At 40.3% G+C, this 258669-nt stretch overlaps 1 protein-coding gene across 3 annotated transcripts; it reads right to left on the reverse strand.

Moving 5' to 3' along the window:
• Nucleotides 1–3531: 3531 nt before the first annotated feature.
• TMEM108 (transmembrane protein 108) lies at nucleotides 3532–173080 on the reverse strand. Of its 3 annotated transcripts, XM_064444120.1 has the most exons (6): nucleotides 172886–173080; nucleotides 164194–164323; nucleotides 91686–91767; nucleotides 14384–15496; nucleotides 5327–5481; nucleotides 3532–3863 (listed from the first exon to the last, which is right to left on the reverse strand). In XM_064444120.1, the coding sequence occupies exons 3-6, from the start codon at nucleotides 91723–91725 to the stop codon at nucleotides 3741–3743; spliced, it is 1431 nt and encodes a 476-aa protein (XP_064300190.1). In that variant the 5' UTR covers nucleotides 91726–91767; nucleotides 164194–164323; nucleotides 172886–173080; the 3' UTR covers nucleotides 3532–3740. The 3 variants fall into 3 exon arrangements, with proteins under 3 accessions (XP_064300190.1, XP_064300191.1, XP_009504885.1); XM_064444121.1 differs by lacking the exons at nucleotides 164194–164323; nucleotides 172886–173080 and adding an exon at nucleotides 149034–149085; XM_009506590.2 differs by lacking the exons at nucleotides 91686–91767; nucleotides 164194–164323; nucleotides 172886–173080 and adding an exon at nucleotides 21551–22002.
• Between the last annotated feature and the right edge of the window lie 85589 nt (nucleotides 173081–258669).

Genomic DNA, 258669 nt, shown 5'->3' on the forward strand with positions numbered 1-258669 from the left:
TGGTCAGCAAGGGCCCGTTTTGCTTTGACTACATAACGTGGCAACCAAATGAGGCAAATGTGACCCAAAAGAAAAGGGCAAAACAATCCCTGAGACTTATTGCAGGGAATGGGGAAGTTTTTCCTTACTCTTCCTTTTATGTCACTGCTCTTTAGCAACTAATGACCAGGTGGGTTGTTTATATGTACATAGGCAGGATGTGTGCATGGTACAGTGGGGTCCTTCACTATACAATGTTAGGTATAGCTTTTTCTACCTACACACAGGGATGCTTCACATCCAGGACACCAGACTTGTTCCAGCATAGGATTACCGTGTGCGCATCTTAGTAGGCATGCCTGTAATGTGCTGATGTTGGGCATTGCCCTCATGCCATGTAAGTTTGTACAGGGGTGGTGGGGAGTCTTTGGTGCGATGAAATACATTCAGAAATCCCTGTCTTCTGAGGGTGCCTAATCCTGGCTTGCAGGTGCCTAATCCTGGCTTGCAGGTGCCTAACCTGGCTTCCGGCTGGAGTTTGTTTCGCTTGTTTTTTAAGTCTGAGAACTGTGAGACAGTCAGGTCACCATCTCCCGGCTGTGTGAAGCCTGGGAATAGCACAGCATCTCACAGCTTTGCAAATATTTCTGACTAGTTTCTAGGCATTCTGCATTTAGATTACCAAGCAAACTGTGCTGGCTAAATGAGAGGAATCCTCCAGTATTTCTCACACAACATTTTTGGTGTATTTTCTCTGTGCCAAAAAAAAAATAAATATCTGCCTTGCAAAAGCAATATCGTGTACAGAAAACAACTGTAAAAATATGGACTTTTTTGCAAAGAACTGAATTTAGTTCTATGTGACCTCATTCTCTCTTTCCACCTCCCTGTTGAAATAGAAGGTAAAGATCCTAATGGGATTGCTTTTGCTCCTGGCAAAACCCTCAGGAAGTTTTTAGTCTCTAATCAACCAGTGAATTCCAGGAGGCCATTTAGTATTTGATCATGAGGATTGCAGATATCATATTGCATAGCATTTATTCCACAGTGAAAAGATATATTCCCAAAGTGCCCATTCGTGTCCTCCATACACAGCTATGTCTTCCTGCCTGCCCCAGTCACCTTGTAGGGAAGCAGTGTATTACTCTTTGATTCTGAGCAGAAAATCAAATCTCTAGGACAGCTCCTATAACATTACAATTTTCTAAGTTTAGGAAGCCTGTGGCCCACATTCAGACTTGTGCCTCAGCACAGTAGACGTGCACATGTGGGACAGGGAAAAGGATGGATGACAACTGCCTCTGTGGCCCCCTGGTACAAGGAGGAACCACGTCTTTGTCTGATTCCAGCCATCATTTAGTGAAGTTGTCAGGTTGCTCTGACTAACCACAGCCACTGGGACACTGCTGACAGGTGGGAACAGCTGGACCAGATGTGCTGCTGCTATAATTCCTTTTTCTGGTACCAGCTGTGGCTCACCTTGAACAAGGCATGTGGTTACTGATGCTACGCTAACCCTGTTCTGCCCGAGCTTCCCTTTCACACAATGAAATGATAAACCTGAGCAGCCAGCGGCACTGAGCAGCCAGCTGGAGCAGAGGGCCAAACTCCCCACTGCCTCACAGCCTGCTCCTGATGAAGGGAAGGGTGAAGGTAGAAAATAATCTACAAGGAATGATGGCCAGAGGTGGGGAGAGGACGGCCAAGACCTGAAAGGAGGGAGGGTATTTCACTTGCTGAACAATACAAAAAAGGCAATTTGAGAAGCAAAACTTATAATTGGTCCAACAATAACAGTTCTGGGTTACTCAGAGAGAATAGATTTACGCAAAGTCATGACATATTCCATGTTACTCTCCCCTCATAACAATCTATTTTTAATCCATCATTTAAGCTTTGTTGACCCCTACAATTCCCCTAACACTCACAGCCTGCAATCTAGCGCTTAACTGGGTAGGACTGAAACACCATTTTGCTCTGAAACACTGTGTTTTCATTCCTAAGGGGTGGAAGGAAGGTCTCAGAGAATCACAGAATCACAGGTTGGAAGGGACCTCAGGGATCATCTAGTCCAACCTGAAGTGAGGGGGAGTTTGAGGAAACTTGATTCAATGGCACTAGCACTCTAAGCACACAGAAAAAGAAAACGGGGAGTGGAAATGTAGTCAAAGCCACAACACTCAGTTGGTGGGAATCCCTCTGTCCTGGTTTTGGCTGGGATAGAGTTAATTTTCTTCCTAGTAGCTGGTGTGGTGCTGTGTTTTGGCTTTAGTATGAGAATAATGTTGATACATTGACTTTTTTAGTTGTTGCTAAGTAGTGCTTATATTAAATCAAGGACTTTTCAGCTCCTCATGCTCTGCCAGGTACCCAAGAAGCTGGGAGGGGGCTCAGCCAGGACAGCTGACCCCAACTGGCCAAGGGGATATTCCACACTGTATGTTGTCATGCTCAGTGTATAAACCAGGACGAGTTGGCCGGGGGGTGGCAACTGCTGCTCTAGGATGGGTTGGGTGTTGGTCAGCAGATGGTGACTAGTTGCATCACTTGTTTTTCCTGGGTTTTGTTCCTCTCGCTCTTTGATGTTGTTGTTATTATTATTTTATTTTATTTCAATTATTAAACTGTTCTTATCTCAACCCATGGGTTTTCTTACTTTTGCCTTTCTGATTCTCTCCCCCACCCCACTGAGGGGAGGGTGAGTGAGTGGCTATGTGGGGCTTGGTTCCCAGCTAGGGTTAAACCACAACACCCTGGTCACTGGATTTCAAGATTTCTGATAAGTTCAAGGGAGGTTTCTGTTCCTTTGAAGACAATACATGTCTTCTTTTGAGGCTGTTTGCTCTTCAGGAAATCATTCGGGACTCATTGGGCTGGAGTGGAGCAGCTGAGTCCAACATGTAGTGCTGTTAGGACATATAGCAGAAAAAATGGTCGTTCTGGTCCTTGCTCCTGTAAAACAGTTTTGGAGCTCAAACTGGAACTTGGCTTGGTTCTCCTAAGTCTGAAGAAGGTAACATAATAAAATAATGGGGCAACATTACTGTCCCAACGGGTTTGCCCATGTCTTGTGTGGCCCTGGATCCCATGGGTTCATCAGGTTTGTTTATCATCCCACCATAGCCCAGCTCCCCCACGCTCCCCCTGCTGAGCTGGCAGACCCCCGCTGGTTTTAACTGGAAGGGTGACTCTCAAGGGCTCACCCCAGTTGGTGCTTAGGCAGTGCTAGAGTCATGCAAAGGATACAAGACTGGCACACAAGCCATACAGATGGCCTTTGGCAACCGAGCTGGTCCTGTCTGGTTTGTATTCTAGCTTGGCAGTCTAAAGGAAAGGAGTAATCAAAGCCATTTTACAGTAAGAGAAGGAACGGTCACCGAGCAGCAATGCTCACGGCCGGGCTGAGCGATGTCACGTAGGATGCAGGATGCTGTACCCAACACATGCTGCCTGCACCAAACCCAGCCAATATTCTTCCAGTCCAAGTATATTTAGCAGCAGATTGTAAACGACAGTGAATAAAACAGTCCATCTGACAGGTGTTTTGCTTAGAAATACCTTTATTTTATAAAGCCACAGTTTGTTCTGTAAAGTTTTACCACACTTATAAAAAAGGGGTCGACAATTCTGAGGGAGAAAAGAAAAGCTGAAAACATTTCTTGTAATTCAGGGTTACACAAAGGTTATATTTATAATATATATATTTATTTATAATTTGGAGACAGTAGAGATGAAACTGCAATATGCGGGCAGCGTTGGGGTCATATTTCAGATACTTGCTCATGTCCTACAAAAAGCGTTTCTTGACAGAAGGGGTTCACGAGGACCATCCCGCTGTCGCGGTAGTCGCCGTTGGCGGGGGAGCGCGGCTCGGAGAGGTGGTCCTAGGAGAAAGACAGAGAAGCAGGGTGAGCACTTCACGCCCCTCACTCTCCATGAGCACGCAGGGCGCTTCGCTGCCCTGTGCGAATGCAGGTGAGAAATGGACTGTTATTTTTAATGCTTCTCCCTAACCTCCAAAAATGCCTGAATCTGGGAGCCCTGGCTCTCTGAGAGTTGAGTTTGGTGAGCCAGTTGTGCCTTTCTTCAGGCAGTAGGAGCTGTGAGTAGGAGCTCCTCTGATACTCAAGCTGATTCTTTCTCAGTCTGGAGACCCAGAAGTCAGATGCACCAAACTTCAAGTCCCATAGCAGAGTATGACTTTTCACATTCTTTTATTTTTTCACTTTCATGACACATTGCAACACTTTCCTGTCTATCAGCTGGGCCTCAGAGGTGAATTTTCAGCTCTTTTTTTAAGGTCAGAAAACTACATATTCCAAGCTTGGGTTCCAAGCTACCCGAGCACACCCCAGTTCAGTCATGATCTGATCAGGTTTAAATGAGACAGATGACAGCTTTTGGAGATCATCCTATATGTGAAAAGGCCTATCATTCAATTCTTGGTAAGTCTAGATCAGGTCCTGCCTTAGCTTAAGCAACATGATTGCCAGCAAAGTGAGCTTAATGAAGCAACTGTGAGTGCTTGTCTAGTCACATCTCAGAGGTTAATTTCTAAACACACACTTATTTATTTATTTATTTATTTAATGAGATGAGTTAGTCAGCTAGTGGATCTGAAAATCGCTTTAGCATAAACCCAAACTCTCCACTGTTTCTAGGTTTTAAATACCTCTGAACTAAGCTAAATTATTCTCCTCTGAAGTCAGAGAATACATTTCTATCAGTAGTATCACCTGCCCATATATGAATAATCCCACTGAACCAGTCAGATCCCTTAAGGCTGATGAGTATACACCACCACTACCCACTGTCATATATTGATGTTTTGATTGCTGATATACTGGGAACACTCACCCCCTGAACTGGTATTTGAGAAGCTATAGGCAGCTCCTGAGACTTAAATGCACAAAATTTCTTTGCATTATTAACTCCCACTACCCCCCTTATCTGGTGCTGTGTGGGACATGCTCAACAGCCAGATTAGAAGGACTGTCAGTAAGAAGCCAGCCCAAAGAGCTCTCCTAAGCAGTCATGGTATGACTAGACACTGCCCGTAGGCTCAAAAGGAAGAGAAACCCGAGAACAAAATCACCTAGAGGTGGTTAACTCCCATGACCACGCAGCAATATGGAAAATATCTGCAATGGCTGGGAATAGGATGGCAATCTGGTTTTGGTGATGTACTTATCCCATCTTATACAAGTGTAGGGTGAGTCCTTCTCAAGAAGCTGTTTCCCTGAATATCCACAGGGATTTCAAAGCTTTATTAGTATGACTGCTTCTCCCCTTCTCCCAGAATGGCTTCAGTTACAGTTTTCAGACACTAGTTCTGCAAGTGAGGTACCTCTGAAGTCTCCAGGGACTGGATCTCTCTCGGTAATTCTACAGCATGCCTGTTGAAGTAGTCCATGGTGATAGCATTATTCCAATAGCTCAGATTGTTTTCTGGGTTAGATGTCTTTTTCTTCCTCCTCATGCAGCACACTGTCAGCAGAACTGCTGTCAATAGAAACATGTCAAAAAAATTGGTTATTTCCTTTTAATAGGACTCATCAGTACCATGGATTTACTTTTTACATTACTTAAGGAGAGGCCTGGCAGCCTTCATTCATATCATTCACTTGCAGTCAGATCTTGAGCTCTCCTAACAAACCCCAAACAATTAGGTCAGAATCTGGCCCAAGCAGATAAGGCTTTGGGCTTGGCAGGATATGCAGTTTTTACTTTCTTTTTGATGTGAGTTTATAATCTTCAAGATGTGGCTGCCTGGCTAATGAAAAGCTTTGGTGTTGTAACTGATGGTATTTTAATACCTAAGCAGGGATTTATAGACCATCTAGGACAGAGGGCACTCCCCAGGGACTGAGAAGTGCGCCTCTGCGCAGATCTTTTCTGCTTCTAGCATGGTCAGTCGCTGCAGCAATAAGCACATTAGCAAATGGGCAGTAAGAGACACCTGTCCTAGACCCAAATATCAAATCCACAAGCTTCTAGTTGCATGTTCTTCAATAACAAGAGCTTCTGCGCTGAACTGCCACAATTCCTGCCTCTGTCACCTGCCATTCATAACTTGGGTGTTGGGTGCTTTGTGACCGTGCTCCAAAACATCAGCAACCGGACAGGGGAACAGATGGGCTCCTGAGCGGGACAAGAGAGTGATGAGTTGGCATGGAGATCTGCTCCAGCACCTGTCTCGCATGTCTTATGCTTCCAGGGTAGCATTAATCCCAGAGCTGGGGATTTCCTGCCTGTCTCCATGAGCTGTATCAGGATGTGGGATCTACTGATAAGTGTAATCTGTTCCCCATGCTTGCCTGGGCATCGGTGGTGCCTGAGCCTGGCTTTTCTTCTTATCTGTGGAGCACACTTAAGCTTCTGCAATCTGAAATATTTGAACTTAAAGTAGAGCAGTTATGCAAGACAAAATGACCAGCAAGTGAAACTTGTTGATACAAACGTCTGGTCTCAAGGCCACAGGCACCAGCTGACTGCAGAGATGCCAGGGTAACGCTCCCCAGTGGGCGGGCTGAAGACAAAGCTGGTTGAGTGTTATTTTCTAGAATTGCCTTTGGTTTAGTTATCTCTGTTGCAATTCAGATGGGTAATCTCGGCAATTTTACGAAAGCCAGGCAAACCCACCATAACGAACTTACTGCTCCCACTGGTCCTTGCTCAGGCAGCAGCTGAGGCATGTACGAGGGTTTATTCTGAGGAATAATGCAAAAGCTCTGTGCACTTATCTTATACCTGTGGAATTAATTGACTAGTGCTTGTAATCAGCCTGATTTATACAGACAGGTAGCTGGACATGTAGTTACTTTGATTTGTACTTGTGAAATAGGCAATGCCCTGCCGTAAATTCACTGCATTATTTCTAAACCCCTCATGGTAGGAAAGAAGAGAGAAAATACTCATGAAGCAGAAAAATATATTATTTTCGCAGCTACAACCAAAATGATTTATTAGAATTACAGCCCAGAGGAAAGAAAAGACTGCAGAGAGGTCAAAGCTGCTTTGTATGTTTTGACAAACGTTGCAGCTACCCATATGCTGTGGGTCTAATTTCTTATCCCATCTACTCATGTAAAATGGCAATACAGAAGTGCAAGGCTAGGGCTCTATTTAAAACAAAAGAATAAACTACTAAGGAAAAAAAATTAATGGTTTTGAGTTCAGGCAGTTTGTGTCTTGTTCAAAGGGAAAGGTGAGCTTATGCTATAAATCTTCTCCTGAAACTAATGAAAAGATCTCCCGCGCTGGTCCTGCATGTTTCAGAAAAGCAGGTCATCATCAAACTTATTATTATCTTTGACTCATATTGTTTCAGTCTCTCTATCACCAATAACTTCATTTGCTGACAGCCCGACAGCACGGCTCCTGCTGCTGCACCCGTAGGCAGGCACCCGACGGGGGCCACCAGCACTCCTCTCCCTGCCCAGGGAAATGCCCATCCTCCTGAAGGGCTGCATCTTTGCTCCCTACTTTGCTAATGGGCCCAGCCTGCAGGCTCATTAGGGTTAGAAAGTGAAGCAGGACCTACATTTAGTCCTCCCCACTGCTGGCAAGAGCCAACAGACCTTGAAGCTTTCTGGTCCTTCAGCAACAATTGCTCCCTAAGGCACGGAGCATTTTTGAAGGTGCCTGAGGATATGAGCGCCCCAGTAAAGCCAACTCCATTGCTGTGCACATATTTTGAGAGCCTGAGGTTTTACAGCTTATAAACTGTTGTGGCTGCTGACAGAGAAGTATCGGATTTGGGTTTTAGGGACTTGAAAGCTGGTAACACTGAGTTGAGGGAGATCTCTGCTTCTTCCAGCAGGAAATGGCCTTGCCATGTGCAGATATGGTTGCTATATAGCCATATATAGCTATATAGCAATAATGCACTTGATTAGACTTGTGGCCCCCACCCTTAGTGCACACACAAGCAAATGGATTGAAGACCATGGGTAATGGGTTCCTGAGCTTCCCCGAGTAGAACACGTTTTAGCAGAAGGCTGTCTACCAAAGCTGCCCCAGTTCAAAGCACAGGAGACCCAATTTAAGAGGGAGAGAGAGAACAGCAGAGCTGGAATGGGGCTATTCCTTCTTCATCTCATATTAACTACCCTTTTGGGGCAATTTTATTAAAATTAATATAGCTAACATAGGACTGCTCACTTCCAGAACAACAGTAGGAACAGGGTACAGCTTTACCAATATTCTTAGCTATTTGCTCCCATGATTAGAATTATGTGTATTACAGAAAAAGCTCTTTTCAGACAGAGAGTTGCGATGGCCAGTGAGGACATACTAAGTGGATGAAGTACAGAGAGGGCAGAGATGGCTTGGAAGGGAGAAGTGGCAATAGTAATAACAACAGCAGAAACAGAGAAACAGTAACTGCAATGCTCTGCTTATCTTCCCTGGTATATTATGTGATGTCCTCGTAAGGATGAGAAAGTGCTGTTGTTCAGCACTGCCACGTATCACCACTGTTTCTACCTGTTGGGGAGAAAAAAGGCTAACTTTTCTCTGGTTTTCAAGCACTCACCTGGATGCTTTCTGTGAGTCAGAAAAGCTAAACCAACTTTTCCCTTTGCCTGCTCCATGTTAAAGTCAACAGTGAGTGCCACAAGAAGGACACTTCAGCATCGTACCTGTGTCGGGCTGAAGCTCCCCATACAGGGATTACGATACATGTTAGGAAATATCGGGGGCCTCTGCAATTTTTTGGACACTGGAGGTTCAGAGAGTTCAGAAGCATTTCTAATCTGTTTGCTTTGACCTGCTGCTAGTCTGGAGGGAGAAAAGTCAGCCCACACGTTCAGGAGATTCTGGCTCTGACGCTGGCCTCTTTCTGGCCCTAAGGCAAATTACATCTGCATTATCTGTCCCCCCACCCATGAAACAGGACGTAGCACATCCCGTGAACAGAAGAAATGAGATTCACACAGATTTACAGGTTTCTAGTCTAGTGGGAACATGTCCATCATCTACTGTCACCTGCACAACACCAGCACACCAGGAGACTTTTGCCTGTTAACCATAAGCTGTACTTAAGGTACAGCACACCTCATAGGAAAATACTCAGCTTCATTTAAGGATATGGGGTGACCGGATATCCACCCCATTCCCACAAAGTTTTTTTCAGTACTTAATTTCCATTGTGGGGATATGGTTACATTCCCCTAGTTTCTAAATACCTCCAGCTTTAGCTGCCACTTCTGCAGCCTCCTTTTGTCTTTTTTATTAAAAGCTTCTACTGTGCTATCAGAAGTGTCCCCCATGTAGGCTTCAGCCTCTTCTTGGACTACATAATGACACAAGAGGAGTTATGCTGCATTTCTCAGCTCTTAAGTCATTCTCATGGCTCTTTTCTAACCTTCTAATCTTTTTTTTAAAACCATAAACCACCAGGATTTTACACCGTATTCAATACTGGCCTCATAAATGCAGTGTAATGAGATCATACAAACTCCCTACAGTTTCCTGGTAGTCTTCTGTCTTTTCTTTCAACTCACTTAAATATTTTACCAGCCTTGTATAGCTGCATACCTCCTTCCCCCACTCTCCAGCTCCCACATAAAACATGGTGTTAACAGACCTGAACGTTGCAAGCACATATAAGTCAGGAGATAAGATATTAATTTACTTCTCCCTGTGCCTGCAGATCACAATATAAATGACATTTCTACAGCACCCTTGCTTCAATGACTAAAATATTGGGTTTTTTCCACATTTCTTTCAATTATTTCCCTTATTTACTGTGGCCATCTATAATAGTACAGCCTTAGCTGTAATACAGGTATCACGATGGGTTTGGTTACTGACCACAGCTGCTTACATCTGGAGGCAGGAGGCTCTTCTTCAGCTCAGTTTGAGCTTACACCTGGGGATTCGACTCAGGGCATGGAATCTCTCTCACTTGAGACTGGGAAGCAAAAGTTCATAGGTTTTGCGATGGAGAAAGCAAGTGAGGTAATTTTGAAATGCATCCCAGTGCATGAAATGTGAGCTAAGTGGGGTTAGGTCCAAGGCAATTCTTCATATATTCTTTCAGTTCTGCTGATGCCTGTGTTCAGAGGCTCAGCCTTACTCTCTTGTTTTCCTGTGTCAGCAGAACTGACTGAATGAATTGACTTCTGTGCATCTGATTTGCAAGTTTCTGTTCTTCCATGTTTTATCGTGTCATTCTGTAATTACAGAGACATAAGTACTGGGACCCAAGGACCGGGATGGTGGGTTTTAAAATGAGTTCATATTGTGTCTTGTTCTGCATTGCAGAGACAGGCACCCACACACGTGCAAATGCACGTGCACAAAAATGTTCAAGGCTGCCTGAAGGACACTGCAAAAACAACTCAAACTGTGACATGCAGAAAATATTGATATCAGTGTTATATACGACTTTGCTTTTCTGGGAATGCAATGATACAGAAGCCTTCATTTCTGCAGCCCTCAAATGGCATTAGCAACATTACCCCCGTTATTTATACCATGAAACTGAAGTACCAAAAGGTGAAATGATTTCCCCAGGTTCACACAGCAGATGTGGCTTGCACATTGCTATTCAGAGCAATACTTCTCTGGCTAACATTTTAAGGGATTTCGGTGGGACTCAGAAGCCTACGCAGCCTTAAAGAAATTATGTACTGTAAAGGCAGGGAGGCTAAATCCCATCTCTTATTTCAGCAGGCGAGCTCCTGAGACCCAGGCTAGTGCTATAGTCCCTGAGCCACGCCACGAGCATGGCTGGTGGTCCCTGCCAGTCCTCAGTGGGGTTCAGATGCCAGGGAACAGTGATGCTGAACAAACCCTCTGCTGCTTCCTGCACTTAGGTGCAAGTCCTCACAGCAGGGATGGGCCAGCAAGGAGCCTTGGCAAGGTCTTTCCTCCATGAGGAGAAATGCAGCACCCCAGGTGCTTCTTCCCGTGGGGGCAAGGAGCCAAGGGCTCCTGTGATCACTATCTAGCAGGTCACTATGGAAGTTAAAATGCCCACAGGTTTTCATTTAACAGGTGCCTGTCAATAAAAGGTGTGACAGTGAGCAGCACGTGGGGCCTTACTGTGCCACATGTCAGAGAGGGACAGACGTGTCTCTGCAGCATCATGGCACATTCCCCCTTCTGGGCATTTCAGAGCTATGCCCAGAAGCCCCCTGAGGAGGAAGGCTTTTCCATTCTCCTCGCCACCCCTCGTGCAGGGGAGGGATTAAAGGAAAAAGGCACAAGGGCTCCAGGCAGAGGAGAGATGCTCTGGCCACTGTGCAGCTCTGCAAGGGCTCTGGAAACAGCCCGGAGATCAGCGAGCTGGCTCAGGGGCGCTCCTCATTAGTAGGAGGAGGGAGCCAAGTTAATTAGATTCCTGCAGCTCTGCAGCCATGCACAGGCTCCGGTTGCCTCTCCTCACCTCCTTCCACTTCTTTCCAGGGTGCATTGCTAACTTCCCTGCCTCAGGGCTGCCTCTCCCCCTGGTGCATGGCCTTAGCCTTTCTCACAGGTGTCTCAGCAGCAGCTCAGGGCTTGCTGTCCCCCTTGGCTGGTCTGGCCATCAACCTTGAAGGTGCCAGCCTGAGCACAGAGCTGCCAGCTCACAGCTTTGGGGCAGCAATAACCTCCCATTATAGGAGTCCTCAGTGGCTTTCTCTGTGGCTTGTTCCCTCCTAAGGCTGCTCAGATATTTAAGAGCATGCGGCTGAGTCTTGGTATCCGAGATACCTCCACCTTTCAGCATCCCAAGGCAGGAGCAGGACAGTGTTTTCTCCGTCCCTGCCCACAACATCTGAAAGAGCCTCTCACTGAAAACCTTTTCACCCCTTGAAGATGAAATGAAACCCAAATAGCTGTATTCTTCGTCCGCCTCTTAGCATCAGCCCCCTCTAGACCAGAACGGACGAGCTAATGCCAGCGTGGGGCCTTCTGTCCTCAGCTGCAGGCGGCTGTGCCCGGGAGGTGGCGACAGTCCCCTTCGCACACCGCGCACCCCATCACCCCGCACGCCCCATACCGCACACCTGCGCCTGAGGACACACGGATGCCTGAGGGTCAGGAAATAAAGTGCCCCCCCGGTGTGCGGCCCAGAGGGGAGCCACGACCGATACATGTGCATCTGGGTTGAAGTGCTTTAGGCTGTTACAACTTCTTCTTCTTCTCATGTAGGAATAACCTATGCCTGTAAAACAGCACTTATGCCATAGTTTAAACAGCATAACTTTTGGAAGAAAGCAATTCCTTACACACTTCAGCCAGATCCAAAGAAATCCCATTTAAGTGCCTGCCTACCATTCATTTCACCTCTGAAATATGTCTCAGGATCCCTGGATTTTAAAAGGAGGGTCCCACTGAAGACCATCCTCGGAAAACTGGTCCTGAAAGCAGCACTTAAATATCTAAATCATTTGTTGTATTAGAGATGGTACAGGTAATTTTCAAAATAGTATTTGCCTTTTTAAAAAACAAGAAGAATACAAGAAACAGAAGCGGCACAGTCGTATGACTATATGCTGTTATGGCATATATGATAAGAAAAGTTTAAACACCACTATTTAATGAATAGTGGGTTAGAAGTCCTGCCAACAGACTCTTCATAACATTAATAATAATAATAATAATAATCATCATCATCATTAATTATTAGCTCATATATGGCATACTGCAGGGAGAGTCATACACCAGTTTACACACTGGTAATGCTTCTTATGCTTGTGTTTTATGGTATTGTATTTTGTGTTTTGTATTTGGACTCTTTCTATCTCAATCAGCTTGCTTTCTGAATATTGGCCCAAAACATAATACTTGGAAGAATTTATTTGATACTCTGTTTCTACTGATTGATAGACAAGGCACTGTTTATCAAATCATCAAATATCGCTGCTTCTCATCATGTGCTTGCTATATCCCACTTTCTCCTCTCTGTCTTTCGCAGAAGTACGTATGCATGCTTCTGCTTTGGTTTTTTCTTTATTTTGATTGTCCATCTTTTAGGTTTAAGCTTTGTTCTCACTTGTGGTTTTAGCCACGTTGGCAATAGCAGAACCGATGGTCCCAAAGATACAAGTCTAATAGATACGCTGTGCCAATCCAATGATTTGCAGCTGCTGAAAGGATTAGTGCAGCTCCCTCTCCAGGTGTTTGTTCCTGCAGCCTCACAAGCTCCAGGTCATCTGAACCTGAGGGGAGCTGATTCAGCTCACTGGGTAGACTGAAAGTGACAAAGAGCAACGTGAATATTTTTTGACCACTTTAGCAATCTGAAAGTGTCTCAGGGAGGTGTCAGGTCAGGCCTAGGCAGAAGGAGAGGGCAGGATCAGGTGGCTGTGCCTCAGAGAGGGCAGGAGAGAGCAGCACTGTCCTTTTTGGCAGGAGTAAGCTGTGTGCAAGGCTGGCTTGGTCAGCTCATCTGGCCTTGCCCTCAGTACAGCTCGTAGCTGTAAATAACAGAATTAACACTCCGTGTTGTTGGCTGCTACCCTTTTGTGTTTTCTCAGGCAGCAAAGGCTGGGAAATTTTTGTTTTTATTTCACTCCAGACAGATCACAGAATCACAGAATGGCAGGGGTTGGAAGGGACCTCTGGAGATCATCTTGTCCAACCCCCCCCTGCTTGAACAGGTGCACCTAGAGCAGGGGGCACAGGACCGCATAAACACACTCAGTAAGAGTGAAACCCCAGAGAATATGTTGTCCCACTTTGCTGATATAACCCAGCTAAGCAGGCGACGCCTCGGCATCCACTCACAAGCTTTCTCATAATTTCTCATGTGTTTTTTGTAACTGAATCAAATGCAAGACCCTAAGCCAGCTCTGGGAACCCAAACTGCCCTGGTGGCTGACTCCTGGTGGCTGAAGGCCAGGATTTAAAATTCGGCAGCTGCAAAGTTGGAATTAAAATGGAGGAAACCCACACTTTGATTATCAGATTTTAAAATCTGAGAGTTCGTGAACTGCCTGCAATGAAACATTTTATTGCACTGGAAAAATGGTGTTTCCTAAGGTATTAGTCATTACAACTGTCGTTAATCCTTTGGGTTAGCAGTGGGCCTTTTAAATCCAATTCCAGGAAAGCATATAGCGGTTTCTAGATTAAACACTTGTACAATTTTTGGTCACCAGCTTAAAGGCCTTGAAGTAAAGCTGCTTCGCCTTCTAGAGCTGTTCAGCCTTGTGTTACACCCTTGAATGAAGGGCCCAAAATGACTAAGTGATTTCTAATAGCAACAGAGCAACTATGCTTTGACATTTTAGCTGTGTATTTTGAAGCTAAGTGCTTTGGTTAGTGAACGTGATCTCTGTGTAGTGATTGCTTCTCATCCATCTCAAGCTGCTCTGCCTCTGTTAGCTCTCTACCTGGTCCTTGAATCATGGGCCAAAACCTGAATTTTAAGGAAGGAGAAATTAAAATGAAGTGGCAATTAACTTACAACATGAGGATATAGGTACGCTGATAGCCAGAATGATCCAGGCAATGTCCATCTTGCTGAGACAGATGGTTGCTCTGTGCTGGGGTTTGTCCCCCTCGGTGACATGGGAGATGTTTCCTTGCACCCCGGGTTTCCAGGTCCCGGCGGGAACCAGTCTGTTTAGGAAGTTCCCGGTGGCGGTGGAGCCAGATGTGGAAATGGAGCTGGACAACCTCGTGGCAGGCACTGCGGAGAGAGCACTGCCCAGCAAGGTCGCGTTAGTCACTGCACCGTGCTGTGTTGGAGCGGGTCCCTTGGGGTCTCCCGCTGCCGGGGAGGAGACGCTGATGTCAAAACTGGTCTGAACCGAGTGACCCGCTGCTGCTGTTGCAGATCCAGGGCCAGCAAACAGGGGGACATTTGTACTGAGATTCAAGGTTACCCAAGAGTTGTTTTTGCTCAGCATATCCCATACACCATAGCGGGTGGGTTTAAAAGGCACCGACACTGCTTCAGGATCAGATGATGGTCCAGCAGTTGTGGTGGCAAAATCTGCTTCCTGCACCACTAGCTCGGTCCCGTCCCCTCGCTCTGCTTCCCTAAGGCTTCCCGAGGTGCTGTGGTGGGGAGCAGGGTCTGAGTGTGTAGTTCTTGCCAGCCCCACACCATTCGGATCACTGGATGCTGTGGTCTGGGACTGAAACGGGTGGTCTGTGAAAGGGCTTCTCAGGGTAGGGAAGGGAGAGTGCAGGGTTGTCTTTAGGTAAGGCTCTGAGGACTCTGTGAAGTTGCCTTTGAAGACCTGGAATATTTTCCCCTTGGGGCGAGTCTGTCCCGAGTACAAAGCACTCTGGTTGTATAAATGATACGTTTCCTTTCCGCCGCTGCGAGGGTCGCTCGCTTGCTTTTGCCTGGTGGAAGGGGCTTTCTCTGCCAGGCTGACGGGGTGGGGAATAGCGTGAGTGGACGTGGGAAGGGGCTCTGCCGCGTGGCGGTCTTTGTGGTGAGGTGTTGTTCCCATGGCTGTGATAGTGGTAGTGTCCATCGGGAAGCCCTGAGCGGAGGAGACAGTGGGAGACAATACCTGAACAGAAAACACCAGCTCTTCTGTCAGTGCCAAGATCAGTAGAACACCTGGAGGAAAAAACACAGGGAGAGGGTGAGGACCAGGGAGGGACCAGCAGACAGGGAATGGCATGGCTTGCGCATCTGGCAGGAAGGAATACCTTCCATGTTCTGCTGAAGGACAGAAGAGTTAGCATCCAGCTTTGTTGGCTTCTCTGGGAAAGTAGGAAGAGAAAGGAAAATCCGCAGGGGCTGCGGTGGTCCCATGGCCGTGGGAGTAGCGATGTGGGAACGGGAAGGTTGCAGGGAATCTCTGCAGCCAAGGGAAAGAGGAGTTTGCAGTATGGACTAAGGAGAGCTCTTTAAAGTGCCACAGGCAGGTGATTTCCCTGCAGAAGCTACAAACCATCATACTCTTTACGTGTAGAAACAAAAGACATTTTCACTTTTGTTTTGGCCAGGAGTCCTCCAGATGAATGTCTGCATCATTATGGGGAACCCTAGTCCGCTCATTCGTTTGGCTGCAAAATCCTAAATTTCATGCTCTCCAGTCTTGGATGCCATTAAGCAATCTGTTTTTTGAGAGAGCAGCTGCTTAGCCCTTGCTGAAAATTAGGTCAAAAAGTGATGTCTGCTGAGAGGGTTTCCTGGGTTATATATGCTGTCCTTTACTTAGCAACTTCGGAAAACCTAGTCACTTATTTTAGAGTATGAGATGTGGAAAATCTCCAAAAGTTAAAAAATGAACAAGAAAACATAGCTATGACAGCCATTTTAAAAAGCCACGTGCTTATCAGGGGTCTGACTCAACCTAACACAACTGCCCTTCGCACCCATATACAAATGTTTGGTTGTAACCTGTTCTGTGCTCACATGTGCTGTGGCATTGGATTGTGTGAAATTTGCCTCCCGCCACCCTCTGTAGTGCACATAATTTCATGGGGTGCCAGCTTCACACCGCTGGGAACATCAATTCTTCCATTTATTCCTAGTCCAGATAATGGACATGGGCAGCTGCAGTAGCATAAGCCTCCCCGGGATGCAGGGCTAATACACGGTGAGTTAGCGTGACCTGCAGAGATCACATCAATCACACGTCACCATTTCCATATGTTGAAGCTGTTGAGTGTAATGTGCATCTCTGCCCACTAGGAAACACGTGGAATAAATCCATTTTACACAGTCCACTGAGCATCATCGGATGGCACCATTAGCTAGTGTGAATTTCAACCAGTGGTGTCAAGGTGAAAAATGTTGTCACAGCCTTAACCAATCAGGGAGATGAGTTCATCAAAGCTGCAGGACTCCAAACTGGGCAAGGATGACCTTCCAGCCAAGACTGTGGAGTACTTTCCTGCCCCCTTCTCCACTCTTCCCAGGCTTGCCAGCTTTCTCCGTGAGCATTGTTATGCCATTTAGTTCTACCCTACTTGGAAATATCTGTTATGGGTATCAGCAGAAAAGGAAGACAGGGACTTGGGAAAATGAAGGAAGATCTCTGATTCGGTGTCCGCCAGGCCCTAGGGCTCTGTTGCCTATTGATCAGATGCAAATGCCATGAAATGTGTTTATTCTGAATCCTGTGCATCATTCACACCCATTTGCAAGCAGTGCAATACATGTAGCAAAAACTCACAAAAGGAGCAGCACCTATTCCTCTTACCTGGCTAAATGCTCTGCTTTGATCACTAACCGTCATTTCTGAACTAGAACAGAGCAGAGCCATACAACCAAGAAGATTCACCTCATCTTGCCCCCAGCAGCCTCCTGTTACTTCACAGAGTATCCAGAAGATGAAGACACTGACTGGATAATGCAGTGAGAGCCAATTACAAGCAATGCACTTTTCACTGCCTGATGCTGAAATTAGCTCATTTTTTATTTCTGAAATAAATATTTCTGCCAAATAAACCATCGTCTGAGATATTGCTTCCCGGTTCCTGGCCAGCCACAGACTTTTTGCTCTTAGCAAACACCTAGTCAAAGAATAAAGGATATTCTGTATGCTGAGATGCAACCAGGAGAGCAGATCGTGCTACACCCGTGGAGCATCACTATTGGAAATGAAAGGCAGGAGTTATCTTCACATATTTGGCAGCACTTATTCTGAGGTCAAGGTCAAAGCAGATATTCTAGTGTCCATATGGCTAATATTTCATGCCAAGACAAGTTGCTGCCACGGAACAAATTCAAAGAGGAAAGGATGATGATTTATTTTGGATTTGGTGTGTGGAGATAATGTTTCAGGAAACTTTAGGCCTGCTGTTCTGAGCGTACAAGATAAAGTGCATTGGCAGATATTATGAGGTACTAGATTATAATGATTGTAATGCCTGCTAAAAATTTTTTATGTTCTCTCTGTAACTACTTTCTCTCACACCTCACGCTCAGAAAAACATCTCTATTGGGTTAATGTTTTTCTCCAGGATATTCCTTAAGGAATAAGAAAGTTGTCAGCTTTTCTGCATATTGTGCCCTGGGGCTAGAAACACTGATCCTCAGCTAAAAACCTACCTAATATCCATCTCTGCTTCTTGAAATACTGATAAATCAGAAGCTTGCTGCTATAAAGATTTATAATCTCTCTGGGGCAGTCTGTTGTGGTAGCAGGTCACCACACATCAGGCACAGAAGCCAGATGCATTTAGCTGGTACCTTTAGGTAGCTTGTAAAGTATGAATGATTATTCAAAGGAAATACTACATCAGAAGTAATTTATCTGACAATAAACAATAACCCCAATGACATTTGGCTGTCTCAGGCTGTGGCAGTCAGGTTTTGCTCATCTGCTAGATTCCCTTTAACAGCCTCTGCAGAGCCACTATGGCCCCATAAGCTACAGCATCTTAGGACTTTTTTTTTTACTGATTGAATGGACCACAGTAACTCCTTTAGTAACATCCAGAGCTAATCTGTGCCTCTAACTACTGAAAAAACATTCAGCTTAGTAGATCATTGTAAAAACAGCCAGTGCTGTATATTTAGGGAGAACAGCTGATAATAAGGACTTGACAGTGGGCTTTACTGGCCCTTTTAAGTAGAAGTAATTGGCTTTATAATTGATCAACAGCCAACCGGAAAGCAAAAAAAAACAAAAAAAAAAAAGCTGGAATCGGTATATTCAGATGCTCTGCATCATCACCTAAGCATGGTCTGGCTGGATTTGAGGTGACCTGATTGCACAGAGCTCCTGCTTACTTTTCTATGACTTGAGGATAAGAAATGCCTTACAAGGCAGGACTTTTATTGAGATCCCCGATATTAGACTGCCCTGTTTGACAATTTTGGCTTAAGCCTAGGAAAATGATATTCTGCATTTCTCTACTAAGGTGCAGGGGGTATTTGTCACAGAAATGGACTTAACCAACCCCTTCAGATTTCTTCCCTTCCCAACCTCTGTCTCTACTTCACAAATGCACCTGCACTGAGAAAAGGGCCGTGGTGGGTGCGCCGCCAGTTGTCCCCCAGTGCCTCAGCTTGCCTCAGTCAGACTATCGCTGAAAGGAAACCTTTTTGTTTCTATCAAGTTGTCATGGCCAAAGTTTTGCTACCCCAAAGAGATGGTACATAGCAGATGCTCTTGGTCAGTTCAAAGTGCAGTCCTGTAGCTCTTTGCCAAAAATCCTTCAGTTTTGGCTGCCTTAGGACTGATCTTACTTAAAGCATGAGCCTTTTGGAGTAACGAGACTGATGTAAGTACATTATAAAAAATAATAATACTACTCATAATAAATTATATTTTCAAAGGTCAGTTCACACCACTAAGTTTGTTCATAAGGGGTCATTTCTAAGGTATAGGAGCTCATGCTCAGAAGGGGTCGAACTGGTTTGACTTTTAAATGCTGTGTGCCAAATTCCTACATTTGGAGTCTAATTTTATGATTACATTAAAACCATTCAAGCCTAATGAGAAGGCTGATTGACCTGACATCTCTATGGTGTGAACTGTGTCATCCCGCGGTCTTGCATAGTGCACCAAGAAGGGAACATTAAGTACAAAATGAATTAACTCAAGGATGAAGCACAGCAGAGTGACAGCAGAGTGTACACAGAGGGTGCCGATGTGCATTTAGCCATAAAAACTCCATCCTGACAATGTGGTGCAATGGTTCAAATCCCAACAGGATCTCTCTGCAGTGCTTATTCCTGTCGTACACTCACATGAGGAGTCCAGAAACTGTGTAGAGTTGTGTATGTGAAGAAAATGGAATGCCTTTACAGCAATGTTTTAAAAGACTGTGGTTGGTGTCCTCAGCGAGTATCAGAGAAGTTGGGGGTTAGGAATATTTTGCTTTCCCAGTCTATGAAATCCGCAAGGTCCTGTCATTTGGGAACTTCCTCATGACCCTTTTATTTGCACACAGGAGGCAGAACTGCCTCCCTCTGAACCAGAAAAACAAAGTGATTCAGGCCCCAGCAGCTGACATTCTTCGACTGTTTTATCTTGGGACCTCAGGGACCCCTGCTAGGAGCCAGTGTCTTGGCATAGGGTGACATTAAAAGGCTTCATTTAGGAGTTAATCCTGCCTGGTGCTGCAACGGGACACTTCATGGGCACTTCGAGAACAGCCTTTTTGCATGACATGGCAGAGCAGGCATGTGGCTGTCGAGTCAGCTCTCGCGTTCAGCCTCCCCGGGGCACCCCCTTTAAACAACACAAACTTACGTAACTTCTGATCTAAAGCCTGTGGAAAGGTTCCCAATGACTTTTGCGGGCTTTGGACCACGTCCTAATTGCCAGACATACAGTGAACACTTTTGAGCTGCACATTCACATTTTCTACAGCAAATGAATATGCACAATGAGCTCAGTCTGGTGTTTGACCCCTTCTGGCCTCTGCTACCTCGGACCTTGCAGCAAGACAAACAGAGCCACCCTGAGCAGTACTTGGCAAACATTTTTGCTCTAGGAAGTCAGGAGGAGTTTTCTGTGCAGAGACCCACTGCTGGACTCATTATTTCAGACTGCTGTGGGCAAGGGAAGCCAAGGGAGCCGTCCTACAAAGGACCCATTATCTACAGACCCAGGGCTTGGGTGCACATGGGCAGCGTCCGGGATGCTGAAGCCTCTCCATGTGTCTAACAGTCTAATAGTGAGAGAAGGTTGTGCACAAACTGTTCAAAGCAACAGCAATGTTATTGTTGTAACAAAACCTTTCTTCACGACCCTATTAACTTCTCATGTGTCTCTTGGCAAACCTAAAACATTACAGGGAGCAAAATGCATCTTTAATGGATGGAAGCTGTGCAGAAATATTACTTTTGTTACGGTCATTTCTTTGTAATCTGTCAAAGCAATATGATTTTCACTCACAATAAAGCAGCCTTTGTACAAACAAAGAGTTAAGCAAATTTCACCTCCATGATTGGTGGCAGAACTGAGGGAAGAAAAAGTAGGTTACTCTGCATAGAAAATTTCTCTTCCCTGCCTGTCTCTCAGTGGCTGTCATGCCAGAACTCCCAGATATTAACTTACAAGTTATATCCTGTTTTCCCTTTTAAGTATAAGACAGGGTGATCAACCCAAACTTCAATACACAAGGTTATTTAGTAGAATGCAGGGAATGAGACATGGAGATTAGCACCTCTTTTTGTAGTAACATAAAACAGCATCAGCAGAAGCTCTGGAAATCACATGTACAAACACAAATTAAGCAGTACTTGCTGACACTCCCAGTGTAACAACAGTAACAGTCGCTACAGTTTTCATGTGGCAAGATGTCCCAGTCCTTTAATGATATAAAAACATTGCAGAACACTACTGTTGCCTCTAAGATGCACTTCCATCACAGACTTCAGGAAAGCGAGCCTGTAAATCAAAATTAATTTCTGGTCCTCCAGGGAGTTAAACAATGGGTGATACAAATAGGACAGTGTCGTGTAGTCACAGGGCAGGCAGCTCCCAGTTCATTCTCATACTGCACTAGAGACTCACAGATACTACGGGAATAGGTGCTTTAGAAATGCTTCAGATCCCCTATTCAGCTAAATATATACAGACATCCGAGCTGTTGAACCTTGTGAAAAGGCTTACTGACAATCTAGGACAACAGTAATTACTGAGAGGAGGGTAATAAAAAGAAAGAGCCTGACTCTAGCTGCTTGTTCAAGGTAATCACTTACCTGAAAATATCATTTGGACTTGTCAGACATCCTCACCTGCTCACATCACACAGATTTGGAAGCTTCATCCCTCAGTAGAAAGAGGAGAAATACATCTTCTCCCTAACGAGGCAGCTGCACACAGGAGTTGCTGTTATTGTTGGAACTGGTTTGGAGGAATGAGGACAGAGACAGCCCAGGCAGGCGTGTCTTGCAGGGCTGTGCAGCGAGAGGGCTCGCTCCTTTATGGAGAGTACCTTTGCAACTGCAAGGCAGGATTACTTACTGAGCCAGTCCCCCTTTCTGCCAGCAGATCAAAGGGCTGCTTGGTATTCCAGCTTGGTTTCCCATCAAGTCCAGATACAGTTTGTCTGACACGGGTCTATTCAGATGCCAGAGGATTGCTGGCAGTTCTCGTTTTCTGGGAACAAAACAGCAACAAGCGCCCCAGCTGCACGTTCTTGTGAGGCTGTTCAGTCCCTATTTCAAGGCAGAGTGCCCTCCCTCCAGCGCAGCGTTTAGCTTTTTGTGTATGGATGGATCTTACACATCTACCTCCTGCTTCTGTACCTCCACCAGACTTTCCACTTCATTCAATTATCTCTAATGATATTAATATTCCTGTCAGAGGGAAGTATGGGGAGTGAAATAGGGATCTTCTCTCCTTCTCCTTCCCTGGCATTGAAATGTATGTTCTGTATTTTATTTCTTCACTCCTCAGTGGTGAATGGGCAATTTCTACTTTTTAACCATAAAGAAATCAACAGATCCTGTGATTCCTAAAGCCACAATCCTGCCCCCCTTCTTCCATTTCTTATTTCTTCTGGGTTTTTTTCTGGCACAGCTGGGTGTCTGGAGGAACACATTGCCTGGAAAGCAGAAAAATGTGCCCTGTGCAGCCAACTACCAATCCCTCAAAAGTCACGGGGAAATGGTAAGGGAGCAACAAGTTGCAGGCTTCTTGAGAGCAGTGTGGGATTCCCCCAGAAGTCAGAGGGCAATCCCCACTACTCAGTCTTTGATTCAGAGTCCCTGTTGTATCGAGGGGTGCTGCAAAAGGCTGAGCAGTTTGTTATACGGGATCCTCACAAAATTAACTCCTAATACTTTGCCTTCCTCTCTCTTATACCAGGTGAGAAGATCCTCCTTTTTTTCAGGCCTTGGATACAAGCATGTTGCAGCCAGGCTTCTTTTTTTCTGATGCTGTGGCCAAATCAGAAAGGAATGATGCTGTGACGATGGGTTTGAGATTTGGTGGCACAAGCAGCTATGGGGCCTATGAGAGTGACCCCAGTGCTGATTTTCAGGGACTAAAGTGCCTATCAGGAAGGCTAGGCAGGTGCATATATTATATCACAAATATATTTCACCCATAGTTACACAAACTGTTTTCACAGCCATGCTCATTTCATGGAAGACATGAAAAGATAGAGTAGAAATAATAACCTTAGATCTGCTTTGCATTTTTGTGCTCTCGTGCTGATGCTCTTTTTCTCTCTGCCATTTGCGGTTCACTTTTCACCATTACTGTTTCCAGTCTGAAGGTTTTTCTAAATAAAGATATTTAGTGCATTATATAAAAAAAAAGTTGGTCCCTACAAATATCAGCTTGTTTAGCAGTTTCTAGAACTCAGAGCTGATTAAGAGCTTGCTGCTGAAACAATGATTTAGCACGAAGCTGCAGCTGGTGTAACAAGAGAACCATGCCACGTATTTTAACCTTTGCTGGAGAATTCGCCACATCTGTAAGTACTAACTCACCACAGATTTCTTCCCTGTGTGCTGTCATGGATGGAAACATATGGCTCAAAACTGCAGAGGCTGTCGTTTGGAATTTCAGATGAAAACTCTTCATAAGGACAGAGGGTCTGTGCATTCCCTTGTCCAAAAACACATGGAAAAAAACAAAAATAATTTTAAAAGCAGAGGAGCGTTCCCTGGTCTGACAGCTTCCCCCTCACACAAAGCTTGTCCAGCCCCAGCAAATGCACATCCCTTCCTTTCCAGCCTTAACTTGGCAGCAGTTTTTGTTGGCAGGATGCTGTTGCCAAGGGAGACAGAAAGGATGTGCAGCTGGCTTTTCTTTCACCTGCCCGTAGTGCTGCTGATCCTATTTATGTTACTGCAGAACCTTTGGCTTCTAAGAGACCTACCATCAATGTCACCTGACCTTTTGAAGAGTTTTGACAATGACACAAATAGCTGTGGCCTTTGATGGAAAGCTTAAAATAGGATCTTGCCCAAGAGAGGGTGTAGTTGGTGTCACAGATGCTGGCTCAAGCAAGGGTATCCATTTCACGAGCAGCAATAAGAAGGGGGAAAGGAGGATCCAAAGCCATTTTAAAACCATTTCTGATAACTCCCCAAAACAGAGAGTAATTTCAGATATGTAAAAGTTACATGCTTAGCCTAAGGTAGCCGTGGCTCTGGCAGGCACTTCACCCCATCCACGGGTTGACTGGTACCACAAAGAGGTTCCTCTCTTGCCATTAGCAAAAGAGGTCACATAGGGGATGATGAGCTTTAACTAGATGTCCAGCTTTCAGGCGATAAAAATTAGGTGAGATGAATCCCACCTTGTATCCCTCTATCTATTTAGATGGCATCACCATAAAGCAAACCAAGAACTTATTTAGTAAGATAAAGGGATAAATACAAGTGATGTTTGAAAAGGTGAAATGTAGTCTCTGTGTTGTGATACTTCCCAGGAGAGGAATTCCCCCTGCCCTGGACATTCAGAACCAGTTTCTACTGAACACCAACACAACAAGCCTTAGAAAGCAACACTTCATTGGCATGAAGAGCGGACTAGAGCAGGGCCTGGCAGCCTTTCCATGGTAAGGCATTAGGAAGAATTTTTCTTTCCCATATTAGAGGGTAAGTGGGCAAGCACTAATTCAGCTGAAGCTAGAAGCTGTTGCCTCTCAAATAAACAGCATGTTACTGATCAGTTGTGCCTGGCCCCTGCAAGGCAAGATGTCTGGTGCCTGCTAAACTGGAAAGTGGCAGGTAGCATGAGGAAGTAGGAGCCACTTCTTCATGCATAAGCCTTTTCTCAAAAAAATCACAGCCTCTACACCTGCTGCATTCCTTTCAAAATCCTCCCACTTGCAGTTGGAGGTAACCAAGTCCGGCTTTTGATTCCAGCACCAGATGATACGTCTTTTCCAAACCTAATTTCTTCAAGACTAAGCCTCCAGCTCTAAGTAATTTACACCGACTTACCTATCAATCAAGGACGCTTATTCTAGATTCAGGATACTCTTTCATTACAGCACAGTAATTTTTAGCTTGTCTTTTCTAAGGAAACATTTACAGGAACAGGTTGTCTATCCCTTTGTCTGTCTTTCCGAGTAACCTCTGATCCATGGCTGATTTCAAATACTGTAACACACTGTATGACAACTGGCGAGAAGGCAGAGCAGAGCGCCCTACGTGTGGATCTGCTTCGATGATGCAGACCTTTTTTTCTGTACTTGCAGAAGCTGTGCTTACGTTCTCCAGCTGCAGGTACAGAAATGTTGATACTGCAGCCAGAAGGGATATTATAGTTATGCATAGGCTGACTAACTTCTACAAACCCTGAAGGTATTTCAGTCATTTCATCTGTTCACTGAAAGTAATTTGGATGATTTATTACTTATGCCCCCTTCAAACACATTATTACATCCAAGTGCCTGGTTATCTTTGTGCTTGATCTCCAGTGAGAGCTTGTAATGAGTAGCTTGCACTGATCTGTTATGTGAGCAGGTAACACACAATTAGAAAGTAACTATTATATTTACCTACAGGAAAGTTTTATTCAGATTTTTTTGCCATTTCTGAGTTGAAGGAAAAGGGACGCTGTGCCTCAGAGTGAGTAAATATGTTGTGGGGTTTGCGGGGGGGAAGGGGCTTGTGCAGTTATTCACTGTCTCAGTTTATCATCTGTACAAGTGAGAACCAAACCAGGTCAGGATCAAGGGAGTCAGCATTTCCAGTATGGGGGACTGGCTACTGGTTTGGGTATACAAAGGGTCAGACTTGAATGGGAATAATTCCCAAGGTGGACTTGGGCTATAAAAGGTTGTGAGAGTTTCCACTTCCAGATTTTCTCCTAAAAGCACAGCCCAAGGATGTAAGGTTACACATAAATCAGCCAGAAAGGCTGTACTGTGCTGCTTTTATTATCTGCTGGATTATACAGGGCTAGCAAAGCCTTTGGAGTGGATGTAAGGTTGCTAGGGAGAGAAGTGAGCTGTTACGTTTAATTTCTGTTCATCCTTCCTGCAGACTAGCGACAGCTTCGTTTTAGCTTCTGGAACAAAAGTTTGTATTGCCTCTTAGCTGTCTTGAGTTGAACCTGGCTTCAGCTAAGCCTGATTTCAGAAAAATGGATGTTCATCATGGCCCAGCTGCACTGAGCCACGTGGGTGCTCCATGAGCTGCTCTTCAAGGAGGTCTGCTGATGGCCTGTGGGGGTCAGTGAAGCCCCTCTACAGCCTGCAAAAAATGGAGGTGCATGCCTGAAATGCAGGAGTGTCAGGGGTGCATGTTGCATTAGGACATACAAGGATAAAAGGGAAAGATTAAATTCCTTTCTTGAAAATATCAGCTGCTCACCGCAGAGATGAAGAAAGTGGTTTTTGCTCCATTAGGTGAATTGCAAGATTGCACAGGTATTGAGATATGGATTTTTTGCCATCCTTTGAAGCTGGGTATTGGTCTGGAAGGAACAACGGTCTAACCTAGTGTAGTAAATCGTATGTTCTTATGTGTAAGGTCACAGCAGTAGCTGGATATAATTTCTGCTAATGAGAGCAGGACTCTGCTGATTATACTTCACTCAGTGTTATTGCTCCTGAATTAGATTCAAGAGGTGGAGATGTGCAGTATCATACACAAAGAACATAAGGGTGAGAAGACATGGTGATACAGCATACTTGATTAGTCAGGGGATCAGTAATTCAAGTGGAAATACATATGAAGTTAGGAAGAGGTTCTAACTATAAAAATATTCTCTATCAAGTCTGCAGTGCATTCACTTCTGCAATTCATATTTCCTATTCAGCATGAATGCAGTTATGCAACAAAGTAAAATGGTTCACCTTTTTGGGTGGATGGTCTCTTTTTACATGCACTTTTGCATTTTTTTTAAAAAAATCCACTACCAATATGTGTGTGCTACTTTGGCATGTTATTTTGAACACGTGTAGGTCTTGTCTTTTCATAGGAACACACTGCATATCTGAAACATTATTTACATTCAATGGTTTAAGTGTTCATGGTGGACTCAGATCATTAGAGTTTCATCCTGCCTTAAATGTGACAGGCTGGCACTGTCATATGCACTCCTTTGCACCATCAACATAGAATCACTGTTTTGGATAATAGTAATAACAATGAGCATAACTCCTATCGCAGCATTACTCACACAGTACTTTACAAGTAAAATATTTTATTTGGCCCGCCTTTCTGGTTAAACCTGCCTCTATTTATATTCAGAAGAGAATCTACTTCACCTCCACAGTTAGTTTTATTTTCGAAGGAAATTGGACTGACAACCCTAACAACTTCCGATTATTCACAGAACAGCCCTTGTGAAGAGAATAATGTACCAGCTTTTCCATGTTGCCCTGACAGCACACAGCCCTTCGGGGATCTTCTCTTGATGTGAAAGTTAGCGCAGCCTCAATGTTCATTCATCCTTGACTCCTCTTTCGTTACCACCACTTATGTTGTTGGTGATATGACATGGGCATCTTATCCGTCTCCTTCCCTCTCCAGCAGCTACACTGGGAGCCTTGTTTTATTTCAGTCAGGCTATTACGTAGTTCCCAAAGTATGGTATTACATCAGCTACTGCTGATGGGGGCTGGAGTCAACAGGTGAACCAGAGAGCGACTGTTCTCCTACCTCTCCCCTGCACCATCTCGCCTCCAGAAGCACAGCAGCTGTGCAATGCTGCACTCCAATCCTGGATGGCTACTGAGAGCACCAAGTGCTCAGACACCTCTGCCTTTACAGTTACAGCCTGGGTGTCCCATGCTGAGAAAGCATCGCAGGAGCAAAGTCCTGAGGTGCTTGTCCTAATGCTTTGCTGTGTCTCTAGCCCTGTGATCTGACTGCTCTGCTCTTGAAGGCTATTCATTTTTTTTTCTGGTGGAGGTGCAGAAATGCCAGCCATGTAACAGGAACATTCGATTTTTGGTAGTTTCAGTGCCTACCTCAGTGGTAGCACCTGGCTTCACTGTGCTGCCCTTAATACGTGTGACTGCCAGGGTCCCAGGGAGGGCTTGAGATTTCCTGGTGCATTGTCAACAAACTTCAAACACAGCTGTGGGTTGTTTCCTCAGAAATGATGCAAGTGCAAACATACCCAGTGGTGCATTTGGAAAGACAAATTCATCTCTGAAATAGCTAATAGCATGTTTTTATTGCTTACGCTACTCTGATCCAGGCTTTCCTTGGTCTGGACTTAATTTTTTAATATACAAAACATAACCTTGAAACTAGGATGCAGCAGAGCTAATGACAAATGAAGAACTTTTTCTGTTCTTCTTCATTCACCATGAATGAACTACAATTAAATATCACTCTGGATCCTCAACAGACAGATGCTGGAAGAGCTGTGTGGCAGTCAGTTACATTGCCATGAAATGCAATGATAATACTGACATAAGTGTCTTGTTGTCACACTTTTGCCTTATTACATTTTCCGTTTCCTCTGTCTCTCTTTTTAAGCATTCTCAGCTGTCACTGTCCCCGAGCAGTAAAATTATTCCCACAGTAAAGTGCAATATCGGAAAGCAATTCTGTTTGGAGACAGAGCACTAAGTGTGGCGTATCAGCATTAAACCTGCAGGAGAACATTAGTCTTTGCATTAACATTAACTACCATGGCTAAGAGAATATATTAGCAACAGCTTTAGTAAAGGTCAGGACACTGAGAGGAAGGAATATCAAGAAGCATTATACAAAGGACATAATTTTAAGATGAAGTGCTGAGTTTCTGCTCCTTCAATATGAGTTGAAAGGACTGGATGGAAATAAATAACAGAAGGCTTGCTTGAGGGACCAATTCCAGGACCATTGACAGCAGCGTCTGGAAAAGTCCACTGGGGCCCTGTGGTGGCTTCTGCTGTACCAGTGCAAATCCAGGACAACGCCTCTGCAATTAGTCAGATTATTCAGCATACAAAGACTCTTAGAGAAGAGCATAGGAAACACTAAAGGAACCACCAGAAGGAAAAGATGATTGGGAGCTGAAGACCAATGACCAAATGAGAAGTAAGAAATAATCTGAAGATTAATGGCAATTAAGAACTGGAAGGAGTAGTCAAAGGAGCAGAGAGGCTCATCTTTTGTGCTCTTCAAATCTGGGTGCTGGGTTGGGCACCTGAACTCATCATGGCAGCTCAGCACAACTGCTGCTTGGGTGCTTAATTGCCCCCCACTCCCTTTACCTGCTTTGTTGGAAATTAGTGCTTAAGTGAAATAGGATGTTTAAATAAAACTCAAGTACTTGCATACCAAAGATGTTGAAAACAGCTGCTTGGCTTAAGATTATTCACAAACAGTAACTCGTATATAGTACCTAAAAGCAAGTTATCTGGCATGAACCAAGGTCAGTGGCTGAAATGCCTGAGGTATCAATAAATACACATAAGGTTGTATTTTGATGCAGTCAGAATCCAACTTCTTGGTTTGGGTGCAGCCTCAGCAAGGCCCTGGAGCAAGATCCGCTTCCATCTGATGTCGGTGGCATCACCCACGTGCCAGAAGTGTCACTCATGATCAACACTTTACTGAACTGGGACCAGGGTGGGAGCAGGCAGGTAAAGCAGAGGGAACAGCAAAATCAACATGTACCTCTGCTGTTACAGGCCTAAATCACAGAAGATTTTTGAGGGGATGTACAGTATGCAGTTCTTCAGGCAGATACATTACTGTCCCATTCTGCCATGCTTATTTAGTGTATACTTATTCAAAAGTGGCCCTGCTGGGAGCTGCTCCTGCACGCTCATTCACTGTCAATTACGTTGCCAGAAACACAGCAGCACCCACAGCAACGTATCTATTTTATTACAACTATTTCCTTAAGATGACCTTGGGACCGAGATATTTATCAGGAGAGAAATAAAACAAAAAGAGGAAAAAAATGACCCAGCAACAGTTTGTAACAATTTGTTTGTGAAGGTGGTGTGATTTGAGCTTGCAAATTGCAGGCAAACATTTCGTACTTGCTGTGGCAATATAAAGCATCTCCTACTCAGAGCTCTGTGTCAACTTCTGTCTCTGTCAAAATTAATGCTTCCAATTAGTCCTGTTTTATTGCACATCCATCACAGGAGATTCACTGTTAGGGCTTTGAACAATACAAATCCATATACTGGTAATTATGAAAAAATACATTTAGCAAGACACAAATGTTTCATATTTATCAGCAGCGCCTTGGGTGCTTTACAGGTTTTTTTCTCACACATTTTTAATTTCTACGGTCAGATTCATCTTTGGGTTTAGTAACTAACTGAAGTCAAAGGCCGTATAACTCTTTGCACTGGGCTCAGGCTTAGCTACTTAGCATTTTCAACAGGTCTCTTGAAAAATCATCTAGCTACCATGCATGTGTCCAAGGCACTAACTGATCTTCCAAGCTACGTGGCACACACCATGTAGGGGGAAAAAATATCCAGACTTATTCCTCGAAATTACATCATATTACCTAACTTATCCATTGCTGTTTCCAAACTTTCTTTTTATATGTAAAATCTTTGGCACATATTAAAAATATATGTGAAATAGCTTAGAAAGGACTATAAAGATGGCAAAAGGGAAGACTCTGCTTAAGGCACCGATCAAAATTATGGTTCCCTAACAAGCCTTTGGTTTTTAGAGACACATAACTGTCACAATAATTATTTAAATGGGCTAAAACTTTTCAGGTTTGGAGTCAGTCCAGATGTGATATTTCCCGAAGACAGGAGCAGAAGGAGCAATGTAAGGTGCAGCCCTGAAACGAAACAGAGGAAGTGCTTGTCTCTGCTTGCTCACCAGGGTCTCAGGAGCAGCTGGACATAAACACCCTTTCACCACTGGAGCAGCCGCTCTTGGCAAAGCATGATTAAAAACTGAATATTATGACAAAAATTCTTACAAGTTATTTTAAAAATGATTCCTGAAAACAAAAGAAATATTTATTTTTTAAAAATTAATCATTATGCAGAACTGTTGGAAAGCAAAACAACTGACACCAAGCTTTAATCTGTGCAGGATTCTTTATTGCCCAGTGGCTCTGGAGACGCAGGGAAAGCATGATGTCCCTCAACAAGACCCTTCTGGTATAAGAGGACTGTCTGTGTAGCACTGAGTTATCTTAGCAGCTCTATCTCACTGCCTGTCACAGACCTTGATGTGAGTGTGGGACAGGGATGAAGGGGAAAGGGTGCAGTTGGAAAGCTCTGCCTCTTAGTTTCTGGAACGGCAGCAGAAGAGACGTGCCCAAGGGCAGGCTGAGTCACTTTGCAGAGTTCTGCTCTGCTTCATTGCTGCTTGAAAGGGAAATATTTTAAATCTTGCTCCCTTTGTAGCTCCAGAACAACAACAGTCTAGAGAGAAAGAGAGGGCATCACAAGCTCTGGGGCCAGGCATCAGATGCACATAGCATCAGGGTTGTTTGCCTACTTGCTGCCATGCAGCATATGGGGGCCTGAGAGGAAAATGACAGGGAAATCTTAGCAGGGATGCAACCAGCAGGTTGCTGTAGAAATTATTCTTTAAAATCTTTTAAGTTTTAGTAAAGATTCAGATCTTTTTCTATGACAAGCTAAAACTTGCTCTGTGTGATCCCACAGAGGCTTTTTAACTCTAGAGGGCATTAACTTTTCCACTAAAGATGGAGGTAAAGAGCCAGTGGATCACAGTTCTTCAGCCACATGGCTGGCCGGCAGGACTTGTGGGGTGAGCAAGCCCCACCTAGCCCTTTCGTTTTCAATTCATGGCCCAGGCAACACACGTGCTTGACCATCTTGTAGGCACTTTAGACCAATGGACCAGACGCTCAGCTCATGTGAATTGCCTCGCCCTACTAAAAACCAAAAAGCACTGCCAACTTGGAGCCATCCGGGGGCTGGCTCTGTACCTGGGAAGCTGGAAGGCCAAGCGTGCTCTTATCGCTTCATGACATTTTGACAACGCATTTAAAGTCAGCAGTGCAGAGCAACCCCTCCAAAGCTCCAGCCTCATCACAGTGGCAGAGTTCATTAACAGGATCGTGTCAAAGATTCTCCCTACACCTCCCTCCTGAGACCGCACTGTTGAGCTACTAGCCTTAAACAAACAAGCTGATTGCAAGGGGGAGGAGGAAAGTGAGGACAGAAGGGGAAGGGAGAAACAGAATAGTATTTTTAGATGGTAGGACGAAATAACCAATTGTAATCTCAGTTTTAAAAAAAATGAATCACCCATTCATTCATTCACAGGCATGAATATGATGAAACTCACCCTCCACAGAATAAGAGTTGCTGATGGCAGTTATGCAAATCCATTCCTAGCAGACGCCTGGTGGTGTACATTTACATGTCTTTCTGTGATGTGTGTATGATTATGCTGAAGAGTCTTGTCCAAAGATGAAATCTCTGGACTGACAAGCCGTCCCTTCTGTGTGCCCACAGGCACAGGCATGCTGTAGCAGCAGTTGTGGGGGGATAAGGCTGGGCGTATCAGTATTATATCTAATTAACATATACATATATATTTCATGTTTATTTTTTGTTCATATTTTTATCAATAAACAGATTAGGAAAAAAACTGCAATCTTTTATAGTTTAGGTCTAGGCTTCTCTTCCAGTAAACACATCAAGGTCTTTCGTTTGTCAGAGATTAGAAAAAACTACTGACAGAGGCTGCCCAAGAAAGACAGTACCGTGGATCAGATGGATCATGCTGAGGTGGTCTGAAGTGTCCACACAGTGTGGTCCCCATTGGGACAGGAGATATAAATCTAGACTTGTGAGGCTCCTTGTTAGTCTCTATTACAGACCCTGGAAAAAATTGTCTCATATGGAGGCATCATCTCGATATATGGCAAAATCTCCTACCATGTATGCACAGTGTACAGCTTATGAAGATAAAATCCATTTAAAAGGGTGCCTGTTCGTGCAAAATGAAGCCACAATTGCATTTGCTTAACTCTAAATGTATGTCACGACAACTGAAGCTCAGCTCAAGGCGTAAGGATTGAGTGCTCTGACTCCAATTCACAAGAGGTAGAAGCATCTTGAACTGAATGGATGAGAGCCCAGGTTGACACATCAACATTGGCTAGACCTGGACAGCCTTGCTGAGGCACATGGCTGTTGGACCAAGAAGAGAATTGCATCAAGAGATGTCAGGGAATGGCTGGGTCATTTGGGGGGGCTTCATGTGATGGTTTAGGAGTACGAAGACTTGATTTCATAACTGCTGTTCGTTTGCAGTTTGCCTGATAGAGCACATGACATGGGGAGAGGCTGGAAAAATCCACTTCCTGTAAATACGCTATAGGTTTTAGGAGTTTTAACATGTCTGTTCCCTTTAACCATGTACAGCTTACAGTGATTTTTTTGGGGTCACGGAGCTTATTTGAAGACGAAGGGACAGACTTGGTGGAATTTTATGTGGAATTTATGTGGAATTTCATGCAAGGGCTCAGCTTGACAGAAACGACAAAATTCACCCAATGAAAAACCTGGTTCAAACCCACTAAATGGATTTACGTGACTGACCCCACATCATTTTGATGAGATGTAATCTTTACTTGTGTTCTGCATGTCTGAAAAATGAAAATTTTTCTCTGTCTACTGTCATCAACATGTCAAGGCAAAGCCCAAAACTGACATGTATATGGCAGCCTTAACTCTTTAACAACCACTCCCTGGAATGGGGAAGATATTAGAGAGATCCCTGAACATAGCAGGCTTAGAGCATTTCTGGAAGGAAGGAAAGGAAGAAGGAAGGACAAAGGAGATGCCCTAAGACAGGGAGTAGGGAGAAAGAGAGAGGAAGGAAAAAGGGAAACAGAGAAAAATAGGAATGGAAAATGGCAGAGTATGCATATTTTCTTACTGAGCAATACTGGATACAAGAAATATGTCCAGACTAAATAATGCTATCTGCAAAGATTAATTGCTATACATGGCCAAATCCTACTTCCGATCATTGCACAAACATCCCATTGACATGGCTGAGATATTTACTCCATACTGAATGCACATTATTTATACTTCAGCCCATGGATTGGCATCAGAGCTGGAACTGGGCCTTTCGTGCAGAATAAATCTGACATTCCTCCTTTCGACCTGTTTAACATTCTAGGAAAACAAATTTCTTCATGAATATGTGCAAAATGTGCCAAGATGAGTTCTGCCCTCAGACTGGCATTTCAGTGGGGCTGTGCTGCTGTATTTCAAAGCAAAATTTGGCCTTCGACTCTAATTGCTCCCAACTCTAGAAATATTGAATTGATTTTCTTCAGACATGAACTGTTTTCTCCTTCATCACTGAGGTCTATAAAACAAGCTGAGTTCAAATTTCCTAGCGTCAGCTGTTCTTGAGTTATGAGGGCAGAGAAGCTGCAGCCGGAACAAATAGGAATAGCTGGTTTCTCTTCATGCCCACATATCATAAAAACAGCCAGGCTGATTTTGCTGAGAGTTCTTGAAATATTCACCTTTAGGCTGAGGCCAAGCCTGAAAAATACACTGCCACCCCCTGAGGAACTTTCTTGAGAAAATTAGGAAAAAGTGGAAAATGGGGTTAAGCCTGGAAACAGAAATCAATCTGAAGCCATAACAGCGGTTTGTTTCCGCAGGAGTAATTAGCAATTCCCACGCCTCCATCATAAATTAGCTTATTAAGAGCCTACATGCTCCTGAGTGGGACTGTGGCTTTCTTCTTTCCTAGAAGAGACATTTTTGCTCTTAGCATCAGATAATCATAGGCTGTTTAGGGTAATTTTAATCTGTTTCTTATGTCTGGCAGACAGGAGCCCTGCCATGATGACTACTGGGAATGTCTGCAAGACTTCACCCAGATCCTTGCTCACTGCCTTCTTTGGCAGCCCCATCTTTCAAGTTCAGCCTTGCAGTCCAGACCACAGCCAGAACCGTGTGAGCAGGGCTCCAGGCTGCTGCTCGTAAAGCCTGCCCAGGGGTTTTATCATCATCTGATATATTTATGGCTTTCACATGGAAACACACCAATCAAATGAGGATCTCTCACTGTGTTAGGCATTGCAGGTACACTGTAGCCATCCATCCGTTCTCCAGCAAACACTTGCACTCACAGTTGTCTTCTGCAGCTTTGATAACAGCAAAGTAGATTTTTAGAAATTTGAGCTGCTGGAAGCAAAGGCCCAAACTCCAGATGCTCATCATGGCTGGTTCATGGAGGAATCTGAGTTTTGTGCTTAAAAACCAACTTACTTTGTTGCATATGGGATATGCAGAATGACAAGAGAATCTTTTTTAGTCCTAGTTGTCCCTTTTGCTAAAAATTATTTGCACTTGAAAACCTTCTGACCAGCCTAACTGTATGCACATCCTTAGCCAAAGGCAGTGGTTATGAAACACCACATAACTACCCCATTGCAAATGTCATTCTCTGGGCCAGGGAATCTCTAGTACAGCATGCAGCCACCGAGGACATCACGTGGGGCCACCATGTGAAAACATGTTATTACTCAGTTGTCACGCTGTCAAAAGCTGCAACCACTCACTGCTCTAGTGAGCCATGAAAGACTTGTTTTGCTCCTGATCAAGCTTTTCTGGCAAATATAGAAATACTGAGACAGAAATGCCCATATCTAGACCACCAGAAAGAGGGGGTGCCAAGATGCTGAAACAGGGGGTTTGTTTGTTGGTTTGTTTTTTGTGATCAAGGGCAGGTGCTATGGGCAGGCGACAGCAGTTTCTCAAGGACCCAGGTGTTTGCTCTGCCATTTTTGCTTCATGCTTCTATGACAAAATGTTTGTGTAGTCCTCCTGTGCCACTGGGCTTCCCCGTCAGGCTCATTCTTGTCCTGTTGCTCTGTTGATGGTCAGGACATAATGAGACACAAGGGGGAGTGGGATCTGCCTTTCCTCCAGGCACCTGCAATCCACTGAAGTTACAGGGGTTACAGAAGCAGAGACAAGAGCAAATTTGGACCCATTATCTTTTGGCTGTTTTGAGAAGTTAACTGTACTAGTGAAGCTGTTCCTGTTTAAAAACGGGTTACAGGGTATGCATATTTGTAGGGCTTTGCTCCCCAAGGTGTATGAATGCAACCCCCATTTAGCTACCGTGCCGATGGGGGAATGCTGACAGGTGGAGAGACAAATTAAAAGGAGGTTTACTACTCAGACTTTCAGTTAACATACAGCATTCTTATTTAAAAATAATAGAATAATGGTCTTTATAAAGCATCTGTAACTCAGCATTCCATCAAAACAGGGCAACTTGATTAGAAAAACATTACAAACCCTGAAAATAATGATATAATGCAATAGTAGCAACAATTTTTATAAAAAACAGATACAATCTTGCTCAGATGACTTACAGGACAGGGGATGAGGAAAGTCTTTTTTTTTTTTTAATTAAAAAAAAAAAGAATAATTTTTTAAAGTGAGAAATAAGATCAGATAGATTTCAGGGAGGAACAGAAGAGACAGGCAGTCATCAGGGCTGTGTGATATATCCTAGTAGAGAATATGCAGGATTTAGTTGTACTTCATATGAAACTAGCTACATTTAGCATGCAGATGATCCTTTCCAATGGGTAGGTGGTTTAGTGTAGGCTCAGCAGCCTGGGATGTGTGTGTGGAGTAGCATGTCCTGGCCTGGACTCAGCAGTCCTGGAATGTGCTCTTGCTGTCCATACAGCAAAAATAAGAATACAGGAATGACGTCTGCAGTTTGGGGAGTAGTGATTAGTGATGCATCACTCAGGGTTTATTTGTTTTATGGACTCACTTTCTGAACATGTACTCAATGAGTCCAGAAACTATAAACCCCAAACCTCAAGCATGCCCTGTTAACGCCGATAAGTGACTGTGAAGAGCTAGGCTTGAGCATCACATGGATGTTTCTGTTTTTCTTCAAAAGGAATGTCAGAGGCTGCATGCAAAGGAACATCAGGACACACAAGGAAAGCCATCCAAGCCTTGAAATGGGATCTGCTGCCCTGCCTGCCCCTGCCTTTCCAGGAGCCAACAAAGGAGCTTTCTTGTGAAGCTGCAGAGGGGTCTGCAATTCCTGGGAGGGGACATACAGGGCCTGTTGTGTCCCCATGGTGTCCTGGCCTCCTCCCACCTGAAGTGGGGCAGGACACAGCTGATCCAGCCCACTTCTGCCCCACTTCTGCCCTGCAATGAATGGGTCAAGGGCTTAAATAAAGGGAATTATTATGGAATGTTGCAACCAGTTGGTTTTTTAAGGATATAGTAATGTGTCTGTCTGTCTCTCTATCTACCTACCTACTACCTATACTGTTTTGTATCTATCTATCTATATATAGAAATAAAAATAAACAGTATAATATGTATACACCAGTATAAGATATTGTGTTGTTACAATAGTTCAAATCATTTGGTGCCAAATTTCACTGTTGCTTTGCACAGCCAGGCATCCTCCAGTTGATTCAATATATTTTCATTAAAATATGTGGTGGAGAAAGAAGTACACAGCCAGCATCTTTCTGCAGCGGCCATCACACACAGGCACAACAGCAGCCAAAGACATGACGGCACAGCAGCATGGCAAACCAACCTCCCTCAGGTTTCTGTTCTATTTCTGTTCTGCTAAAGGGTAGGAGCCCCAGCTGACTAGCTTGCTACTGATGGGATGGAAATTAAATAGATGGAACATTTGCCTGTGTGTACAGAGGGGGGCAAATAGGAAGGGAGGGGGAAACAGTTGATACATAGCAGTCGCTGTAGAGCAGTAAATATTAGCATTAATTTTCCTCATCGCAACTGCACATTCATTATAGCTTTCCACGTACCAAATCCATAAGTCTATATGTGCTGAGCCAGTGGCTTGCCATAGCAAGCAGCAAATAATGAATGATGTGTTACCTCTCTTATAATGGATTGGTTATTTCAACCATACTTGCCTTGATGTGATGAAATAAATGACAGCAATTTTGTTAATACATGGGTTTTCTGCTCTCCCCCTCCTTTCAAATAGGGCGGAAAGGTGTCCTTTAACATTTAAAGCCATGGAAGAACACAATATATATGATGGTAAATTACTATAATGTAGTATGCTATAAGCTGTAAGTACTGTCTGGTTTGAAAGGAAGCTGATGTGAGGTATAAAGAAGGTATTTTACACACGATAGAGGTAATAAATCTAGAGTTTGCTGGAGGATTTAGATCCAACTGGAAATAAATCCATTGCAAATATTTTTGAAGTATTGTATAGCTACATTAAGAAAGGACCCTGCCACTGAGCTGAAAGTGCTTCTGGTTCAGCTGGTGATATTGCAGCCTTGCCAGCCAAATACTGATCATATCAATCAGTGTTCTGTTTCAGACTGATGATGGGAAATGTATGGCATGAACAATGTATTGCATGAGTAATATTACTATATTTTCCATTAAAATACATTTGAGTCAATAGCAAAGAATTGCTGGTTAATGCCATCCATTTGATAAAGAAAAAACTGGATGGGGTGAGTACATCATGGCCCTCTTCCTTCCCTGTGCTTTGCTTGCCCTCTTCATGAGGCCAACCTGTGACCAAGATATTGGAAAAAGCAGCCAGAAGCAAGTTTCCATGAGCCTAAGCCCAGTACCAGCATGTAGCAACCAAGAGCCCTTGTCCCAAGGAGCTCAGAGCAACACCGCCAAATTCAGCCTGCGCAAATGCAGGAGAAGCAGGTGTGGCTGCAGATTTCTGCAGAGGGGTCCCTCCATGCCTGCAGGAGACACAGAGGAAAAGGACCTTGGTGACACCTCCATGATATCTTGGGGCAGGAAACCACCAGGCAGGAGGAAAGCAGAACTCATTTCAGGGCTGGGAATACCAGCAGATTCTTAGGATAACATGGATGACCCCACGTTAAAAAAGATTCAGGTTTGTTCAAGGTAAGATGCAAAGATTCAGGGTCTGATCCTGAGGGTGGTGAGGCCACCACTATCAGTGGAAGGACTTCCACCAATCTAAAGTGGCTTTAGGTAAAACCCTTAGTTTGGCTCTCATTTTATACAAGCACCTGGGCCTTACTCTGTTCCCACAGAATGGCAGTGGCCCCACATTGCTCTAATCCTTGGCAAGAGGATGAAATCGTGCTGGGAACTCAACTCCCACGCCGTGAGGACTGCTTTGCCTTTCGGTAGGGCTGGATGCTAAGCCAGCTGTTAAATGCTGCCTGCAGCCAGCTGCACTTTCTCCAGCTGCTGCGGCTCCCATCTTCCCTCTGAGAAGAGGTACCACCTCTTGGTGATATCTTTTTGCCGGTTTCGACATGGAAGTCCCCGCCACCCTAAGGATTCTTGATCTTCATCAGGTTATTAATTTTCCAGCAGTCCCGTTACTTGTTGGGGTTCTTAGTCCTCAAAGTTTTATCAGACCCAGCAGACTGGATCCCACAGTGGCGGTAGTTGCTCCTGGTGTTTATCATCACTAGTATTACTGGTTTTCACCACAGATTTTTTTTTCCCCTGATGAATGCTGACTAGTCTCTTTCCCTTCTGCCACTTCGCTTAAGTCACTTTTGCCCTCAGAGAAAAATGTGGCAGCATCATGAACAGGAATGGAAACCTTTGTCATACAGAGAGACTAGGATGCAACATGATTATCATGTTAACCAACTCATTGCCCTTTGGATGCTTGGCCCACATCCAGCAAAATGACATCAATACGGTGCTCTGGGCATATGCCGCAACTTGTCAGATTCTACTGAAATGTCACATGGCATCCTGGATAGGGCGGGGATCTCAGGGGCTGATCAGCAAGATGCTGTACATCTCTGTGCCTGGCTGGATCCACACTCCCTCAGCAACACGTGCAGCACACTGCATGGGGGCAGCAGCGCTGCTCACCCACCCACCCTCTTGGAAAGCCACTGAAATCATTGCACAATCCTTTGGGGTCAAGCAGGCCAAGGGACACCCTTCATAATTTTCCTAGAGCAAACAGTAGGTGCCATAAGGCAAAATATTAAATGGACATCTGGCCTCACCTTGCTAATAGAGAGCCTTTTCTTGTGGAATTTCTTTAAGGCCTTCTATTGAAATGCAAGTATTTTTAGAGAGGCCTTGATGCTTTGGCTCAGGTAAATGAGGGATTGAATTTATAGCCATATAGATGAGGGATTGAATTTATATCCGTATAGACCACCGGAGTCTGAGCAGCCCTGGGTCCCAGCAGGGGCCCATATGCTGATGAAGTTCTGGCAACCATCTGCTAGCCACCAAGATGTGACCCACCCATGGTGGGCAAAGGCACAGAATGAACTCCCTCTTCCAGCACTGGGCTGCCAGTTCTACCCCTTTCCCAGTGCTGCCACACACGAGCCAGGCCAGCGCCTGATCCCAGGTACGGTGTGGCAAATTCAGAGTCAGGACTTTGCTTTCAGTGGCTTCCTCAGGCTTGGTAACAGTACAGCCAAGACCAGTCTTGCCCTTTTAGCAAATGAAGGTTCATTTCCTACCCAGTCTATCTTTTGCCTTCTCCCTAATGCATCAGTGAAGTTACAAAGCCAAATTTCCATGGCAACAGACTGTGAGGTCAGAGAGAAAGTATTAGGCAGGATCAAGCATCTAAAGTGGAATTGGGAAAGGGAAAGAACAAAATTACTTCAAAAAATTAACAGTCATAGCAGAGGGAATAATGGGAAAAAAAAAAAAAAAAAAGACAGGTCAGATAATCTGCTCCTGGTGTGAAGACTCCTTTCGGTTCCTGACAAAGCCAATGCCGGCAAAAACACCCTTTCATACACACAGAACCCCAGTTTCTCCTTTTTTCCTCCAAAGTCAATGGCAACTCCAATGGGAGGTAGATATGGTCATCTCAGGAACTGCAAGGGATTTCCCAGCCATCAGGAAAATTTCCCAGTGCCTGCCTCTTCTTGATTAGTGAGAGCCCACTGCATATTGTCACAAGCCTCTTGTGAACCAACGTTGCCACATCCACAGATGGTGGGACATGGAGATTTTAAACACTTATTTTCTAGACATAGAACACACTGGTGCCTTTTTCCTTTAATCATCTTCTCACAGGTGTAGTGACCACAGACTAAAGCCGTGTTTAATTAGCAATCAACTGTTCACTCCCTGGGGTAGCCCCAAAACAGGCTCCTGCCCTGTGACTGGGTGCTCCCAGATGCCAGTTCCCACAGCATCCGCATTGCATGCCCCGTGGAGGCAGTGGGATCAGCAGAGTGAGTGCTGCATCGCTCAAAGATGGGCGGCATGACTTTTGCAAGGTCAAGAGATAGGGGCGTGAGGTGGGAATACAGATTTGCCCCAGCGACACTGCCATCCCTTTGGGGTTGGACGAATTGTTGCACATGAGGTTGTGTTTTTGCAGGAAGGCTGGTGGTGTTCTCATACTTTTAATAAGGTGCCCTGCTGTGCCTGTGATGCAGTCACTGAGGCAGGCCCCGTGCGATGCGCCCGTCATTGCAGCTGTCACACAGAGCTGGCACTGATGGGCTGGAGCCCTGTTGCAAACCCTGTGCCTTGCCTTCCCTTTAAGCAACACCATATACTGCATGGCCATGTTTGTTACTGCATTCCCCTTCCAGGCAATGCTCTAGGACCTACAGTTCTTCAGAGAAACCCAATTAAGGATGTTGCACGAGCCCCTCTTCACATGAAAGCCACCAATTCATTAAGCTACAGGCTTGCTGCCTACACCCAAGGAGCAAAGCACACATTCCTCCCTCCCCGGCAATGCTCCCTCCCCTCCTTCCTGCGTGATCGGCATGTGCTGCACATCAGAGGAGACAAGAGGCTTTGGGGTCTCTGAGTTCCCCATAAGGGATTTTTTTCCCTTATTCAGGAAAAACAGAGGAGGCAGGTGGTATCAGACCCTGAAAACATTCTGGTGATGTTTGGAGGGGAGGTAAGCAGATATGAAGAGAAACCTCCAGCGCCTATCTGGGATTTGTAATGTGCATGGGCCTTTGTGACTTAAATCACTGCTTTTTCTGCTGCTTGATCTGAGAGCATATTTGAGTCGATCTGAATATCAAAGAAATTCAGAAAGGCAGTGGGGCAAGGAGTAGGGCAGAGACTGACAGGAAAAGAAGAAACCAGGGAGGCAGTACGGAGATGGTACTGCAAACAGACCAGATTAAAAGATGAAAAAAAGAGGTGACATGCCTGGCAAGCAGGCAAAACTGCTCAGCTTAAATACACTTTTTTCCCCTTGCTTAATTTCCTCAAATAAACATTTTATGGTCTATTCATAGGCTACATATACCCTCTTTGAAAAAAGGTTTTCTGACGTGGTGTGACAGAATAGCTATGCTACAGCTTTGCACTAAAGCACTATGGAGTAATCCCTGCTGTAAGACCGTTCCTCTGAACCACGTCTCCAGAACAAATCCAGACCTGGCCTTGGCTCCCAGGAATGCACATTTAGTGCACTCGGCCAGATAAAAGCATAAGCAAAACCTATTAGATGAAATGACGCTCTGCAACCCTGAAAACTGAAGGGGAATGTATCTTTGCATGGTGGGACACAGAGCTGCTGAAGTGCTCCAGCCTCTTCATGGTGGTTCTAGGAGGTGGAACATATTCTAGCCCGCAAAACAGAGCAGGAAGAGAGAGTATATCCACAGCCCCTTTGCAGAAGGAACATATGTAAGAGCTAATCATGCCTGAAAGACTGGACCACCACAGATTTTATTACTAGTATCTTTTCCCAACAAAATGTTCCTTGTCCATAATGCCAGGAAAAACCTAGGAGGTATTAACAGAGAGCACGCCATCTCCACCGCATGTTCCCCAGAACTCCAGCTCTACAGAAATCCTTCACTGGGCCGCAAAACCAATTCACACACATGAATAAGGACCATAGCCTGTATTTAATACCCAGGGATTCATCAGTAATGATGACAGTGTTGTGACCAAGAGGATGACTATCTGGGAGCTGTGTTAACAATGGCTTAAAGGGAGCAGGAGATGCTTGCAGCTGTAAAATTTTATGCATACCTATTACGAGTCTGTGTGTATAAATATATATATGTGCACGCCTGTGTACATACACACACACAAACCTATAATTAGTATTTTCACACTCATACTGTCCCTATGATGTAATTAGCATTATTATTCTATTAATTAAAATTTTCTGCTATCTTGAATTTAAAGATAGCACATATGGTGGTTTGCGTTACTGGAGTATAAAATAATCAGTCTTTGTTTAACTCTGAGCTAAGATTCCTCTCACTTTTCCCCATATGCTGTTTTGAGGGTTAGCTTTGCTGTGATTTCCTTCCCTCCCTTATTGATATTGAAATATTCTTGCTTCTGATTCTTCTTTCATTGCTCCTAATGGTTTCACACATTTTCTTCACATGGTCATTGGTACTTACTGTTTTTATGATTTGCACATTTTCACCCATCTATAAACTGGCTCCCACACAAGTCAGTCAAAATTACATTTTGATTTAAAAAAGACATACCAATGTCATTTTTTTTTCCATCCAGCTTTCAGATCGGTTTTGCAGTGAGCCAATTCACAAAATCTTGACTTGTTTATCTGCAGTTTCCAAGGCTGGATTATAGCTGCCTTTGGGGGGCCATTTTCTGCCTCTCTGTTTTGTTGAGAATCTACTCCAAACTTGGCAGCTACTGAAAAGTTGCGTGCTCTTCTCACACCTTGTCATCTTCCATCTTTATTCAGGCATTGCACTTGACTACCTTTTAAGGCCTAAAATTAACATGCTATTATTGTTTCTGAAGACCCTTCAGACTTTGACTCCTACCTTTTGGAGAAATTTTGATTTCTGTTTATGTACTTGCTCATAATTTGGGTTCTGTTTCCAATCTGTCACTTGCTAAACCATCTGTGCCATCTGGAATGTGCCTGGCCCCAATTTGGTGGAATTCTCTTCCTTATGAAATTCATGAGATTCAGCCTGCAGATGCTTTTGCTTTTTCTCTGACAAATTTACTTAATTTGGCAGCTTTAAAGTTTGCATTTGTGTCAGTTTCTAGGACTGCATCTTGTTCTTATTATGCTGTAGGTGGTGGGGGTGTATGGAACATGGATATGTAGGAAACACAAGAAACCTTCCAGTTTCAACAGCTTTGACATACAAGTGAACACAAAGCTTTGGGTACTCAAGATCCTTATGAGCCCCTTTTCCTCTAGTATGCCATAAAATTAGGGGTACTTGAGAGTGCAGGTGTAATGTAAATGAAATTCCCAGCTGTGCAGAGGGCACCATCAGGTTTATATTCCAGATTAAGTGGTGCTGCAGATACAGCATCCAGGAAGAACTGGAATAGCCAAGACACTGCCTCAAATATTCCACTGAGGTGGAATTATACCTTAACTCTTAACGTATAATAATATACATTAATTATATTATCTATAATATATGTTAATTAATATTATAAAATATTTGTAGGAAATACAATAAATTCATGTTTGTGTTATTGTGTTAATATTAATTTATATACTATTTTAATATAATAATATACATAAGACTAAACCCAATAAGTAGATAAACCCTTCTATTTGTGAGAATCTTTAGCTCCCGAGAAGCAAAACCATACTGGAGATCTCCCGAGGATCTGATTTTTGTGCTTTCCAAAACAACAAGGTGAGCCCAGTAGGCTCACAAAGGCTACAAAACTGGACAAACTTTTAATGGATTATCTGGATGACCCCTTGCTAATCAAAATATGCTGGACCAGAGGTAAACAGGGTCTATGTGCTTCCAAATTTGGCATTATAAATTTTACTCACTTATCAATGCCTGGGATGAAAGACCTTACAGGAAAACTTTCCTACCTTTTTAATTGCTGACTCATTCCTTTTCTGGACCAAGTTCAGCTCCTAGGAACTAATGTTCTGATCTACAGTGATGGAAAAATTTGGTCCGAAGAGCACAATTTTAACAAAATAACCAAAGTTAGAACTGGATTAATTTCATGTGAAATAAAAATGAACTTTTCCATAAGTTTTCCCCTACCCCCGTCAAACTGCAAGTCCCTAACAGAGATCATCAAATGTGAACATGTAAATTTAAGTGTGTTAATATGTATTCTAGCACCTTACAAAAGCAACCCGTTTTCCAGGGGAGTAATCACACCCAGCTGAAGTGATTTGGAGAAAATGCACAAATTAGGTAATAAAAAAACTCCTGAAGCCAGATGGTACCTAAGTCCATCCTGCTGTGCTTACCTGTTTTTCTCTGTCACTCCCCCATGGCTGCCTCAGCTCAATCCACTACGTATTATGGCATTAAACAAAAGTTCTGATGGTTGGCATTTAGTCTGCTAGGTCGCCATCAGAAAATGTTCAAAGTGAGCAGGTGGTCAGGGAGAAACCCTACCAAACCAGGTTGTGCTCTACATTGAGAAGGAAAGAGGACACCATTCACAATAACCTTCTCTGAACCGTATCCTTACAGCTACCAACATTGCCATGTGTTTCGTGTGGCAATTGCAGCCCTTTGGAAGAAATGCTACAGTAGGACCACAGCAAATAGGGAAGGGGAAAATAAACAGGCTTTACTGGTTATGTTTTCTTCCTCAGTGCAGGGAGTCACGAAGCTCTATTTTGCATTATTAACAGCAACCCAACTGCCATGGCTTGAATCTCCCACTAAGATCAGATGATGAACCTGACACTAGTTTGTGGAGTTGCACTGTATTTCCACATCCTAACTTTACTGCCCCCCTTAGATATAATATTAGCTGTTATTGTGATTACAGTTGTGTTTAGTAATAATAAAACACACAAAGAAGCCATATAAGGTTGAAAGGTGCTATCTGAATTTACATTTGTTAATGTCATTAGTGTAAAAGGCTCCTTTGGAAGACCCGAATCGCTGTGGTCTGGATTGATGCTAATGGGCAGCATCCCAGCAGGAAGATGATGCGTGCTTCATCATGATGCTGGAAGGAGTTTGTCTGCTAGCCAAAATCTCTCTCCTACTGTTTATAAAGCAGTATCTCACTGAACTATCCCCCTTTTTACAGTTCATTACTGCACAGTCTTTTAAAGGGGTTGGCTGCTGTTCAATTTCATGGCTTCAGAGTTGCAGAAAAGCACCTTTCAGGATATCTAACCTTCCCTGCAATCTCACGGCTATTCAATGCGCTAGGGAATATTTCACTAGGTCTCTTGCTCAGAATTGCCCTGTTTGTTGCTCCTGTGATAATCTCAAGTGAACAGAAAATTCATCAGTCCCGCGTACCACAAATAATTAGAACCGGGGCTGCGTACCATTCTCGCAAAGTTGTAGGGATCAGGATTTTAAACATGAAACTGTTTTCAGTGGATTCAGCACTCGCCCTCTGAATGATGCAGCCTATGAATTGAAAGTGCTTTTAAAAGATTACATTTTTATTCTTTATTGTCCCCAATTAGTGTTGCCATAATTTAAGAACAAAGCTGGTATTTATCCTTTTCATAGGGCACTAGGTTTGTGGTGAAAGGTATCATCACATTGTATGTGTTGTAAGGTTTTAATTCTCCAAACAATCTTTATGATCCCCTTCAAATAATGGATCTCCCTTTTGCACTCATTTTTTCACTTTTGATTGTAGGCAATTAATTTTTATTACCATAAAAAAGCCTTCTGAAACTCTATTATGATGAGCTTGTTTTATTTATCTACTCATTAGCCTGTGATGAAAGCAACACTTCTAACAGCCCAGTCAAAAACCTTCTGCTGGCAACACATATAGATCTGCCCTTAGGGGTTAATCTTGTATTAGATTACAGTTACTGTAAAAGCTGGCATTCAAATGTTTAATGGGTTTTCTTAATTCCAGTCTTCTACACTCTAGAACAGAGTGAAGAAATAGCTAGAGGTTGAAGCTAAAAAAGGTCTTCAGGCTTTACAGCTGTTGCATGGTTTCCTTTGCATGAACTGGTAATTGCTTACAGGCTTTTTATAAATAAAAATTCCTTTTACTTCCTTTCCAGCCAATGCCATCAACATTTTAATAAAACATTTAGGAGTTACTGAGAAACACAAACTATTTCTTGAATGAATTGCAAACATCAATTTATACAGATGAGTCTGTACATGGCTTCCACAAGCTCGTGCCGGCCGCCAGCGCTTTCAGCCACATCTCTGGCAGGAAGGAATTGATTTGAATTCACAAGATGATTTTAAAAGAACAGAGAATGCACATCCTTTTGGGGTACCACTAAGCAGCAGATAAAGACTATTCTGACCTCTGGGAGGGCTGATGAGAACCATATATAATCTGACTGCTTTGTCTCAGCGTTAAAACGCCTAATACAATTAGTTCTGTCCCTAAGAGATGGAAATTTTGTTTCTGAGCACACATTTCACTTGACAATGCATGTTGTTTGTGGGTGGACTCCATCCTGGGCTTCGAGTTCTCAGCACCAGGTGGGACTGAGAGCAGCTGAACCAAAAGTCTTTTCTGAGGCCTGCCAGGAGTGTATATACAGGAGTGTATATTTTTGTGACTTTGGTAGTTGCTGCAATAATATTTTTGCTTATTGACTGAATACAGATTTTATTTAACAGTTTCATGCACTGCAGGAGGAACCCAAAATTACATTAGCCTTATAACTGTGGAAAACGCACTAAAGAAAAACAAGGGAAACAGCATTATAATTTCATATAATGGAATATGCTAAGGAGTGAAAAAAAAAAATGCTGATTCCTGCCATTTTTCTTTCCAAGTCTCTTTCTAATGCACTTACAAATGCATAAATTGTTCTAATTCTCTTTAGGTCATCAAAAGCAAATTGGCAGGGTAAGAACTGTTTTTCCTTGTCAAGTTGGGCACCCTACCTAGTTACAGAAATGAAGACAGTCTGCTTCCTTCTCACCATGCCATCATGATCAAAGGACAGGATGCGAAAATTTTCCTCGCTGCAATGTGCTATTATTCAAAGCCCTTTGTAGGCACCTCACAGCAAAACACAAGTGTCTGGTACAAGATTAAAAGAGAGCTCATGTATTTATTTATTCAGGATGGCATTTTGCAGCTCCAAAAGAAACGTATGCATGATGCATATATTTCTGTATATGGGGGTCACTAAGGAGGAAAGCACTGTCTGTGGAGCTCCCTCTTTCCCCTGGGCAAAACCTCAGCATTGAAGAGGACTCACAGGCTGCTGCTGGCTCCTGGCAGGGCTCTGCCATCCCTTCCTCTGTTACCAGGCAACATTATCAGCGATGCTGCACATGTGCGCTGGACATTAATTACCACTTTCTGCTTGCTGTTTATATTTTCATTTATCCATTTTCCTTTAAAAACATGAGGCATTCTTGAGCAAATGAGAGTTTCATTCAAAGAATGTCCAGTACCCATAAGCTAACCGGTCTGGTGAGTAAAATGTGCCCCGGTGCAGGGCAGGCAGAAGACCCCTGCACTCCTGCTCAGCTCCAGCCACGCTGGATGTGGCCTCAGCCCCAGTGTGGCTGGGAAGGGCTGTGCTGCCGCTGCCTGCAACCCAGGGCTTCCCGGCACAGCACCCAGCTCTCCCGGCTTCCACCCGCTACAGCAGGTGTTCATTATGCTGAGGAATTAAACCCTCAATCCCCCAAATAGAAGTTGCACTGGGATCAGTGGACATTTTATCTGAGCTGAGGATTTCAGCGTGTGAACGTGTTACCATCCAGATAGTTCAGATAGTTAAGGTATGACTTTGTCAGGTTTTGTAAAAGCAGATGTCAAGAATTGGACATGTGAAAAGGTAGGCAGTAGCTATAAAGTAATTCAGTGCATGTCACCGTGAGTGCATGGTGATCTGCCCCCCGTACAGGAGGGACAGGCACTTGAAGAACAGGAATGACATCTATAGAGCAATACCTTGTTCCTTCACTCTGATATATTCAAACCAGAGATGGAGTCAGGAGACATCAGGGCTTAGGTTAAGTGTGTGGTGTCCCGCACTACGCAAGACAGAGCCACAGCACTGGGCGTTGCCTCTCATCCTACCTGGAGACCTCATTTCTCAGCTCCTGTTTTGCGGCCTGTTTTCTACCAGCTTTAATGACACACTGCTCTATAAAGGAGAAGCAACGAGCCACACACTGTGCAGCTATTAATGAAAACCCCGTTGGTGCGGGTGGGCAGTGAGTTTGGCACGTAGAGGGTAGCAGCACTGAGCTAACCATGCCCGGGGCAGGCACCGACTGTGGGGCTGTGGGCAGGAGCACATGGCATCGCCACCGCATTGCCTCCTCCGCTGGCCTGCACAAGTACCCACGCTGAATAGAAATTCTGCGCAAAAAGAGACTACGGCCTGTGAAGCGAAACGCAGGAAGTGAAAAGAAGCAAACTCGACAGGCACATCCACCGATCCCTCTTCTGGCTATGGATGCCTCCATTGCTGAGCATCAACATCAGAAATGTCACAGCATGCTGATTTTGAACAGGCTGCTACTACTTGCCCTCTAAAAACTTACTCCCCAACCTTCCCAGTGTTTTAGACTGAAGTGCCCCAACTCATTATTCGCATTTAAAAAGCAGCCAAGGTTTTACTGTAGGAGACTGTCTCACCATCGTATGCAGCATCCCTTTTTTGCTTTGGAAACACTCTTTCACCATTCCTCCATGATAGTGTAGTCTCTGTGTCTGTGGGCAGCCGGCGTTCTCTCTAGCTGCGCATATAACAGATGTGAAAATGTTCCAGGAGACACAAAACATGATTTCAGAAAGGGAGAATTATCTATCTGTCATTACTCTGCCTCTGGTTTTGCTGCAATGACACAATACTTTCAGTCTCTTACAAGAACCTCCAAGAAAGAATTTAGGGTATATGGCTCTTTTAATCCTCATAAATCTGGAATTACCCCAATTACCAAGAAGAGACATCATTAAAAAGGAATGACTGTGCAACCACCTTCTCAACATCACTGTCACTACAGTGACAATTTAATTAAAACTTCTGTGCATTTAGTTATAACTAGGTTGTATCTATAAGGAAGATACAGATTTTTTAAATTCTCAGACTGTGCTCATCAAAACGCACCTCAGTGCTGCTATTTAGGGATTACATCAATCAACAGATTTTGTCATTCTTGAAGATACATGAATATCTCAAAAGAAAATCCTCATCTTCATATGGCATCTTCATGCTAGCATATAAATGGACTTGACTAGAAATAATCATACTTACTGCAAAAAACATGACCCCAGTGTATGAACGTCATGTTCATTATACAACACGCCACATTTTTTGTCCTGTGCTTTGCTATCTGACGTAGGAAATGAAGAAGGATGTGAGGGAATTAGAAGGTAAACAAAGAAAAGATTAATTTTAAATTTATTGTACCATTTTTTTTGTCAGCAGAAGTCTACTTGGCTCTGGTCTCGCATGCTCAGGTGTAAATCTGGAGCAGCTGCCTTGGTGCCTATGGAGTTAGGGGAGCCAGGTGCTTACCCATCAAAAGCTGATGCTGGTCTCCTCCCCAGATCAAAAACTCAGGGAACTGTTTCAGTGATTCCTGCCACGTCTTGTGACTTTCTTCAAACGCAGAAGCAGCACCACTGAAAAGCTCTGCTTCACTTTTTAATAAAAATATGTTTCTAACCCATGTGAGCTTTTAATGCTTCAATATTGAAAGGCAACTAAATGAACCCCAAATGCATTTTCTAATCTCGTATTATTTAAGCCAATCTCAGGATTTCTCATAGCCTGACTAATGACTTTCAAGCACTTAGGACTGCACTGCCTCCAGCTGGGGATCTGATATCCACTTATTTTATTTACTAAATTACTTTAGAACAACTGGTCGCCTTTTCACATGTCTGATCCTTGACATCTGGTTTTACAAAAGCAGACCCCAAGCCTGTTCCAGCAGGAAGGCAGTGGCACTCGCTTCAGTCAGACCCTCAGCCAATACTTTTTCGATCTGGACATGGAGCACTGACAATATCCTGCCTTCACAAAGCAAAGCTTAAGACAACTGTAAGATACATTTGGCCCAGAGATGCAAAAGATGCTGACATAGTAAAGGAAAGGCCAAGCAGTGAAGAGAAAAGCCATCTCTGAAGTCAAGGAGGTTGAAGTACAGTGAAGGGAGCAAAGGTTGCCTTTGATCTCCTGATCTTTTCTGACTTGCTGGTCTCTCCAGAAAGATGAAATTCAAATATTACCTCTGTCTGTTTTCCTGGCGTGCACCCAATTTGCAGGCCTTACCAGACAGAGGAAAGCAGGAGAGTAAGGCAGATAGTTTGCATGCAATTAGTGGAAAGAAACTGGCAGTGCTTTCAGTGTCAGCAGGTTGTATCTGCTGGAGCAAAACCCAGCTCTCATGAACTACTCTCATGACATCTAGAAAAGAAAACATGCACTTTAATACCTGGATGTTGTACAAAAAAAGCCGGTGCTGGGTGGAAGAGCAAGAGATCCAGGAAGGGAAGCCGACCAGAACGTTAAGCTGTCTTTCCAGCATAATGGGCTGGGAAGAATATGGCCGGCGGCACACTTTGCTGTTGCCCTCAAAACCAGTAGCTTGTGCTCTATATTCATTGCTGTGTATGCAGAGCATGGCTGGGGTGTCCTGGCCACAGCCCTGAGCTGATGGATGCTGCCACCTTAGAGCTGTAAGACTATTAGAGCTGCCTCTATTAGTAAAGGCAAAGCAAAGATAAGGTGATCCTGACACCCCTTCCCTGCAGGACGGTGGCATCTGAAAAGGCCAACTGCAGGCTAGACCCATGCCTGTGGGTTGCCAAACACCTTAGTCAATGGTGAAGAATTACAGCTGAAGTTTGTTGAAGTGGAAACATCAGGGGAGAGGGAAGGTTTGCCACAAAAATAATAATTTTGGAGACTGGTTCTCTGTTTTGCTTTGTTTCCATATGGAATTCTCATCAAAACATGCGTTTTTCTGCTACTGCTGCTGTATTTCAGACTTTTTTTTCTTTTTGGTAGCAGCGTGTGTCATCTCCCAACTGCGCTGTTTATGTTCTCCTCAGCTTGCATACCAGCTGCGTGGGAACACGCTGCAGGTTGCCAATAAACACAACTGGAAGCCAATGAGACAAGAGCATCTTTGAAGATTCAGGCTCAGTGTTCTCCTTGGGATGACATGCCATGCCAGATTAAAAGCTCTCTGTATATACAGACACTGGCAATAACACGGACACTTCATACAACACAAATCATACATTAGTATGGTCACCTCCTGATGCAGCAACCACAAGGTTGCTTAGCATTTAGAGCCAGATGAAGAGCACAATCAGGATCATTTGACTTACATACCCTCTCAAAGCATCATTCTTAGGGAGAGCTTCCAAAATCATTCAGGTTTTTGTTTAAGTGCTGTCTAGTTTGTTTGACTGCACACATCATCTATAAGGTCACCCATACATCTCATGCACATAACTGGATCTCCATCTCAGACCTCCCCCTTCCCAGTTCTCCCTCTGTTCCCCAAGTAATTGAGCAAAGCCCCATGAAAACTGATGGTGTTAGATGCAAACTGGATTTGACCTCAGCTGGGTATCTCACTGTGCTGGCTATCAATACTGACCTGTTGCAGACTGGTGATTGTGTTTATTATATTAATTCATGCTTAGGACAGTAAAGAAAGAAAGACAGAAAGAAACAGTATATACATCAGCACCCCCAAAAAACCTGTGGATTAATTAAACTGGTTCTACAGGGCAATTAAATATTTATTGAAAGACAATTACTACTCTTTGAGCCTCACGCATCTTACTAGTGCCACAAGCAAGTTTATTGGATATGGTGAAGATATGTTGTTCTGCCAAAGGCCTCTGGCCACTGGTAAATATACCCGGCTGTGGAAAGCCTGTACAAAACCATGATGGCCATGGGATGAGACCTGCCATGATGGCATTGGGATTGGACCTGCTGCATGAAAACAGGATGATCTTAACATGAAGTTATGCTGTGATGTCAGTGGCATAAATCCAACAAGCTTTTACCAGGACATGCCTGCTTTGGGGGGAGGGCTGGTGAAATCTTTGGTCTGCAAAAAGACAGTCAGCTGCCCAGAGCAACTAGAGTACCTGGAGCAGCCTGCAGAAGACAGCACTGGCACCCACACTGGCAGGACTTCACTCTGAACTTCCTGATCAGAGGAGCTCCTGGTCAGAAGTTGGTAAACATTTCCTGAAAGAAATGGGGGATTGGCTTTGAATTGTCTTTGTATAAAATGGGGGTTTTCCATTTACAAAGGAAAAAAGCAACTAGGTTTTGGGGATCTTCAAATGTCAAAAAAAAATATTTAGTTTTGAATTTCTTGAAGACAAACATCCTCCAGATTTCCCCCTTTTTTAAAAAACTGGAACATCTTTAGTGTTTTCAGTTTTATAGAGATTAGTACAGGTTACTACATATTAAATCAACATTTCAATTAAAAATATGTTCAAAAACCTCATTTTTTGAAAGAAAACTATCTGAAAATATACCTTTGCTCCAAAAAGAGTAGATTTGATCTGGACTCTCTGCCATCCCATGCTTGGGGAGAATGAGAAACACTGTTGTGATTTTTGCATTAGGAACCGAGACATGACGTAGCACGACGTAGAGACACGAGCCCTCAAAGAGTGCAAGATTAGCACTGGACCCCCATGCAGGCATACTTGCTTGACTCCCAGAAGAGGTCATGAGTCACCCGGCTGTTTCGCCTCTAGAAGAATGACAAGGGAACTGGAAACAAGACAGCACAACTGCAGACGTTCAGACTAATCTGGGTCGCAGCACAACTGTATCTCCGAGCTGAGGAGTTCTACTTTTGCTTTGTCTCCTCCAGATTTCACTAACATTGCCCAACCTTAAAAGGCAAAGTTCTTCACTTTCTTTCACCCTAAGTAATCCCGAATCAGTCACTGAGATAGCATCTGAGGTGAAACCTCAGATCGTGGTCACCATCGCAAATTAAACCCAGTAATGGCAAGGAGCGATTAAACAGGCCACCCTTTAATATTTCCTCTAGCTCAGCGTAAGCTCCTTAGACATCATCCTTCTCCCTTTGGTAATGCCCTGCCTATATTTTTCCCCTTTCCCAGTGTATCTCCTCACTACAGACTGGTGGGTCTAGGGCTAATGTAAGGCACACAGCAGATCTGTTTCAGCTAAACCAAGACTCTTGGCAATACAAGCTTTTTTCATGTAAAACATTTTTTCTCTTTCCTGCACTAATTCCTCAGGGTTGCAGAGGAGCGGTGTTCAGCGTGGTTGGTTAATTTTTATTAATGCGATCTCTCCCTTTATTGGTTACATATGGGTGTAAAGTTGATTAGCCAAGGGAAAAGTAAAGTTACACATCATTTGTCTTCTCTTACATTTCCATTGATCAGTCCATTCAACATTATCTATTTCCCATTAATTTTCTATTTGCAGCACACCTTATTTTTAGAGCCATAGTTAGCAAATTGATTTGCTACTCTTAATCAGCAGTTTCCATTTACAGCCTGGGAAGTGGGATTAACACAGCATACTTGCCTTTTCGTCTCTGTCAGTGATACCTCACACTAAATAATTCTTATGTTTGCTATGTTTTGCTGATTGAGTTTGCCTTCTGGAAGAAGAACAAGCTATATTAAAGCACAGCCTACTCATTGGGCTCCGAGCCAAGTCTCTAGTGTAGGCATAGATTACAGGTCTTTCCAGCAACGTTGACATGGTGCATAGAAGTCGAAGCAAGCCAAAATATCTCTGTTCAAAGTCACAATACAGTGGTGAGAACAACATTGCCTCCTATATTTACACTCCATTCTACACCCTCACCCCTTTATCAGATTTTAAATGCAATGAAACTCAATCAGAGACTCTGATTATCCAATCCTATTGCTCTGAAAAGGCGTCATGAAGGCAGGATGGGATTTTTTTCAAAGCATCACAGAAGAGTGTTTGAATGAATTAGGAGATAATCTGTTAATTCATCAGATTGTTCAGGCATAATGCACACAAATGATAGAGTAAGAAACATTGCTGTTTTTCTATTAATGGTTTCACATAATGCTGCCTTCCCTCCTGAGAGTTGATTAAAATGTAATTTAAATTGCTCCTGTCTTAGAGCTTCTTTGTCTATTATCTTGAACTGAGCCAGAGGCTCCCTATTGAGAGGATGTTTAACAGCAGAACATTAACTGATCTCCTCACTTTTATTTCATTGCAGAAAAAGACTCCATCTTTCTCAGCTGATCTTGTTCATTTTGGAAAGATGATGAACACAGGTGATAACATCCCGTAAGATGAGCCAGTCAGTAACCAATGGGCATTTCTTTTTCTTATTTGGCAAAAAACACCACCAGCTCCTGTTACCATCTTTTCCAGTGGTCTAAAAATGCAACAAAACAGATTATGATCTATTGCTGTTGTTGCAATTCTATTGCCTAAATTAAATAAATCTCAGTTGACATATGCTAACTTCAAAGAGGAATAAACCTTATTACAATACATCATTGCAAAAAAAAAAATGAGTCAGAACTTTCTGGCTTGCTACATACCATTTAATCAACGGGAACTATTTAAAAAATGCATTGTGTTAAAATAATTGGTTTGGAAGGGAGAACTATTTGCCGTATACTCTAATTTGTGTTTAAAGACTTTTTTTTTTCCTTCCCCTACTGAAAATAAGAATGATTTAGCAAATAAAACTTGACTGAGTGAAAGTATCACTTTTACTTTCTTTATCTCAGTGCAAACCCCCTATCCAAGAGACAAAAATTGTTACACTGAGCTCTTTTACTATAGACTAATTCAATATCAAAGTAGATCATAACACTGCAATAGAAAACAGCAAACAAAATTGCATAACAGAAATCAGTGAGGTTTGTTATATGTCCATTTCTCTTTATTCCTTGATTCTGGTAGAAAGTCAGAAATTTTTCTCAATCTTTCACTGGGTCCTAGCATAATGCATTTCCACAGAAATAAGTAATTACTCCAAAAAGGAGTAATTCCATAACCTTTTTCTACCACATAACACTGATGCTGATCTCCACCTCTAATGTTTCTGATTTTGCTCAGTATTAGAGTGCTCCACAGAACAGCCATGCAAAATCTCACGTCACTTCTATCCCCTTTAGCACTTTTTCACTTGCATGACAACTAGGCAGCTAAATGAAAAATTGTAAATGTTTCTTTCAGAAATGCTGTGACATCTTACCATCTCAGAGAATCACAAAATCACAGGTGGGAAGGGACTGTCCAACCTTTCTAGGAAGAGCACAGTCTAGACAAGATGGCCCAGCACCCTGTCCAGACGACTCTTGAAGGTGTCCAACGTGGCTGAGTCAACCACTTCCCTGGGGAGATTATTCCAATGGCTGACTGTTCTCACTGTGAAAAATTTCCCTCTGGTGTCCAATCAGAATATCCCCAAGAGCAACTTGTGTCCATTCCCCCTTGTCCTCTCCATGTGACTCCTTGTAATTTGCAAATCTGACTTAGGGACTTGTACTTATTAAGTTCCTTGGAAAACAGCAGACAAACTTTGAATAAAGCTATGCCTAGTTAATTAAGTAAGAGTCAGGAAGATCTTCAGGTCCTGGGTTCCACTTGTCCACATTATCCAAAAGCGTTCCCAGGCATAGGACCAGCACTGCCCCAGCAGGGCTACCAAACTGCTGCCGAGCACAGCAGGGACCCAGCCGCCCTCTTCTACAGGCTGGGAGAGTTTCCCAGCCTAAAGATGTTAGTAAACCTCAGCAGCCCACTGCTTTGTGCCAGTTGGCATCAGCTCTCAGGACTGTTCTCAGCTGTGCTTAATTTACTAGTGTAGATACTAGCATAAATAGTTTGAAGTACTCATGAGAGATGTGGAATAAGATTAAGATCAGATGGAACCACTTCCAGAGGTGCAATGTTAAACACATGCTGAGTGGGAGCAAGGCTGGGGAAAACAGGACCTGCTTGAGCAATCCATTTCATGTATATTTAAACAACTTGAGAATATGCAAACTACTATGCTTTTTATTTATATCACAAAGAAATAGCTGCAAACTGGACACTCTGTGTTGTAAGGTACTTAAACACAGTATCAGTGGGAAGTATTTTAGGGTAGCAGTTTTGCTGTATACTCAAAACACATTTGCTGGTTAAGAGGGGATGCTATATTCCCAACAGCATAATCAGATGCCTGCAAAAAATTTTTTTTGGGAAGTCACAGCTGAGCTGTGAGCCATTATGTATGAAAGAAAGCTTACAGAAGCAAGGATGGGAGAGGTAATCACACAGCCACAAGCACTGAAAAAAATCAGTATATGGGTAGAGTCATGTTTATGGTTGACAGAGCTAGTAGAAATCTGTTAAGTAGATTAAGTAGAAATATGCAGTCAGACAAAGATAAATTATCTCATTTGACATAGTATTACATTAAATTGTGGTTCAAAACATGGAACGATGAAAAAATCAGAATCGTTGCAAGGGAAGTTGAAAGAACTCAGCATTTCACCACAATGACAGGAAAATTTTTCCCTGCTCCTTCAAGAACCATTATATAGCATTTCTATTTTAATCTCCAAATTTGAAACCATTTGCTTTGAACCTCTGTATTCTACACTCAAAACAGGATTTTATTCAACTATTGCAAGCATTTACCAAGTTAGCCTAACTGCATTTCCTATCACAGGCCAAAAGGATTTGAAGAACTGCAACAAGAGGGATTTTGAAAATCTTGTGATTTGGTTCTTCTGACCAAAGCTTCTGAAGTAATTACACCTGACAACAGGGGACTCAAAATCTGATAGCACACGAAAACTGAGAAATAAGTAAATTAAAATAAAAGGAACATGAGCTAAATGGATAAGTTTTTCTCACTTGCTGGTAATTATGATTTTAACACCGGCAGGATGACTTTTGAATTAGGTATCCAGTGTCAGTAAAAGCTGCACATTCATTCATTCAGTCTCTTGCCAACCCAGTTCCAAAGGAAAAATTCTGATCTTCATTTTGCCTTGTGCATATGTATGTAGTAAATCTTACAGCAGCAGTGTTTTTTCTATGGAACAATAATGGGTTTGGTGTGGCCATGAAGCTTGAGACTGCGACTGGTTTGGAGTCACCTATCTCACCCACAAATGCTGACTAAGAGTCGGCATCATGCACAACCCAGTCTGACTCAGAGCACTAGAGGACTCTAGAAGCAAGTGCCCACATCCACATTAGTAAATAATGTGGTGCGAGAGGAGGGGAGTTCTGGAGTGGAGCAGGAGGTGCTGAGGACCCTGTGTGTATTTCGGGGGGCTACTTCTGATCAGCTGTAGCATCCATCAGCAGCTGGGATATGTCAGTGTGCTCCCAGGGCACAGACTCCAGCCTAGTTTCATCCACAGGAATCAAACTGGTGCATGTTGAGAAATCTCCCTGATATGAACCAACGCACAGTAAATGGGGACAGGCTGGAGAGTCACTTCAAAAATATCTTCCTATACCTGAACTAAAATGCTCACCTAGCCAAGGCTGATGGTCTAAATGAGAGCCAGACACTGAAATCCAGAACACACTTGGGCAGAACAACCAGGACACATTAAATACAGTACTCTGGGGCCACATTAAGGGCAGCTACTTATGCTTTAGGCACCCAAGAAATCAAGAAACTGATGATGCTACTTGTTTATAGTTAGAAGACTTTATAGGCAAGTTAATAGACAAAGATACTGAGTCAGACATGGAAATTTTCACAGAAACTATCAGCTTCGTGTTCTGTCTGGGAAGGTGCCAGCAGTAAAGCACTGTAATTTCTGACATCTTCCCATCTAAACAGCTCAGCAGAACTGGTGCCTCTTCACATACAAGATGTGAGACAAAAAACTACCTGAAAGCAGACAGCATTCATACTTAATGTTTATACATTGCTGTATGTACAAATTTCAAACTGCTTTACATAGTTTTAGGCATGCAGCTCTCACTACTGAGTTCAAATGAGTCGCACATGACTAAACCACCATGAGCTGCTTAAAAAATATCCCCCTGGGTCTTATGCAAAAACTCATTGTTTAAGTGTTGATTATTATTTTTTCTCCACTGAGATTAATTAAGGTCTTTAAGGAGCACAGGGGAAAAGAAGAATGAGGACTTGCTCATCAGATTAATTTTTCCATGCATGTGTGGCTAATTTTCAGTTGTGGCTGAGATACACTGAGAGGAGAATTCAGCACACACATGTGCAGGCACACATCTGATTGTGGACTTTAAGGTAATTGATCTGGGTAATAATGCTGGTTAGCTGAGAGAGAAATTAGAGTTGAGAAACAATCAAGACATTCATAACGAGAGACACAGCCACTTGCATGAAAACCACTAGAAATCAGCATTAGGCAGCCAGATGCTAGAAAACACTTTCAAAGTAAGAATGTGTTTATGCTTTACCAGAAATGTATTCAGGGAGCTCCAAACTATCTCCTCCTATCTGTAGATCTACTTCTGTGGGATGAAGTCCACCAAATAAAGCAAAATGAAAGAATAAAAATAGTCCTTCCATTACTGCAGCATAAATGGAGGCAGATCCGAATTACAGCACTCCATTGGCCATAACAACCATGCTGTTTTAGTCCAACTGAGGTTCTGCTTATAGAATTATACTCCAGCACTGTAATCAGTGCCGGAAAAACACAATTTAAGCAAAACTGCAGGTTAGAAATCAGGATCTAATAAACCCCTTTTCCTCCCATGGGGCTGATTTGCATGAAACTGATTTAAAATGCAGAATAATACATGAACTGCATGAGCAGTTTAAAGGTTTATAAAATATCCTAATGCTCTCAGGACCCAGACAGCTAATTTAGATTTTTGCTGTGGATTAACTCACAAGCAGTCCAAACTCATGTTTCCATTAACCCATCTTGATTAGCAAGATCCTGAACGCCATATGAGGGGCGAGCTCCATCTCAGAGAAAGTCATTTGGAATCGGAGACTAAAATGCCCTGATTACTGTTCTCTTTTGTGACCAAGAATCATTTTAAATGACTTCACTAATCTGATGTATGGGTTAGATGGGGAGGAAAACCTTCCGTCACATCAGCTTAAGAACTAACCATCACAATCTACATTAATTGGTGTGGTGCAAACTCTCACAGAAGCCAAGTCATGGTCCCAGATAGACTTTGAAGGGCTAGATCTCCTCCCTCTGCCTTAGATGCAAATGATCATGACATGAGATGGTTAAGCAGTGAAAAAGCACTCCAAGTACCCAATGGAGGGGAGATAAAACAATAAAATCTGATTGAAACATAATGTCTGCTTACAGGGGTTTTCAATTAATCAGTTCCGGTGCACCTGAGGTAACATTAAATATTGTCCCAGCAGGGTATCCAGTAATTTGTTGAGTAATAATTACAGCTCCCAAACGGGACACAGCAGGAATACTGTTTATCCATCAGTATGCTACTGTTTGTACATGACCACAAGATAAATTGTCTTGGGCAGAGGAGAAAATACTCAGGGACAAAAGCTTCAAAGCTTGTTCCAGTGCTCGGATACTAACCCCAAGATTGACTGTACAGCTACCTTCACCCATATAAAAAAGCCACGATGTATCAATAAGCTTTGGAATATTTTGATATGGGTCTGACCAGGGCTAAATGGATCATTATTTGGAGCCGATATTGCCATTTTATCTGATGATATAGCATGGTTTACATGAAGGACATAGAGTTGGCAGCAGTTGGTGAAGCAGAAACTGGTATTCAGAAGTGCTCCAAGTTGTTGTCACAATCAACACTGACAACAGTCACCACAAATTAAAAAAAAGCCTTGCTGTTGTAGTTTTGCTATGAAGAACTGTTCCAAGGTGACACTGAGTGATGAATGGTATACCTCTTCCCATGGGGCAGACCTTCCAGCTTGCTGTTGAGAATTACAGTGGGCAGGGAACTGTGCACTACTGCTGCCTGTGAGCTCCCCACTTTGAAGGTCAGGAGAGGACCTCCTTCTGCAGAGATGACAAACAGGCATCCTCCAGAAAATGCTGATATAAGAGAGGTCTTAAAGAATGAGGCAGAGATTGGGATTCTAGACAGTTGGTCTTACGTTTAGTTTGATGACTGTGCATGTCTGTGCTGCTCAACAGTTCTGTCAAGGGATTTGGCTCCTCTGAGATGGTTATCTTCTTGTAAGTCAAAGTCTGTTTTTCAAATACTCACATACACTCAGAGAAATACAGGCATACGCCGAAGACATATGAATCACAGCCATGACCATAACAGTTGACAGGTGACAAGGCGCAAGCTTTCTTGCAAAGCACCTAAATACTCTAACATTTGTGGGACAGCTGCAGATTATTTAAAAACATATTACTATTGAACTAAACAGGAAAATTAATAATTCAACATGGGCACTATTATTGTTGTAGTTTATTTTGAGAGACAATTTCCTCTTATTTATATTATATTCCAATTTTTTCAGTGCTTCGTTTTGTGCTTTTTGTTTCTAAACATCCCAGTAAGGTGAATGGGCTTGTTCAAATTTGCTAAAAGCCAATATTTCAGTCTATTTGCAAATTCAGGAAGAGACAAAGCCTGTTATACAGACATGGTAGTCAGTTTTTGAGTTGCCTCAGTCGTACATTCACCCCCCAGTGCCTGTCTCTCTGGCTTATGCCTGAAAATGAGCTGTGGAGGGGTGTAATGGAGGCTAGATCAACACACATTATCTCCCATGTGTAAGAACCACTTTCCTCACTGGCTTCCTGAAGGTACTGTGGAGCAGACCGGCTCAGAAGACCCTTGATAGCTGGTTCTTAATCTGTGATGAGCAGTGGATCCCAGCTCAGGTCATTGGCTCGTGGCTCTGGCTCCCTGGAGCAGCACCTTGGTGGCTGCTGGAGTCGTTCAGCTCCAAACCAGCACAAGCCGAGAGCACTGAGCCGCAGCGCGCCACAGTATCTGGTGTGAGATATTGCTTCTGAGCTGATCTTGCTGTTGTGAAATGAGCTGTCTCACAGCCTCTAGTGACTTGGGAATTCAAAGAGAGATGGAAGCTGGAAATAACTGTGCTGGTTTTGGCTGGGGTAGAGTTAATTTTTTTCATAGTAGCTAGTATGGGGCTTTGTTTTGGATTTGTGCTGGAAACAGTGTGCATAACACAGGGATGTGTTCGTTACTGCTGAGCAGGGCTTACACAGAGTCAAGGCCTTTTCTGCCTCTCACCCCACCCCTGCAGCGAGCAGGCTGGGGGTGCACAAGGTGTTGGGAGGGGACACAGCTGGGACAGCTGACCCCAGCTGACTCAAGGGATATCCCACACCATATGATGTCATGCTCAGCGTATAAAGCGGGGGCAAGAAGGAATGGGGGGGCAGACACACATTGAGTGATGTGGTCTGTCTTCCCAAGTAACCATTAGGTGTGATGGAGCCCTGCTTTCTTGGAGATGGCTGAACACCTGCCTGCCTGCTGATGGGAAGGAGTGAGTGAATTCCTTGCTTGCGTGCGTGGCTTTTTCTTTACCTAGTTAACTATCTTTATCTCAACCCACAAGTTTTCTGACATTCTCTTCCTCATCCCACCAGTGGGGGGGAGTGAGTGAACAGCTGTGTGGTGCTTGGCGAGATCTTTTTGAGGTGAGAAAGAGACTGGTGACAGCAGTGAGCCAGGAAACCTTCCTCTAAAATCCAGGTAGCAAAATCCACTCACGTATATTTCTGTTGGAAATCATCTGCCATCTGCATGGGCTGTCTATGACGTTACCAGCAGGGTCAGTGTGCAAATTGGGGGTGCTTCAAAACATACCAAAACAGAGAAGGAGATCGATCACCTAAAAGGCTTGTCCACAGTGGGTTGTCCTGTTATACTGAGGCCACATTCTTGAGCTTTCCCCACAATTTTTAAGGCTAGAAAGTTTCTTGGAAATCTAAGCTGAGCCCGCAGAGGACTATTTTTGTGGGTAAGGGTAAATGTAGCAGGTGTTGCATTTGCTCACTGAAATGTCTGATAAAGTCATATATACAGAAATTGCCTGCTCAGAAATGGATGTTCTGGGATATTGTTTGGACAAAATCTCACAACCCTGTCCTTTGTCAGGCACCACCTGGCCCTTTCGCACTTCCCTCTAAAAATAAAAGAAGAAAGAAATGACCTGACAGAGGAGAGCAAGATGCAATTAGTTTGCAGCTGGTTTAGAAAGAACAATCATTCCACAACATGTATCAGCTTAATGTATCAGGAACGAAGAATTGACATGGCATGGGATGGAGGGCATCTACACACACCTGGCTCCTATTCAGGCAGCATTTTGATATAAATATGTGCTTTATTCCCACTGAAGCCAAGGAGATGGAAATATATATTTAAAATTTATTGCTGTAGAATAAACTTTGTGCTGAGGATGAAATAATAATAATAATTTAAAAAGCCAAAATGCATATTAGGCACCCTCAAAATAGCCCATTTTTTAATTCAACCAGTAGCTGGCACTGTTTTATCTTGCCAGAGCTCTGAGGGATTATGGCCTATAATACAACAACAATAGCAGAACTTTTTCAGCTGATATAGATGACTTTGCAGCGGGCATCAGCAGTGGCATTTACTTTCACCAGAGATGAAAGTGGCTTAATAAACTGTGTTTGTGTCAGTGCTTCATGATGCATGTGTACAGCATTGCCATCCAGGGAACAACAGGCAGCATGGGAACTGATGGCTCAGCCAGCAGAATTATGGTTACGCTGAAGGAGCAGGACTACATTCTTCAAGCAGAGGTCATACCTCCCCAATTATTTATAAGTTTTAGTTCAATTAGCTGATAATTGTTAAAATGTCACTTCTATGATTCGTTTACACAATTACCAACTAACATCACAACCTGTCCTGTTCTCCTTTTTAATTATGTAGCCAATATTCTGCTAAATTTGCTGAAACGGATGTATAGATAGACAAATCAAGAACAGATACGATCAGATAAAAGAGTACTGTATCGATCCCCAAAATTATCAATACCTTGTATTTTCTGGCAGGAGCAAAATGTGAACGATGCTAAAAATAATTAAAGTCATTAAGGTTTTTACAAGGATAAATTGAAGAGATGAAGACTTAAGGCTTAGAGAAGACATACACAGAAGGGATGGAGAGACAGTTCTGCACACTAATAATCAGAAAATGTAAATATAACACTCCTATTTATTCTGTCTGGGTATTCAATAATATCTAGACAACTAGAATAGCAAGATATGTTAAAACTGAGAAGCTGTATAAATAAATCTAGATTGGCATATGGTCCTGAACAGAAGGGAGAGGAATAGGCTGGTGACCACAAATAGCCTGTGTTATACTGCTAGAAAGAGGAATTTAGTAAAACTCAAACACGAGCTAATCTAGCTCTACCTTAAAAAAAAAAAAAAAAGGCTGCACACTGCTAATCTAAATAAAATGGAACAATAAACTCTTTTATTTCAGGACAAAAGCCAGTCATTAAGGGAAGTTAACCTAGCAGTTGTTCCCTCAACCTCCTATACTCTCTTCTGCATTGTCTAGTATATTGGCCATTCTCAGGAAGATAGTATCAGAGTGGATATACCCAGCTTTAGATGTTAGATGTGCCAGACTGGATGAACTGGTATGTTCTTATAATATTAGAGCTCTTCCGTCATTTAAAAAAAATTAACTAAGCACAATCGGCTTCTAATCATGCAGTTTTCAAAGTGTCCATTAAAACCAATGAATAGAAGCAGTAGGGAAAAAAAATGCAACCGGGATGGATGGGTTAAGCTTAAGGGTTTGAGGGCAGTATATCAAACATGACTTGACTCTTTTCATTCAATACAACATGGTTGTTAATGAGGAACGATCAATAAATGTTCTTCAAACAAAACACCAGAGCTGCACATGAGATAAGGAAAGAACAGGAATTTGCCAAGAGGGGATGCACCTTTCTTTGTTATTACAATAACAATTGCTAATGCCTTGATTTAGACTCAAGGGACTCCTGTAAACATCGTTTCCTCATTCTGTTGCATATATTTAGTTGAAAATCCCGTCCTAGGTATTCCTAGCAAACGGAGGTCCAAAATAATTCCAACATCAAATGTTTCAGTGAAAACAAGGATCCGGGTGTATTTTCTATGTAAACAAACAAACAAAAAAATCAAAATTCCAATCAATTTCTTACCAATCTCATAATTGCAAAGAGGTTACAGAAATTTCAGACATTTAAAAAAATATTTTTCCTGTAAGATGTCTCCATTTTGTTAAACAGCTTCATTCCCAATCCATATGGAAAATCTGAAGATACGTTGCTCCCACTGTCCTTCAATTTTTTTGTGAACTTGACGTATTGAGCAATTTATATTTTATTAGACCAATACAAGCTTGAAAACTCCCTGACTCAGAAGTTCTCATTCTTTACAATATGTAAGAATTAATATATATCCATTTAGATAGATAGATATAATCCTTTTCTGTGCTTCTGTATTCCGGGACTTTTAAGTGAAAGTCTGCAGACAAATCTCCAGCTATAAATTAAATTACTTTACCAGCTGTCCACAGCAGGGACAGCCTGTAGCTGGTCTATTATCTCATCTGGTCTCACCAGCTAAGTGTGGTTTGGTCTAGTGAATTCTACGATGACAGACCTCTAAAAAATTGTACGTTTTGGGTACTGCTGACAGTTGTATTTGTTATTTGTTGGGTGGCACACTTCCCTCTCTGTCAATACAGAGCATGATTTTTAGATGCTGCTAGGGATGCTATTTTTTTCAGATGAAACAGAAAGCAGGAGAATAAATATTATTTGCAAGGTGAGACAGGGATTTTCTTTCCTTTTTCATCACTGGTAATAATTAACAATATTACTTTGTTTAAAGTCCAGGAATTTTTCTTTCCATATCTACTTGTGCTCTAAGACCCTTCAGATGAAAGTACTGTCATGACAGACAACTAAACTTTTGAAGCTGCTGAGTTGTTCCAAAGACAGGGAAAACCCTGTTGGAAGTGCACATCAGATATTAGGCAGATATCAGGTTTTTGAGAGGTTCTGGATAGGGAGATCGAGGCAAGAAATCTACTTCTTTTCCCTGTAGTGCAGGGTGAAATATTTACCATAATACAAAACTTTCAACATGAACATACTCCCACGGAATATGTAGAAGGAGATCAGTCCGTAGACACTTCCATTGCCACAGATTGTACTGAATGTCAGGAAAAGCATTCAGCATTAACAAACTAATGTAACTCAGCATTTTTCCCCCTCCTTAATGCTATATAAATTGGACCATTCAGCAGCACCCATAAATATCTAACTGATGAAATCAAATTGATGCATAAGCAATACTACAGCCTATACCCATTAGATTAGTTTCTGGGCTCTTGAGAATCAGTGTGCAAAGCTGGGTGTTGTACAGCTGGGCTCCAGCTGCCCCAGCCCAGGGGTCTCTTGGGGCAGCAGACCATGCTGCTAGTGTTTTATGCTGATTAGCACCACACCACCATTTTTTTTTTACATATAGAGATGCACCTGCACTGTTTCACATTATGTACTTTCTCCATTATTTCACAGGTAGGGCCAATCAAACAGGTCCTGGCAATACGATGGTGATTGGTCCCATGGAGCTCCTGCTGTCTAGGGTACCACCCTCTCCTTCCTACTGGTGGGAGTCACCGCTAACCCACTGAGCAGCGGTGGTGAGCGCTGCTGGAGTAAAGCAGGAGCCCCCATTCCAGGCTAACCCCATGCCTAGCAGGAGCTCAGCCGGACCCAGGAACCAAAGGCTGGCTGTGGGGCAGCCGACTGTCTACACCTGGCCTCTGCATGCCACAACAGCTTCGTTAACAACCCAAATCTGTGGTTTTGCCATCCACTTCACTGATGGTAACAGCGCATTGAGCTGCAAAGAAGGGGCAGCCCCAAGCAGAAAGGCAGCACTTCAAGGGTGACCATGTCTCCTGCCAATGCCTGAGTTTTTTCACTAGCTTTTCCTCAGGGGCAAAGTCTATCATAGAGCCTGTGCTTAGCCCACGATGAGGGCTGTAATTTGGCAGCTGTAATTTGGCAGCTTGACAGGAGCATTCGGTAGGCATGCCTGCCCACATGTGCATAGGTACAGAAGGAGCCTTACGGTTTGCCCGGCTGTATGGCCATGTAAGAACAGGAATAATTTAATCCACAGTGACAGCTGTTGCAGGTGAGAATTTAAAGACAGCACTTGAAACCCAGGAGCAGCAGCAATCCATCTGAGAGGTCTCTGGCACATCTGCTTAGGCATTGGTGATTTGACTCCAAAGCTGCCATCCCACCCACCAGCACACACTGCTGCTTTGGAAACCTCAGCTTTGTCCTTCTCATGAAAGGGAAATTGGTCCTGGTCACTGGAAAGGCCTTTCCGCATTCCCATCATGATCCACAGAATCTGTTTCTCTTAACATTATAAAACCGGATTACTTATAGGCTGTGTGAGAAGCAAAGAAACGCGATTCCTTTGTGTAAATGGTGTCAGAGTTAACCACTGACCCTCAGTAGACCCACCAGTCTGCAAAGCATGCAATTTAAAAATGCCAGGAATCAAAGATCCCTTCTTGTTAGAGAAGAATTGAAACCTGCACATTTTTGGGCTTTCAGGAAAAAGAAATCTACTAACTTGGCACTGACTGTCATTTAACCTGCAGGCAAAGCTGTCAAGACCTTGTAATTACAAGTACCTGAATTATACTGCAGGTATTGATCCTCCATGGTGTGGAACAAGAGGCATGTGTTGACCCCACTATTCCTTTTCACAGAACAGCTGGGGTTTGACAACAACAGAGAATCAATGTCTGGGTAAACTGTTGTGTTTTGTTTTTTTTCCCTCCAGTGATAATTCGATTTAGCAGCTATAAAGCAGAAGTTAATTCTTTGCCTGATTATATTTGGGTTTTCAGAGACTTGCTGGCCTACTGTTTCAGAAAATAGCCCTGTCTAAAATTGCTGGAACACTTTATTCAAAATCACCAGTTCCCTCCCATCAGTCTTGAGTGGGCCTCATCATTATGAGTCTCTTTAGGATGTTTCAACTGAAAAACCATATTTCTATTCCAGTTGTCACGGAACAGCCAGTCTTTCCTGGTGGAAAGAAGAGCTGGCATCACGTTGTGGAAAAAATGTCCCATAAATGTATTCTTTATTACTAATATTAAAAGCTTGATTCTGCCACATTTACAAAGTCGACTGGCTGAAAAATGCTCTGCTTGATGAAGGAGGGGAGAACTGATACAAAATAAACAAATAGTAAATACTAATTAAATTTAAAAAAAGTTCTAAGAATATTGAGGTTTCAAATGTAGGCTCACATCCTGCAATCTGCTCTGGGTGTACTTCAATTTGGCTCCATGCAGAGCAGCTTGGATGACTGTCGTCTTAAATTGGAACTAATTGCTTTTCTATCTGTGCAGAGGAATCTGTCCACGTATGATCTCCCGTTCCCCTGCCAAATTCCAAAATGAATTTATTGAAACACCTAGTGAGGTGAAGGTACATGGATAGGAATAGAGACTACCTATTTCTCACTGTAGAGCTACCACTTGGTGCCAGGGGCCCTGCTCTTGGTTGGCATGTAAAGGGACACCATAGTAATTCTGGCAGACACACACGGCTTGTTAGGCAGCAGTGAATCACTTAGTGGTATTAAGAGCACAAGGGAAGAAAATAATCAAATTCCACTGAATATATATGGCTATGAGAGGATGGAAAGAGCCATAGGAATGACTCATTTTTAAAGTTATAACTTAACTTCATGCCTGCCTAAGATTTGATTTAAAATTGCTAGTGCCTCTAGTACAGAAAAAAATCAATCAAACAAACAAAAAACACTTCTAAATTTGACCAGCACAATGCATAAGCAGCAGTTCCAGCTCTGGGAAGCGATGTGTTATGACTCATTACAAAGCTGTGTTCACTCTGAATACTAATACTGACAAATTAAATATCATCATTTTAAAATGTTCATCATCTTATCAGCAGGAAGAAGTACAATGTGCTTTTTCACTGGCAGTAGACAGTAGTAATTTTTATATGTTTGAAGCAATATCTTAATCTGTTATTACAAAAGGTTCCACAAGCATACATTTCAAGCTACCTCCAGCTTCGTGTAAAGAAGGAACAAAAAAGGACGTTCACTCCTAATGAGATTTTTAATCAATATCGAGTGATACTGTCTGAAGTATCAAAAGTCACAAAAGTTGTAGTCTATTTACTGAGACCTCTAACTTTCCCTGGACAATTTCTGCCATGCACTAGGGTATCTGTCCATTGCATTTGACATCTGCATGTGAAGAACACACCAGGAGTGGACCATGTGGGTCAATGTGAAATATATAGAGCTCAATACCAAAACCAAAGGTATAGAGATGAGAAGAAACAAAACAGGAGATGGAAAATTTTTGTGGGCTTCTCCACGTAATTCTAGCTCTGTGTTATAGAACTTTAGGTTTCATACCCTGTGTAGTCATGAGGTATTGAGAGAGATAATAATAGACCTTAAACTGTTATTCCTTGGTAACTTTTAAATTCAGAGGTGTGATTAAAGAGAGGAGTGTATCAGGGCTGGAAAATATTATGTGGGAATCATCTGGAGACAATTGGCGGAGTGTAAAAATAGACTATATGTCCTAATATTTTTTTTCTGTTTCCAGTGTCTGCGACTCTGTGCTAACAAGCAGTTCTATAAAATCAGCTTTTAATACCAGAGTATTAAATTAATGAGTATGACTCTGTTTGGTCACATGGCACCTAATACTTTGTAAGCGTAAGGTTACAAGAAGCATCCCTTCTCTCGCAGTCACAGTACGTGCTCACCCCTGGTACAGTCAAACATCTTAAACTGACATCTTCCTGATGTGCTGAGCATGTTCCCAGGAGCCACAGCCAGAGCAGGACACCTCTCCTGAGCTGATAAGCAAACCCCTTTTTCTCTCTCCCTCTCTCTCCATACATGCAAGGTCGTCATCATGCCTGTAACTCTGTGCACACATGACACAAAAAACCCGAGTCTAGGGTTTTGTTTGTAAGGGTGATCCCAAAGGGCCAGCATGAATGCTTGTTTAACTGCTATTTGCAGACCAGTACAAATCAGAGGAACACAGCAGGTCCAAGTCTCTTTTACAGAAGATGCTCTGATCAGACTTGAAATTTTTTTTTTTTCAGAAAAGTCAATTGTTGTTTTCTTCAAATGTGCTCATTCTGAGGACCTTCTGGGACACACTCAGGTTCATGCAGAGTATGTGGTTCATTTCCTGCTAAAGCTGACCAACTCTTAAAGGCCTGTGAGCACTGCTGAAGGTGAGTTGACTTCAATCTAAAAAGAGAACTCACAAAAAGACATTAAGCCACCACATTACTTGTGGCCACCAGCTCTGCTATGTTTGCAAGCCCCAGCCTGTGCAGAACACGGGCAAGACAGGCTGCAGCGATGGGGAAATGAAGCAGAAGATGGATGAAGTCTTTCAAGGTCAAATGGGAAATCTGCTGATGAAGTTGGCAGTAGAGCCAGTTATTCAGAATGGCACCTCAACCCCGCTCTGCCATGCTTAAGCCAAGACACCCCTCCTAGCTGGGCATTACTCAGCACGGTACTGCCACTGGCCAGGGCCAGTGAGCTGCCCAAATGTAAGAGGCAAAGACAGTACACACAACGAGTACAAAAATACATGAAAGATAAGGATACTCTGTCGAAAAAAGTACACGACACAGTAAGAAAACCCAATACAGCTGAAAACACCCAATACAAAGAAAGAGGATTTGAATCTGTGGTTCTTTACAGGACAAAAATCTCATCTCTCCCATGAGAAGTGAGTAAGGAAGAAGAGGTACACACAAGCATTTCAGTGTGTGCTCCATCTACCCGTTGAGTATTCCAGAATTATATTATACTGTATTATATTATTATATTACATTATATTATAACACATTACATGCTTTTCCAGCTTCTAATAAAGATGACAAGTGAAGAGCAGGGGCAAAGGTTTCCGTGTACACTAAAAAGGGAAAGAAATATACCTATTTCGTTGTCCTGTGGCAAGCAACGCTGTCCTACTATGCGCTCAACAGGCACTACCATTTCACTGTAGTTCATCCACTTTGCTGATAAGTACCAAACCTCCCTTTCTGAATAAAAACTTTATGTTGATTTTCTCCCTCATAAAGCCATAGTGATTATGTGGCAACAGCAGGGGACTTCTGCCTCCCCAGAAGATAAGCTCCCTATGCGAGTGGAGTGCTAATCACTTAGACAGCACCTACCTGCAGGGTTTACACTTACTATATAGTTCTGAGTGAAATAAAAATTGAGTTGCTTACTTTTTGCTGCTTAGTTAGTTTTTCTTTTTATAATCCTGAAGACCAGAAAGAGAAATTAACACAGGACCATTTTTTTCCCCCTAGTCCAGTAAGCTAGACTGGTTGATAAAATGAGTGAAGGTCTTGCACTAAAGCACTGGGCAGGGCCTTGAGGGTGGGGTTTGGATCTACCAGATCTCTCTCCCTGCAATCTTGGGGGAGCCAATTCCTACATCCTTTCAGTTTTCCAAGACTAAAATAATACTTCTGCTCATCTTCCCTTTGTCCCTTTGATTTTGAATGAATTAGGATCCAGGATGGTATCGCACACGTGTGTATGGGGTTGAAAAATGAGCCCTTCTGGCTGAACACATTATTATTATTATCACTAGAAATAATAAACTACAGAAAGATTTCCTCAACTTTTGTGCCCTTGTCCCTGCTGCCTGCGGATGGGCACAACCTTGACAATATTATATCTGAAAGGCAGTCTTCTGGCTGTAGTAACTTCACTCTATCCACCTTAAGAAGCCCCACTTATTTCTACATATTGATTTCCAGTGGCTCCTGTAAAGGTAAGAGAGAGATTGCTGGGTCTGTTCATAGGTGAGATGAAGAAGCTTCCTGAAATTAAGGTTTCCTTATTTTATTCCATCACTGTGGGCAAGACTGCTGATATAGAGACTGTAGAGCTCCCCAGCAGTCAGTGGGGTCTGTCATACCAGAGATTAGCCTGTACAGTCTGACTGTACAGTCACTTCGCTATATCTAGCTTTTTAGCTTCTTACTAGCTGGGGCCAAAAAGGGAGAACTGGGACCCTTCCTTGTAAAACACTCAGTTGTTGCTGCCATGGAAGAAGAAAGCCAAGAGCTGCAAAACCCCCTGGATTCATTCTCTTTCCATCTTCCATTATACAAAATATTCTCCATAGAGACTAATATCTGTTCACGATCAGTCATTACTTCCATCCAAGAAGGAAGGAGAACTACTCAGTCATCACTCTGAGAAACAAGAGCAATCTCAGATCAAATCATCACTCCCCTGCTTTGATCAAGTCAACATCTGAACTAAGTCTGGTCAAGGAAAAAAAAATGTTTTGGGGCAAAACTTCAAAATTTGGGTCCATGTTCACTAAAAACATACAACAACCAGGAATTACACAGGAAAGACCATTCTCCAGATGTTTCTGTAACACAAGTCCAATCATCCAGCCCCACCTAAACCCCCAACCTGATGTTTTCAGCTCAGGTGCACTAAAAGCCCCCAGTTATGGGATGACTGGATGCTGTGCATAGGCTGGCTGCATGGCACTGCCACAGCCAGGTGGCCTTCTGGTGGCTGGCTGGGCGGCTGGAGCTGGCACTCCAGGTTCTGCTCTGCCACCAACTTGCTGAGGGTCTTCAAGTAAGTTGTGAGTTTCTTCCCTGTATAGATTTGCTTCCCATCTGTGACACATGCAGAGAAACTAATTACGCACCTGGATACACCACCTATTTCTACCTACATCAAGTGTTTATAGTACACCATGCACAGAAGTAGTTAAGGGCAATTCATTTCTGGATCTCACTAATGAGGTATGAGCTGTTCAGTTTATCTGTACAAAACAGCATGAGAGCCTTAGAAGAAGAAATAACGCACAACATTATTCTTTTGTAATTATTCATAACTGTGTCTGTGTCTGAATTATCAGAGATGTTTATGTTGGCTGTGTGATACACAACAGTGAGGTCGTTTTTATTACTTTTTGCTCTGCTGAGAGAAGAACATTGTGTCACAGAAAAGTAACTCGCAAGACCCCAGTCCTACTTACTACTATTCACAGCCATGCCAAGGGGGCAAAGGTACATAAAATCATATGGCTGGACATTATCGTGCCTACCATCTGCTCCTCCTGCACCTACAGAGAAGTCAACCAGAGGCATCCATCTGTCACTCCATACAACTTTCCTCCTTGGGCTGTGCACCGCTTGTATAGCTGCAAAATTGGTATACTTCAGAGTATTATTTTCCTATGAAGCATCCTACCACTGCCAGGTGCCCGCTATTGGTCTCTCACATGACAATCAAACAGTTTACATAGCTGCTTACTACATAGGACTACCATAAATAGGCAAAATTTAAGGCAAACACAGCAAGGAAGGGATATGAAAATATAAAAATAGTTCAGTAGATCACTTTTCTTGTTGGAACAGGTGTGGAGTGAACCAGATTATATTTAACGCCAGCATAAATCCAAAGATGATCGACTGAATTAATTTTTTTCTCCTCAAAATTAAATTATCAGAGCAACCAAGAAGAGAATCTGGAGCTGATCGCACCAGCTGTGTTCTGACAATGCCTAAAAGCCTGTACTAGCAAAAGAAAGAAGTTGTCGAGGATTAGAAAATAAATTAAGAGATACTTGAGGGATTTCAGTTAGAGTATTCATGCAAGTAGCTGCCTGCAAAAAAGGACTTGCGCAGACCGTCTGTATATGCTTCTGTGAGACTGCATGAATGTGTAAAACAGGAGGAACATCCTTAAGAAGATGCTTTAATGGTTATCTACTAGCTTGGAGTTTTGCAAACAAATGTTCTACTAAATCAATGGTTTGTAATACAGTATCAGCATTCTATTAACTGCAGTAAAGCTGTGCCTAAAAGATGAGTTTTACCTGACCAAGTCCTAACTAGAATTAAAATCTGCTTTGTCTTCACTTGTCTGAATTTAACCAACTAATTCAGGCAGGTTTGGTTTTTTTTTTTTTTGCACTGCAGGTATGTCCTAAGTTTATAATTGTGTGCGACAGAAGAATAAAACGACGAGTTTGTGGACACTGTGGCATATTGAGTATATTAATTCACAACAGCACACAAGAAAATGATTCTGTTTGGTGTAAAAACCACCAGCCACAGCACATCAATTGCTTAACTACTTACAAGATTTTACTGGCATCATGGGCAAGAAGCATTCCCTGCAAATATATTATATTAAATCTAAATTTTACTAGTATTACTAGGGCCCAAAATGTTTAAATTAACTACTATTTACTAGGATCCGTCACACTGCCAGCAGTACAGGCACAGGCACTGGGAGTGAACACAGTCACATCATAATTTATTTCAGTGGAGTGGTAATGACTAAAACAAAGCTAATAATGCACTTATTTCTCTGCACTGAGAATATGATTCAGTGAATTAAAGAAATTTGAGTGGTGTGATTCTGGACTTACTCTACTAAGAATATAGGCAGAGTATGACCTTTAGACCCTATAGAAGCATTAATAATAAACTACTTTTACTTGTTCCTTATGGAATTGAAACTGTTCAGTGTCAAGCAGGTCATATAGTGAAAGATGTAAGTTCAGAAAGAAACCTAGAAGTGTTACTCAGAGCACCAGAGATCCCGAGGCTTCCCTTTGGAGACATCTTTCTTGTTATGGTGTAAACGCAGCATGTTTCATGCTTTTGTATTCTTGTTCACTTGTGTGAAATATTTCCTAAACAATATTAAAAATAAGTCCTCATTTCCAATGCTTCCACAATCCATACTTACATAAGTATACAATACTGTTGCTTCATCGACTGATCTGTACTTGCTGAGCTGCTTCTTTACCAAAGCATGTTAATGATTTCTATCTCAGTTGTAACAATAATATCTAAAGAAGTTCAGGACTATTTTTTTAATTCCTCAAATATTCTGGATCTTCTCTTGAGCTGGACCTTCCATTCACTCATTCAGGCTAAGCATTTCATTTAGTGACTGCCAGTATAGACACAGTCACAGGGGAATAGATGGGTATTGGTTTTTTGAGGGAAGCAGCTTGGGTAGTCACAACTCTAAACTTTGCAGCATTCTCCTCACAGTCTGATTAATTCTTGTTCAAATGCTAGGAAATAAAATCAAAGGAATGAAAACTGCAGGTGCTCCATCATTGCCAGCCGTGTTTTATAGTATTGCAACCCCAACATACATTAAACACAGCCTAAGGGTGCTTTTAGCATACTGACTTAGAACTAAGAAAAGCTCCTTTAAAAAAAAGACCCATTAATCCCCTCCATTATAAAAATTGGCTGTAGAGAGGAGCCATCACAAATATAATTTAGTTCAAAGCTGAATAAATAGCTAGAAGGCTGCTGACAGGAATACTGTAGAAGCATAGTAGTCGGACATACATTTCTGAGGTCTCTTCCTTACATCATCTCCAAACTGTGCCACAGAGTACTCTTTTGGGGTGATGATTAACCATCCGTAACACAGTTTAGACTCTGCCTCTGTGAAGGCTGCAGAACGTATAGTTACGAAACTTCAGTGTCTCTCCGCCAATTACTTGAGAAGTTCTGCAATATTTTTGTCAAATGTATCACTGCAATATATCTTCTACACAAGATCACAGAACAGCAGGGAATATAGTTCATTCACAGATATCCTTTATGTTTGCAGAGCACCTAAACAACAGGTTCCTGGTCCTTGCTGGGGTCTGTAGAGGCTTTGGGGCTGGAAATAGGAATACTGAAATGCCACTGCCCTCATCAGAATATTATTGCAACCACAGATTCACTGAGGAGTGTTTCCATGTTGTGCTCCTTGCTGATGGCCATCTCCTGGAGGTAGCAGCCTGAATGAATTATGGGCAAAGCTATGCATCTCCCTTTTCCTGTTGAACAAGCTTATACGTTCCTATGACAACCAGCAGTGCCAAGGTCCTCTACAAATGAAAATGGGGTCTGAGAAGGGGAAGAAACCACAGGATTGATGCAGTTCCTAGGCAAACTTGCCCTAGAGGCAATATCTTAATAAACTACAGTGCCTGATGAATGCACCATAAGGTAGTAGATGAGCTTAATGCATGTACGGCAGACAGGTTGAAATTCTGTTATGCTGAACAACAGACACGTGGATTAAGTAATGGAATAAAAATAAATGAATACTTTAAAACACTGAAATATGTGGCAAATTCAGTAGAGTATGAGGTACTTAGATACATGCAGTTCCCAATCTGTAACTCTTACAGTTTAATACAAGCAACAAAGCCCCAGACCTGTCATGAAAATACATTCTCAGTAGTGACCAGAAGTGCTATGAATGGTATCAGTGAACCTCTAATGCAGCTACTGATTTTATACATGAAAATGGCAAAAGAGATGCTTATGACTGGTGATTTATGTCTTCATTAAAACACTTGTCCTTCAAACCAAGCCCTGCAATTCACTGAAACTAACAGGGTCTTAAAATTGGAATGTGTATTATAAATTAATGCATTTTTGATCTTATATAATGACAAGTATAATACTATTGGCATCCTACCTTTCCTGCATAAAAAATAATGCTTGCTGCACTAATACATATTGGCTTACTCAGAAAAGCAAACCTAAGAGTGTAAATCTCTAAAGCTCATTTACCAGAGGCTTCCACAGTACGCTGCCATAACTCAGTCCAGAATTACCAGTTTTGAATTTTCCAACCCTGAGAAGCTCTCAGTTCAGCGTATTGTGCATTTCAGGGCTGTCAAAGTGAAACCACTGCAGCTAATAACTTTATAAAGGGAAAATTCTCTCACTGCCAAATTCATGACTATTTCCTACTCCTGCACAGACGCATTGTAGAAAATATGTTTTGCTTTCTCTTGCATGAAAAAGCAGCCACACATGACTAGCCTTATGGAACAACTTCATTTTCTTTCTTACTACAGCTTTGATGTGCAGGGAACCACACCGATTGGAGAGCAATCCTCCCCACCCTTGCTGGGTGAGCTACTCTCGCCCGCTCCGCTCTTCTCCTCCTTTGGTGGTAGTTTCCAAAGGGTTTTACAGCTGCAACAGGGGCAGCTCTGCCAGGCTCCTTCCTCTGCACTTCACAAGGAACACCCAGAGAAGCTGCAATAAGAAATTCAAGGTGTGCATCCTCCTTCGGTGGCTGTAAAGGAGCTACTTCTTTTGGTAACTCATCCCTGGCTGTAGATGCTGAGCAACAAAATACATGGACCTGCAAGGCTGGGCAGGAATTAAACATCACCGTGGTCAGCTAGCTGCTCTTGTGAGCAGGAGGTGGATGGCTGAAGAACTGCTTGACACTGCAAAGCAGAGAGAACTCCTCCCACTAACTGATCCCATGGCTGAGAAAACAACAGAAACTGAAGAGTCTTTCCTAGCACAATTGTCTTGTTATCTCTGACTGTAAAAAAAAATGCTCTTGGTTCCCCTCTCTACCAAGTAAATTTTTTTTGCTTCTGTCTTAGCACAGGAACTGAAGGATGCAAAGGAAAAGCAGAGTACCGAACATGAAATAATGCCTCCTCCATTGCTTTTTTTTAGGTTGCCTTTCTCCACGTCTTTTCTGCAAAGCACATCTCATGATGGAAGCTTCCAAAATGAGAAGACTGCACAGCATGCAAAATCAGAACAGGCAATTTTCCCTCTTTGTTTTTCCAGAATTCTCTTTTATAGAGGTTTCCCCTTCTGGTTGCCAGGGGCTCTCAGCAGCAGGAAGGCTGACTGAGCATTGTTATGAAATATAATTTTTAAAAGTCTTTTTATTAATATTTTCCCCAAATTTATTTGTTTCAATAGCAGAAGATTTACTGCGAGTTTTAGAGTTATGTTCAAAAACCATGAACACGAAGGGCGTTGAAAGTATGCAAAAATGTATTGCTTTCCAAAGTAATGTTAATAATACATTTGTGGATAGAGACCCGCTCTATACTAGTTGAGACAGAGCATGGATGTAATGTATTCACAAGTACTGTGGATAAATCACCTCGATAAATTCTTCATGTTGTACTGTAATCTCCAAAAGCTTTCTGACTGGTAAAAATCAGCCTTACTGATCTGTCTGTGGTTCTTCTCACTATCTCATTATTCATCTGCCAGTGACAACTGAAGTTGAAACAACCAATGTCTTTATACATCTGGCACCACAAAACAACTTTACTTTATGAAAGAAAGTCTTGATTGTTTTTTAAAAATACTAACACAAACCTGCATCCTCCTGCACACCTCTCCCCCCTGTTCTCCCTCAGCATATCAGATCACACTTTAAAAATATACTTCTCTGTGCTTTGGTTCTCATGAAGGCAGTAGTCAAAGTTTTTCAATAATTTCTACTTAATAAACACAAGAAATAGTTCTTCCAAAATTATCAGTGAAATGGACATACTACATGACAGTCCTTTCTTAACAGCAATAAGCATCATATTCTACTCACAGGTAAACTTTGGAGAAATACACCTCTATAAGCTCATGCATTACTTTAAAACACAACTATAAATATTACTTTGATGATTTAAGTACCAAGGTAAGCCTTGATAAGCTTGGTCTGAATTTCACAGAGTCATAGAATCACAGAATGGTTTGGGTTGGAAGGGATCTTAAAGATCATCTGGTTCCAACCTGCGCTGCCATGGGCAAGGACACCTTCCACTAGACCAGGTTGCTCAGAGCCCCATCCAACCTGGGCTTGAATACTTCCAGGGATGAGACATCCACAACTTCTCTGGGCAACCTGTTCCAGTGCCTCACCACCCTCATAGTGAAGAATTTCTTCCTCATATCTAAAGTAAGTCTGCCCTCTTTCAGTTTAAAGCCATTACCCCTTGTCCTATCAGTACATGCCCTTGTAAAAAGCCCCTCTCCAGCTTTCTTGTAGGCCCCCTTGAAGTTCTGGAAGGCTGCTGTAAGGTCTCCTTGGAGCCTTCTCTTCTCCAGGCTGAGCGACCTCAACTAGCTCAGCCTGTCTTCATAGGAGAGGTGCTCCTGCCCTCTGATCACCTTCATGGCACTCCTCCAGACTCACTCCAACAAGTCGGTCCCCTTCTTATGTTGGGGGCCTCAGAGCTGAACGCAGCACTCCAGCTGGGGTCTCATGAGAGCAGAGCAGAGGGGGAGAATCACCTCCCTCGACCTGGTCACGCTTCTTTTGATGCAGCCCAGGATATGATTGGCTTTCTCATGGTTTCATTCCCTTGTGAATGCTGCTGTGCAGAACAAACACATATTGATCTGTCCTTTGCGCTAGATCACAGACTTGGCAACATACCTCTCCTATCAAAATAGTCACTGAACAGGAACAGAAACTCTTGTCCCAGACAGTGACAATATGCATCCAGTCCAAAAAGCGGGATACACAATACGCAGTCTGGAGATACAGCAGGACCATGTGTGATCTCCTTTTCTCCATGGATACGAAGCTTGAATCCCTTCAATCCACAAGGTGAAAAAGGCTTTATGCTCATTGATGCCATGCTGACAAGCATCACCTCTGCTAGACCTAAAAACTTCACTTTGAAACACCGAAGACTGAGACCTCCCCATCCCATATAAGTCACGAGACAGTGAGTAAAAGGGATCCTATCATAACTTTGCTGCATCACCTGAAAAGCAGAATACAACTTGCAAATTAAAATATGAGAGTAACCTGTCTCTACTCCATAAACCTCACATTTGCGATTAAATGTGTTAGGATAGGTGTTGGTAACGTCATAATCAAACACCACCTGATTTCCAAATGAGTATTCGGATTCATTAATTCATTTGGATTCATCTCCCATCCTCTGACATTTTGACAGCAGGCACCTAAGAATGCAGAGAACTTTCCCTATAGGGGACACATCCCTTTGAGGATTAAATGCAGGATTATTCAACCAGGAAATTTAATTTTAAAAGACAAGTACTAGGAGACAGATTTCTTTTTTCATTCATTCTTCACACTTTCTGTAATAATCTGAATACTTCTAAAAATAAAAGCAGAAGGATGGCATAACCAATGCCTGTTAATAGAAAAATAATTGGCTTAAATGAGGCACACACTCATATGCACAAAAAATAAATGGCCCAACAATTCTTTTGAGAGTTACAATATTTTTAGCCATATGGTATTTCTTATTAATTGTTATAATTACTAAGAGCCAAATGTGTTCTCAGCACTGTACACAACATCCAAATACTGTCAACCCCTAGGCCAAAATGCTTACAGTTCAAAAGATAAGACAGGTAGGAACAGGAGACACTGAGAAATGCAGCAACAAGAACAACAGCCCAATGTCTCCCCGATATTAGGAGGCGAATTAGGCCTCACTCTTGCAACTGCATCAGGAACATCCCTCTGAAAATAACAAAATGGGATCTAAGCCTTTTATCTTCCACAGAGTCAGCAAAGGAAAAGCAGCGGGGAAAAAAAAAATAGAGGCACGTTTTGTTTTGAGGCTTAATAATTCACACTGGCTCTACGGCATATTTTGGGCCTTTAGCCATTTATGCTAATTGAATGTAACCCTCAAGCTGTTTTTTCTGTAATGGAGGTGCTCTGGATCACGGCCAGCCCAGAGTTGCACAAGCTCCTCACTGAACCATGCCGTGCAGCTGTGGGTCACAAAAAGGCCTGCGAACCAGGGGAATAATGCTGAAAATTTTGATGCACCAGGGAAAACCACTGTGGGAAAGGCATATTGTTCTGGTAGGAGTGAAGCACAGTTAACTGGATGTCCTGGTTTGGGCTTGTTGCTACTGCATCCCCACAGCTCTCCCTGCTGCTGGGTTCACTGCCCTGCCTATTTTACATGAGACCAGGAGCAGGGATCATGCACAGCAGGGAGAAGTGGCCTTCTCAGGGCTTTGAATAGCCACATGAAGCCACCAAATGGCATCGTCACCTTCCACAAGACAGATGTGTTTTCTATACTGGGAAATACTAGGAAACACCAATGGATACAGGTACCTTGTAATTCAGAGAAGAAGATCAATAGCCAGGAAGGTAGATAACAATAAGAATTGAGACCAAGACATTTTCCTCAGAATTTCCTTTGATTTCTGAAAGAGATTTTCCTGAGATGAGCTAATCAAGTGTAGGTATACTGCACACCACTCACCCCAGGTTTTCTCTGACTCTGTGAATTATGAAGGGAGGGTACCTTCCTTTTTCCCATAGAAGCCCTTTCTTGGACGATGTACACTAAGCACTCTCTGTCTTATGCTGCCTCCAGTCCAGCCATCTCCACCTCAGAGGCCAGAGGATTTATATCTGATTCCCTGTCAGTCACATACATGCTTTGCAGTGACTTTGCAACTAAGTCCCAGTCATAAATCTCCCAAGAGCCAGGAAAGATGCACTGCAATATGCATAGCTGAGGCCCAGGGTCCTGTTACTCTATCTTGTAGATTATCTCTCTCCTAAGGGATTGTTCTGCTTGAAAAAAGGCTGCTAGTGTCCATTCTTATTAAGCTGCAGCAAATACTCCATTCCTGCACATGCTCCTTGTAAGCTCCTGGGAATCGGTCTCAGAGCATCCTCCCTCCCTAAGCACCTATTACTCTTTCTCTCTCTCTGGCCCAGGCTTCATCCTCAATAACTGTCAGGGCACTTCTGTGCAGCACAGATCGTAATGTGATTAACTTTATGCTTCACAACCTCAGCATTAAGTAGGTCCCGGGGCAGGGATTTGACATGAGGCTCTCAGGCAGGGATAGGGCCCTGATCAGAAAAAACAGCTCTTCATTCCTGAAATGGCAGGACAAAACAGCTTTGTACTAGGTGAAATGGCCAGTTGCTCTAAGGAAACACTGCCAAACCGAGCACTACTGAAGCAAAAGACATAAAATGGGAGATAATTGCTCCATTCTACGTCCAAGACAAGGCCAAAAGATCACAGGGTTTGAAACCGTTTTCCTTCTCTCCCCGTGCTTTGAGGCTCTGATTAACTCTCTATATACAAATACAAGTGGTTTGCCCTGCAAGCATACTGTTGTCCATTTATCAGGTATTCTCATTGTTTGTTATCTTCACTTTCTTTTCTTTGACATCTTAATTGTGGTGCCTGTATGTTAATTGTTAATGCCCCCAGCAATGAGAAGCTGTCATACCACAATGCATTTGTAGCCTCTATAGGAGCCAGTGGTATCTAATGCTTTGGAAGATACTGCAAAGCCATAATTCTCCTTCCCACGGGATGCTAACTTCAAGAACCAGTACCTTTTTCAAATACATAAAGAATTAGAAACTTCATGTTAAAGTACTGAGAGCCCCTCGCACGCTGGCCCCAAAGGAATTCCAGCAGCAACAAAGCCCTGGGATTTACAAAATGCACCTATAATCTATGGCCAGAAATCATGCTGGTTTTCACCCAGTTTACACAAAAGTACTGTCACTAATACTCTATGGTTCACTTTGAAAGCCACAATGAAATGTGATGGGGTCTTGTGTAAGTCCACAAGTTTTCAAACTCTTTTAGGTTCTCCTGCAGTGACTCATAACTACTGATGACATTGGTTATGAAGCTATTTAAGACCAATATTCCCCAGGAAGGAGAGGGAATTGCTTGTTCCCTTTCTAGCAATGAGGAAGGTCCATGGGTTAAAGACCACAATGAGATAGAGTCTGTTGAATGGTCTAAACGTTTCCATCAATAAATTCCAGCAGTATTTTAGCTTTCTACGCAGCGCATGCTTTATTCTGTCACAGGACTGGATATGTGCTTCTACTGGTGATGGCAGTGGCTTGAAAGATATCTATAAGCACCACCAGTACAGAGTAAGAACATAGTGAATATAGTGAATACATACATAAGAATATAGTGAATACAGAATATGCACCCAATAAATTTGATCAACACAAGTCTTTTAGCGGGTATATGACATACACCTACAGATTGCAACTCTACCTACAATAAGAAATTAATATATCTGCTTTATTAAGAGGAATATGCAGTCATCTCTCCCCACCTTGCATTGCTTCCTTCACTGACAGGGTACAAGAAAGGCTTCTTTTCCTTCTTCTCCCAGCGCAAGAAATCAGTTATAACAGAATTAAGAAGTATTGTCTTGTGAGAGCTACTCCAACCATGGCAAGCTGCATGGCAGCATGAACAAGCAAGAGCAGCCTTTGTGGATCAAATGCACGTGGGATTGTATAGAAAGGACAGAATACTTCTCCTAGACGATGAGACAGATCAGGTCATCAGCTGTAACATTTTAAATTGGAGACTTAAATTAATTGCATAATTTCACTGGAACCTAAATTAATTAGTTAATGTCTACACAATACTGTGACTTTATAAAGTACTGAGTAAGAAGCATTTGTTACCACTAATAGGAACTGTAAATGTGCACTTGATTCAGTGCCCCTTTTTTTTTTCCCCTTTCTTTATAACTCGGTCTTAGTAAGCCCAGATCAACTCTGTAGTTAGTAAGCATATTCATCAACTCTGAAGCAAAAGGCTTATGTTCTGCACAGTATTACATAGTTTTGAAACAAAGTCTGCTCCCTTACATTAAGAGAAAAGGAATCAGATTTTCCAAAGTATCTCGGCACTTCATTATCAAAGAGACATGCCTGGTTCAATTCTTAAAGCCACCTGCAGACCTTTCATACTTAGCTACCATTAAGATGAAAATCAGATGAACACCTGGTTAACTTAGGAAAGTTACTTAGGAAAACTCACTGAATGCCCAACTGAATAGTTATATATTTGCTGATTTGGAAAACCTGGCCTTAAAATCGTGCCCTTGTCCCTGGATATGACAGGAACCTGGCCTTGAGTAAAAAGAATAGCTCGAAGAACCATGTCATCATCACAGTATAGAAGAAAAGCTAAGTGATGGGAAAGCTAGTGGGGCTACACAGCACTATTCTGTCCAAACCTGGAGTGGTGGATTCTTCCTGAGCACTTGTGGCACACATTCTAACAGACACACCAGCCAGCATGGGGACCCGGCTCCTCCACCCCAAGAAAACATGGCCTTGGGGTTGTGGTTCCCTTACCTTCTCTAGCTGAAGGCGTGTGTTTTTAAGTTACTATAGCAGGGGTAGAGTATTCTTCCTACCAAGGTCACTTTTCAAACTCCTTTTGTGGGACATGTAACAAACATCTTCCTTTTATCCAAGTATAATATGTGTGTGTGTGTGTGTGTGTGTGTGTAAATCATGTGAAATGAGACTGTGGGCTTTTTCCAGACCTTGGGAGCACATCCTGCCCTTGAGATTTCAGGCATTAGAGGATATACATAGTTTAAAGCGATAATGTACTACAAAACAATACGATCATACCAATTATGTAGAGGCCTTGATTTGTCAAGGAAGTTTTGCAGATGCCTATCTTCAACATAAAGACCAGCCGGATACACTGCTTTGTGAAGCAATGGCTTTATTCCAAAGGCTAACTTAGATGATGTTTCACAGCAAGTTTTTTTTGCAGGTGGAGTTTTGAAGTTTTACACAGAGTTGAACATAGATTTTGGCATATGCTCAGGTTTTTTGGAGATCTGTTGTAGAACTGGAGAGGACATCAATATATTTGCGATTTAGAGATGGGACAGGGATAACAACCATCACATGCTGCCAAGTTGGATGACACTTGGTTTTATAGGTATTTCTTCCAAACGTTTTCCACAGCCTGCAATGAGCTTTGTTTTATAAGTATTTCTTCTAAATTGTTTATACAGCCTGCAGTAAGCCACAATGGACACATACATGAGTGACTAAAGTAGACATAACCTCCACAGTTAGGTCTTCCTTGTTTAAAAATAATGGCATGTAGAGTGCCAAGGGGTGGGTGAAGGGAAAAGAGTTCAAAGGCTTTGCAAAAAATCAAGAAATTTTTAACATTTAAAAGTTCCAGTACCTAACACAGTAGTATAAATATCACTGTATTACTGATACCAGTGGTACATGTCCATGTGCATGGCAGTTCACACATGGGGGAATATCAGACAACAATGTATATTAAGTATCTAACAGTTAGCCATTTTTCTGTCTTTCTCACAGGAACAGTGTCACGGGCATTGAAAATTCATGAACATTAGACACGAGTGTGTGTGCTGACATAAAAATTTTCTCATGTCAAATTACTGGAACACAGTCCAAGAGAGATTCAAGTTTATGGCTAGTGGCTGCTGTAGGAGCAATCTGACTGGTGCTAAGAGCTCTAGTTACATATTTAACTGATTCTGCTGGATTAGGGTTTGATTGCAATATTGTCAAAAACATACCAACGTCTCTTCGGCACAGCCAGCAAGAAAAGAAGGCTTTGGGGAAGGAAATAAATCTTTGACAAGATATTTTTGTTTTATAATGCAACATATCAAATCAAGCTGGGAACATGAAGGATGGGAATAAAATCCCAATCCTACTAAAGTCAGCAAGGGTTTTGCCACCGAACTCAATAAGACCAATATTTCATGGTCACTAGGCTGTCTGCATATCATTAATTCTTCGTCCTCCACTTGACTTGATGCTGAGTCTCAAAGACACACACATGAAATTTCACAAGCTGCTAAGTCTCTGTTCCTGAACTTTCATTTCTATTAGAGATGGATGAATAGACTTTTGAAAGGGAAAATAGAGAAAAGTCAAATTTGTACTCCTGCCTATTCACTCTTCCTCTAAAACATCTCTCTCAAGGCTTGAGGCAAACAATACTGAATCTAAAATAGAGGATTAGGCAGATACATTGTCATACGATGGGGATCACTTCAGGTCCAAAACACAAATAATTCAAAACATAAGATGGAAATAATATTGTGGAATCATTTTTTACCTATCAAATTATTGTTTTAACAAGACGGAAAGGAATTTTAAAACCAAATCCTTGCAGCATTTTCCAACTTGGGTAAACATCCATATTTATATGTATGTATTTAATGTCTCTTCATCTTATAGCACAATGGTCATGGACATTGTTACCAGAATGTCCCACAACTAGCGTGTGAATGCTTGATGAATACAAACACCAGGAAGTTATCCATGTTCTCATTAATTCTGAAAAACCTACAGGGTTCTAGTGCAAATAGTACAAGTATAAGCATAAATTGAAGGTACTTAATGCCAAGAACATAATCAGACTATCAAATGATATGTGCAAAGGCACGAGTTGCTTGCTTGCCAATAGAAAGAGCAAATATAATAACTGTAACTCTCTGTTGGCTTTTTATCCCAAATTCAGTATCAAGGACTTAAACCATGACCTGAAAGGCTACAGCCCCATGTCTATTCCACATCTTTCTGTGTTTCAGCAAATCTGCAAGAACAGTGGAGAAGTTTTCACAATATGTTAGTTTTCACAGTAAGTTTTTTGGGAGGGTTGCTATGTCCTAAATTTCTGTCTGCTCTTGTTCTGCAGAATAAGGCAGAACATCCCCTCCCCAATACAAGTATCTCAAACTCTTTAATAAGTTTGTGCAATCTGTGAAATGCTACCAAACTGTTACATCTTTAAGGGCAAGAATGTTCATGGAACCAGCAACTTTAAAATAAATACTGCAAACTATTCATGGAAACAGTCTCAGGTTTAGAATCACAAGAGCCATCCGATTCACAGAGTTGTGCTGATCCAGGCAGGGAGCAGGAACACGCTCTCCTGGGTGCATGCAGCTGAAATCTCACTAAAGGGCACATCAAGGACGCTGGACCTTACATCTGATAAGAAAATGCGTATTCAATTTAGTTTCTTTATAAGGTGTATCAGTTTGCTTTTAAAGCTACCTTTAAAAAGGTCTGTTTTCCAGGAAGGGATCACAAAATGGAAGGTTGCAGCTTCTTTCAAGAAGGCAAAGTTTTTGCTGAGAAACTGAAGCAACAACCTTTAATTGAATTCTGGGAAAAGCAAGTGTTGATGGACTGCTTGCAGCGAGCTGCCCGATGGGCAGTCTGTTACCGAGCCACGTGACTTTCAAACACAAATGCTTCAGCCCAGTGAGTATCCCAAAAAGCTTTGTACATGAAACACTGCATACCCAGAGGCTGTTTACCTTTCTAATTTTTAAGCAAACCAGATGGAATCTGCTGCTGGATAACCACTCCCTGCTGCTCTCTTTGCCTAAGCTAACACCTACTATCCTAACAGAGCACAAAAATGTTGTTTTCTTTTCTCTCTGTGAGTCCTCGTGAATGATAGGAAGAGTCTCTCTGCTGATCTGTATCAAGTGATCCCCAGTACCTTTATGTCAGCTGTATGTTTCTACTGCACGGATTAATTATACATAGCTCGTGAAAACTGAGACCCCCTCTGCTGAAGCAAGCAGGCTCGTTTGCACTAAGGACACAGTACCTAGCGGTCACAGGATCAGAGGGTCTGATGGGAACTTTTGAAATAATCTAGATGACCTCTGTCTCCCTGAAAGATGGGGTTTTTTTCCATTCAGTGCTTCAGTTGCAGACTAAAATCCTCCTGACTTGTCTGTCCTAGCGTTTCAATGTCCTACCCTGCTAAAGTATTTTTGCCTGATGTCTAACATCAAGCTGCCTGCTCTATAAATCCACTTCTTCATGTCTTTTCTACTACTATGGGCAGGGAACAGGTTATTGTCCTGCTTCTGGCAGTAGTCTTTTTTGTAGTTACCATGCCTCCCCACTTGGTATAAACGATCCACATGTAACTGTATAAACGAGCCATCAGTGCATACCATCTTATTAATACCATGTAATTATTCACAGATGGTACTTGGCAATAGAAACAGGAGTCGGTGGGTGTTGGTTCCTATTAGAGGCAATAGGAATTACGAGATAATGCTGCGCAGCACCTTTCAGAAGGCACTGAGAATTGGGTCTTCTCTAAAACAGGAATTTAACAAAGTCACATTGCTTATCAAATATTTATGAAAAGAGGGATAAGCCCCTGGACTTGCTTCAGACTCAAATGGAGCACTGGCTTGTGCTAACCCTTTCTATAGGGTGAAATTCACTGCAAGAGACTTAACCAAAAGGTGGTCAGGCTGCCAGGTAAAAACCGAGGAAGGTGAGCTGCATCCACAGCAAGGGGATACCTTTGTGACAGCCTGAATTATAAGGCATGGCCACTCACTGCCATTTTTGCTCAGTTTGCTAGAGAGAGCGGTGCAAGGCTGTACATAGGAGATTCTTTCTATTGATATTACTGGGCATTGTGCCAGGCCTCAGAGATGAAAGAGTGATGCTTGGGAACGCAGTAAGTGATAATGGCATGAAGAAACACTCAGACTGGCATTTATTTCCAGATGCTATGGTGACAGGCCCTCATACAGACACTGGTGCCGTAAGTAAACAGAAAATAAAAGTCCTTCCATTTTTCAGGAAAATAAATGCCTGAAGAAGAAAGTCATAAAGCTCATGTGCCAAGGGCTTCACCAGTTACCTTTCTCCACATTTTTCTCTTGTTTATATGTAACTCAGAAGCCCTTAGTGAACAGTGCATGCATGGTAAATTATAATGTGCATGTTTTATTACAGAAAATACAGACATATTGTGGCTCGTGCTGTAGGGCTTAAATCATCACATTAGGTCTTTATAAAAAATGGAGATCGCTCAGCTTCATGGGAAAGGCATTTGCATCTTCATCATTACGGAGTCAACAAACTTCATCCATAAAGATGTGCCTAGAACAAATGGCAGCAAATTGTGGACCCATGTTTTCCTTTAATTGGTCCTCATCAACTCAATCTAGCTAGTGACTTCAGAGAGCTCTCTCTAAGAAATATCTTCCAAATTTTTTGTTTCAATCTTATGGGTTTTTTAAACATCTTACAGATTTCAGATTACACAGAATCTTTGAAGATACAGTTAGAAAGCACTGCTTCTTTACAGTTACATCCCACGTTTAATCACTTATTCATAAATTATGAATGAATAGAGGTAAAGTAGCATCGCCCAGATCCCCTGTCCTGGGCCAAATGTAGCACTGCAATTTTTACAAAGTCTACCTCTTGACAACTGGGATCAGATTCAAGCCAGCTACAACCATATTCAAGAGAGCAGCTGCTGCTAGTGCCATTTTCACATACTATTCTTGATCAGCATAAATGCATAGAATATGCTCTTTTTGGAAAGCACAGCAGAAGAATATGGATGGCAATAGACTATTTACATAACTCCTCTAAAATTCACAAAAGAAAAGGACATATGCTACATTTAAAACCTTATTTAGATATGGGCCTGACTTTTAAAAATACAGCTAACAAATCCCACTAGTCTGTAAATCAGACGGATATCTACATGTTTTCTTCTAGCCCCAAAGCCAAGCAGTCCTCATGAGTATGAGGGTCCCACAGTCTCAGACACTGCACTGACACAGCTGGACACAGCACAGACGAACAGAGACGCAAACAAATACACAGAAGTGTTTAGCCACTACTGGCCCAGTGGCACAACTGGGGCTCAACCAAGATGTGAGAGACCCCATAGCAACAGACCAGTTTGGGGTTGAAACTGCTTCTTCCTACATTTCTTAGCCACAGGCACACTCACACAAGCACAGAGAGTTTTGTCTCTCCAGCTGATCACTGTTTCTACGAAAACCACCAACACTTTGGTCAAGCCATCCCAGTTTTTGACTCAGAAGGGTACATATATAAGGCACATATCTCTCTATAGCCCTAAGCCTCAGTTTATCACTCATAACATAGCAGACGAGATGAAAATGCTGCCGCATCAGAGAGGCAGCACCATGGACCCGCTTGTTGCAGTCGCAGATGAGGAAGGCAGGTAGCCATAGGACACTGGTGAATCAGCCCAAAGTAGAACATCCTATTTTAACACTTTCTCAGAAGGTTTTTTTTTTTCTCTGTATAATAGCAGCAGTTTTCCCTCTTTTGTGCAAATGAAACAAATAAGACCATGCTGCAGGCCCCTGTTTAGCATAAAGAACAGTTACAGGAAACACATTAAAGTCATTTCCTCTTCCTTGTTTGCAGAATGCTCTCTCCGGAGATTGTTTTTAGTATTATGGCATATTATTGGGGGAAAAGTATTATTTGGGGAAAAAGTGAGCTTAGGTGACACACCTATAGGGCATCAAAAAGAAAACTGATTTAATAGGAATTAAGTAACTTGGTGGATCTTGCCATAGCCTTCTTACAAACCAGCCAACCAAACAGCCAGTGAAAAAACTCGTTCCAGATGCGCAAAATATCTCTTCTATAGATAGAGCTGTTGCATTTGTGAATGATAACTGCTTTTAGTACACATATTTCCTGCACTCTGAGAAATAAAACAGTTTATCTGTCAGTAGAAATAGTATGTTCAGAATCCAGATTTTCAAATTACATAATGGAGTTCACAATATTGTTGCTATTTATATTACTTATATATATGTGTGCATGTGTGTGTATATATATATATATATATATAGTTTGCTCAGTCTTTCCCCTCTTCATTTTCAGTGTTCCTCTATTTGCTGCCTAGATCTTCAACATATTACCCCCAAAAATATAGTTTAAAGCAGCAGGGATAACAATGGGGAATGCTGCCAAGCAGAGAACCATGATATTGAAAAAATTTACAGAAAGACCCAACACTGTGATAGGTTGTATGTAGAGTATACATTCCCTTTTTCCCCGACCATGTTGATAGAAATGTATTCATACTGTTCAGTTTCATATCTTCATTACAATGAACCTAATGTTGCTCCAGCAACTGAGATAATTTTAGGATTAAGTTACTATTCAACATGTAGAAACATGACAAAATGTGATGTAAAGTAATTCCGGGTCCCTAGCTATTGTAAAGCTACCACAGCCCCCGCTGCTGTCAGTGCGTTTCTGGTTACAGTTCTCCCGAAGGAGCTCCCCAGCCTTGTGCTCCAGCCAGGCACACAGCCTCCAGGAGCCAAAGGTATGCTGGCCAGGTCACTTAGGCACATCTGGCCTAGTTTATGTTCGTTAGAGCAAAACGGTCTTGGGTGCACCTCCGGACTTCCTCCTCAGATGCCATGAAGACAAAGTTGAATTTCTCCTGTGTCATAGGAGAAGCTGTAAATAAGAATAGGAACACCAGCCAATCTAGAACTGAAAAGAAATCTCTCACTTTATAACCTGATGGTAATGAGTAAAGCAAAGATATGATATTAACCAGATTTCTATAAGAGTCCATAAAATATTTGTTAGACTTAATTTTCACACATGCCAATAAAAGCAATGGTCATTGCATTGCTCATTCCGTGCATACTAAGCATGATTTTCAGGTGTCTGTCTCGCTTGGACCAGAATAAGAGAAATCCATACAAATTTGTGTACTGTAATACATATCTTAAGTCAGAAATTCTGCTGAATAGACAATATAAAACTACTTTTTTAGATTCTTACTGTAAATTAGCGATTTCCTTTGTAAAACATAAAAAAGAGAGTGATTACACTTACATTTTGCCTATTATTATTTTATTTAAACTGTAAGATTTTGAAGAAAAGTTGCTGTTTGCAATGTTGACACTACAAATTGTCAACATACAGAAATGCCTGAACAGTGTCAATAAGGTTTTACATTTAAAACCTTGCTTTACTCCCTTGAATAGGGGAGGCAGCCCCCATCTACACAGCCTAAATTTCACCTGAGTAATTTTGCTGGACTTTCATACTGGATGACTCTTCTGAAAGCCAAAACTTAGAAAAAAGAAACTAGTCATCTCAGGAAGTGACACAGAATTTAGGGCTGTGTGAATCTGGGGCTCCCTTCCCTCACTTGTAGATCTTTTATTGAGACCCCAGCACCAGAAGTGCCGTATGGCATGTATCCCTTTTATCCGCTGAGAACTAGACAAAACCCATGATTAAAAAAACATGACATTATTTCTTCCAACCACCATCCTCCTCTGCTTTTGCATCTCATTTTTCTGAGGGTGTTCACAGTTGCAAGGCACAGCAAATCACTTTTACTCTGTAAAGGCTCTGCAGAATCAGCTGACGCTTCAATTCGTTTTTCTAATACCTCTCCAAATACCTCAGTTAACAAGACAATTTAACTTCCATATGGGTCCTCCAGGTACCTGAAGAAAGGCACATGGTTAAGTACCTCCCTGAATTATGCCCTGCATGAATATTAATATCTTAAGTAAGGATTTCAATACTTCCTTTCTTACAGAAAAAAAAAAATATTTACTTACTAAACAGTTGGCAATAGAGGACCTGTAAGCTTCTCTTCATGGTATCATGTGGTCCTGCTGGTCTGCCAGTTTATTCATGATTCTGTCAAACAAATCAAGAGAAGAAGAAAATTATTTATCACAAAATATATGTTCTATTGTTATACCTGTTGATTACAAAGTAAGACGAAGCTTCCCAGGAAAACTGTATGATTAGCAATGGGAAATTGCCTAACTGCGCTTTGCTTGTGTTAGCTGTGGTCTCCAACTGCTTGGCAGTGAAGGGTAGAGCAACGGCCAAAAAGGGGAAAAATTCTCAAGAGTATACAAAATACACACACTGAGAACTACTTCCATGTTTTGCCTATCACTTGATAAAATCAGTCTTACAAGAGTCTTTTTAGTTTGGAGAAAGGATCCTCACTCAAAGAGCAGACATGAGATGCAGACACCACCAGGCAGCTGTGCTGGGCACACAGGGCTGGAGCCTCCTGCCCGAGTCTCACATTTTCACATTCCTCAAGAAGTACAACGAGGAGAAAATCCACCCTCCTTTCCCAATCAAAACTTCAGTGGTGCCGAAGCGAGGAGATCCCAAACTGTGCTGAAGTGGTAGCAGAGAGGACAGCTTTGTCCTGGCAGTTTTTAGCTTTATGTTATCCAGCTGTTGCAGCTCACATCACCTCCTGACCTACCCCACCAGCTACCTCGGGCTGCAGCTAAAGCAACTGGAAATTCTTCTCTATGTCCTTGGAAACTTTCTCTTTCTCCTAAACTGAATCTCATAGTTCTCCTAACTGCTGTCTGAAAATGGGGTGTGGCAAAAAAAATATCTGAACACCCCATCTCCCCGCCTTTGCCCACTTGGGGAGTGACTAACAACACTTTATGTGTCCTCAGACAGTATTTTCAAATACTTGTCACAGACACTGTTCACCTCAGTTTTAAAAACATTATGAAAAAATTAATCCCAATCATGCTGATATTAATTATTCATATTGTGAGAAAATAAATGCATAAATCAGAAGTGAAAAGCAAATGTAGTCCCAAAGCACTGCTGTGAGTAATGTATCACTGAGTACCCAAAGACAACACAGCATTTAAGCTCTTCATTCCATAAAAAAGGCATTTGGTAAAGATTCATAACCAACTTTGAAGGATAGGACACTGAGATCATCCTCCTAAAATGCCTCTTGTCAATATGAAATAACGTGTAGTATCCTCTAGTTTTCAGTTTAACATATTTTCATTTTCTGAACTCCCGGGGACGTTTCTGAGTCATTTTAACATGCCCTTACATAAATCTTTCAGAGCTTATTTAAAATGCAATCTTAGAGGCATAAAATAAACAAGTCAAACCAATGAATTGCACCTTTGAGCTGAATAAATGCTGAAGAGTTTGTGAAAACAGAACTATGTTTGACTTTAATGTGGAAACCTCAGAAGGATCGTGACTTTTCTTGTCTGTGTTCTGTAACAAAACCCAAGCATCTTTTGTTATTAGATACAAAAGTTTATGTACACAAACACAGTGTTTTGGATTCTCCCATGCCTTCCTTTCCATTTAAAACTGGACCTTAAAAACAGCTAAGTAACTTGCAGAAATGTCAGTATTTCCAAGGAGTTTTCTCCTAAATGAAAGCAATCATCTGTGAATTAATTTACTACTTTTTAATCAAAATCAGAATTAGACTTATGCCGTTGTTTCATCATGAAAACTTGCTGAAGGACTCCTGTCCCTTTCTCCATAAGATTTACCAAACAACAAAGCAGACATAGTAAAAAACCTTCACAGTCTTTATGCATAAATAGACGCCATATAGTCTGTTACAGCACTTTTCAAAGATGCATATACAAAAAGTCTATGTTTAGCATCCGTTAAGATATTAATAAAAATATATGCAGGAAAGGACAAGAAACAGGTAAGCCACTGACAATGTAGATTCCATATCCCCAAGGGCTCTGATTGTAAGTACAAGCACTGACCCATCTAAAGTCATAAAAATACAGTGGAAAAAAGGGAGAATCTGCAACTGCAACCCTAGGTCCACATTATTTACTTTGTATCATTTGAACTGTGCTTGGCAACTGTGACGAGATAGGGTTTTTGACTGTGAACCACAATTTTTTCATATTTTTCTTGCGTCTCCATGTTAAAGCTACCCATAATGTATAATGGTATTTGCTTATAAATTCTGGTATTGTTGTTACAATAAATGGAGTGCTTTTCTGTATGTATTTATTTAGATAGGACTTTCAAGGGTAATTTAGCCTGTGCTAAGAAATAGGAACTAGTGTGCATATAGGGAAAGAAAGAAAGACTAATACTGGAAAACTTTCACTGTGTTCTTTTGTTGCCCTTAGTTAGAAGATTTGTCTTTTTGACTACACGCCATAAAATTATACATAGAGAACTCAGTGAAGATGTATAAACCAAATGGTGCCATGAGTTTACACCTCTCAATTTCTTCGAAGTCCTCAGTGGGACAGAGTTAAATTTAAATGCAACTGGAAAGTATTGCAATTAACCTTTCCATAATTTTTAATAGCTCATTTCATGTGTACAGGAAGCGCATGAAAACCAAGGATTTATTTTACAGATATTTTAAAGCAAGAGGCATTTTATGAGATTTACTTATATACATTTGGACACCAAATCACACCAATGATGGCTTTCCAAAGGCAGACGCTGCTTGCAACCACTATCAATGCTGCACACAAAGTTCAGGCAGATGAACCATCATCCCGTTAAGTGCGTGAATCAAGACCTGACATTAGAACAGGGGAACCACTGCTGCACCTACCCACGTGAAAGCTCCAGTGAGCCCATTACACCATCTTTAACATTAGCTGCTGGCAGGACTGTAGGGAAATAACATGTGAAACAACATGAGTGTGAAGTAATCCTTACACCCTGGCACAGATTGCTCTATTTCCAGCAACCCTGAACTGAATGCAGTATCTGAGCTGCCATGCTTTTTTAACTTGACAATAGTTATTCTGAACTTATCTCCTCTGTGTCATACACAATTCTAGTATTTCATTAGGCCATTTAGAATATTTTTCAAGCTGAGGAAGTCCCGTCTTTTTGCTTCTTCCATACAGAAGGTACACCCTATGTCTGATAATCATCATGCCTTAGGCTGTACGTATCCCTTCGAGTTTGGATCTGAGGATTAGTGAACAAAACTGCATGCAGCCATAAAAACTTGGGTGTATACTGGATTTTCATATTGGACAGTGATGTTTCCTGTTTCTTCTCTACTTTGTTCCTTTGTGACGGCTGCTGAGCTTTACTCCACTGTTTTATAGAGCTGCCTGCTACAAATCCCTGAATGGCAATTACTCATCTGGAGTCCCTCCTCAGGTATGTAGAGCTAGGGCTGGTTTTTGCCCGTGTATGTGACTCTGCAATTATCAGCACTGAATTTCATCTGCCATTTTACCACCCGATCACTTCCTACCGTGACATTTCTGAGAGATGGCAATGAAGGGCGGTATTATTATTTTATAACAAACATACACCTATTCTATATAACAGCTTCTGAAGTTGCCACAGTTTCAACACTAATACTAATTTCAGCAGCTCCCAATCACAGTTCAATCATGGAAAATCTTCTATGTATCTAAAAAGAGAAAGCAAAGATTCACGGTCAGGCATTTGAAAAGCTGCAGAGGAAACCTCCTTTCTGAGTATCAACCCATGTCCAGCCATCACAGTATTATCTCATGGCCGTGCAGGCACACCTAATCCAAAAGTTCTTTTCCTGGAAGTACCTGTCTTTTGTAGTCTTTAGCTTATGAATTTCTTTTGCAGGTCTTCTGTGATAAACACCTTTATTTATCACATGCCAAAAATATTGAGTGGCTGGTAGCTGAGAGAGCTCCAGTTCACCAACCCACGTTTTCTTAAATATCTAGGCATGCAGTCTTAGGCACTAATAGATTAGCAGGGTTGTACACATGCAGACAAAAAATACAGATACACTGCCAGTTCCTGACCTTGGGCAGATTAATGTAAAACCAGAGTACTGCCACTTCTTTTAAATATACCGTCACTTGCAAGAAGAAAAAAAATCGGAAGTGAAGAAAAACAAGAACAATAGTAATGGAAAAAAAAATACATTTGGAAAATATGTGTTAAACTTTAATAATTGAAAATCTAATCTGAGTACCTCAGTTTTGCACCCATTTTATCCTCACTCTATTCTTTAACGCTTCCCTGAGTTTTCTCAGGAGTGCACTTCTCCAAAATACTAATTTTAGAACATACTGTGCTTTAATATTTGATAAGCCATTCTAAGTATTTGAGGGAATTAGCTGTTACAAATATACCAGATCTTTGATTAAGATTAAAAAAAAAAAAAAAAAAAAGATTCTTAGCCTTAATTTCCTAGATCCATATTTAGGTCTCCAAATAAATGGGCATATTCCCAATTACTCTGAACACCCACTGTCTCTCCTCTGAAAATCAGGGAATAAAGATCTAATTATGACTTTTGAGGTTTTTCTATATTGTAATTCATATTGATGCGCCTACTGATATATTTTGAAACAAAGTAACAAAGCTAGTGCAAGTGTGTACTCAAATCCATTTCAGTTTAGAAAGACCCATCTTCAATAGTTAAATTAGTGGAAATCTGCATTCAGAAAAGGCGTCATATGCCTATCCCTCAGACACCTGTGTTTGAAAATACCAGCTAAGCATTTGGTGTCTGAAAAGGACTTACATATTTTGCCCTTTTTAGTGCACAATATTTCACACATAGTTTATCTTACACAGGATGATGAATAGATGTGTGAAATCCCTACGGACAGCTAGCAACATTGTCTTTCAGAGTAAGTGATCCCCTCAACTTCGCAGGTAAATTTAAGAGGACAATGAAGACATAATGATGAATAGAAGACAAAAGAGCCCAAAAAAGCTGACAGCTCCTGGACATTCATTATGTCTGATCAGGAGAAAAAAAAAATACCAAGGGTACCTTAAATTAAAGAAAAATTGGAAGGGGACAGGAGCGTTGAAGCAAAGCTAACAGTCAGTGGAGAACCCTTTTTCTTTGTGAGTCTGTCAAAGAGAAACCAGCAGACTGAAGTAAAGAAGCTGAAAAAAAGGGTAATGGAAAGAGGAGATGGGCAAAAGACCTGCCACTTTCATCCCCTGAAGCACCCAAACTTTATTATTTTGTTTCTGACTACCTTCTCTCCTCTGTGGATCATTCTGGAAAGAAGAAAAAGCTACATCACTGACAGTTTTCAACTATATTAGTCCTGGTTCTGCAGAAAATGAAAGAGGAAAAGAAGACACACTCAGAAGTTCTTCCACCTCCAGTCATTGTTGAATCCCCAATCAAGGAAACATAACCTTGATCCTTTGAATACCATACTGTCCTGTGATGTCCAATGAATGCCTTACAAGATAGCAACAGCTGATGCTCCTCACAGCTCAGAGAACTCTGACTCCCCCAGCAGTTACCCAGCATAAACTCCACCACCAAGGTCTTCACCCACTGCTTCCCACAGGTCAGTCACTCAGAGGGTGTTCAAGTGTGGCTCATAAAAGGAAGCAGGTGTACTTTTATTGACCACACAGCACTCAAGCACAACTTCATGTTTTCCTGTTTGCGTGATTTGTTTCATAATTCAATGGCCTACTTCCACAATCCAGCTGTTATCTTGCAAAATTTATATGCTAAAAAGCTTTGGGGCATGCTAATAAAAAGATTATTAACTTGCAGCAATAAGTTTCCTCCGAGCAAGAATTCTGTGTTCTTGTTCAATGTGTGCCACATTGTCTGCTGTGACATATTTCCCACTGCTTGGAACATGCAAACTATCGTTACCACCTTTCTTCGTAACGTCCTCAATGCAGCATTTTTGATATTTATGTTTCCTTTATACTTCGATCTTTTAGCACTTTGGAATGGATTCCTCTTTGCAGATCTAAGAAAGAACATTTCACATCTACTTCCACAATTACGCTCAAAAGTGTACAACCTTCGCTTTCCTAAGGTCTCCAAAGACCATCCAGAAAAAAAACCCAAAACAACCACCCCAAAGCCTTTCTCCTCTCTGCCTTCAGAGGCAGAGTGTCTACAATACTCACTGAGCTTGAGCCTAGTTGTTCTTGTATTGGTGTTTGAATCCATACCTTCCCATTACCACAGAGATAAACACAAATCAAGAAACACACACTGAGAAAGCAGTGTCAATACACAAGGAAAACCTGGCAGTAATTGCTCCCTCTTCCCCAGTTTCTCTGCTTCATCATTAACTTTTGAAATCCCAATTCCCCCGTGTCTGCTAACAAAATAGTTCAAAAGACTATGTCCCCACAGTCCTCCTCCCAACCGTGACACTGTCTCCATGAATAGTCCTAGGCTAGATGATCACCTAAAGGCTACTGTCATTAGCGTGGTGAGTGGAGGACATTGTCAGCTAACTCATCTTCATCATCTTGCTTTATTCACATGTCAAACCTGGGGCATGCTGATGAAAGGGAGAGGGAGGAAAGGCTTACACTGTTGGGGCTGACAGGCATAGAAGTAGATGGGCACAAAGAATCTTATGTCCAGGTGACCATGGCCAGGGGAAGAACTTAAGTTGAAAAAGGCCAGGTAACACTGCTGTTGCCTTTGGCTGTCAAGTGCTTTGATGTCTGCGGTAATCTTATGAACAATCACTGAAACAGCCAAGGGCAAGTGTTGAAATGATAGGGAAAACAGAGAGGAAAAATACCAGGGTATAAACGAAAGGTCATTTAACATGAGACTTCTCTGCTTTGATGTGTGCCTGCCCTCCAGCAAGCTTGAGCCCCATGACCTTTTGGGAAAAGCTGTGACAGGCAGGGCTACTATCTTAGCTGATTATAGCCAAGAAGTCCCAGAAACAGAGATTGGAATAACTGTAAAGCACTAGGCTATTGAACGTCCTTCATAGTGCACCGGCAGTGCAAGGGACTATTTCTTGATTTTGCTCTTAATTATCTACCATTAGCAAATACTTTTGAAGGCAACTCCAGTGGGAGAGGAGTCTGAACATCAATTGTTCTGGTTGCTTCTTATTCCTGTGGGTGCACAGACATGACTTTCTGGGTGTGTCTGTCCACTTGTAGAATAATAAGCAGTCTGTCCTTTTTATCGCTCATCTCTGTGGAGCTCTGAGAAGTTAATATTTTCATAAGGATCAAACTGACTTAGCAGCTATAGGGATTATTAGAATTTGGTCATTAATAGACATTCAGGGTGGAGAGAAGAGTCTCGTGTGCATTTTAAAACTTTTATATGTTTGGATTTGGATCCAGCAGCATTTGCTCCATTTTTCTCCTACACTATTAATTAAGCTACACTGCTTAATAGTTAGATATTATTTTGTTGCTGTTATACCACACACAAAATACTTTTCTACTTGCTGACGTGGAAGTCAAGGACACAGCACACAACCAATATGATCAAGCAAATGTCAGTTTATTACAGACACAGCACAGTTAATATAGCTCTTTAACCACCTTATCACACACAAGCCCGTTGTTAATTGGTCAGCATGGCCTTGGGCTTTATCACAATGATAGCCACTAGCAGCGCCAGCAACTCCCGAATGTGGATTGCCTTGGTTTTGCTAAACTGTGACAAGACACTCCTGCCGATGGTATGGGATATGGGCCCTGTTGACAGAGTAGCGTCTGTGGCCAACCTTGGAATTTGCAACTTATTAGGAAGACGTAGTGCCATCCTGCACGTCCGCATAGTAAGTTTGTACAATGCCACTTTGTAAGTCTTGGAAAATACAAAATCACATTTGTTAGTAACAGCTACATACATTGGTTTTAACTTGCAACATCCTTGAGGCCTTCTTGTTCACAGGCAGATTAAGTCCACACAGTCTGAGTCTGGATTGTTCACTACGTGTCCTTGGCTTTCCAGGTATCCCACATCTACTTTGTCAATTAATTCCAAATGAATTAACCACCTGGTTACTGCTATCAAGTTATACACCAAAGCTGAAAGACAGTCCCACAGGTCAGTGTCTATTTTCTGCAACAACCTCACACTGGATTGTGACACTAGTCATTTTAAGGTGCTACAGAATGCTATTCCATACTCTTACTTTACAACAAACCTATTGCCACAGAAGTTCTTCTGGGTGCCCATTTGTCTTCCGTTGCTTAAAAAGGCTTTTCTTTTTTTTTGCTAGCTACAGTACCAGGGCGCCATTTTCCAGGTGGAGGAAGTGACTTCTGCCACTTGAATAACATGAAAATCTCTATTATCTAACAGCAATGAGACATACAACACACACCCGAGCCATTCAAACCTTTTTCAGGAAACCTCACATATGCAAATATGTGCTTTATAAATTTACTTCAGGAAAACTAATAGGTTAAGGTCTAGCTACATAAATATTTCCATTTTAGTTCTTTCTTTTCAGTTACTAATAGCCATTTGAAGCTTATTTTTGATGATGAAATTTTATTGCACATCTTGAAACATGCTATTTTTGATAACTGAAGAAAAAGAGGCCAACTTCTCTGAGTTTGGGAGAGGAGCATCTTTCACACTGCAACATAAAAAAAAGTGAAACAACTGGGTCAAGAAAGTTGTACAGAAATAGTGAAAAGAACCGTTCACTGTCCTCTTAAAAAGACATTTTTTCTACAAAAATGAAATACAATAGATTTAAGACTAAGTTGTGTAATTTTTCAAAATTTTCTTTATGGGTCTTATGGGAGCCAAACCAAAGAAGACCTTTTAATATCGTATCAAGTTCATGATAAAAATTTCACATGCCGTAGTATGCCCAGAAGCATTCAGCAGTGTAAATTGTCTGCTCTTTGACAGGAAAACTTTATAACCAATGGAAGCTCTCCTGCTAAAAGACTTTCTTGGCACACAAAACTACGCTAGTTAAGATATCTCTATAACTTCTGGGAAAATGAAGAAAATATAGCTTGTTCTTCCTTGTCAATGACAGCAGGGAAGGGATGTATAGCTCCATTTCCACCTACTCTCATGATGATGTGTTTTCCCCAGAGAATCTCCCATGGCATCTCACCTGCCTCAGGGTGTCCACAATGTGGATACTGACATTTGATTTACTCACCTAATCTCCCACTGTAGACAGCATGTAGATTGGCTCTTCTGAAGCCTGATGCCTGCGACCTATTTAAAATGCCTCCGTTGGAAGGAGGAGACCCATCCCTTATGTGGGGTTGTTTCTCTCCATTGAGTTTCAGAGGGCTGAAGGTCCACCGTTGATTTCAGCTTGTAACACTGAAACCAAGGATGCCAAGGTCTGTACAAAGGAATCCCACCCAGTGCTTTCTTCAGCTACAGGCATCTCAATGTTTATGGGTTTAACTTCTCTGCAGCTGTGTTAAACTGCTCCCTTTTTCCTATTGTGTAGGATAGACAATAAAAAAGACTTAATGTAAAGAACAGGCAAGCAAATAGCTCTGCCTGCATTGTAATAAACCCTGGAGTTGGAAAAGGCTGTACCTTTGTGAAGCAGCTGAAATCAGGCTTTTCACACTATTCAGCTTGATTAAATGTAAATATTTCAACTAAAGAAGAAAAAAGGGTGCAAAAGAGAAGGTACTATTTTCCCTCCCTTATAATATGGTACTGTATTCCTCAGGTGGATTGGCTGTGTCAAATTTTCAAGAATGAAAAGCATCAACTGTAAACAAAGAGAAGTATGCATGCTCTGTGTGTCTGAAATCTAGGCCAAAATACCAGTTTCATAAAGATGCTTGAGAATTCAAAAATGCAAGCAAGTGCCTTGCTGTCAAACACACCTGTATTGTAGCACTGGAAACAGTTACACTGGCCCTATATGACTGTAAAGAAAATCTGTAGTAGAGGTGGAAATATCTCAATCTAACATTTTAAGTGCAAGATCGTCTTCCCTTTAGTAAACACCACAATTATCCAGCTAAACAAATAACCCATAATAAACCACCACAAAGGAGGCTCAATATTGTGCATCACCACTATCTGATTTACATCGAACTAAAGATGCGAGCTAAGGAAGGAAAGTGCCTGTAATTGTTTTGATGAAATTTTCACAAACTGTGTTTTGGCTTTGAAAACTTTAACTGTAAAGAGGGTCCCTTTTACTAACTTTCCTCAAGAGACTATAAAGATTAAGATGGTCGAGGGATAAAGAAGAAAAAGGTCAAAACAGACTAATTAAATTTTGGCCCCTCTCTAGAGGAATTTCAGCTGACCTGATGTAAGGAAAGTACAGATAAGCCCAGCCCATGACCCATACATTGTGCATACATTCTACATCTTTAAAGCCCGGAGGAAATTATTGCCAATGAAGGACACCAACATAGTGCTCTTCTGGCTCTATCAGATGCTGAATTTCATCCACAAAACCAGCCTTTTTGAAAATGAAAGATGGGTGAGGAACAAGAGCTTTGAATGAGGTCACAGTGCCCACCAGTGTATTTTCATTGTGGCTCATCCTGTTGTATCAAACAATCAGCTGCCCAAAAAATTAAATGAAAAGCTATGCATTCATTACTGCAATTTTGATTTGTACATGTATGTTTATGTATGTATATAGCAGATAATGGTTGTTTTATGCTTGGCTTTCCTTATTTCCCTATTTATACTAGCATACCTCTCCCAGTGACAAAAGGAAAAAATAAAAGAAAAGGAAAAAATTAATAATCATATATGGCATTTCCCCTTTTTCTTTTCAGTGAAAAGAAAATCATATTAAGTTTCCCATCAAAATATATGCTTAAGAGTATTTACATGTCAATTTTGGATGGAATGTTTTGAACTGGCTCTAATCATAATGTGTAAATATGGCATAAGGATCTAATTTCACAACGACAAGTTATAATAGACATATACAAGTACCTAAGATTGAAAGAAACATTTTATTATAGCTGAAAAAAAGCATGGTAGGGAAGTATAACCGCCTTTTGAATTCTCAACCATTCAGTCTCAACAATGCATTAATATATTTAATAGTAACTTGTACTGTTGGGTTTTTTTAAACAGAGCATAAATTCCTTAAAAAACCAATATGGTTTGTAACAATATTTAAATAAATAATATCAGTACAGTAAACAAACATGAAAGGTTGGGTTTTCTTAAGCCCTGCTCCAGCACCTTGCCAGATCCTTTTGCCCCCATGACAGGGTGTTATTTCTGGGGCGATTCCAACTAATTGTTTGCTAGTTTGCACAGCTATTTTAAAGCCTACATTCATCTTGGAGTGGTGTCTATCACTTCAAAGACTAAGTCTGTCTGAAGTAGCTTCTCGTACTAAATTATAAGAGCTCACGCTCTAAGAATAGACATCTTTGGCAGATTTAGATAAATGCGTAAGTGAACGTACACAATATTGTGCCATGGAAAGCAAGATGGTGTCTTGACCTACGTCTCCCTGGTTAAAACTCCTTTTAACAGAGCCATTTAGTCCCTCTCTTATAATCAGACATTCGATATGGTAAGAAGAGAAGGGAGATAAAGTGACCTGTGAAATACGACTGCTTTGCTTTGGAGGGGTGATCAACATGCACAGGAAAATAGAGGAGTACACTTGCTTAGACCTGACATTTCATCTGAGAGTTTATTATGACTGTCTAGTTCAAGGGACACCATTTACTTATGCTCAGCTTTCAGCACCATGGTTTGATGTCAAAGGAAGAAGTGGCCTCTGAAATATTAGGGGACTACTGACCACTGACCCAGCCATAAATAGCAGCCCCTTTTATTGACGAATATTTTGCACATCATTTTGACACAGCGGGTGGGAATAAAATGAAAATTTTACATGGCATCAAACAAAAATACAGCCCTATAAAAATTTCGGTTTGGAGGGAGGTGGAAGGAAATAGGGTCTTGGTAATCTCCAAATTATTAATTCTTGTCCATGCAGGGTTATTGTAGTGCAAACACTGCATTTCATTTGAAAATGTATGCAGCCCTGCCTGCTTCAATAGGAAGAGTTTCCAAGAAAATTAAATGTCAGAGCAGTAAGGTTTATTGGTTTTACTCAATGTAAATTCACTTTTTATGCAACTCTGAATAATAATGCCCTGCTCTGTGTCAACATGATGTGAACAACTTCAGGCTTCATAGAGGGGGACTGAGAGCAAAAGAAGGAGAGATAGGGACACTTCCAGTGTTAACCTGGCACTGTCTGAGATTTAGCTCTACTTAACAGGTCTGTAGCTTTAGCTTTAGAGAGGATTTAGTATGCTGATTACTCCGTGACTTATTTTCTTCCCTTTCGCTTTATGCAGCCAGCAAGACTGCTATTGGCTAAACAGCCCATCTACCCTCTTTCAAAAGGTGCAAACACGGGCACGTATAGTTGTGCAGGTAAGCCAGAAGGAAATGCATATGAAAGAACATGGGAAATCTCGAGCAGCAGCATCTAAAAACATGTCATGCTGTCAAGTAAGAGTATGCTCAGATGCACAATTTATTCCAATAGGTTAGTGAAAACTCTTGTTTACTACCCAGAAACATGAACTTGATCCTCAGGCAAAATTGATGCCGACAGAAGCTTTGCTTCAATAAAGATACCGGCACCTGGCTTGGAATTTGTAAACCAGTGCAAGCAAAGGCCTCTGCTTTAAGAAGATTCTTTTGTTGTTTTTTTTTTTTTTTTTCTAACAGAGGTAAGAAACAGCATAGGCAGGAAAAGAATAAGAACCCCTGGAACTACACATTTTATAGGTGGATTTAATAAACAAACATCTGCCTGAATGATTCACCTCAGTTAAAATGTAATCAGGGTAGCTTCAGGTGCATCAGATATTCTTTTTCTACATTGTAACTAAGATGGTCTAAACCATGTTCAGAGCTGCCTACTGCAAACCCAGAGTAATTTCAGTGACACTGTCATAGCACGATGTGATTAAACTGGATTTTGAATATGAAAATTAACAGATGAAGGAAAAAAGGGGAAGAACGGTCTTGTGTAAAGTACAGAACAGCACAGGAGAGGATCTGGGGGACGCTGGATAATTATTACAGCAGGATTTTTGTGAGTACAAACTTCAGTGAGATTCCCCTCTCATACTGAAAGCTAATGGAGCCTAACTCCTCTTTGTGCATCTGAAAACTGTCTCTCTATCTTTCTGTCCCTCTGTTTTCCTCTAAAGAAAAGTCTTTCAGGGAAACAGACTGCCTTCTCCATGCCCTGCTTGATTGCACCATGGCTTTGCTTCTGTAGGCTGTAAAAATTTGGGGGAAACATGTTGTCTCTTCCGGGTGCAATTCACTTCTGAGCCATGAGTTCAGTCCTTCAAGGACAGAACACAGGAGATGCCCAGCCATGGGTCCATTGTACAACATGGTCCTCCCCCCATCCCCCTGTCAGCTCACACAACTGAGCAATGAGGCAGCCCATGGATGCAATGAAGCATCATTTTCAAATAAGAGTGCAGTTTCTTTCTTGCTTCAGGAGCCTCTGCTTCTGTATGCTAAGATTGCCACGGCAGAGTTACACAGGTTGGGAATCAATAAGAAGCAGAGAGCACCCTTTTGGTGCATCTACCCCCACAGTGCAAACGTCTGCACTGGCTACAGTCTGTACACACTGTGACAGTCCAAATAAACTCACCTTTGTTTTTTTGTCTACTATCCAGTCTTACTCAGCGTCAGAACAGGGCCTGACCACACACATTCAGTGACTCAAGGTCACATCAAGAAGGAACCTGCTGTTTGCTGCATCTCTGCCTTGCCACTGATGGCACTGGATAGTCCAATGAGAATGAGTAACGGCTTGGAGAACTACCACATTCATGCCTAGGGCAGCCGAAAGCTGCCCTGGAGACCTGGATTCTCTCTCTGCCTCAGTGCCTAATGCCAAGGAAGTCGCAAAACCCAAACTCTGCGCAGGCGGTCATTAATTGCATCTTCCTTGTTTGCTTAGAGCGGAGCATGAAACACCTGCGCTCTGATCTGTGAAAGCGTGGAGCAATTCCAACTGCGATGGACTCAGCAAAAGCTGACTCCAGAACAAAGAAAGGGCAATCAAATGCTATTTCTGGAAAATCAGGGCACAAAAATCTCATGTTGGGCATCTAAATTAAATGTCCCTTCTTGACATTATGCTTCTGTGCCTCATTTTCCCTGGTGTATAATGTCCTTTCACCTTATCGGTACATTGTAAAGATAAATTCATTAATGTTTGTGAAGTACTCAGATGCCGCAATAATGAGAGCCGCAGAAGTGCTCCCCAGGAAATTAATAACTGGCTTCAAAGCTGGATCTGAATGATATACAGTTATGGGAGGAAGGAGTGACATAATGAACTACTAAGATAAAATAAAATATTGATTCATCTGAGCAGTGTTGACTGAAACCTCTCCTTATTTAAGAGAGCTCTGCTTTGCACCCTTAACAGGCTCGTAAGCGTAACTTACACAGTTTAAAAGAAAAAAAAAGGAAAATGAGAAAAAAAAAAAGAACCCAACTCAGAAACTCTATCACACAACCCTACTGACACCCACACAATCCTGCAGAGAACTGAGGCCTTTAAGTCCTCAGCCCAGACTTACAACACTTCAACCAACACTTGACCTTGCCTTATTACTAGTCTATTCTCTTCTGCTAGAGTCCTTCCTGCCATCTCTTTCCTGCATATTGTCTCCATCCCTGCTTAAAAGTTCCACCCATTCCTCCTCAGTTCCCTTCTGCTTCTACTGTCTCACCACTTTATTTCCACATATTCATCTCTATCCCTCTCCTAGTTTCCCTTACACAGGGACCATATCCCAGCCCTATCCTTTCTTAATCATTTCAATACCCAAGTCACCCACCTGGACCATGGTCACAACCTTTGTGTCCCTGGTCTGCAGCACACTCCCTACTGACAAAATCCTCAGAGCACTGAGCTGCAAAATTTAAAGAAATGCAAGTGGACAAGGATTTTTCAGACCAAAATGCAGTCTGATTTGACAGATTTCTACTAAAATGCAAAAATCTCTAAACTTGGCTCTCGCTACAGAAATCCCTCTTAGTTTTTTGTCCTGAATCATCCTATCTCCCTGACAAATGTCAATTTCCTGATCTGTGATATGGAAGTCCCACAAAATAATAGAAGGTTCCGTAACTTCATGAAGCGTGATTTCCCCTCCTACCCCCCAGCATTTTTTTCCACCAGAGACTGAACTATTTTCACTGAAATGAAAAAATTACAGCCTGAAATTTGAACAGAAATTTTCTGGGTTGGAAAATTTAACTTCAAATCAGGCAACCTTTAGCAGACTCAGGGTCAACAGAGTCCTTCTCTATACTGTTCTGCACTCAGGAGGGCTCTGACCCACCAAATCACATCAGGAATTTGAACCTGTCAAGGCAGCAATCAAACAATCAAGTAGGGGAAGTCCTGTAGATAAATGTGTCTGATTCTTCATATACTTCCCTCCAAATTATGCAAGCAAAAATCCCGTCTGTTTTTTTACTGGACCATATACTCAGAGGTGTATTATGATTTGCAGAACTTATTGTGGAGTTCTTCAATTTCATTCATATTGAAAGATATAAATGCAAATCTTTAACCGAAAAATATTTAAAGAAATTAACTAAAATGGACTTAATAACATAGAGAATACTTTTGCAACAAATGCATTAATTGTATGCAAACTGAATTAAGTCTTTTATTAGCATGTAATTGGAGGAAATATTAATACATTATTTTAATTTGAAAAAATCATAAGTTAGAAGCTTTGAAACAGAAAGCTGCATAATCGCAGCTTTAACATTAAGATGTCATTGTAAAACTGAATGTATATAATGAACTCGGAAAAATAGGAATGTAAGTGTCTGATCCTTTCCTTGTTTCCTGTACATCTGCATTGGAGTCCGCCTATTGTTATTCAACTAGCTAATCATCATCTTTTGTGTGGTGTGATTGTGTTTTTACTCAGAGAGGCTAATCTGTGAAGACATCTGTTATTTGGTAGATAATAGGCCATTTCAAGTCTCAAAGCCCTGCAAGGCATTTCTGAAGAAGGAGAAGTAGATACATCTGTTCCCACCAGGTAGGACTACAACTGAGCATGCTGTAAGACAGCAGAACAAAACTCTCTCACTTGCTTTTCACCAAAATGCTAAATGAACGTGGAACCATACAAACAAAGCAATTCTGGTGTAGTTTGTTAGGGCTGGGAGGTAGCCTCACTCGATATAAATCATTTAAGTTTTCTCAAGAAAACAGAACATCTCACACCAAAGAACTGTCATAGTGATCACAACGCATCTATAAACCAGGCACAGTCAGGAAAAGCAGTGGTCCACTGAATCTGATTTGCTGTTGGTAAGGGTCAATGTTAGACATTTTGAGGGCAATGCAAATGCTTTATTATTCACTTGGAAAGAAAATCTTGTGCTCCTGCTCCCTAATAACTTATCCATATGAATCAGTTCTCTCGGCATTCCACTGAAAATACACCTCTGCATTATCCATTAATCGACTGCAGCTCTGAACAATCCTTCCCATCAAGAATTTGGGAAGAAAGAGGACGTATCTTTATCTTCAGGCTGCCTAAGTAACCTAGCAGAGAGTAGCTGCATTCCACAAGCTTCTATTCCTTACTTCTTCATCCCTCTGTCAGTCTCTCCCATTGTGCTATGAATGCAGATGAGACCCATATATTCAGATATATCTTCCCTAGGGTTTGTGACACTTTTACTGACAACTCACTGCTCCTAAAGCAGGCTGACCATACAAATAGCATTAATGTGTCAGTAGGCGTATGTGAACTTTTAATATGTACAAGTTCTTTGTATTTAGACTTCAGAGTGGCACTAGCCACAAAGTGCAAATTCAAGAAGCTAACGTAATTTTTAATTCCAGTGTCAACTACTTCCTATTTTGGAGAATCGTTCCCTAAACACGAGTTAAATTTTTTTGGCTTGTTTTTTACTGCCTCAGCTCACTGGTCTAGAATACTGCAGAGATAGCAGAGTTGATGTAGTGTTGCCCCATTCCCTGATTAGTCATTTGTAGAAATGCAAAACTGAAGAGTGGCATATGATGTTGACACTTTCAGCTGGTGTGTACAACAAAGTGGTGTTCAGTAAGAACAGTTAGACATTTTTCCTACCCCAACATTTTTTTTTGTTTCAAGGTTTCCAATATTTTCCAACCCTTCTTGGATAAACAAACTGCCCTTCAACTTTTTTCTCAGAAAAATAAGGCTCCACCCTGTAGTTCGGTGCTTAGGTTACACACCTGGGATAGCTAGTTGCCCACAACCTAGCTAAGTGCTCTAACCATCACTCTGCAGAGTAATCTACCATAAGACTTCCTCACTGCCCTGCAAGAGCTATTTTTCCATTTTGTATAAATAATTAAGACATCGATACAACAAGGGCTTGAACCTGAGTCTCCCACGTGTAATGTGAGTGCCCTGTCCAGTAGGTGACGGGGTTGGTTTCTTTGGCTGTCTCTGGCTAATGAACATTAAACCATTATTCATTTGAGGCAGAACAGCTCTAGCAGGACAAACTGAGAGGTGCAGACTGATGCTGTGGCCTGTTGACTTGCAATTTAGGTGAAAAGGATAAACAGACACACAGATTTAAAACTTATTTCCTCATCCTATTTCTTGACTCAGAGACCTATGTATAATCATCAACAGCTTGAGATTTCTGGACAATATTAAACCAAGGGACTTTCTGTTAAAAATTTATGCACATTTTATCAGAGATATTAAGCACAGGTCCCTGGATGCAAAGCAGCTGAGGTAACTGTAGGTCTTTTGTGTGGACAACAGTTTGGCTACAGCAAGAGTGAAGACAGACCACAGCCACTGTAGTTGACTGGCAGGTGCCTCCGAAGCCTCTGCACACAATGGGATGATTCCAGTCAACACCACAGTAAGTGCTCACCTTGCATATATGCCATAAAAGCATCCTGGATGCATGTGGAGTCCCAGTTTCACCACGTGCAGGGCAGGGTTTCAAACAGCTTAAATGTTTGGGATCAAGAGAAACTGTTGCTCCTAGATACCATCTACACATGAAGAATTATCTCCCCAAGGAGCCAAAAGCTTGCAATCCCAGGCAAGACAGATACACTCTAAACATCTGTGTTACATCTACACAGTCTTTTGCAGATACGGGCAAACATATTTTGCTGAAGACGCAAGTTGGCTGAAGTCAAAAGCCACACAGTGTGGTGCTATGCTCCAGGGAATAAATCCAGCCTCTTGACAGAGCTTATTGGATCAAGCATAGCTAAGACAGCTACAGGGCTTCCTATTCAAGGTTGTGGTTTTGGGGCAGTCAGGAGCAAAGTGAACTCAGACTAGTCTGCAAAACAGCATCAAAGGACAATTGATAGCCAGGAAACCCTACTTCAGGTAAGAGATTTCTCTGTAAAATATGAAGTAATAGCTCTGTGTGGAAAACAGTCAGATCCTGGAATAAATGCATTATACCCTTGTGGCATAGAATGCTCTACAGACGAAGAAGAAAACACTGGAAATGAACTAATAACAAAAAGACAACCAGTAATGGTATACAATGCAGCACATCACACCAAGTTTTCAAGCAATGCTGCAAATATGGTTTATAGAGTTTTGAGTTTGCTAGTGGCTATTGCTCTCTACCAATGCAGGACCCAAGCCCATTAATTCTTGCTTTGTAAGACTCTATGGTGTCTGGAGGAATTATTATCCAGCTTAGCAGCAGACTTGAGGCAAGGCTCATCTCCTGCTTTTTTAGCTGTATGAAAATTAGGAATCTCATGTAAGCTATTTGCATAAGCTCCTTTATATTCAATGCAAAAAAGACAGGGCATCCTGGGTGGTAACTGATCTTGTCCTTACAAAGTTGGGATTAGGTCCTATCTCGAAATAAGATGGCTCACTACCCGTGGGTGACCATCTCCCCTCATTGATTAACATGGAAAGCCTAGGTGCCTTGCTCCAAGTGAACAGGCCTTTTTTAGAGATCAAAGAGTTAGTGAAATAGATTTCAGCCTAACTGGTTAGTCAAAAATCATATCTGGGGACTTGAGCAGGGTCAGAAATCAAACCAAGACTTCCAGAGTCTTCAACCAGTGCCTTAGCTTAAAACCCAAGTTCCTTTTCCAAGGGGAACATACAGAGGAGATTCCTCCCCACGATACATCTAGAGCAACTGCATGCACTCAGTCCATGACACAGTATTGCTGAACAGGTGCTAGCACTGAAATAAGTTCAGAGATAAAGCTGATCAAAGAGTTGGTGAGATTATCTACAAGGGACAATTTTAATAGGCAGTGGATAAATACTGTATAGACACACAAACTTACGAGACGGTAGAAGTAGGAAGAACAAGGCAAATTAAGAAAGACGAAATATAAGAAAAATATCACAATGATTTCACAGTACCCAGACACATTCTGTTATGGAACAGTCTCCCAAGACAAGTGGGGTGAGCAGAGCCGGCACATTATAAAATAGATAAGCAAACACTTGGAAATGTATTGCCAGACAGAATAATTTCACAGGAATTTGGTGCTTGACTAGACCATGTCTCTCTCTAGCTTCCATGCTTCTGTTTTGTCACAACCAGTTCAGTTCTGCACTTGCTTTTGAGCCCACAAGAAATATTAAAATGAAATCTGGAGACACTGCTTGAAATTGCAAGCAACGATCAATTAGCATTTCTCACCATACAATTTATTACCTTTATTTTCATGGTCTCTGTCATTCCCTTAAGTGCCATACTGACTTACTATACAGTTCTACTTATTTATCTCTAGTGCTTTATTTCAGAAGTGATACTATTCTTAGCTGTTTCTTTCTTGGTAGTATTGCATTCAGAGGGATCATTCCATCACCCGTTTCAAAGCTATAGAAACAAGTCCAGATCTGTAGTTTAGAAACAAGGGATACATTACAAGTATTTGGGGAACAAGATACTGCTGAAAATTACAGAAAGCAAACTCCAAGATTATTTTACACCAACAGGTCTGAGAAAAAAAGCTAGCAAGCAGCCAGCTCCTCTCTGGAAGGTGCTAAGATTATTTGAGAGTGAGACAAGACAACATTCAGATACCTGAGATATTCATTTTTGCTCAGTCTTTAACTCAACTATAACACCCTGTAAGGATGCTTTTATCTATCTCACCCAGGAGCACAGGAGCATGCTGCTTGTTACAGGTGAGGACGTGGTGTGATCTGGCTGTGAACATATTCAGATTGCAAATAAGTTAGCCACTAGGCAGCACAGACTTCAGACTGCAGTAGTGATATAAAAACCCCTTGATTTTTAAAATGGAGCTCAGTGGGTCTGTGAAAGGGTGATGGAGGGAGAAGCTGAGACAGAGAGGGCTGGATGCCAGGTCTGTGTTCTTCCGTTCATGGAAAGGCTGTTTTGTTAAGGCCAAGCCAAATAAGAATAACAACGACTTTTGATTTTGTTACCTGTGCTCCTACATAATAGTACTTCACAGTACATATGGAATGTAGGTAGAAAACTACAGGAAGTAAAAGTGGAAGGGAAAGCAATTTGTATGTTCGATGAGAGATTTCTGCAATCCAAACCCACCATTGACAATAGGATGTAGGCTCCTGTGATATTTAGTCTTAAAAATCCTACCCATAACTGAACTTAAAGTCTCAGTCCGGGGATAATGTTTGAATGGCCTCCCCAGCACAGATATTGTTCATGCTTAAAAAGTCAATGTTTGCCAAAAGATAACAAAACATTTCTAAAAGACATAATGAGAAAGGCCTGTTGTAACTTGCATGCAGGGTTCGTGCTGACTAGTGAACAAAGTTCCTTGTTTACTACCGGACATTACACAGGGAGGCGTAACCAAGGTAATGGGATATGTGTTTAAGCAGGAGAGAAAACATATTAGGTAGCTAACAACAAAACCACTTTGAAAGAAAATGTGGTCTGTCTTCTTTCAGCATTCATGGCAAATACGATGCCATTTCTTAAATTATTCCTCATTTCCACATTCTTTATTTTTTGTGCCAATTGCTGCTCCTATCTCGAACAGGGAAGTGTGAGTGTCAAAAATGAGAGACATGGTATAACTGCAAACAAAAGTTAATTACTGTGGAAATTCAACTCCAGCGCTTTAATTAAAGCCTGACAAATGTATCATGGACCCCAGGCACCAGTGTGGAGTACACCCATTAGGGAGATTACTCCTCTTTCTACGGCCTCCCATGATAACACAAAGGAAATATCAATCATGCCAGAAAATGGCTTTTCCAAATCAAAGATGCTGGGAATTATTCTATTACCTTTCTCGTAGAGAATTTTCAGAGTTGCTGAGAGGGATTTTTATGCAAGAAAGCAGCCTGTTAGCATAAATTTTTGCTTAATTGCTCGGTTAATGTTAAATTGCAGCTTTTCCTTTAGCAAAAATGGCAGCTGACAAACCCTTTCTACAAACCTACATTTCCTCCGTAACTTTATGATATGCAAATAGGTATGCAGGAGACAAACAGCTTCAAAATGACATGTGATGAAAAGAAGCGGAGGACAGAGACGCTTGAAGCAATCTTCTCTTAGGGAAACCCACAGTGGACTCTGTCTAGAATCCTCCAGCAAGCCCACAGCAAGCTGTTTTTGCTGACCTCCAAAACCAGCCTGCTGAGAAGACATATTTCCACTGGAGTCCCCATTAACGTTTAGGGCTTGGTTTTGCAGGTGATCAAGAAGTAAAAGGAAAATACGCTCAGATCTCAAGAGCTGTTTTATTACTCCTTTTGCTGCTAAGATATTTAAATAAAGAACTTTCTCTTTCACAGCCCAGGTTCTCCCCCTCTTTGATCCTGAAGCAGTAATCCTATATTTATGAGATTATTTTCGTTGCCATAGAAATTAATGATGTAAAAAAATCAGCATTATCATTTCTGTATAAGCAGGCACATGCAGTCCTCTGGAGCGATAAACATTTTCCTGACGCTTCTCCCTACCCCCACCATCCTATACACATGCCATGCCATAACACAAGAACCGAAATACCTGTGTACAGCACACCACAGCCTTGCATAAGGCAAGATTTCCCATCCAGGTCAGGCTTGCCTTTCTGGTTTAATGTTATGGGACTGTTTTTAGGACTGTGAGGAAAGATCCATCCCCATTCCAACGCCGCAGCAGACTTCACTTGTGGCACCATCAACTCTGACAAAAACTAGAGACAGCAGTTTGTGGCAGTTTGGGATTACAGGACGCTGCCCTACAAGGCAGTAGTCTAAAATCACCCACTCCTCTGCCAAAAATTTCAATTTGAGATCATAAAAAAGTGCTTTGAGATACAGTCTCTTTTTTCTTTGCATATGCACCGTAATCCATGAAGTGGGACTTCAGTGTTTCAGCAATGCAATCTCCATGCTTGTCCTACGGTGAGATTCTATTACCAACGGTGACTGGCAGATATCTCTGTCTTTAGTAAATCTGCAACCCATTCAGGAACAAAAACACCCCCAAAGCATCCTGCTCTTATGTCTTGCGTATGCCGGTGGCTGATAAGTGATACCACCCACCACAAATTTTAAATTGTTCTTCACTAAAGTATTGGTCTAAACACCTTATTTTGTCTGCAAATTTACTCTTGGCTCTCAGAGTCATTGTTATCCAGAGAAAAGATGGAAAACCAGAATTCAGGAAATTACACTTTCATGCAGCCTTTGAATCATAAAAATATACAGCTAGATCCCAGGCATATCCAATGAGTCTGACATACACGCTTGTAGGAGTCAGTGAAAGTATTTGCGCAAAGCTCCCCCAAAAAATGCAGAATCAAGCCCCAGAAGCACTCAGATCAAACCCCTGTCCTGGTAAGTTCGCTCCTTCAAAGTGATCTAGCGCTTGTGCCAGGGCTGGGAATAAAACTGAATTCCTTCTCACATTCCCTTTGCACTAAATCCTTAATGCTTCCCCCGTCCCAGGCTGAGCATGGTGTGAGTAGAAGTAACCATCACACAGCAATACTGTCTACATCTTTTTCTTTATATGCCTGTTTCAATAATGTGATGTTCCTAAAGGACATGCACAGAAAGCACGGGATTTCAAAACCTGTACAATATAATGTGCAAGTAACAAAGCAGGTCTCTCTATTCTCCTCTGCTGTCCTCTCAGGTCTGACCTAGAGAGACCAAAAGAGGTAAAACTCCACATCTCTTCAGTCCTTAGATGCATTTATGAGACAGGCAGCGTTTCGAGCCATCCGTGATGATGACTGTTATGATGTGGACATCTGTTTTTGGAGACTGGCACATTTGTTTCCTTACAAATGAAAGGGCCAAAAGAAGCAGCCAGTTTTTAATCATCTTTATGGATTTACTCTGACAGTAATACTCAAGAAAAATAAAAATGACACGGTCTATATGTTGGTATATTTTATAATTTTGTGTGATACAAAAAATACTGTTTTAGCTACAGGAAATTTATCACTTGAATTAGGAAACAGTTTCTTGACCAAAGTTTCTATGATGTCATACTTTATTGAAAGCAGATAAATTTTGTAGCACATGTCTGAAGGCAAAATGGGGACCTAATGTTGAGTAATAAGTCATATTAATGACCCTAGGTATTAATATCACAGTTATGCAGCTTTCTGACTGTTCCCCAAGAGCACACAGAGATAACTGGTAATTGCAGTTCACAGTACCTGTCACCCTTCTACTCCTGGCGTAAGTTGTACCTGGCTCTTGGAGATGCTTTAAGCCAATTGTTGGTTCAGAGATGATGTTTGCAACTGACTGGATACACACACAGATTTATTTTCCTCCCTCTCAGTTTTCTTCTTGTATGTTTATTTACTTGTTCTTTAAAGAAACCTGTTGCAGGCTCCAACTGAGACAATTTATTGAAGAGCAGCTAAGAAAACTGCAGTTAACAGGGTCATGTAGAATGACCGTCGCAGACCAGCTACAGCAGCTACAGCAAGAGGGCTTTAGGCATCAAAGCCTGTTTCTAGAACAGAAGGGATATTGCAATCAGCTAGCAACCACAGCAAACTCACATCCTCCCTGTACAACCACCACTGGGATTAACTCTGATGAGTTTTAAAAGGATGCTGCAGAGTCTCTCTGTTCACATGGACAGATAGAGATGTGAAGAACTCTACACTGCTGCTGTATTACTTACGTTTTCGTCTTTGTTGACCAGGTGGTGAACTGCCCACCACACAATAGAAAAGGCAACATCTCTTCCCCTTTCCTAAGGAAAACCTGTTTGGCTAAACCAGAGCTCCATGTACCTGGGGTTGCCAAGCCAGAACCATTCCCAAGTGCTGAATTCGCAAGGCAAAGAATTATCTGAAGTGGCCAAATTGCTTTCCTGAAATGAAAAGACCCCTAACACTTAAAGAAGACGCATTTGTCTGTGTTTACAAATGCTCCCCCCACCAAGCTGTGATACCTAGACATGAATACACTGGAATTCTCATAAGAGATGGAAAGATTAATGTACTGTAAGTCCAGAGGGAAATCCCTGCAGATATTGTTTATGAAAAACTTAGAAATCAGCTTTTTTTTGTGTGGTTGCCACTATTCCTTAGCAACAAAGCTAGTCTGCTGAACATGGCTCTGCTGTAACACATTCCAGAAATAACTAGCAGGGCTGGCATTGTTTGGACTAACAGGGGAAAACTAATCTAGTAATTTGCTATGTGCTAGTGCTCTCCACCTGCTGACCACCTGCACGTCCCCGGGACAATCCAAGAAATACCCACATACACTCACACGTCTGCATGTATGTGTGTAGAGCTAAATGTACATATGCATATTTAAAGAGTATTTATAAGGGAAGATTTTTCACAACTTATGTGGGGGATGGAGAAAAAGATGGAGGAGAAAACAAAGGCTTTCTTCTGCCTCTAAGAGAAAGTAGTAAGAGTCCTGCTGAAGCCCAAAGTGCCTTCCCCTCCTACCCAAGTGCTCCAGAACGGCCAGGAAGAGCCCATGTCCTTGTCCTTCAGACAGCCTGAGAACCACCGTCTCCCCCAAACTGCAAACTCTACTCCCCACAAGTGGAGATGGTGCAGAGAGAAGCTTACATCGTATTCCCACATTTCTTCATCTTCACAACAGCGTGGACATAGCAGCTCCAAAAACTGGTATGCTAATACAGAAGCTTCCTTGTCGCAGCAGGGAGCGTTTGGGGACTTTCATCCTTGCTTTCCAGGGTTTGCCAGAGGGACGGGGTTCCAGACCAGCACATATTGCAGACAGTGTTCTACAGGTCTGAATTAACCCATCATGTTTTCCTTATAAAGGATACATCAGCTAAACAAAGAAAGAACGACTCACAATACAGTATTAAAGACAGGATTTTTTTTTCTATGTTAAGCAAACTGTCAACATTTTGAATATTTCCCTTTTCTACAGCGGGGTAAGGAACTTACACTTAAAATTTTCATGAAAAAAAACCCAAACACCTAAAGAAAACCTCACATAGAATCTAGGACCAAAAAAAAAGCCCAAATTGTTGCTTTGTCTGATTGAACCAGGGACTTGAATATATAGCTCCAGCCTCTCACAGGTGTCTAAATCAAGAGGGTATTACACATCCTGGAGAGGGATATTATTCTTGTGACCAGAAACTATCTTGTACTACAGAAACAGGGGTTAGACTAAATGGCTACATTCTAGTAAAACAAAGCTTTCCTATCAGTGCAAAAGTATTTTGCTGACAAAGCTGTTGCATTTTGAACCTCCAGGTTTGCTCTAATTCACATCTAAGAGGTCAAACCCCAAAGCTCTGTGCCGACAAAAGTACCAACTGCGCAAAACTTCACGTGCAGAGATAAAATATCATCATCAGTGGCAACTGCTTTGCCATCAACTTAATGGATGCAAACTGTAACACTAGGCTAGCAAAGAAGTATGAACAAGAACTGAGTAAACACGTCTAAAATTCAAGAGAACATAGCCAGGGCACCACTGAGTACCACTTCATCAGTTCTAGCTAATGGTACCATCCGAGGTTTTTCTCTCAATGCTTTCAGAGTATTTGTGCTGCTGCTAACATGCTAGCGTTACACTGAATGGTATCATGGTGCATTGAATTCAGGGTCAAAACAGGGCAGAAAAATCAGCACATTTAGACCTCTTTCTACCTGATTTTTAAAGGTTTGGGATCAATTTTTCCCTCTCACCTTCAGCCCAACAGAAGTGAAAGGAAAGCCGAGAGGAGTGCAGACGACACCTGTGAAAAGTTCAATACACCTGCTACTGCCCGCCAGAAGGTTCCCTTTCTGCTCTGACACACACTATGCCTCAAGGTGCAACCTAGCCTACCACATATAAACCCCTTCATTTTTAATTTTACACATTTGCCTTTTCATAAAAGAGTTCTGTACTTCAGTACCAACGAACCAATGCAGGGCATGGATTAATGCACCACTGGTGAGCATTTTGGGTAGGTAAAAATCATTCGTCTTTCCCCCAGGTACTTCACAACACGCCTCAGGCACGTTCAGTGGCCTGTGATGCACGCGCATTGTCCAAATTGCTACACGCCGTCATATATTCTACATACCTCGCAGCGCCTCATTGCCAAGACAACAGCCTCCAGCCTGACGGTGCCTTCAGGGGAGAGGTACGCAGCTAAATCACAGGGCAGCGTGCTGGATGCCCACATACTCAGGTGCACCCTAAATTGTGGCAGCCACGAACCAGTTAACAAATGACTCACCTTATACATTGAAAGCTAGCTGTTAAAAATCTCCTCTTTTGACAACCTTCAATTACAAAGACTTGCTCTATTCACACCCAAATTAAATGTAAAAATCTGACTTTCAACTGCTAATTAGCTGAAGAAGATAGAGTTACATTTCTGTTATGGCATATTATATATTCTGTTAATTGTTATTTACTCCCACTGTTTTGAAACTGCCATTTGATATCTAGCAATGTTAAATGCATTTTTGTAAGACTTGAGGAAAAAAAAAAAGTCAAGGTTCAGGCATCTCTTTGGAAGAAAAGACACTGTAAAAATAAAATACCAGGTCTTTGTTCAGTCAAAATCAATGTATGCCTGCTGAAGTCAATGGAGCCACATTGATTTTTATACATGGTGGAAATCCGCCCCAATATTGCTTATCCCCATTAAAGACAGATCAAGCAGACCCAAAAGCATTTTTAAGTGGTACTAGCAATGACGGAAGAAGATAAAAATAGGGAGGGAGGGGGGAGAGATAAAAGGAGGAAACTAAAAACCTGGTTTTTATTTAAAAAGAAAAAAAACCTCAAACACTAAGCATTTAACCTTCTGGTGACCTTTTCCTTAATTGAAGCTTTGCCAGTTAGTACCAAAAGGCAGAAGTAACAATGGTAAGATAACCACTTATATACTTTCTTGTATCACACGGAGGGTTATTAATGTAAGTAGCATTAACTTCTCCTAAAACCTACTTTTCTGTTTTGACGATTTACTCCTTGGCTTGTGTATTTAACTAAGCCAGTGCTCAGCATTCCCCTCCCAGTGAGTCAAAGTCAAAGCTCTGTAAACAGGCCTGTTTACTGTCTTAATCTGTGCTATTTTTTATACTTGGGCTAATTATAGAAATAAACACACATTATACATCAAGGAAATACAAAGAATGCACTGGATCAGTTTGTTTTTACTAACATAGGATTTGTGGGGACTTTAATTTGCTTCAACTGAGTTACAGCTTCATGAGATGAAATTCAGGCTCTTCAACAACTAAAAATTACACAAAGAGGAACACTTAATTATAATGAAATATGATGGTTTTGCAATAAAGAATCACTATTTTGCTTAATCGATCCTTTTCAATAACACCAAATTGTAATATACACTAGCACACCATCCTGGAAGATTTGATACTATCAAATTGCTGAGTTCATTAAATGCTAAAAAGCTACTGAGAGAGAAAATGACCCTTAATGTTTTATTTTCTTTTTCATGTCATTGAACTGAAGTAGTGCTCCAATTCATTTTCCAAAGCTTACATGTATATCTGGAGGAGCCTGAGGCCAAATTTTACCCCTTTCAAAGCCTCTGATATGACTGTCATTGGCTTCAGAAGGGTCAGATTTTGGCTTTACATAATTTTGTGGTATAAAATACTATTTTTGTTTCCAGTGAAATCAATAGCAAATGTATTTATGGTAGGCTTGGACTTCAAATATGAACCAGACCATTAAATGCACGTCACAAGGAATGCAAGATTATCCCTCCTTTTTCCCTTTTATGAGTTATAGCAGTTGAGGTCACGAAAATCTGACCTGTCTGAAATACCCCTTTGGGGTACAGTTTCAATGAAGAAAGGATTATTGCAACCCATCTCTTTCTTTTGTAATCTGAGGTAACAATCAGAAATCAATTAATATCTTAGCTTTCTCCTTAAATGATGGCTACAAAAATTCCAAGTACATTTATGAAAAACTGAAAGCTAGTGCATGTCAATTTGGGAAAACATAACAAGTGCTTAACAGGTTACATTTAACCTGCAGTACAAGAGCCATGATGATGTCTAAACTCAACACAAAGGAGATTTTAAAACTAATGGAAATGTAATCAGTGGGTTTTTATCCGACAGGATCCTGTTATATTGTTCCAGACTGCTCCCGATATCTCCTGTCCCCAAAGCTGAATCTTCTCAACCAAAGCTTTGATCTACATGTTCATTGCTAAGTAGCTTCAAGTATTAAAGAATTAATAACCATGCAGTGTATTTCCTCTCGCCTAATTCAGCATGCTGTATGGCTCTTCAGAAAATCAAACGTTATCTGTCAGACGAATGGCACCATGGTTATTTGGAACATTTAATTTGGTAGCTTTCTAGCAATTCAGTAGTATTTTCAGCTATGGTACTATAATACTGAAAATGCTGGTATTGTGCGGCTACCACAGGGACAGTTTTCTGGTACAGCATGAAAGAAAAGCAGCCCACACAGTTGTCCTGGAAAGGATGAAATATACTGCTCACTACTCAGTCCGCATGGTGGGAATGAGCTGCAAATTCAATTTGTTCAGCTGCTCTGGGGCATCTTCTGAACTTTCAGAGTGTCCACACAACGTGTTTGTTGTTGGTTATTTATCAGCTGTATAACTACAATAATTTCTTCTGTTTCATTCGATAGTAGCAGTAATAAACTTTGCTGCTCAGAAAGTGTTCGCATCCTGCACTGTCTTCAGCACTTCTTAGTTAACAACATGTGAAATGAAGCAGACTTAATTGTCCTTCTACCATTTAATAGATCCAGAGTCCTAGCGGTGGCATTTCTTCACAGCAGTGAGGAAGGGAAATGAATCACAGAGTTCATATGGATCACCCAACTCCAAAGGGCCACAGTTACTGTAGGACAAAGGAGGCATTCCTCCCTGGCCAGTGGCTGCCCAGCTGCTGGTGTCTGAAAAGGTGATCTCAACCTCCCCAGGTGTGAGCACTTAGGGGCTGCTGAAACAATGACCACCACCATCTCTGTCAAGGTAGGTTTTAAATATGGAGTCCTGCATGCAGGAGTAGAGCTTCACGAAGGCCTGAGTTGCATTCCAGGGAGTAGGTTGCTCTACACAGCTTGGTAGTTCTGCCTTACATCTACTGAGCAACTAGTGTGACCCTGTAAGAATAGTTTTGTATGACAAACAGGGCCTAGCAACTACGATGTATATGTTTCAGGGTGGCTTACTTGGGACTAACTTTAGTCTCCCATGGATTGAATAAGAACTAGCAATTGGATACATGAGGGGCATTTAATTTCATCCAAAAGGAACCCTGCTCATAAGCACCAGGACTGCTGTGAACCAAAGCACAAAAATTGCAGACAGCTGGAGGGGTTCACTTCAAAAGCACATTTCTAAACCAAACTACAATGTTAGTGCAGATGTATCCCTTTGCTGGCTGGCTTTCTTTTTCAGTGGGGCTGATCACTAAACACCCAGATGTGAGGTGATAACAAACACACAGCCAAGAAAGAGGTTTATAGCAGGGTTGAAATGGGTGGTATTTCAGCTTCTGCATCAACAGAGGTAAGGTGGCTAGGTTTGTACAATGACTGACGCTTCCAGGTGTACCATGAAAATGGAAATTTTCCCCAAATTTACTCCTTATGTAACCCCATAACTATAAATAAACTAAGGTAATTGTACTAGTTAGTGAGCAGGGAGCTGTAGAGCCTGCCGAGCAGGCGACACAGCATGCAGTGTTTCCTGCTGCCGGCTAAGGAATAGCTGCAACTGTTCTCTCCTTTATTTTTTAGCCATAGCCAAGAGACATATACGGTTCTCACAATGTACAACACTATAGGGGCAGGGAAATTCCTGTCATGTTCAGAGGTTGCAAAGCAGAATACATAAGAACAAATAACGGAAAGAGCTACTTTAACAAAGTCTTTGGATTTCTTATGCTAAAGCAATGTGCCCAAGCCCGCAGCTCTTAGTATCCTTGCTAAGCCACTAAGACAAGGACAAGAAGACTGGGCCTCAGGACAGATACACAATTAAATATAAACTCTCAAAAACATTTTTGTGGAGGATGCTAGGAGGAACAGTTAATAGCACAGCCATGCCACATGGACGATGCAAATAACCCGGCTATTTAACAGCCTGATCATAACTTGCTGAGACATAAATCCACTGCTAAAAGGCCTGGATTTTCTCTGCCAGCACTCTGTGTAATAGTTATCCTTGACCTCTACATATTGAAATGTTTGCTAGTTTACTGACTTCTCCAACGTCAACGTAAAAGCTCTCAAAAAGATAAAAATCTTTCCAAAGCAGCTAGCAGGGATCTTTTAACTTTTGAAAATACTCCCTTCTCTCATTAATTGACAATTCAGTTGCGGAAAAATCCCACCGACATAGCAGCAGGATTGCCTGAACTGAGATGCTGAAGAGGATCAACTCACTAGCCTGTTGCTTGCTTGTGCTGTATCATGCTTTTCCCATGGAAAAAGCTGCTCCATAAAATTTTATGTCATCTACAGCATTTCTGAGTAGCAACGCCTAAAACTGGGCACTCACGGGACATTGTATTTTTTAAAAATAGCACCACTAATGTAGGATTTCATATGCATTTTTAGTTTTTCCTCATGGTCGCCAACATTTCAGTTGTTCAACTACAGCTGACGTATGTGCACTTAGTTCTTGCTCTCCCAAACACACTGTAATGAGTCAAAAGACCTGTGCTGTCACTGCCTTCTTAGAGCCCTCCCTCAGGAAGAGGCCACCTCATGCCAACCAAAGGCAGACACACGTAAGGAAAATGTATAGAGCCCATGTTTTGTTTTGTTTTCCTTTGTTTTTAAAAAAGGAAATAGCCTTCTGTTTGAAGGCTATTTTCAATTACTACTTTTAATGCATACTGCTCCTACTGTGGGAGTACCAAACTGTTTACAGGATTAGAGCTCTACTAAAGTCAAGGTGCTGCTAAACTGGACGAGAGGACCTGGATGCCTACACCCCACACAAGCTAAGTTTCACTAATAAGGGAACTAATTTTCCCACTGACCTTTTTTTATGTGGTTTACCACAGACATTAAACACGTTGACTTTCCTGATGCTGTAGAGAAGTTCACTAGAACCTCACATTAGTCTGTTAAAACCACAGGGAAAACCCTTCAAATTTATTCATGCTGGTAGGTGTAAAGAATGCCGACATCAACTTTCATACCACCAGAACCACAACCCCTACCCTGTACAAAAATGGATCCTCTATACTCGCACAGTCATATTGATGCCTACATATGTAGCAAGGATGAAGAAACATACCAGGCCACCGAACAGTGTATTGGCAAAGCAACTCAACCTTTCTGTGCCCTTCTCACTGGCTTGCATTGATTTGTGCCACAAATTAAATACAGTGCACATAAAGCTCCCTGAAACTCTGATTTATTTTTTTTTTTATTTTTCAGCAGTGATTGGAAGATATGAAGGGAGGGGAAAAAAAGAACATTTTCCTTAATACCATTGCACCTGATTATAATCTATAATCTCAGCTCTTTAAGGACACTTCCATTTTTCCTTAGCCGCTCTCCTCATCTCTCAGAAAAACATAGTAATTTGCAAATAAGCCTGGCATGTTATGTGAAAATTAACTCTCTGGTTAAACTGCAGTTAGCTCTCCCTTTTCCAAATGTGCAAGCCCATAACCTAATACGGGAGACAAGGTCAGGTTTTCTGAGCCAATAAAGCTAATCACATTGTTCTGGTGCCTTTAGGCACCCTTACATCCAGTTCTCACAGCCCCTGTTTTGCCATCCTTCCTCTAGGATTCCCAAATCCAAATGGAGAGCAAAACATTTCCCAACAATGTCCCACTACCAGAAGGGTTTGCTGGAGCCAAATGACTGCTTTACACCCAGAGCGTTAGGCTATGCTAATTCTAACCCAGGACAATAGTACTGCTCTAGCAAGGTGGCAAGCTGCTTTGAGACCTCCTGGATAGACGTATGAGCTCATTGATCATTCACCATCAACAATCACAATCCAGGTCTTGAGATATCTGAATAACAAAATTACCCACATCTTACAGCGAATGGTGTCTCATTCATTTCACTGGCAGACCATCTGACACTGGCAAAATACAGCTTTCCATGCCAATCTTCAGCATATGCATATGAACTAGTAGAATAAATTTTATCAGTCTGCTCTGGCTACTATTCCAGCATATTATACTGAATAAAACACCATCTACAGACAGATCCCAAATTTAATAATTTAAGTCTTGTGCAGAAAGGAATAATTTTAGGGCTCTCGTCCTGTAATAAGTTGAGCCCTCTCAACTCCCATTAGAGCCAAACAGAGTTCAAGGAGCTCCCTAAAAACCAAAATATTCAAATGAAAGACCATTATTCCAAATGTTCCAAGTAAATCAGAAATCCACTCATTCATACAGGTTGGCTTAATGAAATATTCTCAAAAGACAACCCTTCTTGGTACTGGTGATGTTCACTCCATTCAGCTTTTTACCCATTTTACAACAAGTAGACAAATAAAAAAAAATAATAATCTTCTCTCTGCCACTTCTACATGAGTCTTACATGTCATCTCCTAGCTTGACAGTCTGATGGCAAGCAAAATCAGCAGAATGTTAATCATTCACAGCTGCTGATGGCAACTAGCCTTGCAAATTTGAAGGGAAAAGTCAAAAGGAGATGAGACATTTAACTATGGTGTTTAAAGGTCCTATTCACATGGGGTAGCACCTATTAAAAATTATGTTACTGATATGCAAACATAGAGGAAAAGAACTGGTTGTCAGTTTGTTTCAATGCCATGTGGTTGGGAGACCAGACTTACGGGATTTATTCCACTTCATGGAAAATATTAATCCTCTTAAAACATATATATGTGTTATTTCAATAAAATGAATATTTAAGTAGGTAAGACAAAAGGTAAGCCTTTACCACGTACATACAGGTGATATATTTGAGAACCTCTACTTTTTTTTCTAGGATTGGCTGTGGCTTCAGCCACAACCTGTAACACTGGCTCAGGATGCTCCATCTCATAATTAAAGGCTTAATCTCCTCCTGGTCATCTGGGCAGTTGTACTGAAATATGCCAGTTACTCCCTACTCTTGTTTTGGAAAAAAGCCCAGCAGATTACAAGAGCAACAAAATTAAATTACCCATTCTGTACGTCAACTTCACAGCATACCCATACTGCCCTTCACCAGACTCGCATTAAAGCAAGAAATATTAAGCCAAACCAGCTTTCTCTGTTCTTCAGATTTCATTACCCTTCAGGAAAAAAGAGCAGCCTTGCTCAGGACTCAGTATGTCACTTTGCTTTTCCAACACATAGCTTCACGCTTTTGTTGGGACACAGCTTCCTACAGCATTATGAGGAATATATTCTAGCTGTTGCACATTAGTGACTAAGCAATATTAACTGCAGACTCTTAGAAGCAAGATATCATCCCCCAAATATACTCCTATACCATCTGATTTTGACCACACTGACAGCTCTTTTTCCTCTCCCTTTCTCCCTCTTCCCTTCCCTTCCTTCCCACTCCACATACTGCAGGTGCCAATGACCAAAACTGAGTTGCATTTGGGTGAAAACAAGGCTGAAGCAAGATTAACGTAACAGGTCAAAATGACAAAGCGAGTGAGGAGAAGGTGAACAGCAGCTGTCTGCTGGCTTCTGAAACTGTTCAACAGCTCAGCTGAATGCAGAGAAGTCACATCTCACACACAAACACACATGCTTTTACTGGTCTAGACTGAAAAATTTTCAGTCACATCCTGCTGCAATAGATCTGGCAAGGCCAAGAGCCCCATCCATACCTGAATGCTACGACTGCTACAGCGAAGCATCCCAAGTACCCCTCTGGAGAGTTGGAGCAAAGATTCACCTCTTTTTACACAGAGCAGAATACACATTTTTTTTGGTACCACTGGTGGTCTGTGAATAGATGCAGGAGATGAGAGTCTTGGTGTTCTCAGTGTAAAGAGTACAGGGGTCAGGCCAAAATTCAGGGGTGTACTGAAAATCCATCCTGCACTAACACAACCCAGTTGTAACTGTCTTTCTTCCAGTAACTCCAAGAACAGAATAAGTGAACTGTATCTGATTGGATTTATTAAGAAAAGTTGAAAGGTAATCTGTGAATACTATCTAATAAAGAAGTTAAAAAGTGGGGAATAGCTAGGCAAAAAAATGCAATAAAAATCTAAGTATTAGTGGTATTTCTTAAGTCTGTTTATGGAGCAAAGTGTTTTGCATTGCTTGTGATCCTGGGAACAGAGGAGCAGCAGACTGTGTTTCTGTAAGCCCTTCTGGACTTAGCATGATGTCACTTGCTGTTTTAAGAGACTGAACTTAATGATAATTTCATTTTTCTAGTCTTCATTAAAGACTAAATTACGTTTTCAATTAGCTTAAGAAACGCATGAAATAAATATGTTTCGGTTGTTCTGGATTTACAAAAGATCATAAACCACACTGTCCAGAAAATAGTTCTGATAACATATGCATTTATGCAATGAAAATGGGCTTGTTCAAAGCCCTTGCTCCACATACTTCAGGTCTTCAGGGGACCGGGGGAGACACATGGCATTTGTACTCTAATCCAGAACAGCTGCTGTCCCACAGCCCATCCTCAATGCTGTTACAAAGTATCAGAGTGGAGGGAAGTGGATAAAAACCAGATGCACCTGTATTTCAGTTTTGAACTGTTCACAGGCAGAAGCGGGACAAGCTTTTCAGTAGTGCACAACTCACATACGCCCTCCTGTTAATTAGGAACCAGACTGCAGTGATGTAGCATTCAGACATGGACAACACTATACCAAAAACTCCAGTATGGATCAAATAAAGTTGCTCCAGAGCTTCATCTGTTAACAAATAACCGTGCAGATTTACATTCTAAATCTGGTCTTTTCCTTTTTGACAAAGCTGTTACAAAGCAACTTTAGATAGCACAGCGTTTGCAGGATTGAATCCCACAGCATGATTTTAACCAGCAAAACAAAACTCCAATGTTTGCATTTAGATCTTTGTAGATGCTTTTATGCGATGAAGATACCCAACCTAGATGACTCATTTCTTATAAAAGCAGACAAACTTGAATACCCTTGGGAGGATCAGGAGACAACAGCTAGTAAGGCAGGCAGACAGCTAGTAAGATACGGAGACCAAATGAATGCCTTAATGAGAATGGGAATTACCCTTCCTTTTGTTGGTTTTCATTCCACTCCCGCTCAGCCTCCATCAAAATGACTTTGATGATGTTATTAAAAATAGCAGGTTCTTACAGAAAACGGGCTTAGAATGTCTCAGGGCAGCTATTCCGGCTGCTGTAGCAAGGGCCAAATTAGCTTGTTGCAAAATGGTTGCCTCTACAACCAATAAAAGTGACAGTGGGGTTGATGCAACAAACAGCAGTTCTGGAAAATCTCCCAAGCAATTCATGTTTAATTTAGGAATTTGGACAGTGAGTTTGACATTTGATTAAATCTGAATTTCCAAATTAAACAATCTAAAGAGCATTAAATTAATAACACCATTATATCTTGTCGGTGACATAACAACTCCCAGCGCTTCCCTGGGTGTTGTTAGACACCAGCAGTTGATCAGAAGCCCTGATAAAGCTCAGAGTCAACTCTCCCCAGACTGATTAAATGCAGGTGCTTTTTGCATCTTGTTTTCAGATTCTGCACATGCCTAGCACGCAGCACAGCTGAGACCTATTTCACTACTGTTCTGCAGCTTTTCCTAATAAGCTCACTGATCACTCCAGAAGCAAAGGTGTTCACCTTCAGTTTTTGCTTCTTGAAACCCTGCCCCAGCTGAACTTCGCATTTATCTCATAAGCAACAACTTCAAAATATACGCAAGTGCTCACAAGAGCAATGCCTAGCAGCAGATGTCCAGCATCTCAAATGATCTGGTGCTCAAGCCAGAGCTGGGGAAGCCAACAGACAGGTGTTCTTCCTCCTCTGTGCTGCCAAGTCTACCCCATTAAGGTAACGAGGCTGAAGGCCATCAGTGCAACAGTCAAAACTTAATCTGCAAATGTGTGTCTGTTCTAAATACCTCTCACCAGCTGGTTACTACTTATCCCCTGATGGTGTCTGGGCTCATTCCCTCCAAAAAACCAATCAACCTCTTCTGATGTGGTGTGAAAGGCCAAGTCTGTTCTTTCCTCAGTGTACAGGCACACTACAAAAAGTTCACAGAGCATGAAAGAGAATTGCTCGACAACTCATTTTTCCATGCTGGGCTGGAAAAGCCTTACCACAATCAAAGCTGACATTTTGCTTTTATCATCAGGAAATCTTTCCAGTGGAGCAGAAGCAGCATTACTCCCCTCTTCATCTGCCCCTGCAACTGCCAAGACACATCAGACCAAATTCTCCACTACTGGAGGCCAGGTGGCAGCTCCACAGATTCAGCAGAGAAGGCAACCCAAGGCAGGGCTCTTCACGGTTCTACCACTGCTTCTGCAAATGTGTTGTCTGACTTGTACCCAGGGGATGGGTTAGGAATAGGTAAGCCATGTTTTATCAGCAGAAAGGCTTCTTGAAAGGAATTTTGTTTTTTTAAAGGAAAGTGTTTTGTTTGACTGTGCTTAAGTCACCTGCTGGAGTCCCTGCCTCTGTGTGGAAAAATATGTGGGCATGGGTTTATTCTAAGCATTTTAGTTTATTGCATATTTCAGGGAGGGACTTTCCTGAAAACATTCAGTCCTGAGCTGGGGAACAGCCACTGCCAGCAGAGGAATGTAGAAAAGTAATCCAGGAGCATAAACACCAAACCTGGGTCACATACATAACTTTTCTCACTAGGCACTCAAATACACACTTCACCTGTTTTGTTCCTACTTATCCAACAAGATATCCTACTTATCTTGTTAAAAGAGATATTTCAAGTATGAGGTGGTGCTATGTGTCAAAACAGAAACAACCCTTACATTTTTATTGGCGTTGATAAGATATCTACAAATCATTAAGAGAGGAAAAAAAGAAAAAGCTAATTTATTTTTGTGATATCTGTTTACTTTTTGCATGTTACCCACTCAGCACGATGCTTTTTCTCATCAAACAGAAGAATGGTACTTTGTTTCCAGCCTATCAGAGGTACACTTAAATTTTGTTTAGAAATCACAAAGAAGGAAGATTGTCTTTTTATCAGAATAGTGTATTGGGACTCAAGAAACCTAGGCTCACTCCCAACTCTGACAGAAATTATCTTTTTGACATTTGACAAAATGCTCTATTTCTCCACACTTCTGAAAACAGTGTTACTGTTCTGTTATCCCACATGAATAGCGATACCCCATCTGAAAAAGAGAGATACCACTTCTTTTTTGCTACATATAGTCTTGCCTGTTTATACTGTAGTCTCTGCAGGATTTGGACTTTTCCCCACTGTGGGTTTATATAGCGTCTGTGATACAATAGGGCTTTGGACACTACTGGAATACTAATATTAGTTTAACTATTACCACTGAGAAGCTGAAACTACTGGGGGAAGGTAATCTGCAAAAACTCAAAAAAATCAAACCCTGCAGTCCTCCTACTGACAAAACTCTTCCTGCTATCAGGATGCCAGGATTCAGCCATAAATAAAGGCGGCGTTATTGTAACAACCAAGCTTGTAATGCTTTTCTAGTAACAAACATAGAGGTGGAGCCCAGTCCTGCAACACATCCATGAGAGTAAAGAGGTCTAAAACCCCACCTGACTGACAAATTCAGGTTTCTCATTATTCAAACCAAGGGACTCCATATGAGGGCAACTGCAAAGGAGAGAGCTTAATTTATCCTCCATTAAGATTCAAATTGTTCAGAGCTAGACTACCACTGATTTAACTCCACTCTACAAGGCATCATGGCCTATGATTTAATTGGCCAATTACTTATCCCTGATGAGAAATTGGTGAGAATCCTGTGCCTCATACATGAAGCAGTGGTTGTAGTAAGGGATAAAACGTGTAAGTCTGAATCAGAGCATTTTATCAATCATTTGCAAAGCTGACAGCTTTAATGGGTTTGGAATGACAAATATATTGGCATTTCATTATTTGTCACAAACTAATAGAAAGCCCTATTAAAGTTATGTAAATTCTTTGACCAGCATAAACAAATGATGATCCATATTCATACTTGCTCCAGGAGGAATAAAACACGTACATTAAGTAGTTAGTTGTTTTCCCTGACTAGTTCTTCACACACAGAGTGGGGAAATGCATTTTTTAAATGCCCAACTACACTTCCCAGTTTTTTCCCCAATGTGCTTAGGGAAATCAGATCTCCCTTAGACTTGGAAGTCAAGCCATGGACAAGATGCTGCCATTTGCAGCACACAATGAGCTCTTAGTCCACCATCAGTCTCTGGGTGCCTGGCACGTGGGCACATGTTTATTGATGTCTCAATGAAAAGCCCCAAGGATTACTGGTAAACAGAGAAAATGAAGATTGGCAAGGAAGAAAATTAAGTTTCAGTTGTGATGCCATTTTCTGGGAGTCCTACCCCCACGAGATGCAGTTCAGACAGAGGTTATTGTACGGTATTTTTATTATGCTGAAAGGCCTTGTGCAAGACAACCACTCAGGATTAGTCTGGGTGAAGCCCATGTTTGCCTTTGCACAGTGAGAAAAGCAAGTGACAAAAACACCAACAGAAGGAACACAGGAGCATACGTGTCCACACAGGAGCAGTCATGTGTTTTAACATACCTTTTTGAGCAATATGTTCACCCAGTACATGCTGATACCCTTTGTGGCAAAATGTATAATTTGCTCCATCCACTCCAAAACCTTTTGTTCTCATTTCTGTGCCCATTCAATTTATCTCCTTAACAGGGATGAGGACATTTCCATCATTCATATTGCACATTACAATGGCTGAGCATTTCAGGCTCCATTAGGAGTTCATTGCTCATACAGCTTCAGGGTAAGTGCCACAACTGCCTACTATGTGCAGACCAAAATGAGGCCTCTGCTCTTCGTGTGATAGAAAGTGAGCAGGGGACAGCAGATTCCCAATGCTCAGGCAATGCCAAGCTAGCATAAGATTCACGTTAACCTTTGTTCCTTCCTTTTTCCATTGCTTTCTGATGGTGATGGGTTATCTCATTTATAGTGCCTGAATAGGAAAGCATTAACCTTTCTAAATCCAAAGGGAAGGATCTGCAAGCTCAGGCAGCTTTGCTGCTTTACCACTGAAGGGAAGTATATCACCCTTTGGGACTGAGTGCTCACAATAACTTACATCAGTTCCTGAGAGAGCAGACAAGGAGAACTGGGGCTGTGATTTACCTTATTTCTCTGTTGGCATAGCTGCATGCATTTGCATTAAAGGCAACATAAAATGAGAGCCCTTAATATTCTGGGGATCCACAGCTTAAGCTTAGATGTCATCAGTGCTTAGCTCCATCCTGCAGTGCATGATATTTAGGATCTTGATTGAAAGAGATTATACCCATTGAAAATGATTATGCACAGGAGATATTCCAAATAAAATTGCTGAAGAAGGAAAGCCTTTCAGTGAAGGAGCCCAAGAGACATGAGGTCCTCTAGACAGATATGCAAAAGATGTCAAGTGAAACAAGGCTTTAACCAGGCACCTTTGGCTTTCTCAGTGCAAGGAGAGGGAATGCCTGAAAATTTACCAGGCACTAGGTTACATATGTGTCTGCAGCTGGCCAGCTGCCTCACCATCTGCCAACGCACACTCTTCTTGACTGTGTGAAAGAAGTCCCTGGAGCCTAACAAAGAATGCTTCAGCAATGGTGTTCAAGGCCCCTTCACTTTGCTTAGGTAAATTGCTATAGCTCTGCTGTGCCGGCATCCAGGAAAGAGCATTGAGGCACATGGGTTTAAATGAACTTGGGGTGTGGTCATGTTTCTTCTTTAAATGAGGGAGTCCAATTTAAAGTACACTGCCTTCAACATAGGATCTCCATGGGCCTTAGAGCAGACTCTTAATCACAAAATGCATCTTGAAACGCGAAAGAATAAATGACAAGTGTTGCGCTTATGGAATTTCCACATTATGAAACTATTAAGGCGAAGTGGTGTCTAGGGAGGAAGCATTTGAAAATTGCATACTGCCAGTGCTTTTAAAAATTTCTGCTACTACTGTGCAGGGTATGAATCTTATTACACTAGATGGTATTCCTGCATATAAATGAAAGCAGAAATAAACCACTGAGAGGAATCAATGAGCTGAATGGAAGGTTTTTTTCTTCTTAATTATGTTCCACTTTGGTGTTTTCTGAAAGTTATTCTTGTCTTTTTCTTTCTATTTTCCTCAAGCGCCTGAAATTCTCTTTGATGGAAGGCAGCTGCATCCTACTCAAGTTGACAAGCCCTGGAAAAATGCATCTGACAACTAAACTCCAGAAAGATGCATCTGTAATGGCTTCTTTCAGTGTAAAAGGAATCAATGCAGCAAGGTGAGACCTCTTGCTCAGCTGCTGCTTTCTGACACTTTGATGGCTCGTTGCAAGGTGACTTAGCCTATAGGCATGCCAACAAGAGTTCCAATCTTGTCAGGTCTCATAAACACAGCAGGACTGGAATTGGTCAGCATTTGGATGGAAAGCTAAATTTTGCAGGAGATAATGTTGGGGATTCAATAGATGGCAGTCTTACCTCAGAGTCAGGACTGAGCAGACAAACAAGTGTGATACCAAGGGCTGGAAGTACCATCTTTTACAGGAGGTGCAAAATTAAGGTGCCAGGCTAAAAAGAAAAAAACACCTGAGGTACTTTTGGGAAGATCGTGACCAACTGTTCATTTTTCACTGAGAAACAACATTCTGCCAGCCTGTAAACTTCCTCTTGCAGTTTCAAAGGGATATTCTTATGAAACCATGACATGTGCTTTAAACTCTATCTCCCACTCCAGAGATTGCTCAGCTTAGTGAAAAGTGATTTAGTATCTGTGTATGAGACCAGAATTTCACTGTACAATCCACTGAATACAGTGTCCGATCAGCAGCAGGTGTCACAGGAGTGACACTGAAGTATGGATTTTTTAACTTTTAATGTTGAATAGCTCTCATATTACACATCTAAGAGATGATTAAGCTGTGAATGTGACCACGTAATCAGAGGGGAGAAAGGTGGAAGAATTTCACTTACATCCTGTAAGATTTATCTTGTTCTTGAGTCTGTGAAAAAGCATGCAGTCCTGAACAGGTGAGGGATAAAAACCTTACATGGCTTGGCTAGCTAGCAGAGCTCAACCAGTGTTAGTCATGAGTTGTCTGGACGAACAGCAGTGGTCCATGTCCAATCTTTTATGTAAGAAGCAAAGTTACATCAAGGATCATGTCTCTTTAATTGTCCTATCTTCACTGGCCAGACATAATGCATTATATTAAGGGTCCAAGACACCTGTCCTTGTGGGCAATATGCTACTTTTAATTGTCTTGTCCTAAACATGAACTGATTTCAAGTTGCTGTCCCACAGAACCTACTAAAATTTGGGGGTGGGGCCTTTTTGTCTTTAAAATAATCTATGCAAAAAAGGAAGCACAGCAACTGTAGTTTTTAAGAGCGAACTCCCCAAATGAAGCTGTTGGAGCTAAATGAGAGAAGTGCAATGCTGAAGCACCCCGTGGCCAACGGCAATCACTGGGGAGACAAAAATTCCAAAGGCAATGTGCCATTTTCAGCTATGAATCTATGAAATGCAGTAAGGTCATTCATCCTCATCCCTAATAGAAAGGGATGCTTTTGACGCTTAGCTTTCATTCCCTGTTCCTCTGGTACGTGCCTGATTATTTTTAACAAGCCTGCTCATTAATTAATCTTCTGTTTGAGTGGTGTAGTTTTCTTCTTTCATTCTTTGTGCCTCCTGTTTACCTCTCATATCACACAACGTTGCAACAATGTCTATAAGCCTCCTCTCACCTGCCTCTCTGAAGAATACTTTCCTAACAACAGATATATTATTTTGGAATAACGCACATGAAGTTTCAACACATCAAGAACTGGGCTGCTATGTACCTCTTACTAGTTCTGGCATCAGAAAAGTACCTCTTGCAGATAATTATCTGCCCCACAATCCAGTGGCCAACCTCCTCCTTGGGTTGAGAGCTCTCTCTGTGCCAGTGCCACCCCTGATACGCAACGTCGCTGCAATCGGCAATCTTTGCCCTGAGTTGCCAGTATTGGCCGTAGGCATCTGCAAGGTCAATAAAAGAGCATGGACAAAAACAAACCCTTGCCTTATCACTGCCATATGCACACATGGCACGCACAGTCATTGCTGGCTGCTAGTGGGTACCAGTGAGCCAATACAAGAACAAAACTCTCCTTATGGCAGGCACAAACAGCGGGGTGTTTTCCCCCATCAAACTCCAAGCAGTTTTAACAGTGGTGGATCAAAGTCTTCTAATGTGTTTGCCAGTGCCTGGGATGTCTACCTCCCCCTTCTTCTTGTCAGAGTGTTGTAGGGACTAAATCCCTGCAGCTCCAGCTCAGAGAGTTCAGAAAAACTACAAGCTAGGACAACCTTTTGTTTTGCCAGCATTCAGAGAACAAGTATCCCTTTCTTTCTAGATCTATCACACAATGTCAACCTCATCTCACACCATTTTTTTGCCTGATACAAGAAAAAATGGTTGATGCGCATGAGTCAACGTGTTCATAAATGTCTGTCACTTGACTTATATCTGCACATATATTTTGTGCTTTCACACATGCACAGTATTTTTCTTTTTAAAAACTTGTACACTTTGTTTAGATTTGTTTCCATATTCTTCTGAACACAGAGGTAACACTCCACACTGCTCTTTATGCACAAACTGTTTTGCCTTGTTTGCAGAAAACAAAATAACTTTTAAATAGTAAAAGAGAAAAGGAAACAAAACATTGAATAATGATCAATGGAGAAAATCTGAAAAGGGGTAAACAAACATATTTAAGAGGAGCCCTACCAGGGAAAGCAAATTACTCTTTCAACCCTTTGAAGAATTTCATTACCCATTCCATCACAGGTTTGATTTACTGTACCAAGCAATCAACTAGTCTTTGGTACATGTTGCTGAGATCTCCCCTTTTCTGGAGAAAAGGCCTCAATAAGGGATTTATTGAAGTTGACTCTTGCCCTTTTGTTAGCAATTTATGACATTCTCAGTGTATTAGTGACACAGAACTCAGGAAAACAGAAAAAATACACCATGGGCTAATAAAAATATCAGCAAATGGTGCTGGTTAAATGAAGAGTGTATGACTGGCATGAGGAAACAGTCAAGAAATACAGAAAAAGCATTCTTGTTCACCTGTGCAGCTACATGCAAATCACATGTGCATATCATTATGTCAGGACACAGCAGTCCAGTCAGTTAAAATAGCTCCAGCAGGCATTAGGAACTTGTGAGTCCCAACCTCCTCTCTGGCTATGATGCTGTGTTACTTTTGACATGCTACTTTATCTCTTTGCTGCAGTTTAACTAGCTGTAAATGGAGAGAATATTACTTACCTGCCTTAGGGGAAGGTTAGGATTCCTAACTACATAATAGACCTTAAGTGTTGTCATCAAAAAAACCCTTTAACTGAAAAAAAAACAAAACATGATGTACATTTCAAGGCGTTTCAGCCATTTGTATTGATTCATTTCTTACAAAGCCAGAAAAAGTTTAACCCATTAGAGGAGGGAAACAGATGGAAAGAAACAGAGACTTCTCAATCATTAGTTTTCAGTGTAATAAAGGGATGCATGTATTACAAATTGGCATGGATTGTATGGGAGGACCACTGCTAATGATACCAAAAGAGCTTTGAGACCTGAAATGTCTATCATACGCACAATCAAGTACAATGCCTATTCATAATGAGAACACAAAGTCCTCTACCTAGGTTTTCTCATAAAACAGAAAGCTTGTGTTCTGTGCCATTTCATGTTCCTCAGCTGTGAATGAGCTACTGTTCGCTCACTCCTGCTTTTGGCTAGCAATGAGGGTTCAGTGATATTCCCCTCCTGTTTCCACTGCAAGTCAACCTTGGTGACCTAGCTGCCTCATAACAAAAATCTTGACTGAACAAGGAAACTGTTTCTCATCCATTTCACATAATGCAAGACAAATGAAAGCCCTGAAAATGTTTTATTCCTGCATATTGCTTGTCACAATGTAGCTTTTCAGCAGCACTTCATTTGTCCTCTATCCATTTCTACACAGAAACTTTATTATCAGCCAGCCCTGGAAGGGCAGGAACTTGCTGCTATTAAAATGTGAGAACACATTTTGAACTGCTTAATGTTCATGGCAACCTGCAAATTCAATTGCAGTAAGGAGAAGTCCGTCTCTGGATAAACAGACCTATACTGCAGGGCTCACCAGGGAAGTGGTGCATGAAGCAAGACCTGCCCTCAAGCATGCATCTATCAGGTGGGCAAAATTCCTGACACGTAGATATAAAATCTTGCTGTATTGTTGTAGAAAGCATTGCAAATATTCCATAATCATAAGTTGCAACTTAAAACAATTGATCATTCTTGAAATGAAAAGACATTGGCAAATTTGCTTGGAAAAGGCACAAAATTTCCAGTGGAAATTAGTTCCAAAGACTCTTGTCAAGTTTCTACGCACAACAACAAAAGCGTATCTCGAAAGATCTCTGTCACTGTTATTTGTCTACTTAGTCTTATTTCTAGCAGAAATCAGGAGTTACTTCTGAAAGGAATACCATCAAGTACATTTCCTTGCCCCAAATCAGATCTTGTTGGTTCACTCCAACATTTCAATATATTTTCAAACCAACTACTACAGTATCTAGCTCAGTCCAGCCTGACCTACTCTTGACTCTGTTCTTGCCCTTTCTTTTTATTTAAATCAACAATTACATTATTTATCAAACCATTTCCATAGTGCTAATATTAAGAAATGCATTGTGTTAACCACAAAAGACATTCACCTCAATATGACATTACATACAATCCCCTCTGCAGTTTACATATTTTGAGAAAGCCTATCTTACAAGCCAGTGAAAAGGGTTTACAAGCAGATTAAAGGATAAAACTGCCAACTACACTAAAATACATGGTTGATACACTGTTAATCACAAATCCATAACTGTTTTGCTGATAGAACATTGCCTAAGCTCCAATTTGTTCAGATTGCTGCTTCAGATTTCTCGTGACATGATCAGCACAATGAGGAGAAGAAAATCTGCTGTTTCCAGAAGAGCTGTGCTGGCTTGCAGTCATGTCTGTATAATTGATTTTCAAATTCCTCCGTTGTGTTTTAAAGTGATTAAAGGAAACCAGTATGGAATTTTTCCCCTTTATGTTTTCTTCAGTGCTCCTACTTATGGAAAGTGTTATTACTTACAGTGTAGGTCTTACAGTTTAAGAGATTAATTCCTCCTCCTGCCTAGAATTGGGTGCTCATGAAATACCAACTGATTACTAGCTGAACCTCCTCCCTAAGATCAAAACAACCATATTGGAGTGCTACCTTGCTCAGAGAGGTTGCAGAATCCCCACCTTTGGAGGTTTGCAAGACTAAGCAAGGCAAAGCCACAGTTAACCTAAATGCAATTTACTGTTGGCAGTAGCCCCGCTTTGAGCTGAAGGCTAGACCAGATGACCTCCAGAGACCCCTTTCTAACTACAATTTATATGATTCTATGAATTTGTACTTGGTCAGTGATTAAAATGGAGACGGCACTTCTCCTGGAACAGCTATTTCTAGAGCACTCCTCTTCCAGTGGAGAGTCTCTAGTGACAATTCAAAGTGGAAGATTTTATTTTACGAGGATATGTTTGGAATCCTCTGCCATCTAACATCCTCAGAAGGATACTATCTTGTGACATTAGAATGTATGCAAAAGGAAAAGATGTTGCAAACAACATTTTCCCCATGCTGACCAGGGCTAAGAAAAAGATCTTAAGCGAGCAAAATAAGACATAACCACACGGATGATTAACAGAGAGACCTGTAGTAATTGCAAGGTCCCCTCCGTCATCACAAGCTCTTTCTCTAGCAGAGGGTAGCTGAACAAAGACATAGGATAACTTGCAAAAACCCTTCTGGTACTGCAAGTTCTTCATATATGCAAGGTAGAGAGTCTATAGGGCTAACCTCCCTCAACATTACAATAACCTGTGTTTTCAAAAGGCCATTGTGAAAAGCCAGAGCTCATAAGTATTCTTAATTCAGACTCAAACATTAATAAAAAATAAACCAACTAAAAAAACCTCCCTAGAATATTACTATGCATATGCTAAAAAATGACAACAGGTATCCCAAATGCATTGAAACCAAGGTAAAACTACAAATTATTCAGATACTAGTATCTCTAAAAAAATCCAGCCTATTAATAGTTTCTGGTCTAGCGTTACAGTTTAGAGCAAAGCATTCACTTAAGGAAACAGTCTACAAATATTTATACATGTGACCACCTCAATCTCTAGGAAAAAAGTATGCATTTAACATCTAAACATAAATTTCTGTATGAAACTCACCTCAACTGCATAGAGTCTGTTCAAGAAGGCAACCATATTGTAGCCACTAGCCCCATCCATTAAAACTTGGTCTATGTTAACCATGTCACACACCATGTAAGCAAAAGTAACTAAAAATTACTAAAAAGCTTCACTTGTAAACAGTTAGAATTGAGCATGTGAATTATTGTTCAAGTTACACACAACACATGAAGCATAAATCATGCTAACAGCAGGTAGACACTTTGATATCTCTCTGTAGTACAATCTACTTAGAAAGCCATTACTAGAAGGTAACAGTTGTGCCAAATTATCATTTGATATCTAAATAATTGATTTAAGCCTTGTTAGTTGATGGCTGACCATAAAGGCATTCTGTCTTTTTGCTAAAATAGTTCAAAACAGTTCAGTCGTGTAGGAGAGCTCTCACAAGCAATCTGTTTTTTTGCCCCGTAAGTCAATGTCTGATGCGTAAATATTCTTCATCTGAAGAAACTAGAAGAAAAACATTTTCTTCTCCAGTATATACGTGAAACCAATTGTTAGAACAACCCACCTTGAGAACTTTTATCTGGTGTTAGATTAGCTCCTTGTTATAAACATACATACATAATTGTGCAGACTAGTGATTTTAATCTTTTTCCATTTACAGAACTTTCCTAGGTATTTTCCAATGAAGGTGAGACTGTCTCTCAGAGAAATTTAAGCTTCCTGACAGTAAACTTACTTTACTTTGACCTCTGCTGTAGAACATTTTCAAGTAGGTTGGTGATTCCGAGGGATTTGCAGACCATTCAGCTCCATGACCACAGTGCTGTCACCATAGTCTACTCATACTGGCATGTGCATGTTCTTGAGTAGGAAACCTTCAATAAGTAACTGAACTCTGTTTTCCTTGTAGGTATAATTACACAAGCCTTGTTCAATACATCTCACAGCTATGGAGGATAATACTCAGTCTTATAGTTTTTATTTAGGTTTTTTTTTTTTTTTCAGATAAAAGAAAACCAACTTTGAACAAAGTTATCTGCTGTACAGTATCTCACTTTTCAGCTTTTTACTATGTATGATCATAAAGAACATAATGGTCATTACAAATTTTACAGAAAACATTCACTCATGTACTTGAAAAAATATTCTTTATTATGTACATAAATGCTTGAAAGTGTTTGCCTCAGCTATTTCCTCTTTTTTTTTTCCCCCCTCCAAAATATGATCCTCTCATTACATCATGGTCAGGCAGCTCACCTGGTCATGGATCTGAAATCAAAATGAGTCAAAGACAAATCATAAGTAATTTTAAAACTGAGGACTCTTCTTCCAGTACACTCTGTTCAACAACTGGGAACACTGAATTACGTTGAAGGTAAGAACTACACTCCCCTCACTGCTCCTGGCCAGGGGTATTAAAACAGACACCTTCTTTGTATTTAAAACTTGCATTCAGAGCGTGAATGCTACAGAGCTGTTGGGGCACTTTGCTAAGTCAGCTCAAAGAGGAAGGTTGCTTCAGAAGAAATGTGAAGTTCCTGCCAAGAAACACTCTATGCATTGGGTGCAATCAGATATAGTTGATTCCACTCATATATCATGTTTCTATACAATCCTGTAAGAGCTCATGCTTTTCATAGATTGCTGTTTTCACAAATCAATCCATAAACTTACATCTTTGTAAGGCGTTTCTTTAAAAGTTATGACACCCGGCTTAAAGTCAAAATTACCTCTGACTCTGCACAAACTTGGTTTTTATTCCATTATTTACTTATGCAGAATTTCTGAGCTCATCCAGAGCTCATTCTGAGCTCATCTTAACTGTTTATTATTAATTTCATGTCTCACACAGCAGACATGAGAGTTCTCTTTTACTTTGGTGTCAGTCCAGCCCTTCAGACTCTCAACCTTGTATAAAAGAGGAAGAGTGCTGGAAGGGAACCCTTTAAAAAACTTTACTATAAGAAACAGGCTCATAATCATCAAAGCAATCTCCTTAACATTGCACAGAAATAGCAGGGCCAATTTCGGTGGCAGACTTAGGTGCTACTGTGTAGTCATTTAACCTTAAAGATGTCCTGTGTTGTGAGTACTGCTGAAAAGTCAAGAATTTTGCCACAAAATAACCCATAGCTTCAAAGTTTCCTTTAGTTTGCTCATAAGTTATTAAAAATGTAGAGAAGGAGGAAAACTACAGAATAGAAGAGCAAAGTTCTGAAGTTCTGTAACTACTTCTAAAACTTTTTTCAACAGAACATGCTCTTCAACTACAGCCAAGGGTTTACACAATTTATTCTAATACATTGATTTTTCAGGCCACAGCTGTTGTCCTTTGGACTTCTTTCACAGCTGTCCTTTCTTTTGCTTGCAATCAATGCAACTAAAGCTAGAGCAATATTTACTCCTGCTAACTCAGTTCATACAAGTCTGTGTTTGCCCTTTTTCATTTTAGCAAAAGAATTTTATTTCTAGCTTAGTTACAAAGTTGAATCAAAACTTTTTGGCTGTATCTCTCGTGACTACTTACTGTACATTAAATAAAGAGCAACCAGGCATGAATGACAAAAGTAAGGCTAATTGAAAAGTCTGCTTTTCTCAAGCATTTAATGAGCCTTTTGGAACAGCTAGGGATTTAGTACCATTGCAGAGCATTTTCTGATATTTTCAGAAGGCAGAAAGCATCTCAACTCCCTGTGCGTTCCACTGCCAGTATGCTGCAGCTTAAAGGCGGCAGGTATATCCATCTACGCAAACAAAAAATTGGCTAAAGTCAATGCATAAGAGTCATGTTTCATTTATGGTCCCTCACTCTGTAAAAGGACAACCGTCTAGAAAGGGTGTTTACTTTCTCTATAGGTGCTTCTTCCCTTCTCCTTTCTCTGTTTGACCCCCCAAAAATGGCATTAAATTCAAAGCATTGGAGCAAGCCTGACACAGCCAGAGTGCAGTTGTAAGCATGCATGCTGAAACAAAGCTGTCATAAGTGTCACTGCACCAGGACTCCCGGACTCTAGTAAATGATTGTAATGAGTTCAGTATCCATCAAACATGCTCCCCTTGTCAGAAATAAAGCCAGGTTTTTGACTTTTAAAAATAGCTATTAATGTCAATCATGATTTGAAGTCAATCACAATGGGAGGTCCGTGGTTGGATCTTGAAAACTGTAAGTATGACATGACAGATGGTAATAGGAGGCCTTTGTTACTTGTGCAGCAGCAACAACAGCTACTCTGCTGCCAGGTTATACAAGGAGAAATACAAGCAAGGCTTTAGGTCAACATTTCACACTGAGATGAGACACACATAGCAATGAACAGCTTCTTGTTGTACAGGAACATGTGAGCCTCTAATCCTGGAAATTCCATGAAAGTGAGACCTGCGTTGCAGGTAACTCGGTTAGAAAACCTGTCATGCATGTTATTTTTTTTTAAAAAAATACCATTTTCCCCTATATGATAAGAGATGTACATAATAATTCCCCAAAACAGTCCTGTAAGGGAATATCTACCCCATGCTAAAAGCTTGTCTACATGGACAGCCAGCACTAGCTGTGTCTATGTAAAAATCATTGCATCCGAATAATATCATCCCTGTTATCAAAATGTCTTAAGCATTACTCCTAGCAAAAGTGGGTACAGAAGTATGTAAGGTATGTCACAAAATACCTATTTTGTGTGGATGTGATTATCCTCCATGGTGTTTTTCCTGGACTAACAACTAGGCTTCCTGTATTGCTTTGCACTTTGTCTGTGAAGTCTCCTGCACCAACACTTTGTATCTGGAAGGTCACACAGCCATCACACTCCAATTCGATGCCAGTGGTCTCTCTTTGGGCTCCTATGTCCAAAAAGCAAGAAGCCAAGCAAACAACTCTTTCCTTACATCTAGCCTTGTACTTCATTTGCCAAGTGGGTATCTATACTGAATGTGCCTCTATGAAGGGCCAAGACTAAAAAGCTTCCTGTCTTTAAACACAAACCAACAATGCGTACGAAAAAGGGTATCACAGAGATGGCCAAGCAGCACACTGAACAATGTGCTCTTTAAGGCATAAAGATGACTTGCAAGCAGGTTAAAGAAAAGAAACACATGCCTAAAATCACTCTAGCTGCATTATGAAAACATTGAACAGATTTTTGGCACAGGACAATAGTCTAAATTTATGTTTCATCACAGACTGCTGTATGTCTACGAAGAAAAAGGAAAGCAGGGGCAAGAACTCCTTTTAAGGGACACAAAGAAAACACAGGATCTTGTCACTGAATTGGTGTCTACTGGTGAAACCACCAAGAGTGACCAAGATCCAGCAACACTTTCTCTGCTGCAAGCCAGCATACTGCTCCTGAGAACGGTCTGGCTGTCAGGCAGCACTGCAAAGGAAAACGACAAATATCACCGCACTAGTCCTTACAACAAGAACACATTTTGTGATATACAAGTGGCATTTCTTCTAGTTCCCGTCTCAGGTGCCGCCAAGGCAATTCTCCATCAGGCTGTTGCTCCTCCTCACCATTACTCACAGTTTCAGTAACTCTGAACTCTTCACCATTTCCCTTATGTGACAACTGTCGCTGTCATGAATGGCCCACTAAAACTGATACTTGGTTTCTACCTACGATACCCTCACATTCACAGCCTTGCAGCGCCAGAAAAGCTCCAAAGATTAAAAGTAACCATTTGACAAATCTTGTCACTAAGCTGCTAGCCACTAAGGTGTGCCCTTTTTACGCCTCATAGAGAGGTAACTGTTTTTACTGTCTGTACTTTTGGTATTTGATTTTCATTCTGCCCATCTGGCTGCTAACTAAAAAAACCACAACTAAACCCAAACAAAAAAAACCACCGAAACAAACCCAACACCAAACAACTGTCTACAAAATAGCCTCTGCAGAACTCCACATATGAAAAGTCAGCCTGTTCAGGTCTTAAGGCATAGCTCTCAAATTCACAAAGATTTGCAATATATGCAGAACTAACACCACACAACTTCGATTTACCTAACAGCATGTGAAAACATTTTCCTCTTATTCAGGCAGATGCAGTTGAGGCATCCCTGGCAGTGGCCATTCAATAAGTCATCTGAAGGACTGCTAACAGATTCTTTGCAGTCTGTGAAACTTTATCCTAGCTCTCAGTGAGGTTTTCTGTCTTAATCTTACAGATCTTGTGCAGATCCCAGCACAAGGTTATAATTCAAGGCAGGCACTGCTCAGTTGTCTAAGCCTTCCAATTAGTGTCCATCATGTGCTCTTCTCATCCTCAAAGGCTGCACTACAACACTGCAGCTGCTTAGGTGGTAAATAAACAATTCTTTGTCATCCAAGTGTCCAGGATAATGCTCACTAGTCATGGGTACCAGTGGATAAGCACAGCTTCCAGGAATAAGAGGCGGAACACAGAGATCATTAAAACAAGAAAAGGTCGGTAAACAACTTGATTTTCCTCAGGCAAAACAGGCAAGAACACTTACCATTCTACTTTCTACCTCTGTTTTTCATCTTCAGCTTTCCAAGTGAATCCACACCAAGCTTGCACTGAAGTTAGCAAAGGAAAATGCATTCCTATTTATGAACTGCATAGCCCATGGGGGAAGACAAGCAATGGGATAGAGCGTGGGCTTCTCAACCTGCAGCCAACGTGATTGGGCAATTCCTTGCAGTCAAGGACCTCAGAAGCCTCAAGATTAGCAGCCTTGCTTTGGCATCACAGCCTATCACAACAGTCAACCTCAATTAGGGCTATTCTACATCCACATTTTTCTCTTATGTCCCGTTCCCCACCTCCCCCTTTTTTTTTTTTTTTTCAACTGCTTGAAAAGTTGTACAGACTGAAAAAAAAAAAAAGGGTTTGACTATTTGCCTGGAATTTCTGGACACTGAACAACCCTGGTCAGAAAGTACTAGCTGATATGTAAAATGCAAATTACAACTGTAGATCCCAGATCAAAAGCACAAGACCTGCCCAGTGGACTAAACATCCCAAAGGGGGATATGTTCAACATGTCTAGAAACAAGCAGACCTCCTGCATGTGTGCTGGCAATGATTTGCAGTATAGTAAAGGCTAGGCCTCCATTTAGAGGCACGCTACTTCATACTGGCTGACATGAAGCAAATGCACTGAAGATTCATCCCTCAGTGTTTATGATTTGCTTGTAAGGGTCCCAGAAGAGACCTTGAAAAAAAAAAAAAACCCAAAACAACAACATTAACTACTTTTAAGGTGGGGCGGGGGGTACGTGTGTGGATTTTCCCTCAAAATCTACTAAGACACATTTTGAATAATAAGGGCATTTTTAATAGAGAGTAATACACAGTCCAGCATTCAGAGCAAGCTTTCCTCAGGCAGCAATACAATACAATTTTATTTCTTGGGGATTTTATTTATTTTTTATTTCAACCAGCTTATAGATCTGTCCGCTCCTGCCAGGCTGCAAGTAAAATACTATTTTTGCCCCAAAGGAACATTATTTACAGTATTTCCAACTTCACTAGAACTAGGATGTAAAATATGCCAAAATCCTCCAAAAAACCCTATCCTATTGACTGTTGGCAGTTTGACTTCTCTGAACTTAACCAAACTCCCTTCCGTTAACACTGTCTTTGGCTGATCGTACCAGAAACGGCAATTTAACCATAAGCTTAGTGTATTTCCTCTGAAAGAACAAGGCAAAGGCACAGATTTTTCAAGTGATTTGTCTTCTTTTCATTATCAAAGCTAAGATCATTCTCAAATCTCACAAAACAGCCTCTATGGCTCTTTAGTGTGAACTGGATTATTTTTTCTTTCTATCTAAGCATTTGGATTTGGCATTTCCTTCCCATAAAGTTCTGTGCCACATGCTCTTGTGTAAGGGAGCTATAAGAAATGTTGTAATTTCATCTTACAGTTTTAACCTACTAGTGATGGGGTTTTTTTTAAAAAAAAAATACCTGAACAGTTAAAATGCCTGAACCAATTTACTGTGAAAAGTTGCTTTGGATGTAGAGAAGGAAAGGAAGAGGAAAGAGAGGGGGGTGATGGCTGTTTGATAATACAGCTGCTAGAAGAAAACACATTTTATATGGGTAGTAAGGGTCATCAATAAAAACCATGGCCGTCATAAAACACTGTTACAATATAAATGTGACAGCCATGCTGAGATAGGACTGTTGGGTTTTTAACTGCACCATGAAATATGACATTTCTTAATGTTTTACATCCTTTTACAGTGCCAGGGCCATGTTCAATGTGTGCCTATTTGTTTGGTTGCAATAAAAACATTTGAGCTCTACTTCATTATTTAAATTGTACAATTGAGTCATTCAGCGCTGCAACAGGGTTTAAGATGTGCAGCTGGGCTGTGACTGTCATAGTGGGATTTTCCACTTCTCCTTGGAAAAATGCTGTGCAAGGACATGGCTGAATTACAGTCTGTTTTCAGTTGCTATTCAGACAGATTCATCTTGCTGGATGCACGATAAATGGATAAATACATGCATAAACAAATAAAACATTACAGAAATATGTGGGGAAAAATTAAGAACTTGTCTATTAGAAATTTAGTGTATAGCCCAGGCAGCAATAATAGCTTGATAGGAGGTCAGGTAGATGTACAGTTGGTACCCCAAGAAATGGACAGAAATCAGTATCTCAGTATTCCTGGCTCACAGCCAAGCCGATCCACTGACACAGTTGCAATTAGACATTTACTAGGAAACTTTTTAGGATCTTCTAACCTTGACGGAAATGGTATTGTGTTGTTATTAGGAAGTAAGCCAAGTACGTGAAGTGTCTTTTTCCATGGGTTAAGGATGATGCTAGTTTTGCCAGACACTAGTCAAACCAGTTCAGCCATTTTCTCAATGGCAAAATTCTGAGGAGACTAGGGCTACCACTTCACAGAAATTACTTTGACATCAAAGCAAAAATTCAAGTGTGAGCCACTTCATCTTGGACTATCAGTTTTCAGGACTTTCTATACTTCTACAGATTAAGTATTAAAAAGTCTCATCTTAACAACTACAAATCATGTCTATCGAGTTCAAAGAAAGCAAAAAGTTAAACTTCCTATGCTTGGACAGAAGAGGAGACAGCAAAATGACCCTCATTGTACAGAAAAAATGGACCATTATGGAAAAGACTGACTGTTTTACAGAGATAAAAGAATAACCCAATATACAGACAACAGATAAAGAGGAAATCTGGCGATATTATTTCAAAAGCGATCATTCTACAGGTAACCTGTTTCCAAAACCAAAACATTCTTTCTCCCTTACCTTAATAACCCCAGAAAAGTCCCCCTCAACTTACAGTCCCCTCTGATGTCTCCCCTGGGTAAGGGAAACCTGTGCCATGGCTCATTCAGAGCTAAGAACCAGACAGATTGGCCAGCTGGCTTCTGCCAGACAGAACCTAGAACAGGCAAGTTTTGCCTGCATTTCCCTCCCTGGAGGAAATGAATTCATTCTTTCCTTTCTAATTAGCCATGGAGACTGTTCTATTATATTCTGCCCCCCCCCCCCAGTGAATTTCTGGGAGGAAAAATAAATAGGGAGTAAGATGAATGATTCGTGGTATTATAGCACGGTGGAGTAACGAGATAGGCTGGGGAACACTAGCTTCAGTTCAGCTGCATGGCTTGTGTAAATTAATCCTTTAAATAGTCCTGAATACACAGCATATGTCTAATGCATCCCAACCACCACATGGCCACTGAATATACAGCTCCAGATATTGCTCCCATGACATTGAAGTTGTCAAGGGCATGCCAAACAACGATACCAGAAGAGTGCCAAAAGGAGACAGGCACTCAGGGGATTAGCTGGCACTTTTGGAGACAGCATTAACTGCTTAGTGTGTGTGGATTTCATGAGCCAAATCAGTACAGAGGAATCTGACAAAGTGATCTAAACAGTTCAGGTTATGCGAGTCCCAGAACACCACAGGACACTGACAGGTCAGTCTACTTCATAAAAGCACTTTCTGGTATCAGGGAAGCATGGCACACTCTAGAAAACAGTTAGTATTAAGCATCACTGGAGTCCCTCCATTTATGCTCCATCCCCATAGCATGGGAAATGGGGCCACAATGAGCCCTTGGGACACAAGGTGACACAGAGTGAGTGGTCTCCTTCCTGTGCTACAAAACACCATGAGAAACTATATCCAGCAATGATGCCTGTCACACCAGGCTCTGAGTCACCTCCTTATGATACCCAGGCAATAAGGCTGTTATCTTTTGTGCCAGAGACTAAATTGGTCCCCATGAAGCCTTGTGCCTGGGAGTCATGACAGTAATTTAAAGCTTTATTTGTTCACCTTTCCCCAGAACAGCTTGAAAGAACCACATGGTTCCACTGCTTGGGCCCTGAATTAAGAGCCTGAACAAATCGTGCGCTCTCAGTCTTGTGCTTGTCCACGAGAAGAATGCACCCAGTTCCCTCCTCTACAGAGGATTAACACCTACTTTAGCAGCAAACAAGCATTCCCAGTGAATGCCAAAAACCACCAGGTTTATGTAATGCTGAACAAGATGCTTCTCCTTTCATGTTCTAATCTAAAATATTAAGCCTAGATAACAGAAGAAAAGTATCTGAAACTATGACCACTATAGGATGTTATTAACTTTCTCAAACTTCAGTATTAAAGAAGTTGCAAAGATCTTAGGGAAGCAAGGTCTAGAATCCTAGACTTGAGAATTTAATCTTTCTCACTAACAAGAGCTTACTACCATTTAAGACCGCGTCTATTCAAAGATAGGCAGTCAAGCATACACGAAGGGGCTGTGCCTGACCAGTGTGTATCTTACAGCATTATATGTAAAACCAACGCAGTAGAATTATCTTAGCATGAGACTAACATAACACAGTGTCTAATCAGCCTTATTACCCTAAATTTTCAATTGTTTCCTGGTACGCTGCATTTATGTCTTAGCTGATTATCCACTTAAACTATCAAGTACCAATTATAAAATGCAGTAACATTAACGTCACAGATGCTTGGATTCAGAGAGAAGCAACCCCAGATCATTTTTGGGATAATAAATTGCACTACAGAGGCAGCAGACCTCAGTATGAAATGCCTGTGCCTGTGATTTAAAATAAATAAATAAATCGTTCTGGTGTACAAATGACTCATTCCTAAATAAGACTTTAATTAGTTAGAAATAAACCATAGTATAAGTTTGCTTACAGCGCTGCTGCAAACAGGCATTAGGATCACATTCGTATAATGGTACTGGCAAGTGCAATGCCTTGTGCAGTCAACAGAAAAGTGCCTCTTTCAAGCGTTGTTTTACGGCTGGTCCTAATGGAATAAGTCCCAAGAATCTTGTTTTCCTTGTGCAGAGAGGTCTGAAAAATTGAAGCAGTTCTGTGGAAGACGACTTGCAATCTGTCCCAGTTCACTTTACCAACCGAGCTTCTCATGCTCAAAAGAACTGCAGACTTTCAGAAAGCAAAACTTGTTCAAAACATTCTCTCAGTTCCTGAAGGTGGTGTAAAGTCAACCCAAAACAACAGTGGCACTGTCAAGAGCAACATGTTTCACTGTGCATCCTCACTACCTATGTCTGACCTTACCGTTATCATTGTAACATCAGCTTTCCAATCCTTTCCATACCCTTCCGAGAATGCCAGCCTGTTGCACCCTGGGTCACGTTTCAAAGTTACTATGTGCAAAGGAACACACGTGGGTGCTGGAAATCAATCGCCTATGCTGTTAAAGGTCACTGTCCTGGTTTTGACAATCCTCGGGCACACTTTGGGAGTTAGTAATGTGCAGATCCCACCCCAAGCAAGCAGTTTACATGTGGCTATCTTCTGAAAGCTAAAAAAGTTTAAGAGTATAGGGATCAGCCACATGTACCCCATGCCCCACAATGACTCCAGGCATGCTGCCACATTTAATTTATTAATACTGATGCAGCCACACTGGTTAGGTAAGATAAACAGCTTCCAGCTGCAGCACTGTAACTTCTCCCTTACCAAATGGCCTAATGGCTTAGGACAGGTTGTGCCTCCACCCTGAATATCCAAGAAGAAACATGAATCAAAGTACTTGAAGGTCTGCATGTCTTTTGATCCAGAAAACTGGGTCTTTTAGCTCAGTGTGGAGAAACCAAAGATTTGCCCCCAGTAGCCAGCAGCTCACCATAGGCCACTCAGAGAGGACACTGTCTGGGAAGACTGGTGTTTAGTCCACTTTCAAGCTCTGACTGACTTCCTTAGGTCCCCAACTGTCTTCCTTCCCCTGTGTATTAGTCTGACAACATTACTTATCTTAGAAATACTGCTCCCTTGTACCTTCATGGCTTCTTAGCTCTCCCTTCATGCCATCTGTTGCCTCTTGCCTGCCTCCCTGCTGACACATACCAATAGGCTTCTCTCAGTTGTGCAGCAAAAATGCATTAGGGGAACTATTTCCCTTCTTGCTTTCTACTCCATCTGAACACCACTGTCACAAGGACAGCTGAAATCGAGAAAAGAAGCTAAAGGGAAAGATATACAGAAGATATAAAGCAACAGGAGTGAATCCTATAGTGCTGTGGAAGAGCAGGTTGGTGTTATTTTTGGCAGATCACTATAACTTGAATAGTTTTCAAGGCAGAATCATTAAATGGTTTAAAAGTTGAGTGATTTGCAAGTGGAATTGATGAGCAGTAGAAGAAGCAAGTGTTCAGAGAAGAGCTGCTATAATAATCTAAAAAAAAAATGCCATCATGAAGCTGACCAGCCATCCATCTACCCAGTACGCTGCCTTCAAGGAAGAGCATGCCTGAAAAAGCCTTTCATTTCCCCTCAGGATGTAATCCCTGGCTATTGAAAATCTTTCATTTTAAAATGCCAGTGGCTTAACACTGAGTAAATAGCTAGGGCTCTAGAAGAGAGAAAGAATGAATTTTGGCTCTAATGACAGGATAAGATACAAAAGGAATTTAAAAACCTCAACAAATGACCCTTCCCCACATACTTCCCCCTCTTCCCTCCAGAACTCCATTATGCATTAAGCTGAATACCACACCACATTTGCTGCCAAGCCGAAGTAACACACAGTGTCTAAAAAGACTCGAGGAATTACTTAACAGCTCCCAGCAGGTTTCTTCCAGTCCTTTCCATGGTGGCAATGATGCTGTGCTCTGTAACTGCACTAGGCTGAGTTGCATGTCTATATTTCTACATCTCTACCTATCTACATATAACTCTTTTCATTCAAAACTCCAAAGCATTTTACAAATAATCTGCAGAACCCCTTATTAAAAAAATCAGGTAACATAACCTTGTTACAGATGGCCATACTGAAGAGCAAAGGTACTTTGTGTCACAGAGCAAAACAGTTAAACTGAGCAAATCAGTCAGACAATCAGCTGTGAAGTTGGGAACTCTGACCCCACCTCCTCCCCGTGCTTGATTTGCCAAGCCCTATGCACATTCCTCAGCCTTCTTCATTTTGCCTTCCCCTCTCCTTTCCATGCTACTTATTTCATGAGTGAAGTGCTTTTGTCAGCACAATTTCTTAACAGTAAGGACAAATAGAAATTAATTATCTAACACCTCTTTTCAAAGCTAAGCATAAGCCATTTGCCTTTTTTTTAATTCCTTTTCCCCTTTTTTAAAGCCTGCAGAGATAATTACCTGGGTAGAACTGAGAAGGCTGGGCAAGCAACATCAGTTCCACAAGGACAGGAAGAACAAAATTCAGTGGATAAATCTGCTAATCAAGCAGGATAAATGCTGGATTGTACATACTTCAGTAATCACTTACGCTACCTGGGTTAAGTGACAATACAAGCTACAGAGGCTCAAGCTTTATACTTCTTCACTATGTTTTGCTCTACTAAATAAGAGAGGAGCATACAAAAACTTTCCACTTGGAGAAGAAACTTGAAGCACTTTCATACTGGAAATTATTTCTGGAAGAGCCTGAGTGTAATTTGGGGAGAAATTAAGGAAGCATTACAACAGTAATCTTTTAAATACAATTAAAGGTTTAGTTGAGGACTTAAGTTTGGTGGACTATGGAAAATGAGCAAAGGAAGGAAAAGTTTTACCTGGATTAAGATGACTTTAGGTGACTAGGCTGTACTGCCAATTTTTCATGTAGATTAAAAGTTATAAAAAGGGAAAGGACTCATATTAGAGATCAGCCTCTCTCTCTGGATTACAAACAGTTTAGTAGTTATGGTTTTGGAACACTACTGCTTCCCTAACAAGGGACTGAATCCACAACTTCTGGTTGACAACGTAGTCACCACTGAATTTTTCACTGGAGGTTGGAATGCAAAGCCCCATGTTTACTACCAAGCCCTAAACACAATCACTTAAACCACCTGAAAAGACTCTCTATAGATGGGTAAGCAGTGTCAGCTTGAGTGAGGGAAGCCTTGCTGACTTGAGGCAGAAGGCTTCCAGAGTACATTTTTCCCCTTTTAAGCTCTGTTAGTTTAAATAACCTGTAGCATATGCTTACCCTCTTTGGCTGTTTTTCCTCTTCTAAATAAGAGACAGTCACATGGTCACACAGCTCACGTTCAAGAAGCAATGTCCCTACCTTTTCAGACCCTTATAAGTCAAGGGGTCATATGTTTTCTCTTCCAATTTCACCATCTAGCCATAAAGGTTTATGAACTGCTCCATTATTATATGAAACACATAGATTACTCTTGATCAACTTGGCAAAAGTCATTCTGCATTGATGAACTGCTTACTGCAACAAAGAATGAGCCTGTTATTGAAACTCATGTAAGGGCCTGAATCTGACCTGGAGAGGAAGAGGAAATTATGGGCTATCTGTCTTTCAGGTCCCCTAAAAGTATATTGGGCAAAGCAATGGAAAAATATGACAGCAGAAACAATCCTACTTTGGCACGGCAATGAATCAAGTTATCTATTATCTTTTTCATCATCTGCTGTTGAATTATGTGAATTGAAAGACAGTATGAATACATTGTACTTATTAATTAAAAAAAGAGACCTGAAACTACTGGTATTTCACATTTAACAGATCAGAACAGATAAATTATTTGGACACCCTATTCAGATACTTCTGTTCACACCAAACAGTAAATTGGCCAAAATTCACCTACTGTAATAACTGTGGGAGAATATCTGAGAGTACATTGGTTTTACGTAGCTGAAATTACATGGTCCTGAATCAAGGATAAGTACAAGAAAGTTGTCTAGTTTTTAAGGTAATTTATTATCTTATTAGACTTTTCTGGCACTCTGCAGTAAGCTATTACATTTTGAATTATGTCTTCACTGAATAAAGGAGAATAAAAATATTAATAGCTGAATTCTTCCTTCCTAAGAAGACAAAGGAGTAGAGAAAAGCTGTGGAGAGGACTAACTTGCCATTCTTCCTTGGTGTTCCTGAGTGTTCATTATTTTTTTCTGGGCTAAAGTAAACTATAATGTATCACCCTTTTAAATACATAAAAGTGATGCTGGACTCAAGGGATGGTTCTTCAGAAGACTATAAAAATATGGTAACATAACAAGTGCCTTGTACTGCAAAATGACAAAAGAAATTCCAAGTTTGGGCAAAATATAATTCTCAAATATGCTAAATAATGCTGTGTAGTACAGAAAGTAACAAAAGAATAATATAATCTCCGAGAGAAGAATTACAGCTAAAAATGCTGTGCAAAAACATTGTAATTAGAACTATGATCATTAATAGCCAAATCTCTCACATTGACTCATAAGGAGAGGGAGTATCTGATCCATGTTTACTTAAATAGTTCCAAAACAGAAGCAAAAATAAAAGGCTGCTTTACCTCGATGAATCACACTTTCTAGAGAAGACTGTATTACAACTTTATTCACACTTTGGGGTACCACTGTTTTGAAGCTCAGAAACCAGTATCATGTCTAAAAAAGTCCTGCTTACTTTGGCAATCCATAGGGTAAGATCACTCAATTTCTAATTAACCCTCTTTTCTCCCTATCAAATCTTCATCCTACTCTGGTGATAAATCCTGTCCAAATCCTTGAAAACAATTGCACAAATACACTAAACACAATTTCAAACATTAAATCAATAGAAGATTACTGTTAATTTCAGTAAGTGATCCCCATGTTTTTTCAAAAATCTTTATGATTAGCCTGTTTTCTGCAGTCAATATATAGGCATAAATTACTCAAGACTCCCTTGTACTAAGTAGGGACCAGATTATCCTTTCAGCAGAAAATGCTGCATAAATGGGAGAAAATGCCTGTAGGAATTCCCTTGAGGTGATACCTCCATACCACCACCAAAAAAACCCCACCAAACTCCAAAACAAATCCCCCGAAAAATCACGGTTCAAAACACAGAAGCAGACAGTGGAAATAAATTCAGCCACAGGGCACATCCCAGAAAACAGTGGACATCTGTGCAGAGATCCTGTATCTCTGCAAGAGCTCTTGTCCCTACTCACACAGCAGTATGGTATCAGCTAATTTTTCTGTTACTGAACTGTGTTTGTGGTCAATATGTTATCTTGGATGATGGTGATGTTGCAGCAAAGCAGAGAGCAGCTGGCTATTTAATAACAGTAATTGGGCAATCCGTCTCAAAATAAGAAACTAAGCTTTGATTAGCTACTTTTCTCATCACGTTGTGTATGCCATGAGGGAGATCTGAACAGACCCCACCTCCACAGCTAGTTACTGTCTTTAGAAAGGGTCTGCAGTGCCAGAATGCAAAGTGGTGGATTACTTCTGACCTTTACCTAGTTACATGATTACCCAGCTGTCATCCACAGGCAGTAAGCTCCAGTGATAAGAAATCAGCTTGAACAGTCCTTTGGTGACCATGGTTTGCAGATTTTGTTGCATTTATAAAGCAATTGCGAAAAACCTGTATTAGACCTGACACGGTAGTCTCACCGACAGAGTGGAGTAGTGCAGGCTCTCTAAAGAATTAGAATCTTAGCTTTGAATATCTCTACAAAAAAATAGAGGGTCATGAAACAGGGAAAGGAGAAAAAATGGTGGCTGTTGAAAATCAACTGAAACACAAACTAACAACTAACTTTCCTTGCACATCAGTAAGGGCATTCTATTAAAAAGGTGTCTGAATGTTGTCAATTTTCATGTGCTACTCACTCCACAGCAAAAAGAAGTTCAGTACAATTCCTAGTATGCCTAACTTCAATAGAAAGACAACGCCAACCCTCTGTGGAAGAGATATTATTGCAATTACCTTTCACTTAGAAGCTGATTTAGGGCCAGACTCTTTCTCTGCAACAAAGGTAGAAAGAAGGTGGGTTAAAATAGACACACAGAAGAGGGTCCTAAGGGAGGAAATGCTGCCCAGTGATGAAATCACTCTCTCAGGAGCCAAGGCTCCTGATTACTATTTCTGGCATTCCTGTTGTCATAGTGTTAAGACCTTGGGAGCAGGATATACGATACGTGATGGGGCTAGCTTCCAGGATTTTACCCAACACCATGTTTCCAGTCATAAACAGCTGCACTAATTACAATATATCTACACACAGAGCACTGCCTAGCTTAAGTCGGATACTGCCTAAGAAGGTTATTGTGAAGTTTAATGAATGCACACAAAATACTTGAAAAGCCTAAGACTAGTTCACTGCATCACTGCAAGGTAGCGTGCCCCAGCCACAGAGCACTATTACTGGTAGTTTGAAGAAAAATAGCAAATGATCCCCTTGTTGCAATAGATATGAGTATTTGCCATAACCTACTAACACATTTGTATCAGACAGGGAAAATGAAGGCAATTCAGTACAATGTGAGGTTAAACTACAGATGAAAAGCATTAAAAAAAAAAAATCTGTGGAAAAATTTTCACAGCCACCCTTCCTCCAATTCCTTCAGTGAGTTATCCTCTCCTCACATAAAAATGTCTTAATTACAGTCTTTGAATATCCCCCATGGATAGTTATCCATGTCAGATTTCAGGATATTAGATTAAACAAAGAGCTTATGCTACTTGTGCAGAGTGTAAAAATTATCTTGCCACCCCCTCAATGCCTTTCCCGAGTCTCTCTCCCAAGCTCCTGCCTCAGAACCAAACCACAATGGCTGCGCTATCAGATTGAACACTAGACTGGTTTTGTACTATTAGTTGGTGATACCTAAAATCACCTTTTCTTTTAAGAAAAGGTCACTGCTGGTAGGCATGTATCTAAACCTAATTCTTAGGGAGCCCTACTGGTACACTGTATCCTATGGTCCTCAAAAACTAAACACATTTTAGGTAGTAGCCTATTATTTATTTCTAAGATTAGCTATAAATCCCTACCCCTTTGATATTCTAGCACTTTGTACATTTCATATGTAACAACTTTCATCTACAAACTTTAAAGCAGTTTCCAAACATATCTCTGTGCAGCAACACCTTCCATGGGGGAGACACCGGTATAGAAAAAGCATCAGATTTTAAGATGTCATCATATTTGATATTGATGTAGATAGGTCTTTATGGTAGCCTTCAAATCAGTCAAGTAAAAAAAAATCAAGCCTAGCCCTTCTGATAATTACCAAACATAACCAGCTTGTTGCTCAGTGTTTTTTTTTTTTTAAAGATCCTAAAATCTTTTTAAATCTGTTCATTTACTAGCCTGTTACACAGGAAACTTGGCAGAAGCAGCAGAACCTCTCTCCTCACCTGCATTCAGTTATTCCTTTCACTAAGAGGAATTACAGTATCTTTAAAAACAATGGATCTTTGATACTAACACCAGTTTCTCTCGGGGAACTACATTTGCTTAAAACCCATTCCACGTTCCTCTTTGCTCCACTGGAACAGACACACACCTTCAGTGAGACTGTGCTTCTGATATCTGAAGTGGTTAGAAACTTTCTGTAGTTCTTTAGGGAAAGATCTGCAGGAAAATAGGTAGAATTGCTTCCTTTATACCTGGACATGTGTACTGACTGACACAAACAGTCTTCACACTTGAAAGCCAACACTCTAGGGAAATTTAAGGAACATGTGTCTAACAGGCTTCATCACATCACTTTCCTATGCCTTTTCTAGTTGTGCAGGGGAAAATCACAACACTTCTTTCCAGGAGCTGCTTATGTGAAGAGATAAATCGGGCTATTTCATTAGGACTGCTTTGCTCTGATCTGCCATGTGTACAGCACATGCCTCAGGTCATTCTATTTTGGTCTTTTATTCCTGAGGTTACTTTAAAATAAGTGGTGCCACTTACATCAGAGATAAATCGGGCATTAGGATTTCTCAACCTATTGGTGGATGAGCTACTGAAAATTACCACCTCCACTTCTTGCCAAAATTTCTTTAACAAGGTCCAGATTTCCTTCACTCCTCCAAGCCTGGAAGTCAGATGTCCTCCAACTTGAATCATGAAAGCAGCAATACTGAATTAGAGAAGATGCCAGGTAGAACAAGACTGGAAACTCTTAAGAGATATCCAGCAGAAGGTCACTGGGAAGTTACACATGAGTGTGTGAAGAGTACAAAGCAATGTTTTCATATATACACACGTATAATTGAAGCTGCAAGAGACAGGATGATGTTACATATGTCTAATAAGTTTAGCACAAGAGACTAGGAATGCTAGCATAATTTCCTTCTAGATGAAGAGACACCATGTAAATCTATTTGATCTGAAATCAGATAAGACGATGAAATACTAAAAACCAACATGAAAATGTGTTTGGGTTTTTTTTTTTGTGACCAAGAAGGAGAATATTTCTACTTCTCTACAGAGCAAAAGTTCAAGGGATGACGCAGTCCCAGGACAGAAGCACAAGAAAGATCCCACTTAGCATAAAGCTGGATAAAAACAGATTGATCAGAACAGATTGAGCTGTCAGCTAGAATTAAACTGGAAAGGCATGGTAAGATGAAGGAAGAATTTCAACAGCCTAAGGGGAAGGGTGGAAGATGTCAAATTCTCCAAAAGGGGAAAATTAAGGCAAGACATAAACATATGGAGTTTGAAAAATGAAGAAAGATGTAAACCACTGCAGAGAAATAGAGAACTGAAGAAGCCAGTATTATTAAATTGCCAAAAAAAGTCCAAAATAAGAGTAGCATGGTGGTTCCTGCCAATCAGTACCTGACAACCTCCATTCCGAAAGCTATTAGGTTATGTTGCAGAATCAGGAAATACAGCAGACTGTGCCCAAGACAACAGCACATTAAGAGAGATTCTACTCAAGGACGTGAAGATTACATCTGAAAAGAACCAGTAACAATTGCAAATTAATAAGCCTACTGTAATAGATAAAACATCCTTCAGTTTAAAGAAAAGTTCTGAGAATAAGGTTTTACATGCACCATTTTAGGTGAACAGTTGCCTCTGCCGTAAGATAGAGCAAGAGCCGTTAAGGGACCAAATCAGAAAGAAGAATAGTACAAGGTGACACTCTGACATCATTCTTAGCTTTTGAAAGTCTCTTCTGGAGAATGGTGTGGAAAAGAGGAAAAAAACACCATAAAAAGGCAGAGTAGCTGAATGACCTGAAGTTTATAGATAATATACCCTACCTCCAAAATCTGACTAAGCTAAGCAAGGAAAGCCAGCAGTGGATGCAGCTAAATGAGCAAAAACTACAAGGGAAAAGGACTGAGACAAATAATATAACTTTCAAAAAAAAAAAAGCACCAGACATTCTCTTCTTTGAACAGCTATAAAAGAAAGCAATAATTTTGACACTGAGGTAATCAAAAGACAACCCTAACAGAAGATTTAGGTTATTAATTACTTATTTGGTAGTTCACCAGGACCCCTAGACAAGCTGCCTGCTGATTACATTGTTCAAACTAGACCAAAGTCAAATAATAACAGTATTCTGCATTTTTAACAATCTGGATCTTCAGCATCTGTGCATGCATTTTTTGCCCTCGTATTGTTCCCAAAGTCAAATGAAGCTAGTGCTATTGCTGCACTTAACCAAACGAAAGATTTAAGGTGAATAAATTATGAAATATGGCTAAAGCCATGCAAAAAACCTGAACAGATCTTGTGGGTAAGACCATGCTCAGATGATCTTTGTCTCACTTTCTAGCAAAAGAAATCACAGTTCCTTCTTCTGACATAGTTTGTCATATCTATTATCTCCCCATGCCTTTTAATACACATTCATAAAGATGCCAACAATTTAAATTTGGATCCCACCCTGAAATAAGTGAAAACATGCTTTTACAGAACATTTAGAAGTCAAAAATCTTTCCCTACTTTTAAAACGCTTTGATTCAGCAGCTAGCTCTTTGCAGCTATGAACAACTCCAACTATGTGCAAAAGACACTCACTTGTGAGCCTTCACCTGACATGCTTCTGCCCACCTACTTACCCCACTCCTTTGACTTCTTAGCACTGCTGTTGACATGCTGAATGCTGAAGGCACTTGTTTAAAAAAAGAATTTTAGGTTGCTTTCACTTTTACAAAGGCTTGTTTTTAAGCAGTATACATCTAACGAAATCTAAGCAATTAGCACATGCATGATAGGAAGAATAAAAAGGTTAAAACAGAAAATGTTATATCACAAACAGAGCTTTAAAAATGCACTTTTAATAATCTAACATGTAATCAACAGCACAGATACAGAAATAAGTACAAGTCACACTGTATTTGTAGCGTTTTGTATAGTGATGTAATTTCCAGGATGAGGATCTTTATTTACAGGGACCTCTTCAGCACAACAAGGTGACACTGTCTCAGCTGCAACCTCACCTTTGCAGACAGATTAGGGTTTAAAAGTTCAGTTTAGCCTCTTTCTTGTAAGAAGCTGAACTCCAAAGCGGAGTCTCTCCTTAATTTCTGCAGTTTCCTGTACTCCATTTACTATTTTCAGTTGTGTTCCTGAACAACAACTAGTTGAAGCAAAGTGTGACCTTTTTATTCACTATAAATCTGACCTAGAAATGCACTGCTGAAATTAAACAGACTGATCCTTAATCTAACTGAGGATAGCAGTGGTACGGCCTACTTGTTCTGCAGAAGGAGCAACTCACTGGTGTAAGAGTACTGAGTGAAGAGCCAGGTCTGGTGCTTGGTTTTAGAAACAGAATTTATTTCTCTGGTTTGCATGATCCCAGGCTAACCTTAGTGGCCATCTGTATGGGGAAGAGCAGGGGATAAGGGCTTTTCACCACCTCACATTGCTGATACAAGGCTGTCCTCAAAACTGTGACTTGTTATGGGTTGTGAGTAACCTGAGGCTAAATAAGTAGACCCTTTTAAGTGTCCCAGCTTTTGTTTCTATGTCTGGCAAGAAACCAGAGGAAGCACTACCCATCCCGCATAACCAGGTACCTGCTTCTTTCTTTGTGCCCGTACTTACGGACCCTCTTAGATTAGTCTCACAGCAAGTTTTCCTTTTATCAGATTTCCCAGCCTGGTTTTACACAATATACCAGGTTACTTTTACACCAGCTATCAAAGAAGAGGTCCTACTCCCAAACTTCCTCCACTTACTAGTGAATTCCCCACCACACTTGACTGCATTTAACTGCACCAATAAGACTTTTTTCATCCACATTGAACATAATAGTCTCCTATCACCCCAAAAGAAATGTTATTGCTTACTATTAGGAATAATAATCAAAACTTGTCAGGGCCAGATCGCCAAGTGGAGTGAATTATACATATTCAATAGCATCAGCATGAACAAAGGTTTATCAGAACAACCGTATTTTCCACCTAGTCATTGGGAAATAATGGCAGTATCTCACATGCTACTTGAACAGATGACTAAGTAACAACAAGTGTTTAGGTATTCTTTACTAAAGAAAAGACACTGTCCTTGCAAAAACAAATTAAAAACAAAGTTGTAACAATTCGTACTCGGTGACCCACATCAAAACTAGAAAAAGGCATTCTTTTTGATTGTGAAGACTCTGATCTCCCTCCATACCATTTTCCTTTAAATATAATATTCTGTGACTAGTGTCCGATGTTATTAGTAATAAATAGATGCAAGCACAAATACACCTTTTTGTTAGTTGGCGCTATAATTACTTCTGTATCTTAATGTCTGCTTTGGGAGGGCTAACTTCTGAAGCTAACTCCTTCAGGATTTAGCTCGTGAAGGATCAATGACTTCTGGCATTCTCTCAAGTAGCGACAGGGGAAAAACCCTGGATTGCTAGCTGCTATCTCATCTTTTTACTTCAGGCAGTGCTGGGAAACACTGCAAAGCAGAACTTATCATGGGGGACAAGGAATCAAGAGGGCTGAAATTAGAAAAGACAGTTTGGCTGCTTTCAGTTCAAGCAGAAGTATTATGAAAAGTGTTTCGAATTATGTCACACAGGGCAAGTGTCACTGCAGTTAGTAAGAACTTACTGTGCCAGCAAATGTCAGGACAAGTTACACTGCAGGACAGGCGAGCTCTATGTCACCCTCACTTCCAAAAGGGAAAGGCTTCCCCCACTGCCAAGAAGCTGCTCCCATTTCAGAGTTGATTTAAATCAAACTGCTCTTATTCAAGTCAAAACAGCATGGAGGGAGTATTATAATGACATTATGGGCAATTCTTTGGATCCCTCCCTACTTACAGGGATGAAATGCTTTGATTCTCCACCACCTTCAAACAGAATCACCTCAAGGCTGGAGACTTGCATATGTAAATGGATGCCTGCAGGTTCTTAAAGCCACTGCTTAGGATGCTGGTAAATGCCCCTCTGTCCCCTGTGCTACTGGGTCTGAACCCATCTAATCTTTCTTGCCTCTCTGATCATTTACTCTTTGCAGAAAGGTGCTTCTGCAATTTTTGCTGGACCCAGCACAACTGAGGCCTCATCAACACCTGGGGTCCCTCAGCACTCTTAGTGAAAGTGAATAACAGGAACATCAAATTCAGTGCACCAGAACAGAGAAAGACAGGACTAAGTCATAAATAAAATTAATTGATTTTGCTTAACTATAAGGAAATCTTTCACTGACCTGTGAACTCCTAGCAAAATGAACTGGTTTTGATTCAGCTATCCTTAAGTTTTAAAATGTTTAAATTATAAGTTACGAGGGCTTCAATATAGTGAATAAACACATCTTTATGTTCTGCACAGAAAGAACCAAGAGCTACAAAACATTTTGGTGAGCTGAAGAAAAGTTTTATTCAGTTTTGAACTTTTCCAAAACATGACTTCCCAGAATTTTTCAGGTGCTTCTTCAGGCTTTCATTTAAAACAGATTGCTAAAAAAATTAACTGAAACTCACATAGCTTCTGTTAATATTGGAATACCTGTGTTGGGCATAAACCAGATTGCAGTCTGTTCCTTAACTTCCTAAGCTTTGTTTGATGTTTCAATCATTTCTCAGCCAAAAAAGGATACACATACCTAGAAGGCTATAAAGAATAATGCCCACAAATAACCGACAATATAGAAGTTCAGGGATTTAAGGTCTGGCTTTGATTTAAGCCACTATTACCTCCAGTTATGTATTCTATCCTACAGCTGCAGGCTGTCATCCCAAATGGAAGAGTCACTATAGTAGACCATCTCAGGTGCTCTAACGCAGAGAGCACACAGCACTGAAAGAGCAACGAACTTTTAAGCGAAGACCGAGACCATACACAGAAGTAGCTGGGTTGCAAGCTCACATTTCCACATGACAACTCTGCAGGGATGACAGCCTTTGGCAAATGAAAACTAACAAAGCAACTCTGGGGCTCTAACAACATTTTTGCTGTGAATAAGTGCCTATAAATCCAGTTAACTAAGACACTGTAGAAACTCTGACCCTGTACATTTTTCTTAGCTACTAGTACTGGTTCTTTTCAGATAGGACTCAATTTATGTGCAACTCTGTTATTTACTCATGTTCTGAATGGCTGAACTTCAGCTCTCTCTGTGTAAGCAGACTTTGCCTCCACGTATTCATTTCCTCTATCCCCAGAATGGCTGCTGCAAGAATGCAAATCCTATTTGGAAGGATTACTTGCCACGCAACAGCCAGAGGCCCTGTCGAAGGCTGGGCTCCCTCCCACGCCAAGAAGCACAAACTCAGAAGCTCTGATGCAGAGAAGGACATGATTAAAGCAGGCAAGGTGGCAACACGAAATGGTATTCTCATTTCACATATGCAGAACCAAAGCTGTCATTCCCCTCCCCACCCCATTATATTAGGCATTTGCACTAAAGCCGGGGATTTCATAACATGCAAGTGTAAAGATGCTCAAGCATGAAAGCACAGACTAGGCCAGTATTTATACTTGTGGAAGCTGGCAATAACTGGTGGCAATACCGATTCCACTGGAGCACTTGTGTGTGGACACCAGGGGTCACACAAGCACCTGGGAGGGGAAATAAAACTCTTCAGAGAAGTGCCTGCTATCTAGACCAGATCTTTCAGGGTTTTATGGTCTATGTACATTCCTTTGTAACAACAGTTATGGAAAGTTACTGGAATGTCCCAAGTACTCAAGAGTTTGAATGTGGTTTTGCTTGTAAATTGTATTTGCTATTGCGTATCTTTGCATTTTCTACGTACTTCACACATTTCATTCCTGTTATTTCAGCATACAAGGGAGCACCTACTGTTTCTACAGGATGCAGTGCCACAGCCTGATACCTTCCCCACCTTACTAAGAGGATCTCTTCAATTTAGTTCTCCACAAAAGAATGAGAGGAGTGTATCTCATGCTTGTGAAAATGGCAGACTGATAACACTGGACACTATTGGGCAAGTAGTTCTCTACAGAATACAAGCAATGGCAGTACATTGCCCCAGCACAGATGGTTCCCTCATCATTTAACCCTGGCTGGCAAAAATTGAGAAATGGAGTGTCACACTGACTTCAGCTGAAAGCCCTCTCTGGGTTAAAGCAGACACCCAATAAGACCAGTTTTTGCAGCTGCACAGCTGCCTGATTTGAGCTTCTTAGTGACACAGAGCTGGTGGGGTTTTGCATTTGCTCTGTAGCAATCTTGTATTGATCAGAATTGTTAGAATACGATGAAGTCCCACAGAGCCACTCCCCAGCCAGGCAGAACTACCACCATCTCGGAAATGAAAAATTTTACTTTAAAATTAGTGTGCTTCATGTCTTTCCCAAGCGTTTTTACCAGTTCCAAATAAGTTTTTGAAAAAACTGCATTTTGTACCTTCCCTGAAAACAACTCAGTAAAAGCACCATTCAGAATAAGTGACAGAATACCCAAGCATCATGCAAAAGATGCCAAGAAAATGCATAAAGCTCCCCGCCACCCTCAGCTTACGAAAATATGTAATTAATTTTTATTGGAATAGATAGACATAAATGCAGCAATTTTTGTAAACAAACTGTATAACAATCCTGAAAGTCAAAGAACACTAAGACTGTACAAAGAACATGGCATAACTTGCGTCTCCAGTTAGAGACATTTCTAGCATCCAGTTTAGAGACATTTTCTTCTGATTAAGATCCTGCACTAAGAAGTACAGGTTTCAAGTCAACTTCAATCTGCAACAATTGATAAGCACATAAAAAAAGATGCCTTAGGTGAGTGGGAAGGTCTCCTATTAGCACATGCTAAAAATAGACAACCTGTAGGGCTACCTGAACAGATACTTTACATACTAAAATTTTGAGTTTTACAGGCCCTGAGGACCCACATTTGTCTTTGACTTTTACAAGCTGAGGCCTTTTGGAGTCCAAATATAGTCCAGTAATACATTAATTGTAGGCCACAGTTATTAGCAGTGAGCCAGTAGACTGGACAACCTTTGGAGAACACCTGTATCGCCATCTTGGGCAGTGCCACAAAATGGAGCTGCACTGCACTGACGAGAAAGAAAACCAGCAGAAAAATCCATTTTTATCTTACCTTGTAATGGGAAGAGCAGATGCCTTCAAACATATCTATATCCATACAGTCCATTGGTTCAGATCTTCCTGGTAATAGCAACTCTTCCAGGTTCTTATTTTCTTACTTTTAGTCTACCAGCCGGTGCAACCTGTAATTCACAGAAGTGGGTGCGTTATTCCAAGATGTTTAATCATCTCATTCTACAAGGCATTAAATTTAAATATATATAGCTCTGTGCCATGTGGCTCCTATTGCTCTCCAGAGCTTTCAGTGTAATGGATTGCAGACCACAATGTTTCTGTAGGCTATTGATTCTGGGGAATGTAAGACGACTCTTAAGGATTCCTTTGCAGACTTTCCAGAACATCACATTCCATATGTGTATAACCTATATATTTGAGAACATGCTCCTACCTTATGAAATTCAAAAATGAAAACACACAAAAAAAAGCCAAAGCTTGCACCTCTGAATTATCAATTTCTTTGTTAAAGGTTGCTTCTTGGGGGAAGAGACTAAGTTACATTTAAATACTAGACCAGGCATAGGAATGCTACTAATTTGAGAAACTGGAGGTTGACAGAGTGGCCAAGATTTATGTTCAGCAATTAAGCTAACAGAAAGGAAAAAAGTGCTTCCAAAAAAACCAACTGTGAACACTGTTCAAAGATTTTCAGAGGGAGAGTGAATTAGTGGGACAGTAGGAAAATTTAGGCAGAGGGATTTTTTGGTAGAGCTACTCAGGGAATCACAGTGAGACTCCTCAGATGTGTCTATAGCTGCAGGGCCTTCCAGGTATTTAAATTTGGTCATTCAAACCAAAAGGACCTCTGAAAACCAAGCAACAGGTTCTCTGCTTAGGCACTACAGTCTTCATCAGTGACAGTTATGAGGGAGTCACATATGCTTGACTCCCCACTGCAGACTCTACAGCATATAGAGCATTACCTGTGTACCTGACAAATACCCCTCCCCATCCCCAATATCTTGATCCCCCGTATGCAGGACCCAATGGAACAACACATTTTCGTGGTGGATTTTACAAAAACTTAAATAAGTTTCATGAAAGTTCAATTAAACAGAGTGCAATTATCTGTTCACTGGCAAACAGGCAGTCCACATTAGTTCAGATCTGCTTTGCTGAGCTGTGTTCAACTTCTCAAAGCATTTGACTGTTTCATTATGAGATTTCACCAGACACCCCTGGCTCCAGCACTATGACACAGAAAGTGGGATACATAACACCCGCTGCTCTCTGCATTTTGGCTGCTGCTGCTTAAAAGATGCCCCTGCTCTCTAGAGAAACTATTTACAAGTATTGCAAATGTTAGTATAACTTCATGTCTATATTGTTTGTAGTATACACATCTTATCTAGGCTGCTGTCTCTCTCCCTCTTTTTACCATGGAAAATTGAAAATTAACTCACTTCAGTCAGAATGCCTAAAAATCAGCAGCACTGATGTTTTATACTATATTAACCACTTGTTGCCTTACATCCTGGTGTAAATTCCCACCGTGAAGGGTGGCACACAAGGACACTCTGTTCCTGCATGGCAGAGCTGGCATGTCACACACTGATGGCACCGATTTAATTGCCATTTACACCTGAAACTCCTGATGGAGCCAGAAAAAGTCTTGATCCTGGGAGGGGTTTCAAGTGAGTTGTGCCTCCTCCTTGATGCAGACAGATCTCAGATCTGAAAGGACGTGCACAATTAACCTAGAGTCCTTAACTCTGAATCTCCAGATAACTCATAGCCTTATGGAGACTCTCCTCTTCCCTCTGACAACTTTCAGGACTTGATTTCAGTGAAGGACAAGATTTGTCCTTCAGAAGTACTGGCTAAAATGAGAGCCAGGACTTAACATGGAAAAAAAATGCAACATTCACCCTTACAAATTAAGCATCAGAATGCAAACTGCTAGGAAAAAAATACTAAGAATGCCTCACTATGCAGGCTATCTTAACATTTCCAGACTATATGGTTTGGGACCTCTCTAGTTAGGACAAAACCTCCCTTTTTGTGAGAGTGGATCACGTAGAGACTGACATGGGGAATCAGTTTGCATTGCAATTCCACTGTATATTACAATTGTTATATCATGCTTGTAAATAAAAATCCAGTGTAATGTCAAATATCTTCAAATAAGTAAATCTGGTATGAAAACATTAAACCCTCCTGCCACCTCAGACCTGTTGGATAGACCAGAGCCTGTAGGTCAGGACAGACAGCCACCAACTCTCCTGGCATTACACGGCCAGCCATCTCAGTAAGAAGGTAATGCATCTCCTTGTCTCTGTAGCAACAAGGAGACCTGAAGAAAGCAGCATCCGGACGGAGGTGAGTGGCTGCTTTCCTTTGGATGGTGGGCCAAAGAGGCATTTCACTGAACCATGGACTTGATCACTCAACTTGGCAGGAAGAGACAGCAGGTTAAGAAAAGGGACATAGGCTTTGACACATGCCTGGATGCAGGTAAAGACAACTCTGATGATGTACCACTCCCGCAACACTACTGAAGAAGTTATTACAGTTAAACAGAAAAAATTGGTTGTCACATGCCAAATTCTTATAGAATAAGGACTCTGTATGCAACCATGTCAATTATGTGACTGTGGATGGATATGAGGTAGCCTGCACTGGAGAACAAGGAGGAATGACCCAACAGCAGCAAAGAAGATAAAGAGTGAAAAGACACCAAAACCTGCTTTTCTTGGTTGATCACTAAGATTAATTACCCTCACAATGTACAGCCTCTGCTCAAATGCTGATAGAAACAGAAATGAATAGGAAATCCCCTTGAATCTACCTTTATAAATAGAATGCTACAATATTATTTTGTATTCAGACCTTGGATGTATACTATTCCTAGTCTTTTTTATATAATACTGTTATTATTTTACAGTGTTTTCCTACATAATGACAGGGATTACATGAACTACAGAAAGTGCAGGTTAACTAACAAAACTCCTAGAGTGCCTTCAAGTGTCTGGTTACATGATATGCCTTTAACTATTTACTCAGAAACTAAAGCAAAAGGTGCTGTTTGAGAGATAACATACATCTTGACTAGCTACTGTCCTGATTTCAGTTACACTGTTAATCTACACAGGTATAAAAAAAGTAAAGCTGAGCAAAGGAGCATTAGCAATATGTGAAAGTGATTGCATTGCCTTCAGCTCTACTTACAGATGTTAGTTCTACCTCTTAAAATCTTACTATGTGAAAAGCTGATCTTAGTTATTCTGTGTGTGCTCATGTAGGGAGAGTATTCTACCTGCACTTCTCTAATCTGAAGTTGCAGAACATGCTATAAGCCATTGCTTTAACAGCTTAGCACAGGTCGCACAGATCACACCTCTGAAGTCTTTGAATAGGAACGCCACTGATCAAGCAAGACCCCTCTATTTTATGTGTCTTGGGTGACTTTCAATCTTCTGGATGAAAAAAACCTAACAGGCAAGGTACACAAAGGGCAGGCAGGTACTGCTCTATTTATTTTGATTGATCTATTTACAGAGGATGTGGATCTAGACCAATGATAAGGACAAAGCTGCAACTATTTCTCAGATATGAAAAACTCCCAATACACCAATGTTGCTTCCAAATATGAAAAAGTTATATGCTCACATGTACGTGCACACATCTATTATGAAACCCCCACAATCAGTCTTACTGCACGACCTGCATTTTAGGACCATCAAAAAGGACTCCTAAATGTAGTCCTGCATCATCGACTCTAGAGGACTACCGCTGGATTACAATCTGAATGCCAGTGATGCTTTAAGTGACCATAGAGGCATCTTTCACCACTGGTTCCCCCATATCTTCCACAACTAATCGATTGTACTAGTAGTTTTATGAAAAGACACGTTTGTTCCTTTGAAGCATCGTGATGCTTTACTTAAAGACCCTTCCTGGAAAAGCCTGCCTTAACAGACAGAGCTTAGTAAAGCAACATGAGCTGCCCAGCCAAACTTGTTATTAAAACATACCAAAGCTGCCAGAATTATGCCATTGCAAAAAACCTCTGAAAAGGAAAGAGTCCTGGCTGCCCTGGCAGTCTATATACCAACCTCAGAACAAAACTCTCACATCCTTTTTGATTCATACTAATGTCGATGCATTAAATCCCGCTTAAATTACCAAGGATAGGAGCACTTGTGGACTGACATTCAAGATTGTGGTTTTCTCCCAATAGCATTATAATGAGGCTGAGGTAAATCTGCCTGCTGCAACCAGCATACTGGCTCCAGTTGCCTGCATTCCTCTGCACACTCACATCCTGCAACCCCTTTTCTTTGTCATTTTCTCTTCTTCCTCCCTTCTTGTTTAGTCCTCCCTCTTCTGCGGTACCAGTATAGGCTGGAGGCCAACTGGCTGGGAAAACAGCTTTGCAGAGAAAGACCTGGAAGCCCCGGTGAGCAACAAGTTGACCATAAGCCAGAAGCATGCCCTTGTGACAAAGAAGGGAAATTAAAGAAGATGGAACAATACTCATCTCAGTGGTGCCCAGTGAAAGAACAAGAACAGGCACAAAGCAGAACACAAGCAATTCCATTTAAACATAAGCAACTCTCACTGTGAGGGTGGTTCAACACAGGTACAGATCACCCAGAGAGGCTGTGGAGTCTCTACCCCTGGAGACTGGAGATATTCAAAACCCAGCTGGACACAGCCCCATAAAGCCTACTCTAGATGCTTTGAGCAGATGGTTGGACTAGGCAAGCCCCAGAGGTCCCTGCAACCTCAGCCGTTGTGTGAGCCTGTAAACAGAGGCCTGTTCCCCAATTATTATTTTTTTTTGTTTTCAAGCGAGTACGCTACTGACATGGTTATGTTGAAAACCTGATCCTGAACAGTGGGACAAGAATTTCGTTTGAGGTTTCCACTATATGGATGGAATGGACTGATGAAACAATGACTTTGAAAATTAAACCAGATATTAGAGATGCTCCTTACTCTCAGACTCAGACAACACCTTCTGTGCTTCTTAGCAGAAAAAGCTCCAATGGTCACTGCTGCTTGCAGTATGATCGGTAGTTCTGCTTGCAACATTTAATGCATCACCCACTTGTAGCTTTACTTTTATGTTTTGCCCTTTATATCGTGCTCCCAAAAGGAGACTGCCAAAGCAATTTTAGTTAGCAAATCTCTTCCTTGGTGTCACAGCATACTGGATAAAACCTGTCTTCTGATGCAGAAGGAATGATCAGAGAGCATAAAGAATTTGTTCCCATTATAAAGAACAAGTTAGATCCTTACCCAGTGCTCAAAGACCTTTGCAAAGGAAAACTGGTAGGTGTGCCAGCTCATATACTTTTTTCAGGGAATGCCAGCAACAAACCAAAGGTGACAATACGTGCTTTAACTATGAATTACATATATTGTAATCAGTGGCAAGGACTACCCAGCATCAAGCAGAGATACACTATATTCTTACTCAAAGAGGTGGCTAAGTGTCCTGCGTAATCCAGTTCCTCAGTCAGCTAGAAGCAAGAGATAGATCATTCTTTCCCATACCCACCACTCCTGACTGCAACAGTTACCATATTCCTATCATTAATGTTCTATAGGTAACACCTCTAACCTCAACATTCTGAGTTCTAGTACCTCGTAAATAAAGCTTCCCAAACTTGAGTTCAACAGGCTACAAAGTAGGCTCCAAATTACAATCTGGTTTTACTCCTATTTCTTTTGAAGAATAACTCAGTCTTCAGTCAGACAAGAGAATCAACTATGAAGCTTTCTTTTTGTGGATGTTAAGTTGGAAACTTAACAGCAATTTTCATTTTTCCTATCTTGTACATTTACTGCGGCCAGCACATGCCTCCAGCTGAGTTATTTGCAGTTGCCACACAGTAACTGTGTTGTCATCCCCTGAATTATTCCAAGGAAACCATTAGACAAGATAGTTTTTGCTTCACTTTAATTTCTGCTGATTTTAAGTTAACCATCTTCAGTATCACAGTTGTACATTCACACACTTTCACTCAAAGGGGATCTGTTATGGACACCGCATAGTCTTTAGTTGTGCTCCACCACACAGCTGAGCTTTGGATGCAAAAACTTAGTATCCATTCATACATTTGTTGGTTATTAATTCATTTAGTTGTTTAGTAAATACATCCAGGCATACCAGTTCATATATTCCACAAACAAGGATGCCATGAAACAATTCAGTGAAAGTTTTTACAGAGATACATTACCTCTGGCCGTAATAAATCATTTGCAAGGACAGACACTGGAATTTGTGTGTACATTAATTGCCTCTATTTACCTGGCAATTCATTAGTCCAATTTACAGCATGGCCAAAACCTCTGGTCTAGCTATAATTCTGAGAGAATTTACCTGCAATGAGCTAGACGGGAGCATGGGTTGGTTGGGTTTTGTTGATGCAGCTGAGGTCTGTTGCATGCCCTCCGAGGGATTCAGCTTAGCTAAACTCTTGTTATGGGCAGCTGCAGGCTGCGAAGGAAAGCAGTCTGTGCCGATCCAGCTTATCTGTTAAGGCAAAAACTCAGCCCTGGCAAGACCTCCAAGGGAAGGCAACACTAGAGCAAATGCTACAGCACAAGCACTTAGGAATATTGCCTCCTCTTGCCAGGAGAGGAAAGATTGCCCAGTGTTTTCAAACTTTTTAAGGCAGTCAGTGTCAATACATAAAATGTCTTTAATATATGCACATTATTGCAGCTATTGTAGCATTATATTGGCATGTCAGTTTTATTAGCAGAAATAAAAGGCTTTGCCAATAATAAGCTTGAGTGTTATTTTATTCTGCATTATGCTATTGTAACTGTGGATCCTGTATACAATCACATAATTACATCTCTACCATTGTAACACTTGTAATTGCCTTCCCTCTTTCTTTAATCTCTCCAGCGGAAAGACTAAAGTTCAAACTATTCCATATCTGGCATTAATCTAGAGAACATCAGTTTACAAGGTTAGAGTAAATTCCATCAGCCCTAATAGGATTAAAGGTATTTCTGCAGTTTCCAAATCCTCAGAAGTAGCAAATATTTTTTTTAAAGGAATAGATGGTGTTCACACAGTTGATTAGCATGGTCCACCACAACCAGAAACGCTGGTAAGAAATTTACCATAACAATTCCACTGCATCTGCATCAATGTTTACTTTATGATTAGGACCTACACTATGTCTGCAACATGAACTAGGCAAGAATAGGTCACTCTGGGACAAGACCACAGTAGGCAATAGCCACTTGCTTGCATGTGCAGATTTAGGTCTAATTAATACAGTTTTAAAGTAAAGTCACTACAATATTTTCAGACACAGGTAGTGTCACTATTACTATACTGTTATCGATTCCTGCAATTTATCTGGTTAAAATCATTCTGCAAATATAAGTCAGAACTTAATGTAGATTTGAACAGTTGCATCTGCTTTCCAGAGGCACTGCTGCAAAGCATTAGGAGAAAATTATAGCTTCTTTTAAATTTGCTTTTGAACCTCATTCCTTCATCTACTATTTTGTCATGTGTTCCCCCCCACCCGTTCCCCCCAAAGCCAGCTGTAAAATGACAGCCTCATTCATCAGAACCACATTCCCATTGCTGATTTACCTCCTGAGGCAGTCAAAGGGTCATTTTTAAACCTTAAATTGTCAATAGGATACAGAGGGACTGATCCTACTTGCTTTAATTAGCGCCTTTTTCCACAGAAGCCTCTCCATATAAAGGACTCCCTCCATAGACCTTGAATGCCCGACTGCTTTCTGCAGTTGAGAGGTGGATTTGCTCTATTAGATTATATATTTCTTAGTTCTGCTGCACAAGCACGGCCATTTATTCACAACATAGTTCAGTTTCCTTCCCAATTTTTCCTCTAGAAATCAGTTCAACCTGTACCTATCCATCGCTGTTTTATCTCTGTTATAAACCCACCTAGTCAATCTGTGCTTTAAAATATTTTCCTGAAACAGTCATCTGGCCCCTCCTCTTATTTGAGAGAAATATATGAAGGCTATCTCTCGGAAACTGCCTAGATAAAAGGTACTGCCTATCACAGTACTACAACAGGCTTTTACAATTGGCTGTGCTTCAAGATCTGTATTAAAAAAAGGGGAAAAAAAAAAAAGGATGCTGTCTTTCATGCAGCGTTCTACTGTAAATACAATATGCAAGCCACAGGCTCCCGGTGCATTTTCGATATGGAGCAATTTCGTGCCTTCGGTTGTATATTACCAACATGCATCTCAGCAAACATATGCTCGCTGGTCGTGACAAGCGCCTTATAGTTCCTGCTTAAGAAAAAAAAACAAACCCAAACAATATCCTGCCTTCTACAAGAGATACGATGCCTTCATGTAAAGATAGATACTAATGTCACCTTCCCTCGCAGCTCCCACCCCATTCAAAAAGAGTGGGAATCATCTAGACGCGATTTTCACGCCGTGCCTACCCCCAGAAACTGCTTATTCACATACAACCGAGCCCACTAAGGCGCAGGAGGACAGTTACAACGCAATGCTTCTTAAACTATCAGCGCAAACCACTAGGCAGTTGCCGCTTCAGATCACATTTCATAAGATAAGAAGAAAACCGATAAGCAAAAGCACCTCAGAAGCGGAGCCCCATCCTCCCCCCGCCATCCCCATCCCTCACGCCGGAGCTGGCGGCAGCCGAACCCGACCGCGGGAAGCGGCGCCCGCCCCGGGAAGAAGGAGCCCCCGCCGCTTACCTCCGCCGGTCGGCGGCGGCTCCCCCCGCGCTGCGGAGCGAGCGGCGCTGCGGGCACCGCCGCTCGGTGATGCTCCCCCGGGGGGCGGGCGGGGCTCCCGGCGGCCCGGCCTCCCCGGGAAGGCGCCCCGGCTGCGGCGGGGAGCGGGGGGGAGGCGGCGGCCCCGCCGCGGGGGCGCGGAGCGGCGGCGGGCGAGGCGCGGGCAGCGAATGTCAATGAGGAGCCGCTGTTTGCGGCAGCGGGGAGCGGCTGCGGGGGGGATTAGGGGCAGGGTTTTACACGGGCTGGATTGGATTAGCCGTAATTGCGCCGAAAGGGGAAGGCCGGTATTTAGGGGGCCAGGCTGGAAAGGTTAAAAGCAGAACGAAAGCAGGTGGCGGGGGTACGGTGTTGAAACGCAATCACGGGTGGCTATAGCGGTGGTCTGCTCCATGCGGTCCCTTTTGCTACCGGCAGCGTGACCTTCTGAGGGTGTTTCACTCCTCTCACACCGGGGCTGCTGTGCTTTCAGGGCAACTCTTCCAATTTTGAACCCGGCTGGGAGAGACCCCCCAAAGGAAATCTGCCACCCCTGAATCGGGGTTTACCCTGTAGGCAAGGGAATGTTTCCAGGGCTGCTGGTGTGGCTGCTCCAAGAGGAATTGAGCCTGGGAAGTGCAGAACCAGAAGCAGTGCCAGCTCCCAACCCAGAACCCTTCCAGTTTAATGCCATACCCTATGCACTACTGCTTGCTGAAAATTTTAAGCCTGCATTCCTTATCAAACATAATCATGATTGGTTTGTATTTTTCCACATTCACCGGTAGAGGGAAAATTCCTACCTTTTTTTTCCTTAGCTTTTTGCCCTGGGTTTTCTGTTGCTGTATAATTATTAACAGCCAAGACAAACCTGCTACATCTATCTTCTGCCAGTGTAGGCTATCTTACTTTCTATTTTCTATTACTTCAGTGGAAATGTTGAGTGTATCAGGAGTCCAGGATGTAAGAGTGGAAGGTGGTACATGCAGCTTTGGACATACATGGTAGGTTGCAGCAATGAGTTGGATCCAGCTGCCTGGTTGCTCAGCATTACATTCCAGAGGCTTTGCAGTCTGCCTTCTGATTAAAAAAGAGTTGCTGCTGGGAAAATATTACCAACATTGAAACTATGGATTATTTGATGACACTTTGTCAGTGCAAGAGCATCAACCGCTGCCTTGTTTTTATGACTTTCCCTTCTCTGTTCTTCTTTTGCCCAGTATTTCCTTTGAGTTGCCACATGCTAATAACAAAATGAATGACTGAGTCCATGTCACACACCAACAACTAACAGCAGCTGTAGTCAGTTATGTTTTCAAATCATAGTACAAATATGAAATAAGTAGGCTAAATGTGCTAACTGAGCTGTAATAATGGACTAACTCATTACTGTCTAGGAAGTGTAAGATTCCCAGCCTCCTACATGACAAGTAAATAGGTATAAGGACAATTTCTCGATCAGCATCCCCAGTTATGTCTGCCAGTTTGTGGATACACCGGTTTAGAATGCCCAAACTAAGTAAACTGATCACCAGTTTATAGATTCCCTAACATAGTCAACAGCCTTTAGAGCTATAGAGGAGGAGAGAGAATTAGTGCTCCAATGTTTGGCAACAACAGGTCTGCACATATAAAAGAAATCTTTCCACCTACATTAAGAGCCCAGCTAAGGACTGTGAAAATCCTGGCTGTAAATGTCCAGTTCAGCTTTGCTGTAGGCAGTGCTTTCTGGCAAATGGTGGGATAAAGCACGTCCTCCCTGAGGAAGCTTTGCTTGCCACAAACCCTTTAATAGTTCCTTTTTCCAGGTTTTATGCACTTACTGTACCTTTGCTACCAATGAAGTTGGTAGCAGCAGGAATATTACTGGAGCTGGATAACAGAGGGCTTCATAACCTTTTCTGACATAGTAGACCTGATGCAGCGGCTGTGCTGGAAATGGAGTAACTGTTCTTAGCTCAAGAAGAACAGGTTTCTTTTTGCTAGAAATTAAACCTCAGTCCTTATTCAAAGAGAAAAGGAGCATCAGTTTGCCTAATCTTCCTTCTGCCCTGTACAGAATAAGGTAACTGTGAAGTTAAAAAGGACCCCCATGCTCCACACAGAGGAGATTTGTTTGGAAGGATGTCCATCAGCTCTGATAACCTTTTAAAATACTTTTTTTTCCCCTGTAAAAGCTTTTTCTTCCATAGTTGCTTAGTGCAGTTCAGGAGGAAATCTCAGCTGCTGAGAAAACATTATCCTAGGTTTCGCATAGACCACATATGAAAACCATATTTTAAAGAAATCACTTGTCTGTCTATGTTTAACACACCTGAGGTTAAACACTTTAAGGCAGTTTAGTGGTTTGTTTTTAACTAGCCGGCATTCGTTATTCACAGGTTAAAAGAGGTTTTCTGAAGAAAACTGAGGTTCAGCCTCTTCCGAGAACTACAATTTAAAGAGAGGTTATGGCTTGTCTCTGGTCAAAAGCCAGCAAGCTTGGCTCCTTCGAGGCACTATACTTCATAAGTAATTATAAAGAATAAATGAGAAGGATTGGAATTTGTTCCTCACTGGAACAAAATTCATTTTGATGTTATAACTATAGTTATACAAAATTTTCAAAATCCTCATGGGATTCATAAAAGCACAAGACATTATTCATTCTTGTAACTAATGAAAAATAGAGTATTCTGAACCAAAATAAATGGCAATTTTCAGTGCATAGACAATCCAAATTGAACTGTTTTATATACAAAGTAAAATTTGTTTTTGTGAAATGGATAGAAGTTGTAAAGTGGGATGAAGGAGGGTGCATACTTGAATTCTAGAGAAAAATGCCTTTGTCCATTAAGTACTCCTTAGCACTCATGAGAACTGAAGCCTGATAGATCTCCATCAGCTTCAAATGGTCTGGATGAGGTGCACAAGCAACCCTGATCCAACGTGAATAAGATATTAATGTAGGAGCCAGGGGGAGTTGGGTGTCTCTTTCTGAGCCTGCCACCAAGCTACCACATTTTTCTGACAAGCCAGGTCATTTCCCAAGCTCTTCTTTCTCTCCCCTATTGTTGGCTGACTTGACTTCAAAGTCCCTGGGACAGACAAAGGCTTTAAATACAGCACACAGACAAAAAATTTCCAAATTTCAGCTAGGAATAATAGGTACAATATAAACAAGCAACCAAATTTACAGAAGTGGAGCCAGCAAACTGATTAATTCCAAATTTTTCCATGTCCTCTTGAAAATGTGCCCAGAGAGCCACTCTCCTGGACAACACAGGAGTGATTCTATTGTCAACTATCAGAGCTACAACCAGGAGGAGCCACAGATGACCCCTCTATGACTGTAACCGTTCCTTCTCTCTGTAGACCAGTCGCCTGGTGGGTAACAAATATCCAGCAGGAGCTCATAAACATGCAGTTTTAAAAACTGAATCAGTCTGTCACTGGAAAGAAAAAGTATACAGAACTTATACACACAGTATTTTTCCACCGTCTTCTTATTCTAGAAGGACTATAATTGTTCCCTGTTGCAGGAGCTGTACAGTAGTAATCCCTTTCCTCCTACATGCTTCATTTACAACTTGAGAGCTAATAGCCTATTAAGTTTTTAATAAATTATACTAAAATATTGTGGCACTGTTCTAAAAATAAAACCTGGAGATGAGCTGTTAAGGATATGTTCCTTACATGCATAAAACTATCCCTTAAACACATAATTTTTTTTACAAAAGTGTCTTGGCTTATAAACATCTGTGATCATAAATACTTCTCGGAAAAGCACTGGCAGTGAATTTGTAGTAGTAGAGTCACTCTTTTAAAGGAGAAAGCTTTTTCCTTTTCACTATTAATCTCTTTTCCTTTCATCTCAAATTTAATTCATCTCTAGGTCTTTACAAAGTCATGAAATTATTCATGTGCTGAGAAGGATAAGGTAGTATGAAAGAAGGAAAGACCTCACAAAGATTTGCTAAAAGTAACAGCAAAAATACCAGGAAGAACATGGGAAATATGTTGACTTTCATTCAGGACCACAACATCAGCCTGAGCCATTTTAGAAAGTTGTAAAAATAGTGTTTCTCGTTTTGCATCCACAGAACTAATTTTGATGGTGAGCTCAGGTAACAGCAGGCAGTAGAGCGTTCTCTTACTACCATCTTTCGTATTTATGCTTATGCATATCGTTGGGTCCCCAAATCCATGGTTAAAATATTTAATTGAAGTAGTCTGCTTTTCAGGCATCTTGAACATTCACCTGCTTCACTGACAATGCCAGAGCTATAAATACCTAGCAGCTTTAAGACTGAGAAACATTTACTTAAATCTCTATACGTGGTCCTGGAAGTCTAACATTAAGCCTACAAACTTCAAAAACCTTAAACTTCATATCTGTGGATTTTCTGTCCTTTTCTGTCTCTCACAATCATCTTTTAGCACCCTAGAATTAGCAAAGAAGAGAAAGGGAAGGACAGAAGAACCAAAAGATGATCAGATATGAATGCCAAAGTAATTTACACATAGGACATGCTTGCATATTGAATGGCCTGAGGAAAGCATTCACAGATTTGGGTTTGATGCATATTAATCAAGATAGGCCCTCAAAAAGGTAGCTGTTAATAGGGGAAATTGTTCTTGCGCTGATTGCTTGAACATACCAGAAGTTTCTAAGCATTTAATGAAGCGATTAATACCTTAAAAGATGGAAAGAAATGATATATTAAAAATACAAAATCTTAAACAAAACAAAAAATACCAAAACTTTAAAATTTCTCAGAGAGGGCAGAAAAAACCTTAAGCCTTACAGAATAATTCAAAAGACTTTGAGACAACTGGTCTTTGGGTAAAACTGCAGCTGTTTTGGTATTCTGCTGAAGAGCATGGAGTATAGCATTGAAAAGAGTAAACCAGAATATAAATTTTCAATACTAGTCACAATTATTTTAGTTCAGTCCTCAAATATTACATATCAGGCTTCAAAATATGGATGCTTTTCTTACAAATGTGCTGAAGAGACTACTCAAAACCAGAGGTGTTGAGGGTATATACATACCTCACCCCTATCTTAATGCAACACATTTCTGAGAATGATCACTGGTAACTGAAAGTAAATACAGGGGTACTTTGCTCAGCACAGCCTTCTGAGAGTAGTTTACATGGAGAAAAGCCTTTCTTAAAACGTGTCAACAAAGAAATCTAGTTTAAAGAAGCCCTCGGCCATAAAGAACTCCTACTACTGTTTGAGAAATCACTACTGGCAGGAGCTGTCTTCCTGAAGGGTCGCCACATCACACTGAAACAGTGGACGCTTAAATTTCCATTTACCGTGTGTCTATTGGAGTCAGGAATAACAACAGTGGCACAGCAGGGAAGAAACTCTGGCACTCTGGATGGCAAATGACTGAGAAGGCCTCCCCTCATGGCATGCCTAGGCCTCTTCAACAAACCACACATCTTCACGTGTCCCAATTTTGTTGCTGCTGCCTTTTCTTTCATCTTAGGTGTTTCCCTAGTTTATGTCTGTGTGGTTGACAGAAATGTTCCATGACTATCTTTATGCTGGGGTTTCATACGTTCTTCCAGCAGTCAAAGATCTTTGGTATCACCTGGTAAATTGCTCTGCACTGAGAACTCCTTTGGAGCATCTTTGCAGAGCTTCCACTTCACCTTGCACCCCAAACCAGCTGCTTGGGTGTTTCTGTTTCATCCAGCCATCCTCCATCAGGAGAGCTCTCCGCAAGCAAGTATTTGTCATGTAAGTTTGAGTGAGGCTGTCATTAACAAGATCTGCAGACCTAAAAACAATGGACTTTTTAAACAGGAAAAAGGCTTGCTTACTGCAAGAACTTACCAATATATTATGTGGCTCAAATAGGTGGAATTTAGTTTTGAATCATTGTCTGGGAGCCAGATGTACACCTTGTGGAAACTTAGTGGTGTCAATTAAATTATTCTCAGAAGTACCTTATGCCCAGTTCTTGCAAACAGGAAAAAACCATGATTGTAATGGTATGAATAAATGACTAAATAAAACTAAAAGCAAAGCAGGAAAAGTTCTGATTAACTATGAAAGAATATGAGATACAACAGTAGCAAGATTCTAGATTCTTTTCCTACCTGTTGCTAAATGCTCTTAACTATGTACTTAATCCTGCAGCTGGATTTTAATACGCTGGTATTTGGGCTGCTGTTATTGTGTCAGCATGATAAAAATCCAGGAGGCCATTCCAGAGATCATCACCGTAACAGCAAAAATATAGGGCTTGCTATTTTCTTAATAAACAACAGATAAGATACAAACTTTCCTTGTATTTTGAACATCCATTCTATCTAGAAACTAAACTCATTGCTTCATTATAATTAGGACCCTTGCAGATTTCTTTATAATTGCTAATTACTTTTTAATCTCCCTGGCAATAAATAGCTTTTCTAAACTTAATTGATTTCACTCACAAGGACTAACAGATTACCCAGGATTCTGCTCACCATCTGTCATGTAAACACAGGTAAAGTAAATTTTTCCTTGCTTTTTCCTCCTAAATTACCTCTCTTTTCCTTTGGAGTTGTCTCTCCAGATTTAGAGTAGCACACAGCAGTTTTTTGGTTGGATGCATTTATTCGTAAAGAACTTTTGAGAAGCAGAAATGAAGCATACAGTGAACATCAGAGACTTGAAATAAGTTGAAATAAGGGTTATATCAAGCTAAAAGTTCCCCTGAAAAAATAGTACAATTCTTATTCCTAAATGCAAAAATCCCTAAAACCACAGCCAGGCTCCAAACTAGCAAGGGATTGGATTAATTTATTATAGTATTCCTCCAAATTAAGAAAACTAAAATAAACTGTGTTATTTGTCATCTTCTGATCTGTGCATTTCAGGGAGAGAAGGAAAACTCATGTGTTTCCAACCTCAAAGGTTGGGACTGCTTTGTAATGAAAATAAATTGTCACATAAATTACAAGTCTAGGAACTGAGACTTTAAAAACAGGTGTCTGATAAAAATTGTTTGCACTGTCCCTGATCCAATTAGGAAATTATCTCCTTGCCATCATGGCACTATATTTCTGTTTTTATGAAAATGTAACCAGTTAGAGCCTACTGGATCTCTTCTTTATAGCTGGATGAAAGTATTTGAACAACTGCATTAACAAAACATATAATAGGTCTTTTTCAAGGGCTGTTAATTCAGCCATGTAGAAGCCAGCATTTTGCAGAGATTTTAAAGTGCATTTGGTCACAAAACGTACTGTAGGATTCTGATTCACTAGTGCATTTTTTGTCTGCTGGTGTGACTCCTGGAAATGCCCTGGTCTAAGCAGCTTTCCAGAAGGGTTCCACAACAGCCTCCATGTACTGACAACAGTATTTTTTCTTCACTTTGTCAAGGAAAAGAAAAAATACTTTCTTCTAAATATGACTTGCAATAGAAGTTTGGAAGTATTTCAGCCAAATCTGAGATATGGCCAAGGTATCTGCCTTTTGTTTGTTTTTAAGAATAAACCTGGAGTGTTGATAAAACAAATAGAATATGGCTGTTTTCTCTGAAAAAAAAAAAAAAGAAAAAAAATGTAAAAATAGGTATTGGATGGCAACACCTGAAACCTGGCGTGGGAATTCTGTGATGGTATACTGATTTCTTTTGATTGTTTTTGTCTACAGAGTGTTAGATTTTTGTTTACTACCCAGATAGGGGAAAAAAAAATAATTTTCATTGAGAGATTTTCTTCTCTTTTAGTATCTTCTAGGGGGGAAACCCCTCTTTGTTTTCCATCCACTTGCTATCCTCCTTTTGCCTACTATTTGCTGCTTTCACCCCTGCTTGCAAAAAATTCCCAGCCATTTTTACAGGACCAATCTCCTAAACAACCGCTGCCTGTCAATTTCCTATGGGTTCAGGTGTTTGACTTTCTCCCTTGACTCTTCCAAACTTCTGGAAAGGCCAGCCCGTAGCTCTGCAATACAAATCTCCATCAAATCCTAGATTTGCCTCATCAGTTCTGAAACACAGTAATTCAATTTGGAGGCAATCCAGACTGCACTGTATTTTGTGCTGTGTTTTGTGCAAGAAGCTTCTGATCAGTCAACGCCAGATTTTATTCATCTATTTCTATTACATGTCAATAAAACAAACAAACAAAACCCTCTTAAGCACTGTGCAAATTATGCTGTCTGAGATTGTTAATATTACAGAAGGCAGTTGTTGTTAATGGCAGGGCACGCTGGCATTGGTAGAGAGCATTTGTCAAAGTGAGGATGGACTGCAGGGCAAGGAGAGGGTGTTGGCAAAGGAAAAATAATAGAAGTTTTAAGCCCCAGTTTACATTTCATATATCACCCCAGATCAGCAACAACTGTAAGACATTGGCAGCTGATCTTTGTTTGGTAACATTATTAAAAGATGATGGTGAAAACAGCTGCATTTCTAGTGGATATTTATCTATCTCCTAATGTGTGTGAATTAGCTATATTAATTAACTTTGACATTAATTGCCAGACACAGCATTATGATCAGAGAAACGAGTCTCAGAGAGTGCCATTTCCTGGTTTCATGCTGGGGAGAGCGCTGGGCTCAGGTGATGCACTGTCAGGCCACTCCTTCGGGACTTATAATAACCCTCCCACTGCCAACCAAATGCAGCCACAGGGTGACAGGTTTGCAGATGCCTGTAAGCAGGTTTGTAGCCCATTGGCAAGCTCCATCACCTTTGAAGATACAATACAGAAAGCAACCGCACCATCCACCTTGTCTTGATTTTAAAGCAAGTACAAGTTACTCAGTGCATAAGTGCAGTTGCTGATATTTGCAAGAGTCATGCAGCGATTTTCCTGGGAAGGACGGAGCAGCAAATGTTTTGGCTTCTTATTCATGTCCAGTAAAAATGAAGGTCCTAAATGTGGGTGATTTTGTTTATCATGTGTCACACTTCAAAGTGTTTGGCTGAACATTGGTCACACTGAAACGAACAGAATCCAATCCGTTGAGATGGAAACAGGCCAATCCTTGGAAAGAAAATAGATGTATTCAGGCTGTGAAATTTGGAGTAATGATCCACCCAGCCTTGTGGCAGCACTGTAAGGAGTCAGGCTGGTAGATGCTGAGCCTGGACTGAGAGGAGCAGGGCTTCTTTCTCTTGAAACAACCAACCCGAGCAGGACTTGGGAATCCCTCACTAGGGTCATTGTGCCATGCCTTGAATTTGCAGGACAGACAAGAAATTATGTCCACATGTGTATGTGCACACATGCAGCAGTAAATAAATATCATGATTTGCAGCTCACTTCCAATGTAGCATCTGTGTCCTCTTTCATAAGTTTGCCTGAGTCAACTATTTTTTCAGCATTAGCAGCAAGCTTCTCAGCTCAAAAGTAAGGGATTTGTCTTAGACCATGTAAGAGTTTACAGTGCTCCCATCTGTCCTGTGACTTCCTCGCTGCACATGGAAATGGAGGTTTCCATTCTATTTCTCTGGTTCTGTTTCGAATGCTAAATTCAGCCTTGTTATTAACCACCCTCTAGCAATTCACAGTCCTATAACACATCAACCAAGATGATCCTAATGGTTTTACAGGCCCATGGCCATATTCTGAGACTTTGAAGTTAATAATTTTGCTTGAATAAGGACTTCAGAAATGTTAAAGCATTTGGTTAAGAACTGCAGACACAGAAACAAAAAATACAATGTCCCTGCATACCCCTTGTTCTCTTGAAGACAAAGTGGAAATACTTGCCTCATTCTTTTCTCTTCCTATGCAAATTTCTGTGGTTTCATGAGGTTTATATTATTAAAAATTATCCTCTGAGGCAAAAGTTGTAGAGCCAACTGAATGCGACTCATTTTCAAGTCAATGAGTTTCTATTTGAACAGTCAAGTCATACAAGTTAAGATAGTGGAATAAGAAAGCAATAATCTAGTAATAACAAAGTGGGAAGAAGTAGGAGTACTTATTAAGCCTCACTCCCTCAGGACTGCGCAATTATGTCCAAGTTTTTAAATATGCTGAGCTTCAACTCAGGTCATGTGCATGTAATGGAGCAGGCAAAATGTTAACAGATTTGTGAAGTTAACAGTTTACTGAATTTTGCCCTTCTGTGAGTAGTACCTCAGCATATAATTTATTTTTCCTAAGATGACATTCAAAAATAAAATTAAGGAAAAAGTAAATGCAACACTCTATTCAGTTGAAAAGAATGCATAAGTGTTAGTGCTGTTCTTTTTTCAATTTGCTCTGTCTTAAAGGAAGAGCATGAGTAGTTTTTCCCACTGCAGCTAATGCTGGAAGCACTAAAGGAAAGAATGAAGAAATGAACAGAAAACAAAGGACATTTGTAAAAGACTAACTAATATTATCTCTCTGTGAAATTTTAGGACTCACGCGACACAGGTTTGTATTCAAAAGTTTAAATTCCCCCTTCTCTTTCTGAATTTATTTTAGGAGAAACTGACATTTCAGCTTTGATGTAATCATTTTCAACCTAGACAACTGCCAGCTTTAATTATTTAGTACCTCTGTGTCACACAGCTAAATCTTTGGAGTTCATCCTCCATTACCTCTTCAATGAGAAATCTCTAAACCCCTTCTTCCTCTACCCTTCCAGCCTCCAATGGGTCTCCTCAGCCTCATCACAGACTAAAGTCAAACTTTAGCCAACCCATAATCAACTTCTTCCAACCAGTGATTTTATTTATTCCATACCTTTTGATTTATAATGCCATTCAGTGTGGCACCCGCCTCATCTCAGCCCTATTCAACTTTCACCAATGGCTTGCTAGGCACTTGTTTATTCATCTCCTCCAAGAAATGCTTCACCTAATGGAGAGCTGCAATTCTCCATTTCTTAAAGTAAGGAGTGAAGGAACCCGTTTTTCTTTGTCAGCTGCATGGCCATACATATATGCACATACATATATTTTCATTACTCACTAGAGTTTTTCCCAGTCATGAAAGCTTCTCTGTCTGGCTGTCAGGAAAAATCTGTGTTCTCACATTACCCATGTTAAAGTCAGCTCTGACTACATCACTATTAATGCAAACTAAAACTAATTCTCCTCTTTCCTCCTGATTTTTATTTCCTATGTCTCCTAGCCAAGGCAAGAAAGAGTATATGGGGAACAGAATACACCCAGGCAAAATAAAAGTTAGTCTAAAGAGACAAGCTTGGTCAAACATCTTTCTGAACACTGCCAGAAATTATGAAAAACAAAGAAATTAAAAATTAAAGACACAGCCATGCTTTACACAATGCTCATCGACCGGTATTTTTCTGCTTTCATTGCTGCTCCTGGCTCTCTCATCCCTTTGCACTCTTTTTAAATGTGCTTGATGTTCATGTAGAACATATGCTTACAGAGGTGTATTTTTCTAGCTCCTGAAAAGCATTTTACCCTGTTACCCAAGGTAAATTCCAAAACAAATTCCTCTGGATCTGCCAGTAAAATTTGTGCTGAAGTTTGGACCTGAGCTTCAGATCACTATAAAAAAGGCTTGGAGTACAACAATTCTATGAATTCTATAGTTGGGAAAGTTAAAAATCAGATTTGATTTTGAGGCTTGATTTTGTTTTGGTTTAAAAATCAAAATCTTTCCTTCTTCTGCATGGATCCATTACTGAAGAGGGAGAGTATAATGGGGAGAAAGACAGCTTCCTGCTCTTCTGTAAGCAATTTGCTCCTGCTCTGTCCGGTTGCCCTAAGACGTCTTAGTATGGTTAACTGTGCTATACAGCACAGGCTATAAAGACTATGCTGTTAATCATAGGGGTGTCCCTCCAACCCTTCTAACCTGTTAAGCAGCATGCTCACTATCTGCGTTGGCATCACAAGACCTTTGGCACTGGCACTGTCCAGCTGACATCCATATAAGCCCTGCTGTTGACTCCAAGGATCAGGAACTTTTATTTCAGGCACAAGTCAGAATTTTGCTTTCTAAACAATGTTTTTTTCTGTTAGCTTCAAAAGCAGTTTTTCCTTCTTTTTCCTGTTGTTTTCCTCCTATCTTGTTCAGTAGAATGACTAAAAATTATTACCTGGTTATAAATAACTAATGCCCCTGAATACAAGGGGAAATGAAATGAAAACTGGGAGAGATTTTGCATTAGGTCAAAACCTGTTAGGGACACTTTCCTTTGGAGTGTAATTGTAATTGGTTAACTTTGTGACTTAAGGGCAGGGAAGACTTAAGAAATAAAAGGAATATAAGTCAGGGAGGGAAACAGTCCACTTTGAAGTTCTCATTGCATTTTGAAGTTATGTCTGTTTCCATTAAATGAACAGCCTTGGTTAATAACTTCATAGCAGACATAAAAAAAATCAGGTTTTTTGTCCGTAATGTGAAAAAACTAAAGAGAACTGAGCAATGAAGGTCTGAGGAAATGCTAAAAATAGCATGGAGCTGCACCAGTCATGGGACCAACAATATTGCTAACTGCTGTACAGAAGGAGTAAGAAATAATTCCTTCAGAAGATGCAAATTCCCCAAAGTTTTGTAAGGTATCAGACTTTTTGTCTGCAAGGACATTATGCCCTTGAAAAAAAAAAAAAAAAGAAACAAGTATCTGGTACTGGCTTTGAAGCAGACAACTTCCTCTTGCAGCATTAGCTTTCCTTGCATTTTGCTCAAAATTAAATTTTATTTTCAAGACTGTTTTGCAAACCAGCAAATGTTTGTGAAACATTAAAGACGTGAATCTTTTCGCATCAGCAATATTGATGAAAAAAGAAACTACCTAAGAAAGTGTACCTAGAGTATGCTCTAGCAAATAATAGTTCCTCATTTTCGTCAGGCACCTTGATTACAGAAGTAAATAGATAAGGCACGGGTCATACTAAGCTTTCTGTTCTTACCACCACTCTTTTTAGCAACTGGGATGATTCGAGGGGATGACTGAGGAGGGATTTCCTGTGCAACAAGGTATGGTTTCTGCTAGAAGAAGGATTTTATTTCTTCCTACTTAAAAAAGCTGCCCAAGTTCACTAAAATATAAATGAGTACGTTTGTATTTTTCTGCACATTACTCTTGTTTGATTGGATTATGTGAGGGAAGACACAGTTGAAAAAACAGACCTAGGTTTGTTCAAAACCTGGCCAGATCTACAAACATTGATACAAATGAGGGTTTATTTTAAAGGTTGTAGTACAGCAAGAGGACACAGGGGAGTCTAGAGGCTCAGAGTTTCAGTGTGAGGTTCTGCCTAATCGAAGGTTCACTATATGCCACTGGAAATAACAGCAACGTGCTGATAAAGTGAGGCAGTCTTTATGCATGTCTTTAACAGCGAAACACAGGTGAGTTACCATTTACTTTACTAGCCAGAAGCAGTTCAATTCCATCTCTCTCATTTTAACTTTGTCAGCCTCTAAACTCTGGTTGTTAAAACACAATTCCACCCTCCCACTCTGCCTTGTTTATGACGGTTTAAAGACTGTTCCTCAGAAAGCATCTGCCAGGATTTAAATATTTCTATTACTTGCATTACAGCATTCTGAGAACACTGCCTATTTGTCTTATCTTTGAAAGATCTGGGGCAAAATATTGGTGATACTAAAGAGAAAAGGGAATGAGTTATCTCACAAGAAGAATGGATTTTTTTTTTTTTTGTAATTTTGAGGAATTTTCTATTCAAAAGGAAGATAGTTAACAGTCATTGCTTGTGTTAATAATTTTTAATTATTTACCACACACACACACAAAGCTATTATCAATTTGCTACCCATCCAGCATGAAAGCAGTATTAGTGGATTTCAACACATAGAATTATGGGACCCTACTTTGAATTTACATAAACCTTTATAGAATCAGAAAGGAACTACGATGACCTTCGGCTGCACAAAATATTTCAGACAAAAAGAGGTTGCTACAGCTCAAATCCCTAATTCTTATGCACTTTGCTAAAAATAAAGGTCACAATTCTGACACGTTTATTCACATTGCAAGTACCAGACTGCACGCGTTGCTCTACTGTAGAATAGAAAGGCATGGTCCTCACTGAAGGCCAGATGCTGCAATGAATGTCTGATTACAGAAGAATTTCCACTAAGTCTGCAGGAGCGTGGTTATAAACAGGTCGTGCTCAGCATAAGTCAAACATGCAGTTTTTGCCCCATCAGGCATAAAAAGAAGTATCAGTTCACTTTAGGTTCTCGATCTTTGTTTGGATAACTTGCTTGTTAATCCAGTACAGGCAGCATGAAATTCACTGCCTTTTTTCTTCTGTTCTTATTGCTCTCAGTCCTACTCATAGAGGCTGTGTTTTGTTGTTTCTTTGGATCATTACTGAAACACATTTACTCACTGCTGTCTCAGGGCTGATGAACAGGTGTATTCTTAAATCTTAATTTAGTTTTCAGTGAATCATTTGGATGTTTCTGAGTTCAGTGTCTCATATCCACTCCTTCATGTCATTCAGATTTCCCCTGTGCTGACAGAACTGCAGTGTGAGATTAATTACTGCATATGAGTTTGCTTTGCTAGCAAGGCAGAAGTTGAGGAAGCTATGATGCATAAAAAACGTATTGTTACCGTTATGATAAAGCAAAGTCTGTAGGACAGACACATCCTTTTATTAGATCAAATGATACAGTTAGGAAATACGGAAAAGTTTCCAGACACAAAGATATGAAGCCTAATTGTTTGTCCCAACTGTATTAGCTGGTTTAATACCATTCTCCAACAGTTTCGTCTCTGTCATACACACCCATATACACACACACAGAGTACTTCTTTATGCCTCGCACATTCATTTCAAATGAGGATTTATTGGCAAAGCATTTTCAATTTTTAGCTAGGAAACAGGGTGGGGGCAGGAATAGGTAAGAAGAATGCTTAAGAGGTAACATGGAATTTCCCCGCAACTGAACAATAGATATAGTTACAAAGATAGTTATAGAGTAGACCTTGGTACACACAACAGGCTGCAAATATCTTTGTGAAATGACTATGATTGAGGTCCAAATCTATAGACCTCTGGGCTTCATAAATTGGGATCATGACAGATTCTGAGCTGCTCTGTGCTGATTTACATTCTCTCAGATTAGTCTATTGTTGAGATGTTTACTGCATGAATCTATTGGTATGGTGTGACAGCCTGGGAGAAATAAATGGGAAGTGTGGGAAATGTTAAGAAACTAGTCTGGGAAAAGACCTGTAAAGAGAATACAAAATCCTAGGTTCTTTCTGAAGAAGAAAAGTGATAGATTTGAGAAACCAAACTTGTTTCTTACAAGCACATGCTAAAGTATTAGAGATACCCAGGCATACAGCAGATGGACATCTAATTCACTTATGATAGACATAGATGGTCTATTTCACAACCTCTTACTCTAAAAGTGCTGTACTCACAGCTAGAAGAAGACAGTAGGAAGAGTGGTAGGAAGACTGTCTGGTTATTGTACTCAGAATGGTTTTCACACTTTTGAAGAGGAGATCCAGAGGTATCTGAACCTTGTTCTGCAGACAAATGACAAGGCCAACCTTTGAATAATGAGTAAAGAAAAAAAAAAAAAAAACAAACAAAAAAACCTCCAACAAAACCCAGAGAGGCATATAGCTGTGCAAAGGCAAAATTAATTGCAGCTTATTGCATCTGAATTAAATAAACAAGTAGAATATTTGGGGACACATCATAAAAAGGAGTGCTACAGATGTCCTCTGCAGACATTTTCCCACATTTTGTGCCCCTGACTAGGATCTGGCTCCCCGTGTATAACAATATCCCTAAGCACCCACTCATCTGCCACTAGCTGTTATTGTTTCCTTATTACAAATTCACCATGATGAATTCTTTCAAAACCTTTAGTCCTGAAGGAACCTCTGGATGCTATATTGTATCATCAAGGGGTAAGATAACCTAAAGCTTTTTTCATTTTTTTTACTTATTCTTAACTAATGATACACCCTATTTCTGAGTCTGACTGTATAAAATTCAAGAAATTTCGCTGATATGTCCTTACTTTCACAGTCATCAGAGAAGCCACCATTGAAGGCCTGCTGCTTATGATAATGTTTTTTCTTGATGAAAGCAAGAAATTCTTGTCCAGGTAAGTGACAAGCCAGTGAAGATTTTTTATATTTTTCAGTCTGAGATAGAGTGTGTCCTATCTCAATTATTATGTTTTCCATACAGATTAAAGCAGAGGTCTTACCAAAGTAAGAAGATACTTAGTATGCCAAAGACTATGGTGAGTTGCTGGATCACCGAACTGGTGGTTCCAAAGTAGGTCCCAGGTTGATGATATTAAAGAACAAAAGGAGATAATCATAATACTAATGAAAAAAAACTAAAACAAACCAAAACCCGACAAAACCAAAACCAGCAAGAACTTGGCTATTATGATCATAGGAAAAAGTACTTCAAAGATAACAGTAACTCTGGGCCCTGGGGAAACTGGTCTTGCTCAACTGCTGCCAGTGCCAAAAGGAAATGGATGGCTCATCTAAGAAAATGAACGCTTTTTGTAACCAAGGATGACATTGGCAGGGCTTATACCATCCCACAGTAATGCAGTGGACATAGCCAAGATTAAAAGGATTTGTAAAACATGATTTACATGATAGGACAATAGAAAATGCTATTTACTGCTCACCTTTATAGCCTCGTTATTCATTAGAGTAACACATGATGTTTTCTTTGAAGTCCAAAGGAGGAAGAAAGGCTTGGACAGATTTCATCAAACCGTAAACTCCCTGCCTACATTCCATGCACATTGATGTTGCTTTCAGATCACTTGTGCAAGACTCTGAGCAGATGCTCAAGGTGTTCCTTCCCTCTGCCTTCCTCTTTTTGCCGCAGACTCTATTATATAATTTTCCATTACTAAGTTTTGTCTGCTAACATTGGCAACCTTTGCAAACTTCTCCATTTATTATTTCCACATAGCTTCCTCCTTTCCATTTATTTCTCATATACAAAGAAGAGTAAGAAGGAAACCTAATATATACGACAAAGTTTCTATATTTTGGTTTGTTTATTGGAGTGATCATGCTTCTATTCTGACCTTGAGGAGCACAACAGCTCATTTTTTCTGTCCATCAGCATCATTGCATGTGCCCCTCAGGCCATTCATTCTGAGCTATCTGATGCTCCTTTACTTTGGTCACCCTGTATAATGCTTATCGCAGGTGAGGAAGGACAAAATTGTTCCTAAATACTATGTCTACTGCTGCACAGCAGTCAGCTCTAGAAAGGACTCCTGCTCCTTCATTCTCTATCCTTCTCTCCTATGGCAGGCCCAAGGCTGTGGCCTTGGTTTTCACAAGCTCAGGAGGATCAGGCCAGCACCGTACTTGACAGTGGGAGCTCCAGCCCAAAGCCACAGGACATGCAACAGTTACTGTGCCAAATCAGCACCTACGCAGTTCCTTACCACCATGGCGGTGGGTGTGATTGTCATCCAGATGATGAAACAGAACCGATCCTTTTTTGCCTTTGCAGATCTCTGGAAATTCCAGTGGTTTTGATGAGATTACTTCCAGTGTCCTGGAGGCCGCAGTAAGTGATCTGTGCCCAGTGTGTGCACCCGCATTGTCATGAAGTTGACGGCTTTGCATGGATAAACTAGAAATGCTGAGTTCTATGTGGCCTAAAGAGTTCAGGAATCCCTTTCCCACAATAAGTCCAACCTGGATAATTATATTTGAGGGACTTAAATGCCCAATAAATTTAAAATGGTTATTTGGGTTTTTTTTCCACTTCACCCTGTAAGCCTCTGTCTCCTTACTACTTCCTATTAGATAAAAGGCCTCATATTTATGTAAGACAAACTCACAGACATTATACACACTTGCTACTATGTGTGTGTACCTTTTTGATGTGCTTTGTGGTGAAAGGCAGTATATTAATGTGAGATTACTATCTTTTCTTCAATAAGAAATCAAAGAGAAAAAAGATCAAAAGGTAGTGATTGCATAAAAAAACACAATGAGAAGTCTCTGTCTTCACGTTTTGTCTACCAAGTTATTTATAACCTGTAATTATTACTGCCCTTTCCATGGTATAACTAGGTTGCACACTGTAGATTATTAGAGTGGTTATTCAGTATTGGTCAAACCTTAAGGTCTTAATTAATTCCTAGTACAAGAGGAATGTCAGTCACAGCTTTATCTACAAATGGAGTAAACCCAGACTCTTCTCAGCTCCTGGCCTACTGCTTTATTTCACAGTTCTATTGTCATCTTTTTCTCCACTGCTTTACCCAACATACAGCATTTCCACTGGCTTTGCATGAGAATGAGACTAACAGAGATGTGTCATCCTTTGGAGTAGCTTTGCCAAAACCAGCTAAGAGATAACAGAAACCAGCACTGCCTTTTGGTACCACACAAGGGTCCTTTTTCCAACAGACCTAATTACGAAGTATTGCTTAAATTCCTGCTTGTTTATACCACATTGATTTCCAGACAAGGCTGCCTAAGTAAGGATGAAAAATAAGAACTGGTTTTAGGTTCTGATCCAGCTTTCAGCAACCACCAATATTTAAGGAGTAAACTGAGAGATACCATCAATGGCAAAATGCACTGAAGCGAGACTACACAATTTCCCATGCTTTAAATTCAATATCTTGGTAGCAATAGACAAGTTTATCCCTACATTAAACATCAAGTTTCAGTTTGCATTGCAGATTTATTGAAAATTGTGGTGGGAAGCAAAACATGAAAAACTGGAAAGCAGCTAGCAGGAACTGCTTCGTTTCTGGGAATCTAACAACAGGGTACACGATACCTACATTTCTGAATGGAAAGTTGCGAGAGATAAAGGGAGTTTGACCTAAACCAAAATATCAGATCCAAACTCTGCAATCATATTTGATATTTTCCCTCCATATACATATTGACTTTTATTTACAGAGTGTGTTGTTCCAGAATTCGTGATTCCAGTGTCATCACATTTCTTTGACTTATAAGGAGAATTGGATGCGAAACCAGATTCAGATTCTTCAACTCAGCCCAACTCAGTGCATGGCTGGTATACAATTTAATGTCATTTACTTCCCTATTTTAAAGATCTAAACAGACTAAGTCCCACATGCATTATAAGTAAAATAAGAAAGATAAGTAAGTAAATATAATCTTGGAATTTTACTATACAGAAATACTTTGAAAAATAAATTTTCCACCTGCAGAATAGCAGAGAAAAAAAGGGAATTAATTTTTACTTCTTTTTCAGTAGATTCTAAGTGTTTCATGTACTGTCTATAAGCTGCCAACTTTCCCTTAGTCTACATACTAAATGAAATCTGATCACCTTAAAGCTCAGAAATATATCACAGGACAAATAATAGCTGTAAACCAGGACAAATGTCCTTCTGATGAAGTGATGCCAAATTATACTTCTCTCATCTCATGGTCATGGAGACACTAATAAAAAATGCAATGACCTCCACTACTGTACCTAGTAAAAATTAAAAGACCTGAACAGTCAGCAGTTAAAACAGCAGCAATGCCAATGCTGTTTTTAGAAGGTGATTATGTATCATTCATTTCTCATTCCTTGTTGTATCACTGTGCAGACATCACTGGCATTTTACTGAAGATACAAGTTTTTTCTGTATCTTCCCTAAGGATTAGTTTAAGTTATGGAGGAAGGAGCAGAAGCTGTACTGAACATTTTTAACCCATTAATACAACAGATGGAGAATGTGACTCTAACCATATTGGTTTCATATTTTGATTAAAGGAGATTGATAGAGAAGCAGGAAAAATTCTTAGTGTATTGCACTCACAGAAGAAAGAACATTGATTGACAATGCGATAAGAAGCAGTAGGAAGAGGGGAAGGATTAGTTACTCTGGAGTGCTGAAGTATCATGAGTATCATCCTATACCGAACCATTTGAACATCCATGCCATACTGCATATTGCATATGCCACATAAATTACAGAAAATATTTTTACATGTTCATTGCATTGTTTAGAAACCTTCTTGGGGAGCAAAACATTTCTATCTAAATGCAGCAGTAACTATAAGGACAATGCATGCGTCTTGTTCTCCAATAAACTGCAGTATTTTTCACATTCTTAAAAGTACTGTATAATTAAAACCTATTACCTTTACAAAAGAAGGCCCTTTAATTAATTTCTTCTTACAGCTGGTCAGAAAACCAGAATGTATGAAAAATTCTGAGATTTCAGTCTTTGGCTGCTCTCATTATACAGAATTGCCAATATTTTCTCAGGAAAATAAGAGACATGCTGCACACCGATTATTTAAGTCAAGGTGAACAACACCTTACATGTGGGAGGCACAGTTCCACTTTCCTGCTCCTATTGAGGTGAAGAGCAACTTGAGTCTCCCATATTCTAAACAAGAGAGAAATCTAACCATCCATCACAAGGGCTCATTACCCTGGTCCCAAGAGCAGTAGAGTTCTTACACAAAGCACAGTAACTGAATCTGGAGAGTGTGAGAGACTCCTGTCCTGGAAAAGCCAGCCATGTCAGCGTAAGGCACTCTCAGCACTTTCTTGAGTCCTGGTACCGTATTCAACATACTGATGATTTAACCAGACCTGTTCTTATCCGAAATGAGTGCCTTGCTTAGTGGCTATTAGCTACTGTTTCATCTTTCTTCTCCTCACATGCCCCGGTTGCAGAAGACCATATTCTGAATCTAAAATATTCCAAATTTTTTTTTCATCAAAATTGGCACATTTCTATTTTACTGTTTCTTTCTCAAAAATTCTGAATTTTTAAAAAACAACCCCACCAAAATAAAAGCTTGCTGACTAACTTCAGTGATGTATATGCTACAGGGATGTGAGGAGTTCTTTCAGACCCCCTTTTTAGCCCAATAAGATTGATAGAGCTTTAGTTTTTAGACAGCTGCGACATTTTTAAGAAGAGGGAAATCATGACCTGCCACTTTGGAATCCTGTGTATCTTCAGCTTAACCCAGATGTGCCTTTTCCCTAGCAGGAAGAACAGATAGTTTAAAATTTGAAGACATACTTGTGCCATAATGATCTTTTCTTAACAAGCAGTTTGAAATAGTAGCGCAAATATGAAGGAGATGCACTGAGGAGGAGGAGTAGGTTTGGCACCCAGCAGCAAATATATTTCTCACCTAGTGCTAGAATTTGTTGTGCATATTGGACAGGTAATCCTTGCAAACTTTCAAAGGTACTGGTGTACCATTAGCAAACACCACCCTCATTTTAAGAGGCTGACATATCTCTAATAGGTATCAGAGGGTTCCTGTTTGTCAAAAACATGAATTTTAAAAAACTTGCATCACAGTGCAACAGAAGTTAGAAAGGGAAGGGATCTATGAGCTTTTGCAATACATTCTCCTTCTGAGAATTCATTTCTCGATTCTAATTTATCTGAAATGTTCAGGTGTGTTCTAATTTTAGCATTTTGAGAAACAACTTTTTAAGACTATTGGAAGAAATTGACTTGCTTTTACAACAGTGAGCTACATGGGAAGTGTTTTTCCTTAGAGACCAAGGAGTCTAAAACATCACCAATCTGTTTCTGTGTTTGGAAATCATTTACCTACCACCTGGGAACATTACAAACTGACATATGGTACTGTCATTGTCTGCCTCCTGGCAGCTAGTGGAGGGTATCTGCATGAGAGCAAAGTTTAGCCTAGTTAGCACTAAAGAACTACTAGAAAGAAGAGAACCATATTTTTTTTCCAAGCAGAAATTGCACTATGAAATAATTCTTAAAATATTGAAGCAATAATTAGAGACCAGGAGGGATCGACCTTGCCACATTACTATTTTTAAAGCTAGGGACTTAAATAAGAAACAGAAGAGAAGAACAATTTAACACAATAAATAATTCAGGAGTGGAACTCATGGCCACAGGAGAACACATTTATGAAGAGATTCAAAAGATTACTAGACAAATTCATGTAAGAAAAAATGCTATCAAATATTATTACAGATGCAAACTCCAACCCAAGAGGTGTCCCCAATGTGTTAAACGGACAGAAGTTGGGAAGATGTACTGATGGAAATGTCACTATATGCTTGTCGTTTTTAAATATTCTTTCTAAAGCATCCACTATTAGATACTGCCAAAGATACTGTGGAAGTTCGTCTTCGTGTCTGACCCACTATAGCTGTTCTACGTAAGAAATGTTATTTACAAAACCACCAGTCATCATATAAGCTGTGAGTCTAAAGGACTACATGTACCTTTGTTTATGCGTCTCAATACAGGTGTAAATGTCAGATTTTAGGCATTCACATTCAAAACTTTCAGCTAAAGGACTTTTTAAAAGTATGAAACATAAACTAGTTGTGTAAAAAATGGATATATGGCACCATATATGTGATAGTCATGACATTATTTTATACAGGCTCCAAATGTTATTTCAAGACCTTTTAACATCTTGCCATCTGCCTTTTATGTTAATCAGCCTACATCTGCTCTGGTTGCAATAAAGGAAACTTAAAAGGAGAAGGACATTTCCAATCTCCAGCAGAATATATTTGCTGAGCAGTAAATATAAGCAACTGTTCAGCTAATATCCTCCTTGTCATCATCTGTAAATCTATGATAGTCAGACATATCCTGGTTTTATTATTAAACTGATGGAACTAGTTAAGTAACTTGCATACACCTGGAGTGGGAATGACTAACAGCACAGGTTTGAAGTTCAAGTGCATTCCAAAGGTTGCAGTTTTTAACCTTGCAGCCAGTCTAAAATTATGCAGATGGATTAAGAATTTACTAATACTTCAAATGCAAATGTTTCATTGATCCTGAAGGACTGGATAAAATATGAATCTGATTATTATGTTCCTGAAATTTATGTGACTTTGCTGGTGAACAGCCCCAAGCCATGGGACAAAACCTCACTAAAATGGAGTCAAGCAGACCTTTCTGATGGGAATGCAACTGAGTGTCATCTCCTTTTCTGTATGGCAACCCTTGTTCTCTTTAGATATGAGAAGCCTACAAAGGATGCAGAAAAAGCTGGGTCCTCATCGTAATTTTTTTTATCCGTCCTTGTCCCAGCTGTTAGAAGGACTAATGAAATCACAATTTTTTCATATTTTAGGGGAATTTTATATGCAGCTTGCCTAAGCATATCTCTTAGTAGTCATTTTTCATTGCTGCTTCACAGCAGCAATAAGGCGGTGGCAGAAAAGATAACTCCCTCCTTGATATGTAATCCCCCATCACAGTTGAAAGCTAGATAGTAGCTTAGTATATCTCAGCCGTGTAACCTTTACTTTCACGGCTCCCCATGACAGCTCTAAGTGAGCTGATAGCTCCTCAAGCCCTAGTGTCTGGCGGAGATAGCTGTTGGCTTCTGAAAACAAAGCAGCAGCATAATATAGCACTGTGTTGTGCTGTGTTTAAGCCAATGCAGGTCCACATCACGCCAGCTTCTAGAGCAAGAGTGTTGAAGCCTGTATCAATGGTCTCTGCAGCATAGATATGCCCTGCTCTGTTTACTGCTTCTCACAGAGATGCCTGTTTTGAACAGTGATGACAAACTGTCTCCACTGCCAGCGGATTCTGACTGGAAGCCTCTCCATGAGTAAAGAATGGCAAAGCAGGGTTACAGGGCCAGGTACTTCATTGGCTTTGCTCCAGATAGCTCCAGTAATGTCAGTGGATCAATGTCGATTTTCATTACCAGAAGATATGGCCTACTGTATGTGTGAGGAAGCTACCAACTTATTTTCTTGAAGGGACACAGTTACCAAAGACCCAAATTTCTCCTGCTTAATCTCGCTATCTCTCAGTACAGATATAGCCTTAGCCTGCCCTTTTGTAACCATACAGTATTGAGTTGGTCTATGATTTAGACTGAGAGCTGATAACATTAGCAGCCTCCATGAGGAAAGACATAGGAGTCAATCAGCTAATGAATTCTTCCATAATCAAAGCAGTGCATAGGGAAAAGTATGCAATGGAGTAGAAAAATATCTTCCTGATAATAATAATATACTCATACAGGCAACATCTTGTGAAAAAGAACTAAATTACTCCAGGCTACACTCCTGAGTGTAGCTTCTCTGAGGAAAGCAAAAACTTTGAAAACTTTGAGTTAAAAAGCTACTGGATCAAAACTAAACATTGGCAGGGGGCAGGGGAAGTGCGGGCAGAAGAAAGCCAGCGTTACTTATGAAAATTAAAATTAGAGGCATAGTTGGGAGTATGCTACATCACTGATGTTTAGAAAACTGGACTTTCTGTTTGAGTTTACATCAGCATCCCCAGAAAGCGCTTTAAGATATGCAAGAAGCTCTTTTCCTCTACATTTAACATGCGTACCCAGGCCTTTCGTGTGTTTTTTTTAAGCTTGATTTTCTGTGCAGACAATGATCCATAAAATGTAAGCGAGAAGACTCCAGGGTAGTAGTTAAATGGAAATGCTAGCTTATTTTTCTACGGTTAATAGCCTCCAACACATTCAAAAGTCATCTTTCTGGATTGTAAATACGGACCATTTCATGCAGAGTGGTTGCAGAGTGATGGCAACAAGGAAAGCAGCATGGAGCACAGTTAAGGGAGGTTGTCCTTTCTTTGCAAAAGGATTAATCTTCCTACCATCACTCAGGAAACAAGGCTTTAAAAGTGACACTGGGTGAAGAAGGGAACCAAAAACACCATGAAGGTGTGGGGAAAGAATGTCTTCTCTCAATAAATAAGAACTTAAAATTTGCCAACGGCAGACAACCACTTTATTGTCATATTTTATTTTCTCCTTTATGTCAAAGCACCAGATTTGCAATGGCAGACACAGAAGCAGCAGATTTTATTGTGGCCTAAGATTTAGATGTTGGCAATAGAAAAGCAGGTGCTGCCACTGCACACAGTGAACAACAAATCCATCAACTATCTTTACTACTTTACTAGATTCTTAGTAGAGGGTTTATAGCTGTCAGCAGGTCTTACACCAGGGAAATGTCATTGATTTCAATTAAATCTGATGGTTGGACTTGATGATCTTAGAGGCCTTTTCCAACCTTAATGATTCTATGATTAAATTATTCCTTTACTTTGGTGTGATTGAAAGAAAGCTTAGGGCCTATAGTTTCCTTCTTCCATCTTGATAGTATATGCAAGTCTTCCTTGGGTCTCTTGCAAAACAACAAAGAGTAAATGCATTAACATGTAAGACCAAAAGAGGAAGGTAATCAAAGGGGGTGCAGGAAATAAAACAATTTTTATGCCTTTAAAATTTGATGTGTTAAATTGGAAGAGCAGTTAAGATTTATTTCTGTGTCATATCATCCAAAACCAGCGTATCCCTCTCCGAATTTGCAATGCAATGCAAAAAAATTTATTTACATTCCACTCAGCCTCACAAATAATGGGCAATGTCTGATTTCTGTTTCAGATTGCTGATGTTAAGATTAACAGCAGTTTATTTGCTTTGGTATGCAGATAGGGAAAAGCCAAAGGACTACCTATAAACAGAGATCGTGCAGTCTTTTCCTTCTTGCCGTTGTTCTTGCAACCATAGCTTTGGATGCAGCCCTGACAACTGCCATTTTTTTAGTTATGTAACAGCTGGACATATTTAATCGGACACAAGATCAAATTTTACGTCAGCTGTCATGGCAGGGAAGCAGGAATATTGCCATATGCACATCTACTGCAGAAATCCATTGCGTACAGCCACTCGGTCACTTGGAGCGTGCGTGACTAATACTTATTCCTGACTCCAAACAATGCAAGTGGTTCAAATGGGTTGCATGAAAGGAACTGTAGTCAGGTCAGTTTACCTGGTAGTCAGGTCATTTACCCTCACCTAGCAAGACAGAGGAAAATAAATAAAAATAAAATTAAAAAAGAAAGCCTGACTTCTTATTTCCTGTAGGAGGGAAAGGATTCCTTAAACTCTCCTGTTCTTCATGACACCAGAAAAGCACAGCTTGGGACCTTCAGTGCCAGACTGTGGCACAAGTGTAGGTTTCCATTTGATTTGTGCTGATTTATACAGGGAGGAAAAGGAGAATAGAGTAAAAGTCGCTGGAGGCTTTTCAAATATCTAATTACTGAAAAAGTCAGTCTTGATACAAGGAAGCTGTTCAATTTAATCTAATTTACAGCATTTTGAACAGAAAACTAGAGAAACAATGAAGAGTAGAATGCCATCTGCTTTGTTGACAAGACAGAAGATCATCATATTTGACTACATTTGATGACAACCTGATTGACAGCCAATATCAAATACTAAGAAACCCAACAAAAAGGAAACCTTCTCCCACTCCCCAAATTAGAAAGCAAGTCAGAACTCTGATGTACATTACTTTTACAAAAAGCAATATACATATATTGCTTTCTGAAGGTTTATTTAAATGTATCTATAATATAACACTATAGATTTGCAAAACCAGAACATAATAAGCAGTGCCAATTGAAATCAACATGCTTTAGCTAGTGTAAAGGTTCAAAATTGGATATATGCATATATGTTCCTACATATGTTCTTATGGAACATTGCCTTCTTCAATGTTAAAAAAGATATTTCCAAGATCTCTTATCAGAAGACTAGAAATCTCTTCCGCTGGGGCTGAGTGGAGATTGAAATGCCCTGAACCTTGACTTGAGATGTACAAATAACCTTAGCTTGCTCTAACAAACAAGAAAGTTAAAAAACATAAAATAAAAACATCAAGAAGGCAGGTAGAATATGACCAATACATGTTTTCTGCAGACGCGGTCAAAAGATTTTCCAAAATTATTGCACCACTTACTTACATTAATAACTTTGAGAGGATATAATGGGTCACTACTTCCTACATTGCAGGTATGTCTAAATAATTGTGTTTATTTTCCTACTTATAAAGAGAATGATTGTTTTCTTTCACTAAAAATAATTTATTCGTTACTTTGCTGGAGAGGCTTTCCTTCATCGTTACAAAGTCAAAGTGAATTCATAACCGTCACCAGAGCTGAAATTGGTTTAGTGTTTAGTAGATCTAACATTCCTATTTCTTTTGAAATAGTAAAAAATTAAATAACATAGCAAGGAAAAGTAAATTACTAGAGGTTTGGTCATCCCATCTTTGTATATAAGAACCATTCTGAAGTTAACAAGAATAGTACAAACATCGCTAATGAAATATCTTATGCAGAGAAGAATGGAGAAAATCCACCTATGTGCTTTTGTCACATGCATTAGCTCAATAAACTGATTATCTGAAGAGTTCTTATCATCTGTGTGTTCTCATTCTACCCTCCTCCCATCCATACAAATTTCATTATGCCTAAATTTAGGCACGGACCTGGACCTTCTCATGAAAGTTCTTGGTCCATAGTATAATCAAAATACTTTAAAAATAGAGACCTCTTCCTGACAGGTCCTTGTGCTTGGCTGCTCTTTAGCACTGCTGGGTGCTATAACCATGAAACAGCAATACTGCAAAGTGAATGAAAGGACAGTTAAAATTATAACACATGAGTAAGTGGGCACTGATCTGGACCTCCCAGACAGTTTTGTGTCACCTGTCTAATGAGATTCAGATTATAAAACAGATCCAGAAGCTCATGCTATTACTGAAGGAGTGGCTCACGTGACAAAAAAATTCAAAGGAAGGATCATAAATGCAACAAGATTAAACAATCTTGTTTAAGAAGGGGAAGTGCTTCTGTCTGCAATAATAGAAGGATAAAATGAGGGAAAAGATCTACATCTAACACCTCTTACCATTTTCATTTGTCTACTAGAGCTGATGCTTAAACCATCCCTTCTGGACTTTGAAAAGAGGTAGCAAAAGTCTGAGATGTTTGGCAATAGCTGCCTTTAGGTCTCCTTATGTTTATCTGACTGTATCCCTTTACAAGCATTTTTTGAAGTCAGAATTAAGTTTATGTTTACATATATTTTGATTTGTTGATCTTCTGCCTATAACCATGTGTTCTCTCATGACAAACCTGCCCAGTGGTATTTGAACTTGCTTCTTATATTCCTTTCTCCAATCTAAAATCCTATTATGATGTTATTACAACTTGTTATGGCCATAGAGAGACCAGAAACTTATGTTCCAGAAGCTATTGAGTCAGGAAACCTTGATGTCATTGCAGTTAATAGTAAATCACAGGTAGAATGGGAGCTGTCCTCATTTAAAGTTAAGCAGGTTTTCTAGTTCTCTCATAACAATGTTTTTTCCATGATAGCTCCTGGCCATATAGTCTCACCATAATTTAGAACTGCTGTATCTAAGATGTCCACTAAACAGGTGAGGGAGTACATAACGAAGGTGGATTGCTGTTACTCAATATAAATTAGAGGCTTTTTTATGTCCTCTGAGAGCACTACTTTTAGAATAACAGAGTGGATGGACCCAGAATGTCTTGTCTTGTAGCAACCTTCTGCCTGTTTGAAAACTGATATTACATTGCCTCTGATTACTTTTCTCTAGGCTATTTTTCACATCCTTCTTGTGTAGGCTTCAAGGGGTTTTTCTGCTGTGTGTATGTGTTTGGCAGAGAGGGAAGCATTTGCTTCCATTACTTATGTAGTATTATTGCAAAGCCACCATATTTCAAATTTGTATACATGATATAAAAATATATCAATTGTAATGTACATTTTAAAATTTAAATTCTCTGTACCATGATGCCACCACTCGGTGAAAGGACACTGTTAGTTTGCTGGTTTTACTGAGGAAGAAGTTAAATCCAGCACAAAATGCATTTATTAAGGCTAGGAAATAATATTTTAAAATCTTAGAGTGGGTGTTACTCACATGACCTTTCAGATTTACAATACAATCTTTTTTTTCAAAATGCAATGTTATTAGGTTTCAATCTTTTATATTTAAGTTCTGCAATTATAATGAGATTAATATTTTATCCTCTGGCATATGATCACTCTAGGCTGCTTAATTTTAGACCATGAACCATATTTTAACTAATACATTAAAATGTAAGATATCCAAAATTACTTGGGTTTTTAAATACATTGATGTATGGGGTGTGAACCTTACAAGACACTTTCGCTCTACCTCTGTTTACTGTGAAATCCCTGTTCTCGCCAAGCTTACCACATTGTAAAGATTTGACAAACTGTATCAGCATTACATTATCACAGAGAAACCTGCAGAAGTAAAAAGGTTTAATTGCTCAGAAAGTATGTGCCTGTGTGCAAATGCTACCTACTTCTGCTTTGTTTCTCCCAATGTTGCTAAAATCCATGTCTCACTTTGGCAACCTCCACTATCCATGGCAGGAAAGATAATGTCGTGGAGCTGGTGCTCTTGCATCAAGACATTTAGATGCTCTGGAACACCTCCCACTGCTCTATTTTCTTCCACCCATTGGTTCTTTCACTTCCCCCACTGTTACTTCTTCTATCTCTTTTTCCATTACAGAAGATGCCAGAAGAATTTGAGCCTCTTTGCTTATGCAGGCTACAGCTCTGAACGCTTCCATCCCTTGTCATGGCACACAGGGTCAAGCTCAGTAAATGGGAGTATCGCTTTGCCACATTTGAGGACACTAAGGAAGATGACAATGCATGTGTTGTGTTCCTGATAGGAATAACTGTTACACACCTCTGCAGCTGATTGCACTTCATTGAGAAGAATCAATACTCTTTTGCCAAGTGTCTTAAAACCTTGACCTCTGCAAAGCACAGCCTCTTACTAGGTTTAGGCTAGTCTTCAATATCAGGACCTAGTCTGGGTTGGTGCTCAGAGTCATCTCCATGTAGAGCCAGAGGCTGCAGAGATGAAATCTCACTCTCCAACATTACAATTACTTGTATACTCTCCTTGTTAGATCAGTCCTATCTTCTCCCTGGCCTCTTTCACCTCTGCACCTTCAGGTGGGGCAGGTGGCAAAGAACGCTAGTACAATTGTATAAGCTTAAAGATGCCCTTCTGTGTCTGGCATGAATATTGCAGACCCTTTCAAACTTGTCTGATCAGCACATTCAAGTCTGTGACCACAACAGAGACAGAAAATCTGCATCCTTGTATATGTGTTCCAGTTGTTGAGCAACCTGTAATGCAGACAGCTGGAGGATAAAGTGCTCTCCTTGATACTGGTGCTTTTGTGCTTCACTGTACTAAGCTGTTTCAATGGAGTATGGCTTAAAACCAATATAAATTTACTGCCTGGCTGGTAATACCAGGAAAATATAATAAAATGTTAATTGACACAGTTGAATAGATGCTTTCCTCCTCAGACTCCTGAGAAAATACTCCTCTAGACTAATTTTGGATGTGTCTCTCTACATCACAAGTTATTCAAAAAGTCTAGACACATAAGTATGCAAAGTAATTCCCTGGGAGCTCTAAGAGCTCTGCTGCAGGCTTTCTGGGCAGATGATCTCTCTTGGAGAAGTATTCTTTGTGTGATCTCCTAATTGATTCTCAGAGCTGCGAAGTGCTATATAACACCTTTGTTGCTGCCAGTCATGGTCCTTGGGAGGGAACACATCTGCTCTTTTATGTTTGGGGTCACATGCTAGGCAAGTGCAGCCCTCAGTCATGCTTGGGCATTCCCTAAAGAACAGTCCAGGGTATGAAGACTTGTGTAAGCAAGTCTTTGGGTCATCTCTGAAGTTAATTAATATCTCATAACAAATACCAAATGGTTATTAGTTGTTCCAAGTATGCTGCAAGTATATGGGGAATTTAGGATAATATCCCCTAGTTTCAGAAATATGATGCTGGGCAGCACCTAGAGGTTCTTTACACTGTCTTTTTAACCATTTAGCCAAAAGGTTGAGGTTCCTTACACATTTGGTGGCAATAAGCAGGCAGACTTCTTCAGAAGGAGAATGCATCCACGTGCATGAAAAGCCTTCTCTCCACACAGGTGTCCATACTCCTATGTACCTCTTAAATGAAGTACATTTGTGTGAATCAGAAGCCAGTAGTATTAACAAGAGAGAAAGAAATCATGTTCAGCCTTTGAAGTATTCCTCCTCACAATTAATTTCTTCCACTTTGTGTTGTGGTGTTTGTTGGTTTTTTTTCTAAATCATAATATTTTGGATCTAAATAGGAAAATAATGACTTATAGTATCCCTCTCCTTTGAAGTTCCTTTTAGAATGCTACTCTGGCATGAAACAAAGGCATATTCAAAATTTTACTGGGTTTTGCCATCATGTATTTAAAAAAAAAATCCTTTAAAGTGCAATGACAGTTTATTTAAAGTGGGGTTCTAAAAATTACTGTTAACTTACCTGTTCAGTGTACTTTCACATAAAATCTTCTTGCAAAGAACCTAAAGGAAAAATAAAGCCAGGTGATTATTTGGCTGAATCCATTTCAGATTCATTTCAGTCTAGTCTGTGACTCAGCTGTTAGCTAGACTCCTGCTTTTTTCTGTGGGTATTTTTAAATGGCTATCTTCTCCACTCTGAACACATTTGACCAGAATGTCTCCTATGTCTTTACAGCCACAGCAGTGAGACAATTTCATTGCAAGGATGTTTCTCAGTGTTACATCTGTGTTAGAAAATACAGGGTATTAGATGTAGTTATTCCCAAATTGTAAAAACTTAAAATTTCTTATAAGTGTGCTGGTTTTAAAAGACAGAGTAGGAATCTATTGTTCTTCAGGGGAACAAATATTATCTCCTACAAATTAAACTCTGTTGGAAAAAAATATCTAGTGAGATACAACTAGTGTGCTGTGGTTGTGCTGCAGTTTATACAGAGGATTTGGGGTATTGCACTTCTAAAATAACCACTAAATCTATTCAATATCCGTCCTTAGAAATATGAAAAATCCATCACTGGAAAAATGCTTAAAAAGGCCCAATATAAGGAGACTCTCAGAGTAAGAAAGCAATATATAAATAAGAGTCTTTACATGTCTGTGCTGTAGCCAGTGTAACTGGAATAATAAATGGGGAAGAGTATTATTGCATACTCCATTAGTCTACCCAAAACCCACAGGTGTTCCATAAGCTTAGCAGCAGTAGTACATACATTGTCACCAGAAATTTTTTCTAGAGAAAAAAAATGGCTTCTATATCTGAAAGTCCTTTGCTATCTATGAAATATATGGTGTGGATAAATACCACAGAGTTGCAACTTTATCTCATCTTCAGGAACTTCCCCAAAGATCATCCCTAAAGGCTGTGTCCCAGAATTCACATGATTTCCTCCCAGGTTCTGGGACCTGTTTTATATAGAAATTAATGGACCTCTTGCAACAAGTAACACACTTTATTGGGTTTATGTTTGCTCAGATAATAGTAACGATTGTCATCAATATACGCTTGAAAAAGGTCAATAATCTGAAATAAAATTTGACACTAAATAATTGGAATTGCAGATAACAATGCAATTATTTCACAGAAAATGTCCCCTCTCCTTAATAAACAGATAATACAAAATTTAGATTCCTTAATCCAGTTGTATCAGTTAAATTGCTGACTTTATAATCTCTGTTCACAATGGAAAATTACATTCCCTTGAAAAAACTAATTACCATTTCCGAGCATTTCCCCTAGCTCCTAAGACTTATACTAAACCCTAACAAAGGATGGAATTGCCATAGCAACTGCCAATCTGCTTGCTTTTTATTGCTGTTTTTGTTTTCTCACTCAGAACTCACGTAATAAACCCATTTCATCAAATGACCAGCCATGGGAGACTGAAGTAAATGCTTTCAGAGAAGACAGTGCTTCTCTACCAGAGGAAGATGTTAAAAGTGGAGAAAACAGCAAATGCAGATGATTACAGCCCACCTGCACTTTGAAACTTCAACAGGGTGAATCTTTGTCATGATTACTGAGGTTTCCAACAACACACTTCCGCTGCAGATAAGAAACATTTCTTAGTATTGCTTTTACAAAACTTTATTCTGCATCTTGTGATCTTCATCAGTCTACTAGCCTCTAATGTATCACAACATTGTGGCTCAGCAGAGCCACAGAATTAAAAAATAGGTTCTTGGCACGGAAGCAAGACCTTTCACCTATATTCACTTTGGCAGGCTATACCCTAAGAACACAGTAAATTCTGTGTTCAGAATTCATCACCAAACATAACTGGGTATGGCATGTACAATCCACATGGAATGGCAAAACCATTTCTTTCTGAAGGGGAAGAAATAAACTGTAGAAACCAATGAATTGCTAAAAAGGGCTCTTAGGACTCCTTACATACTTTCTTCAATATTAAATAATAGCTCTGTGAAAGCGATTAAATGTTCGAGCTATATGGTACATAACTCTTATTCTGCTTTATTGCCACTTAGAGTACTTTTGATTAAAATATATTCTTAAATTATACACATGTTGAGAAAAACTTGCAAGTCTGAAGTTTCAGGGGTTTCATTCATGGAAAATCACACTTTTGCCTTTGCACCTGAGAAAAAGGTTCACTGGTCATTTATTCAAAGGGTGTCATTCACCACTCACAAATGAATGAAACTATTAAATTCTAAGAATATTATTGTCCTCAGCTGTCTTAAATTCTGTATAATTTTTCTGTGCAGGATTCTTTGCAAACTTTTAAACATTATTTTCAATTCTCCCTACAAGCTTGTCCTCTCTTTTTATTGATATCATGCCCAAAAGCATGGGAGTTGTAAGTTTGTTCTTGAGAACAGGATAAATGTGAGACTGCAGAGAAATATTTCAAAAATGTCAGCTGCATATAGCATGCTATGATTTAACTGGCCGTATCAATCATCTCTGCAATTTAAAGGCAGTACTGGTTTCAGTTTAGCTGACAACATATAAAAAGTTTCTGTGACCTATTCCTGAGGTTTTGACTCATGGCAGTAGAATGAGGAGTGAGAAGTGAAATGCTTGACAGCCTATTAATCCTTTGCCAATATTACCTGTAATCAAAGTCACCCAGTACTGCCCACACAACAGATTGGTTTTGGATTCTTCTAAAGCATGGCCACCCAACCAAGCTTTTTCTATTTCTGTTCTTAAACTGACCATGGTGGTGATACAACCTCTGATTACAAAAAAAAAAAAAATTAAGATTTTTTAATGTCTCTGAAATCCAGATCAAATGGAGTAGACTGCCAAACAACTCGTAGTTTTACAAGTAGAGCAGCAGGAAAAAAGCACTAGCATATCCTAACCCGTCAAACATTAGTGTCTGGTTCAATATTATTAGGAGGAGAAATGGCTTCTACAGAGATTGAAAAACTTTCCAAAGTAGAAACAATGTGATATTATGCTTTTAATCCTAAATATTTTTTTTCTAGTTTAGCTGCTGGTATTTGGGGCAGTGCTGTTTACTGGATTTTTTTTTTTTAATGTTAGAAAACAGACATGTGTCATAAAATGAAAAATTAAACAAGATCTGTTTGGCTCCAGGAGGGTCTCGGCTTCATAATTCATCCCCTTCTGGTCCTAAAACTACACACGCCAAACACCAATTCCTTCTCTTTCAAAAATGGCTTGCAACAACCTTTTCCATCACCTCTCCTTTCTGTGAGAAGAAAGAAAAGCAGTCTCTCAATCCATCTTTCTTGAGAAAACAGGTAAAAAAAAACCTATGAAACTGAACAAAGCTTAAAAAAAATATTCATTAAAGGTCTCTGCAGTGGCCTGACTGGCAAATCAGACCCAGCAGCACCGGTGGATATCAGCAGCCCTACTGGCTGTCTTCCTTCCATTTTTTTTTTGCATTTAGGATGCTTCAAGGTTTTCTCTGGCTTGGGGTTCTGTTTGTTGACTGTTGCCTCATGAGTCTGGACTCCTGCAGCTTTCATTTTGAGCCATATCTTATACTGCTGAGGATCCAGGCTGAAAATGAAAGGCTGGATTATAGGCCCTGTCACAAGCTGCAAAAATCTCTTTCTCTGCAAACATGGAAAAACTGCATCAAAAGCTTCTATATATACATATGGATGTCTAATTTCCCTTTTTGCATACACTGTGTATACCTTTCAGGTACCTGCACATTGATTAAAATAGCTTTGCAGTTTCTAGTAAGTTTCTAACTACTTAGAACAAACTTTTTTATAAAATATATCTTACTCTATGACTTCTTGTCACAGAGAGGAAATTCCACCCCTGAAGGGAAAATACAGAACTTTAATAAAATTTACATTTAAAACTGAAATCTCCTAATTCTGTAGTTCCTTAAAGTCACTTGGGCAATAGATGCAGAATTTGTTTCACCAAGATCAAACATTTTTCACTGAATCGCCTTATTGGAAAATTCACATGCCTACTCGGTTTCTTTTTAAAAAAATAAGTAGCATTTATTATAGCTTTTTGCAAATCACACTTGTAGTTGTATTTCAATTAAGAAATGTAAATATTTTAGATCAGAGGTGAATAATTGCATTATACTTCATTCCTAATTTACATTTAAAAGTACTTGCCAGCTATTAATGAGGTATTTATTACACTAGATAGTACATATACTACTAAATACACCAAATAATACAGATTAATATTTTTTAATCCAATTTGCCCTTTGCTTAAGTGATGGCAAAACTTCATGTACTTCAGTAAATGCAGAAACAGGTCCAAAGCAATTTCTGTTATATGTAATAGAAAATCCCCAACCTCTCTGAAATAAGCAATGGAATGAAGACGACACTCTATACTGTATATAGTTCAAGAGTAGTGTGATAATTTGTAATGGGTAAAGAGACACTATGATTTCACCTTATAGAGTAACCTTTAAAATCACTGTGTTTCTACAGAAGAGAGATCCAACATCCCCTGATATGCGGTGCTGTCTCCAGTAAATGCACCTGCCTCTGAAGACCGTGGTGATGGGTTACAATTCCCAAGAAGCCAACTGTCTTGCACCTTGTTCTCACTGAACATGCATTGCTATTCTGGACTGGCACTGCTGAATTAAGTTTGTCCCATGTGTTTTCCACAGAGTCTTTAATGAATGTGAGCTGCCTGGAAGCAAAGCCTTTGGGAGCACAAAGCAAACGAAGGAACAAACTTTTAATCAAAGACTCTAAGTATGTTCAGAACTTGGCTGTGTGAAGGACAGGGGTAGCTGAGGGTTCTCAGCATCCCACAGGAATAAATAAATACAGTGGAATGTGAAAAGCTTGCAGCCAGAAAGTAAAAATTACCCATTCTCAAAAATCAGGTTTTATAATGCATACCACATAGAGAATGGTTCACTAATAATGGCTAATTTGCAAGAATAAATTATGTCTGGTCTGAAATTAAAACCATATTAAATTTTGAGGTGTATAGAGCTGTAGTCTGAACTGCAGGTTTAAGAAGCTAGTTAATGGCTTTCTGATATTATTCCTTAAAATTATATCAGAAATCACTTTCCCCCCTTCATGTAAGGACTTCAAAAGAAATTTCACAAACTCAGACAGAAAAATTATGAATGTAAGGGAAATTCTGGAATTTCCAAAAATGTCTGTCAATTTTTCTGTGAATTAATAACTACAAAGTACATTCAACCACTTTTTGAATCCCTGTTGCTTAAACAATGTTGTGCAGTTATATTCTTAGGCTTAAAATATTTATGTGAGAACATGTTTCATATACCCAAAACACATTTTACAAGAGTTTTTACCAAGGAGAAAAGGAAGGCATAATTTCTTTCTTATCTGACTATGTAATTCAGATGGGGAGCATGGCATACAACAGCAAAAACCTCATAACCCACCTAGAACAGGATGTAATATCGCCAGGTGATCTTCAGATTTGCAAAACAGTACTCAAAGGTGAGATTTCTGTTAACTTCAAGAAGACTTATTTTCACAATAACACTCTGCTGGATAAGATCTATTCAGATAAGAAAGCGTTACCAGATGCAGCTCCTAGAAAGGGTTATAGATCCACAGCATCATTTATCAAAAGATGTAAGTACCCTTGAAATCAAAGGCACGTGTTCAGCTCTGCAAAAGCATGCCTGCTCCAAAGCCAGTTAGCTCTGCAGTACAACCCGAGTACCCAAGCGTTCTGGCAAAGGACTCCTGTGAAACCCTATGGCACAATTCTAGGCCATGTCAAGGTCTCCACACCATCTCATGAACCTATCAAAACAGGCCTTCTGCAAAGCAGAAGGATGCCTCTGCACTGTAATGACAGTGATACCAGCTTGGATACATATCTAAAAGAGAGTTTAAACTAATCAGTTAGCTAATTTGAAGCTAGGTAGGAAATTTCAAAATATGTAGCTGTAATAACATGGAGCTCATTTTGTGCCACAAAAAGCACCCAGTAAATAAAATAAATACCTAAACTGTCATTCTGTGTTGAGCCTGGCAGCGATAGCCAACCTAGCTAATTTATAACTAATTTCATTGTGTACAAAAGACCGTCATGGCTACAACGCAAACATACAACTGCTGCACAACAAATGTGCACTCAGAAATTGAGTAGGTCCTGGCAAGCAGAACGGTACGGAGGCTGCAAGTGCAATGTGCATTTAGCAAAGCTTTACGCTGGTAAGAACCCCTAGTGTCTGAGCATCTTCTCAGAGCATCTGTGAGATGGAATCACAGTCACTCCCTCCCAGAAGGGCAAACTAGTTCTGTAGCCAAGATTTTAACTCTAACATATGTATTTAAACGATCCCAAGATTCATGCTGGGGCACGGGGGCAGAGGGGAAGTAGCTTTATATTTGGCTGCCTAATTTAAGACATAATCTGAGGTGGGAAATAGAGCTTGTACAGGTTTTTCCTATAAATAAGTTTATAGTCTTAATCAACTCACCCTCTTCCAGTCCTAATGAAAATGTGGAGATTATAAACACCCATTCTGCTTGTGTGATAATACCATGAATAGTCTTAACATTCCATTTTTATCCATTTATCCATGTATTATTCCATTGTTTTAGACCATTATTGAAATATCTTAAAATCTAGAAATGGAAACAGGAGATTGGAGTTTATTCATATTCTATTAAAAACATTTTAAAAATTAACAGCATAAAGATCTATTGAACTAATAAGAAAATACAGATATCTTGCTGAGAATTAGTGTTACACAACAACAATTTCTGCGTCTTGGAATATTTTAATAAACATCAAAGAGAGAAAATAAAATAGCTAATGTTTTTTATGTTGGATAATAGTTCTTGTTCACTTTTGTATTTTAATTACTCTGTAGCTCAGAAACTTGCATATATACCATTTTTTAAACATACCACGTGGTTAAAATATTAGGGATCTCTTTCATGTATACTCCCAAGATGCGTCGATCTGCCAGACTTACTACTTTATAACACTTGAAATCCAGTATCATCTCTGGATGGAAAATAGTGAAATGAATGGGAGGAGAAAGTCTCTTTTCTTGGGATGCTGTGAACATGTTCACTTGAAATAAATGTCACTTTCTGTAACAATTCTAGGTCTAATATTTTAAGATGCTGAGCACCTTTCTTTCCTGAGGGCCTCACCCAAAATGTTTTTTCCAAAATTGTGTATATAGACTGTTTTCCACACAAGATCTTTGCTGCTAGCATTTTACCCCCACTTAAAGAAAGCTGTTGGCGTGGGAGGTGTTGTACCAGATGCCCTCCCAGAGTCCTTTCTAATGTAAAATAATTTATTATTCTACTATTTTAAGGCTAGCCAAGTTCTGACAGGAAACAGCATACCACTAGATGTGGTGCTACGAGATACAGTGGTACAAAAAAGAAAACCAACCCAGGATATCAATAAATAATGCCTGGAAGGTGTGTTTCTAAGCACTCAGAAAGGCAACAGAGAGGAGATCAGGCTCAGCTCTAGAAATGGGCTCTGCTGCAGAGTTCCTAAGTCTCAGCAACTGAAAATGTATGAGTTTGGGGTTCATTTGGTTGTATCTAGATTTCAGAATTATATAATTAAATGAAAGAAAACCCATATGTCAAATCACAAGTAATCCATCTACATTTATTTTCTATTGGGATTTTGGGCCTGATTTCACTTAGCTGTTGTTCCTCTTTAGTGTCTACTTCGCAACTGAGGCTTAAAGCACCAATTATCATATCACAGTGTTCTGAGATCTGCTTTGCCGGTGATTACAAGAGACCCAAAGGGTAAGGGAAAAGTTCTCCATAGGCTCTTGCATTCTGCGGATTAGTGATGATAGATCTGCCTCTCTGGCTCCTGCTTGAAAATATAAATGTAGAAAAAAAAAGGACCTGGCTTTAAGCCCATTGTGATCAATAGGACAAAACCTATTAATTGAAGTGTCTGAGAAGACTCAGAGATTGGGAAATTGCATCTGACTCTCGTTAACCCTACAGAAGAGCAAGGTTACTAATCATGGGATGGACATACTGTAAAAGCGAAGAGCCCTGAGTGCAACTCCTTTACAGATCCTTAATTGCTTCTGTGGTAACTTTCCCAGACTGTTTTAGGTCAGAGACTTTTTCCATCTTGAACCCTTCCCAGTGTGGCACACAAACATTTCTGGAAAGTCACTATGAATTTTCTAACTGGAACTGCATTCATAGCTCAGAGCGCAGACTAGATCTCCAGGAAGAGATGACCATATTCATCTGCTTTGAGTTTAGGGGAGGAGGACACCTAGCATATCTGCAGGGTCTGCTCATCCACAAGGAAATCCTATCTTAACTTTTGGCCTTTCTGACCACCTACCACATAAGGGATTATAATGCAGCTCATTGTGGGAGCATGTCTTTGCTGAAAGACCATATATTTAAATATGATGTGCGCTATGGAGACAAATAACTCACCCGCACACACACTACATTCAAATTATTCGCAGTACTTTCTTCTCTCTAGCAACAGAATGGGAAATTCTAATAAAGTTTATTAGTTAGTCTGTGAAATTTTATCGCTTGAGAACAATATGAGCCTGTTGCAGGTTGTCTTTATTTTGGTGTGAGTTTAATTTTGTGTCCTCATTCTTAAATGAGAAATTAGTTATAACCAAGTATGCTGTTCTGTAATTAAGCCGCCACAGGGAAGATGCTGATGTCTAGGAAACATCATTACAAAGAGTCATTTCTCTTAATGAAGCCTGTATTTTATAAACAGATTGTTCCAATTTCAGAAGGACTTAGGAAACCAGAGACTTTAAAAGTGTAGTATGGATGTTCCCAATTAATGTAATAGTGCAATAACACACTATTCTAAGAATTAAACATTCTATCCTCTTAAGCACTGGACTGATATGGCAATGGGGACAACATTAGTCAGAAGGGTGCTTGGTGACTTTATGTGAAATAAAGATTACCTATTTAGAACCATTCTTTGTGTGCCTTGAAGAAGGAGCTGCAGATTTTTAATCCTTAATTATGAAGAGCATCATTTATATTGTTTTGAGCTTTCTGTCATCCTTCCAGCTCGTCTCAGTCTCTGACAGCTTTTCAGAATGAAAGCTTCTTTTTAAGCTTTGGCTTTTATTTCCCTTTATTTGTGACCATGTCTTATTACCAGCTGCTGAGGAATATTCTGAACTTTCGAGCACTGAGCAGCTGGGTTCCATCCTGGGCTCAATGGACGTGGTAGTAAAGAGCACCATGAAACTTGTTACACATTTTACAATTCAGCTTGATTTTTAATTTTGCATTTAAAGAGTCCTAGAAGTTTACTGTGTTTAATGATGTCTTCCTCCTAATTTTTCTATGAGTGCTCTCTACCTAGGCCCAGATCTTAACCATTTCAAATTCTGATTTAAAAGCCTTCCAGTTAAATGTCTTCCCTTACTTTCTTTTTGTTGCTTGTTACCTGTTCATCCCCTCTCTTCCCTTTCTTTTCCTGTTTTTTTTTCTGTTGTTCATTATTGTGAATATGTAGCAATGCCAGTCATTTCAGTGAACTTAAATAGGTAGAGAACCAGGTCAAAATCATACTTGCACAAATCTTAGTTTGATACAACTCTAAATAAGTTACTGTCCTGATGTGAACAGCCCACAGACACAAAGCAATACGTCAATCTGGCTGACAGATGAAGGAGGAAGTATGGTGATAGTTCGCAACTGCGAGAAGTTAAAAGTAAAAGGTACGTGATAGTTGCACCTTGGGAACTGAATGCAATGAGAACAGATATACTAGGACCAAGAAAACAAGCATTTAGATTGAATATTAATCTATGTCTGTATTGGTGGGTGGAAATTGACCTAAAGCCTGTGTGGCTGAACACAAGCCAGGCATTTGGTTGTCACAGATGTCATATCCTGGAGTCCAGGTTTGTCTCTCTCCTGCAGTGGACATACCTTTAGTTCATGTGCTCACCCAGAGCATGGAACAGTCTCTCTAGGGACAGGATAAGAGCAATTTATAATTCATATGGCCACAACTCTGGTATTTATGTGATAAGGTGTCTGGAAAGGGGCAAACTGGCTGATCCAATAAGGTATTTCCACCCCTGATTTATATCAGAAAATCTTCCAAGTAAATTATTCCCCTTTTCTGAAATATTATTTATATTATTTTACAAAACAAAAATCTAAGTAATTCTACTACTGTTCTGGGGCTTTTGCAAATGGAAACAATAAAAAAGCATGGTGAAATACAAACAAACAATGCTATAAAATATAGTGCTAGGAACCACTGAAGTAAGAAGTATGATTTGAATGGCAAGCATTGATGCATAGTGAAAGAATAGATCTCTCCATTGTCTTTCAGTCTGCCTTGCACTGTTATGCCCTGTGAAGAAACAGATTGCCAATTTGGCTAATTACCGATCAGTTCCAGGAGCTTAACTGTTACAGCTGAAGAGGGCCTCCAATTGCTAATGGCAGGTTCCTGACTGACCTAATTTTGCAGGAGCACCTACTAACATTACGATTGGTCTCACGCTATAGATGTGTTTTACCGGTCTCAGCAATGGTAATTAACACAGCTCTTCCTTTAGGTGAACGCAACTATATAACTTCTAGTATTTGATCTAATGCAGATATCCCTGTACAGTGTTACTCTGTGCTGGGTAGCTGCAGCCTTCTGGCCACTGAGCTAACCCTGGACAAATGCTGAATCTTTTTATCATACATTACAGTTTTCATATTACTGTGAAATTTACTGCGTATGGGACACTTCAATAAGGATAAAAGCATCCAGAGCAGCTGGATACTATCAGAAAAGAAGATCCTGCCTGTAGAGCCTTTGAACAATATCAGAGAAGAGAAATGAAATTGTAATGTATGGATTAATAATGGTCCATCATACACTCCCCTACACACACACACATATACATTAATCTTTTCAAAATGATTTTTGCAGAAATTTTTCTGACCACATGCTAAAAATAAAAGCAAATAGATTAGCAACTCCAAGAGGTAAAGCCAAAACTAATAGATAAAAAAGTACTTGATCTCTCTTACTGAGACCTTGAAAATCTTAAGCCTTTAAGCATTAACGGTTTAATAATAACATTAAAATAAAATAAAATAAATAAAATAAAACCAAAACATCAATGAGAAACATAGACCCAAGCCATTTTCTCCTATGCTATGTGTATGATTCACATTCTGTTCAGGAATTATTGGTGGTGTCTCTCCCAGGAAATAAAGGAAATAGTGAGATTTTAGATAAATAGACTAAAACAGAACAAATACAATTAAGAAATAAATGTAGCACATGCTTGGACAAGGAAGCTATACTAACACAGCTAAGGATGATGCATTAACGGTGTATTGAGAGTATCGCCCTTTTCAGTACCTTGAGAAATTTCAGGGAATTAGTAGGCTTCTGCTAGCTCCGCACAGACAACTGACTACCATTGGAAAATTCACTTATATTTGGCACGTCTCACAAGCACCCTGGGACTTGGACTGAAGTACATTACAATGCGTGAAACAGCAAGCAGTCCTACCCTGCATTGGTTCTGGGCACAAAGAATTTTCTTGTTCTAGTTCTTTTCTTCTCCGAGCTCTAAAGTCACCATATACACAAATAACTGAGGGAGAAACTTCCCAGTAGCTTTCTTTTTTCCTGATAACATGAAAAAGAAAAGCACAGCTGTCTTCCTGGACTTCGGTATGTTAGTCACAGAAAGAAAAATTCATCACTTTCCCCTGGAAAAAGAGGTGGGCTTCACGCCCAGTGGGTCACAGGTCTACATTTGACCTTTTTACAGGGCAATCAAATGCAAAGTAAACCCCACTTTTATCTCCTTTTCCCCTTGGATTTTTTTTACATTGTTCAGTTGCTGTATCTTCCAGCAAAATAACTGTTAAACAGAAGACAGTTTTAAATGCCTTTCCATAAAATGCCAGCAAAGCCCATCATCACATCTCCATAGGTTTTAAATGATTTGGAGTTCACAGTCAAAACTGCATTTTCCAGTTCAGTGAATCCTTTCGCTGACTATTGCTCCAACATCCTTGTTGTTTCCCATTACTGAATGGCAAGTCACCATATGACTCATAATAATTTGGATTTAATTGCAAAGATATGACTTTGGTCCAAGTGGATAGTATGGGAGGGAGGGGCAGGGGGATTATTCCCTTTCTCTAAAGCCATGATAAGATTTCTCTGAAACATTTTCAAATCTCCAGCACAACATGTTCACCCCAATTCTGAAGGTCCTTATTAGATTTCTTCTAATCTAAAATATTCCTGGGGTTTCTCTCTTGTGATGTTATTGCCTAATAAATGGTGTGGAAACTTGAAATCTTTCATAAAAGCTCCAACATCATGAAAATAGTTTCCATAATGAATACATTTCAATCTCTAACTCCCTCTGTAGAAATGTTTTAATCATGAAAGACAGAATGGAGTTCTCGTGGGGATGTTATTTAAAATAGTAAAGAAAAATATTTGCATCTACTATGCAATTGTGAAATGTGGCTCAGCGCTTTGTTTACAACGGGCAAGCAAATGGTTATTTTGAAAGAATTGACTGGCATCTTGCATGGATTTTTGAGAGGGAGTGCATTTGTGCTCTGTGAAATCCTCATATTTCTGACAGTCTGAAAAATCCTATTGTTCTCAGTCTACATCTTGCTATTATTTGTAGGGGGACAGCTTTTCAGGTAAGAAAGAACCTTTCCGTATAATAGTCCTTATGTATATATGAAGCAAATGAATAGCTTATATGAACATCAAGATTCTGTCAAATGTAGTATTCTCCCATAGCTTCATGCTATTGCTGTCTCAAGGATGATGATAGAGAGGATAGGGCATCAATCTGAATTTCTCATTTTCCACCTCCATGTTTTGAAGCACAGAAAATGGAAGGAATACATAAAGGCAACCAAGTTTGCAGATACTGTTAAGCATCTAAATAACATGGATCTTGGCTCTACCTACACACAGGACTGCAACAACAAAATTTCACTCCAGCTGCATATCCTGCATTTATTAGCAATTAACACCATTTTGATTTAATTTCTAGCTTCTTCTATTCCTTTTTACGTATGCAACATGTACCACACAAGCATTTGAGTTTAATCTTCTAGTGTGAGTGATAAATATGGATGTGATGGGAGGTTCATGACTCCATAGAAAAAACCTCCGGGATTTGATTTTATTTATAATTAAGTAATGAAAATATTAATAAAATTGATTATATAATTTTGGTACTAATCTAATATTGGATGCATAAGTAGGGAAAGAGAGACAATAGCCTTACTGACACATGTGTCTGCAAATGCCCAGAAAAATATGTTAATTCAAAGTGGTTTACTGAATGATAACTTTATTAAACTATAGATATGCTTGTATGGCAAGAAGTAAATTGACTGGAATCTTTCCTTAAAACCAGTATTCAGTAAAAACTTGAGATTGAGTGAATTTTATTTTTCATGTTAGAATAATCTGCCCTGAATATACCAACACAATTATATTTAAAGGAATTATTTAAAAAGTTTTCAAGATTTTCCTGGATCAATCAGCAAACAGAGTGGAATACAGGGTAAGCAACAACAACGAAAAGAGAACAAATTCAATTTACAATGGAAAACCAAATATTTGCCTGGAAAAAAAACCCAAACACCTTGAAAAACTGTTTAATTTGAAAATTTAAAATAGAATATTTTTTGTATTATTAATTAAAAGCTTAGTGAGAGCAGAAGCATTGCCAAATAAATACAAGTAAGTCAAAATTTACAAAGTCAACTTTTCTAACCACAGCTAGAAAACCATCAAAAGCCAAGAACAATAAGGGATCTGATATGGTACTGAAGAATTTTCAGATATAATGGTATACATATACTGCAAATGATTCAAGATTAAGACAGCATCTACTGACCCAGGAATCATTCCATCTTCTAAGAATATTTTGTATCTATTTGTCTCGATCAATAGAGCCTATTAATGGGGTTTTCATAAAATTTATGAACATCTTTTATTTTCTCCTTGAAAGTACATATTGTTATTGAAATATATTAATATATTTTAGCGTTGATTGTGACTATACGCTTATGGAAGAGACTTATACAATGCCATTTAGAAAAATATAAATTTTCCATGGTGTCTTATCCTTTTGAATTGTGAGCTAAAGTTCATGCAAAATAAAGGGTTATATTAGGCATAATTTAAAAACCCACAGGAAAAAAAGATCATGTTTTAATAAGAGAGATGTATTTTTAATGGTAACAATGTATGTGGAGGCATACTGGGTTTATTTCTTTTAGCTTGCATAAGACTCCCATTAGGGTAGCACATTGATCTCCTAACTCCTGCTAAAGTGTTGCATGTTACTATATTGACAGAAAAGGCAGTGGGATAAAATGCTCAGGAGCCTTTGAGCTAATGATTCTGAAGAGCTCCACAAGGACCTATTATAACAAAGCAATTGGATGATATGACGACCAGATTAAATTGAATGTAGAAAATTGCAAGGTAGTGCACATTGGAAAGAACAATTTAAACTACTCATATGCACTGATAACTTCTGAATTAGTTATAAGATCCTGGTGAAAAAATTATGAAGGAGTCATCAAGGAGAACTGAATAAAGACATTTGTTCAATATGCAGCCCATACCTAAAAATCATGATAAGACATTAGGTTCCATTAAGAAGGAAATACAGAACACTATTAAAGCTATAATGTTAATATCTAAATCACTGGTGCATCCTCACTTTCAATATTACATGCAGGTGTGTGATCTCATCCCCAAAAACAATACAGTAGAAGTAGAATAAAGAAAAAGTATGACTATTCCTTAGAGACAGGTAAAGACTGTTACAGGACCTTTCTTAACGATAAGAACCTCCAGAAAAAAAAAGTTAGTGGTAGAGAAAAATAGTACTCCAAAATGGTTCCCAACCTTAATAGGAATATTCAAAAGAAAAAGGCAAAGTGGGTTTCACTATATATAAAGAGCCAATGTGGGAGGGTAAAAAAGACACAAAGAGACTATGCACAGAGAAACAGAAAATAAGACAAGTAGGAACATCAGCAGATCGTCTAGTGCATCCCTCAGGTACTAGGCATCAAAAAATGCTGAGTCCATCCCTCAGCCCCTAAAATGAAGGTCTGTATTTCATGCTTGCCCATGACTGTACTTCACAGCAGTCCCAGGGGCGCTAACATAACGGTAGTGATGGTTCAGGCCAGAGATGTGCAATCTTCCCCACAAAGCCAACATGGAGTGAGGACTCTATTGCTGCCAGTTCTGCAGAATCCACCACATTTCGATCTTTGGGTAGGGTCCCAGTTTGGACATTCAGATACAAGTTGATCAAAAGCAGTATATTAAGTCATCAGATGTTCAGAAAAAGCCCAATTACTACGCCCTGCAATGTCAAAACAAGTAGCATGCACTGATCAATATTAGAAATACTTTATTTGCATACAGACTGTATTAAGTAGTGCTACGAGATATTACTGAAGCAAAGAGTCTGGTAAAACTTTAAAAAACAACCATGGTGAACCAGACTGTAGTAAGTAATCAGCAACTGCGACTTCTGTATTATCTTGAGTCAGCACATCCTTTCCCACAAGCCACCTCTCATGCAACTGGTATTTTTTTCCTAGGCAAGGCAACACATTACAGGAAACAAAACATGCAGTATTTCAGTATACACTGTAGCAAATAGCATGCTTCTGAGTCAGGAAGAAACTTCTACCTGGACGCGGAAATTGCTTAGTTGCTTCTTGAGGTAGTCTTAAGATTTCACGGTGCTGGGTGCATAATAAAAGCCTCAGAAGATTAGGTTCACCAGAAAATAGGTCATTTACTATCAAGAAATATTTTCATAATTGCCTAAAGAAGGCTATAAAAAAATTCTATTTACTTCCCTTCTAAAGAGAACAACTGAATTATAACAGATCAAAACCAGTACAGTCTTTAATAAAATTAACATTTGAAAAGAAAAGATGACATGGCTAGTTATTGGCATCTTGTCATCTTTATTAGGGTTCTGCTTTCCTTTACACAACATTTCTGGAGATTCATGTTAGAAGTAACAGTGTTCCATGTTTTGTGGGGCTGAATGGGAGAACATGAGTGTGTTGATTGTAACTTCCTTCTGGAATTTATTTGTGTTGACTGCTGACCAAGCTGTCTGAATCTTAACAATAGAAAGACAGGAATTACTTAGTCACTGTCGCTTTTCTTCTGTGTCTGTTTCAATTCCAGACATCTCTGCATACACTGAAGATGAACAGACATGCTCATTTTCCTGTCTGGATCCAGGCTCATGGTTTGTACAGTATTTGTCTCCTATGTAGACATATGGGCAGTTGATCTGTTTTGTAAAGAAAAATAAGCAGCAAATGTCAAAATTGTGGCAATTTTATCAATATTGGATTTTAAAAGCCCAAACATAACAACTACAATAAGAAAAGTTTGCAAAAAATTTGTGTCCAGACTCTTATCTACTGCAATGATGCTCTTTTATCAATGGATTTCTGACAATTTACAGCTTGGGGCTCTGGTCTCTTCTATACTACTACTACTTTATAACTCTTATTTTTCCAGGATTCTTGATTCTCTCATTTCCTTTGTTTGCAGGTTTTATGTTCACAGAAGGATTTACTTCACTCTCTGATATGAACAAAGGAGTCTGTCAACAAAGAAAATATTAAATGTGATGGAACTCTTAAACTGTCCTTACATTGTTGTTAGAGCAGAAACAGCATCTAGGGGAAGCTGCCTCTGAAAGAACGAGATGCCACACAGGTAACATTTGTTGATTTATTTCTCCTTTACAAACTGATTTGAACCTGGGCTTTTTTTTTTTTTTTTTTTTTTTTTTTTGTGAAGCTCTTAGCTCTTTTATTTCAAGTATTTCTGAAATGGTAACCTGGAGAAGTGAAAAAAGTGAAGAAATAGTTTGGGGAGAACAGAAAACACTACATCACTGAAGTACAGTTTGAAGTCTTACAATAAAAAAGTTTGCAACTCTAATGAAGCCCCTGATCCTAAAGGTGTCTGTATAACAGAGAACAAATATTAAAGTGTTGAGGTAGGCAAATGGAAGCCAAAGGTTTGCACAACTGAAGCAACAAATATCTAATACAAATAGCTGAGTCATTTCATATTCACCACTTCTTGGTCTAAATAAATTTTAGTATATGTCTTCATTACCCAGTTTATATGTCCCATTTACTTTGACAAATCAGCCTCTTGGTCTTCAGTATTAAAGCTTTCTGGATTTCGCAAAAGGAATCTTAATGCTTATTTCTTTTGCTGGCAACTTGGCTAGCAAAGTGTTTGTGCTTTCCCCCAGACTAGTGTAATGCTGGCAGAGAATGTGCTCCTCAGCTTTTATAATGTCAAAACTTACAGATTCAGATTTGATCTGTGTGAGGCCAAAGAGAACTTTCAGTAGCTATGTTACTTGGTTGACTGGGGAAAAAATAATCAGGATTAGCTCAGAAGACGGTCAAGTTATCTGTGTTGATGGCAGGAAAGGTGACTTGAAAGACTAACCTGGAACATATTTTCAAAACCTCTCTCTCTTTGTTTCTGTGGGAAACTGACACTATTGCAACCACGTTTCTACCATCAGTCATAGATTCTCTCAGTCTTCTTCAAGTATCATTATTTTTCAAGGTATTCAAATTCTGAGTGTTAACTCACATAGGATAAAAAATAAAGATGACTTCACTCAACTTTAACTCATTTTACTAAAATATAGTTTTCCTCAAGCTGGCAAATTACCATCTTAACCATTCAAATATCTTTACAGATAAGTTCAATTGCGATTACAGGAATGAGGTGGCAAAGAAATGGAAGAAATGCAAATGAAATTGATCATTTACATGAACCCAAAGGTAAGGTCACATTTTCAAATAGCAACCTTAACAGTGTAATGATATTTACAGGCAATTCGATGGCACTGCATTAATTTCAGTGGAATTGTACCCATTTACAAGAATAGAAAATCTGATCCATCCCTTTATACTGCCAGCATTTCTCAGTTTATAAAAGAAAACGATAACTAATTCTGACAGCTGAAAAACGAGGCTAGAAAATTGAGACTGGGCTGTTTTCCCCACCCCTCACTGATGCTGGTTAGGTGCAGAGCAGCCTAGAGAGTGTGGAAAGTTCCCTGCCGTTACAACTTTTAACTACTAAATAGCTGGCCTCCTAAATTGACTTAATGTGTGAATTACTAATTGCAGATTTATTATCTGTACTCTGCAGTGGGAACTGTTAGATTGTCCAAATGTTTGTTTTAACTCCACAATCTAAGCAGCTAACTCTGGAAGGAAGACAGCAAGAAGATACCACATTTCTAATACACCTTTGAATGTCATTTTTGAATGTCTTCTTAGGGCTTACTATTCTTGATGACCAGATCAGCTGAGCTATTACTAGAAGACTGTCTTGGAATAACTGGTCACCAGCTGGTCAGGATCTGACTCAGGTTACTGTTGCCCATTTCTTGGATGAGTTAGGATCCTGGGCTACATCAAAAGCAGCGTGGCCAGCAGGTCGAGGGAGGTGATTCTGCACCTCTGCTCTAATCTGGTGAGACCCCACCCAGAGTGCTGCGTCCAGCTCTGGGGCCCTCAGCACAGGAAGGACATGGAACTGTTGGAGCGTGTCCAGAGGAGGGCCACAAAAATGATCCGAGGGTTGGAGCAACTGTCCTGCAAGGACAGGCTGAGAGAGTTGGGGTTGTTCAGCCTTGAGAAGAGAAGGCTACAGGGAGACGTTATTGCGGCCTTCCAGTACTTAAAGGGGGACTATAGGAAAGATGGGGACAACCTCTTTAGCAAGGCCTATTGTGACAGGACAAGGGGTTATGGTTTTAAACTAAAAGAGGGTAGATTTAGACTGGATATAGGGAAAATTTTTTTACACTGAGGATGGTGAAACACCGGAATATGTTACCTAGAGAGGTGGTAGATGACCCATCCCTGGAAATATTCAAGGTCAGGCTGGATGGGGCTCTGAGCAACATGACCTAGTTGAAGATGTCCCTGTTCACTGGAGAGGGGTTGGACTAGATGGCCTCTAAAGGTCCCTTCCAACCTAAACCATTCTGTGATTCTACAAAATTTCACAGATTTCAGATTAGTCCCTTGGAGATGAAAAACTGATAATGGAAGAACAAATACCTTTAATGTAACCTCGTTTATGTACAACAGGGAAATTCCTGTTTCCCTGAACCCCAGTACAGAATTCCTTGCCTTACTGCAATCAGCACTCAACCCAAGACTGCTTCTCCAGTTCTCAAAGGTCATTGTGGCTTTGGATTCTTTGCTTTTGATTTGGCTGCATTTCCTTTTCCTTCTCCCCTTTCTCTGGTCAATCCTAGCTCCTGCATGTGCTTTATCATTTCCCAGGGAAAGGCTTTAGCTAAATGGTTTCTTCATTCTTAGCTGGGCCTGTGTTCAGCTTCTACTATTTTGCAATGTCTGAACAAAAGGGAATTAACTGCTTCTTAATTTAGACTAAATGGAAAGACATCTGCTGTATACAGCAGCTTCAACCCAAACTGTAACAAGAATTATTTCTTTACACACACATAGATTTCCTTTAAAGTTTGGTGTGTTTTGGGTTTTTTGGTTTGTTTCTTGGTTTTTTTAAATCCTCGTTACATATATTTTGCACATACTAGATTTTGGAACAGATTGATGACTGATGGAATTAAGCAATCCCCATTGTCAGGGTTTAAGAAATGCTTGTATAAGCATATGGTCTTATTTATAATAATTCCATCAAGGACTTGCTTCTAGCATTAACGTGAACAATGAAGTAAAGCTATGCAGGACACATGGCTTCTACTAATGATATTTTTCTGCAATAAGAAGCAGAGCTATGAAAGGTCAATGTACAGAGCCATATGCAAGTATGAAGTCCCGTTATGTGGTCCATTCTGCACAACATGGATTTCACTGCAGACCAACCTTACATGGCAGAAGAGCCACGAGGAATGAAAAGGATCAACACCAGTAGGACTCTAAAAAGTGATTTATAGAACTGAATAAGAAAATAATAATGTTTACTACATAGCAAGTTTCCCTCTTTGTCCCAAAACAACCCTGTACAAATGCTACTTCAAAAATAATTCTAATAAGACGTTTCAATGAAGGCAGGATGAAAAAACTGTTTTCTTGGTTGTTAATTTAATTTAGGTAAGGTACACATCATTGTTAGATGCGGTTCAAACCAAAACCACTTTGAACTTCTTGAAAGCTTGTCTATTTAATCTTCTAAATACATCCACCATCAAACACATAGCATGACTGTACTTCCAAAGAATGTAGGACGTTTATAATGCATTCATTGTTATACACCAATTAACACCACCACATAACAGCATGTAGCCTTTCCATACACTGTGATGTTGCTCCACAGAATAGCTTTTGCCAAAATCATTACAATCTTCAAAGTGTCGTCTTCTTACCCAAAAGTACATGGGAGGCAAAGCTGCTGTTACTTCAGATAAATGGATTGTACTCTTCTCATTACAAAAACATTCATACAAAAAGACAAAACTGTGTTCTGAATATAGCCATATATTTATTATTTTTAAAACAGTGACACTAATGAACATTATAGAAAATATAGGCCTAAATCTTCTGTGCTGCTTATAGAAATTAAAAAAAAATATCTGATAACACTTAGTGTGCTATACATATGGCTAAATTTCTAAACTTTCATGAAAACATGTATCTATAGCTACATTTTTGCTTTTTGAAAGAATATATATCCAGCCCCAACCAGCCAGCCAACTTACATTGAATTTGAAAAGCATGAAAATATTGAACTATAATTTCACAATTAAAAGTATAGCTAGTGTTTCCAGATTCAGGCAGATACAGTTTTGTTACTGAGTATAAATTCTGTGCTGGCTAACACAAAGAAATAACTTTAAGTATATTTCTACCACTCTACTTGATCATATGTCATAATGACAACATATCTCAGTTAAAACAGCTATTTTACTTTTCAGTGTTTTAGCAGAAATCTCTGTATTTGAAGGAAAGCAGGAAGAGTAGAAATTAAGTAAAGAATTTCAGCAGCTTGTTACAGCAATTCTAAGTATATAGCAATCATAAATTTACTTTTAGAAATTACATTCTCGGAAAACAGATACTGGGAGGATACAACAGAAACCATGATAAGCAAAACACCTCCAGATTAGTCCAATATCAGAAAATGAAAATGACAGTCAGACACAGCTGGGTTTGCAGACACCAACTGAAAATACCCTCAAGCCAATTGTACAAGAAAAAAAAAAACCACCTGTCTCAAAGAAACCTGTTTTCCCCAAAGGAGATTGCAATGCAGAAGCAAGGAGTGCTGGAAAAGACAGGAGCTCAAACAAGCCTCACTGTCATACCTTTCAAGAAAGCTCAGATAGATCTTCACTAGCAGTCTTTACTCTAACAAGTCAAAAGTGACCTTACCTAAATAGGGGCTAAATAAAAAGACATGCAATTGTTTCACTGAAAATGTTCTTAAGTAAAGCTTGCTGAATAAAATACTTGTGAACTGCTGGAAAAGAATTGCGGACAAATTCATCTGGAAAAAAAAGATACTTTCAGGCTTATGAAAATACAGAGGATAAGATGATGCACAAGATATTTTGAGTGTCTGACTTTTCTGGGAAAAGGAGTGGGAAAATGCAAAATTATCTTGGTTTTCCTGCCAAGGAACTACTTGATGAAACATAGCATCAAAATGTGAAAAGAAATGAACACCATTATGGAAATATATTCGTGCCTGGTTTCCTGCAGAATTCTTGAGAGTTAATGAGCAACTGGCGTTCTACAGTCACTGTTCACCCCACCAATTGTAATTATTTTATTATTACCTGGGTGTGTTGCACCTACTCATTAAATGTTTAGAAAGGAACCTCTCTGGCCCCTGGAAGACTTCTACATTTTTGTGTACTGTGTACTGTGTCTGTCACAAACAAGCCCTGATTACCAACTGGCTCTTCAAGCACCCTAGAATAAAAACTTCTGAGTAGAAACTCATCCTTCCCCCCCAGTCTCTCTTTAATATGCATATCATACATGGCTGAATTTTCAGCTCAAAGGATTCAGAAAAAGGAAAACTTGTAGCTTTGGGAGTTGGAAACTAACATGACTAACAGTAAGAGCAGGCTTTCCTGTTGCCTAAAATTTAACATAGTCAGTGCAGAGACTTGAAAGACTGTATAAACAGAATGCTGTCTTTTGTAGGAACATTGCTAAAACAGGACAGTGGCGCACACACACAAAGAAAAAACAGGCAAAAGGAAGGCTAGCCCAAAATAACGTTGATGTGTTGAACTGAAATAGGTTCTGTTTATATTTTAAACAATCATAGAGAGTCATGCTCATATGCTATGAAAATGGATGACAGAAAATGGACTTTAGAGCACTTAAATGTAGCACTTACAAGAAAGAAGTGAAATTTGTGTCCAAAATATAAAGCTGTCATGGCCAAAGTCTGCAAACTTTTGTGTACTTAAAAAATCTTGTTTCTATTAATGGTCATATTAAGTTTGAAGTGTGAAAGCTGAAGACTAGGTATTTGTATCTATAAAGATTTAATCTATTAATGTTTTAAGTATTATGATTGAAAAGTGACAACAAAGAGTTCTAAGCTTAAAGGTACACTTTAAAAACAAAGGTTTCCAGGTACATGTATCTCTGCAGAAGAAAGGATCATCAGACTCACAACTGGGTAGGTAATTCAGTGTAACATATGGAAAAAGCTTACACCTGATATTCTATTGGGCCTCAGAAGATCTTTAAAAAAATGTCTGCGACACAGACTGAACAAATCATACCCAGCGTCTCTGGATAATTATTTTTGCTATTTAAATTGTTCGTATCAAATCACTCCCCTCAAAGCGCACACAGGCCCTGACCTTACATCTATGAGTATTTCTTGAATACGTCAATTACAATGGCACTATTTCAACAGGATCATGATAACTCTAAAGAGTTAGTTACTTCCTAGACACCAAATGGACTAATTTTCTCCCAGCCTGTATTTTTCTCCTTCTTTTCTACAGCTTTTGAGGAAGTTGTGAGAAAATGGAGATACACTTATAAGAAGTGTTTTGTCAAAGCCTATATTGTAATTCTCAATCCATCATGTAGAGTGCCCAGAGCACTCAGTGGATGGCTGCAGATGGATTTTAAAAAACGTAGAAGAATAACAAAGAATCGGATATATTCTGTACTCATTCTACATACAGAACATGCCTTTTCTATTCTTACTCAGGTGACCTGCTGTTAAACTGGATTAAATATGCTTTTGCAAAAGAATTTCCATCTTGAGCATATATGTCTCATGCATCTGACCCTTCAAGGTCATTCTAATTAAAGACACACTACATCACCATTTACTAAATGCAGTTGCAGTTAATGTAATTTACCATGGCATTTCTAATACATTACAAGACATTTTACTTGGATTCCAATATGAAATAGAACAACTACCAACATAATGAAATCATTACAGCAATTAATAAAAACATAGTTGTATAAAATCCTGACCCTGCAGCAGAAAAACCTGAGTGGGATAGTGGCTAAAACAAAACAGAAAGAGCATTTCCATCAAAGCAGAGACAGGCACAAATGCAATCTAGCAAACAGACGGTATCAGGGTTAGGGAACTTGGCATTGTGCCAGTCTGCTACAGAGCTCAAGCTCACACAAACCTAGTCTTCCACAAATTCATTTAAAAATTGTCTCCTGAGGAAAAAAACTTCCAGGTATTCGACAATCAATATATTTGATATGCTGCCCTATCCTCCACCTGTTTCAAATTCCTAAACTGTTCCAACCCTGTAAAAACAGGAAGATCAGGAAGAGAAGGAAACGTGCATGCTGACATAACTGAGTAATTGTTGGTTGTAGATTTACTGATAAGCAAGGGAATGCCATACTGCTGTATATGTAGTTTAGTGCTGCAAAGGGATAAACATGATTGAAGGGAAATGTCTTGCCTTAGCAAAATACTGAGGCTCTTTTCCCTGGGTGTCTCACACTCTTCATCTAAGGTCATGAGTAAGCCACTGCTCTGGATATTGTGTTCACACCACCATTACCTAAATAACTGCATAAATTCCTTTAAGCATTTCCTCTATCCTTGACTGCTTTGAGGCTTTTTATTTCAGATTAGTGAAGTGGTTGTCTAGCTGACTTCGCCACCCATGCCATCCACTAGACTAAAGCTAATGGAGCCTGCTCTAGATTTGACCACTGCTAACCATGATGCCTCCTTTGTGTCTATTCCACTTGTAGCAGAGACTGAATGTCAATGATCACTTTTCTCAAAGCAATATTGAAACTTTTGATGATGCAGGTGCACAAACCAATAAATCAAATAAAGATGCTTTAATATCAAGCTCCATTTGAAATGGAAGTGAGGTGATTATGGAAAAAAGTAAAATCTCTGATAAATATAAAATAATTGGTGAATCTGGTTTTTTTTCAAGCTCAGAAACCACTTCCATAAATTATCAATCAATAAAAAGTCAAATCCCTTTAAAATTTTTTCTCTAGCTGTATCCTTTTGATGCTTCCAATACACTTTATAAGTGTTCAGACAACTGAGAAGAGCATAGTCAGGGCCTTGTGGATGCCATGATTCCTGCAGACTTTATGACCAGCTTCCTGCAAAGTAAACAGGTCTTGCATCTAAGTAACTGATTAAAGCCACTAGCTCCTTAATAAGTTAGGTGCCTTTTTTACTGTAAGCAATAACTAAGCAGCTGAAAACTAGAGGCAATAAATATACTGAACCTTTGCTGCATTACACTCAGGGTGTACCTAAAATGCATTGTGCCTCCACATACAGGAACTAGCTCAGACACAAATAGTAGCACGAAGTGCCTGCATGTGCAGGATTTGGTGAGGAGCTGGGTACGTATTTGGGCTTTTGTACCAAGATAGAAACTGTGCTGTCAATACCAAAATTAGCTAGTATAAAGCTAGTGCATACATGTCTCCATGTGCTGTAGCTGACTGAGTGCTGCGGGCACTGCATCAGACAGCATCGGCTTGAGATGGAAACAGAACAGGTAGGAGGAAATGGAAGCTGGAGAGAGACCAGAGGAAGGGGCAGAAGGAAACTAAGGGGCTATAAAGACAAAAAGGGAAGCAGGTAAGAAAGACCAAGGAGAACAAAAGAAAAACAACTGAATAATTTTTGTTAGACTTCATACACAAATTATTTATGTGCAGTGACTGAATAACCAGACTGTGATGTAGAAATGATTTGCAAAGCCTCTGCTACTCTGAACTTATAGGCCTCAAAGTACAGAACCTACACAGGAGGGAATTGCCGGTGGTGAAGAGCTGGCTCTACACCAACTTCATGTAACAGTGAGTGGCCGAGGAAGAGATATCAGTGTAGACACTTCTGGCAACTGAATCATTAGCATGGACGTTTTGCACATAGGTGCAACAGCAGCAAATAAAATACCTCACCACTGTATTTTTATTCTTTTTAGCGGATGAGAAGATTCAGAGAGTAGAACATCCTTTCTAATGCACTGCCAGGAAAATAAAGTGGAGGCAGATAAAATAAAGAGGAAGCAGATCTAAATAATGTTTTGGAAGTTGTAGTTTTGATCCCTGCACATGAAAACCACACACATATCTACAGCAAACCATGGCCATATGAACAGTGGTACTATTTTTAGCAGCAAGGATCCAACTGGACATTGCCGCATGCAGAATCCTATAGTATTTCAGATAAGGGAATTAGCTCTGCAAAAGTAATAGTTATAAAGCAGCTAGTTTCTAAGGGGATTAATATCAACCCGTAGTATTATTGATATATACAGAAACTACATGGAAGTATCCCACAACAATATAACGCAAAAGTACCTAATTCCTGACCATAATGATAGTTTAAATGAACTTTCTACATGGCTGAACAGGTATACAAAGCACCAGTACTCTTCAGGCTCTACTACTGCATTAAACAAACTATAGTTTGGACAGTAAGCCATGCTCCAGTGCCCTATTGGATGTGAGTGTCTTTAAAATAATCAGGTGGAGAAAATCAGACATATGATCTTATGTTGTCTGCTGAGTAAAAGTATCCCCTGATAGACGGTACTAGATTTCTTGTTTATAATCCCAGTGAGATATTCCTTTAAGCCTTTGTGCGGGGGGAAAAAAAAAAAGCCAAATCTCTTCCTAATTAAAGTGCATATTAAAACCTGAAAAGCTCAAATACATTTCAAATTGCTGTACAATGTCAAATAATTTAAGCTGTTGAAATGCTTCAATATTTTTTTTTTCTGCAGGGAGTAATTGTCAATGTTGGAAGCAAGCCAAAAAGCCCAGCTTGGCCAGATAAAAGACATCTTGAAAAATATCACTTTCTAAATTTGTAAATTAAGTAATTCAGATAAAGCTGGGGGAGAAAGAAAAAAATATTTTTCTCCCTGTACAAAACCTTCTCTGAATAAAGAATTAAACAGCAAAAATAGCTAATGAAAGAAAAAACCGACCCAACTTCTAGAGCACCACTTTAACTGGATGCAAATATTTTGTTATGCATGAAAACACAAGTTTGTGCCACAAACAAGAATTTGTGCCTGCAAGAATCTGTGCGTGTAAAGAGAGGTACATAGAAATATAAATAGGGAATTTGAGTTCCTGGCCGCAAAAGCATTCCTCGGATGAGACAGAGAAAGCCTAAGGCTTAGATAAATCCATACAAGCAGAGCATACCTTTGTACAATGTGGATTTCACCTTCAGCTATCTATACCTTGTCCACTTACCAAACACAGACCCAAGGAACACCTGGAGAAAAAGCAGCTGATGGACTAGTTGTCATAGGGCAGGATTTTTTACTTGATTTGCTCTCTTTCCCATCCTACTTCCCTAGTAAATATTTATTCAGGCACTGCTTTGATTGGAAGCATTAATGTCTACCCTGACCCTCTACAAAAGGTCTCACTAAGTTCTCCAAGTGGAGATGCACATCAGATAGCTTTCATGTGGCTACCTAGTGTATCAATTAAGCTAAGCTGTGGACATGACTATGAGTTACACTGTCAGTCACCTATGTTTAATGGAGAAGACTGATAAGTTAATGTTACTTACATGCAAACATGTGAGACAGTTTAAAGAAGCATTTCTGCTTTTATCTTAAATTGCATCAGAAGTGTATAGCTGCTGGTTTATTTTCTAAAACAGCAACATTTTCACTTTATTTACTGTCATATAATATTTATAAGGTACCTACACCTCCACCCCTGGGGTGCTTCATGAGCAATTAAAACGCAATCATCATAATAAAGAAATAAATAACCTTAATTAAAACATTGCACAGGAACCTTCCTCAGATGCAGAGCCAGTGGGGAGCTGTCTGTCTTCATGAGATTTTACATATCTGTCAGTTAGACTGAGATCCAAATGCAACATCGGGTTTCAGGGACATCATCCGGATTTATTATACTCCTTGAGGGCCATGTATTCATGCCCCACCAAACAGATGATACTCCAATGTAAATCACTTATTTGTTAGATAAGATTTTTAAATTGCTTCATTTAATTACATTTTAGAAAGAGTTCTGGGTGCCTGGACCACACACAATCCCCCTTACTGCCCTGCTACTGTTCCTATCCTTTCTTTCAAAAACAAACAGAACATCTCCAACAATGTCTCTTCCCACTCTTACATTTTGTTTTTCCACTGAGGGCTGTTATATTATAACCTTTGGTACTTCCTTCTATCATTTTCTCTTCAATGTTTTGTTTACTGCCCCTCATCATTCCAGGCAAGGAAGAAACCTGCAAAATATTCTCCCCCTACATGTTACCCATCTGCAGGCCTAGATTGTTCTCAATTAAGTTGCTTTAATCCTCAATTTTTCAGTGTAATATTCCCCAGAGGGAGCAGAAGACCACAGCAAAAGAATACTTCTGGTCTGAAGTACGTTTGCTTTCAAAAGCACTACGCAGACCTTTTCTGTGTACTAAAACTTCAGAACTGAAGGAGATGAAGAAAAAAGAATTCATTTCTTTAAAGTCTTTGGACACAGAATCACAGTTTTTCCTGGGTCAAAGCTCCTATTTGACAACATAATTTACTCTCCAACTCCAAAGTAATTTTTTTTGTGCTTTGCTTGGCATTTTGTTTAAATTCTTCATATGAAATTATCCATCCCTTTTAAATATTCTGATACACACTAAGGACATTCTGAACAGTTTCTGATGCATAACATCAACTCTATGACTTACATTTTTAATACACAACCTTACCTGCCCCAGAACATATGTCTAACTCATTCCTTCTAGCGTAACACCAGAACGTGTAAATGCTCTGCCAATTTTGAAGAGAGCATGCTGGCAACAACCATGACTCTAGAATGCCTCTGCTAGAGATACTGACTGTGGCACCACCCCTTCACACTTTACATGAAGAGTGCAGGCCCTTAAGGATGGTCATGTGCGCTATTACAGCTGAGGCAATGATGATGGCTATTTTCAAAGTAATCAGTGCAGCTGTCCCACCCTGGACTTTCCTTTTGCAGCTGCAAGTTCACAAGTTCAATACAAATAGAGAGAAAAGTTCTCATGAAGCCACGGGACTAAGGGCGCAACCAAAAGGCACTATCCCTCATCTAACACAGAGGCACAGATATTGGTACAGTTGGCTCTTGCCTCAAGTAAGTACGTGGTTTCCACAGATACATGGGAAGAGGTGTATGCCACCTTCTTCCTGAGCCTGCCACCTTTCTTTTTGTTTGGATGAGGAGAATCCAGCTAAGAGCTAAAATCATACTGCAATGTTCAGCTAATTCCATGTTTACAATTTACCGTAAGGTTGCTGAGCTATGTATATTATATATGATGCCTTTCCTGTGCTTTGAATATGTTGTTTTCTAATTTTGTCTGTACCTACTGGTATTCACTGAGGACCATGTGGACTCATGGCTTTCAAGTTCAGTCTTGAAGCATTTAGATTCTGACTGATGCATTTTAATTTTGGGAGATCTCTCAAGTTCTAGACAGGATTCAGAAAAGTGAAATACAACAGGATAATAAAATTTCCTTTTTTTCCAGGAGGAATTCAGGATTTCTCCTTGCCTAAGGCATTTACTATTTATTTTCAGTTAATTACTACAGGGGACTCTATACACCAGGCTTCGTCCTGTTACAACTACGTTTAGAACATATTCTCCTTTTCTGAGCTGTCCTTTTATATTGAATTATAAATAGCTAAGAAGTGCAAACATGTGTAAGGACAAGATGAATACAGGCTGAACTTTCATTGTATCGCTTTGAAACAAAGCATCTTTGTATGCAGTGATCTACTTAATTTGGTGTACAAACAAGTGTTCCTTTCACAGGTCTTCCTGCAAGATACTTGTGACCTACCATTGCACTCAAGTAAATACAGCTAAGAACTTACATGCTGTTTCCTGGCTGATAGCTGCATTTGTCAACCCCTGATGTTGCTCTTATGACAGTTTACAAATTAAAATAATGTGTTGGATGAATAGAAGGCATTGTAGTCTCAAGAGGGTGTCACATACCCTCTTTTTATTTCTGGTGTTCATGAGTGCATATGGCACACACCGTCTCAGTGTGGGCTGACTGCATCACCTCTGAACCAGCAATCCAAAACCTCACCAAATCTCATGTCACCATCATTATTCTCTGGGAGCCCTCCTGTCACCTCAACCTGAAACACCTGCAAAGGCTGCAAGCAGTAACCAATCCTCCTTTCTTTGTCTTTGTTGCAAACAGATACAAACATACAACAAACAAAAGAAAGTTCTATTCTCGCCTATTGTCCTTTCTTTCTGAGAGTGTGTTTGAATGATCCAAACCAAAACAGTAACACTGATGAATGGACTGCAATTGTTTTATACTGTTTCATACTACACAGCTGGTCATTGTTAAAACAGAACTAATCAACATATGGTTGCAAGAGGAAAAAATAGAACTTGTGTATCGTGTACAGTCTACATAGCCTAGATTTTAATTTTTATAGTCTAGAAATTCACAGTATGTCAATAAAAAAAGACCTTAAACCCCACAGTTTTTCTTTAAAACACAAAATTCTTCCAATAATAATTCCAAGTGAGTTACAAGAGAGACACGCATTTCCGAGACACTTACTATTTGTCGTTGTCAACTGAAAAAACATTCCTGGGAGAAGAATTTGTTCTGGATTACTAAAAATTGTCACCCAGATCACATTAGAATTGAAATTAGACAGAAGATGCATGATCCTACTAGAGTTTCCAACAGCCAGACTTTGATAGTAGTTTAGACCAGCTTCTTTATGTAACTAACTTTGTGAGAGAATGAAAGAGAGCTGGAGCTAATTTTGAAATTAAAACGTGACTAGAATTCAGTAATTGATATGTATGCATGTACATCAGAATGGATTTGATTCTAATGAGAAGGCAGAAGTTCTTTTAACATCTTGAGATTCAGGAGGAAACGTTAAAACTTTATATCTTCTTGATATAGATAATATCTTAGGTACATATAAAGGAGTATATATGTGCATGTATGCATATTTATGTGCACTATAAATATGATGTTGGTATATATGGTGTGTAATGTATGCAAAAATGGTCAGAATTTTTATAATTATGCCCTCTACATGACTAGAGATGGGTTAAATGAATGCATCCATCTTTGCCTTTTTTTCTGTGAAAGCTCATGGAGTTACAGGAAGGAGATGCAAGACTGTTTTGACTTGTAAATTCTATTTTAAAATGCACCTGAAGGTGGGTGTTTTGTTCATCTATAGCCTTGTTTAGATGAGGAAGTTAACAGGTGAATTTGAAATTCAATAGCTAATACACATTAATTTCCTGTGTTAACACTATTTCCTGTATTAACATTAAGTATACAGAATAAGTAGAATAAGTATGCAGAATAATATTTCACACAAAGTAAAGAGATGTCCACACTAGGAGACAGAGGGGAATTACATTTTGAAATTACAGCTACTGATACAAGGAAGTGGGTTAAAAAGAAAATTATCCTCTATATATTTTAAGGGCATTCAAGCAAGTTTCAACACAGAATACTTTCAAGATTGCCATCTCACAGGGATGTACCTCACAGTAGACTGAAGAAGAGTTTAACTGTAAGAGAAGATAAAGACTCTAATCTTACAAATGAAATCTAGATCATTTTAGTGACTGAGCTCTTAAATATGTAAATATTTTGTGGGGTTTTATATTAAAAAATTTTAATGAAGTCTTGATTGCTGATCTGATTGTAATTACATGGTGACTAGATTTATCTTATACTTTTAGGTGTCAGAGTTCTTTTTAACAGTTATTACTTAATAAAAATATTGCAAAAACATTTTGAAATCCAAATCTAATATTTTTCTCAGGTAAAGGCAAGTGGAAGCAATAATTTCTACATTCTCCATGATTTGTATTGTGGAAACCCCCAGGTGTACCAGTTGATTTGAAAATATCGAAATTTTTTTTCAGTAGGATAAACGATCCATTATACCATCTAATTTTACTGATGAGAGTTACTTTTCGCATTAAGTATTCCTTCAAGTACACAAGCATCTTTTGGTTAATATTAACTCAATGTAACTAACAAATAATTGCTTCTTAGATCTACGCAAAGCTAAGGCTTTTAACTCATGTAACAAAAACAAGACTAGCCAAAATATTGTTGAAAATAAGGTTATCCTGCCTAACATCTACACACACAAGAGAAAGTCCAAAGGATGAGTGGAATGCCGTTTTCATATCTTACAACTCTAATATTTTCAAGAGAGAAGGTAAAAAGCATTTTCATTTCATCCCATGGTTTGTCATAAGAAATTTATTGCCATAAATTGGGAGAATTGTAAAGATTCATTTAAAGATCGTCGGACAAATTACAGGTTTAATATATTCTGTAACTGAGTTACTGCAGCTATAAAAGATATAATAAATGAAATAAGGATTCTGAATTTAAGTTTTAGTTCATGTTAATGTGTCATGGTTTTAGCTGGGATAGAGTTAATTTTCTTCACTCTAGCTGGTATAGTGCTGTGCTTTGAAATTAGCATGGAAAAAAAACCTGTTGAGATAACACACAGATGTTTGGGCTGTTGCTGGGTAGCGCTGATACTAGTCAAGGACATGTCTACCTTCCCATGCTCTGCTGGGTGCACAAGAAGCCGGGAGGGGAGGGGGCACAGCTAAAAGAGCGGATTCAAACTGACCAAAGGGATATTCCATATCGTGTAACGTCATGCCCAGTGCGGTACCTGGGAGAGGCTGGCTGGGGGAGGAGGAGGCAATCGCGGCTCGGGGACGGGCAGCGTCGGTCGGCGGGTGGTGAGCGGTTGTATCATTTTTGTTTCCGTGGGTTTTTTTTTTTCCCCTGTTTTCTCTTTCCCTTCCTTTTCCATTTTATTGTATTAACATTATTGTCATGATTATAATAATAATTTATCATTATCATTTTATTGTAATCATTAAACTGTGCTTATCTCAACCCACAAGTTCTTTTGCTCGTCCGATTCTCTTCCCCACCCCGCAGGGGTGGGTGCGGAGTGAGCGAGCGGCTGCGTGGCGTTCAGTTGCCAGCTGAGGCTGAACCACGACATAATGTCTTAAATTCTGCAATGTAATACTTGAGCCATAGCTAAAGTCCCTATACAACTATATTACTAAGGGCACTTGTTCTACATGTGTGGTCATTTTTCTCGTCTCACCTGCCAAAGGGAGATGTTCAGAATTTGTTCTACTGAATCGGCCTCCATTGACTTGAAAGTTGCATGGACTTTCAAACTATATTCTTGCTTAAAAGAATAGCTTGTTTATTCAGACTACAACCAAACAATTTTGGTTTTAATTCTCACTAATGAAGCCTGTTTTCAACCACTCGTCATGGGAAAATATCAATGAAATTTTTCTTACTTGTTTCCCATGTAAGAGATTTGAGTTTCAAATCTCAAAGTGGTAAAAAGATAAAGCCACACAAGCCTGGAAAATTACTTCTGTGGCTTCTTTACTATGCAAGAAAGAAGACTGATAGCTGAGAAGTGGTATTGCCCACCCCACCCCTCAAGAAAAATGAACCAAAGTTGTGGGGTTTTCTTGTCACAATTAATAGACTGATTTAATTTAACTGCTGTCATTAGCTTCAGAAGACAGTGCAGTGTAAGGACTAAATTCTGCCACTGCATTGTTGCTGCAGGTTGGTAACTAGTGAAGCAACTAAGATGTTGATGGCAGTACCCATGATTAAGTTACTATCTGATGATGATTTGCCACACTCCCTGAAGAACGAAGCCTTGTATCTGCAGCTTTTGTTGAACTGCAGACTACTGAAAGACAATCACCGTGTAAGTGAAAACTGCCATTCCATTAAACGATTAAAAGAAGTCCTATAGTTCTACCAGAGACTGGAGCACAGGATTCTGTTTGTAAACAGTCAATGCCATTTTTTTAATGGCCCTCAGAAGGACAAGAATTAAACTGAGGACTAAATGTAACAACGGACCTTAGAAAGAAAATTTGCTTGTAAACCATTAAGCATACAGGAGTTAAGGATCACTGTGAAGACATGGGGCCAATTTCAGTTGCAATGTAACTTCCTAAGTCAACGGTTAGAGTCTTCTACTAATATCCAGTTACAATAATCTACAAAAGGACTGAAGCATTTTATATCATGACTCACTTTGCAGTAAAATTGAAATCATTAAACAAATTTTCTCTAGGAGCAGAGCAATACATTCACTTGCTCACAGGAAACATAAAGGGGTGATAATGTATTAATTAACATGTTTGTGATAGATGGATAGCGACATGAGGAACTGAATCCTTCCAAACCTCTGCTTAACAGAAACAGTCTTTCAAAACTGTATACTTTCTTAGATCACAAAGACAAAATATCATTCCAAACTGGAAAGCAGAAGGAGGGAGGGGGAGAAGGGAAGAGAGGCTGAAATATAAAACACTCCAAAAATTGAAACAGTGGTGCAAACCTGATATTTCCTTTAGTTGTTACCTAAGAATATATTGGAATTACAGAAAACAAGTAACTTCTTGCTAAAAGTCAATAATCTTCTCCTTTTATAACACAGGTACATCACAGCAAATCTTTAGTCCATTTACTTTCTCTCTAAAATCTTTGAACTACATCTCCATATATATAAATATATGGAGAATATATATATATAAAATGAATACCTAAAGGAGATTTGCTGCACACAAATAAGATAGTGGCGTACCGACAACAGAACAAATGTGAATGTTTTCTTGTATCTGTTAAAAAATTTACTGACAGTTACAGTATAAATGAGCAATCAGGATGTCAGATCCAAACAGACATGATGTATGTAAGATATGACAAAAAGAACATTTGGCATGTGTTGTAGACATTGAAAGAAATGGACAATTTCTTTATAGGAAATATTATAGGATTATAATAGGATTTGATTCTAGCAATCCACTGAATTCTCCAGACAATATTCATCTACTGATGCAGAATTCTGTTCATCAATAACCTTGTGGTACCATAATGGCCTAAAACACTCACTAAATACTTTGACCAGAGTTCCTCAGTCAAGAGCAAAGGCTGAAGTAACTCTAATCCTAATCGCCAAATCTTTCTATGCCTACTGAACTTCAGTGGGAGCAAAGACAGCTCAGCACCCTGTGCACTGCACTCACTGGGATTTTTTTCCAGGCGAACCCCACTTAACTTTGAGAACTAGGAGTCAGATGATTTCATCAGCAATGAACCCAGACAACGCTTAGACTGGGTAAAATGGGTTATATTTCTTTACGTTGTTTGGGATTCTGATGCCCTGTAATTAGTGGGAGAGCTCTCTCAAATGGAAAATGTCCAGCAGCTATTAAAAGTAGCTTTATAACAAACTCAATTTAATTGTCTTGTGGATAGCATGAAATTGAATACACTAAAATCATTAACTTTCAATACGCAAATTGTTTTTTTTATAATTATGTTTTCTGACCACAGGAACCCTGTGTATCAGAGCCAACAATACACACATTACACTACTAAACAAAAGTTGAGGCCACAGGTCAGTTGACCTTCACGTTTAACATTCATAGATGAAACTACTTTCTAAAGTAAGTGGGTTTTGTTTTAGACTACTTCCCCTGCTGATAGACATAATTCTAAACTTAAGAATTATGCTATTTTCCTTCCTTTGGCATGTTTTACCCTTAACTGTGTAATAAAAATGCTATTGGAATATTGCATGGTACGTATTAGCTATTTTATTCCTTATATTATGTTTGGAAATATGTATAAATTCAATTTAACCATCCTATATATTGCAATCTCACAGGATTATAGCCCTTCATTTAAAACTCTGGGTGTAGTTTATAGAGTAATAAATGATTGAAAGTGTTGTATTCTTCATGATCACCCTTTCAGAATGTGAGATAACAATTCTTGCCATGACTTCCAATGCAGTTACAGTTAACTTCTTCTTCTGTAATCTTTACATTACAGTCTCAGCACTTGCGGTATTTATCTACTCCTCCTTATAACCTGTAGTGTGTACAGGTCATTTCAGAAGAAAACTCACTCCATGGAAACAGTTTATTTTCTACACAATACAGTGAGCAATGTGTTGCTCCCCTTCATAACTTGATATTTTTAAAATTGTATTGTCATCCAGTTTTACTAACAGTTAATCCAGCATTACGGGCAAAAGAAATACTGTCAGGACAAATGGCTGAAGGTGAAATGAGAAGGACAAAAGGAAGAAATGGCTCAAATCACTGATCATCTTAGATGTCTGCATACTAAGGGAAAAATACAACAACTGGTAGACATCTTAGCAGAGATCCAATGGTATACTCAAGTTGGTTGCCCTGCATTTAATTTATTTTCTTTCAGGAAGATAGAAGAGAGAAAAGATAAAAGGTGATGTTAGCTTGCATGTGAAGGATTTGCTCTGAAGCCTGGAATGTGGATGAACCCACTGAAAGTCTGTGAACAGTAAAAAGAATAGAGGATCTCCTCTGGGAAGCTTACTCATTAAACCAAATCAGCAAAATCAGATAAATCAAGATTTCTGCAGGCCTTTGGCAAAATCATTCAAAAAGAGTGGTTGGAATGAGGGATGTCTGTTGTCCAGATATCTCTTGGGGAAGGAACATGTTTTGTCTAGTCTTGAATTGCATTGGTCAAAAAGAACTATGCACAAACACTCCCTGATATTTGTTTCTAATAACAGGAAGCGACTGCTGGAGGAGACTGAACTAGATAGCATCTTGGTCTTCAATAACTTCATAGGAGAATATAGAAGAAAAAAATGCCCCCATGAAGGCAGTTGAACACTGAAAGGATGCTCAAAGAGGCCATGAAATCTCCACTCTTGGAGATACTAGAAACTGGACAAGGTCGTTAGCAACCTGATCTAAGCTGGCCTTATTTTGAATAGGGGTTTGAGCTGGGGGCACCTCAAAAGTCCTACCCAAGCTATACTATTTCTTTGATTCTATGATCCTTTGTGAAATGGCAGTGTTCTCAGCCCTCAAAAGGGAAAGGAGAAAGAACTATGAACATAGACTGAAACTGAACTTCAGTAAACTCAAGAATCAAACCAATATATACCTGCCTTAGAATCATACCTTTAATAGTGGCTGAACTATTAACTGAAGTAACTATATTCTCAGTTGAATCCCTTTTGCATAAGAAGAATGAAAGGTCGCTAGTATGGCATCAATCTTTAAAAAAACGGTTGAAGGGGACACTCAACCTGCAGCAAAAACAGTTTAGGTTAGACATCAGGAAGAACATCCTAGCAATAAAGGTAGGCAATCAATAAAAAAGACCAAGTAGATAAGTTGCAGAAGCTCCAATATCGGAAACTGTTTAATAATAGGTTGGACAACCCTATAGTCACCCAGTAACATTCACAAACTGGATGATTCAACTGCTGCATCCTGTCTCAGCTAAAAATCTGTGTTCATCTCATAGACATCCACTTACCAGTATGACTAAAACTAAGACACACATTTTCTTTTGATCTCTCCCTTCTGTTTCCTTTGCCAATCACCAAATCTCTCTCATTAGCATTCATATGCAGGAGCTGATCACTACTTTGAGTTAGGCTTCCTTCTAAATCCTCGCACCCACATTACGTCTAAATGGTAATCAAGTTAGAAAGCCCCACTTCACCTCCAAGATTCTGTCATGCTATCTAACCAAAGGATCTGGATCTCATTACCCATTATTCATAATATTGTAAACTCCTTTCTATTGGTCTCAGTCAGCACAAGCTGGCTCTGCTTGTACATACCCAGAAAGCTGCTGAAAAAGTCATTTTCCAAGTTCATATTACAACAGCTGTCTCTTTGCATCCCTCCACTGGCTCCCCTCTTTTATTGCAAGAGATCAGGAAAAAGTGGTACGCATTTTCAGAATGTGCACATGTATCTCTACCCTATCAAACAATTCTTACTGAGGTGGTGATCAGCCAATGCTGAACTCATTTTAGGCTTACTAAACGAACAGGCAAGCATGCAACCAGTAAAGTAATTTGTGCTTCCTTCCTTGCTGTCCCTGATACTTTGGGCATCTGTTAACATCAAATCTGCATAGCAGCCTCGTTATTCTCCTCACATCTATCTTTGCTTAGGCAGCCTTCACAGGATTGCAATGCTAGTTAAATTGCTGGTGTTTTAACACAACATGCTATCAGACTGACCGAAACCAGCCCACTGATTCCTTGTCCTCCTTCGGTCCTCATTTACGTTCATTTTATAATACATTGGCTTGTATTTAAGATTTAATTTGTAGGATAAAAGTACATTTTTTCTTTTCTGTGTGCATAGTACCTAACAAAATGGGTCCTAGAGCATAACTATAGTTCTCACTGCTACAGCCTGGCTTCTCAAAGGTATTTATATGTCTGAGGATCTGGATCTGAAAATCTATAGTTCCTTTTCTTAGCACTTAACGTTACACAACAAACATAAGGCCAGCTATTTCCTAAATGCTTCTTTGTAAATGGAGAAGCTGCTGACTCTCCAGCTCCCCTCTACAAATAATTACACTCTTCTGTACAAGGTATGGTTTTAAACAAAGGTAATTCAATGTTTCTGTAAGCTTAGGTATTGCAGCTTACTGCTGAATACACATTACTTATGCTATTTGAAGCCTCTTTTTCTAAGGACATAAAAGGCAAGTGTAGATAAATAAGACATCTATGCGACTGAACCACCAGAGCACAGTAAAGCCAAAATAAACCCTTTCTTTAGGCATGTGGCAAAGTGCTCAGTACGTCTTCCTTCAAAGAGTAGGGGTATGATTCTTCTCTTAGATATATGCTGGTAGATTTTATCTGCCTGCAGGTGCAATTGCCTACTCATCATGATGAAGAAAGAATATTATAAGAATGATCACCTCTCTCTGCAAGCAGAAAAAGCAACATGTGAATGACGAACCTGAAATCAAGCACAGCAGTGGTTTCATTTCATCATTGCTTGAACGAAGATTAAAAACTGTCTTTCACACTGAACTTATTTTGTTAACAGGGCCATTTTAGTGACATCAACCTTTTCTTTAACCTGTACTATCTTTGTGAAGTAGATTAAGACTAATTTTATTCAGTTAAATTCTTGTATTATTTTAAAACAAATAGACCAGATGATAAACTGGGACGCAAAAGCACTCAGGTATACACCAATGATTTAAAAAGGATTCTTCACGGATACAGAGATCCGAGCTATCATATCCCAGTGGAGGGTCAAGGCCTCGCTGTTGCAATTCCATAAGGATGCTGAACAAACTTTGCATTAACAGCACTTGCAGTACTGGAAAGGCACTGAAAAAAAGGTTTTGTTTGCCTTTCCTATGCTGTAAGCGTGTGAATGCTACATCACAGCTCTCCCCTCAAGTCAAACTGTTTTCAAGAAAACTGAAGGCACTGCAGTCAAATGGCTGCCAGTCCATCTAATTTATACCATTATCTGTACAGACTCAGAATGTCTAAATAATGTAAAGTGATACTTTTTTTTTTTAATTAGAAAGATACTTTATTAAAATGCTTGATCCTCATGCATCAGGGGGACATATATAACACAGTGGCCTTTTTGATATTTAGCAAATATTGTTTGAAGTGTTAAATTAGACTGTTTATTTCAACTAAAATACTGTGTAGTGAAATATCACAGATATATCTATACACAGGGCTTCAGTACAAAAAATGGAAACTGCTATTTGTTCTCCTTTGTCAGAAGGTTGTATTTGTTTTCTTAACATGCATAAAAATAAAAATGTGCAAAAAAGTTATTCATCATGATGGAAAGCATAACAATTTTTCTTCCAGTAAACATTATCTGGCATTCACATATTTCTCACTATACAACACCACATCTATGACAGGGATGTACTCAGACTGAAGCTGATCATTGTAAAAGAGGTGTGAACATTCTCCAGAAGTCTTTCAACATCTTCTGATAAACAATGCTACAAAACTTATATTCTGCATCCTCCTCAAAGTTCAATTTTCTTCTCCATTTGAAGACATCAGCAGCAAAGATCATCATACCTTAGGATTAGAGGCCTAAAGAACAGTTCATAGGGAAGAGTTGCATGGTTTGTTTCTGTCTTTAAACAAATTTGCTTTTAATTTTGCATTATCCAAGGTTGCATGTCATTTAAGGAGGTGACAGCTGCCTAAAACATTTGGTTGGGTTCTTCTTTACTTCTCTAAAAATCAGAGTAAAATGAGACTCTTGTCTTCCAAAGGATGTATGCATATGTTTCATTTTACACACTACAGACAGTCTCTACTTCAACTATTCCTGTCCCCTGGGAAGTTATACACCTGTATAAGCCCGAAGTGCAACAGTGTCCTTGTACCTTCTGGTGAATGCTTGCTATTGAGTGTCTTGATTGAGTGACTTTGCTCTGGAAAGCTAGAAGCTTGCTGTACGTGGCTGAACTCTTTTTCTTTCCATGCAGTTAAAAGATATGGTAATAAAGTACCTTGACAGTCAGCCCCAGGCATTACTTTTGTTCCATACAGATGAGGGGGGAAACAGTTTTCGAAAAGGATAAAATCAGCAGAGGGAAAACACAACTGTCAAAACTCTAATATGGTTAACCAGAGATATAAATTAGAATCTATGGAAGTACTCAACAATATTCCTTTAAGTTATACTAGAAAGGTTTGAAACTCACACTGCCCTTGACAGTGGTCAAATACAATTAATCTTAAATTTGAAAAGAAGAAAAAAAGATGCCCAAATATATGATATAAACTTTTATTATTGCTGGCATTTGGTTCTGTGGGGCTATCATTAATTTTTAAAGTCAATGCAGATCAGGAAACTTTATTTTTTATCTACTCAACTTTATTTTTTATCTACATCAACAAAGAAAAGCTCTCAGTATTCAAGCTATTTTAGGACTTGTAACCATTCTTCTTAACCAATGTAGTAACACAGTTATTTGGTGTCAATTAGCCTATGCAGTTAAGTTAAGCTGTTGCCTCTGCAGTGGACAGTTTACAAACCATGGCAGAGGGCAGCTGCTGACATGGTCTTCCCTGGGTTGAAATGATGGGCTATATCCTCACCTGAGTCCAAGTCCATGGCACCCTAGAAATCAGTAGGACAGGTGTACACATGAGAAACTGACTCCATAGACACTGTACTTGAAGCCTTTGGAAGCAGAAAGAGTTTTAAAGAAGCTGTTCATGGGCTGGTTCATCTGTCCCTTAAAAAAGCAGCAGTATGATGTTTTCTTTTTCTTGCCAGTGCCTTCCAAGAACACTTTTTTTAAGCTCTCTTCATCTTTGGGCTGATATAACTTGTAGCTCTTTAACTCATTGCAGTTCATTATTTCTCACATGATCAGTGATGGTTCATAGGTCCTATCCCAGGTAGTTTTGATTCAAAACTCAGAAGTGTTTGGAGAAATTAATAACCAACTGCTTCTCAAATTATCAAATAGCCTTTCCATACTACCTAGAAATTGTAGAAACTCCAGATTCCAATTTACTGAAAACTTTGGGAAAAAACGGGAGTTGATATGGATCTAAAATCAGAAGTTCAAATAACATATCTCTATTCAATTAATATATATCTGTTGCTATAGGATGGGAAACAGAGTAATTGAACTATTCTGCTGTCATTGTGAAGACATTATTACAACAAAACAAGCCAGGAGATTGTTTTTCTGATTCACTCGACAACTACATTCATTGACATTCTTGACATAAAGCAAAACAAAAAAGCATTAGAAAGATTTTCCCTCAGTAGAATTAAGGTATGCAATCATATGTTACCTTTACAGGGCTCTATGGTCAGCACACATAAAAGTAAATGAGTTACTCAGTAAAGTGGGAGTGTGCATCTATCATCTATCATCTCATAACTTTTTCACTCTGAAATCAGATGACTGTTTTGTAAAATCAAGATCACCCACTCACTTCCCCCCCCTTCCCCCCCGCGCCCCGCAGTACTGTTCCTCTCTTGGCACCATCTATCAAACACTTTGGCCAAACCCCCAACTTAAACTGAGACATAGCTGGATTTAAGTCAGTGGAAGAACGACATTTCTATCAGCTAGAAATCCCTTTATAGAAATCAATCTGGCATTATGAGGTAGCAGTGTTTGCCATCAGAAGAAGCAAAATAAATCATATGAAATATACAGCTGTTATGTTATCTAATGACAAGATCTGTTTATAGCTACTTGGCACAGTAACTAAGCTGATAAATTTCATTTTGCACTGTAAAAGTAGCTGCATTATTCAAAATGCATTTCATAGCCTATTGGCCCTCAGAAATATCTTCCTTTTCCTATGTTTTGATCAGTACCAGGCAAAAGAAAGACAGAACAAATCCAGCTACACTGGATGGAACCAGCGTACCTGAGAAGTTGAAGGTTTGGCCACCTAAGAGCAGCCCTTGGTTCTGATGAAAATGTGCAATATAGCAAGTTCTTCTTCAATCAACTCTGCCCCTTACACTTGCTTTTGTGATCTGTTAGTTACATTTTTTCTGGCTTTCTGAAACCGCATGCTCATCTATGTCCTCCTTTATCCTGTTTATTTTATACTTTTGTTGTTTCATGCTATTCTGTCCTCTGTCTTCATTTAGTGGTTTCTAACTTCCATGCTCATTGCACCTCCCCAGTCCCCTCCTACCTTTTGAAGGTCCAGTGTCCATGCAGAGAACAATGAAACATTTCAAGATCTGGAAAGAATTTACAATCGCATAACCTGACACTGAGATTTAAAAAAAAAAAGTTCCCTTAGGTTTTACAGAGCCATCCTTGAATCTCACCCAAAATTTGAGGTTGAAAGAAACTAAGTGAAAAAAAATTATTTATTTCATCAAAAGAAAAACACAGATTTTACAACAGACACTAGTGAAATTTAAAAGGTAGGGTTCTGCAGTCTGAGTAGCAAAAATTATCATGTGGACTTTTAAGATACAAAACTGAAGAACAGAATAGTCTGTTCAGTGCTATTGTTATGACTCTAGGAAAGAATCATGCATTAAGAAAAATAATTCTTCAGGGCACTTAATATCTTTCCCCTTTGGTTTCTCCTTTACACTTCTAGTTAATTTTCTACTCCCTCTGCCAATACTACTGCTTGCTATTCAGCTTCACAAGCCAGCTTGAGTGGTTTAAGGGAAGAGTGTAAGAATAATATTTCTCATTTTCTACCTTTGCTAACAAACACAAGAATTCTTTACAATAAAGAAATATGGGTACAAATTAGATACAGGTATTTAGGCCCCATTTTCACACTGGCTCAAACAGAGTTTAAGACCAATTCAACATTGTTCTAAGAAATCTGATGAAAATGTAAGTCAGACTTCTAGATTGCCTAGAAGCTTTTTAAATATTTTACCTGGTGTTTAATTAAAATATCACAACCAAAGTAGAAAGCAAGGCTTTTCTTCATTATGTTATGGCCTGGAGTGCATCTCTGAACGAATCAGCTCCAAGCTGTAATAGGAAAACGTGTTTTTGAGAGGAGCGAGCACGCAGCTGCTTAACCATATGGAAGCATAGCTGCATGAAACTCTGTTAATATCCACTTCTCACTTCCTCACTTACATCCAAACGTGTTGCCCTGGGGCAGGCTTCTACTTCCACCTTCACTCCCCTGCAGCCTCCTGCTTTTACCATCCTTTTGTCCTCCTGTAATACCTCAGCTGTTCCAAGAGCTCTAGCAGGTCACCCCACCATGTGACCTTGAACACTGACAAGCATCCTGCCAAATATACCAAGTCTTGCACTGCTTATTTTAGATGTCTCTGGTAACCAAATATACATGCATCACCTACTGAAAAAAATCAAGCGAACAAGCTCATGTCCTTTCTACACAGCTGGCATCCTGCAAAGTGACGATATTGGTTTGCAGGGGATATATACTGCTTTTCCAGTCACTCACTATGTGGTGATTTATATATTAATATGATTAGATCCTCTTCATTCTGAAGTTTTCTGTAGCAAAACTTAAAAGGAAGATAGATGGGGCCCAATGTGTAGAATTCTATGCTTTTTAAAACTAGATCATAGATTATGCATATGACAGCTAATGAAAAGCAAACCTATAAACGGAGTTAAACAGCTAGATTAATATCAGAAGCATGAACATGTCTAAACCAATTATCTTTACCTGATAAACTTGCTGATAGGCTTCAAGTTGACAGAGAAATAATTTGTGTACCACACACAAGGGCCAATTACTTTGTCTGTTGAATTTGTCATGGATATAAGTAAATTCCCCATTTATTAGCACAGAACTGGAGAAAGGGGAACTTTTTAGCACAGACCTGGTTGCTTACTATACCCACTTTTCACCAGTGTGCTTTAAATAACTGACAAAAGAAGACTCAGATTCTTCTCCCACAATGACAATAGAAACATGCTATAAGAAAGCAGGATACTCAAACATTTTGCATATGAAAATTTCCCTGAGGTGTGACTAACTAAATTGGTAGCTCCTTGAACCTCATCAAAATTCACATGACTGCACTGAAATACAAAATAAGAACCCGCTACCAAGCACACAGTCTCTCCCAACCATCATCGAAGAAAATGCATGCTCAGTTCTGTTGCTCATTCCCCGTGGGCTTCAGGCACTGTATCCCATCTGTGCTCTCATCATTCGTCTGTGAGCTGCATTCTTAGGCTGGTGTTCTGCTTCACACCATTCTGAAAGTGCCTGGTGCCAAAGGAGACAATTCATATGGAACATACAGTTGCCTATGCTCAGAAAAACAAACCATGCCATTTAAACACCATTCTGTGTTGCAGGCTGACCAAAGACATGTTGGCCTTTGAAAAGAAGAATCCAAACATTGCAGCATCCCATCCAGGATAGCAAGTTACTCCGGTTAATATCATGCCCTGAACTGCAATAGGAGGAGGACAGAGACACAGCCTCATTTCCTTAGCAGATCCTGCAGAGAACACAGCTAGGGACCCTGGAACGCACTTCCCAAAAGGTGTTGCCATGCTGCCAACAGAAGGAATTTGGAGACATTTGTTTCTAAAACCAAGCACCCAAGTTTGCCTTTTACTAGATACGAACACCCACCTCAGTGTTCCTGATGCACAGAGGAAGCACTATGATGATACCCCAAAGCAAAGATACTTCACTTGTGCCCAGTTCATTTGCAAGCTATTCAGGTATTGTGGGGGAAAAGCAAAGCTCCTTGCTACCCGAGCTCATGACACAAGCTGGCCCTTAACCCAGAAACCACAATTAGTTTCTTTCACTCACCTGTGTATGCAATGTAAATGTAGCAGGAAGAATACTCTCAGTTTCTCTTCCATGTGGATTAATTTTCAAAGAACATTCTGACTGTTTCAAGCAGCCTTGGGCTGTTCTTTAACTGATACATGAGAATGAAACGATGGGCTTTAGGGAGGATGGGGAAATAAAGTATCATTTTGAATTTTTCCCTATTAGATATTGGTAATGTTTATTCTAATGTATCACCCAATCTAAAGTCACGTCAATGGAAAGGCTTCACCAGAGACTGCAACAAATTGTTTACTCAATAAAGGTCATTCAGTTGGTGGTGTTCACCATTTAGTTCCATTGTGAACATAAGCCCTGCCCTGACATTTAACAATTTAAAGCTAGGTAGGGTTACTGTTTCCAAGACTAGTCTCATTGCCAGACAGAGTTCTAGTAAAATTGTATTGAAGATGAAGTGTGAAGTGCTTCTTCTGATTTAAAGGCAGTATGTTTTTTTGACAGGTCTGAGCTATGCATTTCATGGCTTTATTTACCTTGTTTAAGAATAAAGCGACAATTTGCTGCTTATAAATACACTGAAAAAGTGTTTTATACATATTTTCCCTTTGATGGCAATATAAAAGGCCTTTAAAAAACAAGTACAAAAATGCAGAAAATACTTTGCCTGCTTTGTTTTCTGTTAGAAACTGCTCTGGGGAGTTAGGTGTCTCTTCTCAGTGTAGCTTGCTTTCTTTGTGCAAAGCAGAAACTATAAAAGAAGTTTAGCCTTTGCGACTGCAAAGACAGCTCTCTAATGTACTTGAGACACCAGAAGGTATAAAAGATTGTACCTCACACCAAGCACTTTGCATTGTCTTTTCCCAGTGATTTGTAGCACCTGTGCTTTTCCTACCACAGAGAAGGTAATAAGAGAAAGTACAGTCTTCCAGTTGCCAGAAGATACTTTCATCTATGTTGACCCCAAGCCAAAAAGATATCTTTTACCTTTTTCCCCTTCCTTTACCTTATGTGATGTCTATCCACACAGCACAGTTTTGTTTGTTTCTTTGTTTGTTTTTTCAAAAAAAGAGACAGAAGACTGAATTAGGAGCTAAGGGGATGAAGCACAGACAGCAGTCAGACTTGTGGTGTGGAGCAATACCTAAAGGAACAGAGAGAAATGTCTGGCTGCTGCAACACCTATACTTGAGTAGCAGGAGTGAAGAGGCCTTGCTAGTAACTATCTGGTTGTCTTACTATTCCATTGGCATGCACTGAAAGACAGTCAAAGGTGAAATGGGATAGGAATGAAGCCTGGGAGGGAGAAAAAATGAGTTTGTGGAAGGGAAAGGAGGGCACACCAAACAACTTTTCAGAAATGAAGTAACAATTATGTAGTATGTCCCTTCTTTTGAAGTCTTCAAGACATCTTCAGTAATGTCTACTTGTAGTATCTTACACAGTTGTGAAATGCCTCTATGCGTATTGCAGAGAAGCTGTGGCTCCAGGTACAGAGAACATATAAATAGAATTGCTATGTAAAAATGCAGTTGTCATGTTTCCCAGACACAAGTACTATGAACGCACTGCAGCTTGTAGAGCATGCTCCCTAAACCCTGTATATCTCATATGGATCAGATTCACTGCACTTGAACAGATAATCTGCGCAACAGACGTATGTTGAGCTGACACTTCCTACAACATTAAACAATGCACAGGCACAGTGGAGCTGACTAGCCTGTGCACAGTGGGCAATCTTCAGCATGTCTTCCTATACAACAACCACTCAGACCTAGCTGATAAGAACTTGTACCACTCGACACTGTGGAGACAATCCCCAGTCCCAGGCTTCCAGAAGCTCACAAGATCACAACCACATTTCCTATCCAATAATGAATATGCTCTCTTTCCAGATACATATATACATATTCACAACTCATAAACTGAAGTCACTCCAAATGTGGAGACACAAGGCACCAATTAACATCCCACAAAAAACTCCACAAAGGCACATTTTTGCTGTATGCGCTATAGACAATTCTTTTTTCCTTCCTCCCATTCTCTATGGTCACAGTTCATTGCTACAAAACTCTTGAAGTAAGATGAGTTGTGGCATGAACCTGGAATGTAATCACAGACCTTTACACCTTCAATCTGAAGTGTTCCCAGAAGAGTTACTGTAATGGCATGCCTCACATGTTTCAGAGAAAAATTAACTAGACCTTTTGCCATATTATAGCCCATTGTTCTAATTTCAGCAACGCCACAATATCGTTCCAGTGTATTTAAATAAGCTGTAACTTAATTTAATATATATCTGACTACAAAGCCTTTCTTCATTTAAGTCACATTTTTAAAATGACATACGTTTATGCAGCTCCACTGTTCTCCAGCCATTCCTGTCATGCAATGGTTATCTAATTGCTCTGTGTGCCAGTCAGTTATAGCCTCAGGACATTCAGAATCTGCTGCAGTTATAAAAAGAGAAACATCATTTTGTTTCAATATGCCCCATATATAGAATTTAAACTCTATAAACAATGAAGTGCTAAAAAACCCCACTCACCCAATAGGCCAAGATATTCTTCAGGAAACTATATAAACTGACTCCACAAATATGCCACATAATGGTTTAGAGATAACATTCTACATCATGCACCTGTCAGATTCAGCTCATACATGAAGAATTAATGTAGCACACAAGTTCTACATATTCTTTCTAATAACACAAAATCCTTGGAAAATACCTAAGACTCTTCATTCATTTCAGCAATTTCCACACTGTCCAGATTAATTTCTTGAAATTATATCCTGTTCAGCAGGACAAATGATAAAATACATCAGCATCCCTCAACAGCAAACACTTCTAGCTACACAGTTAAATCTGGAGGAGTCAGTGGAAACTAAAGGAACTTGGCATTTAATCTTCAGGCAGATGAAAAGGACCTTCCCCTGGAAGGCAGGAGTTCAGAGCATCTAAGCCTTTACAGAGACTCATTCAGAGGGAGATTCAAATGTATGTGCTAAGAACTTCAGGGAAGCTTTCTAATATTTCTCCTATTAAAGCTGGGATTCAACAACCTATTATTTGCCATGTCTCTGTTGGTACTTCTAATACTAGCATAGCAACATGGGGATTTCTAACCAACCACCTTCTCACAGGATATGAACATAATTCCTGCTGCATTTGATCGAGTCCGAAAAAAATCTACATGCCTGTCCTCATAATTCCTAAAAGCAAAATTGTTGTTGCATGAAAATAAGAGAGTGACACCAACCTCAAGAAAAAGTGGCAGGAAGGGATTAGCCCCTTGAATATCAAAGTAAATACTGACATGATTACACATTAGGCATGCTTAAGGACATTGCTAAACTGATACCTTAGTGAACAGCAGCCATTTGCGTCATTGAATAAAGGTTGTTCTAGAAAGAGACTTAGGTATGGTATCTTCTAGTATTATCACACCAAAGTCTTAAGCCTCTTGCCCTGATGGTGCAATATGTGACTTCAGATGTCTGACTTCTCTAGATACTACAGGGGGAGAGTCACACTTGATCACAGACAGAATACTGAACAGCATAGCTCCCTAAAGGAATGATGAAGAAATGGTGTGTTTTATAGCTGATCACTCTTGAGATCTCAGGTGCCTCCCTGAATCAGACACCTAAAGTGAAATAAGAGTTCATTTGAACCTCATCTGCGTATAACTGAGTACATCCAGAGATGGAAGGCTTTTTTTAGATTGGTGGAAGAGAGGAGTCCTAATCACCAAATTAGAGAATCATGATCCTTATAGTTCTTTCTCTCTGGCCCCATAAACCATGTACTCTCTGCTATATGACATACTAGTTCTCCCCAGACAGTTGCAGAAGGTCCAAGCGCAGACCCCCCTATGGCCTCTTGGTCAGGGCACCCTTCTGGGAAACAAGAGATGCAGGATCTAATTGCTGTAGTCTAAAGAAGCCAGTGAACCCACTCAGGCATGATCCTTTTGGACTGGGTGGCAGCACAATTTCCACATGTGTTTTTGAAGAAAATTTTGTTCAGATTTAGGATGTCTAATTTGCAAATCCAGATCAGGATAAGCTATTGGGACACTCAGCTCTGCCAAGAAGGCAGATGTTCTGGGTGTGAACAATACAACATAAAAGTACTCAGGAAATGTCACTTGGGTCCTATTGAATTTCACACTCCCACTAACACAGGAAGGTTTTGTCAAGAGCACACTTAAGTGATCTTAAAAATTATTAGGTGCAATCTTCAGCATATTTCTTCTAGATTCATCCCCTGTTGTGCACCATTGTAGTTTTGTTGCTCTAGGCTGAAGCAATAAAGAGCATGGCAACAGCAATTGCTTGTCATTAATATTTCTCAGTTCTGCTGTTTATTTGGACATTTCCCTCCCTTTCACCCCACTTTTCTGGTGAACAAGATTAGTTGTTCCTCAGCATTGTGACCACACATAATATTAATCCAATTGGCCTGGGATGAAATGACCATGAGACTGCAAAATCTGAGATGTCCTTCTCAGTTCAGTGATGATTCAGTGATGATAAAATGGATGTTCAAGAACTCTCTTCTGCTGGGATTATAACTCATTGTGGAATTTTCAGTTAAAACCCAATTCAGACTTATGACAAACTAAGGTCACTTCAAAAGCCTCTTTTGATCTTTTAATGGAGAGAAGTCACTGAGTGACTTGCCATAAAGATTAAAGAAGTTTATCTTGCCTGACATTCTGAAGGCTTGAAGGAGAAAAGTTTGGTTCTGAATATGAATTGTATTGTTCTGAATCCGTTTCCTATAGCTATGTCGAAACATTTAATGAATACTTGCATTACAAGTTACAGACATAAATATGGTTAAAGTAATAGATGGGTGTGGAAGCAGAAGATTCCTTTCCAGTGGTTTCAGACTATTATTTCCATTCTAAAGAACAGACTGTAACAATGTTCCCACATAAGGGCATCTAAGTCCTTCATCAAAAAACAGAACACCTACCATTTATTTAAGACTACAAAGCAAAGCCCTCTTACTGAAATCAATCCAAAACTATCTAAGAATTTAATGGAAACAGCATATGGGTCTCAAAACAAATTAGTATTGTGCTTTTCAAACAATTATGACTGATAGGCAAACTACTATATTAAAACTTCAGCTTTTATTTATCTAGGTGTCGCCTCTGTATTTTGTCTTGAAACATTTTCTAAGCCTGTCTCAATTCTTTAAGAAGCTTGATTATAGCTAGAAGCATGTAACTTCTGAACTAATACTTCCTTAACTCTGTGTAAGCAATTTCTCTCCTTTTCTCCCACCTCCTCACGCAACCCCATTTGCCTGAAGTCTTGCTGTCCTCTAGTGGTGAAAGGCATGTTATGGGAGCATTTAAAAGTAGACGTCCTCTCCTTCGTTGTGATTTTCATCATCTCTGCTCCGGATAACTTTCAGGTCTCTCAGCGAATGGGTTCTTGAGAGAAGCTGATGGTCTCAGCCTGGCAGACTGTAGTAAAGTTACTGAGTGAAACAAATTAAGTTCAATAGCTATTTTATCTTAGAAGTATGCACCTGTATGTTGTATTATTTTTAGTTGAAAAGAAAAAGCAGATGCATTAGAGACTCTCATAAACAGGACTATAAAAATAAATTATCTTAAGACTTAACATGGGGTTTTCAACACATTTCTTCAGACTTCAATTGTACAGTCTCACTTCTAAAACTTAAGTTTATGACAGTCTTGCTTACGAATATAACTTCTAACCTGTTGATCTAATTATGAACTGTAATCAGCTTCTGAGTTATTCTGTCTCCTTTACTCACGAACAACACCTCAAATTACTCTAACCCCAGGTGTGCAATTTCACGTTGGGTCACAGAAAGACCATGAGTGGTGTAAATCAGCCATAATGATGGATATAGCCCCAGCCATGCTGGGTCATGTGAAAAAGGGAAGACGACTTCTACCTCCCCACCATATAGCAGACATTCCCTCAGCTCCATACAGCTCCAGAACCCTACACACCAGTCATAGTGGCTGGTGAATCATGGAACTACTGCCACTTAGCATGAAGGTCTTGGAGGACAGAGACAGATGCCTTTCATGCAGATGAACAAAAACCAGGTGTTGCAACAGGATAGAGACAACAAAGTAATTCTCCTCCTCAGAGCAAGGATCTGGCAGGTTCAGACTTTTTGGAACAACTAGAGTGCCAGATTCAAAACAGATCATCTCAATTGAAAAATGCCCCCTGACTTCACTTATATCAGGCCTCATGCTATATAAAAGAAAGAAGCTGAGGAAATAGATCAGTCATTTGGCTTATTCAGGCTTGCGCTTACTGCACAGGGTAGAGGTACAGGGAAAAGCCAATAAGTTAATGAAGAACAGTGCAGTAGCAAGCAACTTTTCAGAGCAAGGTCTTCATTGTTACTAAAATGAGAGAAGTAGAATCATTTATAATCTAGGACAAAACTAATCTTCTAAAGATTACCATACTACATTTTTTCACTGCGTGTCCTCAACAGAGCTCTCTTAATCATGTTCCATCAGACACAGGTGTTTTTGAATAACAAAAGAGATCATTAAAAAATATCAAGTCGATTCAATGCAGGCACAAACAATTTAATAGTTATTTATTAAGGGGTTCCAACACACTTTACTTATTGCTGTGGTATGGCCTTAAAAGTCACTCCAGCATCTGAATTAACACAAAGGACATTGTGTAGAAGTTTGTTCAGCTGCCCGCCATTTAAAGCATCTTCTGCTTTCAGGTCACTGTCAACATTCATTCTAACCATAGCACTGTTATTTTTAATGGGTAGTCAACCTGTGGCAACTTATAATCTCCAAATCTTCCCCAGCTTCCTCTTATCTTGCTATATCCTGACCTTGTACATTACGTTTTACAAGAATACATAAGTAATAACATATCAGATATATTATTTTGTAAAATGAACATCTGCTACCTTGGATCTGAACATAATAATGCACGTAAAAAAACAACCTTCTTTCAGAAGCCCAGCTCCTGCAGCTGCACTTTTCTTTGTGGGACAGATCCTTAGATCCATAGATTTTGTTTATCAGTCACCAACGACTCCTAAAACGAAATAAAGTCAAGAGTAAGAAACTTCAACAACAAGTCATGTAGTAATATAGTGGATATATCAAAGACAAAACCAATACCCCTACAGATGCCATATAAATATTTTTAAACTGTAGCCCAGCAGATTTTAAGTAACTGCAAATAAAGTATTTAGAATGTCTGCACAAAATTGCCTATGCCATAAAGCACAGAAGTCCATGGACTTCTAAGTAACACATGCAACAAAAAACCCCCATAGTCTCAGTAGGAGAACATCGGTAAAGTAGTTTTTCCATTGTGGGTCAGTAGAGATGCACACTGACCCCTAAGGGGTAGTTAGAAGAGTAAATTTGTTGGAGGACCAGCCAGTGTACTGTATTCCTTGTGTGGAATCACACGATTCACACACGAATGTGTATTCAGGGATGGAAAGCAGTCTGGTTCTGTTACAGCTGAAGTCATGAAGAAGCTTTACAAAGTACAGGCCCACACCTGACAAATACACCTGTACTGTGTCTGGCTGAGACAGAGCTAATTTTCTTCATGGCAGCCCATATGGTGCTGCGGTTTAGATTTGTTACTAAAACTGTGTTGACAACACACCAGTGTTTTAGCTGTTGCAGAGCAGTGCTTGCACAGTGTCAAGGCTTGCTCTGCTTCCCTCTCTGCCTGTCAGCGCGTAGGCTGGGGGTGGGCAAAAGGCTGGGAGTACACACAGTCAGGACAGTTGATATGGATGGAGCAAAGGCATATTCTGTGATATGTAATGTGATGCTCAGCAATAAAACTCCAGGGTAGTCTTTCCAAAGTAGCTGTTGCCAAGACTGGCTGGGCATTGGTCTGCTGGCAGGAGGTGGTAAGTAACCACATCTGCATCGCTTGTTGGAAGGTTGTTTCTTGTTTTATTTTGTTTTGTTTTGTTTTTCTCCCTTTCCTTCCCTAATTAAACTGTCTTTATCTTGACCCACAGGCTTTTCACGCTTTTGCTCTTCCAATTCTCTTCCCCATCCCATTGGACTGGGGTAGTGAGTGAGTGACTGGTGGGTGCTTAGTTGCTGGCCAGGGTTAACCCACCACATTTCACACATGGATTGTTTTAATAGCCTTTCTAAATTAGGTAAATAATAGAAATATTAAATGTGTAGCTGCTCAAGTATCCTAAATGCCTTCACTGACTGGTGAAGAACTTTATGGCACAATTCACCCAGCATCAATATCTTCAAAGCACTAAGGATTGGGCTGCTCCAGTTGAAGCTTAAAAAAGTGACATAACATGACAAGGAAATTTTTAAAGAACTTGATATATTTTCTCCAGTGATCGATTTTCTGGGTCAATTCATTTTTGAAAGTTAAGACAGCTCATCCTCAGATATTCTGAGACAGAGTTTCCAACATCTGTGCAATGAACAGTTAGATTTCTTTCTGAATTGTCCTAACTGGAGACATAAAGCAATCTTTGTTACTTTACAAATTAGATGCTGAAGCAAGCTATTCTAATCTCTAAACATTAGGAAAACCAATCCATGAAGCAACAGGGAAGCAGTGTAATTTTTCTGTTTAGAAAGTGTTGTGTTAATATGGTCTCTACTATCCATAAAAATTCTGTAATACACCCACAGGCAGCATTAGAGAAACAGCATCTACAGTTCTTTCAATCTATTTGTTAATGTCAAGTGGATTATTAGAAGGAATCCAGGAGCTCTTACAATACTACACTTTTTATTCTACGCTTAAAGCTTGGAGATTTTGACTGTCACAAACTCAGAATATGAGAACAATTCAGTTCAAGCACCAGCATGAAAGTATTTTTAATTATTCCCAGAGCTCAAACAGCAGTGAAGTGGAGAAACAGGCTGATACCAACATGCAAATGAAGAAACCAAGAGCCTTGCTTTGTTACAGAATTACAGGCTCATTTCCTGAATCACCTAATACAGTGCAGCCTATGTTAATGTCAGCATTAGGGAAAACATAGTAGCACCCTTCCTTTTCCCACAGTTGTCATTGTATTCTGTATCCATCTTTTTCATTGAAATGGGGTTTAACTGGAATAGGTCACCAACATAACCATAAATGATATTCAGACAATAAATTTTTTTTTTCCTCATGAAAACAAGGGGTGAAGTTAGGGCAAACAACATGTATTACCAAAACCCAGAGTTTTCATTCAGGTAAATAAACCAACACCTTTTCTCTGTTGTACACAAAAGTAACCTTCCCCTCCAACAGATTTTGAAATACAGGGATGTGTCATCAGAAAGACATTTCTAAGATTTTATTTTTATCTCCTGTTAAGAGGAAATGGCTCCCCCAGTCACAGCTAACAAACCCGGCACATATGTGAGGTAAAATCTGCTTCAAAGTAGTAACATTTTTGTTTTTCACGCTGATGGAGGAGCAGGTTCTGAGATTCGGGAACAAACCGGTGTCCTCCTCAGTCTGGGAGATCTGCTCCTCCAAAATCCCCAGGATGGGTGAAGGAACCAGATGGGATTTTTTGAAGAGGGAGAGAGGGAAATGACATAACAATAATTTAAGGAGCGGATAATCTAGGACTGCCTTATTCCTGAAATGGAAGGTCTTCAGAGAACTGACAAGTTTCAGATGGGGCCAGGAGGCAGCACGAGACGCAGGCACTGACCTCGGGCACGGCACAGCGCCATTATCCAGCACTTAATTCTTGGTAGACCCACTACCCTCTCTCTCAGTTTTTCTTCTTTGGACCATGCCCACTGGTCCCAAAGGTCACTATTTTAGGGTGGTGCGAGATCATTCCCCCACAAGGTCTCTACCACACAAGCTTGTGGCACAACCCGTGCACCTATTTGGCGGAGAACTGGGCGTTATAAACCTGTAGACCAGCCTGGAGCACGGCACAGCCTGCAGGCTTCGGGGCAGG

The sequence above is a fragment of the Phalacrocorax carbo genome, chromosome 2 (assembly GCF_963921805.1).
Source record: "Phalacrocorax carbo chromosome 2, bPhaCar2.1, whole genome shotgun sequence".
Classification (NCBI taxonomy): Eukaryota; Metazoa; Chordata; class Aves; order Suliformes; family Phalacrocoracidae; genus Phalacrocorax; species Phalacrocorax carbo.

Excerpts from the sequence above, each read along its gene's own strand:
- TMEM108 (XM_064444120.1), bottom strand. The coding sequence starts at position 91,725 with ATGAAGAGAAGCTTACAGGTCCTCTATTGCCAACTGTTTA. Across the intron at positions 5,482-14,383 it reads CGTACCTATATCCTCATGTT|CAGTTCTGCTGACAGTGTGC; the intron begins GTAAGTTAATTG and ends TTCTATTGACAG. Across the intron at positions 3,864-5,326 it reads AGTCCCTGGAGACTTCAGAG|GACCACCTCTCCGAGCCGCG; the intron begins GTACCTCACTTG and ends TCTTTCTCCTAG.